The 288,358-nt window shown below is 38.1% G+C and overlaps 7 protein-coding genes across 15 annotated transcripts; 5 read left to right on the top strand and 2 right to left on the bottom strand.

The window, feature by feature from the left end:
• Positions 1–21,081: 21,081 nt before the first annotated feature.
• GSAP (gamma-secretase activating protein) lies at positions 21,082–65,778 on the top strand. Of its 5 annotated transcripts, XM_032689620.1 has the most exons (31): positions 21,101–21,261; positions 23,836–23,909; positions 26,733–26,789; positions 27,507–27,576; positions 27,983–28,039; positions 28,172–28,260; positions 28,660–28,729; positions 29,386–29,435; positions 30,706–30,810; positions 31,727–31,786; positions 32,477–32,520; positions 34,122–34,207; positions 38,588–38,665; positions 40,836–40,913; positions 41,383–41,475; positions 42,764–42,981; positions 43,284–43,353; positions 43,993–44,075; positions 44,690–44,743; positions 48,594–48,719; positions 49,138–49,193; positions 49,613–49,644; positions 51,200–51,261; positions 52,760–52,855; positions 57,347–57,417; positions 58,022–58,116; positions 59,231–59,350; positions 60,352–60,413; positions 62,304–62,408; positions 62,557–62,650; positions 63,695–65,777. In XM_032689620.1, the coding sequence occupies exons 1-31, from the start codon at positions 21,177–21,179 to the stop codon at positions 63,793–63,795; spliced, it is 2,541 nt and encodes an 846-aa protein (XP_032545511.1). In that variant the 5' UTR covers positions 21,101–21,176; the 3' UTR covers positions 63,796–65,777. The 5 variants fall into 5 exon arrangements, 4 of the variants coding, with proteins under 4 accessions (XP_032545514.1, XP_032545511.1, XP_032545512.1 ...); XR_004357440.1 differs by lacking the exon at positions 63,695–65,777 and having other exon boundaries at positions 21,082–21,261; positions 62,275–62,408; XM_032689621.1 differs by lacking the exon at positions 40,836–40,913 and having other exon boundaries at positions 21,102–21,261.
• Positions 64,458–132,331, bottom strand: CCDC146 (coiled-coil domain containing 146). The gene is made up of 19 exons (XM_032689626.1): positions 132,249–132,331; positions 127,563–127,714; positions 101,429–101,511; positions 96,727–96,933; positions 88,872–88,929; positions 88,146–88,322; positions 87,475–87,548; positions 85,930–86,157; positions 84,831–85,017; positions 81,376–81,471; positions 80,889–81,059; positions 79,429–79,517; positions 79,142–79,306; positions 76,582–76,800; positions 75,734–75,962; positions 69,832–69,960; positions 68,214–68,351; positions 66,606–66,854; positions 64,458–65,632 (listed from the first exon to the last, which is right to left on the bottom strand). The coding sequence occupies exons 1-19, from the start codon at positions 132,262–132,264 to the stop codon at positions 65,429–65,431; spliced, it is 2,871 nt and encodes a 956-aa protein (XP_032545517.1). The 5' UTR covers positions 132,265–132,331; the 3' UTR covers positions 64,458–65,428.
• FGL2 (fibrinogen like 2) lies at positions 113,312–119,645 on the top strand. Its single transcript, XM_032689624.1, has 2 exons — positions 113,312–113,996; positions 116,574–119,645. Exons 1-2 carry the CDS (start codon positions 113,375–113,377, stop codon positions 117,278–117,280), a joined length of 1,329 nt encoding a protein of 442 aa, XP_032545515.1. The 5' UTR covers positions 113,312–113,374; the 3' UTR covers positions 117,281–119,645.
• A 3,612-nt stretch (positions 132,332–135,943) lies between the features above and the next one.
• FAM185A (family with sequence similarity 185 member A) lies at positions 135,944–177,296 on the top strand. Its single transcript, XM_032689625.1, has 8 exons — positions 135,944–136,440; positions 143,432–143,541; positions 146,990–147,082; positions 151,566–151,704; positions 156,153–156,194; positions 164,494–164,589; positions 166,863–166,997; positions 176,495–177,296. Exons 1-8 carry the CDS (start codon positions 136,062–136,064, stop codon positions 176,608–176,610), a joined length of 1,110 nt encoding a protein of 369 aa, XP_032545516.1. The 5' UTR covers positions 135,944–136,061; the 3' UTR covers positions 176,611–177,296.
• Positions 177,297–211,373: 34,077 nt separating this feature from the next.
• On the top strand, positions 211,374–226,046 carry LRRC17 (leucine rich repeat containing 17). Of its 2 annotated transcripts, XM_032688157.1 has the most exons (5): positions 211,374–211,434; positions 212,338–212,424; positions 220,449–221,323; positions 224,723–224,878; positions 225,131–226,046. In XM_032688157.1, exons 3-5 carry the CDS (start codon positions 220,567–220,569, stop codon positions 225,532–225,534), a joined length of 1,317 nt encoding a protein of 438 aa, XP_032544048.1. In that variant the 5' UTR covers positions 211,374–211,434; positions 212,338–212,424; positions 220,449–220,566; the 3' UTR covers positions 225,535–226,046. The 2 variants fall into 2 exon arrangements, with proteins under 2 accessions (XP_032544048.1, XP_032544047.1); XM_032688156.1 differs by lacking the exon at positions 211,374–211,434 and having other exon boundaries at positions 212,193–212,424.
• Positions 226,047–240,168: 14,122 nt separating this feature from the next.
• ARMC10 (armadillo repeat containing 10) lies at positions 240,169–248,667 on the top strand. Its single transcript, XM_032687593.1, has 6 exons — positions 240,169–240,298; positions 241,578–241,723; positions 242,870–243,004; positions 244,312–244,488; positions 245,526–245,597; positions 246,813–248,667. Exons 1-6 carry the CDS (start codon positions 240,169–240,171, stop codon positions 247,065–247,067), a joined length of 915 nt encoding a protein of 304 aa, XP_032543484.1. The 3' UTR covers positions 247,068–248,667.
• A 982-nt stretch (positions 248,668–249,649) lies between these two features.
• On the bottom strand, positions 249,650–271,461 carry NAPEPLD (N-acyl phosphatidylethanolamine phospholipase D). Of its 4 annotated transcripts, none has more exons than XM_032687589.1 (5): positions 271,229–271,461; positions 259,777–260,086; positions 253,272–253,918; positions 252,104–252,218; positions 249,650–250,808 (listed from the first exon to the last, which is right to left on the bottom strand). In XM_032687589.1, the coding sequence occupies exons 1-5, from the start codon at positions 271,441–271,443 to the stop codon at positions 250,680–250,682; spliced, it is 1,416 nt and encodes a 471-aa protein (XP_032543480.1). In that variant the 5' UTR covers positions 271,444–271,461; the 3' UTR covers positions 249,650–250,679. The 4 variants fall into 4 exon arrangements, with proteins under 4 accessions (XP_032543480.1, XP_032543482.1, XP_032543483.1 ...); XM_032687591.1 differs by lacking the exon at positions 271,229–271,461 and adding an exon at positions 270,985–271,165; XM_032687592.1 differs by lacking the exon at positions 271,229–271,461 and adding an exon at positions 270,723–270,797.
• Between the last annotated feature and the right edge of the window lie 16,897 nt (positions 271,462–288,358).

The following is a 288,358-nucleotide window of genomic DNA, read 5'->3' on the forward strand; positions in this document are numbered from 1 at the left end:
TATTTTAGAGTCACATTTTAAGCTGAAAAATGACCTGAATGACAGTAGATATTGATTGCAGACACCCCCAGCAGCAGCTGCAATCCAGCTTCTGCAGGAGATCCTTATGTAGCCAACATCTGGACAGGGGAAAATCTGGAAGCAGATCCTTGTGGCCCTGTGTTCTATATGGAATTTCTGCCAGAGGAGATCAGCCCTGCTTAGACTTGTTGTTCCACTAGCTCTGTGAGGAGGAATGGAGGAAGCCAGCATAAGCACTCATTTGGGTCCACCACAGGAAAAGGCATCCAGGGAATTACTGATAGCACTGCTGGAGTCTAGTTGGCACTGGCTTTGGCAGTCATTTATTTAGGGCATACTGAGAGCTGCTGAATTCTGAATCTCCTCTTTCTGGTGCAGCCACAAGAAATGAAGACTTAGGACTTAAGCTTAAGAACATTAATATTAGGGGATTGTGATGTGCACTTTTGTTCTGTCATTAGCAATAATTTGCAAAGGCAGAAAGAAAATCAATCTCATAAATATCATAAGAGTCTTGGTAGAAAATGCACATAGAAGCATTAACACTTTAAAATACTTCTGGCTTCTGCATGAAAAACTGTGAAGCACCCATCGCAAAAAAACGTGTTTTTAAATAGTTGCCTGTAGGTCAGATAAATTTTTTTAATATATTAACACCTCATAAATTAATTGGATGCAGACTATGGCCTCTGAACATCAAATACTTAAACTTCTCACTCCTTTGTTGTCATTTCTGTGCACATTGTCATCATACACTTCTCTAATGCAAACATTATTTTGTCCTACCAGTGATTTCAATTGCTTTTCACAGAAGAACTTACCTTTTGGCAATGTTTGTGATAGAATATTTTCAATTGTTATTTTGCTGTCACCTTTTGAGTTTTTCATTCACAAGGGCTTATGGTAGGTTGTTACTAAATGTACATTTCTACTCACTAAAACTTTAATTTCTACTGAAGCTGAATAAGAAAGATTCATGACTCAAGCTTTAAAAAGCTAGATGTTTTAAAAAAATCTTATGTTCTGTATTTTTAAATGACTATTTATGAGACAGGTGGAGAGAACTTTTCTAAGTCAATTTTGCTATCAGGAGAAAGAGTTCAACAAAAATGGAATTTTTCCAACAATGCCAGTTGAGATAGGATAAAATTATAAGGGTTAATTTTTTTTTTTTTAACTGGCAATTTGTGTACATAGAGGTCAAAGAGTGAATTTCAGTAAACTTATTTCTGTTTCTTTCCAAAATTTCAATGAAGAAAGTATTGCAACATTTTTTGGTCATGGTAGGTCAGGTCACAGTCCATCTGGGTACATGTCCCCATGTAACCTGTCTCTGAAGTGGCCAATAGTGGACGCTAAGAGAATGAATACAAGAGATGAGACATCCATGGAGTGATCCTCCACAGGCGCTGTCGCTTTGCAGCTGAGGAGAGCCTTAACTGGAGTTTATACAGTGACCATTCTGTGCTACAGTTACCAAACAGTATCTGTGAATGTATCAGCTTCTCTTCTTGACACAATAGATTTCATGTCCAAAACATCATGTGGTAACGACTTCCGTAACATAATTATACGCTGTGTGAAAAAGTACATCCCCATTGTTCATTTGAAATCTGATAGGATTTCATTTGATTCCTCCTAAATCCTTGTATGACAGAAAATGATGGCTAGCCTCTATTGCATTCACAAATTCAGAGTTCTCTCTCAAATCTCTCCTTAAGTTTTCTTCTGTAAGCTGGTCAGTCCGAATCTATTTTGGCTTTCTTCACACAGGAGCTATTATAGCTGCTCAGTGTTTGAGATTTTAAGCTGTTGTCTTTAAACTTGGCTATCTTGAACAATTCTTCATCATTCCGAAACTTATCTCTACTTATCCAAAATTGTTTATTGCCAGTTTATTGAGTAGTGTCCATCTCAGTAGAGAGACTTACCCTTCTTTGTGAAGATAAAATCTCTGAAGAGAACTTTCCTTTTATTATATGATACCTCCATTTCTTTCAAATACTTTGGTAAGGGACTTAAATTTTGAAAAACCTTGAAAATACCAGTATACTTTCTATAAACACTGGGTGACCCTCCCCTATTGACCCCTAACATGTCTAATAACCTTGTGAAACACCACATCATGTATAGAGGTTTTGTTGACTTGTCTCCAACATACTAGTCTGAACACAGTGTTTATGCTTTTGTATTATTTTGCATAGTTTCTACCAATATATTCATATGAGCTTTCTCCTCCTATGGCCTTCCTGTTTTAGAATAGCACCTGAAAGGCTTAATTTCACTAGCCTCTATCAATTGCAAGAGCAAACAAGGAGATTATTAATATTTAATTATTATTCAGGTGTCTGTAGCTATATTATTAAAACGTATTTTCATTTTTGTACTCTGTGCACAAGAAGTCAAGAGGACTCTAATAAAAAATTATTCCAATGCATTTGCAGAGGTCCAAAGGCAAGTATAACTGCAGAGATAGCTTTGGAGGCCCTTTGGAAGTAACTCAAAGTCCACTGGGTACTTTTGCAGCTGCAAAGATCTCTAATGCATTTAGATGACTTGGTGACTGTGTGTTTTATGTAAAGAAAAATTTGCAATCAAGGATCTGCTTCAGAAAATGCTTGTCATTGGTTATAATGTTCCCTATGAGGATGTTACTGTTCTGCAGAAATCTTCCTACTGACTGCAGTGAGCACAGAGTAAAGCTGTACCATCCCATTGCTGCTGTGTTTTGAGAAGAAACGCCCATTTCAAGCAGAAGGAATTTTTCCACAAAGAAGAATTCTATGCCATGCTTTGGGAGAACCAAATCTCAAAGTCTTTACTCTGAAAAACTTTCATTGAAAGTAACAGCTTAAAGCTGGGACTATAGAGGAGCAATTCTGCACTGGATAGTAAGGGCCTAAGCCTGATTATTGAAAATGGTGCATCAAGGTGAGGAAAGGAAAAGGTGATCTGGGATTCTATTGAACTTCATTTGTGAAAAATGTAAATGAGCAGTCACAAAAATGTCAGTGCTGACATTTTATCTACCCTTTCTCCTTTCCTTACATATGTTTGCATACTCCACATAACTCCTTATTAGTTAATTTTAAAAAAAAATTTTATGTCTATTTTCCCAATGTTTTGATTCAAAACTTTCATGCATGCACCATAATTTGCACATTAAAACCAATTTACAATGCAAAATTTCATACTAATTTTATATGCAATTCAGATTTCCAGAACAATGGTGCATACATTAAAAAATACTACATTTTGAAAATTATCTTACGTAGGCAATAGAATATCATAACACAGTGAAACATGTCTCACAAGTCATACCAAAAAACACGTCACCATGCTAAGCAGTAGTTTGTTTGCATGAAAATTAGCACTGAGAAGTTTTACTGGGAAACTGATTGCTTGGATTTTCCACTAGAGTACTGGGGCCAAGATGTGGTGTTGCTTCCATTTTTGTGTGGCTTCTGTTCTTCTAAGCAACATGGAATTACCCATTTACTTTAAATTTTCTGGAGAAACCTCACTGAATTTTAAATAGGACAGTTAGGTTTATAGGAAACTGTGTGAAACCAATAAATAAAACTCTGTTGCCTGCATGCCTTTAGGGAAGCAATTGTCATTAGTTCACACTCAGGAATATGTTGCTGGATCTCAGCAGGGATGTTTGGAAATACAACAAGGCTAAGGGAATGCAGAATTTCCAAGTCTGCACTTCACATCTGCCCCAGTCACTTCTCAATTAGTATCAGGGGATGATTTGTACAAGGATCAAGGGTAGAATCTGGCCAGCATTTAACTAATTAGATGATATGGATGATACTGTCACCTCAAGAAGACATAAAGAAAGGCAGAAATATTCACACTTGGGAGTTCTCTGGTGTCTCTGCAAATTACATAAGATAATGTGGCATCAGTTCTGTAGCCTGGATGGTTCACATTGGAGATTTTTCTTTAACTGTGAGCTAAAAAAAAAAAAAAATCCCCTTTTGTTAATTCTGGACAGTCTGGATTTGTTGTTAGGCCACATAAATGCCCCCTTAAATGCCACAGATCCATTGCACAGCCTGTGCATGTGATAACCTTGCTCCTAAGCATGTGGGGGGACAGAAGTAAAAGAACTTGCTGAAACACATTTGTTATATCTTAGGGTTACTTTTGTTATGCTGAGTTGCTCTTGAGCTTTTACAGTCCCAGGCTTTTCACTATCCCCATTTACTTGCTTGCACTAAGTTCCCTCTACAAAACACAGAGTAAGAGCAGGATGACAACAGCCACTCTGCAGAGCTACAGGTTGTAACTTACATTGAGATCAAATGTTGGTCACTGAGGTAAATACTTTTTTTCCAATTTCAACTAGAGAAATCAATATTTACCATTTACACAGCATTGCATGTTTCTGAAATATTGAAAACATTTTAAATTCATTAATCCTGTCTCTTATGCACATTGAGGTCAACCTTGTTTTTATGGGCAGCAGTGTTACTCAGGATTAACTCAGTAGAAGTCGGTTTGTCCAGCATTACATGACAATATAATTTGGCTTTTAGTGCTTACAAATATTTTAAAGAGGTTAAAACATTGAATCAAGTCTTTTCCTGATCTGCAAAGCCATTGCTGTGGTCTTACAGGATTCCATAATTTTAAGCAATGGCAGAATCTGCTCACTTGAGGTTAAGCTTGTGTAAGGGGTTCCTGTATTTGTGGGATAAAACTTATGCCTGAGACAAATTCACTGAACAGAGGTTTTTGCCAACACCCTAGGGTAGGTCCTTGCTACATCTGCACTACAAGGGCAAAAATTCAGAGCAGGGCAAGATGTTACTGAATTTACTCATGGCTGCACCCATGTGCATGCAAATACAAGCAGAAGGGAGGGTTTCTCTTGCTGCTAAGGAATGCTTGTAGGCTGGCACACAGAAAGGAGAGTGAGCCTATAGACTATTAACTAGGTCCAATACAGCAAATCCTCATCCCACCTGTATTATTGCATTTTATCATATTAGAAATACATTTAAACAATTGTAGATTTTAAAAAGTGAAACAGTCTCTCCTTAAATGAAGAGCAGATGGTTAATTCTTACTCATGGCCACAAGAGGAAAGCCAGGAAATAACTGGGTTAATTTAGAGCATGGGAGATTTAGCATAGACATTAGGAATATGTTTTCCAACCTAAAGGATTGTTAAACACCAAAATACATCAGCTTGGAAGGCTATAGACTAGGAAGGCTTTAGGAAATGGGAAGTTTTAAGAGCAGTTAAGCATACTTGTATTTAGGATGGTCTAGGATACAGCTGACCAGCTCAGTATAGGGAATGGACCACTAATCTCTTGAATTTCCAAACAGCTTCTAAATACAGTGATTACACAGGGGCAGGGCTACTCTTAGACTGATGCAATACAAGCAGTCCTGAAAGTAAATGATCAACTTGAAACAATTGTACAACTGAATAAATTTAAGAGAAAAGAAATGTCCTCACAGTTTTCTTACTACTATTTATCTCAAAGGTATGTATTAAACTGGATGGGACAAGAAAACAAACACCATATTCTGATGCAATCCAGTCCTGTCTGTGTTGCCCACATCACTGTTTCTTTTTCCCTATCTTGATTACAGATTAGAGTAGTAGAGGCTTAAAATTGCTGTTGTCAGAACAAGAGGTCACTTGAGTCATTGCAATTTTCAGAAATGTGGCTTATGCCCTCAGAATTTTCTCTGGCAATGTTTTGTTGTAAATGAAACATATTTCACATTACCCTATCTTTGCAAAACTTTAGAAGAGTTGACAAAGTGGGAGAGATGGCTGAAGGGTTTCTGCTTGGGTTTTTTGGACTGCATAAATATTAGAAAAATACATTCCTGGTTTGGCCACTCTTATGGCTGACTGCCTGCACTTCTGGTAAAGAAATAGTTTAAAGTAACCAGACTGAAAACTGATGCCCTATTGCAGTCATGGTGTCTGCAGCACCTCGTTAGAGAGGGCAAATCCTTTTGAGTGGCCAGAGCTTGGCCTTGGAACCAAATTCTTCATTGCTAATTCCTTTGATGTGTGTAAATTTGACTTTTGCTTTTTTCAGTTTTTTCAAATTTGCAACCTGAGTTTTTACACATATTTTTTATGACAGAAATTACTTTTTTCTGTAAAATCCAAACCCTGACCTAAATGCAATCTTGGCCATCTAATACTGTAAAATTAGAAACTGAAAGCTGAAGTGACATATTCAAAAATATACAGTCATTCTAATTAATATCAGAGGAAACAAACAAAAAACCCCATGAGGTAAAATTCACTGATTTTCCCCTTAAATCCTGATTTTATTCCCACCATCAAGATTACTAGCTAGTCTAGCTGGTGTCTAGAAAGCTAATTTCAAATGTGTACCCATTCTTTGCCCATAAATAAAATCTGTGAAGATGTACATAGAATACAAATGTTAAAAGCATTACATCAGATTCTGGTCTAAACTAAAACCAAATTATGTTCCAGTTCTGTACCAGTAAATCCCCAGTGCAGGTCAAATGTACAACCAGCAACCAACAGAATAAAAGACTCTAACTGAGCACTGAGAAAAAGCTTTACTGCATCAACCACTCTGAAGCAGGAATACAAAATACTAGCATAAAACAACAGTAGAAAGTAAGCTACATTTATTCTCTAAATAACAGACAAAATAAGTGCATAGTTTTTGTGGTTCTCAAATGCTTCAGAGGACTGCAGAGTATTTAGTGGAAATCTTTCAAAATTGCCAAGTAAACTGATGGACATCTTGTTTATACATGTTACATTACCGAAATTGGGCATTACTATATTTAAATGAGGTTTTGTGGAAGTTTTTCACGTCTTACCAGTTTCAGACTAAACCAAACAGTGGTTTATTGAAATTGAAACATTTTTCCAGTCAGTCTGGCTTAAAGACAAGCCTTAAGTGACTTTAATCCTAGAATTGTTTCAATTAAAAAAAAAAAAGTTTAAAGGTGCCACACTAATCATGTTAATTTATTTTTGCTGCACAGAATTTTTTCCCAGCTTTTATATTTATTAATTATATTTCCAAGATTTTAATATCTGCTTCTAATTCTCTTTTCATTTATTCTTTATTCTAGATGGCTTGGGAGAGGCAGAACCCAGGTGAGAAAGACTGGATTACAATGTTTAGAAAGTTATGCTGTAAAACCTAACTCCTAGTAGCTATGAGGATATGCTCATGAGGTAAGAGCAGCTGACACATGAATCTAGCACCTAGGACAGTCTGAGACCAATAATATGGTTAACTTACACTGAGATTCTATTTTCTGTTGGGCAAATAAAAATGGAATATACTTACTGTGGTCCTCACAGACCTTACTTATTACTGTTCAAAGATACTCCATTTTAAGTAAAAATGAAACCTGCCTTACATGAGCACAGTTGTGTTAAAATTTGCAGATTTGTCTTTCGGGTCCAGCAGTAATTAATGGGTTTTCCTGCTTCTACAACATTTATACCTTCATGTAGTCCAATCCCAATAAAACTGTAAGAAAAAAACCACAAGTTCTCCCACCTTTATGAACACAATTCACCCTTGCAGACTATTAAGCCCATCTAGTTCATTAGCAGGCCCAGCTCACGGCTCTAATAATTTTGCTGTTGAGTTCATTATTCTTACACATTCCTTGCATGACTTTGTATTTGTAGTTACAAAGCACCTTGGGAAGGGGGGGGGGGCAGACAGACCACTCTTTCCCCGCTTCCTCCACTGGCTAAATAGTTTCACAAGTTTAGTTTCTTAGGTAACTCTTTAAAGACTTGGATGTTTTCATCAGCCTTGTTTTGAAACTCTTTTGCCCCCATTGGAAAAAGCAAAACCTTCCACCTCATACTCATTCTCTTCAGCTGTGGGGATGACTCAGCCAGGACTCCTAAGTGAATTAATGGCATTTCACCTGAAAGGACCAGTCTGCTCTGATCAAACTGGTCTTCCAGGAACAACACCGTGTTACAAAACACTCAGCTTCTCCTGCTTGTGACACCTCCTATTGCAAGGGCAGTGAGAGGGCAGTCATTGCACTAGGGCTGCAGCCCTGAGCTAAAGGAAATCTGTCAGACATGGAGTTACACTTATAGTGTCTGCAGTCCCCCAAAACATATGTGTTTTCACTGGTCATTTGAAAGTGAGAATTGCACTGTGCATGCCTGGTGAGCCCTCGAAGCGTGCTGGAAAAGTGACAGATTTACAGACTGGCACGGCTGAAAATTAAGCGCTGAGAGGATGTCTAAAATACAGTGCTCTGTGCTCTCCACAGTTTGGGGAAGGTGATGTCTTGGGGATCCCATCTTTAGATAAAAAGACATAGGATAAAAGGCTGAAATAAATTACTCACGATCATTAGCTTCTTAGTCATGGGAGAACTACAAAAGGCACCAACAACTGGTTAGATTTGCGTGTTGTGCATTCGTACAGTGCTCCTCAGCGTGTTCCTCAGTGGCAGGAACAGGATCAGAGAGCTGGAAGTGCAGCTCTGCAGGATGCTGCCTGCCCTCCTCAGTGACCCTGATGATTACTTCATCAGGTTGTTTCATAGAGCTCCACCTAGATTTTAAGAAAGATTACTCTTTTTCAACTTTCCATACATTAAACAACTTCAAACCTTTCCAGAAATTACAAAAAGCAGAGCAACAGTAGGCTGCGTTACTTTCAACTGACTTCACTGGCTTTGGTTCAAGCAATCTGAGATGTACTGATAATCAAAATGACCTATGAAGCTGACCTTTACATTGAGAGTCAAAACTATTATTTCAGGATTTCGAGAAAAAGAAACTAATATCAGTACAGGTTATGTACCAATAATTAAAGTGTAGAGTATAAAAATTTTGTGGTAATTAAAAAAAAGATTTTTCTTTTTAAGAGTAAAATATCAAGGTGTCCTTAAGGCATCTGCACAACTGTAACTTCACGGAGAAGTCGCACAACAATCAGACAATTAGAATTAAGGCATTCTTCAGTGCATTTAGCTTCTAAATAATTAAAACTTGTTTTTAAAGCTGTATTTACATTTTTATGTAATTTTTTTTCCCAGCCTGAGAATACCACTCAAGGCTATCATTCACAGAGTTTTTAAAATAAAACCGTGTAGAAACATTTGCTCTGCACAGCATGGGACATACAACTCATTAGCTAAACTCCTTAGGCTCTCAGTCCACAAAGCAGTATAGAGTATCTAATTTGAGGTCCTTAAAGAGTTCAGAGCATGAAAACTAAGCAAGCTTCGTGTTCTCATAACCAGGAGCCACAGTCCCACTGTTTGTGTACCCAGCACCACCCTGCACGTTTCTCTACCCACAGTCCCCACTAGGAGTGCATGAACATGTAAAATCTACTGCAACTGCAAGGTACTGCTGTTTTGTGTGGTCACTCTTGTCCTGCTGGGTAAGGAGCAGGTAAGAAAATGGGTTTGGCAAGTACTGATCACAGAATCATAGCATGGTCTGTGTTGGAAGGGACCTTAAAGATCACTCAGTCCAACCCCCTGTGCCATGAGCAGGGACATCTTTCCCTGCCATGGTCAGGGAGGTTGCTCAAAGTCCCATCCAACCCTGAACACTTCCAGGAGTGAGGTATCCACAACTTCTCTGGGCAACCTGTGCCAGTGTCTCACAACCTTAATCATAAAGCATTTCTTCTTTATAACCCACCTAATCTACTTCTTTACAGTTTAAAACCATTGGCCCTTCTATCACCGCAGGCTTCAGTAAAAAAATCATTCTCTATCTTTCATGTAAGCCCCCTTTAAGTAAAGAAAGGTCTTCCTGGAATCCTCTCTTCTCCAGGCTGGTCAACCCCAACTCTCTCAGCCTGTCCTAACAGATGAGGTGCTCCAGCCCTCCGATAATCTCTGTGACCCTCTTCTGGTACCTCTCCAACAGGTCCATATCTTTCTTGTGCTGAGGACCCCAGAGCTGGATATAGCACTCCAGGTGGAGTTTCATGAGAGCAGAGTAGAGGGGCAGAATGCCCTTCCTTGACCTGCTGCTCACGCTGCTGGGGATGCAGCCCAGGACATGTTTGGCTTTCTGGGCTGTGAGTGCACATGGCTGGGTCATGTCCAGCCTCTCACCCACCAGCACCCCCAAGTACTTCTCATCAGGGCTGCTCTCAATCCCTTCGTCCCCCAGCCTGGATTGATATTAGGGATTGCTCCAATCCAGGTGAAGGACCTTGTTAAACCTCATGAGGTTCACATGATACTATGGTGTCTTATTAATAGAGCTGAGGAATTCAGTTCATCTTGATATTCTGAAGCCTTCTGTGTGGATGGTGCCAAGTACAGACTGTTTCTGCAGCAGTTTTGCTGTCCCCGACAGCTGCTTCCTGCCCTAGGGCTAAAGCTAAAAGCAATGTGTGAGCTACAATTGATAATTAACATTAGATGGCTTTTTAGCCTGTGGAAAGCAAACCACTCATTTACATGCCTTCATAAAAGATACTTACGGAAAGTAAAGTATGAAATGGAAATTAGATGGCCTAGGTGAGAATTTGACAAGCAAATAGGCATTGACATAAGACAAATTAAAGGGAACTTTATTACAATACTAAAGATACAAATTATGGATCAATGGCACTCCCAAGAAAATAAAACCAGCAATTACAAAGGATAAAGCCTCTGTATGCCTTTTCAAATATGAGTCTCAGAAAAATACAAGGAAGTATAATAAGGATGATAAGAGGTAGGGCATAGATTTTACATGAAGAGATATTAAATACACTCCTCTCCCAAATGAAGAATGAATTTTCTTAGTATAAAAACTAGAGTACATCACAAAAAATCAACAGCCAGAAGAATCAAATAGACAGATGTATCTTTTCACATTTATTAAATCATTAAACTAATTATCATAAGACTTTTTGGATGCCAAAAAAAATAAACTAGTATGTTCTAGACTGCCTTGATTCCTTAATTTCATAATCTCGAAGAGTTGAAAGAGAATTAAATAAAATCTTTTATGTTTTTATATATGCTTTCACTTAGCATCTATTACTGGCTACTATCAGAGACAAGATGTTAGTTAGATGACCCTTTGATCTGACTGGCTCTGACTGGATCTGACTAGTCTGAAGTTTTATGCAAAAAAAATAATCACCCCTGGTTAGCTTTTTTTTTTCCCAGTAGAGAACATTGGTTAAAATAATATTTTTCTTGTAATAAGAATACAAAAACAGCAGAAGGATTACAGATGAAATAACATAGATATATAAACTGATAAATTTGAAAATAAAACACAGGCAAGATACATCCAACACTGTAAGAATGAGAATGTTTATGAGCTAACATACAAACCTTCTCATTTATATATTCTAACTATCAAATAGAATTATAAGTCAGTAATGTGTATATATCTACAAAAATAAGACTAAAAAAGATTTCTAGGAATTATAAGATAAGAATCTATATCACTAGGTCAAGTGGTTGACACAGTCTCTAATGACAGACTTATGAAAGGCCTAACCATGAACATGATAGGCCAAACAGCTCTGACCATGTAAAGGAAAACTATGCTTCTTATCATCTATGTGTCCTGATAAAATGGAAAAACAAATGCATATACATTACTTCTGGTTTTTAGAGAAAGTTTTTCGAAGGCCCTCCTCAGAACATGTTCAGGGAAAGCTACAAGTATGATCCAGCGTATGGAAAGCATCTTCTCTGAAGAAAAATTCAAGAGTGATTAGCTTAGGAAAGAGCACAGAAGACTAAAAAGTGCTATAGGAAAGATAGAGCAGGAGTTTGAAATTAATTCAAAGCAATTAAATGATGGCAGTTTCTTAAATAATTCTCTTACTTCTGTCTCACTTCTTATGTACCCTGTAATTAAACTGTGGATAAAAATGGTCATTGAGCCTAAAATTTAAAAAGTTAAAACATTTCTATGGATTTTGAGAATTCTAATTAATCTGAACAACCTGGAATATTAAATGTTAGACTTTGAGGCATAAATCAGCCTCTGACTATCAGAAATCACAGTGAAACCTACTGTCCAAGACAGGTGCATAGTATTTTTAGTTGACAACCACAGGGCTACTTGCGAATTTCTCAGAAGCCTTTGGAATTCACCGTTTCTGAAGGTACAACGATGCATCTATATGCAAATGGAAGTAATTTTCCATTTTCTGTACTCTTGCCATGGCAAGAACAATTAATTAGTCCTGTGGGAAGAGGTAGAATCAAGCCCAGTTGCAGCGTTCCTCAGTTTTGGACTGCTGGCATTTGTATTGGGATGAGGAAACAGTGGCCCAAAATGAAAGAGGAAGGGAATGGATGGAGGCTGGAGAACTTAGGAAAAAAACCAACAAGACATGAAGACTCCTGCTTGTAGGACGTTACACGTGAGCCCTGCAGGAAGGAGCTGGAACGGATAGAAGTGCTGAACCCAGGTCTAAGAGTAGTTTTTATCCACATGGAGCCATTATACAACCAATAAACAAGTAAATCCCCTTGTAGATAGTGTTTGTAAGTATTGACCAAGCTGATAAGAATTGTCCAGGGGTCCAGTAACAGAACTGTCTCCTGATGCCAGTACTGAATAGTCAGAGCAGACATGGCCTGCTTTCCACCATGGGCTTGGTCGGATCTTAAGAGCGAATAAAAGCTGAGCCCCAGCTTCCAACATGGTTGATAAAGGGCAACTCCTTTCTGCCTGTGCCCCTGATGTTTGTGAGTCTTCAGAAGCAAGGAAAAATGTATGTGCTTCCAAGACTGGGCTGGTGAAATGAGGCTAACTGGGAATACGGACAGATAAAGTCAGATGCTGAGAAATGCGTGACAGTGCTGATTGGAAGGAATTCCTTCAATTACTAGTAATTATAATGGATTCCACCTTTACCCACTCAAGAAAAAGCCCGAAGCATCTTAGTAGACAGCCACGTTAAGACACCTGAATACAAGCATGCAAATTCATTGCATGCTTGTATTCAAAAGCATAAATAAAATATAGGACCTACAGAAGACCGTCATATCATAAATAGCACCCACCATTCACAACGAGATATAGGAAAACAAAAAGAAGTGATTCAAATGTGAATGAAAAAAACACTGGTGTGGGGACTTACAAAAGCACCTAAAAATTTGGACTCTCCCACCTCAAAGTGATGAAATACAAAAGAAAGAGACGTGCAACAAAATATGTGTTGTAAAGAAGTATACATATTTACAATCTTTATAATTGGAAGTGTCATTAGATTGGATATTAGGGAAGAGTCAGTTAAATTTGATATTAGGAAAAATTTCTTCAATGAATGAGTGGTCAGGCTGCCTAGGGAAGTGGTGGACTCACTATCCCTGGAAGCATGTGTGGATGTGGCACTGGGGGACATGGTTTAGTAGTGAACATGATGGTGCTGGGTCAACAGTTGGACTCCATGATCTCAGAGGTCTTTGCCAACCTTAAGATCCTATGATTCTAAACAAACAGAAACATAGTATACTGCTAAGAGTAATTTTATTATATAGAAAACACATCTTGTGACACAGCTAATATACTAATGACAGTATATTAGCTTCTAAAATTTATCATCCTCCATCATAATGGAAAATAGAAAATTACTAAGCTGATGCTAGTTATAGAGTAATTTAGATGTTGCAGAAGATGCAAAAAATAGGGGAAAAAATTGCCATTGCCATACAGTGCTAGTGTAATCACCTAACACTGTAATAATGTTCTACTTAAAAACAACTACATCTTCCTGAGAAAAATCAATTACTTTTAGTAATAATTTTTATGATTGAGAAATTTAGTGAATGCTGTCTTCTAAAAATAAGTACACACTCTTCCAAAACGAGAATTTTTTTTTTTACTGCATTTGTAGCTGTACACACCTAACGTAATTACACTTAGTTTATTGTTGTAGTACTGTAAGCAGAACTCAGCTGCGTATTTCCCCCTTTTTTTTGTATTTATAACATTGTAAAAATAATACTTGCATCTCAGGAACTGATTCTGTGATATTTACCAAGTCCCACTGAGCTGGGAACCAAGCCTTCAAAATCATACTCATGAGAATACACTCCTGAAGTCAGGTCAGCGAATAAAAGCTCCTCACATGAGTAAGGCTGTAAGAATAGACTAGAGGAGGTCAAGGTCAGTGGTGAGTTTTGGCTGAGTCAGGGTTGGAGGATAAGGCCCTTATGAATCCTATAAATAGTTCATTGTTAAAAGAGGTCAGACCTAATTCTGGAAGTATTTTGGAAGAAGAAACCACTGCGTGACTAATGACGTACACCTACCCAAGTCTCTCTGCTTATTAATGTGACATTTGTTTGGAAGCAACATATAATAAATAAAAGATATTTTTAGGATGCACCAGGGAAATGTATTCAGATTTTGAAAGAATAATTTGAATATATCTAAAGTGTTGCACTGTATCAATGGAATGGTTGTTGCAGCATACAAATAAGGTGTTAAAAACTAGTGGTTTCTAGTGATCCTGATGGAAAGAGAAACCAGGCCAAGGATGCTAATGGTGGGATTTACTTGCCTGACTCGGATCAGCTAAGACCTGATGCTGCTTTTACTGTAAGGCAGGGAAAGCAGGTGCCTCCACCCACCTATCCTAAAGCTGTAATTTGGTACAAACTGACACTGGCCTAACTGAGCACCAACATTGGGAAAAGCAGTTTCCCCAAGGCCCTTTTCCCAGTGTCAGTGGTTTATTCCCGGTTCTGTAGAGTAACTTCATTTTTGTTCAATAACCTTGATAGATAGCTGACATTACTGAAACCATCCCCTCCCACCTCCTCCCTTCTCCCCTCAAGGTTATTTTTCAGTTGGATCAGTTCTCTGCTCTGGAAAGTACGCCAGCAGTGGCTGGGCAATGGACCAGAGCAATGCTGGACAAAAATTACTGCTTCCTTTAACTTGAAAGTCAGAGGAAGGCATTTAGCAAATGCTCTGAATGAGCTGTATGGGCCTAACAGTTCACTGCTACCAACACAGGGAGGTCGTCTTCTATTCTGTTCCCCTCCCTGCTGCACATAACCACTACTTCCCTTTGCAATGGCTGTGGACTTGCAAAAGCCTTCTGTGACTGGAGACACCGCAACCTGGTAGAAAACTGAACCATTAAAAAAAGTGGGTTAGCAAGTACAGTTGGATCACAGAGGCATTAGATGTGCAGCAGAGCTGGCAAACAAAGAGGTGACCTGGGGATGAGGGAAGGGAGAAGAAAATGAGAAGGGAAGGAAGTCTGGGCCCATCCTTTCAACAGTCATGAGCTGTTAGATCATCTGCTCATCAAACTGCACCCTCAGGGTCCCCTTCCATATTACATTGTATGTGATCTAATTGGAGGCAGACACATGAAGGGACAGTCCCACTTTCCTCCAGGCCTTCAGCTGCACATTCCCAGTAGGCATGACAGCAAACTGGGGGGGACAGGAGACCCAGCATCCAGACTCAGGCAAAATACACATTAAAGTAAATGCCAAACCCAGGTTGTAACAATTGCTCTTTGAAGTTCTCATCCTTCTTCATTAACTAGAAGGAGCCTAGACAAAAAAGTCACACCAGAACCCTGGTTTCAAAGCTTCTGAAGATCAGTGAAATGAAATTCAAACTGATGCATTTATCCTGTGCTGTCCCTGTCTGTAGTCTCCACTCTACTGTGCTGCACCCCTATATTTTGAAGGAATGCATTTGTTTTAATATTTCTTTTGTTTTACAATTAAAAATGAGAATGAAAAGACATCTAAAACGTGAAAGAAATTGGAATTAATCTGCTGATATATGCATCATTAACTTCTCAAAAAGGTTGCAACTCTGTTGCAGTATTAACATTGTCCTCTTGCAATGCAAAATGAAAGATCACAAAGGAAAAAAGGGCAAGTTTCTGAACACTGCTTATGAGTCCCAATGTGGCTGGAGCTGGAAGAATAAACACAGAGCCAAGAGCTCCTTCAACAGCTGTTGAGACAGTGTGTGCTCACAGGGCTTTCATCGGCGCTAGCAGGGGTTAGTCTGTGGAAAGAACAAAGGAGCCTCAGAGCCTGGGACACAGAGGGAGAAGCAACGGAAACAAAAAGGCCACTTGGATGACAGTCAGAGACTTTGCTAAGTCCCATTCTCTTCCCCTCCCTCACTTTGAGGAATACCTTAATTGTTTCAGAAGCCTCACTGACTTATGTTACTGGCTTGAGTATGTTATTGACTTCAGTGAAGATATTTAAAAGAAGAAGGCGCTGTTCAATACGAGCATGAATAGCAAGATGATTTTTTTTCATTAGTAGTTAAGAGACTATTTCCTAAGATTAATTATTAAACAAAGCATACAAAAGCACCTCCATGAAGCACTGGCTTCCACAACAGATGCTGAGAGACTTCACTGAAATTACTTCCCTTTATGTTGATATTCTATGATTAAAGAGACTGAAAAAAGTTATTCTCACACACTGAAATAGAGATATTTTATTCTACCAACCTTGAATTGCACACTAAACCAAAATATTGGTTTCACATTGCATCTTATTTTGTTTTGTGTAGCCAAGAGGGTTTAGTAAACATATTAACCACTTCCTTGAGGAATAGAATTTATGTATATATTTAGTGTTTGACTGGATGAAAACATTCTTCAAGGAAACAACTGTCTAGACATGATGACAATAAACCCTTTATTACTGGGATGGCGGGAAAAGATGTTGCCCCCAGTAAGCAGGACTTCCCAAAAAAGTCATGAACTGTTTGCCTGGTTGTCATGTGCTTAAATAATTATTTCAAATATTCATTCTTCATAAGAAGTCTGCAGTATAATTCCCTGATGCGGAACACATCGATGGTTTATGGCTCCGTATGGTTTTTTTCCATGAACAAAGCTTTGTTCTGTTGTGAGGGCTGAAAGGTAGTTACAGCCACCAATGCCCATCAGTGGGGCAATGCCTCATCAGCCCCATACTTGTGTCATGGTATAATTCTGTAATTCTCACCACATGACCTGTGTGAAAAGGGATGACAGGCACACAGGAAATTAGCACAAAAATTGTTGTTAGTGGTAAAAAAATGCTGGTTACAATGCAATCAGTAGGGCCACTACTGCTCTCTAATGATTTGCCTGGCTATGGTCAAGACACACTGCAGCTAAATATTCGAGGGAGATCCTCCCATTACTAAGGCAGGAACAAATTTCTGATTGAAAAAAAATAGAAAAATTTGTCTTTTTTTTATGAGAGCTTTAGTTTTACATTCCTTTCCTGGAAGTTGCTCCATCAAGATCAGCTCCTGTACCTACACACAGCTTAAGCCTGGGTCTGAAAAATCAAAACTAACTGAGCCAGATAATCAGAAAGGAAAACTCAGTATAAATAAAGAGCATAATTCACAATTTGGTTTCATAGTGCAAGCAATAGTGACAAATAGGTTACAGCATTAATGTAATTGGTAGAGATAAGAACTTGGGTTGGGTTTTTTTAAACTAAGAGCTTCTTTATCTAGCGAAGTTGGGAGATGTTATCAAGAATATATCAGGCTATTTGTCTTAATTCAAAGCCTGCTGAAGGAAGTGTAAGGGGCTTTTCCGATGCTTATGGCTTTTGCATCAACTTTTTAATTTTATGTATGAGGTTTGAGGTGTGGCCTGATACACTGTACTGAGTTATTACTCGGAGTACTCTGAATGAGTCAGCCTTGTGGTTTCTGAGGAATGAATTGTGCTTCTAGGAATTCAACTTGGAACTCTGGGCCTGTAGATACTGCCTCTGAGGTGCATAGCCAGAACAATGGCTCAAGGAACAGGGAGTTTTACATAATGAACTCCAAATCTGTGAGTTTTTACAGTTGTGAAGGAATTAGACATTAAAGGCAGAAGTTATAAAGTAAAAACAACAGATAACAATGGCACCATGGGAAGAGAAACAAGAAGCCCCATCTCACTTCTAAGTCTTTGGTGCTACTCAGCTGACAGTGGCTGTATCAAACACTTAGATAGTGGTATCTTGAGGAGAAAGAGCAGCAGTGGATTAAGTTTTCTTCATGGCATTGCAAATTCTTATGTGAGACTGTTTGCTTATTCCTTAAATGTGGGACTGTACAGACCCAAATCTGTGATTGTTTTTCTTCAAAGACAGGCTATGTTGTACATTTTGGAAAGGACAAATCATTTATTTGATTGGAAGTATTACCTCTGTACTATATAAACACACAAACAGCCAGGCAAACCATCTCCTTTCTCTTAAATATATTTTTAGCAACTGAATGCAGATATATGTATTCCTAATGTATATCGTGAGTGTAAATTAAGCATTCAAAAACAAGAAATTGCCACAAAAGCATTGTTTATACAAGCTTATTTAGTTGTCTTTGAAATATCATTCATCTGGCAGTATACAGTCAATTTTCCTTGAGATTCCCCTTTTGTTTTGTTCATAGCATGGATTATGTTTTAGAAATGAAAGAAGATATAACAAATGAGACTTATCTAAATCAAAAGTGTGTTTGTTGTCATTTTATATATAATTGTGTGTGTTTTGGACCTTTAAGAGTCACAAGGAAACCTTTACACTTAAATTAAAAAAATTGAGAGAAAATTAGGAATCCTTACTGCAATTCTGGGAAGATTGACTTCAGTTTTGTGTTGGTTATAAAGCTTTGTCTTGTCTTTCCAGACTCTCTCTTCCTCATTCCCTTCTATTCTGGCTCCTTGCTCCTATCAATACTTCATCTCCTGTTGGTATGCTGGCCTTTCCCAGCTCTACATGGTTGTTTCTGTCATGTTTCTATATCTCTAAACCCTGATAGTCACCATGAATCACCTCATCCCTTTCTGTTTCTCAGATCTATTCATCTGTCAGGCTGCCACTTCCTTCTTTTTACAGAAAAGACAGAGAAACTTCTGAGATAATTTCTCTTGCCTCTGTTTCAGGGACTAACACCAGAGAAGCTTCCAAGTTCCCAGTATGGTGCACTGGAGATGAGGTCCCATTCTGTGCCAGGAGTCTTAAGAAACATCAGTGAAATAATGCAAACAAATATGGCTTACAAAAATAATGAAGAGTCTGAGGGGAAATTTTATTAACTACTTCCTTAAAAAGAAAGGTTTTTCCTACTGCACACCTGACTGTGAAGTCTTTACTTGTACCAACTTTTACAGGAACTTGTACAAATCCTTACAGTTCTTTCCCAAATAGTACCTGTAGGATGGATCCTATGCACAGGGCACAAGCAGACTACATGTTAACTACATGCAGCTCCTACTGCCCCAAAAGCCTTTCACATCCTGTGTAAGATACCCCAGGAGAACAGCATTGTCACATGGGTCTCACTCTGTAAATATTAGAGAATAATTCATCTGTCAGTTATGTGGGCTCTCTTTCAAGAACTGTAACAAGTGGCATGGTTGATATTGAAACAAAAGAACAGTGACAGTTGGTTTTGTATTTTTTTTTTTTTTAATGCAGAGCCATTATACTAGACAGCCATATCTAATTTTCTTTCTTTTCCTTTTATAGGCACTCTTTGTTACCCATCTCCATATTTCTTTCTTTTGCTTTATAGCAGAAGCAAAAATTCTGTCAGTTGAACTCATCTGGCCTTAAGTACACTCTAGTTCCTCGTATGGGATTTTTTCTCCCTTTTTGCACATACTTACAGTGTCAGTCATTTAATTGGCTTTGTTTCATTCCTTTGCTTGCCCCTCCAGTTCTGTCATTCCAAATACTCACTCATGAATTATCCCCATTTCATCTCTTAAAAAATGCATCCATTTGGGATCTTTTGTCTATTTTCTCCTTTTGTCTCTGAAATAAATGTTCCAGTCACATTTTCAAGCTTTATTTCACAACAGTGAAAAGATAAGCTGAAATTCTTGCACAACCACTTGATCCAAGGAGCTTTAAGAAGAATGCTGATTATGAAACTTGTGATAAAACTGTAAAAGTTGGCAATATGGAGATAGAGAGGAAGCTTATGTCTGCTTTGCCTTTTGATTATCAAACTGACTTTCATCCACACGTTGCAGATGTACCTGCTTCTCATCTGGTCTTTATACAGCTCCAAAGCTTAGCAATGAAGGGGAGAAACTTGGTAGTGGATTACCTCTCAGAACAGGCTCAAGCTGTTCCGTACTTGGGTATGCCAAGCTTGGTGTGTGCCCTTACAGCCTCTCCACTTTTATGCCACCTTTAGCTGGCTGACATCACCCAGCACATGTCAGAAGGGAAATGGTAATTACAAGCAGGCTATAGATAGCCATGGAGTAGCACCTTATCAGTGCTACAAATATTTTCAACAGCTAAAATAACCCCAAGCAAACAAACCACAAAGACACCTAAGAATACATAAAGCTTTACCTCCTTTGCAGATGGAAAGCAGAATCGTACCAGGCCTAGTCTGAGAGGACATCCTGAGCTCTGCCAGCAGTTTAAAGAAAGAGACTTGACCTATTCAATAAGCAATTTCAGAGCGCACGAGCTAAGAAAACAGGGATGCTGGCTGAAGTCTTGGAAAACACCCTAACCCTTCCTGGGGGATTGTGAGGAGGGCAACAGGTCACTCGTGGTTCCTGATCAGTGAACACCAGATGATTGAAGCCTGACACCAGCCCTCACTGACAGGCTACTGTCTGAAGCACTGTGGTGAGGCTTCAAAAACATTGCCCCGAGTTCTCTGTGGCAACCAGTGACAGGACCCTTGGTAATGGCCTGAAGCTGTGTCAGAGGAGGTTTAGGCTGGATATCAGGAAAAGGTTCTTCACCCAGAGGGTGGATGAGCACTGGAACATGCTCTGCAGAGAAGTGGTCACAGCACCAAGCCTGAGTTCAAGAAGAGTTTGGACAGTGCTCTCAGGCACATGGTGTGATTCTTGGGGATGTCCTGTGCCGGACTAAGAGTTGGACTCGATGATCCTTGTGGGCAGAATATTCTGTGATCCTGTGATTCTTCCAGCGCTCCTGGGGAGGAGCCTGGGCGCCAGGAAAACGCGAGCCTTCGCTTCCAGCGGGCCACCTGCAGGCCGGGTACCCTCCGCGGAGCGCCGTCCGGCCGCTCCCCGCCTCGGTAGGAAGCGGAAGGGCCGGCGGGGCCGGGAGCGGGCCGGGAACCCCCGGAACCGCCGCCGGGAACCCCCGGAACACCCAATGGGCGCGGAGCCCTCCCGCGGGGCGGGCTGAGGCGGCGGGGCCGGAGCGGGGCCGGGGCGATGCTGCTGCGCCTGGTGCCCGAGTTCGAGCTGCGGAGGGACGTGGTGCCCTGGCTGGCGGCGCAGGGCTGGGCCGCGGCTCTAGGTAACGCTCCCGGGAGGCCGGGAGAGCCCCATCCCTCCCTCCTTCCTTCCCTCCCTCCCTCCGGGCGCTCCCAGCCGCCTCCGTGCGGGAGGAGCCGGGCTGCGGCGGGACCCCCGTCCGGGAGCGACCCCTGGGTGCCGGGGGACTCGAGGTGGGCGAGTTTGGTGTCCTCCGGGAATTTCTCACATGCGGAAAACACTTCTAACACGCCTGCTGCACTCCACAGCTTGTTTCTTTCTCCTGCTTCTTCACACGTTTGGGACTTTTTCTTTTTTTCCCCCTCCCCTCCCAAAACAAACAAACAAAAGTTTTAGCATGGTTCCTTCTCCCACGCTACTCCCCTTTCTGGGAGGAAAAAAACCCCATAGCCTGAACACTTTGCTCTGTCTGGTAAAAGAGCTCTAGTTAAAATTAGAGGCAGCGGCAGCTGTCGCAGCACCGTGAGATATCCAGCCTGGCGAGTGCTCTGGGTAGTGGTTGGAAAAAAAGAGTGAACCCCCTGTATTCTTGGCCCTGTGGCTTTTTGCTTTTGTTTGTTCTTATTCATCTACAGAGCAGCTGGTCCAGTTCTGCTTTTCAGAAACTGATGGAAACCTTATTCTAATACAATAATACTGCTGTAATAATTATTGGAAAAGGGACAATCATTCTCAGTTTTTTAAAATGCAATACAGATTCTTCCTTCAGGATATTCCCCTGGTAATACAGAATCAGAATAATCTAGTTTGGAAGGTGCATCTGATTCAACACCAACTTTACTCTATTGCATTTTCCCTTTTATCTGTTTATACTGACTTCTTCCCATCATGCAGTGCTGTTGTATTAGGAATGTGAAGATGGGAGGTAGGAATGAAAAGATTCATTTAAACATCAAAAAAAAATCTAATCACAGAAAGCAAATAATTTGTAGGAGTCATGGTACTTCCGTGTCAGTGGTTTCAGATGTTATATTTATTACTTTTTTTCTGAGGTCTTGAAAGCCCTCGACAGCATGTGAGAATTGATAACTGTGTGAGAGCTGGGAGTAGCTATGACGATAGGAAGGGAGCGGCAAGTGAAGTGAACCAGCCTTGTTCTCTTTATTCCACTTAGTTTTGTATGAGCTGCTTATGATGGCCTTCAGGAAATCAAACTCTGCGTTCTCCTGATTACGTCAATAAGAGCCATTTGCTGGGCAGGCAGGTTGGGTTGGTCCTTTTGCAGCCCTTCATCTGCTGGTCTCAGCTGTGGGCGTGAGGAAGAAGTTGTAGTTCTACATTGCAGGACTTTCCAAGGGTGGAGACCATTGCCACTTCTTCTTTGGCTCCATATTCCCACTGACTGTTCAGTGACATGAAATTCTCTTCTGACACAGAACTTTTTCAACATCTTTAAGAAATCTGTGTCAGGTGATAGGGAGATTCACTGGCATGGAGATTTCTCATGGACCTTCTCTACCTAAATTCTATTGTGAGGGAGTATTGTATGAGGCAGAGATGTGTAGACCATAGTGCTCATCTTGAAAGTTTGAGGTGTGGTTAAGCCCCAGGAAGTTTCCACTCAAAAAAGAGCAGGTTATATGGTTATCTGAGACTGACTCAGTTGTCACCAGCTAGCCCTGATGTAGTGGTATTGTAGTGTACTTTGAGTGATGTGAAACAAATAGAAAGTGATGCATTGTTAAATGTACATGAAGGATTTTCATTGTCCTCCCATGACAAAACAGAGAATTTACTTCCTTCTGATAATACTTGTAAACAGGGTTTTTTCCCTTATCACTGAAAGCTGTACAAGCCAGTTTATAGTATCAGGCTTGTTAAACTAAGTTTTACTAAGTGTCTTCCTTCTATCAAGGCTTTGTGATAACTGCCAATAAATAGTGTCAAACTCGACTATGTGCTTGCCAAGAGTTGTGGACAATTCTTTTTGTTGATGCTTATTGAACTACAGGCTACCTTTATGATAAAACTATAACCAATCATACAGCTTCAACCTTATTAAGGGCAAAATTTACAGTTTTAATAAAAAATTCATCTGAGATAAACGCGTTTTTGATGGTTGCAGTGATCAGAAAACATAAAAGCAGCATGAGGAAAGTACACAGAATTAATCTCTGAAGATATAGTTTATTTCCAGGCTTTCCTTTGAGATGCTGAAGGGGCAGACAGGAGCAAATGACACTTTCTTTAGCCTAGTGTTGGAGTGCAACTTAATTGTTTGAACTTCATATATATAGTGAATAAATGCAAGGCTTTTGGATTTTTTTGTTTTGCTTGATTTTCTGTGAAAAAGTACATTCCATTTTCATAACAAAAGGTAGTGGCCATTAGATTCACAATTATAATGAAGAGTTAGGGGTTTAGATAAATAATTAATTCTTGTTTGTTTTGAAATCTCTTAACTTTTTGTGTTGAAGTTTATCAGATTTAAATCATGGCGTAAAAGATACTCTGTTTCCAGAAGGGAAATATAAATAAGTATTTGCATGTAAAAAATCCTTACATGTATTTAGCATCTTTTCTTAAAGTGTGTATGTATTGTACAATGAATCAGATCAAATGAAAATCCGGTGCCTTTTGATACTTCTTATTTCAGATACTTCTGAGAATTCATCAGCACTATATGTTGTAAATGTTGAAAGAAATGGAAAAATTATTTATACCTGGAAGGTAAGTCTCTCTTGAAACTTTATAAAAATACAGTTGAGAATAACACTACACGTGAATCTAATTAGTTCTCGTAGTTCAATTTTTTTTTTGCACTGAGGTTTAGAAAACGAAAACTCGACTGATTACAACTTGGGGGGTTGGGCAGTAGGAAAGTGTCTGTCTCCACTTCAGACAAAGGTTAAGAATGATGAAATGGAGAGTAAAGTACTGACTTGATTAAGTCCATAGAGTTTTTACCCTTGAGTTTTTGGTGGGCCAGAATGTCATGCTGAATGAAAGGCAATTTCTTTAACAGCTAACTCTTCGTAAGTGGCACATTTTTTCACCCTCAGTATTTCTTAGGGAAGTCTAAACTATTAAATTCATGGTGCTGCTTTACTTAAATATTTTCTCCTACCAATATATATGTGTTAAGATGCCATTTCTGCATGTACATTTCTTCTCTGTGACTTCAAGATTCATCTGTAGCACTTTACTGCAAGTAAAGTAACCATTATTTATTTGATATCTCGAAGTATCTAGAGCTAGTCTTAACATAGGATTCTGCTCTCCATGGCAGATGTTTAGCTTTTAGTTCCAAGAGATTTTTGAAACAGTTTCAGAAGGTGACACCTTGTCTTGTTCCCTTGATGAGAGAAGCTGTGCTTCTTGACTGTGCAGCTCAGAGGTGTCTGTAGACCCAGCTGGATGCTGGAGGATCTTGGTTCTTTAAGAGTGCAGATCTGAGATGAACTCCAATACAGTAGGGCTGCCTTTCATTCCCCTATGGCACAACAGTGCTAAAACTCTGCAGCTTGCCTAGGGTTAAGGGAAGAGGTGAGGTCTTCATCAAGGTGTAATACTGTGGGTGGATGTTTCCTTTAGTACAAGCATAGGGAGGGGAGTCTCTACAAGACAACAGTAACCATAAAAACAATACTAAAAAATGTATCGAATTGTTGTTTCTTTTTCATTGCTCAAAACTCTGGAAGACTTAGTTCAAGTAACTAACTAGCTCAGCAGGAGGCCTGGTGCTGTGTGTATGTGATGTTGCTGCTTTGTAGCATCTGTGGAATCTCACACAAAGCTTTTTTGGGCCTCTGACCGTCTAACTGCCTTGTACGCTCTTCAGGCTCTTGCAACTGGCACAAGGGATGAGTTGTAGCTCAAGGTTCACACATCTAAACAGGTGGCTGCCTGCATGCTGGCTGTCTGAGCTCCCACTGTAGTTCATAGGGGTCTGGTCAAAACAGGTGATGGAGTTCACAGAACTGGGCACTTGTAGCTTGTTTTTTGAGAGCAGTTGTATGGGGTGGAGGATGTAAACTAAACTGAGCTACCCTGGCTTGGTTCCTAATACATACAAATAGAAAGCAACCTTTGTTTTCTGCGTGAGAGAAAGTCAAGTGTGTTTTGTGTGAAACTAGGGGAAGGTGGAGAATGAGCTTTATTTTCAAGCTTATTTTAGAGTATTGCGTTCTACTGTGGTTTCGACAGTATCTGTCTTTTCTGACATTGATAGCCAGTGTCAAGGAAGATATTTTTAACAGAAGTGAATTCTATTTGCAAGGCAATGCAAGAATCTTTAGAGAGCACATAAAAACCAGTGTCTTAGCTTATGCGTGGTTATGGGCATTGATGTAGTTCTGTTACCAGTCTTGTGAAGTGTATTTTTCAGTGTCTAAGTACAGAGGGTGTTAGCGTTTCAGACACACTTGGAAAGAATGGTTATTTGTGAAAGCACTTGCTTAATCTTAAATTAGGAGGCCTGGAGCCTGTGTCTTAATATAAAGACATTTTGTTTTCCTTGTTTAAATCAGAAGTCAAAGACTTTTGTCATTGCCACAACAATAATGAGACACTCAGAAATAGACCCCTTAGGAAGCGAATACTCAGGCTTTTGTTTTAACTTCACAAAGCAAGATGCCATAACTTTGTAAATATCCACAGATCTCTCCCCTCTTCCCCCAAGCTGTAGTTAAAAACAATGATGCTCACTGTTTGAGTACAAGCCTTTGTGGTTGGATTTAATTTCAACAGTTTAGTGATTTAGTGCCTATACCTAGAGTACATTAATAGACATCAGTTTGATTTGATATACAGTATATGCTGCTAGCAGAATTTTCTTTTTCGATATATTTGGAAAATTTAAGGCATGGTAAAAGTTAACAAGAACAAAATTTGATCTGTGTAGCCTCAAACATTTCTAAGTGCCCCAAACAAAATTATTGTATGTTATTATCAATAAGCTAGAAAGGATGTGTATTATGTTTCTCTTCAAAGGCAGAAGGCTTATGGTAAGCTTGTGAAATGTGTTTAGCCTTCAAACAATCACTTCTTAAGGCAGAGAGAAATCCTCTTTCCAGGCTGCAACTAGATCACTGGGAGCTGGGTTTTTTTTTGATGTTTGATGTTTATGTGCTCCCTTTCGGAGCAATAACCCACCAAGTTGGTGAATTTTGGAGTACTAGCCTTAAATCTCCAGGGGCCATAGCATCCGTTTTGATTCTTGTACAGACATCTCTCTTCCTGACCCTGCTGCCTTTAGAAGCAAAGTGAGAGAGAGGCACTTGGCTTATGCAATGGCTTGTGGGCTGTGGATTGGCCACATTTCAGCTTTATCCCATGTGTTAGTTCTAAAAGGAAAAAATAAATCTTTGTTCTCTTGGAATTAGAATTTGCTTTCTTGGAATTAGATAATTAACTGTCTGTTTATAGGACAGGGAAGTGTGCAAAGATGTGTGTCAAGGGGCAGGGAGAAGAAGGAGATATGAAAAAAAATAAAAGCAATGTTTAACTTTGTATGTATTTATATTGCCAGTGCTAATTTGTTTCCATCCATAGGGAAGTCAGAGAAATACTCATATTGGATTGTACGATCTTCAAACTAAACAAAATGAGGTGAGAGCAATACCAGTTTTCTCTCTGGTGAAGGCAGTGCTGTAGTGTTTCAGATTTTGGTGCCTTGCAACACAAGGGGAAGCAACATAACCGTGTTATGTCCTTAAGAGGTATATCCTTGTTTGAAACAGAAGAGACTGGAGAAGGTATTCAAATGATTCTCAGGAGTATTAAAATGCAGAACATTATAGAATATCTGAAAGGCTTAAGAGTAGTAAAGCATCACCTCTGCAATCTTTATTTCAAAACAACCAAGTCCTTTCCACTTCTCTTCACACTGAACATGTGTGCTAAGAAGTAAACATTTGCGGTTTTGTGCATTCTCAATCTGTTTGATGCTACCATTTATAAGAAATTATTTTATTCTAAAACTGAACATACTGCAATTCAGTAAGTAGATTCATGATAACAGGACTTTGCAGGTGTCCCCATAACAGTATGAAATGGGTGAAATTTTGTATTTACATAAAAGTCTACTGTGCTGCTCAAGTGGCAACACAGAACTCACGAGAACCGGTAAGAAAAAAACAGATGAGAAAAAGGAGAACTGATACAGCTGAGGCTTGAAATATGGTTCTTCTGGCCATGAAAAGATTTGGTTTAAAGATAAAACCTGTGTACTGGACAGCAGTGTTTTCCTAAGGAGAAGTGATTAGATGGTTTCCTTTATGTAGCTTAAGCAATTGCATTTATTAACGCTACCATGTTTCTCTGTAGCACCTCTATACATTTGAGAAGGATCTACATATAATCAGCTGTTCGGTCAATAATGAAAGGACATTATTGGGTAAATATGTGTTTTATCTTTAAATTTTTTTGGTAAAGATTTAGTTTAGTAGGATCATATATTTGGGTGTAGAATTAGTTAAATCTATTTTGACCTATCTGTTGCCCACAGCACTTTATGCCCTTCAGTGGATCCATCACCAAATAATGTAGGTGACAATATAAAGACACAGCTGTAATGATATTTCTGTTTTATTAAAATGAAAGTCTAAGACACACTGACCCTTTGTTCACTTCCTCCTTCCTGTATTTGTGCCTGCCTCCTACTTCCAGCAGAACATCTGTTGTTCCTTTAGCATATATGTTTCTGGTAGAAAAATTGTGATGCTTGCTCTTCGTGAATGTTTAATAAGATTTATATCAAATATGCAAACTCACTGTGATTGTGTTGGTGTTTTCCCCCTTAGCTGTCAGCTTCCATCAATATACAGAGGACGAAACAGCAAGTCAGCTATTACAGTCAGGTACTGCAAGTGATTTGTTTTAATCCTTTTTGTAATATCATACCCTTTTGCTTGCTTTCCCACATAATTTCTGTTTAGAAAACAAAATCGTATACATAAAAAAGTGTTATCTAAAACATGTTCTTTTTTCAGTATCCAAGTATTTAACCCTGCTAATTGAAATTCATCCCATTAATAATGTGAGAGTCCTGAAGGCTGTGGATAGCTGTGTTCGAGTGCAGGTAAATTATTCAACTAATCTAAAGATCAGCCTTTGTAATCCACTATACTAGGGGGAAAACATGGTTGAGTGCATGATTATCTTGCAGCTGTTACAGAGATAGTGTCCCCGTGTTCCTTCATAGAATTAAAAAAATGAAACTTCATAAAATGTTTGATGCAGAATATTTCTCTGACATGAAGGCTGCTTTTTTATTTCTCTTTAATCCCCCAAAGCTTGCCATTATAGTGATTGGTTACTGTTAGTATGTAATAATAGTTATTCTTATTAATTAAATATAATTATTTTGTCTGACTGAATTTAAACATATGTAAATATCCAGCTAAAACCCACCCATTTTAGATAAGTGTTCTAAACTACTTTGGTTATTTACTTAACTTTTGGGAAACTTTCTGTGTAGTTTCTTTATCCAGTTGAAGACAGAAATGCTTCTACAGAAAGTCGCCTCTTGCTAGTTTCAGAAGATAAATGTGAGTTAATATTTTCAAAGTAAATATTCATTCTTTTAGTTCAAGGTGATCATTATAGATTATATTTTTGGAAGCCTTTTATTGGGAAAAAAACAGGAAAAAGAAGAGTGCAAGCTATTCTAGGTATTCTGAAGGTCTTTTAAGAACTGTATCATTTACTGGAATTTTTTTCGTTTTTAACTGAATGGCCATCTTTGACTGCAATTAGTTGCTTAGTTCATGCATTCATCAGTTATCTTTATTTATTAAACAGCTAAAATAGTCATTTTATAGCTACCTATATAAATTCAGAGCAGATCGATTGACTGTGAAAGATGGACTGTGATTTAACATGTGACAAGTGGGATAAGAATAGCACAATAGTTCATTGGATTCAGCTAATATTGCATGTTGGCATGGAATGGATAAAGGTGGACACTTGGAAAAGGTTGTTTATTACTCTTGCCTTTCAGTCTTGTAGAGTGAGGTTGCTTTTACCACCTCTTTGGAGAGGCCCATCTTCTCTGAGCTAGACACCAGCCTTGAGTAGCTGGACTTAGGTGGACAGAGTTCTTATAGTGTCCTTACAGAAGTCTAAGAGGTGAGATTGTTTAATAAGCTGCATAAAAGCATTTAAAAATGTATGTTTGTAATGATTTTTTTCCTATGTTTTAAAGATATTGAACAGTTTGACATTCGTGTTGTTGCAGAAGAAGAACACAAAGTGGTAAGACTTGAAAAATCTTGGGGTTTGAGTTTTTTTGCTTTAATTGAAAATGTAAAAATCTGTGATTTTAGCTAACAGTTTTTGTAGTTTTATACTTGAACAACACAAAGTATATTAGAGTATTGATAATATGACAACTTATGCAGGTAACCATAAAGCTGATTGATAAACCTGTATGCCCTGTAATCTCTGAGGAAAATTACTTATTTTATTGGATTTTATTTGTTGCTGAATGCTTTTGTGTGTTAGAAGTTGAGAGTAAATATGGTGTATATTCATTTTTAAACCATTTTAAGTATTTGCAGTGTCACCCTCCTAACTTTGTCTTTTGTGAGTCTGTGTGATCCCAGTAAAGGATTTGCTTAAAAAGTAAGCAAACAAAAGATGTGAAACTTAGATATAGTCCAAGTACAGTGAACGTTCCAATCTCTTTTCCCCCTCATTTCTTTGTCCTGTTTTTAACATAAATTTGTCTTCAACAAATTGTGGGTGTTTTGCTTAAAAGACTTATTATTAATAAACATGCATCTAATATAGTAAAGAATTGTGTCATGAAAGTCAATGTTTTGCTTCATGGAGACAAATGTAGGCTTGGAAGGAAAAGTTAAGGACCTGATTTCAGTCACTTTGTCTTTCATGGTTTTCTCCAAATTTATCATCATAACCCATAAAGCAGATGGATTTTATATGCTAGATCACAGTAGTGGAGTAAATACTAAGTGTAATCAGGAAACAGATTGATCTGATGTCCTTCTAACAAAGAGATTTCTTTTGGTTGGCATGAAATCTCCATACATCTTTCAAGTGCATTTATACGATCCCAACAGTTTTCCACGACTTAGTCCTTTTCCTATCTCCAGTACTCTCTGTCATGTGGCTGAGACTTTGGGCAGAAATCTCTTTTGGAGCTGACACATCTTCTTTCAGTAGTTAATGCAGCTGATTCTGAACTGGCTGTGGTATTTCCCTCCTCTCTGTTAAGAGTGCTGTCTGTTTTATTTTGTTCACTTTGAGCAGCTTAAGTGGTGAATTTCTTGCAAGCAAGGAAGTCTGAAAGAAAAGATTTGTTAGTAGGTGTACCTTGACAACTGTGCTTCCGATCTCTTTAAGCTGAGCACCCTGCACACAACAAAGGTGGACTTTGTGCCACTAACAAGCACCTTAGTGTTTGTGCCACTAACACTATTGCTTTTTTCTTTAAAGCACAGGCTGTGCATAATTGTTACGGAACCTTATTTGACAACTTCTAATGTTCTTTCCTTCCCTTTAGGTGATTCAAAAGTCAGGTCAGCTTCCAAGAGCCAAAGTTGCAGATGATCTCGTTTGGGCACAGTGGGATATGATGGAACAGAGGCTCTTCTACATTGTTCCAAAGGTGAGAATGAAAGTCATTCTTGGAGATTTTTTTCCTGCCTCTCTAGAGACTGCAAAGTTTTGAGTGTGTGCGATGACAAGTGGGAGTTTGTTTTCATGAGGGTAGTCTGTCCTGTTCCCTTTAAAAAACAAAAGTCAGACTGGCCTTAGCTGCTGCTGTGCTTAGTAAATTCCAAGAAGATTGGTGGTCTTAGTGCTTTCTATAAAAAAAGGTGGGTTTGTTAGGTGTTTGGCTTTAGAAAGATCTTTTATTCTGAAGTATCTAAATCTACCCAAAACTGTTGTGAATATAATGTTTCTGTTCTAGAGAATTCACATATAGAAAGTATTTTGTATGCAGACACTGAGTTACAAGTGAGGACAGGTTCTTGGCTAGAAACTTTAAAACTCTTTGGGTTTGGGTTTTTTGTTTTATCTGAAGGACTATTTGGAGTTGATGTATTCTGTGTAAATGAAAACTGATTTTTCTAAACTCTTCTTAGCCACAAAAGGAGTGAGTGTTAGGAAGTAACAGGAAGTGAACTGTGGTGGAGAAATGTATTCCTGTTTTTGTTTCTGAGATACCCTTTTTGAACTGACCCAACCAAGACACAGTTCTTTTTGCCATATAAGTAACTATGGAAAACATTTTTTTTTTAACTTTCTAGAATGTGTGAGACATGTATTGCTGTTCTTCAAGTGAGAGCCCACGCAATTATAGATGATTGGCAGATAGTGATCTGGGGCAGGAAGGAAGCATGTTGTAGTGCTATTGTGAGGGGTTATATGTGGTTTTTAAATTCAGCTTTTATCCCCTAACTTCTGCATATCTGTTAGCAGAGCGAGTTGAGTGTGGAGAACAGTGTGGAGTATCCAATCACTTTTCAGTCTATATAATATGCTTCCTTAGTCACAAAACATATCCTTTTTAATTCCAGGAATCAAAGAGTACTTTAAGGTGTGTCCAGTTTTATCCTGATGAAAATTTTAACTCAATAGTAAGTTATGAGTATTTTATTATATAATGGCTTTTAGTGGGATGTAATTATGTGTTTCAGGCACGAATACAGAGATCTGTTTCAGTATCTTTTGTTGAAGTGTTTTCATAAGAAAACCAGGGTTTGGTTTTCCATTTGTTTTTTGGGGGTTTTTACATTATTTTATTGTCAAGAACATATTCATTCAGAGTCAGATTATGCCACAGTAAGGTAACTTCAGTGGAATTATAGTTATTAACCCGGAAGAAAGTAAGGGACGTTTATGACACTATACTGATCTTATATTCAATTATTGAAAAAGCAGGCTTGTCAAATGCACTAGACAAAGAAACCATGTGTTAATTTTGTGTCAGTTTTAAGTGAAACAAGAACATTCATTGCAGCCAAAATACAGAGAACGGAACATAAAAATTACAATGTATAATTGTTACTAGACCTTTGTCCCAGTGGCTGAAATTTGCTCTAATGCAGGAGGTTAAATATCTCTCAATTTATTTTCTCTTTTTCAAAAGGAATCTATTTTATAGGTTTTTTTGGAGTGACTGTAAGGATTGGAGGAGGATAAATAAACCTTGTTAAAATGTTGAATCTGGTGAAATGTGAATGTGGCACATTTTACTGGTCCGAAATACTAATCATAATACACTGACCTCACTAGATAACAGGTTTGTTTTCTTTTTTGGTTAACAGCTGGAATCACACCTGGATATTTCTGTAAATGACACACAATTGAAGTAAGTTATTTGGGTTTTTTAATGTTTTGTTTCGCTTTCCTTTTAATATATATGGTAATGTTTTACAAACCTAAGAGAAATTTGTCCAAACCATGGTATCTTTGTTTCCAGTTGCCTACATGGTACCGTAATGTAAGAATAACATGAACACTGTGTCCAAACCTCTAGTTCTTACTTTCATCAGGGTCAACTGTAAAAAGTAATTTAATCCTTGACTGCTTCTCAGTGCCATTCTTAAAAATGATTTGTCTGAAGACTTAACTATAGGTTAAACCTTTGAGTAGGCTGTACCTACTTAAGGTAATTTAGTTTAATCTTGGGCTTGTTGTAGTGGTGATGCCAAAATTTCTGCCAAGGGAAGCTCTCCCTTTCTAATTGCTGTTGCAAGTTTTATTGGGCAGTTAACCAGACCAGTAGCTCCTTTTTAGAGCCTATGAGACACTGCCTGTACTCTGTTCTCCTCCAGCATGCTTTTTCCAGGCAGCCTGCACTTTGAAAGATGAAGATTTGTCTGATTCTGTCTGTGTCTGTCATGCACGGATTGCATCTGAGCTCGTCTCCTTAAGGCTCCCTTTTAACTGAGGAAAAACCTAGTCAGGGTGATGTGACTCTCAGTCATAATTCATCTCATCCTCATCTATCTTCAGTCAGTTGAATTTACATTCCAAAAGGACCTGTTTATCTTTGTAAATAAAAAGGGAGGCCAAAGCTACTAGGTCAGATATCAGCAACTGAATGTAGCTGAGTTCCACTGTGCCCAAACCACGGCTCTTGCAAAGTCTCAGTGCATGAGGCTCAGTGTGGCACTGCTGCACAAGCAGGTCGCCCTAAAAGGGCGGTGTATCCTCTTGCAGTTGGTGCTGAAAAAATCCAGGTCTTGTAACAGCTTCATTGCTTGTATTTTACTTTATTTTTTTCAAAATTACTGTGGAAGACCTAGGGGAAAATACCAACAGGATCAAAATCCTTTCTGGAAAAAAATTCAACCAAACAAAAAAGCCACCCAGCAACAACAAAGCCAAAGCAGACTGACTACAATCTTCTGTTGCATGTTCTGCAGGGCAAAAATAGGTCTTATGGATTTAAAGATATGTCAAACCATTACAGAGGCAGCATGAGACTGAAAATGTCATGCTATAACAAGTTCCATGGGAGTGTAATCTTTCTGCTTTCCTTTTCAAGTACTTCCACTGAAATTAGTGTTCCTAATTGAGGTTAAAATGTAGCTTTACAGAGATGGGCTTTGGAGTTAGTCTGCAAAGCCTTGGAGTTATCAGGTATCATGAGTATTTGGATTTCCAGTAAAACATGAGAACTTACTTTCACTTCAAAATGTAGGAATGGTTGGACAATGCGGTAAATGAATATGAAGTTGGCAGGTGTGATCAAAATTGTTGGGTAACGGTGTGCAGTCTTGGAGTCTTCATTTCTAACAGCATTGAGCAGACTGGTTAAAGCCTAATTTAACTTGCATTAGAGAAAATTTGATTATAATTTAATTAGTATGTTTTCATTACATGGTGACTGTTCTTGTGATCTTTTTGTTGTGACAAATCTCTGTGGATTAAATGATTTATTTAGTGATCTTTATTTGTTCATAGACTTGTGAATTTTGGATATGATTACTGTCAAGACCAAGATGTTGCATCTAAATCTTTGAACCTTCAGGTTTTTACAAGTAAAGCAGGTAATGAATAAATACAAGTATAGTCAAAGTTACTTCTACTAGTGATTATTATGCAGTGTAATCATAATTGATTACTAAATTTCTTCATCAGGCATTAAAAAACACACAAAATACAAATACATATAATATGAGTGTGAGATTTGTATTCCATTAGAATATACTTGACAAGTAACAGTGAGGAGAGGCAGAAGGCAACCATGGTTTGTCTTAGTAACCTTTTTTACCCTCTGAAAGCTGCATTGAAGTTGAGCTGAAGTATCCAGATTTTTATATATTAACAACAAAACAGCCACGCAGAAATTTTCTGGTAGCCCAACTTCAAAGAACTGGTATCATGCTCTCATTTAGTGAAATAGCACACTGTAGCTAGCATTTTCCTGCTAGTTTTAGAACACAGGTGTATCAAAGTGTGCTTGTGTATTACATTAAAGCAATTTAATGTTAAAACTGACAAAAAGTGTGTTAGAAAGTAAATTCAAGGAAGGCTTTGGCTACATTTGTTGTCTGGGCTTCTGGTATTGTGTTACAGGGTGGACATAGGTACACAGAGTTTGTGCACTACAGACTCTGAAAGCTTCATATTGCTGTTAGTATGTGGTGCTTGGAAAGTCCAAGTATATGATACTAAACTTGGTGTGTGCTACTCAAGAGTTTAGTGTATAAATGATTCCTTAAACCTGAAATGCTTCTTAAACTTTTAGGATTTAGGAGTCTCTCTGCATTCTAGTGCATGCCATGAACTATTTTTTGGCTGAAAACTGGTCTCAAGAGGTATCTTCAGAGGTATCACAACTGTTTTCAGCTTCTAAATTAGACAAGACCATACAGTCAAGCAGAGATGGTATCTGTTTAACCTTTATATCATCTGCAGAGTTGTACAGGGAAGTGTTGCAGAAGTGACTTTACATCTCCCTCCCCAAGGCCTGCTGTGTTCTGTGCACACCAGCCAATTGCTGAGCTGTTTGCCAGTTGCACTTAAGTGACCATTAATGCAAATCAAGTGAAATACAGTTTCCTTACAAGGATTTTTCTCTTACCAAGGCAGACTGCATGCTTAGAAAGGTTAGAGGGAAGGAATTAGAAGTAAGAGGGCCAAGTTTCTATCTACCAAATGTAGATGAGGCTACTTTTTCTCTGTTAGCAAGACAAATTCTTATACTAACAGCCTGTCCAGAAATGGAAAACAATATTGATTTGCGTATATATGTTTCCTTTTAAACATATACTCCTCTGAGGTTTGTTCAGATTGAAGCACCTCCTTAGTTTAAGATGAAATTAAGTCATCCTCCAACAAGACTCATTTGGTTACCCACAAGTAAAATGTTCTTTTCTATCTGACAGCACAGTATCTAAATTCTGTGGGGAACTTTTCACAGTTGCTTTTCATTGCACTTAATGTAAAACACATAATTTGACAATTGTACTTACTAAATGAGATTACTTGTAATCACAACGTATATGACTTTTCCTTGAATGTTGTTTGAAACTGAAGGTTACCTATCATAACCCATTTTGGGTAAGTAACAGTTTGGAGCAAATTATTTTGGTGCTAAAACCATATCTTGTTGTTGAAGAATACTGTGGGTAATTACACGAAAGTTCCCTTTTGTGCCTCTGTTTGTGATGATTTGCAAAACTTCTTTGTGGCTCAGACTATGCCTTCTGTGGAACTGCCAGCATGTCTCAGATATTAAGGCCAATATCCCTATTTGTACCATTTGGACATCTCTGGCAAAGAATAATTGGCATAATTTCAAACTGGAATATTCCATGCAATTTCTCATTTCATAAAACTGTTATTGGCTCCTGCCAATCTGAACTCTGAATGAAATCACTCTTCCTTTCTCAGACTTCCGCAGCAGAAAAGTAGCTCTGTTCCTTACGCTCGGCACAGGCAAAATGTCTCCAGATAAAAATCCTGATGTGCTTCTTGAGTAGCTGAGATCAAGCAGTTCTAGTCTCAGAATTAACTTTGTATGTCCAGGATTCAGTGATTGTTTAAAAAACACTGCACTGCTATGTTTTCTCGTAGTGCTTTAGAAATACTTTTCAATTAAATTTTGTCAGCATTAAAACAAAATGCAGGCGGTAAGAGGACATAAATGTTGGATTACCATCACCTATCTGCCTGAAAGTTAGGCATTGGACTATGTTTCTAGAGAGAAATAGGCATCTCCAGAGGATGATAGTTTCAATCCATATTTCTTTATTTGCTGTATAGGAGTCTAAATGAGAGATGTTTGGATGGCTGAAGTGAGGCAAGTCACTCCTAAGCCGGTACAACTAGACAAAATGCCCTAATGCAGTGTTGTATTTGAATTGTGGCACTTGGATGCCATGTTGAGATGTTGGAAAAACCTCACATCCTGAGCTTTTGCTTGAACAGAAATGAGCAATTTGAAGTTAAAGTTTCCTAGGTGAATCTTACAGTCTCAGTAGTATGATGTATATTTTTCAGGTGACAGAGTTGTAATTGTTGTTTCCCAGATAGGAGTAGAACTTAATTTTTAAATGCTTCCTTTTTTTTTTTTTTTTTATTTTGTGGTTGAGATATTTTTTCCCTTTTATTTCTGGAAAGATAAGATTCCATCCAAGTATATCTTCATGTCAGTCTTCTCACCTTGAAGCATTCAGCTACAGCCTTTACTGTTTGCAAATGATTTTGAAATTGGTACTGTAGAAGACAGATGCAATAGGATAACAAGCTTTCTCTGCAGCAGCACAACCCAGCTCTAATTTGCAGAGGGCCCTGGTAAGGATAGGAAAGGAGTTTGTTGTATATTCTCAGTCTCTGGCTGCTCTAGTGGAATTGCTGGGACTGTATCAGATGTAACACAGCTTGGATCCTTTCTGATGTGAGACTACCCTGTTTCTATCTGTATTAATGAAGCACCATTCTGTTGTTTGGGGTTCAGTTTGCTGACATTTGGACCAATATCCTCAAGGTGAAAGATGCACATGCTATTAATAGTCCCCCATAGCTGCTGTTTCTGTGACCATCTTGCATATATTACCCACTGACACTTCAGTCTGAACAGACTCACTGGCATGGTGTGCAGTTTACAGAACAGTGTACACAGTAGCCTCCAGCATACAAGAAAGAAATTTGCAGTGCTGGAAGGGAGCTGTTGATAATAAAACAGCATTGTGGGTTGCTGGAGCTTTTCCAGTCTTCCTCATGGGTCCTGATGCTGCTACTTTAAAAATTATGCGTGCTCTGGAAGAAGCCAAGTGCTCTGGCAAAATGCCCTGTCTGTTGTCTGAATGACTCAAATATCCAAGCAAAACTGTATCAGACAATATTCAGTCAGCTAAGAATAAGCAGAAAGAAAAATTACATCTGAAGAAAGTATTTACCTTCCACAGAAGGCAGAAGTGTGAAGTGTCTCAGCCATATCTGTGTCACAGCTATGATACGGCTTTGGGGTGTGAAATATGAGGCATTAAATCAAATAAAATATCTTGGTAGCTGTGCTTTTTTCTGTACTGTGCCATTTTCTGTATACCTTGTATATGTAACCTTTTTTTTTTTTTAATAGAACAGTATCTGTATTAGTATTATTTTTTTTCTTTCTTTTAAGTCATATGCTTTCAATAAAGGAAAAAGGTGAGTGGTCACAGTTGTGGCCAAGCTTTCCCAACTGTATTGGGATAATGTTGTTTGGAAGCTGTTTCTAACATGAGTGCCAAAGCATCAGAGTAAGTGGATTAAAGTTTTTATAAGAGATGGAGGCAGGGCTACCATCCAGTGGGGTTAAAACAGGATCAGTCTGATGTAGAATTAAGTTGGGAGCAGGGAGCATTCCTGTACACAGTACCTTGGCTGAAATAAGCTTGTGCCAAGGACTGACTTTTCTCCTAGAGAAAGAATTAACACTTCTTTGGGATAGAAAGGGGAGAAGTGACTATCGTTTCTGGTGTGAGAAAGCTCTAGCAGTCTATCATGATGCTGCCAGTATGAAATTACTTGAAAAGCAAACAAGCTGTGTTTTACTATGCTCTGAGAATATTTAACAGTCCCTGAACAGAAAATATCTGGATTTAGGCAGTCTGTGGAGAGAAAGACTTGATCAGTTTTTTGGCTACAAGCAGGATTTCTACTGGGAAGGGCTAAAATGTACTTCTCCTAAATGGAAGAACTGGCAATGTCAGGACCCAGGTTTCCATTGTACCAGACTGCCTCCTCTGTTCTTTCTTGATTTTGTGTTTTGTTAGGTAAATGATGGCTAAAGGTACATAACAGATATTTCTGTAATATTTATCTTTTTGAGAGATTATTTTTAGTTTCTGATTTGAAACAGTCATGCTTTATTTTTTTGCAATATAAAGATGTCTAGATATTCAGGTGGACAAATCAGTTTTCTTATTTTGTCTTTTTAGGAGGCTTGTGTGTGTGTTGTAGTCTAGCCTGTGATACTCCTGATGAAATCATGTACTCCATATATTTTTTACATAAAGGTAAGATTAACCTGTTAACTTACTATGCTTTGTTTTGGAGAATGTCACTATGCTGAAAGTCACAGATTGCCTTTCAAAACAACTAACTACCAAAGTCTGCAGACAATAAACTACTGTGGCTGGTGTTTAAAGACAGCAGCTGCCTTTAGCTGCAAAGTTCACTTTCCTGCTGTAGACTTCCTGCCTGATGCTGAATGAGTAGCTTCAAACCAGTGGCCTTGTAAATGCTTATTAATTTGGTCCCTTATTTCTAGCCAGACTTTCAGGCATGCTGAGCACAGACATCAATGAAATCTGTGGGAGCTTGCAGGTGTGTTGTACTTCTGCCATAAGGCATCTGTATGGGAAATAGAGCCAACAGCTCTTAGCTTGAATGTCTGTTTAGAGTTCCAGTTTAAAAAGTCATTTTCACAGCAAGAGGTGCAACACCCACTGACTCTAAGAATAGTTGCTGTGTAAGTGGTGCTCTAACTCTTAAAGTTAAGACCTTTCTTTGTTTTAAAATAATAAAAACCATTGCTTGATTTTGAGCAGAATAAAACTTGTTGTTAGTAAGATTTTCTCGTTTGATATATGGATGAGAGAGGCGAATTATTTCTCAGTTGAGAAGCTGCATAGTATGGAATAACTGTGTTCAAGAGGACAACATAGTTCTACCTTAGGTGTTTGCTTTCTTGTGTCAGGACGCTTTCCTTATGTCAGAACTGCACTGACATGTTGCTTTGCTGCTGGAACATTTTTGGATGGAATGAACTACATTTCTGTGTTCTTGAAGGCATTAACAAATTGGAAAAGTCCTTTTTGGGTGTGACATACTGTGCATTGCACTGCTGTGAAGGGCTGATTTGCCCAGATGTGCTTGACATGTAGCCAAACCACGGCCCTTGTACATCCTGATCTATACTAGGAAGAAACTGAAGATAAATATGGTTACATTGAGTAGCTAAGTCTGAAATTACCTCCATGGAATGGAGCTGTTTGGTGCAGAGCTGTTTGTGGGTTCATGTAAGATTGGCCAGTCATACAAGAGACTTTTAAGACTGATCCTGTGGTGATCACAGAAGGAGTGGTATATTGGGTCCATAAGCCATATTTTGGAGATGTATAAGGGGGTCAGTTTGTTCTGCAGCATCTGTAAACTCATCTGGAAACTTCCCATCCCTGTTAAAGCTGTCACTGCAGCATGAACAGGGGGATTATGATGTTGCAGTTCTAATATTAGTGCTGATATTAGCTTGCATGCACTTCGAGGCAAGTAACAAAGTGGTGATGATGAGTATAGTGACTCATTGCAAGCAAATTTCAGTCAGTATTTTGTGTGAAAAACTGTTTATTTTGATACCCCTTCATCTCTGATGGTGCTGTTGTTCTTGGAGGCCTCTTTTTTTCTCTTTTAGCAGCATATATTAAGCACATTTCTCTGCTAGGGTCAGGAAGTCATTTCCTGGATGAGTGACTGAAATGTGGCTCATGAGCAGCTTTTTTTCCTTGGTGGTCCTGTCAGCTGTGGATTTTATATTGAATTTTCCTGCGCTATTAAGTAGCATCATGATCATGACACCATTATTTAATCTTCAGCTTTTCTCAGAGACAGATGAAGTTTGAGGGCTTTGTGCCATTCTTACTGGGTGCCAGAAGAAGTGTGGTACAAGTCTGGAATAAAACAACAGCTGTGCTGATGCAAAGCCCATGCAAACACAGCAGGTCTGACATTGGCCTATGCTTAAACTGAGCTGAACTAAACTAGAGCAACAGGGCATGCAGGTAAACCAGCTGGAAATTCTTTAGAGCAGTTGAAAAATCACCAAAATGTGAAGCACAGCTATATAGAGGATTTGTGTTTGGGGTTGGTTTTTTTTTTGAGGAAAGGTATTTTTACACAAGCTTGCTTTGGGATGGAATGTTTCTTTAAACACAAATGTAGGCTGTGCAGTGCATGGCTAGTTTTCGAGCAGCAAAGAACTGCATTGTGTAGGTACGAGTCTACTAAGTGTGCAGCAAGTCTGTTTAGGATGAAGTAAATCTGTCTGTGAGGACAACCTCATAAAACAGTCTAAAATATCCCTGTTTGGGTGCATTGGCACTGATGAAGTTTCTAGCTATAAAGTTGGGTTGTAACAAATGATGTTTATTGTTCAGAGTTTTTTAAAGTATTATTATTTTTCCCCAGGTTACAGCAAAACTTTTACAGTTTCTCTAGAAAGAACAGAATCTCATCAATTGAAGGAAGTAGCTTTTATGAATCTTGGTAGGTTACTTGGGTTACTTCCCTGTGTGATTGCCATTCTCTGTCCCTGGTAGTGAGACAAATCACTAGCCCTTCTCTAGAAGGAAAGGATTTTTTTTCTTGACTTTAAGTAGTTATGTTATTTTGCTGCTTTTTTTCTGCTTGACTTCTATATTTGGCGTTAGATATTGCAACACCTCACTATTAGTAAGCAGCTTCCTCTGAAATTGCCTGAGAATCTGCTCTGGACATCAGCTGCTGAGTTCTTGAGTGCCTCAAGTCTCTTGAATCCTTCCCTGGAAACTCAAATGTACCACTAGTGTTTCCTGTGTTAATACAACAGCAGCTTTTACTTAACTCCTTTTATGCTTCCTAGATATAATCAGTTCCAACACAGAGAAGTGGGCCAAGTTGAGAATCATATGAAACAGCCTCTTAAAGCAAATAAGGGATCAAGTGCTAAATTGACCACTGTTGTTTCTTTAAATAGACTATTATGTGGCTGCTTATTTGCCTGGACAGTTCCTGCACCTCCTGAATATTCAACATCCTGACCTGCTGTGCCATAGTTTATTTCTGACAGGTATAGTAAGACTGCTGCTTGAAATAATTTTTTTGTTGTTGGGGAAATTCGATCAAATCTCTTTACATGAAAGTTATATTTCTCAAAGTTTCCTTTATTGCACAATGTTCTGAAGAAGGAGAGGTACTGAAAAAATAAGAATGGCATTTTTGCCACTTTCTATTTTAGAAAGAAAAGATGAAGTGACATTTCATACTTCATGTATTACATATTTCTAACTTGTTCTGAAATGGAAGAAGACCTTTCACTGAATTTGAAATTCTCTGCCTTTGTTTCATAGTTTCCCTTCCCCCATCTTTGCACATGGTTCTTGGTCCTCCACTGTTCTCAAATTTCACATGGAGATGTAAATTTGATTTTACATTTCCTTCCTGCAATTGAGTTGCTCTAAATGTGTGTGTTTGGAGGGTGTGGAGAGAGGAAATCTGTGTTTCCTTCACCTGATCAGGCTGATGCAATTAAATTTAGAGTCTCATCTGAGAGGCATGTTATTCCATTTCCAACAAACATGTCCTTGTGGGAAGTGGTTTATTTTTGGAAGTGGGGTGCCTTTGTTTGAAAACAGAAATCTGTTGTTCTGATTGGGTGAAGGAGATTGTGGAAACTGGTGCAGGGGCAGCATCACAGGAAGCTAATATCTGCTTTATATGGATAATGAAATACCATTCTGCTAAAAATGAGTGGGAAGCATCACTGTTGTATGGTGGGCCTGATCCCTCTGATGCAAAGGGTCTGAAATATGGCACCTGTACAGTACCATGGTGGTGAACCTTAGTACTAACATAAATAAAGTGGTTTTGGTCTGATGCTTCAGTGAGTAATCACAGAGCAGAACCTTCCTGTTGTGGCCACTGTGATTGATGGCAAGAGATCCAAGAGTACAAGTTTGTATCATGGTTCTGCATGTGAGCAGTTCTGAAGTGTACCAACGATACCAATAGGTGCTAAATTTAGTGTTGAACTTGTACTACTGGCCTTGTACCCTTCTCTGTTCTATCACATGTACTCTGCTTTGCCTCAAGACAGCACTGTGAGCCTTGAATCTGCACACCTTCTCTGTGTCAGCAATAGGGAAGGAGAGAACTGAGTACAGGCTGTGCTCCTTATCTACTTCCTATATCCAGCCAGCACCAATCCTCCTCCTCTTGAGCATAAAAATACCAGGGCAGCTAGTGCAAGAGGCAGACTGTTTCTTACTGCTGGGGACCTAGGAGTCTTAAGAGAAATACTGGTAGCAGCTGAATTTTCTGTTCTTACTTCTTTTTGTTGTCAAACCAACGTTCTTCAGGTGAGGATGCAAGAATTGACACGTTGCAAAATTGTTCCATCCAATCCCCACTCGTGTCAACAGTTTTGGATTGCGAAGCAGGGAGTCTGTATACTGTAAGCATCAGTGACAGCACCTTGCTGCAGCTCCTACAGAAGAGCAAACGAGACAGTGAGAGATTGGCAGCTCTACATTGTGCCCTGCTCTACTTCCAACACACAGAAGATTTGGAAATGCAGGTGGGGAAAGGAGCTTCCTCTAATTTTGTTTTCAGTGACTGATGGTTACATGAAGCAAGGCCAGGGCATAAATGATATCAGGCAATCAAAGATCCTGATTTACATGGACCTTTTGGCAGTGCCAGGAGGCTCATCAGCTGGGCTGCCCTAAACCCCTTTATTGGTCTAGGCTGTCCTGAAAACATTTGTATCTGCATCACTACTTTATGCCAAGTGTTACTACCAAAACCAAAGTTTTTTAGTCTTTTATAAATATTCTCAAACACAGAGCTGGGACAAACTCCCTGTTCTCATTCTGACAGATTATTCGGTGGATTTCTGAGAACCTGTCGACATGTCATTCTTTTGACCCCATTCAAGAATTTATCGTCGGTAGGTATTTCTTTTCCTGCGTCCTGAGTTTTCCTGCACACTCTAGTTGTCACTGAAGAAGATGTTACATGATGTTACAAACTCTCTTATTTCCAAACTTTTTGGTTATGATTTATGTTAACTGACCTGCATTTTATGGTGTTAAGAGACAGCATCAGTAGTTTAGAAGACATACAGATATCTCAAAATCAGATTGGCAGTAAAACTTTTCGAATGCATTCTTCTTCTCTCTAATGGGACAAATGGATGTATCATTATTTTAAGTCTCTGGAGACTGGAGCTGAGTAACAAATCTCCTCTAGCCTAGCCCAAACCATTTTTCATAAGGATTTGGCATATCATGATATTCTCTTCTAGTAGGTGATTCCTCAGTCTAGCCAGGGCATAGTCTTTCTTCAAAGGACCCCTGCAGTGCTGAGCTGTAGCCAAGCAGCTGACCCAGCCCTGCAGCCATCTGGACTTCTCTTCCTCCTTTTGTGCACAGAATGGGACCAGTTCCACCATGGAGGAAGCTGTTTCAGAGGCAGCAGCAGGATTTGTCCCCAAAAAAAGTGTCAGACAATGAACTATGAAGCCTACTCTTGTTAACTGATAATTTATACAATCTTGCCCTTATAAGTGTTTTTACGTTGCATTCAGCCTCCCTGTACTGCAGAATGTGTCCAGAAACTCAAAACCTGGATAAACTTTTGCCCTACACATCATTGCTTGACTGGATTGGGGTAAGATAACAGCTGGTGCTTTGACTGATAGATAGAGGGTCTGGTTTTTTCTCCTTTAATACAGCTTTTAACTTGTGTGTCTTACCTTTTCATAGATATGCTCTAAATCAATATCTGTGCTTTATGCCTGTTTTAATTTGCCAAGTCTTACCCTTTGTGGTGTTTTCCATAAATAAGATTTTTTGCAACAAAAGCATTTATAAAACAAGAACAGCTACTATAATCAAATGGATGATTAAATATCTCAGTTTTCATAATGAAGTATTAATTTATTCTTTATCATATGAGGTTTATAATGAATACAGAATACATTTAACAGCAAAATCATGCAGTTATTTCCAAGACAAACAGTATCAATAGAGTTAAGATTTGCTAGTAAGCTTGCAGAAGTAAAATAACTTCAAGCAAGACTTTACAGTTAGAGCAAATAGCATATTTAAATTTCTCTGATCAGACACTGTTCTAATATGTTGTCTTTTTAAAATGAGGCTATGGTTTTGGCTAGCTAGCTGCTTTCACAGAGGAAATGGATAGTGGAGATTCATCTAGATCCCAAACAGGCCCATGTTCTATGCTAAATTATAAGACTATAAATAATTTGTCTGTATTTCTAGGTTGTGCCTGGAGTAATATGTGCAACAGACATTATTCCCCTACCTGTGTTAGAGGTAAGTTCCAGTTTGTATTTGCAGATTAGGAGCTGCTTTTTTTGTGGGAGAGGGGTATGCTAAATACTAATAAAGCAGTGTCCCTGAAGCCCTATCCAAAAATAGGTGTGAACAGAAAATTGCCCTGTTTGAAGTTATTTATGCATTTATCAGTTATTCAGACTGATGCTTGCTAGCTCAAAGATGTATTTTTAATTCCCTTTCTGAAGACACTTCTATTCAACAGGGAGGATTCTCCAAAAATTAATTCTTGTTAGATCTGCTTGATACCACTTCATTTTGTGACTTTGGTAGCTGAAGGCAGAGTTGACATGGGCATAACAGGCACATAGGATTTCTCTGTATGTCTACGTATGCCCACTTTGAGGGATATTTCATTGTACTGCCATTGGTATGAATGGTTTGTGACCCTCTCACTTTCTTTTGTCTGGAGCATCCTGTGATTGCACTGATGTCAGGGCTTTGGCTACTAAATCTAGACAAATTCCTGCACAGGCTGGAAAGGGCAGTGAGCTGGATGGGGAGAGCACACACTGTTTGGGTAGGAAATTGTACTTTCTGTTGAAAACAACATGAATGATTCTTCCTGTCTTCCCATTCCACTCCCTCAGCTCCAGTTTAGAGAGACAACTTAAAATTTTTCTAAGTATTCTCGTACAAAATCTGAAAGAGGATTTTAATAAGCAGTTTGTTGTGGAGAGCTATGGGAAGAGTTAAGAGTTTAGACACAACAGTACCAGCATCACATGGGATTAGGCTTTGGATACATGCCAATATTTGTTCCATCTTTGAAGAGGTGAGAGCCTATTTCTTTCCCAGTGCTTATAATTAGTCGTAAAGCTTCAGTCTTCACAAAATGTTTTAAAAGTCAGTGAAATAGTCCACTGCTTCCTCACTCTGCAGCAGTGCATTACAGCTGTGCTGCACAAATTCGTAAGGTTCCTGGTTCCTGTCAGGGAATCAGGCTTCACATGCTTTGCTTGAGAAGGTTGCCCTGAGAGCTGGGACACCTGGGAAAATCAGATCTTGAGAAAATTTGTTGCTAGATAATCCGTGTAATTCATTGAGGTCAAAGTTAGCAGGCCTTTAATTTGTCTGAGATTGAACCTCAAGCCCCTGGGGGCACATGCCTTTAGCAGCTATACTTCCTGATTGTGGAACTCATTTCCTATTTCTGTCTGAAACCTAAACAGATAGAAAAGGTCAGAGTTGAACTAATGACAAATATTTCCTGCTACTTTTGACTGCATTTGTTCTGGCTCTTGCATGAGGACAAAGATGGTAATACACAGGGTAAGGTTTAGTGCTGTGACTGTACCACTTCAATGTCACAAACTCACCATGGCTCAAGTTCAAGTAGTCAGTTGGTGTTTCAGTTGGTGCATGTTGTTGGCATCAGGAGTCAGACCCTGGTGAAAGATCTGGTCCTATAAATAGTATTTCTTCTGCAGGGATTTTATGGCATTTCACAGACAGAATGGTGAATTGTTACTTTGAGAAGGTTTTCTGGAGTTCTTGAGCCTATGAGTTGTTGAGAGCCTTTGGGAGGGCTATGTCCATGTTCACAAAAAAATTGAGCTATTTGGGTATCGGTTGTGTTTTTATCACTAAATTCCTGTTCAGCAAGATATATTGAGAGAGTCTGGGAGAAAGGGGAACGGTCAGTTCAATTGTCAAAAAGCTTTACATAAGGATTGCAATTAATGTCTGATTCCACCCCTCCCCCCTTTTTAAACAAAAAACAAGCTTGAAGGGGTGCAAACAGGCTTGATCAGAAAGGGAGAAGGAAGGGGCAGGAGGAAGAAGGGAAGAAAATAAAATAGGAGGTCTAGGAGAAGAGTGAGGATGGATAGTGAGAGAAGTTGTCAGAGCACAGGAAGAGACAACCTCTCCTGCATGCTGCACTGAGCCACTGGGGTGCAGAGTGATGTTTTAAGGAGTAGCTGCCTGTGCAGCTGCATAGTTTGTTACACAGCTCTCTGAATACTGTCACTGCTGGGGAGATACAGCACTACAGTCCAGAGAGGACATGGGCCTCTTGGAGGTAATTGTTCCCCTACATCTTTTCAAAGGGGTAGAGCAGAGAGCTCTCTATCTTCAGTTAAAAATCCACTACTTATGAAAGCGTTCATGGGAGCTTTTCATGGATTGCAACCTGGTAAGGCCTTGCTTTGGCTTCTGGCAATACAACATCTTCTAGGTGTTCATGCTTGGATATGTATTCTTGACTCTAGAAATGTCTGCAAAATAAACACCTAAGCAGAGGAAAAAAGAAAGCCTTCTCTTTCTAGTCCTTGCCCTGATGATCCTCAAGAAACAACTATAATTAAAAAAATCCTTTATTTTAAACTTTTGACTTTTTAATTAGCTCTAATGCAATGCAGGTTTTCGGAATTAAAAGCAGACACCACTGAAGTCTACCACTTCCTGTTACAGATTTAGTACATGAAAGAAAATTGCTGTCTTGCTTCTCACCACCACATATCAAACGAAGTTCAGTATGGCCTGAACACAGTTTTGCAGTGGTGGTGCTGCCGCAGTTGCATGGATCGGTCACTAGATGATACTCTTTTGCTGTATTTGATGTTTCTCAGGTTTCATATTGGTAACATTTAGGCAACATCCTGCTGTAGTAGAATCTCGTAAGATTGTAAGAGTGTAGATCTCATAAGTTAGCTCCAACAGAGGGAACATATGGTGCCATATGCACTCCTAGTTTGCAGCTGCTAAATATAACTAACATGAAGCAAAACCCGAGATTTATTTTTCTCTGCTGCAGCTACAATAATAAAGTGACAATAGACACTGGCAGCAAGAGGAAAGTGGCTGGCAGGATTGAGTCTTTGAAATTTATTTTCCTTGACAAATTGTAGTTCATTGTAGAAAAGTAGAGGGGAGAGAGCAAAATCCAACATGTTAATGCAAGATGGAGAAATCCTGTGAACTCAAACTTGTCTTTATTCAAATGTCGCTACTGTAATGTCTGTATTTGGAGGTAATGTATATTAAGAGGGGCAAGAACAGCTGGTACCATCTCTTGTTTTTTTAAAACTGCCAAAAAGATTTGTCTTAATCTCATCTCTTCCTCAGCCATGATCACATCTCCCCAAATTTATAAACAACAGCTTCAAATCTTTATACCCAGTCCAAGAACTAGCTCAGGAAACCAGTGTGGTTTTGTTTGGTTTTTTTCCTCCTGTCTGTTCACAGCTGAGTTTAAATTAATTTTAGCATTAGTCAAATGTTTTAGAATTGATATGGGAATGTTTGGATTTTGTTTCTTTTCTGGGATGAGACACTGATTTTGAGGTTGGTAAATGGATGTTTGTAATCTAAATGTTAATACAGCTTGAAAACAGTGGCAGCTGTCAGGGCCATGGTGATATTCCTCTATTTGGAACTACCAGAAACCCAGAATGGGATTTATTTGACCAAATGTAAACATTTACATCTATATTAGTTGCCTAAGGCTCCGTTTACAGTCAGAGGAAGTCTAGACAATATGGCCAGTGTAGTCTGTGGTGCAGTTCTTCCCATCTCAAACTTGTGAAATGGGTCAGATGAATTATGATACAGAAGTATTCATTTCTTCCCAGTGACTTAAAAGGATACTGAGGTGGCAAAGTATCTACACTACAGCCACCAAGTCTTGACCTCAAGTTTAAGTAAGTGCTACCCCTGCCATGAAATCAAGAGAAATTAGTTTAGCTGCTTTGGTTTAACTTTTTTCACCTAGATTGTTCTGAAGCTACATTAATCACATGTCTTTGCAGTCACTTAGTGAGAGGGTGATGAGGTATTTCTTTAACAGTGCAGCCTGTATTCATGCTTTCCCTGCAATACTTTGCAGTTCCAGAACTCCAAAGGATTCTGGGAGAAACTCAACTCAAACTTGGAGAGTGTGAAGTATGCAGAGCCACAGTTGCACTACCACAATAATGTGCTCAGGAGGGAATGGCGTAACCTTTCAGAAGAGGTGAGTGTACGTGCCCTGAAACAGCCTCCAGTGCTGCCTCTAAAGTGGGTGTTTTAAAGCCAAGCATGGACGAGTTGTCTTTTTTATTTTGAAGATAAAGAAATTGTAATCTGATTATGAGAAGTGCAAAGACTTGCAGTCATTTCACTTAAGGTGAAGTTAAGCGTGTAAGTTTGACTGTCTAAAAATAATGCAAGAAATTAAACAAAAGCAGAGCTTGCACTATATTGTTGTGTGGGTTAGATGTGTGTGAGTCCCTATGAGCATGGGTAGTTGGAAGGTGGGTTGAAGTCCCACTGTGCATTATTCCCATTCAAAGGGAACAACAGCTTCATTTCTCATCTGCATTCTGTCAGGGAGTATTTTAATTGGTCTTCTGCTTTGTGCATTTGTGGATTTTTGTTTGTTTACAAACCAGAGAGAAGAGAGAAGAACCACAGCATATTTGAGGAATATTTTTGAAAATGCCAAAAAGTACGTACTGGTTTCTATTGTATTTATGCTTTCTTACTTTGTGCAAGAATGTTGGAGGATTTAGTGAGTAATTTCATTAGTTAGTTAGATATATGATTAGATAGCTTTAAGGAAGATTATTCAGGTGAAAATCAATTATTGGAGTCCTTGTAATCACCATGGGATGATCTGAAATACACACAGGCTTCTAGAGCTGGGAGTTTATGAGAGATATGAAGAGTTATTCTTATGCAACCTAGACACATAGATTTTTTTTTAATGCTATTTAATATTTTTACTAAATGTAGTCACGAGTACTGTTCTCATATTTCTTTAGCTATCTTTGAAAGATCAAAGATTCATTGAAGTGTTTTTATGACCTTATGGAATTCTGTAGAGTATTGCATATGAAGCACACTGATTTTTGTTTCAAACCCCAGGGTGCTTTCTCATCTGGACACTTGGGACTCTGGTAAGTAAAACTTGTCTCAATGTAGGCCTTAGCTGTAAGGTTTATTTTAGTATTTCCATCTAGCCGTTGTTTGCTAAAAATAAATTGCCGTGTGTGTTTTCAGCACAGAAGAGTCTGAGGAATTAAGATAAGCAGTTATTAAACTGGAAGAAAACTTTCATGTACTGACTAGGAAATGCTTGAAGATAAAGTTCCTACTTCATATTGGATCTAACAATATAAGTAGTGGAACTTTGCCTGCCTAAGGATTTTCTTCTTCAATGACACCATGTTACTGTTGAGTTTTTGTCTGCTTACAGCTGCCTTTGCAACAATCAGAACTTGTGTAGGAGATTAGAGCTGGTGAAAAATCATGGTGTGGAGAAGGCAGATGTAACCAATTTCCCTAGGCCAGGAGCACTGGAGATTTTGTGATGTTCGGTTCTTGTCACAAATAATTAAAACTGAATTTAGTACTGAATTGTGTTCCTGCTCTTCACACATCAGTGCCTTCTGTGTGCCCTGCCAGTGTGTGCTGTGAAACAATGCTGATCTAAGTGCTGCTTTCACCTTTTATTACCATGAATTTTCAGTGTACTTGTTTCTAGCCCCTAACACCAGTCATCTGTGCCACTGCTAGTTACTGCGGTGGTCTCTGACTTTAAGGGGCCTTATATCAACTTAGCAAGCCTCAGCTTCATGCTTTCAAAGGTGGTGATTGATGAAGCAGTCAGATGTTGTTTAACTGTTAATAGGGAATTTTTAAATAGCTGCCAGCCAGAAACAAGCATCAATGTAGCGTGTCTTCCCTGTAGATTTGTCCTCAAGTCCCTTAAAATCAAGCAACACAGATCTTTGTACTGCTAAATGTTGAAGTAATTATATTTCAATGTGAGCAGAAATAGCTGAAAATTTGTAAAAAATTGGTGCTTGGTTCTGTAAAATGTTGACTTGATTTTATGCTACATGATGAAATAGGAGATTGTTTTTCTTCCTTTGCTGTTCCTAGATGGGAAGCACTGATTAGGAAATACAGGTTATTAATTTTAGTAGATACTATAACCTCCTTCCATTTAGTTAGAAAATTATGTTCTTTTCATAATGGTCTGCAAATCTGAGTAACAGGAGCCACACCATGGGAGAGAACCAGGAAAGTGGGAGGTGATTCCCTGGAGTATTTCCTTCCTGTCTAGCCATTTCCTTGGAAGACCCATGCAGCTGTTTTGTCTTGTTTGTTTGTAAATGACGAGATCTAAATAGCATATTTAGCAATGCACTTGCACTGGTGTTACCAGAAGGTTCTCTGTGTCTCTTTGCTTTCTTGAGTCACCACACTGTGACAACTCTTAAATGTCAGAGGAAAGAGGAAGAAGATAGATAAAGGGTGATTTTCCATTTCTCAGTTCTCTTGTGCAGTCCATGATTCTTCACTGTCTTAGTTCTGTAGCTGAGTAGATCAAACCACAACTTCTGGTTGTTTCTAAGTGTGTTCCTAAGTGCTTTTGAAGCTGGTTGAAGTTTCGTGGTATTTCTGCAGTGTCATGCCCTTGAATGATTCTTGCTCTGTTTATTTCAGAGGCGAGGCTCGTACCTCTCTTTGAAGAGGAGGATTATCAGCAGCAATTACTAATGGGACTGGTATGTGCTTTTGTCAGTGTGCACTAGGGGACGCACAGCCTCCACAAATATATTGAAAGTGAGCTTCTAAATTCCAGTGCTGAGCTCAGCCTCACCGAGAGTAGCGATGGGGCAAACATAGTTCCTAAGTTTTAGAGTTCATAATCAGGATACCATCTTAAAGGTCATCATAAGGCATAGGGGAAAAACAGCAATTGAAAGTTGATTTGTCAAAATGTTTTTTCCAATTACAACTTCAGCTAGAAACTGTTATTCTGTCTTCCTGGAGTTCATCTTAATCTGTCAGTTCTTTTTGGACTATTTTACATCTTTAAAACACTGAAGATTGCAGATCTTCTTGCTCCTCAATTTAACAGCTTTTTTTTACTGTCTCCTTTTCTTTCTACCTCACTGCTGGGACTGCTTCATCTCCTGCACTCTTTTCAGCAGTGACCTCTCTAAACAATCTACCATTTATGTGCTTATGGGTAATATATCCTGTCTCAAACTCCTACCTGTCCTTCCTCTGTCTAAATACACATCTTTACTTATGTCTTTTTCTCTTACTGTTAAAACCAAAGGAAACTCTTTGGCATGCACTGGAAAGTCTCAGCAGTGCATCTGTGAAGAGCATATCAGCACTGTCCTATCTGTTCACCTCTGAGGCAGTTTTTCCTTCTTTTCAGTCTAGTCACCTTGTTTCCAAGTCTTGCCTCTCATTCTCTGAAGCTTTTCTGCATTCCTTTCCCACTGTTTATTCAGACAGATCCAAAAAGCAGGTCACTGCTGTCCTTTGTCTATGCCTTCCTCATACCTGTGTTGCTGTCTTGACACATTTGAGATAAATCTACATGTAAATTCCTTGAGACAGAGATTTTTATTTGCTCCAGTTTTACTCTGAGCTTTGAAACAAATCATGCTGCTTAGTAATTCTCAGCCAAGAGCCAGCATGGACTTGAGTTGCAATCTGAAGCCACGAGAGGTCAGTGAATATTTCAGAAAGGAGAGAGTAGGGAGTGGCACGGACTGTGTGATAACAAACACTCAATTTTAAAGACTTTACAATTAATGTTTAACCTGAAATTGCCATTAATCACTCTGGTTCTCAGGTTCTTGGCTACTACTACAAACTGTACTTGAGCTAGTTTTCTCTGAGAGATTTTATGTAATACTTAGATTCTCAGGACTCAGCGCTCATATTTAAATCCTTCTTTCTCTCCGTTCACTTGGCTTGACACAGAGAGATGTAAGAACTGTAAGCTTTTTCTCTTCAATGTCACTGAAAGTTCAACTTAGCACTCGTTTGCTGAATTTGCCGTCTTGAATATTCACATCTGCTGTTGAATTTAGCAAGACTGGACTGTAGCTTGGGATCTCACTCTGAACTGGAGTTTCATAATGCAGAAACATTTTCTTGAGCCAATGCCTATTGATCTGGCCCTGCATCTCCTGCAGCTTTTGTATCTCTTTGAAGATGCTCAAGGACACTGAATTGTTGGGTTTGGTTTTTTTTTCCTAGATGGTTGCTCAGCTAAAGGATCACCTTATGAGACATCTACAGTATGTAGGAAAAAAGAAGATTGACCAAATAGTTTTGGATTACGTTGCAAACCTGGTTAGTTGGATTTCATAGTCACTGTTTTGAGTAAGCATGCATTAGTTGGATGGTAGACCCTTGGGTATGTGGGATTTGTAAATATATGTATATATTTGATGGGAGGAAGTTGTTTTTAAGATATTTAAACATATTTTTCAGCTTAATATTGTATGTATTGATAAAGGAAATGAATAATACTTAAGTATTTTTAAAAGAGTTATACTGGTCACTCAGAATACAGAAGAAACTGTTCTCTTTACAGCTTGTACAAATATGCTCTACTCACAGAAATGAAAATGGTAACTGATAAGTTCAAAGAATCATCATTAGATCCATTTAGTTGCCTTTAGAAAACATTGCTGCAAGTTCTGAATAATAGAGGTGCCACCAGGGGAAATACAAATTAATTAAAAAAATATTTCAGTACAATATGACACATGGGTAAAGCATCACCAGTCCTACATACTGCCTTCATTGGGCTTTTTTTGTGTGACAGGAGACAGAGTTTTGCATGAAGAGATCTGTGTAAACTACAGTGAAAATTTTTCTGTCTTTCCTCCTCTTAAGAGAAACTTAAAAAAAAGCTCTGAAAACTGTGACTGTTGTGCACAGAAATTATATGTACCTGTCTTTGTTTGTCTCAACGTCATGTCCTTTAAGCACAGAACTGTTTTCTGGGAATGGAAACCTTGGGAAACTTTCTTGAGGCTACTGATGCCTGCATCTCTTCAGAAGTCCTGTGCAAGTCTGCTGTGCTGTCAACCTTACAACGTTCTCTGAACCGCTGCAGCTTCACTGCCATTATTGACTTTTTGGGCCTCACTTTATAGTTTGACAAGTTATTTCACTGGTAACTGGCAGGCTTTTCTGCATCTGTGTAGAAAAGAAGGAAAAACTAGTGGCTGATTAAAATAGGAACAGTACAACAGGAACCAAAGCTTTGTACCTGAAAATGGTGGTGAAAAAGCACAAGTGGAATGCTTGTTCTCCTTTCATTCAATTTCTAGTAATAGTTTGTTCACTTGTAATAAAAACTTAAGATAAAAAATATGAAAACACTCATACAACCTTGATCTGCAAGACTAAATTATTGTAGACTAAATCTTGCAAAATAAACCTCAGCCCTCCCTGTTAGTGAACTCTCAAGATTAATTTTTTTTAATGTCACTAACAGTAAGAATTCTCTCCACTCAGTTGACAGGCTTATTCTTAGAAAAGGTACTATAAACAAAGATTATAGATTAGCTGAGATTAGCTCAATTGGTTACAGCATGGTGATAATAACACCAAGGTCATGGGTTTGATCTCTATAAGGGCCATTCACTTAAGAGTTGGACTTGATGATCCTTGTGGGTCTCTTTCAACTTAAAATATTCTGTGATTCTATAATAATGTGTCTCTAAAAGTTGCTTCTGCCCTGTGGCTGGTGCATGTTAGGTACTGCTTGGAAAACTTTAAAATTATGTCATTATTAGATGTGGGTTTCCCCTCATCTTAATCAGAAACTCTTACATCTTAAACCTTTCTATATCCTAAGTGTTTGGGTTCTTCAGGGGAATAATTTGTTTGAGTCTTCCAACAGTTAATTGTAGCATCAGCAGCATGTAGCTGAGCTATTGAAACTAGTGAAACAGAAGAGACTTGAAATTATTTGCTTGTCTGTTTGCCATCATAAAATAATTTTTTATTATGTTCAGGAGCCCAGGAGTGGCTGAGAATAGGGCTCTGTGGCGTGTAGTCACTGTGTAAATCCATTGCAGCTGAAGTCAGAGTAGCCAAGACCTGGGAGCATTGACAGTTTCTCATGAAACAACAGACAAGGGCTGATTGATGTCAGAGAACTGAATACAGAGAAGTAACATGGGGAAGTGTGAATGACATGTGTTGGTGGGAACTCCTTCTTTGCCAGAGTGTACCTGGTTCCCAATCCACATGCCACCACGCCTGCAGTAGTTTTTTGTGTGTCCATAGTCTCTCTCTCCCCTGCAATTACTTTATCTTAGCTTTACTGCAGATCTGTTTCTTTCACTCTTTTCATTTCAGTGAGGCAGGAAAGGGGAGAAATAACTTTCAGAAGCAGCGTGACAGAAGAACTGACAGCAAAGCGGAAGGGGAGGCAGGGTGAACAGGCAGCCTGTGGCACAGGAAAGAGGCAGATCTGAGTACACTTGCTCTGCAAGTCACTGCAGTAGCTGCACCTTTTCCTCTGATGTCTGTGGCCATTTCCTTCTGATGTGGGCTCAGCTGCAGAGGAATAGAAGACAGACATCATTTGGATTTGAGTTTCCTCAGAAGAAGTTCTCATATCCTCTGTGCAGGAGGGGATCTGGAAGACAGCAAGACCTTGTCTCACTCCCTTTTCTCCTTTGCTCCTGATTCCTTTGCTCCTGATTCTGTTCTTTAGCTGCTCCCGTGTCTTTGCCATAGAAACAGCCACAGGAGATGAGAACTTATGGTTCCTAATTACTTTAGTGGAACTTCACTCTCCTTGTTCCAGGCAGCATTGCCTGGAAATGCAGATGTTTCAAGGCAGCAAGGACAGCACTGTCAGCCTAGACCCTCCTGCATGCAATCTCACTGTTGGTCATGTGTTCTCTCGTTAGTTTAGAGCACTCCAAGGGAGATGTCTTCTGGTACTTGCCCCAAAAAACTTTGTATTATGTATCCTTATTACTCAATGAAAAATGGCCTTGCCTGATATGGGTGTAGCTCTTAACTTGGTTCCCCCAGAGAACCTCTGCTAACCTTGGACAGGAAACTGTCTGTGCTCCCTCTATCAAACAGATAATGTTTCCTTTCTCTCATGCACATTATCCTGTGTATTATATTCTGCAAAAAAGTCTGAGACATGACTTCTCTTTCTGTATGTTTTTCTGCAATGTCTGTGGTAGACGTTGATCTCCAAAGTGAGTCATGCTGTTGGTGAAGGTATCACGCCACAAGCATGCATGTATTTAAGATTCAAGTATGTTGTGATAGTGAGGTTGGCTATGACTTAAGAAGCTGTTGGCTTTCTATACTCAGCGAAAGCTGTACAGTATGCTATGGTATTAAGCAAAAAAATATTCATTCTGGAGTATCATTCTCCTGAAAACCATTTTTGTTGCACAAATGATTTTGGAGCTTGAAAGAACCCTCCCTTCACTTCAACACTTATCTTCAGTTCCAGGTGCAGCTCATAATGCAGAGGCCTTAGCTGCACCCTGTGTGCTGGCCAGGGGTGAAAGTCATTCCAACAGCAGATGCAGTTCTTTTGACCCTTGTCTGAAAACTGGAAATCACTCATTTCCTGGAAAACTTGCTATACTCCAGAAAGATTAAACTGGATCTTTCCACTGCATCTAGTAAGTGTAGAGATGGAAAATATTAGGTAGTTATTTTGCATCAGATAGCTGTGCAAGCCTGGTTCAAGTGGTGGAGGGACAAAGTGCTGTCTTGTAGAGCTTTCTGGCCAAGGAATACTCAGGAGCAGTACTGAAGACCAATATTCCAGTTCTGGCCTTTGCAGGTGAACATCTCCTGTATATCCTGTTTCCCTCTTGCTCAGAGCCTGTGACAAGTTAGACATAGAAGAGGGCAAAGTCAATGAGGGGAAAAGAGAATGGGGAAAAATGATTCCTGGATTCTGGCCATCTGGAGCAGGGAAAAGGGTCTGTAACTTCTCGTGACACCTCATTGCAGAATGGGGGTCAGTTTTGCTTCCTGAAAGTTTCCTGGGATTGATTGATTGCTGTGCTTTGAGGGCCAGAGATAAAAGGCACAGAGGAAGTGTCTCAGTTGTGTTACTGAGATATGGAAGTGGTTACACATGACAGCCGTGAAGAAGTTATTTCAACTCTTTGTATGTGGTTTCTCTGTCAGCTGCAGAAGCTGAGATGGCCCAAGTGTGAGAACAGGGCTTGTGGCTTTGGTGTGCTGACTGACTGTAGTGGAGGTCAGTTTGGGAGTACAAAGAAGCAACAATAGGGGCCAAGGGATTGTTCTATTTCACAATGGACAAAAAGGAAACTCAATAGAGGAGGGGAGGCATTTACTTGTCTCATCTTTCCTCCTTGCCAGAGCTAGGTTTGAGATTCCTCCTGCAGACTTTTCTTGGCAAACTGAGTATTCCACTGTCTTCAGTGTCATCCACTTTTGCTGAGCCCTTGACAAATGCTCAGCCACCTGGACATGCAGTTTTTGCTTCCGTGGCAAACAGATCTTTGAGAATTTGGTGCAAGAGCATGAGATGAGTTATCTCCGAGAAGCACCATGTGTTAAGTTGCTATATGTCTTGCACAATGTTTTGATGAGCTGGAAGCACTTTCAACTTCTGGAATATTGCAATTCAGTTACAATTCAAATTTTAATCACTTCACATTTTGAGCCCCTGGAGAAAAAAAAAAAGAAGACTTAGTAGGAGTCCCATGAGAAGATTTTAACATAAACTGGTGTGTGAAATGAATGAAGGGCAAGGACCTGCTGTACACAGGCTCCTGGAAACATCCAGTCTTTTCTTTGTTGTTTTAGCTGAATCTGATACATCGAATAATGAAAGAAGTTTGGAGGAGATACCAGCTTCATTCCTGCGTCTTCTGCTTGTGAGCAAGTCATTTGTTAAAGTTTTCAGCTTGCCTTTTAAAATATGGGCATAATGATTTTGATCCTCAAGAGTACCACTGCTTTGAACAGTCACTGCTTATGCTGCTGCGAATGTTAATGTGACTGTCACCTCTTGTTCCTAATGACCCTGCTGGCCCTCTCTAAATTATTTTAAATATTAAATATTTTAAATTATGTTAACCAAACATTTCTACAGCTGGAGTTCAAAGTTACTGAGTTTATAGTAGTCCTAAGCTGGGTGGTGGGTGTTAAACACCTACAAAAGCCAGGTCCCTTATACCAGCACCCTTCCATCTGTTGCTGTTGATTTCAGGTGCTGCTGAGAGACTTGTAAATATGCAGCAGTGGAGGGAGAAGGTGGGGACACCAGAGCAACTTTTTGTGGCAGCACTGGGCAGCTGGTGCTGTTGGGTGACAGACACCTCAGTAAACAAGGCAGCATCTCATGGCACTTCACCCCAAATGCAGGCATTTAGTGCACATGTAGTACATGTAGTACATGTAGTACAGCAAATTGACTATCTCTCCAGCAGAGTGTGGGCACCTCAGGTTCTAAATATGTTGCTGCTTCATTAACTACAGTGACGAAAGAGGAAGTGCAGGAGAGTTTGCGGTGTTCCACATCATGAGTCGGATTCTGGAAGCAGCAAATGGCATGTGCATGCCTTTACCTCCTGGTAAGTCCTATGTTTTGCTGTTTTAATCATAACTGAGGAGAGCAATGCTATAAATTCCTCCCCTGAGAGCACTAGTTGCAACATGTGTCAAGTTAGCTGTGGCAGTATTGAAATCTAGTCAAGACAGTTACGGAGGGGAAGGCCTTTGATAAACGTGTGCAAGTGAAATGAAGCAAAACTAAATAGTTTTTAGAAACAGAGACAATGAAACAGAGGTTTCCAGTGGAATGCTTGGGTGCAATCTTACCTTAGAACTAAGATTTAGACTCCTTTCATTTCTATATGTTTTTAGAAAACTGGAGTTCAGTGTCTAGAGCCACAAGGGAAAATTCCTACCATGGAACAAAAAGAGTGTTTTTTCTCATGCTGTTGCCCTGCTAATATTTTTTCAGTTTTATCCTGAAAGGATTACCTCCAGCCTTGATAGAAAAGTTGGTCTCGATAGTAGAATTTGATTTCCCAGACCAACTCGTAATCACTTATGGTCTTTTCAAAGCACTTGCTTATTTTTGTTAGGGAAAGACTTCTTAACATCTTAATGCTTTCTGATTCTGATTGACTCTCTCTAGTTTGTATTTCCTGATCTGTCTTCAGTCTTTGAAACTGTTTTTGGTATGAGTTGTCCCTCAGTCCATGTGGGCACAAATGCTGCCATGCAGTTATGTCACGTGATAACAAGACCATTGTCTGGCTGATGTTTAATGAGAAACTGAAGTGTTAACAGAGCCTGTGGGAATGTGTGGGTGGCAGCCATGTACGGAGGGTGGTGAGGCCTCAGGTTTTGATTAATTAGGAGGAAAGAAAGATGTAAAAGACAAATTAATAAAACAATTCAGATATGAGGCAACAGCTTGGAGATGTTTAGTGACTCTGTATGATTTTAATGACTGTTTTCAGCCCCTTTGGCTTTTTTCTTTCTGAGGAGATTGTACTTGAGAGGACTTAAAGGATGCCTAAATAAGACTAAATGTCTTGATAAACTGATTTCTTCACCAACTAGAAACAGTCAAAAGTTAAGGGGAGTGATGGCTTTAGCTAGAGTAATGCCAGTCTTTAATAGAGACTTAGGAAAAAAACTCCCATATTGTACCAAACAAGTTTGTCTCTTTCATAGGTTTCCACACTCTGCACTTGGGTCTCGGTGTTCGTTGTCTCCCTCTGCACACCCTCCTGCACTATATTGATATTGGAGTCTTGCAGTTGACAGAAACGTGTGTCAGGAAATTACTGAAAGGTACAGTGAGCATCAAGTGTTTCATTTGTTACCAGCCAGCTAATGGGGAATGTTGCCCTTCAAGCCACTCAACTTGGACACAGGATTTATTGCCCAGGACACTCAGCTGTCCTTAGAGTGTTGTTTCAGTGAGGGCTGTAGATGATGGTGTTGCCTACCTGAAAGGGCTCAGACTACATGATTGGCCTTATCATAGTACACAAAGAAATATCTGTTTGGAGAGAATTTGAGTTTATAGCTTTTCCACTTGGGACTTCTTAGAAAAGCAAATACTAAGGTCATAATAGAATTTATTGGGAAATTTGCATGACTATGAAAGTGCACACCTATGTGTGAGGAAATTTGTCTGCTATCCAGTCCTCAGCTTTTGGTTTAATTATGTTTGGAACAAGAGGAACAGGCCTGTCAGTCTGACCTCAGGGCCAGGGAAGGTCATGGAACAGATCAACCCAAATGCTATCATGAGGCATGTGCAGAGCAACCAGGGGATCAGGCCCAGCCAGCACAGGTTTGTGAAAGATAGGTGCTGCTTGACCAACCTGATCTCCTTCTATGACCGGTGACACGCTTAGTGGATGAGGGAAAGGCTGTGGGTATTTTCTACCTGGACTTTAGTAAAATATTTTACACCATTTCCCACATCATTCTTCTGGAGAAACTGGCTGCTCATGGCCTAGACAGGTGCCCTGTTTGCTGGGTAAAAACTGTCTGGTCAACCAGGCCCAGAGAGTGGTGGGGAATGGAATTATATCCAGCTGGCAGCTGGCCACCAGTGGGGTTCCCCAAGGCTCAGTATTGGGGCCGGGCCTGTTTAATATCTTTGTTGGCAGTTTGGACAAGAGGATCAAGTGCATCATCTGTGAGTTTGCAGATGACATTGAAAATTGAAATTTTCAATTCATTACAGAGGTGATATTTATTCAGAATATTGTCAATGACAGTTGAAAGTTTGTTATGCAGTTGCTGATTGTTTGGTTTGGTTTTTTGCCCATTTCTTGTAGATCTGGATGACAATGAACAGAATGAAAAGCTGAAATTAAGTATTGTCATGAGGCTTCCTGAGGTAACTAATGACTTTGGATGTAATTTCTGGGACTTTTGAATTGATAGGAAGTTCCTCCTTGTGTGTAGGATCAAGCCAATGGAAGACTTGGCTGTGATTCAAATAGAGCCTGATTCAAATATAACCTGAACATCCACAGTTTCTCCATCTGCTGCTCCTGGCTGTAGGATACCCTGATAACTTAAATTATAGATTTGTCCATAGTCTTTTACAGTGTCTCCATGACCCTACAGGAATCAACAAGACTCTGCTGAGTACTTGTGTGCATAAAGCAATGAGGGTTTAGTGGGGTTTAAAGGGGATTTATGGGGGTTCTGTGTGGGTGTTCTAGCATCCACAGAGCCTTTCTCACTTGTGACCTCTGCGTTTGCTTCTATACACTTTATCAGATATGTTCAGTACAGTAAAAGCTGTGAAATCTGATCATACCACAGCTCTGTGGAGGAAACTGAGTTATAAGATCTCCCCTCAGTGAAATCTCTCAGCCTCACCCATCAGTGACTTCTGTAGCCACACAGTAATTAGTTAGAGCTAATAACTGGTGCTTCATAAAAAGTTCCAGCAGAATGGGAGATAGACTTCTCCCCTTTTGCTCTTAGTGCACACCACAGGACTGCAGAGGAAGCACATCTCAGTGGGCAGAGGAACACCAGGGATCCCCCTCGGGGAGTGCCAGGCTTTTCTCAACATAAGTTGCCCATTGTTTGCTCATTATGGGCTGTTACGTATAGTTCAAATGGCCAGAAGTGCCACTTGGGTGTTCCTCTAACAAAGGCTTCTTTATTTGGCAGCAGTTTTGAGAAGGGGTAGAGGAGGAGAACTCCACAGGATGTCCTTTGTCCTCTGTGTCTTGTTTTGGGCCTGGGCTGGAGAGCTGGGGTCAGCCCCTGGCCTGTGGGTGGGGAACACCATTCCAGCCGCACTCTGACGAAGGCTGAGCTGGGAGAGCTGCAGGGAACGGGTACTGTTGGCTACACACAGTAGACTCAGTGCCTTATTGTATCTATTTACAGCTTTGGGAAAAAATGCAGGGAGTAGTTTGTTTGCCAAAAAGGTCACTTTGGGGTGACTCGGACTATTTTGAGCAGGTTACATTCAGTAGATGACTTCAGTTCCATCAGAAGCAAGGATTTAAGCACCACTGAAACTGTACAGCATTTACTCAAATAAACCCCTACACCAGTCTGCATTGCAGTACAGCTGAAATGGAGGGGGGGAAGATCTAGATAGGGAAAATATCAGAAAGTGGAGCTGATTTCACAGTATGTTCCTATTCTTTTGCTTGTTGGTTAGAACTGGAAGCTTTGGGAAACCTGGTCTTGAATCTCTTGCCTCTGGGAATGTGAGTCAATGTTATCATTTTCCAGGATGATGAACTGAATAATGGGATCTTAACTGTGTTCCCAATATGTCTCCTTGTTGACATTTGGCTTGTGTAAGATTCCTGAGACTGAGCCTAAAGGAAGCTCTGTCCTGAATGGAGCCTTGAGGAATGGGGTATCTACATTATTCTTTGGGGAAAGAATAGATACAAACCAGAGTCACAGTAAAGATAAGTGGTCATTTTAAGCCTCAGCTGATATTTAAGTACACATGCCAAATGGGACAGTGGCACTGGGACAGATGGATTGAGCTGAGTACTGAGCAGTGAGGTTTTGATTTTCCACATTTTGGGAACATATGGAAATCTTTTAGTTATTGGCTATGAAAGGAAGGCTCCATGGCTACAGACGATGACATCTTGGCTTCTGTCATCAGTGTGGGAAAGCAAAGCATGTGTGTTACAGCCTGGATTTTTTTTCAGGTCTTTTTCTGCTTTTCCTCCTCCTAAGCTTCCACTGTCCTGTGTTTATCTTCTCAGGTTTTTGGGTTTTGTTTTTTGCTTACTAGGCTCTTGGTCAAAAGGTCCGCCAGTTTTGGAATCATCCCATAAATGCGAATTTAATTGCACAGAAATATGTTAAACTTTTGCTCGAGAACCTGGGGAGCAGGCAGGTAAGACCACAGAGGCCTTTTTTTTTCATCTTGTGCTTTGACAGTGTTGAGATTGCTGAGCTTTCTTTAGACTGTAACACACTAACGAAACACTGAAACTTGGTACTGTGCAACTTGGAGAGCTAACCTGCAGTGTTCTACCTTACAGTGCAGCAGGTCTATCCCTGAGAGATTCTCAGTTCCTGTGGAGTTTTTGCCACTGAACTACCTGACGAGTATGTTGACAGAGATAGAGAATCAAGGTAGTGTTAATTCTGTATTTTGGAAGACCAGCAATCGTTACCCTTTGATGCTCACTTAGATGTATCCTGACTATATTGACATAACTTAGTTCTAAAACTCCAGTGATGTCTGAACACATAGGTTTGGTTGTCTTTCTGCTGATGGGAAGTGCCAGGGGCCTTCTTCACTGTATATCCTTTCATCCAAATCCTCTTTGTGTTGGATCCAGATAGCAAACCTGCATTTTTCAGAACCCATGTAGTAAAATGTGGTTGGTGTACAGCGTGGTGGTAGCTGTTGTGTGTTCAAATGGGGAGAGCGCGGTTTGGTCCTTATTTATGTTTCTTGTGGTAGCTAAGAGGCAGCCAAAATCAGATTTTCCACCTTAGAAAAGAGTACCCATATCCCTGGATTCGGAGGTATTCTGAAGTACCAGACATTTTTCCTTGCCAAGCCGTTCATTTTTGTGAAACACCATTCCCATTGATGAGGGTCTTTGCTTCATCCAGCGAACCTCAGCACCCGGAGGTTTTGAATTCTGCTGAACAGGCAAGGTGCCTAGGGGAGGGATTACTGGCTGTGCCTGTACCAGTAAGCAAAATATAGTCAGGATAAGGACCTGAAGGCTAAACTGAGACTGTCCAAGTATGGGTATGTCCATTTGGGGAGGAAAAAAAGAGTTAAACCATATAGCAATATATGACCATGGGCCCTAGGCCATCTTATGCACTAGCACTAACACAGCCATTGTGCTTTAATCTTGGTTTAGATCTCCAGTGTAGAATTGGTTTGGAAATCCCTAGCAGCCTCCAGAGATGGTTTAGCTTCCCCCTGAGTGGGGTATCATTTACTTACATGCCACTAATGGGACAGTTTTTGCCATAGGTGAGCATCCAAAGGACACCACTGAAAGCTGTAGGTATTTTGGGTACATGAAAACACAGTTCTGTCTATTACCCCTTATCTTTTGGTATTGTATATGAAGATGTTTAATAGACTGCAGGACTATAAGTGTATAGGAGCATGTACAATTTTGTAAATACTTTCTCACCATGTTTTTCTAGGTGTGCATCCATATGAAAAACAAGACCATGTTAATGCAAGATTTGTAGAGGAAGTGGCACTCAAGCACACCATGACGCTTTTGGGCCTCAAATATTTGTGAAATGTTGTGCTGTTGAAGAAATCTGTCGACCTGTGGTGCTTGTGTAAAAGTATTCACTTAAATGCCACGTTGTTTCCCAAATCACCTGCAGTTTTGCGTAGCTGCTGGTACTGACATGAGCTACTCAAAACAATGTTTGGCCCAACATACTAAGGTTGAAATTACTGACTTCTAGATAAATCCTTGAAAAATGCATTTGACACAAACCCAAGTTTGAAATGTATCTATAGTTTCATTCTGAAGTCATCAAGTAAGTGGAACGACAGCGGGTATCAAAACATGCTGTGAAAATTGGTATTAATGGCACATATTTTAACAATACAATCCTGGAAAAGGCAGTCCAGTTGTACAGAAACAAGAACCAGTAACTGTTTACTCAGATTAATAAAAGGATTTCTTGGTGTGATTATGTAAAGCAGGTAAGAATAACAAATCAGTTTTGTGTCAGGCATCAGTAATGATGTATTCTTTCCTTTTAGTGGTCATCAGTTACCTTATGGTACTTCTGCCTCTGGAGCTGCATTGTAATATTTTCAGTTTTGTAATTAACACAAATATCATCTTCTTAAAGTGCATGTGATAGATTTTGTTGTGGGTGTTTTGTCTGTTGGTTTTGAGGGTTTTTTTAAAGATATATATAAAATATTGTAAGCAATACAGGATAAGAACAAAGCTTTTGAAATTTATCTTAGCAGTATCTTGGACAGAGTTTTACATAATTCTTTCTTACAACTTCTAGTGTTACAGTTCAAACCTCAGCTTCAGAAAGAAGCTTATGGAGGCTGTTTTTCCTTTGTTTTCAACTTTTATTTGTACATTACTGAGCCAGTATTGTTTGTTCTTTTGTTTTAAGTTCTGAACTGTGACATTAATTTAAAATGGTAATAGTGGTTTGCTATGCAGAGAAAATTGTCAAGTTCTGCCATGCAGGATTTTCTGCAGTCTTCATTGGATTTTACAACATTGCTACAAAATTTCAGCCTATTAAACTAGAGAAACTCATTAACAATTTGATATATTTTGGAGGTTCTGAATAATAACCTCTGATATTTTCTCTTAGTAGTTTCCACTGATGCTTCCTCTTCCTTACCATTGAAATAAAAAGATCTGGTTCCTGGGAGTGACTCTGCAAGTTCATGGTCACTCTCTTGTCCTTGCCATCAGTGAAGCTTTAGCTTTCCCAGTAACTGCATAGTGGGAAGGAATATTTTTCTCAACATAACTGGAATTTCTCTGGGAAGTGTAAACTCCAGACTCAGACTGCAGAAAGCCATGTTGGTGTGTAAGTGGTGGCCACTTTGTTCATATTATATTAATAAGAGAAGATTTTCTAGCCTTTTCTTTTTAATGAAATGTATTACAACATATCCTCAGATGCAATAAAACTCTACCTGGAAAAAAAATGCATAGCATGATGACCACTAACTTTTCTTAACACTTTAAGATACTGCACTCCATTTGGGATATCAGGAGAAGAGGCTTTGGATCACCGACTAGTTAACTGTGCTTCTGGCATGAAAATATACTTTGTTTTTCAATATGGAATTTGGCTGAACACTAACAGACCTTCCTTCAGTGGAGTGTAAATGCTGCTGACCCTTAGGATTCAGCAGCTAGAATGGCTTCTCCTGCTTCAGGTGCTGTCTGTTGAGGTTTCAGATGGCTGTGCAGTAGATTTGCTGAAATGTCTCCGATCTGAACTGGATTCACTTGGTCTGAGAGGAGCCACAGCACCATGGGGCCTTGGGAATGGGAGACTCTGTTTCTCATCTGGGATCGAGGTGGTTGGGCATTGTTGGGCTGTTGTGTGGGCATGGCCAGGCACTGCATCTTGTTCCTGTCAGAGAAACACAGTGTGATCACATAGGGATTGTGTGCTTTAGAACTCCAGTGCTCTCCTGAGCCAATGTACAGAATCTGTGACAAAGGAAACCCCATTAGTCTAATCCTTGGCAAGCCAGGAAAGCTGGAGGGGTATTAAAAGCATGAGGTTTTGACCATGTAGATGGGAGTTTGTCCTTTTAAACAGTTGACAGTTTGAGCCTGTCATGCTTTTGTTATTTGTGAAGAAAACAGATTAGAGGAACTTTTAAAAGCTGTAATAATAGTAGACAGAACATCTCGGGAACAATTCTGTTCCTGAATAGTTACTGCAGTGAGCTTTTATGCACAGCACTGAAAGGAAACTGAGTCACAGCTTGAGGAGAAGGGTCAATGACAGAGAAGATTCTTATTCTAAACCATTATTATTCTGTAGGAGCTCTCTGCTCTGGGATCACTGACTGTCTCAAGGACAGAGGCAGCGTCCAGCAGGGTAGGGTTTGAAGCACTATTTGATGTGCTGCCCTGCTTATCCTCAGTGTCTTGCTGAGCAATCTGATTTCTTGCTGCTTCTGATCTGATGCTCATTGCATCTGTTATGTGGGAGATGCTAAACGTATTTCTCCTGAATACCACACCCCACCTTTTGCAGCTTTACCTTGAAATCCAGTGGAAAGCAGTATTCCACTGCTCACCCATCAGCCACAACATGGTCACACAAACTACTTTAATAATCCAAGGTGACACTTTTAGTGTATGATCTCCTAAAGACTGAATGACCCGCTCTAAGTGGTGTTGCCAGATTAAACTCCACAAACCCACTTTAGGAGTTGTCTCTGTCTGTATCGTGATCTGCACCAGCTCCTGGAGCTCCAAGTTTGCCAGTGAGTGGCTCCACATGGAGCCAGCACAGCTCTTTTGGAAAGACCAGTTAGAGTAGTGAAGGGATGGGGCTGAACACCAAATTGCAACGTGTGACAAAAACTTACTTCAGCTCTGTCTTCAGCTGCTGCTTTGTGTGTCTTGTCACTGCCTAGGATCTTCAACCATTCCTTTTCTGTTTCCTTTAGAGGGGGGAGACCTTGACTTATCCTCCATGAAGCAATCATCACAAATTGTTCTTTTTCTCTCATTTCCTGCTGAAGTTGAAGGACAAGTGATTGCTTCATGGTCAACTCTGCAATAAGAGCCCTCCTCTCCTTGGTTTTGTCCTTTATCTTCCTCTGCAGTTCATTTATCTGAAATTCAGAACAGCTGCCTTGTAGTTAGGATTTCCTTTTAGGCACTTACTGGGCATGACACTTAGGTCAGCATTAGGTATCTGAAAACAAGTTCAACTTGACAAGGTTTTAAATATGTATGGAACATACTTGAAAATTACTTAATTTCTGTAAGCACTTGAAACCACAGAAATTGGCAGCTCAAGAAGTCAGATTTACTCCAATACAAGACACAGTAAAGCACATTTGTCGTTGCCTCCTGCCCTTTTCAGCTGGACAGCAATATTCCCCCTGCCCTCAAAGGCCCAGGACCCCAATTCTCTTTGAGTTTATGCATGGTTAACTTTGTAACAAAGGTGAAATAAGGCCAACTCTTATAAGATAATTTAGTGATAATGCAGATGCAGAGGGGCTGTGGGTTGTGACATTATCCTCGCAAGGGACACAACTGAAAAGGAACGTGACAGGAATCCTTGAGTCTGACTGGAGTGGTTTAAAAAAACCCAGCAAAACTTAAATACTCTTTAGGTGACTAATAGGGAATTGGGAGAGTCAGAGTACTTGTGAATGTAACTTTTGGCACACTGCCATTGTTACAGTAGTTTATTAGCCTATGGCCATCATTTCACAAACACATGACCAGGATATTTCTCTGTCTGTGGAAAATGAAAGATTGATAATAAAAATCTGTTTCGTTTTAAGCCTTTCTGCCTGCCAAACCTAACACCTAACAAAAGAAATCAATGCTGGCCTTGTTTTACATTAATTACTTAGCATTTTTTTTCTGCCTTTCCCTCAACTCTGATCTATTTGCAGCTTTTTCATTAGGAACTTTGGAGCTGGGAGCATTTTTGGTCTTTCACAAACAATATTACTGGCAGTTAAAAGGAAATAGCTGTCATTATATAAAAATAACTGTATTGAAAATGATGTTTCCTGTGTGATTCTCCCTACCTAAATAGCAAAGGAACTTTGAGCCAGGTACCAAGTTCATCTTAGTGTATGTTGGAGTAGAATTTACCTGGCCTTTCTTTATTTCTTTTTAGCCTTTGACGTGTTTGTTGTTAAGTACACATGCAAAAGGACGATTCTACAAAGTTTCTAAGCATCTACTTCAGAAAGAACTAATCCCATATTTTTGTGAAAAGTACCAATTATGGTGCAATTTTCTTTTTGAAAGAAAGTGCATTTGCCTAGTGGTTTTGGTATTATCTATATTATTGCTACTATGCATGTTTATAATTTCTGAGGAATAGCTTATGACTTGCCTATCAACGTTTCCAACCACTTTTGTAATTTGCAAGTGAATCACCTCTTGCCTAGATATTATTTCATTTTGTATAGGTTTTCAAGCAGAGTGTGCAGTGCACTCCTTACCCTTCTAGCAAACAGCAGCATGTCCTGCTTCCCATTCTCTGCCTCAGCACGGATTCTGTCCGTCATTTCAGAAATGGACTCGCAAAGAAATTCCTTCTGCATCAGCTTCTGCTCCTTCTGCAGCAGCTCTGCTTCCAGCTGCAGCAAGGAGGAGGACACAAGGTGTAAGGAAATGACAGGGGAAGGTGCAGCACAAGGTGTTCTTTGATTGATTTGAGCTGCTGAAGTAATACCAAAAAACCCCAAACACTTTCACTATCAGTTTTCTCAAAATTTTCACCCTCTCTGCCAAGTATCAGGCCCAAATTGGCTCAGTTGGTTACTGTCAGTCATACAATTCTATATCAGACAAGGCCCTTTTTGGGGTGGGGCTTACACTATTGTTACTGCCTTGTTATGCTTTTTTTGAAAGCAATGGGGTTTTTTTCTAGTGATTTTTTTTTTTTTAATGTTCTGGTTCCTTGATTCACACCATAATGGGAAGGTTTCAGTTCTTGCTTTGTACACCTTTTCCCTCCTGATGCTAAAAAAAAAAGTATGGGCTCCATAAACTAACAAAACAAATACAACTACAATGACTTTAATTCCCAAGGAGATTGAAATAGGTGTCTAAAGTTTTCATGGGTCCAAGAAGCCCTGCTTTTTAATGTGCAGGTTGGTGAGAGCAGGCTGTGTTGTGGCCTGCTTGGCTACACAGAGCTCCCTCCAGTCAAGGAGTATGGGACAGTAAGGCAAAAAGCTCATGTAACACAAGCAGCAGTGTTCAGGGTATGTCCTTACAAACTCGATTTCAAAAGGACATGAGTGTGTGCTGCTCTGACTTTGCTGCTGCTGCCCAAACACCTTCACAGCCCTGTGTGAATCCCCCCAACACTAAACAGAATGGGAGGGGTTTTGTGTCTCTATAAATGGAACAGACAAAAATATATAAGAAAATGCCATGTCTGCTCATTCCATTCCTTTACCTTCTTCCCTACCTCATACATAGGGCTCTGAAACTCGCTTTTGATTGGACCTAACGCTTCCCTCTGAAGTATCTCAGGGCAGTCCCCAGCACTGCAGCTCCTGGGCTGGCCTGGCTGCTGCTTCCACCTGTTTGGTGGCTCCCTGTTCAGCAGGGAAGCAGAGCAGTAGAGCCCAGCCCTGACAAGGTGGGGTGTTTGGTTCTGTGTCACACAGGCAGACTCTGTTAAGAAGGTGGCAGATTGGCCTCCTGTTCACAGCCCGTGTGTCATGGTGGAACAGCTCATGTCCAGTTGCCAAAGACTGACAACTGTTAGCAGTTTATTGTTCTGCATTTATCTCCCTCTGCTGCTTTCCTTAGTGAGGTGGGTGTGCACTGAAGGGCCAATAGTGTGAATGGACTGGTTAGCAGAGGATGCAGCAGAGCCAGGTGTACCTCACAGAGCTCCCCCTCCCCAGCCTCTGCTGGAAGTCAAAATGCCCCACATCCATTTGACCTGAAAAGCAGACACTAGGCTGAAGTTCACAATAGCCAGTCATAATTATTTAAATTCCTCTTACAGAAAGTTTATTTTAAAAATAAAAGACACAATTAGCATTTTATAAAAGCGGTCGAGCACAGCAGGGTAGCTTATGATGTGAGAAGTGATGTTACCTGTTCAATCTTTTTTAGCAGTTCAGGTGCAGATGGGTCCTTCCCTCCCATTTCATGCCTTCTGCTTTCATTTGTGGCATCATCAAAAATTTCCTCCAGCTGTTTAATCTTTTCCCTGCACTGGGAATACTAAGAAACAAAAAGCCACAATAGTTATTTGTTCCCACCAAACTCATCCCCATACCTTGGTCCATAGACTTCAACAGACAAGTTTCCTTGTTCTGGGAAGGAGGGAGGGTAACACAGAAAATTAGGAGGCCTTTTAAATTTTTATTTTAAAAGGGAACTACAGTGTGACAGTTGCAGAGTGGAGGAAACCCTGCTGTCTGACAGAAATTGAGTTCCACCTGAGGTCCTCAGGCTACATTTTTTTTTTATCCTCAGTAATACAATAGAAAGTCCTGTTTCCCCATGCATTGGTGCTGAAGGTCTCATCCCTACAGGCATCCAAGTTCTCTACATTGAAGTTCCCAGGCACATGTCCTGAAGTGACTCAGCGGTGACACCGAGCAATGTGGTACCCCAGGGACTCATAGAGGCAGGTGTTCCCTGACCTTTCTGATGTGAGACCTTCCCATGGAATAACACTTCCCAGAATATGCTAGGTGGACATCCAGACTCCACGTAAATCCTCGCTGAAGGAGCGACTGGGGCCATTTTTTCATGTTTGGATTTGCAAGACTGACAGCGGTGGGGTCGTGTGCTCTGATAAGCACCTGGCCATCTGTCAGTGAGTTGTCACTGCAACCTTGACCTATTAGCACTGACATAACACTACCCAGGTATAAATGTTAACCATCCACTGCAGCTGATGATTGATTAAGGAAATAAGTGATTACTGGCTCTCAAAGTTATGAACAGTCACCAGAATATAAAGTAAATGTTTAGATGTTTCTGGGATGGGGTTTGTTCCTGGAAGTTAACAAGTCATATTTAACTAGAAAAGGAAAAACTGACAGGACTTCTCAGATGTCAATGGAACAGTACCAGAACAGTTTTTCTAGTAAAAAAGTACCACACAGCTCATTCCTGTACACTTTGTCTACAAGCAGGTAAAAACCTTGAATGACTGTAATGAACAGTTTCCTCAGCAAACCATGATTCAGCACATAACTAATGTACTGAAAGATATATTTTAATTATAAACAACTAAAACTCAAGCCCAAAAATACACAGAGTAGAAGAATGCAAAAGTAGGGCCAGCACAGCAGGATGCAGCTATGCTTCCAGTGATCTTTCTTATCTGGGGCCAAATTTCTCATCCACTAACTCAGGGGAAAGTACCTTTTTGAAGGCAGTGGTACCTTAATGAGATTAGGGCAGGAAAATTTTGCAGGACAGAATAGTTAATTTAGAGAAGGACTATTGCAACAAAACCACCGTCCAAAAATCCATTAAAAAATCCATTAAAAGTTTAATGTTAAATCTGAATACTAGGCTTGCTTTCAAATGCAATATGAATTTGAAGTGATCAGATGCAAGACTTTATCTGAGTTCTAAGAGATTCTAAGTCTTAAAATGAAAAATAAAATCCTTCCTTTCTTGGAGTGGCTTTCATACAGGGGATAGGAAAAGGCCCTAGAAGAGCAGCTTTTCTGTGTTGGATTGTAATCTGTCAGGAGGGATAGTTGAAGGATGCCCACACAAGAGGGAACATATGCCTAGACTGGTCTGAAAAAGAGGACATCCAGTGCTTATTTTCAACATCTCGGAGACAGTAGGTGAGGAACGTACAGCACTAGGAAAGGGCAAATATCAGACTTATTTTCAAAAGTGAGGGGAAAAGTAGCTATGGAACCACAGATAACTTGCCTTCACTTTCTGAAGAATCAATCTGGAACACATCATTAAGTCTCCTTTGTTGGTGTCAAGAAAAGAAAAAGGGCAGGAATAACAGCCAAGAGAGGTGTGTTGAGTCATGTCAAACCAGACCAATGTTCTATTATGATGATTTCACAAGTGTATGGATGACAAATAGTAGGCATCACATCTTGATTTTTATATAGCTTCAATATTGTCTCATATGTGATTCTCACAAGCAAGCAAAGGAAATGGGTTCTTGATGAAAATATGCAGTAAATACCTCATCAGCAGTATAAGGTTAAACTCAGAGAGACTGCAAGTATTTTTTGGAGAAGATTCAAATTCAAAATTACCTTAGTCTGAAAAAAGGTCTGAACTAAAAAGAAAATATTAAATAAAAAATGCAAGTTGCTACATGTAGGCAGGAAAAGTTGCCTGTACAAACACAGAATCAAGGTCAACTGGTTGGATGCCCTTTTTTAAAAATGGGTCTGGTTGTTACATACATTTACGTGAAGATGAATCACTGTCATGTCAAGAAAAGCTGCCATCATACCTGGACACATAAGCAGGAATGTAACTTGCAAGATGCCTGAATGAATCCTTTCACTCTCAGCCACTACACACTGTACCTCAGGACAAATAAAGACCATATTGCCAAAAATAAAAGAAATGTAGAAAAACAGTGATCTAAGAAAATCTATAAGGGCTGATTGAAAGAAACAGGGCTGTGTAGCCTAGCAAAAGGATGGGAGAGGAACATGGTTAACTTCCTTTCAGTAACAGGAAACGTTGCAGAAAGGAAAAGAATGGTCTGCTTGTCATGTCCCTGATGTACAGAATACAAATCAATATTCTTACACTGCAGAAAGATCCAGGCTAAAGGTCAAGAAAATCTTTCCACTGTTAAGGAAGAACTGGGATAACTTGCTGGGGAAACAGGTTTCCCAGTGGTGGCTTGAAAGCACAGCTTAGCCCTGTCAGGAATGACAGGCAATCTGATGCTGGCATAGGAGCAGGTAGCAGATAAACTCTTTATCTGTCTGTTAGTCCCATTATTCTATGCCTGTGGTGATGTAGTCTGGAGATTTTTGTGGGATTGTATTAAAACCTGGACAAATGTTGTTGCCAAATGCCTCAAATAAACTGACAGTCCTTGTACATTAGCTGAACTCTGAGGCATGAAAGTCCCATCTACAGCACCATGACAGCTCAGCAGGTCTAGATGTTGGACTAATTAATGGTTGATGCTAAGTATTTCTCACTGATGCATGAAGGCAGATTAGTTTTTATGGGTCACTTAAAGCAGCAGGAGCAGCCCCTTGATGTGCAGTCCCAATTAAAAGTTACATAGTTTTGTGCCCAGAGAAAATCACCTTACAAACTCACCAGGTACATTATTTTGTGTCAGATAAAGGAAGTACTTGTAAATATTTCTATTTTTAAATCTTTATATTGATAGTAAGAAACATACCTAGTCCATGTTACTAGCACTTGCTTAGAAGAGGTCTGGTCTTGCTTCAGAGAAGGGGTTTTTTGGCTAAACTATTCACTGATGTTTCACTCTTTTGTGGAAATAGGCAGCTTCTGATGAAAAGTCTACAAGCGGAACATACATCACTTTGATGATTAAGCAGCTCATGTGGAATATGAAGCTGCTCAGGTGAAGTGTTTGTTCTTGCTGAATTGGCACCCAGCCCTGATCTGCACTTTTCGCCTTCCCAATGGGCACCCCAGCTGCTGAGATTATGGGTCAGTTTCTGCAGCCTGTAAATATTTCTGATTTTAATTCTTTACAATTGTAGTAACGAAATACCTAGTCCATGTTACTAGCACTTGCTTCAAGGAGGTCTGGTGTTGCTTAAGACTGAAGGAGACAGGAAGGGTAGGAAAAGGGAAGGAGAAAATTTAAGAGGCACAGATAGAGGATTCAGCCTGCCCATATCAGATGGTCTAAATTTTATTTAAATTGGAGATGACTTTTAGAGAATCACAGAATCACAAAATCAATTAGGTTGGAAAAATCTCTCAGGTTATTGAGTCCAAGCTATGACTGAACACCACCATGTCAAGTAGACCGTGGCACTGTCATGTCCAGTCTTTCCTTAAACATCTGCAGGGATGGTGAGTCCACCACCTCCCTGGGCAGCCCATTCCAATATCTAATCACCCTTTCTGTGAAGAATTTCTTCCTTCTTATATGAGTCAAAGTTTCCCATTCCATTGATGGGCAGAGGTAGATGCCTTGAGAATAAAGACCTCCTGGAGAAATATTGTGCTCCCTACATAAGGTTATCAGGATTTCCCTCTGGAGACAAAGACACACAATTCTTTCCATTAATAAAGAGACCTTGTTCACTTATCTGCATCATTTGTGGGCTCCTAACATGCAGTTAAGGTTGGGGATTAGCTCCTACACAAGGTCACAACAGAATGGAGAAATAAAACAAAGAGGAGAACTCAGAAATGAGATTTACAGTCTGCATTAGAGGAGGTCTAAGGGACTCTGATAGAAATCAGGATTTCATAGCCCTGTGGTGCACAGAGCCTCTCTCTGAACATTTATAATTATCTACACTGAAAACCAGACAAATCACAGACCAAAATGAGCTCCTATTACCCCGTCAGAGGGCTGAAGACCAGTGATTTAAAGCTGTATTCACTACATCATCGAGTCAATGTCTCGTGCAAATGATCATCATAAGATCCTTTGACCATGATAAATGAACCGAAGCTAAATTGGATTTCAACATGGATTCAAATTTGTAATTGGTACAGGAATTAGCAATCTGAATATGGCAACCAACACCAGAAATCAGATTCAGTAATCACAGTATCTAGTTAAATTTTAAAGGCTGATAACTGATTATTTGCCATTGCTAACTGGAAAATCTCTGACTTGGGAACATTTATTAAGACTACTGCATGTGTAATATCACACAATTGTATTTTCCTATTTTTTAATTTTATGTCAATATTGCAAAAAGATTTAAAGCACCTGCAACAATAGCCTCCCTTTAACAGTGATTTTAGGCTTCACATGAACCATCATCACAAAGGAGAAAGTTGCAAGAATGCAGAACAGAAAAAGCAAAGTTTCATGATTGACTTTGCCAGTGCACAAAAATCATCTGCATTTTGTTACTGTATTTGACGCAGTGACTCTCAGTCTCATTCTAAATCTTACCTGAAAATGTCTTTTTTTCCCTTCAGGTTGTTTTTCTCTTCCATACTACCTCTGTTCGTAGTTTAAATCTGTAAGGGCCCCGTAAAGTTCTTTGGGGTATGATTTGCATGAGGTATTGTACTACATTTTATTCTTGTAGCAGAGCATACAATTTCTTCAAAAGGCCAGAAGTAAGAGAATAGTGCAAGCACTATTAAACACTGAGTCACAGCTCCCATTGATGCAAGTTTAAAAGGCAATAGTAAACCCTAATTTATGATTTTGTGCAGGCACTAATGGAGTATGTATGGGGAAAATTACCATCTGCAGATAAGGTCAAAAGTAAATGAGCCATTTCAGAAAGCAAGGAAAGAATGTCCCAAGAACTGCAGTTTGTTAGTTGTTTAATGTTATTTTGTAACTAGAACTAAAACTTACACTGTTTTCATGTAGCAGAAAATATATGTGGATTATATCATTGTAGGCTGCAGAGTTTCCAGAGTAGGCTCAGGGTCAAGTGTGAATTGAGTTATTATTTCAGAAATTTGACGATCTAAGTGTATCTCCCACCCCTCCACCTACTCCATCAATACAGTTTTAACAAATTTTATCTACAGTCCCATTTTTGCCCCATGACTCCCATTCTCCAGCTTAGTCATACTGACATTTCAGGCTATGGGGAGGGTTAGCTGAGATTCCATACCCGGGAAGCATTTGGCGTGCATGTAACAAAGTGCATCAGCCAGTCACACATAAGCATAGAAACTCTCACATCTGAAGTTAAAAACATATGTCAGTGTTTTGTTAGACAGGTGTATTACTGAACTTGATGTTTTAATAAGCCTTGTATATCCAGATATTTTTTTCAGTGAAATCACTCTAAGCTTTAAAATATAGAATGACAGGAAAAAAACCAGTTCCTCTACCACCAACCTGTATCTGCAGTCTCGCCAGGTTTGCATTCAGGGCATTCTTCACTGGGAGCTCTTTAAAACACAATGCAATCTCTCTCTTTTTCTCAGCTACCTTCAGCTTCAGAAAACTGATCTTTTCATCCATAACTTGCATCTTATTATCTCCATTTCTACACAACATCTCTTGCCTGTTAATTTTTTCATGTAAAAAGCCTAATTCTTCATCTCGTTCTCTGAGCAGAAGACCACTGAAATAAGGCCAAAGTGAAAAAGTAAATTAAAAAAAAATAATTACTCATATTCAGTGTATTCCATTCAAGAACACAACCAGTGACCTTGAAAGATAGTAATAATCTGGGAAAATTTACAAAGCTTTGACAAATATTATTTTAATATAATGGCAGCATTTTAAAAAAGTAACAAAATAATTACAATGTGAAAATCAGAGAACAAACACTTGGAAAGATTACTCTCACATAATTTTTAAGGTCTTCTGGCCTTCCACAGCATTTAAAATGGAATAAGAAGATCAGAAAGATTTAGATCATCTGCATTTTTATACCTTATCTGTGCACAATACACAAATAGAGCAGGAGGCTACAAGTTCTCAAGGCATTCAGTAGCCAAGCAACCATGTTTTTTGAATAAAATAGTTCTGAAGAATGAGCATTGTCACCAGTGGAGAAATAGCCACATAATGCAAAGCAGCACTGACTGCAGTGAGGCAGATTGCTCAGGAAAACACTGAAGTGCAGCAGACTTTTTAGTATTCCTGAATACGATTGCTCGTAAGCTGAAAACTACTGCTGCTTCATAAATGTCAAAATTAAACACATATTAAACCTTAGATCAAGTTTACATATGTACCTCTCCTCTTGTTGCTGAATAGCCCTTTCGCATTTTTTGTGTAGCTGCGCAATTTCCTCTTTGATGTGGGTGACTGTCGTGGTCAGTCTCTCAAGGTTCAAATGCTTTTGCTTTTCTTTCATCTCATCAATGACTTGTGCAATTTTGCAATAATTCTTTTTGAGATGCTCTACTATTCCTGCATTAATTTTAATCTTCGTATGCTTTTCCTGCAATTTTCTTTAACATAACAGAAATGTGGGAATGTTTTTAGCCCTTTCAGTTTGAAACCAATTTCAGCAATTAAAGGCAGATCTTAAACTTATTCCACAAATACACAAAGGATCCTCTATGTCACTCTGCTTCACAGAGGCATTACAAGAAGTAGAAAGACTCTCTGAAATGGTTTTTCTTTGCAAGCTCTTTCCAGCTTGAAAAGAATTGGATTATGGCCCAAGAAAAATGCTATAAAGGGAGCACTGCACTATAGCTCTTTTATTCTCTAGTGGGTAGCCCAAGGGGCCATAAGAAATAAAGTTCAAGAGCAGAAGCATAAACTGTGATGAAAAGTCTTAATGTGTAGAAATCCTGCCCTTCTATTTAAAAAACAATAATTAAATCATTTTTGTGGTTGTGACTCAAAGCTCTCCTAGTTTATTGTTTATAAAATGATGTATCACAACATTAACACGAGAAGGTTATCAGGTTACCCATTTGACAGAAAAAGAAAATCATAGTGGAAGGTTAGTGACAAGATCACGTAAAAATAAACAACAGATCTCATAATTTCCAACATCCTATGCTGGTCACTGGATGATGGTTCCTCACTTAAAGGACAGATTCTTGTTTTACATGAATCATTCACTTGCTCAAAACATGGAACTTAGAGTTAGTGCATTTGATCGGTGGAAATATCCCTTCTGGATACACAGCATTATCTCCACTGGGAAGATATTGACATCAACATACAAAAGAGGTAGTGAAAGGAGAAACATAGTCTCCTGTTGAAATACAGGCCTGCAGATGAAATATCCTCCCCTCCTAGGCTCCACCATTAAATTTCTGAATTGCTGTATCCAGAGCAGGGAGCTGCTTTCTGGTTTGTTTCCCCCACATGTATAATGCTTTGAGTGCCACAGGGTATTACTGAGTTGAATTAAACTTCTGTAAATCAAGTTTCAGACTGAAAGCATGACAGTATTGCAGAAATGCAATATGTTTTAAATATTTTCTGAAAATTTTTTGTCTTATTTGGACCAATACTCTGTCCTCCAAATTGTATAAGTTGCAGCGAAGTCAGTGATACCGATACTAAAGTCTGTTACTGGGATTAAAAATATTTTTCATAGGCAAGAGGATGACTGAGAATTCAGTACCTCTTGCTAGCTTTAAATCCAGGTTTGTAGAGACCAAAATATCTGTTGGATCTACATTGAGTAGGGTCATCTATAATAATTATATATTCAGGGTATCTATACAATATTTATCTGTCTTAGCTTTTTTTTTCCCTTCTTTCGTCAACTGCTGAAGCCTCAAAAATTTTACCACAAAATGTCAGCTTGTACACCTTGATGAAATCACTTCAATCACTGAAATTTCACTTCTTTTACAGCTACCTCCAGCACAACTTTGAAGTCAAACTACTAAGAGATTTCACTGTTATTGTATACTTTGGTCTGATTGTGCAATTTTTTGGCACCAAATAACAAAGTTTTGGGAAAATCAAGTTATTTTTAAACTGCTCAGTTTTTGTTGTCCTGTTTCGGTTACACAGCTGGCTACTCACTATCTCCCTACTTGCCCAACTACTTATTTTCAAAGACATTGTAATTCTGTCTATATTGCAGAATATCATCACTAGGATTACAAAAAGATGGCAACAAGATATCTCCACTAAATAATGGTCTAGGGAAAAACAGAGTCACAAACACCAGTTATTCTGCCTCATCTCTTTGTTGTGAATGTAACCTTTCATTTTGTCTAAGATTGCTTGGAAATTGAAGCCACATTTTGTTTTATCTGAAATAAATGTTATCTAATAAACTCCATGTGAGTTTGAACCAAGAAACCCCATTTGTTCTAATTCAATAATTAGACAGCCACATTACTAGCTAGTGACTCATTTAATATACCATGCACAACTTCATTGTGGAATCATATGTGCCAGACCTCTTTTTCTCTAAGGACAGCAAGTATGAGTACAACAGTATTCCTCATATTGAATGGAACAGCATGATAATGCAAACATTAAGAGATCTAAGAACTGTGATATAAAGGAAATGCAATGAGAATTTATGCCTTCAAAGAATGGGAAAGTGAGGGAGTAGCCAGATAAACTTCAAGAGTGTTTCTTCCCATGCAGTGATGCCCAAGCCAGTTGTGAAGTCTTAGGGGGGAAGAAATTCGAATAGATTATGTTGGGATATTGCTAAATGCCTTTGTTTTAATCAGGTTTTAAAAATTAGGATAATAACTATCAAGGATAATATAGGCATAATTGAAGACAGACTAGATTCTCTCCTAAGATGTTTTCTAATCTTACATTTCTATAATTGTGAACTACAGCTTACTTTAAACTCACCTTTCCTTGTCTATAAGAGTATTCCTTAAATTTTCTATGGTATTTTCTAGGAATTTTACTCGGTTTCCAGCTTCCCTTGCTTTCCACTGAGCACCACGCACCAATTGTATACATTTATCTCTTTCAATTTGGATAAAATCACACATTTTAGCGAATCCTTGGAGTCTGAAGCAATGACACACGTAAAAAATAATTATTAGAATTTTATGCATACATTACTTGGATAAAAGTTGCTTTAAAAGACTTCTTTAGATAATGTATTTGATGTATTGTTATTATTTTCTTACTGGTTTTGGATATCTCTTCTCCTCTTTTTATAGACTTTTATTTCAACATTCCTTCTTTTTAATTCTTTAATAAGACTTTGGAGTTGGATCTGAAATTTAAATAGAATTTAGTGAGCACTTTAGATATATCAAAGAAACGTCTTCAAAGAAATTACTTAGAACAGCTCTTAGATGAAGAAAAGACAGTGAAAGGAGATAATTATAGGAACTTTTTCTAATGATACTGAAATATTTTTATTAAAATGACATCAAAGAGCACCATTTTCCCATCTATATTAAGCTGATAATGACTGTTACTAATGTAGATAATTTGATGCTGTATCTTAAATGCTTGGACCCCTGAATCTGGAGTTCTGCTGTTTCTACTAAGCAGCCCCTCAATTCCATCACTGTATCATTATTTGGCATATGCACTATCGGAATTGTATGTTTAAAAATAAAATTTCTTTTTTACTCAATCCTAACTTTTAAGTAATCACTGATGATTGAGCAGAATGGTACATGTGCATTCTGTTAAGGCTCTGGACCTTTTGATTTCAGTTGTGTTCAGTCCTCAATAGCCTGGGCCATTAGCATTCAGTGGATAGGCCTTTTCTCCCCTCCCACTTACCAGTGGAGGAGATTGGTATTAGGGAAAGCTGGTGGATGATGGGTTGCAGCTTTGGGCACTTCTGTGTGTTCCTGAATTTGTATTGTTTTATTTTTTTTTAAATCTGTTTGTAGACTGATTTTTATTGAAGGTACAAAACCTGACATGTTTGTTTATTCTATTTTTATAGGCAGTCAAAGATTCCCAAGGTGCTAGAAGGGTGACTTAACTAATTTATCTGAACACAGACATACATTTTGGAACATAAATAGTTGGTTCCCGTACAGCAATTTCGTATTTAGTAAATAGCGTGTGACATCACACCACACACATGATATTATAATAAAAACAAATTAATAAAAATGCAGGCAGTAAACACAATGACTAATCATAGTAAAACTTTTCTTTCCCTTTGCTTTCTCTAAATCAATATAATTAGTTATACCTTGAAATTTAACAGGAAAATAAAGATTTCTGCTTCTCCTTGGAATGAGTAGTGTTCTGTTTTTTTCCTAATGTCCATATATTTGTAAAATAAAACACACAGTTGTACTTCTGAGAATCTTGGGTGAGGTTATCTGCTTTTCTGCCTCTTTCTTTCAAATTGTTCCTTTTATTCTATAGGCTTGAAAGAAAATGTTTTTTCAAATACTTTGTTTCAATTGTGGAGTGATATTTTAATAAACTGCAGCACTGCACCACGAATTGCCAATGAAACACCACAGTATTGTGTGAACACAGCTTCCTGTGTCCTGATGGAATTTCAAAGCTAGAGTGGGAAATGAAAATAAGGCTCCCCTCATTAGTAATTTAATTTCTCCCTATATCAGTCTTTGCTTTTGAGAAGTTTTCCAAATATATAATTTTTTACCTTGGCTTTCTGAACATCCCTGGATTTCAGTTGCCTCTCATCAGCTCTGAGAGCAGTCAGATGTATAAGTTGGGATAACTCAGTTCTGCGTTTTTCCTGCTCTTTGAAAAGCAAGCGTTCTTTAGCAATGCATTCTTCTAACATGCGGGCATCCATATCTGAGATCATTGCCTAGAGAAAATTAAATTGAATTCCTTATGCATCAATGCATCAGTGTTGGCAAACCCAAAGTTGAAAATACTTTGGGCTTATCTGCAAAGTAAAAAAATATACAAACTACATGGATTTAAAAACATAAATATTTTTTTAAAAATTTTTTTAAATGACAAACAAATGGTCTTTAAAATTGAACAAATACTATCCCATTTTCTCATCAGAAAGCTGCAGCTAGAAACTCCCATTATTTTTCCTTCAAGCAGTTCCTTTAATCTCATGTCAGAAAACCAACTGTTACAGTGAAAAAATGTGAGAAAGCAGAACTCAGCACCTGTTCAGCCAAACGTCTCTTGATCATTTCAATTTCCTCCTGCACTTCTTGTCGTCTTTCTAATAATGCCTCATTATTTCTTGCGTTAGTTTCTACCTAGAAAAATAAACCAAGCTCACTGAATGATGCAAACAAAAAATGAGGAAAATGTAAACTGCAGAGACTCTATTTGAAGTAGTTACTCAAATTAAGAAATTAATTTTCTTTCTTATTACAATAGCTAGTCCAAGAGTGCTTCACTGAGTATAGTTCATCAGCAACTTCTCAAAGTTTCTCAAATTTTCCTTTTAAGAACTATGAACACTAAACTTCGCAAAGCCCAGTTTAAGGAATGAATTTAGAAGGCTTATGTTTTTCAGCAACTAAACTGTCATTAAAAAAACAATAATCACAAAAAGAGACTATGTAAAAATGTCACCTTCTAAATTCATGATGGATTTTCAGAATGAAATTCTGACCTTACCGAAGGAAAAAAATAGATCTACCACTGACTTTAGTACAGTCAGTATTTCACATCTATGTAGATTGGATATGATATTTTTCTTTTCATTATTAAAGTGGGATTTTCCTTAGGCTCTAGAAAGTCAAAACTAACAACACAAATATTTATGTACTATTTTTTCATAAACATTATGGGATAATTTCTTTATTCAATCAGATATTAAAATTATGTGAAGGAATAAGTTAGAAACTACCTCTGACTAAAATATATGTGAATAATCTCACTACAACTACTTGCATGATATAACTCGTGAGACAAAAGGTTGTATTGACCTCACTGTGACTAAATTCACTTAAAAATTCTTTATGGTTATAAGCAAGTAAGAAATAAATGTAGCATATGCAGGCATATGTTACCTATCTAATTGATGGGGGCAAACTTTTTAGCAGGGCCTGTTGTGATAGGACAAGGGGTAATAGTTTTAAAATAAAAGAGGGTTGGTTTAGATTAGACATAAGGAAGAAAGAAGTTTTGTACAATGAGGGTGGTGAAACATTGGCACAGGTTGTCCTGAGAGGTGGCAGATGCCTCATCCCTGGAAACATTCAAGGCCAGGTTGGACTGATCTCAGAGCAACCTGATCTAGATGAAGGTGTCCCTGCTTATTGCAGGGGTTTGAAATAAATGACCTTTAAAGATCCCTTCCAACCCAAATTATTCAATGATTCCGTGATTCTAATTGCAAGTCTGTAATTCATATGGGTGGGAAAGAAATCACATTTAACAACACATCTGGAAGATTTTCAAAGATATCTTCCTCAGATCTCAAACAGATGTTAGAGTTCAAACCACTATAAATCAATACTTATAAGTAGATGTTTTGCATTTGTGATTTTAACTTCTGTGATAACACTGTAAAATTAAACATTCATTTGCATTAAGTGAAAGGGAAACAAGAACACAGTAAAGGTCAAACTGCGGAGTTAATTTGGTTGCAGCTGCCAGCTCAGAGATTTGATTTGACTTCGGTTTACTAAAAGGTCAATAAAACCTGTTCTAAGAAAGTGATTTTCACTCTTGTTGTGGGAGCAAAAACAGCTTTTCTTTGGAGCCTATATGAGTTACCAATTCTGCTGTGTTAAAGTTAAAAGCTCATATAAACATCTTTAATCCATTAAGGGCTTTTGTTCACATAAGACATGGCTAAATTTAGGCACTTCTGGCTGTCTCTGCATTGGCCTGACTGAAGGAAAGGCACGCATGGAGAGGAGCAGCAGTTCTGCTCCAGGCTGGTGATGGCCAGAGCTGCAGTTCTCTTTCACACAGAACATCGGCGTTTAGCAATAGCTGACCTTTCACAACTTACTAAGAAGAAAAACACATTTGAAGGAAGTGTTCCTGTAATTTCCTTGTTCTAAAAGCCAGTCATTTTGCACTTAGCTTATGATTCAAAATAAGAGAAATTTGGGGAAGCACGCTGCCATACTGCTGCTTCTGCAACCACATATTTAAACTAGCAACTGATTCTTGTGATTTTTTTTCACTTGGAATCACAATGAATAAACATAAATCTGGGGTTTTAAGTAGTTAAAGGAATTTTATCTACTTAAAATATTTTTTTTAACTTTTACTAGGTCTGCTCCCAACACATTAAAATTGCCTCTATATAACAAAAGCCAAACAGGATCAGGGTTGACACTTGACTCTCCCATACTGCAGTAGTGCCTTTGAACTGACTGTGCTGCAGAGGAGCCATGATTTCACATTTGCTCTTCTAAAAGAGCTGGGAAAGCAATCAGAGAAAACACCAAGCATGGGAGGACGGGCTAAAGCAACTATATTGCTGTGGCCTGTTTGCATTAGGGCAGCATCCTGCAACTTCTTGAGTAAAATACTGGTTAGAATTCCACTTTTGTCTCTCCTGCCATTCCTTTTCCTCTACTCCTCATGATGATGGTACTTGTAAGACACATATAACGTTCTTGTCCTTTCAGTGTGAAGAAACTGGGCTGGGATGGATTTCAATCTCACCCCAGACTGTGAACTCTAATCACAGTTGTCGGTGAGTTACAGAATTTGATTTTAGCATTACATGTGGTTTAGCATTACAATTGTGGTTCTCCCTCCAGGAATATTTCTTTAATAGGAGCACAAGAAAAAATGCCATCTCCTAGATTCTCTTAGCTGATTCTTTTAGCTAAGCTTTAAGATCAAAGTATGGAATGTGAGTCAGCCCTATAAACATTATTTCAGGGAATTCAATCCAAAATTTTGTTGTGTAGTAATAGAGCTTTCCTCCCTCCTCGCAGGTAAACTTATATTACTAGGTGAATACATGTGAATTCAGGAGGAATTTCAAGAGAGATAAAAAGATATTGTTTAATAATATTAAATATTATCAAGTAATATTAATGTTGTTTAAATAGAAAAGCTAAGTATGTTTGACTTTTGATATGAGTTAGTTATTTTTTAAAACTTTATAGTGAAGTGATGTAAGTAAGACTTTTCTGCCCTGAATTGCTTAGATGGACCAACAAAAATTTCAAGGACAGTGTCGAAGTAGGAAACATCAAGTCCCGTGAAAAATATTCACCTAAATAAACAAGATTAATTTTGTAACACTGACTTACAATTCAGACTAAGCAAGAGCAAGTATAGGAGAAAAAAGAAAGAAAGAATAGAAGAACCAGTGATGAGAGAAAGAGAATATTAAAAATTTATAGGCATAGTAAATTTTTAAGAAAGAACTGGAAGCAGAAAAGAAAGAAAATGCTTTGAATACACAAGCAGAATGAGACTTTCCTTTAAAATCACCATTGTCAAAAGCTTAGGTAAAACAGAAAAGAGCAAAGAAATATTGAAAGAGGAATACTAATGCAAGGAGGAAATGAGGAAGTTGAAATAAGTCTTCTCCCCTTCCTTCTTCTAGGACTGTCAAGGGATTTGAGGACTGTCATGAAAGATTTCTTACAAGAAAAATTAGAATCTTTATGATCAATGCATTCATACAGACCTCTGATTTGAGTCTTTTATGCTGTGCCTTGTCTCGTTCCACAGAATCATAAATCACACCCAGTTGTACTTCCAACACTTTTAAATTTTTCAGTTCTCTCTCCTTCTGTGTTTGTTTTTGAGTGAGAATATCACGTTGTTTTTTGTTCTCTAAGATACATTTATTTAAATTGTTTTCCAGAATTTCTCTATGGAGATAGACACAAAATTTTAGCAACTTCACCAAGACATATATGTAAATAGGCATGGCCATTTTAATGGGTTTTGAGTACCTCATTATTATGGCTGAGCAGCAAAATAAACTCACAAACTACTGACAAAAATTCCCTAAAAAGGTAGCCTTTTTATAAATGTTATCAATTCCGATATTATTCCTAATTATGTCAATGGGGTCACATAGTCTGTTCTAAATATGCTAAAAAATCCAGGGAAACTAGCACATATAAGAAGACACAGGTTTTAGTATGAGGCAATATTTCAATGTAAAGAGGCACAGGCTTTTAATACAAAACTTTAAAGGCAAAAGCATTGTTACTGAGCATACGGCCATGATTACAACTGTACATGTCTCTCTGCAAAGAAGGAATAATTTGAAGCTTGCCATCAACCTAACAGTTTATTTTACTTTACCAAGTATATATAAGCTCATAATTCAAGGGAATATTAAAGAGATGAGTAACCAATCCCCACTGAAATTCAGGAGTTCATGAGTGCAGACATCTATGATCCTCATGTGAAAAGGAAAATACTGACATACTCTTTTCTTCTTCAGTTTACTTTCAGTGGGCTACACAGGAAAGAAAATATCTGTACTGAAGAGAGAAACCTTTTACAAGACTGCCCTTTTCAGGGCAAAATCTAGTTTCACTCTCCCAGGATTTTATCAAATGCTTATGCTTTTGGATGTTTTTCTTCAAGCCAGATTCCAGATTCCACATTTTTATATAAATATTTCTGAAGTCAAAACCAAACCTGATCATTTCCAGTCTGCACTGGTTGCAGCCTAAAATTTGAAAACAGAAGTAATACAGCAGAAGAAAGAAACAGACTTTTGAGAACAGGGAATCGTTCACTCATACTACATGGCTTATGTCTCTAACCTGGCTGATAGGATCTCTAATTCCTTCTCTCTGTTAATTTCTAGTAATTTTGTCAAACTAATGCATTCTCGTTCTTTGCTTTCTATCAAAACTTGGTTGCTATCCAATTCCTTCTTTACATCTTCTCTTTCTTGTAAAATCTCTTCAGTCCTTTTTTCGATGGATTTCAGGGTTCTACTCAACTCTCCTATTTCATCATTAAGGGCTTCATTCTTCTTCTCTGCATCGCTGTGGATATATTTTAACAAAGCAGTAAGGGTTAATTTTTCTACATGCATATTTAAATGGCAAAATGTAATTGGACACACAGAATAATTTCGCCTAACAATACAGGCTATATGTTTGAAAGCAGACTACACACAGTGAAAAGCTTCAAATTGCAGTACAGTTCAACAATAAAATTGCAGTTAGGCATGGGACTAATTGAGAGTTTAGCACCATTACAGTGTTATAAAGAGTTCTAGCAAACTGATTTCTGGTAACATTACTAGGTACATAGGTGTGACACTTCTAAATATTATTCCTAAGACTGGGAACTCTGGTTAGCTCATTCTGTGATGTGAGTATAAAGTATAAAGATTAATTTAAGTACTTCATTAATAGCAATCTACACAATGTAGGTTTTAAAAATTGTTTCTCTGTAACACTATAGGGAAAACTTCTCAGATTTATGATGGCAGAGTTACATTATGCAGAATAGTGAGGAAAACGTAGAAGAAAACCATCATACAAGTTTGAAATACAAGAAATTTAACATAATAAACATAGCAGCTTCTGTATTAAAAATAGAGACTGGAAGCAGGAGACACAAAAACTTCAGTGCACAAACAGGGTACAAACTCCATCATTCATCTGGATGGCAACTGGACCTTTGGGATCTGTGAGTGACCTGGCTGAAACTGCACAGTGCTAATTAGATTTTACACTTACAGAAAACAGCACATGCCATGCTTCAGGGGAGAAAAACCCCGGCTCCACAAGGGAGAGAAAGAAAAGGTTGGCTACTGGCTTACATTTTCCCTATTGAAGTATTAGAGACCACAGTTTATGTCAGGAGCTTACAGCAAAGCACCTGTGACTCAATGACTGGTACAGAAGTATCAAGGGAGAATGATCATGTAGCTCAGGCCAGACTGTCAGCTGTGGAAGCTGCTGGTTTCACTGAGCCCAGCAGAGATTAGCTAATACACAGTCCCTAAGCACTAGAGACTGTAAAAAAAGCCTAATTGTGAGATTACACGGTAACATTATTTTCCACTAAACTTCTACTAAGTGTCATATATAGTAATGCAGTACAGTAGGATGGTTAAGCAAATTTTGACCAAGCTTTGCTCCAAGTCTTGTTGTACTTAAATTTACCATGTTTCACTCCATATACTATATTTTTCAGTACAGTGCATGGATTTTAAGTGAATAATAGATGCCTTGTTAAATGTTCATCCTAATTTTAATCAACAACTATCCTCAATTATCTCTATAACAAATGGATTAGAAAAAGTCATACATATATATTTATGTATATGGAATTATCTATTAAAAACATACATTTTTTTCCGATATATCTTCTCAGTTTCTTTTGCAAGTTGTTTTGGAACACCAAGGATCTTAACTAGCTCACTCTAGTGACAAAACAGAAAGGTTTGATTAATAGCCTCAAAAACTGATGAGTTTTCATAGCAGTAATATTCACTTAGAACTGCTGTGAACATGGGTAGGAAACGTGTTTTTTAATTACTTGTGTTTGTCCCAGGGAATTGTAGCTGCTACTTTTGAAAATAAAAATTGATATTTACAATTTCATTATATCTGCAAGATAAAAATTATGCTTGAATATTATTAATACATTTTTTGATGTTATTTATCCATGGAAAGGAAAGCAGCAAACCCAGGAATGTTTTTTAATTCTCATCATAAATCTGTATTAACTTTAGTCTGAGCAGCCTACAATAACACAATATAGCAAAAATGTCTTTATAGAAACCATTTTTTAATCAAAACCATGACTATTATTATTTCCTAAAGGAGTAATAAGGATATGGCACAGTAGCATGTTTCATGCCTATAGAAAAATGATCTTATATATAATGTAATGCCATATATAATGGATTTGGAATGACAAACAACATCAAGAACATTCACTATTGGACAAAATATGTATCATATACACATCCATGCACACACAGAGATAAACATAGGCACAATTAATTTTGTGTTACTTTTAAATTAGTCTGCATGTCCAGAAGCTTTTCCGTTTCTTCCTCATCTACTAATATCAGCTTTTGTTTGGATGAAACAGCTTCTTCTATTGCATCAATTTCTGCTTTCCTCTCATCTACTTCTTTGCAGAGCTCATCACAATTTTCTTTCAGCTGTTTAATTTTCTCATCGTCTTTCTTTAAAAATGAAGTAAAAGATCAGATTAATTTTATTTTCCTTTTTACATTTTGCGTGCTTGAGATAATACAGAATCACCAACGCTGAACGATGACAACATTTTTTGCATGAAGGTATGGAACATATTTTTCATTACCAGATGTGTGTTTCTTCTATCAATAACCATCAAAATATTATTTCCAACAAAACCACATATATTTATCAGGATTTATGACTGCAAATGTATTTTTCATGCTCACATCCTAGAATCAAAAAACTGCAGCTATCTTTACATGCAGTATCCATTTGCTGAATGCAGTAAACATTTTCTTAGTAAACAAAAAAATCCAGATCTTTTCTGAATCAGTTATTTATTGCTTGCCCTGAAGTTATCAAAACTGAATTATATAATATATCCTCTCCTATAAAATCTACTTCTTTTAAAATCTATTTTTCTCTGTATTCCATATTTTAAATAAACTCTAGAGACACATCGTGAAAACATTTTCACTATTATTTTTATACATGACAGAATATAAAACATTGTTTTTCTCATGTTTTGACCTTACCTTTTTTTTTGAAATTTTTTCATATTCATCTTCCAGAAGCCTTTTTTCTTCTTGCAAACTACAGTAAAAATCAAAGAAGAGCTAAATATATTAGTAATATAATACCCATTACTGTAATATAGTAAATGGCAAAAAAGTATGGAAGCCTGTCCTGTGTTAGACTAAAACACATGGTGAAGTATCATCAGGGCCAATAGAAAGGTGTCCCAATTTAAAGGAAGGTTGCTGACTTGTAACTCAGGGTCCTGAAAAACAGGTTGTACATATGGAGTCTTTCTCTACAGTCCACACATGTAAATTTTTGAATCTGATTTTTCTTAGTCTGAGCACCTCCTGCAGGGATGCCTCACTCACCCTTGCCTTTTGCTAGTGGCATGCTACACCCACAGTTTCTCCCAACCTCAGAAAACAAAATTTTAACACGGAAATAAGGCAAAAGAAAAGAGGAGGTGGGCCATAAATAGTCACAAAGACATCACAAGAAAGTCACAAGAAAGTGCAGTTGCTAGTGAGAAACTTTCTTCTTCCTATGAATGGTTGCTCCTCAAATCTGAACAGGATCCTGTGAAAAAAAAAATCCTGAAAAGTGGCAGGGGTTATAGGCTACGTCAAAGGGGTATGGGAGAAAACTAAGTTGAATAACCACAGAGAAGTTAACCTGTATCCAAAACTTAATTGCAATTTAATTTCAGGCAACAATAGAGACAAATGCTGAAGAGATGAAGAATGAGGAAAGGAAGAGATAGGAAAGCTCTTAGATCTTCTGGGTGTATTTTTAGTAAGGCTGCCCTAAGAAAGATGAAGGAGCGACTACGAAAGGGGAGCTCAACCAATAAGATTGTTGGATGTACATAGGGAGCTTCTTGGTGGCAGATAGGTAAATACTGCTAAATACCAAAAATTATCCCCACGGAAGGTGTGTCTGTACCTCCCCAGTGCATGCAGGAACAATTCTGCACCTATAGGAGGCAAATGGGCTACAGCAGTCTGCATGCCATCACAACCAAACTGAACTTAACTGAGTCATTGTGCTACTGATTGGCAACAAGAAGGCAGTTTGTTTCAGAGTAATTAGTATGTACAATGACATTTCTGAGTCTCAGGCTGTAAAGGAGTAAAGACTGCAGCTGAGGAATTGGTGGCACAACCAAATCCTCTGTCCCAGGTATAGCAAAGAATCATCTTGTGTGCTTAAATGTGTTTCTAACTCCAGTGGATGTGTTGCTCACACTTCCCTGAGACTCAGGGCAGCCAGTTAGAATAAATAACTCTTTAAATCAGGGGAGCATTAAGAGAAGGGGACAAGCTTCATTGGAACACTTGTGTAACTTGGAACTATAAACTGTGGTAAGGGAATCCACCCCACCTACCCAAAGCAGCTATTACAGTTGCTTCTGAATGTGACTGATACAGAAAAGAGGCAGCTGATTGCTATTTGTTTGGGTTTTTTTTCTGAAACCTTTCAATAGCAGTGTAAGACTTTGCATGGTGGTGGTGGTTCAGGTTTCAGAAAGTGTGTGGTCCTGGTAAGAGAGATCAATCTCCAAGCAGCCAACCTTGTGGAGGACCATTCCTAGGATCTTATGTTCAACTCTTTATCAGTGCTGATTTAAGGTTCTTCCTCCCCTCCGCCTCCCCCCCCTCTCCCCCCGTTCCAACACCCACACCCTCTCATTAAACTCTTACTTTTCAGTCCTCCAACAAAAAGAGTGAAGCTTATACCTGGAAGTCTCAGGCAACATATTTTCAGTTACAGTAAGAAAACACTGAAAAAGGGAACTGGGTTGGTGATGTTGCAATTCAAATAAAACAAAACAATATGAATAAGAAGCTCTGGCTCAGATAAAGAGCAAAGAGAAAATAAAGACACAGAGTAGATGTTGTTGATTTACAGAATGTCTGCATGTCTGCATGGGCAGAGTACAAGGTATCTCCACAAGGACTGGTAAGTCCAAAAACTAATTTGAACGCCAGTGTTTGAACACCCACTAAGTGAATGAGGTTGCAAAACAAAACCTTTTAAAGAAAAAAGTTGAATTTCAATCAATCTTCCCCCCAAATTGATAAAATTAATTTAAAAAGTTCTATTCCAAAATCATATTCCAAACACATTTTGGAAGCATTCCTAGTTGAGCTCCTAGTTGAGACTCATGTAATCACACTAGGGATAATGAATGTCCACTCTGCACTAATACCTGTAACTGTTTGACTGCCACAAAATATTATTAAATAAGTCCTGTGCAAAATGATTAAAGAACTACGGCATTGCTTGTTGTCAGTCCGTGCTGTGCCCTCTTTAATATCACGCTAGATGATCAAAAGAGCAATATCAAAAATCAGGAGGGAGAGCAAAGTTGACACTGTTTTCATTTTGTCACATTCCTCACTCATGAGGACAGATTCCTGTGGAACCATTCCAGTTTCACAACAAAGACTTTTCTATCCAGCAAAAGTAAAATGATTTGAACACCTCATTTTTTGTGACATAAACAAAGGCAACACCGAACTTGAAGCAGCAAGTTACCTAAAGAGCTGGCAGACCAACTACTTGTACAGTGAAGGTGGTAAAAAAGGGGGTAAAAAGAAAGAAGAATCGCTTTTGAGCTATTAGTTTGATCCAGTTGCCCATATACAGAAATCAGACTGTCAGCCCAGTGTTAACATTCCCAGGTTTCCTTACTGTCAGGGATAAAGACAGGAACCTCCAAAGGGCAGGTCATCTGACATCCCAGGTGCCTATTTTAGGATGAGATAAATTACCAGTTTAAGATAAAATATTTCTCTCTGTGGACTCTAAACCAGGATGATTAAATCAGATTAAGAAATCAAATAAGACTCTTCAAAGATTTTAAATTCAGTCTTTGATTTAATAGGTGGACACAGAAGTTTATCTAAGGTAAGCAGAGAAATTACGGTCTTTGCATTTAGCATTCGAATCTTGTAACCTGACGTATGGAAATCAATCTCATGAGTGTCTTACTTAGACATCGATCACAACAACAAACAAAACAGCTGCAACTGGTACTAGGCATTTATAATTCCCATTGTTTTATAGCCCTTCTTTGATGATTGTATTTTTCTGCATCGTGTGGTTTTTATTATTGTCAGTATTATACCTATAACAACACACATAATGAAAAGAAGATAAAACTCTTAAGGTTAAACACCGATGTGTGCAAATGTTTCTAACACTGCTTTTCTTATTTTCACAAAGCTGAATAGCAATACTGTACATGAAAAGCTGCCAGGGATGCAGATGTAATGAGGTAAAAAAAAGCAGTTGAAAATTGGGCCATTAATAAAAATACATTCCAGATGTTTCCCTGAGAGATGTTTACAGCTGCAAACTGACACAGAAATAAAAAAATTAAGACAAAGAGATTAAGAAATTGTAGTGGTAGTTGTCAATAGAGGTCCATTTCAGCTACTCACCTCACAAAACAGCTACAATGCTGTTATCATTATTAGTCCCATCATGCAAGAAAGTGAACTCCTTCAGCTACTCTGTCTTATAGCTGGGATTGCTGAGAAATCCATAGAAGGTGCTTAGCACCTCACAACTAAAATCTAGTGACCACAAGCAGAAGATATCACAGCTGACAAGCTGCCAGCATGAGATTCCTGTAATGCTCTTAGCTGTAATTAGTTTGGAGGTACTGGAGAATGTAGTCACAAGACTGGCTGATAACAACTTCAGATGTGACTCCATTTGTTTTACTTATGGCTTGTAACTCTTTACTAGAAAAACTATGGACAAAAGCTTAACTTTTCCCTTTTTAATTATTGAGTGACTAATACTGAAATATTTACAAGCATTGAAATAATTTTCCATATTTGCAATCCATCTACAGGGACAAACTCAGTTTTGCAATCCTGACTTGCATGCAATCACACAGAGTGTGAGAGTACTTGAGTGAAGAGACATTTTGCTACCTGCACAAATGACTGTGGGATCTGTAGATTGAACCTAGGTTTTAAAATAAAACTGCTTTCAAGAATCAGGTACCTTTAATCTCACAAACTCGTGAGATAATAGATAATTTTAGTACAAATCAATTGCTTATTTTTAAATGTATTGTTTAGAAGATAGATTAATTTAGATCAAATATTTATTATTTTTTAATAATAAACTACTGTTGATACCATGTTCTAATAAAAAAAAGCAGCTTTTCTTTATTTTGTCTCACAAACCAGGACTCCAAGCCTCACACAAACATTAAAGTGAAACATCTCCTCAAGCTAGAACAAACCCTTTACGATCACACCAATCCTTTTCTTGTTCTTCTGCTACTTTGATTTTTCAGTCTATATTCTTATTTACTGAGCCTTCTTATCAGTTATATGAAGAAATGTCATGGCTCTGAATGCAATTTTACCAGAACCAAATAGGGATCACTGGTTTTCCTTTTACTTGTCCGGTAGTTATTGAGAGAAAGAATACTCCCGGAGTCAGCTCTGACTTTGGGATAGTGGCCCAAGCTTTAAAAGCTCAGTAAAATGATTCCAACTCTTGCTCTCTGCCTGTGCTGTGCACTCTGGTACACACAATAGCAACGAGCCCAGTACAACCACATGGCACAACTGGCCACAAGCTGGAAGGGGATGCACACACCTACAGTGGGAGTACACCCCATCCATGCAGTCACCCTCAGGGTGACCTCCCTGACAGCTGAAGTGTGTCAGAGGTGTTTCTGAATGTCTCATGTACCTATTCAAGCTATGAAAAAAGTTACAAAATTCCTGAAAAACTGCTGATACTACAATGCTGAAGGCAATTTAAATTTACTCTGGGAATGTTGACTACTCACTGGAACAATAAAGAATTAAACCACAAGATGAAATATCACCTTCAGCTCTTGAAAAAGGTATCTGATCTGGAAAAAAAAATTGTTTACAGGTAAGCAAATAGGAAATGAAATACGGACGAGGGAATACAGAATACTAAGAGACCTTGAGACAAAAAGTAACTTAGATAATCTTATGGTGTACCTATATGACTCCTCAAGAGTGAAACTTCATTGTTGTCAGATTTGATTCCAAGTGCAAAAAAGATGCTAAGTACCCTTAGCTATCAGAGAAAGTGAATTGAGGCAGGAAAGAAAGGCGTCAGAGATAAGAGATGCTTCAGAGAAAGAAAGGCTTACAGAAACAGGAAAACAGATCTGCAGAGTCTCTCTCTCACTTCCAGCTCAGCAGTATTACTGAGTAGACATTTTAAAAAAAGCATAAAGTAGATCAGAGACACAAATATTCCCTTCAAAAACTTTTCCTCTCCATGCTCCCTGCCTGCTATACATAAGAAGGTAAATAAACATGTTTGTTTTCAGACTAAACAGCCATTAGTCATAATTCCCAAAGAGAAGTTTACTTGTAAGTGCCAAGCACAGCTGGGACTGTATTAACACAGTTGGACAACAAGGAAAACTGTGTTCCGGAGAGATCAATGGCCAAGAGAGGCTGGACCATGAGTTTTTATCCTGAGAAATGAAGGAAACCAAGCAGCCACCTAACAACAAACTTCTAATACCTTTGATGCAGCTTCTCCTCTCTGACACAGCCAATGCACACACACATTTCAGAAAACATTGCTATATTCTTTGTTTAAAACCAGCAGGCATACAGATCTTCATTTTACATCAATGTTGCTATTAGATCACCTGCTGCTTACAACTCTATTCTGGACATTAATTTTCACTGTCTTTCACAGGTACATAGCCCATCCCTTCTTTACAAACACTTATTCACACCCAGTATCTGTTTTTCTTCATAGTCCATTTCTCATTTCCATGCTACATTCACTCACACATTCCCTACATCTATTCTGCTAGTCCTGTTCATTCTGTGCTACTTCAACATCAAAGGCCCTGTAATATCATGAATATTTCTGGAATTTCTCTCCCAGTAAACAAATCCACACATAACCAAGGCACATCCTTCTCATTCCACACCCACAACACACATAAGATCCTATGCTACCATCAAGCATGGAACAGATTCCAAATAAGGAACAATTAAAAAATCTGTAGCTCTTCAGTTTAGAAAGTTGACAAATTGAAGGGGGAAGGGGGTTGTACAAAAGAGATCTATCAAATCATCCTGCAGCAGTGAAAATGAGGAGAGGATCAGATGTTCGTTTGTTGTCTCATCCAATACAAGAACTACAGGGCACTAAATGAAGCTGTAGGAGTCAGGTTAAAAAAAAGCAAGAAGGTGGTAGTTCTTATGTAGAGTTCTTATGTATTAATCTGTGGAACTCATTGCCCGGGGTGTTGCAATGTCAGAAGTTTGCTGGGGAGGACACAGGAGAAGTTCAAAAGAAGAGGGGTCAGCTGAGGATTCCCAGATACAGGGGACTGTATTTGGCTCACGAAATCCCCACATCACAAATGGCTGAGGCTGCACTTGTGATCTCTGTTAGATAACACTCCTCATGGAGCTCTGGTTGGACTGTACAGCTGGGTTTGATCCCAGGCAATACATAAGACGGAAGTTTCTTATTACAGTGAAAGAACATTTTTCATAGTATGACTGACCCAAAAAGTGCATTTTTAATCTGCAAAATAGGATATTCAGTTCACATATAAATATTAATGCAGTAAATGTGCAAGGATAATTGAAATAATACCTAAACTGCATTTTATATAGAACGGAATTCTACTTTTGACTAGAGGTAGAAAATAGAGAGTGGGGACATATCCCCTAAACATATAAATCCCTTTAATTTTTTTGAAAAGTGATACAAAATAAGTGAAAAATATTAATGAGGACAAACAGGTAAAAAGTATGGTATTTTTGAAGAGCTCATTTCTGGACTGCTTGGAAATTGCAAGAAACTCCGTATTTAATAATTATTTCAGGAAACTTCATGTTTCTCAGTTATCTCATAGCAAATAATTTTTTCCAGATGCTCTCCATGTTTCTTTATTTCTCCCACTTCCAATTTGCTTCATTCTCATTTCTTTCTCTCTTAGAGCAAACACTTGGCTCTAAACTCCCCCCCCAATCCAGAAAGAACTGCCAGAAAAATCTGCTCCATGCAGTGTGTACAGTGGTCCTGCTCTCCTTGCAGAAAAATAGTTTTAACTGGTAAGATGCTGACATTACTTATTTGTATCTATATACACACCAACTACACTATAGCTGGATTGATGATGGGTAAAAATAGCAAGCACCTCACAAAATAAAAATCTGAATTCACCTGCCTAGGTACATATTCTTACAAATGCAATAGTATGTTTGTAATTTTACCATAAAATATTCGGATAATTGAAATATATACAGTATTAAGCTTATTCTTGACTTTTTTTACTTACGTAAAAATGTCAAGATTTCATTCCTTTCAGGGAAAATTTATTATTCTTCTAGTAGAAGAATATACATGAACTTCTCCTCCTTTAAGTACCTGAAGAAAAAATCTTGAATACACTGTCCTACCGATGTTAAAAATAGCATTGGGTCTATTTATTACATTGTTTCCATAAAATCCCAGCCAACAGGTCTCTGAGACACTTGAAATGTTTGTATTAAAGGTGTCCTAGACTAGAACTGTTCATGTTAATATGCCTACCCAAACATTAATCACGCAATGTAGCAAATTTTAAACAGCATTTCAAAGGACACCATATCATGTTCTAAATTTAAAACTATCTACAAATTCTTGCACCAGGGTAAATTTATTCATCACTGAAATGTTGCTGTTACTAGGAAAAGTTTGTGGCAATTTGTTCAAAAACAGCCATCAAGAAATGTGTCCACGTAGGATGGAAATGAGATTGAATTATATTCTATGTTATTGTCTTTCTAGATCCTAGATCAGCTATGATAAAATTAGTAGCATTTGACCATCATTACCTACCATTCTATCTTCAACTGATTCTCATACTCTCTTGCTTTAATAGCATCGTATTCACTTTGGCAACTAAGAAGTTGTTGCCTTATTTGGGAAGCTTCACTGGAAGATTCTTCAGGGACTTGTTCAGGTTTTTCCAGTTCATGCCGTTGTTCCAGTTCTACACTAAGACGTTTGGCTTCCTGCAACAGCTGGGTTTCAGATTCCTGTAAACTGCATTAAATAGACAAATTTAGAACTAGGCAATAAGAATCATAAGCTTTGTATTCAGATCTCCTAGTTCAGCCTGTGTTGGACAGCAGGTTGGACCTCCTGAGGTCTGTTCAAACCTGGAGCATCCTATGATGCCATGAGAGCAGTGGAATCTGGTCAGAGGGGGTTTTTCTGCATACCTGGAGTTGGAGTGAGATTCATCTCATCTAATTTTAACCAGATAGAAGACCTTCAGTTAGTTTAATTTATTTGTCTGGCATTTCCTGGACACAAAGGAAGAACCAGGGAATCCATTTTATCCTAAGAAGTGCCAAAGGCTACATCTAATTCAGTGTGGGGACCTATAATAGCGAAGTATTCACCAGGACAAGGCCCAGTCTGGGCTATATGACAACTTTAAGTTCCTAATAAACACCAAGACACCTACCCAGTGATGAGGTGCATCTTGCTACTGCTGCAGTGCTACCAGGATCTGAAGTAACCCATTTAATGATACACAAGCTGAAAATACATTTGTGGACATCTATTGAAGCTCATTATAAGGCCTGTAGACATGAACAGTTATCTGATCTGACTCATATCACCAAAGTCTAGCATCACAGAAACAACAAACTGTAATATTCTATCAGTGTCAGGAGACTGGTATTCATATATCCTTAGGAACCTGTGATAGCTGAATAACATCTTAAAGGCTGTTAGTAAAATACACTGATTATTGTGGGAAAGTCTTAGAGGGAACAACAATATGAAAATTCATATACAATGCACCACACATTAACCTATGCTTTATGCTATAGACATAGTTGTGTACGCCTTCTCAATATTACTACAGTGTGACTTTTTATATAATGGTATACTTAAATTAGTCACAAATTATGTAGAGGAATAAAGAACTCTATCACTTAACTTTTACTAATTAAAAATACATTGCAATTTAATATATTTTGAAAAAACAAGGGAATTTAAAATTTCCCATATTAAGAAACTCTATACATAAATTTTGGATCAAATTTGACTTTTATGGCTTAGGTACAAAACCAAAATTACGTATCATACTGAAGAATAGAGTTGAGATGGTAACTACAAAAACACAAAATATACAAGTGTCTATATTGCACAAACATAGCTGAAATAATATGGCAGAAGAAGTTTTGGTTTGTGTAACATTTCTCCTTAGATAACCACTTCCTTTTTCTAAACTAGAAAATAAGAAAACCACAGACTTCAACAGAAAACAGAGTGTATCTTTATCACGAACAAATAACTTCACGTGTGATGTATTTACACACACATATGAAGGGAAAAATAAATTGACTTACTGTCACTGGATTCTACATAATATTTAGATCTTCTTTAAGTCCAACAGAATGCTTGCAGTTGTAGGAGAAAATATAATTCGTTGTAGTAATACACATTCATTTCAAACATAATTCTTATGTAATGCATACAATTCACACACAGTTACATAAACACAGAAGTGATTCTATAAAACCAAAATTCTTAGTATTGATTTTTTTTAAGATAATAAAAAAAGAAAAGGGAACAAGAAGTGAGTGTTGAATCTAGCTCTTGCTCCCTACAGATGCCAACAGCATTTTTCGTGTGCTGATTTATATTTAATTGAAGACAATGAAGAAATAGCTGGACATCTACATGATGTACACATCTAGAATCATGAGTGCAAAAGTAGGTTTGCACAGTCTGATGTGGCAGATTTTGAATTTTTGAATTGATTAGTATTTTAGCAGAGGCTGAAGAAAATAACATTCCCAATCTGCCAATAAATTTTCATTATTACCTGAGTATCTTATAGCTTGGGTTATCAGAATATTTATATTAGGTTCCTAAAGTGAGATAATAAAGATTTACAACTGGGACACATAACTGAGTGACTAAATGGGTTTTCAGTTGCCAAATATGAACTCAGGTACTTCAGCTTTAGATGCAGCCTTACTGCAAAGGGAGTGGGTGAGACAGCACCACGATGGGATGACAGCCTGTTCCCAGGAAACATAAATTCAAAAGCATATAACACCTTGAAGAAATGTATCAAAGATTCTATCTGCTAGCTAACATCTCTCAACTTTTCAGAACGCCAAATTGTGCAAAACTGAAAGCAAGAAAGAAAAGACTATTTACCACTGAACAAATACTAACCATACACTACCACAGCAACAGCCTTGGAGACTACCTGCATACAGACTTGTTGTATTCATCCTGTTACATAAATTTGTGTTGTATATCAGAGAGATCAGCTGCAATAGTTTGGCACAGCTGTCACAGGGAACCACGCTGCTTGAGACTTTTCTAGGCTACTAAAGGGAAGAAGAACACACACAGCCTGAAGACCTCATCCTCCGTCATTTGTTTTAACATGACATTGTAACAGCAGTGACAGGTGGGCATTAATTAGGAAAGAGATTGAATTCAACTGTATTAGGTGAAAAAATAAGCTCTTGATCCGCAGAACTGTACTGCACATGTAAGGGTGAAGAACTAAAAATTCACGAGTGGTATTGATTCTGTGAATGGTTCATTGCAGGAAAAGAGTATACTGATGTTAACATATGGACAAGTGAATCCCACTTCAGATGTCTGAAAAGTCCTTAAATTGTACTGGAGATCCTGATCCATTTTTGCTAACCGATTTCACTTTCAAAAGAAAGCGGTAGGAGGAATTGATCTGTGGGAACTAATGGTTTTTCACACATTGGTGTTTTGCTTTGACACACAACTACATCTCAGAAAAGAGTGTGACATGATTCTCTCCAATACACTTTCTTACAGAACTATGGCAGTTTCATACTCCTCTGAGAATGATGGAAAGAATGAGAGATGTAATCTCCCATCTAACATTTTCATGCTTTTTGTGCATGCTGTTAAGGGTAGTCTTAAGCGTGACAGAAAAGACAGCTGAGTCCTATTTACACTCAGGCCATATTCCACTTGCTACACACACAAAGGGATTGTCTTTACATAAATGAATGTTCTGTATAAAAGAATACTATATAAATACATAAAATATGTAGTAATATGCTGATATTTTTCCAATCAAAGACTGTTTTCAAACTAACACTGGCTAAAAGTCAATCAAGTTCAATCAAGTTTATCAGCTACTGGATTTCTACTTCAGCTCAGTGAACACCATTGTGGTAGAAACCTTCTCAACCAACTGATCCAAACCCCTCATAAATGTTTAGTTCTGAGTGTTAAGAAAAGTCTTCTTGCATTTTCTAAAAAGACAAACTGTTTTAGGAATGCTGTTTTTCATTTTGCTTCCCAGAAAGATTTGCTATACAGTAATCTGAAATAAAGTCAGATGACTTCTCACAGAGTCAGACCTATATTCTAACTCCTCATTTTATTAAGATGAAACTAGAAGACTCAGTAACCTCAAGAAAAACTGCTATTTCAGGATTTTGGGAACCCTTTTTCAAATTATTTTACATTACTTAGCGCTTGTCACTATTCAGATTACCAGGAGGCACAGCAAATCCCAGCCGAACCCAAATAATCAGATATGACAAACTAGAAATTGGATTCCTTAAATTAGGCATTAGCTTTAATGACAGAATTGCTCTAAAGGTTTTGATGTGTGCTGCCAGTGAAACTGGGATGAAATATTGTTAATATAGTGGATATTATGGTATGTAGTACAGAAATGTAACAGAAGTATCATGACACTGATTTAACTTATAATCACACACGTGCTGTAAGTAATATCAAAATTATTATTCATAAATACTAATGTAGTATTGCAATATTTGCAATAGGACTGCTCTGTTCTGTGACACACTGTTCACCTGATAGAACTGCAGTATTGTGTCCCACTTTGTCCCTCCCTCTCTCCTTCCACTCCCACATGCCCTGCTCAAGCCTGGCATCAGGCTCTCTTCTTCATGGTCTCTTCTCTCTCCTCCAGCAAGTACTGGTGCAGGGCAGGCCCACAACTACTACATCTAATTTCCAAATTCCATTTATAGTGTGAAGCTTAAGGTTCTAATCTAAATTTGCAGCCCTGTCTAATGTGACTGTCAATATTCTCAGAATGTAAAATTCATGCCTACTTAAAAGTGACAAAGTCTCATTTTCTTTCTTAGAAACGAACCTTTACTTTCTTCAGTTGCTCTCTATGATGTCAGCTCAGCAGGTTGGTCTTTTCATATGTTACAATTCTGGCTACATGATATTCAAATATGTATTTATTTTAAACTTGTATATTGTCTGTTGCAGTCTGTGTGTCTCTCCATCCCCAATATTATTACGTTTATATTAGAAACAAAGATGTTGTTCAAACAATTATTTAGCTATCCCTAACAACCTTGAAGGTTCCTATTAAATAATACTGGTTTACAAACATGTGTTGTTCTTGCTTCCTTTATGAACTATCGCCATAAGAAAGCCTTAAATGATAATTAAGCTTCAGCAAGAGCAGAAAATTACTTTAAATATGTAATGCTTTGGCTACTAAAAGTTTAAAAATAGAATATTATACCTTATCACAGTCTTATGCAGCAGGGTATACTGTTCCTTCAGCTCAGCTGCTTTGGTGTCTGTGATTTTTCCAGCAGAAAATAGCTATGGAAGGGAAACAGACTGTTATGAAATCTCTTAAGCAGCAATATTTTCATTCTGCTGCAACTTTTTATAACTGTAATTGGCAGCCTTTCAGTTTAGACAGTCTTTGGTAACAAAAATTTAAATACACAACCAAATGAAATACGCAGAGAAAAGAAATGCTTATTTACACAATTCAAAGTATAAATATAAGAATACAAAAAATGTATGTTACAACTGCTGTTCTGCCTGCACCACCATTTCTTCTCCGATTTTCTGTCTGTATTAATATTCCATGATAATTCTGTCTTGAATTTGAACTCAAGATCTAAGTCACCTATTTTCCACATTGCTTAACTGGTCCAGTTTTGGTATAAAGCTACTGGCCTGCACAGGCTAAACTGAGGCTCAAAGTGTCCCTACAGGCAGTAGGGTTGCAAAAAAGAGGAACTGTGCTCAAGGTGGATCACCCCCATGCAACAGAACACATTGCCTTATATGCCTGTGCCCGTCTTCAGCAAATACCAAGATCAAACACATATTTCAAATACCTCCAGGGATGGTGATTCAACCACTTCCTTGATCAGACTTTTCCAAAGCTTGACCATCCTTTCAATGAAGAATGTTTTCCTAACATCCAGTCTAAGCCACTCCTGGTGCAACTTGAGGCCATTTCCTTTTGCCCTGTCACTTGTTACCTGGGAGAAGACACTGACCTCCATATAGTTATGGAGAACAGTAAGTTCTCCCCTGAGCCTCTTCTCCAGGCTAAACACCACCAGCTCCCTCAGCTGCTCCTCATGAGACTTGTGCTCCAGACCCTTCATCAGCTCCATTGTCCTTCTCTGAACATACTCCAGCACTTCAGTGTCCTTCTGGTAGTGACGGGCCCCAAAACTGAACACAGGATTCAAGCTGCAGCCTCACCAGTGCTGAGTAGAGGGAGAACAATCACTTCCCTAGTCCTGATGGCAACACTATTCCTGTGTGATATTTCTTTAGAAAACCTTTCTTCCCCTCCTTTGATCACAAGTAAGGAGAACTAGGTTAAATCCAATTAAAAAATGTAAGGTGATCCAACTCTATAAAAGTCCATGGCTAGCCTTGTGGGGCAGCAAGTTAAAACCACAAATTCTATGGGGACCTGCCAAGAAATGTGATTATGCAGATCTCCTGAAATTAAAAATGAAATTACTACAGGAAAATCCCAGAAGCCATAATTCAACCTTTAGAATATTTAGAAAAAAACGTCTAAAACCAGTCCTATGGTCAAGCAGTAGAATACAAATTAATATGCCAAAGGAAGTATATATTTTCTTGCTAAATGTTTATGTATTTTCGGAGACTTGTTCCAAAATATTTCATGGTAGCAAAGACAATCTTTGCTCCCTGAGACCCTGAGAAAAGGAAAGAAGGTCTGCCTTTCCTTTGTTTGCATGAGATTAAAGATAAGCAGCTCTCAGATATTTATTTTGGCATTCTCTGTGATCCAAAGACACTGTTCACTTGAGTTCACAATACTGACTAGCTCTTCTGTGAGAAAGAAAACATTTCTATCTCTCAACCTATTTATTTCTTAGCCTCATATGTAGATATAGGTGTCCTATTTAGGTGGTACCTCACTAATGTCCTCTCTCCACACTGCTCTGATCTGTACCTGTGACTTACAGTTTTTCTTACTGCTTAGGTTCTCACTGAAGATCTATGCCATGTTTGACAACGTTTCTACAGGAATAATCTTACTTGTCCTGGAGGTTGTGTCTTCTTTAGGCCCATAATTTTTTACAGCTTTTACCCTTAATTCCTCAATTCAGTTCAGAGCTCTATACCAATAAGGTTGGTCCTATACAATGTGATTTGTAGCACTGAGGACTGCACAGGACAGACTGCATGAATGGCACACCAGCTTGTCAAAGGCAGCGAGACTTCTGTGAAAAGTTTCATCACCAAATAGTTCCCATCACCACAACTTTATTTGGAGAGACATCAGAGAGCCAGCACTGAGCTAGCCTGAACCCAGGATTTGTTACTAAAGCCCAGTATACTGCCTTCTCCATGATCCTTAGGAGGGCAGAAGGAAAAGAAGCAACTGTCTGAGGGGAAGAGATAGTCAGTTTGTGGAAGAAGGAAGAAAAAATATGAACCTACTGTAGAAAAACCGTATTAGTTGTGATGAGAAAACCAGACAAGAGATGATGGCCCTAATATATAGATATATACTTTTTTCAGGGCTGCCCTTTTCACATTAATGATAAAACAGCCAACAGTATTTATACACTCATAGTTCATTTTATTGCTTGGAAGCTCTCACATTACCAAGTTAAGTAAAATGTTGTTCTCCTCAGCGTAGCTAATCGTGTTGCTACACTAAAAAGCAAAAAACTAGTGAAAAGATGGAGTAGTAAGGAAAAACAGGGCTTGTGAATGGCAACTGAGGATGTCTTTTTTTCAGTTCTATGTTAACCATAATGGCCTGGAAAGAACTGAGATCATTTTGTTATACTGGTGATCTCAGATCAGGTCTGGAATATAGTCAGATAATTATTCCTAACTTGTTGAGTCTTCCAGTCCCTTTCCATCTCAGTTGTACTTAACTGTATTTTGCTTTTCTCAGCTTTGCTTTCTCATTATGCAATGAACTGGGACCCCATACATTTTTAAACACACTCCATGTTGATAGATCATCTGGATAAACTAAACTAAATTTTCCTTATCTAAGAAGTTGGAAAGTTGGATGAAGATTTGGCTGTCAATGGATGGTTCCCTGGCAACTTTCTGCTTTCCTTCTCCCCATATTCCCATAAATATAATTACATTGAAAATATGCAAATATGTATCTTATTAGTGGGTTTACTTACACCTTTTCCTTTTTATTTAATATTTCTGTTATGTTTATTTTACCCCATTAAATTACCCTTTCTTTTACTTTACCCTCATCTTTAACTGATTAACATGAGTGTAACTTTCTAACTTTGCTACATTTTTTCATGTTCCTTCACTATTTGAAGTCTGGCTTTTCTACCAGAAAAACAAAACATTAGAAAACAAACACAAACCAAACCCAAACCCAAATTCCAAAGCAAATTTGTTTCCTCCAATCCATGAAAAATCCCATGAAGTAAAGTGCTGGATAATCCTGTCCTATGATAGAAAATGTGGAGGAAAATTTTTCTGAAAATGTGAAAGGGAAGGGCATATCCTTCATATTTTTCTAGCTCTACATGAATTTTCTGGCTCTGGGCAGGAATCCTGAATATAAGGATCCATGAGAAAAACAGAAACTGTTTATGCTCAAATAGTTGTTCTATGCACCCAAATAACTTCTCTCTATCCCCACACTAGTAATAAGTTCATGATTGCTTGCTACCAACAGCTCCCCATCAGAGCTCTGAACAAAATATCCTGAAGAAAATTCCAAGAAAAAATGAGCACTATATGGGGTTACACACTATCTGAGGGTCCTCTTGAATATCCTTTGAGCTTGACTTCAGGATGTAAGACCACAGTAGTTTCTCCAAGTCTGGATATAGAGATATGTGATACATGAGATGTCGGTAAGAAAGAGAAGATATCCGAATACAAATGGGAATTAAAACCACAGAAGGGAGAAGGTCAACCTGATAAAGGAGGTACTCTTCCATGTGAGCAAAACCAGCGACATTTGGTCCTAAATATATCAATGCCTCCTCACTTCCACATTACGGGCATTGGACATTCTCCACTTTAACATATTCAGTCCTTCCTGACAGTCAACTCAAAGTAATACACCAAGGAACTTATCTGAAATTTCAAACAAGGTTTTATGTAACTCAAATGTGATATAAATAAGAACTCTAGGAACATTTCCTGTTTTGAATTTCAAGGCTTTTAAAAATTCTTTTGGGACTCTACAGAAATGAATAAAACTCAGCCAAATTTTAAACTTAAATAGATGAGGCAATCTGAATGTTGGTCACTCACACTCTTTTGATAAAAAACATCCCAAATAAGCATGGAAGATAAATATAGTTGCCACCAAGAAATTACTGATTAACATCAATTGCTCATAATCATTATGAAAGTGAAACACTTGAGGCTTCCTAGAAAAGACTTAATTTCAACAGTGCCTAGGATCTCTGCGTTTTGGAGAAATGATGTAGCTAACATGTGTTTCTAATTTTGCAGATACTGCAAAACAACTAAAATGTATTCTAAGCTCAAATGGAATAGTAACACTTTCCACTTCATTCTAAGCTGTGGATTTTGTAACTATAACAAGACATTGTGACTACATTTAATGTTATTTTAATACATAGAATATCCAGCATTTTATATTAATTTGCTTATTTCCAATATCTGAAACGTCTCATTAAACAACTCTTTTGCCTCATAATAGGAGACAAGAGAAAAATATCAAGGGATTAGTTTGTATACACTCAGGATTTCAGTATAGTATTAGCCACTTGTCATATGGCTCTTCTGACCAGTCTGCTATGTCGGGTTTGGAATGTTCTTTCTGTGTTGTTTATTTGAAGAGCTTTTCTTACCTCCTTTGTATAATATTTAAAAGTTTAAGCATTCAGGAAAGAAAAAGGATAAGTGTCCTCTTTGAACAGAGAGTTCTGCATCCTCTGTCAAAATCCTCATTTAGTCCAGACTGTTTGACACTTACCACACAGCTCAGGTGTTCCTTATTCCAGGGAGAGGGCAGCACTGTCTTCTCAGCCATTGTTTCTACATTGCAGGGGCACAACAGGTACAAGCAGGTTGAACCCACGCTATGACTCGTGCATTTCTGTCCATATGGCTGGCTGCCAGTCTCCACAGAACCACAGAGCTGGGGATATCTGCTGGTGTTTGACTTTCCTCCAAATATACCTCCAAATTATCTAGGCAAAATTGTGGACCCATGATAATGCACTAGGGGAAAAAAAGATTCCTCCTCAAGTTCAGTCCATGGCTCAGAGGAAGTTTGTAACTATGACTTCTCACTACTACTGAAGATCATGTCCTGGCTACTTCAAGATGGAGCATACAAAAATGAAGGAAAACCAATTAAAAGTCTATACAGTTTGTGTTTGTAACCTTCCTGGCAATCTTAAAAAAACACAAGAAAACTGCTCCAAAAACTCCCAGTCCTGATGCCAGAGAATTTAACAGTCCTAAGGACTTCAATTTCATCTGATTCCCTAAACAATACACAGGACAGTTTTTACCATCTTCACTGCTTTCCTACAGGGCTTAAAGCATGCACTTCATTTTCCAGAATGCTATGTTTACATAATTGTTATTACAACATAAAGTAAAGAATAAATTCTGTGTAATACATGAGAGGAATTAAGTTAGAAAATTTAAGGTAGGAAGGAACTTCCGGATGCCATTTAGTCCCAATTCCTGCTCAAAGCAGGGACAGCTTCAAAGTTAGACCAGGTCACCTCAGGGCCCTGCCCCGTCAAATTTTAAAAAAGCTGTGACTCAATAAGGATGCAGTGGTTGAATATATATTGCACTAGTTATAAGATACTCTCTGTATTCAGCTGATGTACCAACAGCTTTCTAATTTTTACCCAAAAGAGGATATTGACTTGTCCTGAAGTATACTGAGTCTAAACATTGGCTACCTTACTTTGTCTCGCATATTATTCCCAAACCATGCAGTTAAAGATTGAAATACATTGCCTTTAGACTTCAGAAAGCTTAAGGAAGGCAAAAATAAGTGTCAGAATAGAGATTAATAATTAAGTCAGTGTATTTAAGATTCTAATTATCTTAATAATAAAATTTAACTTGTTAAATTATTTCAGACTGCTTTCCAGCATTTATAAGAACTAAGAAACATTCTCGGTGAGGCTCTTAGTTGCCTCTGACTATAGTGAGAGCCAAAGATGACTACTGAGCTCAGTCCAAACACCAGATGTTTAGATGACCTAAACTCTGATTTTAATGTAAAGTGTTGCATCACAATTTATATATGGCCAGAAAATATCATCTTTACACTTTTTATTCAGTCGTGCATTTTTCAATATGCATCAACTATTAATACAGAGTTATGGAAGACTAACACTTCCAAAATTATCTATAATTTCTCTACTAAACAATATTTCAGGCTTCAGGACATATTTCTAAGTATCTTAAAACAAGAAGATAAAAATCATTAATTTAAGACTGTAAATATTTAGTTACACAATAAATTATAGTTATCAGAATGCAATTCTGCATTCCATTTGTAGATTGGGAAACAGTGAAAGTACACACAGGAATAGCTATGCTGCAGATATTTAGGGAATTACATGCCTTGCTTAAGTCACTATTCTAGAGAAAGGTTATGATGGTAGAAAGTAAAGAAAAATGCAGCAAGGTTTTAAAATTAATGCTGTAGTTAGGGTTAAAAAATAAGGTGGAATCCCTCTCATCTGTAACTACATACATCTATTACAAGAAGTAGACTTAGGATAAGCATGAGAAGTTCATAGAAGAAGCTTATTTATTGGCTTTTCAAAAAGAAAAAGATTTGTTACTGAGTTTTCTCAACATTTATTTAGGTAATAAACAATACTTGAAGCCATGAGGCTATTGATTGCACAAATACAGTCAGGCATTTATCTCCTGATGTTTGTGACAAGCAAAATTATAACAAAGTAACAAGTACATTTGTATAAGATGACACTTATATGTATGCTTGTTTTCCCTCAAAAGTGCTATTTTTACAGGAAAACAAAATCACCTTTCTAAGCCATTTCTATTTGGAAGTTAAAATAATTTAAATAATTTGATAAAGTGATTTTTTTTTTATTTTAATAAATGCTTCACAAATGATTTTGCCCTCTTTCCTATTCCAAGAAAACCATAAATGTGATGAATAGGAAGATTGAGGGCACTTTTTAAATATAGCATATCTTTATTTCACAAAGTGAGGGCATAGGGTTTATGGTTCCTTGAACTTTGCTGTCTAAAGAAAAGTGACTTGCCTGCATTGATTCTACATATAACAAGCCAGGAACACAGAAAAATCATAAACCAAATAAATGAGCATGAGAAATTATTAATATCTACTCATTTTATTCTGACATATTTATATCAATATACCATTGAAAGGCTCATAGTCTACTACAAAGTATTTCAAATGAAAAAAAGCTATTTGCAATGCTACATAAACAGGACAAAATTGAGCATGGGGGTAAAGACATGCATGAAAATCATAAATACACCTACTTATGGTAGATACAGCACTGTATTGCCTTACATAGAATGTCTACAATTTTTCTTTCTTATTTACAGATGGATGAGCCAGGCTTCCCTTAATGAAAAATAAACTGCTAAAAAGTCTTCTAAAACTAACAAATAATGACTAGGAAAGATAACATCACAAATTCTTTCCCAGGACAAAGTTCATAACAGTAGTTTTGTCCCCCAGTTCATGGGAAAGAGCAACCCCTACATGAAAAATATAAAAATCAGGATAAAAATAATGTATCTGGTGGCCAATTGCGTCTCATATGGCTCAGAAAGAGAGGGCATAGGAGACTGGAATTTTGGTAAAGGACAGCTTTCCTGCTGTCACCTCTCTGACTGTGAATCTCAAAAGTAAGATCTACTCTTACACTTGCTGGTCTTATTGGAGCAGGTGTGCAGGAATCAAAAAGGAATTTTCCTGAAAAGACATATCAGGGAGATATGTATCTGGTATGTCATCACTCTTGAAGTGCATTCTAGTTTATTCTCCCTATATACTGAGCCAAATACAGTGTCTTCTATGGCTACAGATAAAGGAAATATTTAGCAGTAAATCGTAGATTTTGGGCAGGCAGATCTTCAGATGTCATGAAAGAAGCAGAAATAATAAGAATTTAGTTTCATGGACCTGTTTTTTCACAAATATGGTTCTCACCTTAACAGAAGAAGTGATATTCTTTGACCACATGAATTTTATAACATGTATTACTTTTACAATTGCTTATATAAATATTTAACCTACTACTTACATGCTCTATGTCAGTGCTGCCTTTCTGCCTATTGCCAGAATTTATAAATAAAGCAATGACCAATTTCAACAGGTATGAAAGTCACATGGCTACTAGTTCTGTGTAATCTGTATCTGAATATTAACAACTAAAATCAAAATGGAATCAGACTGCCTTTCTTTTTGTGTTCTGATGTGTTCTCATGGACACATGACAAGTTGCATGGGTAGTCCCACAATCCAGTGGACAACATAAGGACTGCTTGCATGAAGAATGACTACTGAATTTAAAAAACTGCAATTGAATTAATCAGAGAGAATTCTAAATCAGAATTTGTTTCTAATATGGAATTTTGGCATATATCCCACATTGTGGGAAAACCTGAAAATTAATCTAATTATTTTTCATCCTCTTTCTCAGCCAAAATGTATCACAGAATCACTGAAGTTTACAAAAAAATCAAAAATATTATGCAGCGGTTGAATCTTAACACATCCCACTCTGCCACCAAAATGGTTTATATGAATGAACTCAGATGTGCTTCAGGTTTGTTCATATCAATCATTTGAACTGCTTAGAGAAACCTGGATGCTTTGCAGCAATTCTTCTGCAGGCGTTGACTACCAGCACAAAGCCAGAAATCAAACAGATGGCAAGTTGTTGTGTTTTAAATTGCCATAGTCACTAGTTAAATTAACATCTGCCTACAGTCACAACCTTGCTGTTTTCTATTTGACCTGCATTCCATTATCTGCCAGAAAAAGTCCGTACTCTAAAAAAACATGGGAAAGGGTTCATGCTGGTTTTGATAAACTTTGAATAAACACTCGTCAGACAAGTCTGATGAAACAAAATACATCAGTTTAACTTTGTCATCACCGGGTAGTTCTGGAATAGAATTAAAATCTTCAGTAGAATTTAAAAACATCATGAGCTTTCAGTTTAGGAAGATATGTCTGTAAGATTAAGATATCTCTTCAGTCCACAGGGGGAAAAATAGATTCCTAAAAAGAAGGCTAAAAGAGATGAAAAACTACAAGAAAATTACCTTTAAGCAAAAAACCAAAGGCCTTAGTAGAAAAGTCTCACAGTCATCAGCTGTTATTGTTAGATCCTTTCACAGTTGAAAAAGATTGGCTTTTGGGTTTTGTGACTGTTTAACTGATTTAAAGTTTTAAGTTTTATGCAGAACAGTCTAGGGATCTAGAGATGCCCCATCTGGGAAGAAACTTTGCTTATAAACAACCTGCAGTTCTCAATTTTGATCTGGTCAATATTTCTGCCATTAATGCAGTTAAGCTGCATCAGCATCTCACACTTTAAGATTGTTCAATGTCCTTTCTAAGGGTAAAGACTTCTGAAAAAATCAGATTTGAAGATTTGCTTCATTTATCCCAAGGAAGATAAGAGACTTGAAACATGAAAAAGGCTGTGGCATACTACTTTGAGTTCCTGAAGGAAGAAGAGAGATGTGACAAATTGTTGAGAATGCACATTCCCTGACAGAACAGCAAGAAAGATCAACCCTCAATTACAAGACTTCTCCAGGTGAGAGAGCCATACAGATACCTGATGGAGAAATGGATCTTTTGGACTCCAAACAGACTGCTGACAGCCTAGCAGCAGAACATCAGACTAATAATGAAATCCAAAGCATAGCAGAGCAACTCAAGTTACTGAAGCCTCACATAAAGGAGGAAGCAAATATCCCAGAAGGAAGGTATGTATGGGGCCAAGGAATGGATGTATCGGGATAAAGATGTTTGAAAAGCTCAGATACCTCACCTTACTATCTGAACTTTCTTTTTTATAACATTCACTATTACTAGAAATTTCTGCCCTTCTAGATGTTACAAAATTTTAATGATATTTCTGGCTTTCAATGCAGCACAGCAGTCACAAATTACAACAATATTCAATATGCATTTAAAAATTTCAAGGCAACTCATACAATGTGGTCTACCAAGGATAATTATTAATTTTACAGATGCAGAACAGTTTGTCCAGTTCAAAGCCACAAAGCAGAGAGCAGAGTTCATTGTAAAGTGAACAAACAACAGTGTGGGGGAGAAGGGGCTTCCCAAATAACAAGGATTTAGGAATTCTATTCTATTTCTAAAGCCCCTCAAAAGAGGCTGGTATAGCTTTCCTCCATTCGACAGTAGCAGCCATATGGGAGAACAAAGGTCTGTAAATACCTGGTTTTACACTGATACAATAAAAAATTAGCATCCTATTAATTAAATGAATAATTTAAAAAATTTGCTTACAAATTAAAATCATACATGTTACAAACATTTCAGTTTTGAGACATTTTTAACAAAACCAAAGTGATGTCCATATCTTAAACCTGAGTGCGGGGTCTTTCACCTCATTGCTGGGAAACTATCGAGATCTGAAAGGGAGAGAGACACAGTTTAGCTACACAACTAAAAGCACCATGGCAGGTTTCAGGATGTTCATTTAGAAGATGGGAAAGGTAGATTCAAAACCATCTCCCAAGAATGTGCTATGCAGAGATTTGAAAGAAGTGTTGCAGCAGGTGGAATGAGTAGGTTTTTTTACCAAGCCTCACTCCTGTAATATCAATATAATCATGTAGTGTGTATAAAAGCCAGTAACATTACAGACATCATGAACTTGTGGATTATAGGTGTGACTAATGTCTGTTTAATATTTAATCTGTATTATGAGCAATTTCAAATAGGGTTTAAGGAACTAAATGGTTCAGATTTGACTAATTAAACAAGAACTGGTGTAAATACCTTTACTCATGCAAGTTATTTTTCTTTCGACCAAGTTGTGAATGCATAAAGACACATCCATGCCTTGCTTTGAGGCACAAGGAAAATGACATAGATCATTAAAACTGCATAGGCATCACATGAGAACAGCAAACGTGGCTGTAAAATAAAAATAAGGGAGTACATGGCAGCTGTCACCTGGAGAAGAACTACTTTGTTTGGTGTGATTAGTCATGCGAAGCACATGATGAACTCTGAAAGCTGATACGAGGCACAATAAAAAGAAGATCAATACCCCAAACTGACGAGAGTTCCTTCCCTAGCTCTCTGCCTCCCTTTAGATTTAGAATTTGGGACATTATTCAGAACACCAGGATTTGCTTTGGGTTTCCAACAGCTATGATCCCATGCATCAAAGGGGGAACTGTCTTAAGTTCACTTCCCTTCACTTAGAAAGGTTCAATAAGAAGTACTCAGAATCAGATAACAGTGATTTTTAGCAATGATGTGCCATATAAATTATGAATATTCCAGACAACTATTTTAAGGTGGGTTAGGCAAAGTAGGAAGAAGAAAGTGCTGCTCATCCTCCTGAGTTTGTGACTCCATCCTGAAAAATGTTTGGAATCAAACCTATATGTGTTGTTTCAACATTTGTTTGGTTTTACATAATTTTCATGAATACATCTATTAAGTTATAAGAAAAGTTTTAGGAAGAAGGGGACTGAGTGTCAGTGAAGCTATTGCTGTGATAAACCTCTAATGGGAAAGAGGCTGGTTTTTACTCTTTCCACCTGCTATGTTAAAATTATAGTCTGGGTTAGAGAACAAGCTTTAGACACTCAAATGTTAAGAAACAGATGTTAGAAGACTGTTATAGATGGCCAGATGATTATTTTTCCCAAAAAAGAAAACCCATGTACAGGAAGGAATGAAATTAAACTACAATGAGTGACCAGCACACATGCATTTCATCATTTTGCTTACATACACTAGCTCTGAGTCAGGAATACTGACTGAAATGTGCTACTCTTGCAAGCACTACCTACTCTGCTCTGCTATTAATCACCCGTGATGCAAGCACTCCCACCCATTTCTGAGAACAGTGTAGGCAGTCTGATAACTCACAGGCTTCAAGCTGCCCTTATAAAGTTGTTCCACTTTTGCATACTTCCTCATACTGTTCGATTCTCAGTGAAGATGAAGCTCCTCGTTTTCACAGTCTTGCTGAAGACAACTCTCCTTGCTTTCACAAACGTCTCTGCAGTTGTTTTAGAAGATGAAGAGAATGCTAAAGAAGCAAAAGTTACAGAGACTTGTCCTATAAAGCTCAAAACTAATCGGAAATGTGATGAAGGAGAGGATTGTCCTTATCAGATAAATCTGCCTCCGATGACCATTCAGTTACCCAAAGAATTCAGACTGCTTGAGAAGACTCTCAAAGAAGTACAGAACCTTAAAGAAGCAGTAAACAAGCTGAAGAAATGCTGCCAAGATTGCAAGCTGCAGGCAGATGACAACCAAGAAAGAGACAGTAGTAATGAATTCCTGCTACCTAATGCAGAAACTCCAGCAGCAAACAGTGAAATACAAGATAACAGAGTAAAGGAACTGCAAAGCAAAGTTAACAGAATGGCAACCAGCTTAAAAAATGCAAAGAATCAGATTCAGACACTGCAGGGTCGTTTAGAGAGGTTGAGCCTCATAAATATGAACAATGTAGAACATTATGTTGACAGCAAGGTTGCAAATTTAACGTTTGCTGTGAACAACCTGGATAACAAATGTTCTTCTAAGTGTCCAGCAATGCAACCAAGACCTGGTATGTAACCTGTTAATTCTTACTGCCTGTATAAGCTTTCTGTGCCTTTTACTAATATTAGGTAAACAGTTTAAAATATATTTTAACCAAATAGCTGTGCCATTAACTTCACAAGTATCTGCTCTTTTAGTGTTTATTTATACTCCTGTAAAACATTTCAGCAGCCACTAGAGGGTTACTGAGAGCTGCAGGTGTTCAGTCTCTCCTAGAATTGGACTTCATTAAGGATCTAAAACATTAACTTTTTAAGGATGATTTTTTGCAATTCAATTGGTAAATGTGAAAAATCAACATTATTTTACACCATAATACCCTTCATTAAAGACATTAAACATCAGTGAACTACATATGTTTTCCTCTTGAATTAGAAGGGGTAAAATGAATCCATTAAAATGTTTAGTTTTTAACAGATGGATAGTAAAATAATTTTTTTATCATCACAGCAAACATGTGAAAGGCCCAGCTAAAAAACTTATTAACAGTATTTCTTGACTGTGTAACATATATACTATCATTTTAATACTAAATCCTTTGCATTAATTTAATATATAAGCAACATAAAACAGAAAGAGTTGTTATCACTGACAAACACTTTTTTCTTTTAGTTTTTAATTGTCCTAACTAAATCGTGAAATAGAACCAATAATTTCTTTCTGATGTTGGCTGTTACTAAGGCAAGATCAAGGGTTTTTGTAAAGTCAAAAAGTTTTTACATCTATGTAAAAATCTTTGAAAACAGGAAATGTTCAGTACTTTGTCAGTGTATTCTACCACTTAGATATCAAAGATATGAAGATAGGGCTCTCGAGAGACAAAACAGAGACAGATCAGGCTGCATTACACTATTTAAGCCTCTGTTGCTTACCATTCAAGTTTAAAATAAAACTGTTCTTCTGTCTACCCATATTGAAAATAGAAGGATCTCCAGGTGGTTCAGAAAATAAGTAATAATAAAGGCAATGCTTTTACTATATAAGCAATCAGCTTAAATCAGATAAAAATCAGTGTTAAAATCAATTTATTTTAATTCAAATATAAAACATTTACAAAAAGAATGAGTGATTTTTTTTGTTATATTGATAATGGGCAATGAATCACATTCAAGTACAGTACTTCATAACAGACTAAATTAATTTTAGATGTTCCTTACACATATTGAAATGTTGAGTAGTGTTCACAGCAGATGATCATTTAGATATTTCTTATATTTTACAGCAACATGCTAAAAGCTCTCGTAGCAGCAATATATTCATTATGAAAACTAGCAAGGACAACAGCTACAACTTTTTCCTATGTAGGATCTATTCCTGCATCCACTGAAATAAACAGTAAAACTTTATTTAAATAGGAATTGAATTGGATTATATAAGAATTTTGCCTGAAAAGTATATTCTCTGTCAGTATCTGGTCTGAAACTCAGTCCACCAAAGATCTGACACAAAATTCAATGAAATAAATTAGAAAGTATTGTGGATTTAGATTTTACTGTTAAGCCTTTAATTCCTATACTTTCTGGTTTCATAAATTTCCAGTTTGTGGGCAAACAAGAAGTCCTGGGTCTTATTCTCTGCTGCAGCCTGAGAACACTTCTCCCTTTCAAGAAGTAGATTAATTGTTTAAATATTCCAGGAAAAATTACAATCCAAGCCCGCAAATGAACATGCCCATAAATTCAGATCTACAATAGGAATAAACATTATGGTTTTGACTCTTTTGACTCTGAGAGGTCTCTGTATTACTTAAGAACACGGAATTCTAATATCATGCTGTTGAATAGAATCACATTACTGGATGACACTGTAGATCAAAAATGGACTTTCAGTCTGAAGGAAAAACCTGGGGGTATTTTTCTTCTGAATAAAACACATCACCCACTGGTGGGAAAAAGCTGTGTTAATAGTAGATGCCAACATTCTTCCTTTCTGTAAAGCCAGCAATGCCACATACACAGGAAAGCACTATCGCTTTTCCAGCTTCATCTTTCTAGGAATCACATGATTACTACAATAGATGTGACAATTTTATTACTTTTTTCCTGCTTCCTAAAGTACAGTCAACATTAACACATGAAACATTCCTAAGGATGTTATGTTCTCTATCAGATTATGTTAACTGAACAACAGCCAGAATAACATCATTGCCATGTGTACAAAGGGCTTTCTCTGACACACTGCCAGATAATTACAGACAGGGTGTGATTGTATACATTTAAACATAAAAAGCAGCAAGTGTGTAACCACAAAGCATTAGAAATATGGACAGGAGGTAGTAGGATAAAGAGTAGAGAAAAGGAGGAAAGAGAAAGCAAACTATCAAAATGCCCGTAATATTTGGCAAGTTGATACAAAAAGTCATTTAAATGGGTTTTTTTGGACAGCTATCTGATGATCCTAGGTGGCAGCTATTATAGAAGGAAAAAATCTGTTTCTCCTTAGAACTGAAATTGCTGCAATACTATTTCCAATGTAAAAGTCTCTTCATTCCAAGTTCTACATGCCACATCAGTCTGGGTAAAAATTTTATTTCTTTTTAAAATTGAAATTATGTTCATTCTAACACTGTCTCTTCTTCCACCAGTTATACAAATAATGCAGAGAGACTGTGCTGACCATTACACAGCAGGCAAAAGGAGTAACGGAATCTACAGAATTAGTCCTGACCCCAGAAATGAGAGCTTTGAAGTTTACTGTGACATGCAAACAAATGGAGGCGGTTGGACAGTGCTGCAGCGGCGTCAGGATGGCAGCACTAACTTCAACAGAACCTGGAATGACTACAAAAATGGCTTCGGAAACCTCAGCAGGGAGTTTTGGCTGGGGAATGACAGAATTCACCTCCTGACAAAGAGCCAAGAAATGCAACTGCGAATTGATCTTGAAGACTTCAATGGAATCAGAGAGTACGCGAAATACGAACACTTCTACGTGGCCAACGAGTACCTGAAGTACCGCCTAAGCGTTCACGGCTACAGCGGCACAGCAGGAGATGCCCTTCACTACAGCAAACATTACAACCACGACCAAAAGTTCTTTACAACTCCAGACAAGGACAACGACAGGTATCCTTCAGGAAACTGCGGCGCCTACTACAGCTCTGGCTGGTGGTTTGACGCGTGCTTGTCAGCCAACCTCAATGGCAAGTACTACCACAAGAAATACAAAGGTGTTCGCAACGGCATCTTCTGGGGTACGTGGCACGGTATTTCTGATGATATTCCCACTGGATATAGGCAAGCCTTTAAATCAGTAAAAATCATGATCAGACCCAAAAGTTTTGTCCAATGATTTTTGTGCAGTTACATTTCTCTTAACTAGTTTGCATTGGATTGCACTCAACATCGTACTTACTCAGTATTATACTCAGAATTCAAGTATTCAGTTATGTTTGGCATAAAATTGTTCTAGACAAAGCAACATACTTCCACATAATTTTTTAGAGACAGTTTGACCCATATAATGTATTAAAATCAGCATGAAAGTATCTGAATAGTTATTGCTAAAACTTAACACCAGATAAGTCTTGGTATCATTATGTAAATATTCTAAACATTGCTTTTGGTGCTTTTACTGACTGTGATATACCACATTCTATGATTTAAAACTTTTCAGTGGTCTTCCACAAATTGTGTCTGAATGAATGCCTACATTTTAACCTAAACACAATTCATAGGTATAATTAATGACATATAAATTTGTCAACACTTAGAATGAAAACCAGTGTCTCTGGAGCAGCCTTTCTCTATCATCTATCCTTTAAAACTTCAAAGGTATACCATGGCAATATCAATATAAATTAGGAAAAGTACTACAAATTATTATTTTTAAAGGATTAGAAAAATAGAGGGCCACATAGTTTGCCCAAAGACATGAAAAGAGACCTTGGAGAAAATGAACATGATTCCTCAAATCTCATCCTCTTTATCAAAGCTTTTTCAAAGAAGTTGGTGGGAGAATTGAATAAAAGCAGTGGAAATAATCATAGAATCACAGAATGGTTTAATTTGGAAAAGACCTTTAAGATCATCAAGTTCAACTGTTAATACAGAACTGCCAAGTCCACCACTAAACCCTGTCCCCAAGTGCCACACCTACACATGTAGTGAGCATATAATGAACGACAACATTCTTGCTCTTTTTGGTTCCTCCATTAAAGCTCAAGGTCCTACTTGTTGCTCATGTGAGAAAGGAGCTATTGTGTAGCTTACTGTACATTTATACAGGCAGATAGACAGGTAAGAGAAAGACACATCAAGAAGAATCCATATCTTTGCATTAATGCCTCTAAATACATACTAAGTTTACAGAGCCATTTTGCTTTCTCCTGAACCTTTTAGGTAAGCCAAATGTTACAAGATGCTCTTGTAGAGACTCAAGCTCTCATCCTAATACTTCTCAATTTAAGTATCATTAGACCCTAAAATATTATAAATTTTTTGAAATATATGAAAAGACTGTTCTCCCCATTTCTAGAGTACCCCTTTCATAGCCACAGAAACATAAAAACCCACTGGCAATTCTAAGGAAAAAAGAGAATATACAAGGTAAGACTTTTTTTCTAAAATGTAACAAATGAAAAAATCAAATTGTCAAATACTTCAGGAATTGTCATTTAGAGATACTGTTATTAAAGCTCATATTGTAGATAATGAGCACAAATTTGACTGTGTATCTGGGCCATGTCTCTACAAATATAGTGACCAACATTCTGAGTGGAGATGTAATTTATCTTAGCAAGAGGCTATTCCACCATCTTGCTTAAACAAATCTTGAGATGCAGAAAAACTACACTTAAACGATTTCTTTACTAGTTAAAGTGTGGTCATTGCTGGTACAGACTTTTTGGTTAAAAGAGACATTAAAGGAATACAAGTATACACAGAATATAAGTATACATCTGACCTAATACTTCACAAATATAACCTTTACTGTTTTTTTTAAGATTATAACAAAAATATTATGGTTATAATTTATGCAAGTGAAGAACACTGGCAATTACTAAATTGTAAAATATTAATATATGTTTTAAAGAAGTAAATACTTTGAAGAATAATTCAAGTGTAATTTGGTTTTTTATATTTCAATTTTTAAGAGCAATGAAAAAGCTTAATTGCAAGATGTATAATCTTTCCTTGAGAATGTGTTTTGAATCTATAGAATATTTATTTTGGGATAAAAAAAGAATTGTTTAAACAAAACAAAAAAAAGCAAATGGTTAAAAGGGCAAATATCTAATTGCATATGATTATATTTAATAATTTTGCATTAAATGCACAATTTGCTCCTAGTCATTATATGGTAACTAGCTAAGTATGACTTCCAGTATCTACAAGCTTCTACTTGGAAATGCCTTTTTCCTGTTAAGTAGTTGAAAATTATTCTTTTTTAATCTTGTTTGAAGAAAACTTCATAAAACATAGGATTTTTAACAGAATAAGCAAATGTGACTAATATCACCTGCAAAAGCCTTGTCTGATGCATTTTAAAAAAAAAAGGAAAAACGAAGGGTAATGCTGTTGCACAAATTTGAATATTACCTGCCTGGAACTGTTGTAGCTGAACTTCTGTCAATGTGTACTGGTTTTACAAAGTGTTGTTGAAAACATTATTTTTGTTCTTCCTCAGTGTAATAAAATTATGTCACACTGTTAAAGCTGTACTACTGTCATAGATGTACACGGGCACTATACAAAAAACTTGTCATAAATAGTTTTATTGATTTTCTGTAAAAATTGAAGCAATAAGAAAACACACATAACCAACACAGATGACTATGTGATGTGCCAGGAGAGTAATTGCTAATAATGATAGCTCCTTAGAGATCTGTTTTATGACACTTCAGCTGCCAGATAATACCAAAGGCTGAAATTTCAGACATTTTTTTGAAACTACTCACATGTTGGAAGAGAAAAAAGTAATTGCCCAATCAAGGGTTTACACAACCTCTATCTTTAATATGAAAGAGAAGAAGCAAACTAATCTGTTTTGACCTTTCAGGTCAAATGCAAGCAACATCAAAGCATGTGAATACAAATATTACCCCAAATTAAAGCACACAATTTTTTATACAAGCAAAAAGCACTTGGTCTCTGACTAAGGTTTAATAATTCAAACTGTGTATTTCACTTTATGGAAAACAGGTAACACTGATAATCTTTATGAAAACACTTGTGCTTTTAATCTTGCTAATATCTAAACTGTGAATTTTAGAGAAGAAGATTACTAACAGTGGGTTTGCTAGCAAAATTCCTATGGGTTGTTTCCAAAAAATAAAGACATAAACCCATCTGTTCAATGTGATCAGCCAAGCAGACTGTCATGTCTTGGCTTTCTATGCATTGCTTAAACAAAACCAAAGAAAAAACCAGAAAAAAAATAAACCAGAGAAGAAATGAAGATTTGAAAGCAGTGATGTTTTTTCCTTCCCTTTTTAATGCAAATACCTGTTTCCCTAATGGTGTTTTATTGGGAAAGACTGCAAACTCAGGGCTGAGAACAGGTAGCTTGATAAATTGGTGGAAAACAAACTTGCTTTTATTGATTATTTGGAAAATGAATTAAGATGGTCCTCAATCCATACCTAGACCTTGTTTATAAATTAAACCAAAACCAAACAAAAGAAACAAACGCCAAATTTACTTAGCTTCTATGACTTACATGTCATAGAAAAATCAAAACAGGAAGGATTGACTTTGAGTTTTCATAGAGGAAAAAAGATGAGAAAATAATTAAATACTGGCCTACAAAGAAAGAGGACTTAAAAATATTTAAAAAAAAATTATTCTGTGTTCCTTTTTGTTTAGGAAATAAGAGGAAATGGTACATATGGGCCTGAAGACATTCACCTAAGTTTCAAAGAAAAATGGCTGAGCAATACCATCCACAGGCCCTACTAAAGACAAACATTTCATTTACTAAAGCAATCTCTTTCATTCATAGCTTTAATTAAACTTCTATAGAGTTACAATTCTTCTGACAGAAGTTAATTTGGTAACCAGAAACAGAAAACAATGTTTTAAGATGATGTGTCAAGTCCAAGCCTCACACGTCATGAGAACAGTGTATGAATCAATATTATTTTTCAAGTCTTTGTTCATCAGATTTTTCTGATCTCAGTAAAAGAAGAACCCATTTAGAAACTAGTAACTGGAAAAAATATCCCCAAATACTTAATTATATTCATATAATCAAGACAAACTCTAAGTTTAATTACGATTACATTTCTACAAGAATAGTATGCCATCATTTAGAATTACACAGTAGAAAATAATGCAGGCTTTACACACATACATTTAAGGAATAACAACGATTTTTATGAAGAAGTAGGATTCACCTTGAGAAACAGAAATTCTCATGCCTTTCTTCAGGCAGAGTACAAAAGCCCCTCTGCTTCACTCTGCAGTTCAACCTCTATATGCTAAACCCAAATATAAGAATCCTTCCCCATGCAGAGCTTTAGACTGTTCACTTAGCAGTATTTGGACACAGGTGTTTTTGATAAAGTAAATCAGAAATTCACTTTTTAACATTTAAAGTAACCTCACCTGTGTAACAGATGATTCTCCACCACTGGGCATTTTTATTGAATGTATGGTTGGTTAACGTTGCTCTGGCTTCCTCATCACACGGTTGTGCTGACATACAAAGTCAGGCAGACTCAATTTTAGTACAAGATTGCCCTGTCTCAAATATGTATTTTGGGTGAGAAAGCAGGAAGAGGGAGATAGCTTTGGAAAACAACATAGAAATATGCTTGTCTTGTCAAGTCTCAAGAGTATCAGAAATGATCAAGAAAAGACTAAAATGCAAGATGATGTTACTGTTAAAGGTTATTCCTTCTCCTACTCTCACAACTTTAGGGAGCTGTGGTTCCTCTGTGTGGCATGAAATTTGCACTTGACTTTATAACAGCATAGAAGAAACAAGACATCATAAATGCTTTTGAACAGGCTTTTCAGAAATGAAGAGAAACACTGCCAGCTTTGTGATAGTTTGAACACATCCAACAACCTCCTGGCCTTGCTTCCAGTGTCAACTGCTAGTGGTGAAAAGAACCTCTCAGTAGAAAAAGCACGTTACACTGGCTCCGCTCTCATTCCTGCTGTTTGAGGTTTGTAACTCACCTCAGTGCTCTACAGCTTTTTTTAGAACAATCAACTTTCCTATCACAACCACCAATTGCTTTAACATCCACTGTGTAAACTATTGCTTACTTGCTGGAAGCTGTTGCTAAAAACCACACTTTAGCTTACAGACACATTATAACCCCTAACTGACTTCCCAAGTGACCATATCAACAAAGTTAAAAAAGGTTTATTTAATTAGCAGTTGGATTCCTGTGGGTGGAGGCAGAGACAACATCTGTCTTAGCTGTCTGTGCCAACATATTTATAGGCTTTTTTGTTGTGCCAGGAGCCTTTGAAGCATTTAATGTGAAGTGTGCCAGGATCAGCTTAAGTTTGAAAATGTTGTTTGCATTCAACAGCTGTGTTAGGATTTTTACATCTTTGATAGAGCACATACATGTTTGGAGAGTACTGAAATAAATTATGCACTGCTATGGTTACTGTGCAAAAATATACTGATGATCATACTTTACAATAACAGAAAGTATATTACAGTACTGTAATGTACATTACTACAGAGTGTAGGGGAACAGAAATTAAATTGGTGCTCATGTTAAAAAAAAAAATAATTATATCCCAATCTCCCAAGGTAGCTTTTCTAGGATTAAAGATGTATTGACTTTGTTAAACAGGAGTTGTTTATATCTACCATTTAACCTAAGTTAGGAGAGAATTAACAACCAGTTTGTTAGCAAAAAAAAATTGGAAAAGACTGTATATTCTTAAGTGGGGCTGTTAGACATCATTATGTCTCTAAAGAAATATATGAAATATTGATTCTTAGTATTTATATTTGAAAGCTGTAGCCAACCTTTATGCAACTTTCTCATCTTTCCTGCAGCACAGATGAGAAAAAAGAGAAAAATGAGAGGTATCTTTCTCCCCTTAAACCACAGCCAAACACTGAATATATGCATCATTCTATGACTTTAAAGCTCTTCCAGCTAGAGCATCGACATAAATCAGTGTCAGATAAGCAGCAACAAAACAAGTCTTTGTCATGATACTGTTGATTTTTTGGTAGACATGGAGATTTTGCTCTACGTTTCCAGTAGAGTCAGGATTTTGCTTAATATCTTTATTAGCAGTTCAACCACTTTTGGCAGTCAGAGGTAGTAAGTTCGTTAATCTCAGAAACACTCCGAGCTTCAAAATAGCAATGAAAAATATTCATGAAAGGTTCTTTCTGCTCCCTGGTGGATGATGGCAACTGGACACTTGGACATCAGCAAAAAGAAATGCAGCATGATAGTGACAATTTCCACCAAAAAAGCAGGAAAATTAAATATTTGGTGCTGGTATCAGACAGGGGGCACTGACCATTTTATCTTTATAGGATACAGAGTACAACAGCTTACAATAGACCATCAGGAAAATCTCCCAAAGGAGTTTATTCTTCTGCAGGTTTAGATTTAGCACATAAAGGGATGATGTTCAGTACCAGAAAGGGACTATTGTGGTACCTTCCAAACAGGTACCCGCTCACTGAATCTGGTAAATAGGAAAGCACTTTCCATTCACAAGTATGCTATTTTACAGAATTAATAGCTGCTTCAGAGCATCCACTGCAAAGACATGCAAGATAAATGTTGCAGACTCACTTTTCTGGTATGGTTTTAAAAATGCAGGTATACATTTGACTGAACTATCTTTCTAACCCAAGAACACACCAATAAAAGAAAGAGAAAGAAAAAGCATGAGACATGGCCTTGAGTAAAAAGACCTCAAACTGGGAGAAGATACCCATCATTTGATTTCTTCCTTTTTTTTCTGTTTGTTTGTTGATTGGCTTAGTTTTGTTTCCCTGAAAAAAAGAGCTTGTACCTAACTTATAAATAAACAGAATTAACTAAACAGAATTAAGGTATACTAGGCTCCATTTCTCCTTCTAAGGGAAAGAACCTGTAGAGCACTAGTTTTTCCATGTCTTTTGAATCAAAAAGATGAACCACTAGATTTTGCCATCAATTCATAAGATTTACTAAATCTTAGAAATTTTGCAAAAACAAAGTGGATGGAAAACTGTTCCTAGAGTGTAGCTGTCTATGATTCATTGTCAAATTGGCAAGATATGTAGAGTAAGGGTCTTTTTTGTGTCTGGGATTGTGATTTGGGTAACAAAACAAAAATAAGAAACAGAAGAGGATTTGAAGACTGTAACAGGCTACAAACTAAGCATCAACAGCGTCATTATGACAACAGATGTTTTATTTATTTATGTTCCCATTAAAACTGGACCAGGTGGAGGAACAGAAAGCATAACTTGAGTGTCCAGAGTGAAAAAATTGTTACTATGCAGTACAGAGAAGGGTAAAAATTACAGGGACAAAAATTAGGAGAATGGGCAGGAGTCAATGTTAATTGGTCTTTTTTATTTTCATTCTGCCTGATCATGTCATTTTGAGCATTTAATCCAATTTTGTGTCATGTTCTGTTGCTTTATCCATTCAAATGACAACTTCAGTTTGTCTGCTGCTTTAGCAGTAACAGCAGTATTGTAAAGAGGATGATACCAGGATAAAGGAAGATGTTAAATGGATTACCATCTGTTGGAAAATAATCATAAATTTGCAGGCAAAGGATGAGAATAAATTCAGACCGTTTTGCTGAAGCTAACTGCTAGTAAAATATTCATTTAATAAAATTAATGGCTCTTGAAATTCAGATAATATATACGAAAAAAATCAACACCTTTTTTTGCTGCCTTTTAAGAATCAGATTATATATACATGGTCTATAATGTACTAAAATAAAACTGAAAACAGCATAATTTATTGCATCTTACTGTAGCATTTATCCAAGCAATACATTACTTTCATCACACAAATAGTAGACTATGTAGTTTTCCATGAGAGTTCTTAACATGATGCAGATTGATTTAACTCTAACACTGGAAGAAAACAGGATACAAGGAAAGATTCACAAGTCAAAAAATTCAATTAAGTGTCAGTGCAAATGTCTTTATTTCAAGGACATAACAACAAAGGCTCAAAGAAGTGGAAAGTTCATTTAGTAAATGTATGGCAGTCCTGTAACCAACAGAATAGGCTGATGTCTACTTGGTGATAAAGAAAAACACTTGGTGAAAAGAAGTAACCCTTGGTGAAAAAAAGCAAATCATAATGAACTGAGTGGCCTTTGTTCAAACCTCTGTTGTTTTTAATATTTTTACCTAACCCACAAGGCTAAGAAATGTTACTATGTGTTATTAAAATTGAAGGAGAGAGCAAGTGCATGTTTGACTTCTTGTTCTTTATATGTTTGCATATCTGCTGTTTACATAATAAAAACCAGACTGGCTTAACTGGAAGAGAGGATACACGTGTTCTCAAATAAATCTTCTAATGACAAAAGGTGTCCCTTCTGATAAGTACATTCTGCTATGCAGGCATAAATGACTAGTCAGTAAAATTGAGACAATATGATACAATTCTTCTTCTGTGGAAAAATTCTGAAAGCTCTTCCAAGAAGTTGAAGACAGAGTCAATGTAAGAATCTCTATGGTGACTAAAGTAATATATTTATCCTTGAATTATGTATAAAGTTCAACAAAGGAAAACAAACATGTCAGTGGAAGAGATGTGAGTAAGTGATGAAAAGCCAAATTCATCCGTAAAGCACAAGTATGAACTGTTAAAAATTATGGTAATACGAATAAATGAGTCATAGTTCCCTTTTAAAAATTGACAAAATTACTGAAAGACCTCATTTATGAAATACTATGCAAATTGCTTACTTTAGTTTTCCACAGCATGTTTTTTTCCTGAGTTAGCACATCTAATACTAAGGTTACCCCGTATTTCCCATTTTAATGGTTTACGATGTTATCAGAGCTAAACAAGTTACCCTTAAATTTGATATACAGAATAACCTCCTCGGAAAGATTTTTGTGGAGAAAAAAATGGGCCAAACAATCTAATAATTTTATAGAATAACTCCAGAAAAATAAGTTTTCACCATGATGAAAAATGAAAAAAAACAAAGCAGAAAGGTAGAATACACTTTAGAAGGGGCCATTGGTAGGGTGGAGGGAGGGGTGGGTAAAGATATCTTGTATTAGGCATATGCTTCTTTTCAATGTCACAAAAATTCAACCACAACTGAAAATCTATAGAAAACGTATGGGAGTAGCTAGAGAATTAAGTACTCCCCAAAGTGCAGTTTCCATACTTTCAGTAGACACAAGGATTTCTGTAAGGTGAGAGGTCAACTCTCCTGAGAGTTGAGCTGTCCTGGAGTTTTGCAACTGCCCTGGACTGAGAAGAAAGGGGGTTGTGCTGCAACAATACTGGAAGCCAAACTGCTGGAAGCTGTGGGCTCACCATTTACTGGCACTGGACTGAAAGCAAAGATCTCTATGCCTCTTGAATGCACAAGGGATTAGAGAGAGACAGATTGTGCAGCCTCATGTTATGTTCAGTATGATCTAATGGCAGGATAGGAAAAGGCCAGTCCTGTTTTCCCCTTCACCACAAACTCTCAGCCCTTCCTTTCTAGGAACCATGGGTCCTCAGTAGTGAGAGAGAGCTGGGCTAGCAAATTGATCTGACACATCCAAGTTGGAAAGAGCCCAAAGTAAAGCAACTTTAAGTAAGAACTCTGAGAACAAATCCTCCTAAGGATACAAGAGAGATGTACTTTTTTATTATAAAGAAGGCAGAAATTGACTGCTCTCCATTGTCACTGTGGGAAAGAAAGAAGAAAGCTGCATTATTCACTCCAAAGGAAATTTAAACTGGGATTTAGGGAAAACATCTTTATTTTTTAAAACTCTGTCAATGGTGAAATGCTGAAAAAGGATACACAAAGAGCTATCTTCATCAAAGTTTTAAAGAATACATTAGACAACTATCTGCAGAGAATCTACTCAGTGTAAACTTTGGATTAGATATCTCTTAATGACTCCTCTGGCATTACACTTTTAAGGATTTCATTTCATATGTATTTGATATCTTAATTCTAAAATATTTCTAGTATTCTGAAAATTTCCTTAATACAGAAAATCCTGCAAAAGAAACTGAGTTCCAAAAGGTTTATTCTATTATCATCAGTTACTAGTGCCTCAGGAGGCACTTACCTGGGATTTTTCCAGCAGCTATGAAGCCTTTCTACAAATCATGATGCAATTACCTCTATAGCTAGAATACTACAAGACCAAAACCAAGACCTCTCTATTCTCATTTTCTTTAAGGCCATGACCACTGGAAAAAATAACATGATTATCTATTAAGCACAGCATGCCTGACAAGAATATGCCTTATGCATGTTACTGCTTCACAAAATTTCTTTACCACTTAGAAAAAAAATCAGAGAAGATGTGGGGAAGCTGTAGATAATCTATGGTAATAACCTTCCATTGTTAACAACAAAATATACACTTCAGATTAGTACATTTGGACACAATATGCACTGTTACAGACAGGGAAAGCTAGAGCACACAGTACCTCATCTAAACACTGAAATGCAGGACTTGCTGTTACGTCAGTGGATCCCTTGTCTCGGCTATAGATTGTTGGAGTCAATTGTTGCTCGTTCTCAGTTGCAAATTCTGTGACACTGGAACTTTCTTCACCAGCTTGACTCATAGTTTTATGTTCTAGGAAGCAACAAAAATACCAAAATACAGTTCATTAGATCCAGGGACATACATGACTGTGCAAGAAAGATGTGTAGTGAAAAAAGCACATCAACATGTGAGACCCACATTCAAACAACACAAGTCTCAATGTGAGCAACCTGGGCAAGCCTACAGTTACAACTTCATGAAAGACTTGTAAGAGGCTGCACTACCACCCTGTCATTCTTTTGAGTATTTTTAAAATCCTCTAATATTTGGCTATGTTACCATCACATAAAATGTTAGACAACATGCAAAACAATATTAAAGAACACACACTGAATAACAGGTTTGGGCTGGAAAAGGCCTCTGGGGTCATCTAGACCAATCTCCTTCTCAAAGCAGGGCTAACTCCAAAACTAAATTGACTTGCTAAGGGCTCTGACCAGTTGAGTTTGAAAATCTGTTATATGGGGGAGTCCAGCCATTGCCTTCAGGCTTGTCTTTATACAGAAAATCTCCAAGTGCTACAAACTTTGTGTTTTCCATAAAATTAATCCAGGAATGTGTTTCCCCTTTTCTCCACTCAACATAAGCCCAACCTTCAGTGTCCCTTGACCTGGTAGGGAGTAATTACATTGAAAAGGAGCCCCTTCACAAAGCGGGGAGATCTTGAGGACAAGAACTAGTCTAACTTGTGTGAGTAATATCACTGAAGTTATTCATGTCTGTAAGTCATTTCATGGCCATACTTAAACAAACACAAACCCCAAACTCATCAAATAAACCCTGAAACCATACAAAATGGGAAAACAGGATATAAAATCTGAGAATAGGAGACAGAAAAATACTGGAAAAAAAAAATTATTCTGAGACCTCCTAATGTCAGAGTTCCTATGTAGTACTAACATTTCAGTTATGTACCAGGTTACATTTTCAATATGTGACTTCTGCTAAAATAATACACCCCTGAAAATATCCAAGTGAATTAATTCAAGAGTAATAATAAAACTCACAGGATTTAAGCTGTATTTTGATTCCTAATAAGAGTGGGAATACCTTTTTTTCTTACCCAAAAGAAGGAGCTTTAGAAGAAGCTAAAATCCAAATTTCAAAATCATAGCTTGGTATAAGCTTTATCCTGAAGAAAGCTCTTTTTCAAATTACATAACACAGTCTTTTAATAAATACAGAGAGAGAGAGAAAAGAAAGTTGGAATAAGTAGGGTTATTGGAAAAGACAATTTCCCTACATTTATATTTGAGAAAATCCCATGTTCACAGTTCTGATTTAGGAACAGAAATTTCTAAGATACTTGCACTTGTAACAGTTGGATCAAGGATATTTGTTAATTGCTTCTGAGCAAGATGAGACCTAATGCCATAAAGTTACTACAACTTCATGTAACTTCACTTTTTGTTTACACAAAGTGTAAACACTCAAGTACAGCACTTGAGAATTATGTTCCCAGGCATCTATCATGAGAACTCTCTGGGGTGTGTGAAAATGCTGAGATGGAAGAGGGAAATGGGAGGTGGAATACAAGGGGATACAATGCTCCTGCCACCCTGATAAGGCAACAATGTCTATCAGATGCCAATTAATAGCTGACAAGCCCATCTCTGGCATAACAGTATCTTAAGAGTTTTGTATATTCAGAGAGTTTTAAAATACCAACCTTTTGCATGAAGCAGCATGAAAGAAGACAAAACATTTCAGGAGCAAGATATGAGAGATATGGGACGACCAAAGAGAGGCAATAAGTATCTTGCAGAGGGAAGAGAGGGAAAGACAGATTTCTGAGGCACTCAAAAATCTTGCCATGACATAGTGAGACAGAGGAGGCACAGAGCATTTGTAGAGCAAAGCATAGCACAAAGTAGAGATGGAGCATAGATGGAGTAATTCAAGAATTCCTTCACGGGTTCATTGAAGTTGTCTGTAGGTGACAGGAATGGAGAAATCAGTATCACAGCATTTTAGTTCAAACTTTTGGTAGAAAGACTGCCACCTTATGCAAATGTTCACCTGACACCAGCAGATTTTCCTAGGCTAATTATTATGCAGGATAACTATTATGCAGAGAACATTGTATTCTGCTGTGGGACAAAATCATTATAAAACCCATATCAGCTGCTAAAGATGCAGAACTAACTTCAGATTATTCAGTCTTGACACCATTCAGCCTTTCACATAATATATGGGAGACCTTTCTCCTTAAAAGAGAGCTTTTTATTATAAATAAAGGACAATCAAAATTAAAACTCTAATAAAATGAAGAAAAAAATTTTGAGACTATTTCAGTAGTATATACCATATTATTCCAATCAAACAGCTGGAACAATTTTGCATTGCACAGCCAGAAACCTACAGTTAAGAAAAACATAATTTCTTTTTATAATTGTGATGGGAAAATGGATACAAATATATTGTGTTGTTTGTATTCACCTTTTGAAATGTCACTTGTCTATTAAGGTAGTGAAAGTTAAACTGAGAAGTTTATGACTTTCTTCAGTGCTGTTTGGAATTCCTTCAGGGACATTTTGACTTTTAGAGAGATTTCAGTGTCTGTATTTGCTTATGGAAAAAAAGCAATTCCATGATCCCTCCAGGAGGAGTCAAAACATTGTGAAATAACTGTAAACATCATAGGGGCCAAGAAATAAACTCTGAATTACTGTACATAAACATGTATACACATTTATAGACAGAGAGCAATTTTCATCTATAAAGAATTGTTGAATATTTTAGCATATACATCTTATACTTATGGCTGCTGCTGCTTTATTTGTTCGTCTGAACGTATTGGAAGAATTTAGACGAGGGAAAAGCACTGTGGCAGAATCTCTAAGCAGAACAATGCCAAAATCTGAGAGTTTTATGGGTGTAGGCACTTTTGTCAATATTCGCACGTGAAATACACAGTTGACGCCAGTCAAAAATACACTTCCTCGCAGAGTACAGGAGTACAAAAAAGTCCTCACCAAGACTCCAGTTTGCTGGGCAGGGAGAGAACAAAAAAAAAAAATCCTCTGAATCTGAAAAGTCTACAATATTAAATTAAGGCACAGTTATAGACAGCTGAGACAGAGAAAAATCATTAGACAGCCTTAAATAGTGCAACAAGCCCTTGTCTCCACTCAGCTGTAAGAGGGAACAGACTGCAACAAAACATATGTATGTTTATGGGACATTAAAATAAGTTTAGCATTCTTCCATTACCTGGTACATGATTAAATTTAAAATTCAGCTTATACAAAATCAGATATATAAAGTTCAAAAAGCAAAGTGGAAAATGTATACATTTGCAGTATCTAATAAATAAACTGTCTAACAGAAATAGAAATGAAAGTTGGCATGATTTCTAACTTTACAGAATAGTTCAACAAAGATGGATGTTTTCAAACTGCAGAACTGCAAATAATATCACAACCTTGATCCAAGAATTGCAGAGAACGGGAACTACAAGTCTGTTTTGGAACCTGGGTCAAGTCAGGCTGAGAATTGTCTTGTGAAACAGCCTCAGGACAGCAGTAATAATAAAAATCTGAACTCGGATTGCCCAAAATAGTTTCAGCATCTTTCATTAAGCAAACAGCAATGTCCATACACAAGTCATTGCAGAATTCAGGTAGGTGACACTTTGCTGCATTGACTCAAGAGTGACAGATGCAAAAGTAGTAAAATTTGATTCTGAGCAACAAGAGATGCAGTTCCATGTATGAATGCATCAACTAGACTAATTTAGAAGACACAAAATTTGTAACAGTCTCTGTTGAGGGAAGTACATTTCAAGTGACTGATGAACCCCTTTAAACTTTATTTTAATCCCTTGCATTTGTAGAATTAGAAGCATAGAATCATTTAGTTTGGAAAAGATCCTTATGATCATTGAGCCCAACTGTTAACCCTTGGTGCACTACCAAGTCCACCACTAAACCATGTCTTTAAGTGCCACACCTACACATAATTTAAATACCTCCAGGGGTGGTGACTCAACCACTTCCCCGGGAATTCTGTTCCAATTTCAGTGAAGAAATTCTTCCTAATATCCAATCTAAACCTCAGCATATTTATGTACATCTTCATGCTACCTCCTTTTGCACACAAATCTTGAAAAATAAAGTTACTCCGAAAGACAACTGTCGTAGCATTTCACATTAGTTTGAGAAATTATGTAATGCAGTTGGAACATAAGAACAGTGATATCAGACCAGAAGCTGATCTAGCTCTGCACAGAGATTCCAGCCAACACTGGATGCCTGGGGAGGGACAGAAGTATCCACCAGTCATGGTGTGGTGATGCTTCCCTGAACCCATCTCCTTTCTCCTTGAACTCATGTAAACTTTCAGTTATTGGCAAAATCCAGTGGAAGGGAGATTTTGATTTTACCTCTGCATGACATGACTAACCAGTGCTTCTTGTTGCTTTTGAATATGGCTCCTTGATGGCTCCTAGTTCTTTTACTGGATGAGCCACTGAATAATCACAACTTTTCTATGCCACTAGGTTTATTTCTAATGTTATATCTTCATTTGACAATCCTTTTTTAGGCTGAAGCAGTCAATCTACCTGCTGTCACTGTCATGAAAGCCCTTCTCTGCCTTCCATGTCCTTATCATCCTTCTCCAAACTTTTTCCAGTTCTACCATATCCTCTTCAAGGAGAAGGGAAGAGATAAGACCTACAGATAATATTAATAACATAGCAGTAGCATAGATTTATTCAATCACACAGTGATCTTCTTTTCATTCCCTAAAATTTTATATTCTAATGCTTCTTTCCAAAAGTTAAAGCAGCAGATCTTCTGTTTTAACTGGGCAGACCCTGTGCTTCAGCATGAAGGGATGTGTCTTTAAATGACAAAGCCATGCCGACATTAAATTATAATTAAAATTAAAGTCACATCATGAACTATAGGACATGGTAACAAATATGTAAATTAGAATGGACTGTTTGATCAGACTGTACAACCTCACAGACAACTACTTTGGAGAAGTGAGAGCACACTGTGTACCTGAAAAGCTTAATTTTTGTGAGAAGTTCCACTGTTTACCATCCTTGTTTTCAAGTCTCTGCCATGTGTGGCAGACTCTGAGCCACACACAGACTTTATCTGCTGTAGTTCTAATTAGATATGGCTAAGATGAGAAGAATTTGAATGGTAAGATTTGACACTTCCCATTTTGCATGGCTTCCATGAGGAACTTAATTTCATCAGAAAGTTTCTGGGAGCGTAACAAACAAAAAATCCCTGAAATCCAAACCACTGTGTGCTTTGTAATGCTCAAGTACAGAGGGAAAACCAAACAAAATACACTTTCTCTACCCACTGAACCCTAAGCATGCCTTGAGAACCAAAAAGGTTCAAGGAAACAGTTCAGAAAAACACCACTAAAAAATACAAAATACCAATAAAGGTGGCCCTATCTTCCTAGGAAGTGAAGTCACATTAATTCTTCAATACAATTATAGCAAATGGGTAAACTCAATCCTGACCAGGCAGATTAAGTTTACACCCCCTGGGTACCTGCAGCAGTCTGTGATTATTCTGTGATTAATTACAAATACAAAAGTTAAAAAAATGTATTCCTTCCACAGCCTCCCTCATAGATCCTTTTTTTTTAACTCCTCCTCCCTTGAAATCTCTCTCTCATCTTCACCTAAAAGCACCTCTTTGCTTTGGCTCAAAACCTATTTTATATCACTTTATAACTTCTAGGGCTTTTTTATCTTTTGCATGAAATACTGAATATTCTTTGACTTACAACAGCACCAATATCTGGCAAAATGGTAAATAAGCATTGTAACTTGCTAAGGAATCATGGAATCATGCAGGTATCTCGAAAGTGGAGCTCTAATTACATCTTCACTTGTAAATTTGATATAGCTTTCTTTTCCTGCAAATGACAAGTCAGAAAATTGAAGATGAAAATAAATCTCATTTTACTGTTAGAGTCTGCTACATGCTATACCAGCTGATCCAAACAAGAGCATGAAAGTTAAACTGAATCAATATGGCAAAAATATAGATAAGTAAAACATTAAAAACATGAGGTTTCACATGTATGGAGAAAGAACTTCTTCCCAGTAAATATTTTTTATCTGTTCTTCTCATTTTTAGCCATATAAGTATGCTTAGACTGCATCTAATGAGAAAGTCCAACACCAACAGTGAAATGAAAACATAGCTGAAGTGTCTTGGAATGGTTTCTTGAATAAAGTTCTCAACTACACAAAACCTGACAGTATTAAAGATGATGCAGAGCACAGGTTACTGTGGGTTGTGGGTGCTGATAAACCTCTGCCTACACGAGGAGCATCAAGTACCAAGACCCTGGAGGAGGAGGGTGCCCTGGCAAAGCAGCACTGTCGTTTAAGAGGAGGTAGGAGCCAGGGACAAGGAACAGCAGCACTGGCCCAGGGAGAAAGGGGGGCAGTGGTTAAGCCCGATCTAACCAGAGACCGAATTCCCCTGGAACAGTCGGACTACAGAGTCAGTTGCTGAGCTGGCTGTCACCTAGTGGAATCCCTGCACATTGCATCAGACTCCTTGTCTGTAACTGTTTCCCTGGCAAACTAACTAACATTCAAATTTGGTATTTAGTCTTAAGAGTGAGAATTCTGTAGTACTTTTTCCCCCCAAAATCAACTATTTCTGAAGACCTGAAAAAAGTTACTTCCATCCTCCATCATGTCCCAAGATATTTCTCAATGCATTTTTTAATTTCTAGAATTCTATTTTTCTGTACTAAACTATCATAAGGCAGGCTGGCCCTTTTTGTGTTTCATCTAATAATTTTTTTGAGATTGAACGATGTAAACCAATGAAATAACTTGAAGGGCTTTATTGACAAATATGGATCTTTATTAAACTTTCCACAGTGATAATTACCAGTGGACCAAAAAGCCAGGGCCATATTCTTTCCTCTTGATGTGACACTGAGATGTCATTTCAGGCTCATAAATAACCAGTGCCAGACAGTGATAGAAATGAAAATAAGGCTAATGACACTGAAGTGTTTGACGAGCAAGTATCATGTTTGCATGATCATTTATGAAAAAGAAGAAGAACAACGCATGGAGTGCAAAAGGGAGGCAATAATGAAGTAACACACCTATGCTTCATTATTTCTTGTGTTGCAATGCTGCTAAGACAATGCAGCTCACTGTGCATATTTCACTTCTGTTATTGGCAGTAAACTACACCTATGATATGAATGCAGTCCCCATCATCTGTTGCTCACTTGCCCCACCTCTTTTATTTTTAATTGTTATACAATGATAAGGGGGCCATGAACTCCAAAAAAGTCCTTTAAACTGAATTAAATGGTTCCCTGCTTGTTTGTAAACCCTGTAAGGACAATTCTCTCATGGCCTCTCTGTACAGAGCTCAGGAGAATATTTATCTGCCTTGCTTCAGAACTGCTAAAAAGCAGTCACAATAAACAATACGTTAATCAAAACTTACTGACAGAGAGTGATTCTGGAGCTTCGCACTACCACCTTGGGAAAAAAGAACCCCTGGTTTTCCAGCAGAGCTGCCAAACTGCTTCTTCACCCTCTGACCGAGGATATTTTAACACAGCCAGCCTCTCCGCCAGGCTGCGACCCAGAGCCCTGCCGCCTCCCCCGGTCCCATCCCTCTCATTCTGCCTCCTCCTCGCCACTATCAAATCCCGCGGCGCAGAGGCTGCCCAGTCAGGGAGCCGAGAGGGCTGAAAACCAACCACCACGGTTCTCCCACTGGAAACCAACGCTTGGCAGCGCCACTTCCAGGCTGAGGCACCGTGGAGAAGGCCCTCACGCCCCGGGATACCTCGTGTCCTCACGCACGACACAAGGCACCGCGCCGGGCCCCGCGTGGGGGGTCGCACTCAGGAACTCCTCAAACAGGGCTGAGACGCCGCCGCTGGATTCGCTTCCCGCCTCAACTTCGGAGCGGCGGCTTTCCTTCTCCCGGTCCCGGTCCCGCTCCGGCCCCCCGGGGCCCCTCGGGTCCCTCCGGCCAGAGCGGCGTCCCCGCCGCTATGGCAACCGGGCCACATCCTCCCGCCCGCCCCCGCTCCTGATTGGCTCCAACGTCTTCCCCGCCGCCCAATCGCAACAGACTCCCGGCGATGCCCCGCCCTCCCCGTTCACCGATAGGCCCGCGGGCTCGGCCGTCGATCTCCCCGCGCGCTGCAGAACTACAGCTCCCACAGCCCCCGCGGCGCGGCCACCGCCTGTTTACCGTCCGCGCCGGGGCCGCTCCCCGCGTGTAGCCTCGTCACGTGATCGGGCGGGGGTCACGGCCGTTCCCGGGGTGCGGCTCCGTCCTGTCCGTCCCGGGCGCTCCTCGCGCTCCTACCGCGGCTCCCGGCGGCTCCTGCCCCGCCGGCGACAATGAGGGCGCTTGCCCCGCGCTGGGCGGCTCTGGCCGGGCGGGCGGCGGGCGGGCGGTGGGCGCCGCCCGTCCCCCCGCGCCGCGGGCGTAGCGGCCCCGGCCCGCCCGCGCCGCGGGAGTGGGCGCTGCCCGTGAGCCCGCGGGGGCGGCTGCGGGTGCGGCTGCCGTGCCAGGTGAGCGTCCGCCCGCTGGACCCCGAGCGCTGGCCGGGCGCGGACCGTGTGCTGGTGGCCGTGAGCGGCGGGAGCCCCACGCCCCGCGGGCGGGAGCGGGAGCCCGTGCGGGTGGAGCACGACGAGGCGCTGGGGCAGGTGGCGATCGTGGCGGACGGCGTGGACAGCAAGGCCGCCGTGGAGGTGCGGACGCCGGTGAAGTTCGGTGGGTGCGCAGGAGCCCCTGGGTGAGGTTCTCGGCGGGGGCTGGGCGGGCGCTGCTGCGGCTGGGAGCCGGTGTGCGGGCACGGCGTCGTGCCCCCGCGAATTAGGGCGTTAAGAACGCCCCGGGTTTTCTGTTTCTTGACTCCGTGGGTGTTTGGATATATGTTTTGGTTGTTTTCGATTTGCGGACCTCTTTGTCAGCAGTAGTTAGCGCTGAAGCTCCCGCTGGTGAGTGGTAGTTGCAGCACACTGTTTTTACTCTGGCACCTGCTGCTCCAGAAAAGGCGTAACCTCTGCTCGGAGGCAGCATCCTCAGCATGTGCTGTGCACGCCTGCATTCCAGGGGCTGTTCCCGTTTATTTCCTATGGATTTGTGCAAGTAGAAGTGCTCAAAGCTAAACCAGAGCTCTGCAGATTGTGCCCATACTTGTTAGAAGTCAGATTTAATCCTGTTTAATCTATGGTGCCTTTGTAACTCTAAGATATAACAACGTTGCAGCTATTTCCTTACCATGAGCACAACTTTTTATTTTTAATAAATAATGAACTCACAGCCCAAAATGTATTTTAGGCAAAACAGGTGCCAAAAAACCCCTCAAACAAACAAAATGCTCCACTTGAGTTACAAGGTTTAAAGCAGTCATCAGATTGCGAACTCTGTGTCATTTGTGACTTTTGTAGAACATGATATGGCAAAGACGTTTGGCACCTTTTATCTTATCTTGCTTTTCCCCCTTGTATTTTAGGCAAAATTCTGCTATGTGCTTTTTTTCCCTTGTTTTCTTTTAGAAGGACCTGAACTGTCTATAATTCAAACGGGAGAAGTGCCATGGGTTTGACATAACATCATTCTCACATTTTCCAGCTGTACTCATCCCTATAACTTACTTTTTTTTAACACTGTTTGTAACTGAAGGGGTGTTTCTTAAATATGTTTATTAAAACATATGGTCTGTTTTGTTTCCTAGTAACTAATACGGACACAGATATTTTGTAAATAAAATCAGGGGCATCTCACCCTTCCTGCCCTCAGTGTGTTAGAATGGCTGTACTGATTTGTACCACAAGTCCAGCTGCCCACTGTCCTTTCTCTGGTAGCAGTCAGAAACAGATGCTCAGGGAAGAGTAAGAGCAGAACAAACATAAATGATATTTCATCTAAGTGTTCTCTTAGCTGTCAACTGTTTTCATCACAGGATTTTTCAGAGCCTCATACAGTTCAGCCCCTCAATGGATCTCTGTTCCGGGTGTCCCTGCACATATGTAAACAGTTTCAGAGTGAAAACTTCCTGGTGAACTCCCTGCCTCTTGTCACAGTCCCACAATTCAATTTCCTGCTATTTTATCATTTTAGTAGGTGGTATTCCAAGGTCTTTCTGCAGTTCATCAGTGAGTTTTTAACTAGTCTCAATAATTTGGTGTCACTGATAAAATTTTTCAACCTTGCTATTTGTGCTAATTTCCAAATTGTTGTAGTGTTGAAGGTGGTGCATGGCTTATAGCTCAAAGACAATATAGAACTAAGGGTATTGTTAAAGACATCTGAAAATCCAAGTTCATTCTCTTAAAGAGACCTGCTGTTACCTCTATATTAATTGACTCTGTCACTGAACAATTTTCATTTACAATCTTAGTTTGTTTTTTTTCCCCCTTTTCATCCCCTGCTTGGCAAATGCAAAGATTGCTTTGGCTGGTTTGTAGTACATTCATAGAGTCCATCCCAGAATTACTGAGAATCAAACAAACCTGGTTTTTTACCCTTCAATTCTCTGGTACCAGGTGTGTCTGCCCACTGTAGCTGTTAATCATTTAATATTTCAGTTTCTCCAGGATCTCCGAGTGACTATTATGAGTCAAATCTATCCGGGAAATAGAATTCATTGTGTTAATATCTCAGGCTTCATAAAGAGTTTCAATGTGGGAAACCTTCCTAAAGGTCTCAGTAATGAATCCTAATTGATGGAAAAAAATCATTTAGCTTTTGTCCTGTCTTTGAGATTCTTACTGTATTCTGAATGCCAGCCAACACTGCAGGCCATATTATGGTCTTGAAACAGTTTTTCTTAATTTATAGGTTTCTAAGGTGTTCCACTTGGGTTTGTGGTGAGGTCATGCAGTTTGGGTTCTGTGGACAGTCTGTGGATTATAATGCCCTTCCACAAGTTGCTATTTGTCACCCCATAATTAGGATGATATTAGTATTGTCTATTCATGCTGTTATCCAAGCATATCTGGGGATATCTTTCCTAAAATGTAAAGTTGTTTTTTTACTCAGCGAAGTATAATTGCTGCTTGCCAATGAGGTTCTACCATGTGTCCTTTCACCTCTTACTTGTGCTTGAGTTGCTCTTCTTGTTTATTTAGAAAAGAATTATCCATTAAATATCATTGCATAAACAAAAGATCTTATCCCTTGTAAAAACACATCTCAAACCAGAAAGGAACTGTTGTTGCTCTGCCAAGACTTTGGCTTTTCTCTAGCCTGCCTTGAATGCGTGAGGAGGATGTTAACTCTGCTCTGCTTAGACCTTTTTGTCTGAACTCTTTTTGTCACTTAACTGTAAGAAGCTGAGAAGTTGATGTGAATGTCTTTACAGTGTTCTGGCTTCTTTCTTCATTTTGGAATTTAAGGCATTTCGTAACAGCTTTCGCAATTTAGGCTGAAGCTTATCCAGGAAGCTCTAAGTCATCTAAAACTCCTGTTGTAGTTTGAGACCCCTAAAATCCAATTCCCGAGTCCAAGCCCCTCCTCCCACATCTCACCCCAGTGTGAGATGGGTTTTCCAGACACCAGACTCAATATGGGGGGAAAGGGTATTATATTACAATCACTATACAAATAAATATTACAATACATTATATATACAGTCTTAACTATCTCTCCTATGATAAATCAGTATTTAAAATGGATCAGATCTATTCTCCCTCCAATAGAAGTCCAGAAGGGAAAAGATCCTTTCCACTCTCAGGGCAGCAGCCTCTCTTCTTCCATGCAGCAGCTGTAGCTGGATTGTTGTAGCTGGATCTCTTTCCAATACACACAAGGGGGGTCTCCTCTCCCCCCTCCGCCCTTCGACTCCAAACAAAGATCTTGCCCTTGGACTGCCAGCAGGGACAAAACTCACTTCACCATGGGCATATCTCAAAGTGCAGGGGCATCTTCGTGAAAGTCCCTTCCTCAGGGGATTTACCTCTGAGTCAGAACGTTAGGGCAGCTTTCAGTTGAAAGTCTTTGCCTCAAGAGTTCTATCAGAGCTCCTGTGCTCTGTCTCAACTGCCAGTGTGGCAGCAGCAGCGGGGCGGCCAAGGTCACCCCCTCTGCATTCTATCCAGCCGTCCTGGTCCAGCTCTGGGACGCCTGAGCTTCTTAGCTCCTCTCTCTCCGGTGCTGCTGTGCTCCAAGACTCCTCTCACATAGGAGTCCATCTCCTCCTCCTCTCTAGGAGGTCTCAGAGGGGTTTGGGGAATTTGTTTCAGTTCTTACCCCAAACTCTCTCTCTCTGTAGAGCTTAGTCCTGCTCTGTTGCTGTCTCTCTCTCTCTCTCTTCCTGCAGGAGTTCTCTCTGTGTTGCTGCATGCCATCTCTGCTGCATCTCGTTATCTTTTGGCTTTCAGCCGTAGCCTCCGTTCACTGCTGTCTCTGCCGCTGCTCCTGCTGCCCACTCACAGTGGAGAAAAACTCCCATCTTTCCAGCTGCAGATACTTGGCCCAGTCTAACACTGTTCCAAGTTCCTGCAGCCCCCCAGCCGGGGTTGGGGGGGGCCTAGCCCCCAATGGGGCTCCAGACCCCTCTACTTGTGGCTTCAGAACATGGCCACCTTTCCCCCCCCAAAACTACCTCCTCCTTCTTTTCCAGTCTGGTTGTGATATGTTTGTATTTTGCAGGAGTGCTGATTGGCTCAACTCCAAGGGACACCACCCCCTCAGGGGTTACCATTTTTTTAACTCCCGGGGGAAAACTTTTTTTCCCCCACCACAGCTCCTTAGAGCCTGAAGAGCATGTGTGGAAGATGCTAGGTGCTGAACTTAAGTATGCATTTTAAACCAAAGGCAACTTGCAAGCAGCTTAGTAGGGCAAATACTAACAGATCCTCTATTTCTGTTTTAGTGTCTAGTTTTAAGCACTGTATAGTATTTCAATATCATACATGATCTGATAATCCTCTGATTCGTTTAACCTTCATAGATTTTAGATGTCAATGAATTCCTCTCTAATCTAGTTTATTTTCCTTCAGGCCTCTATATATGTTATCTGTTTATTCCAGGAACAGTATAGACGCATGGCTGTAGGTTTGGAGCACATAGTGAGAACCCTGTGTCTTGGCATATTGAACTGCATGTGCTAATTAAACCTGAAGAACTTTGATTTCTGGTTAATGTACGTTGACTGAGTACTCAGAAGTAAACTCAACTGAGGTCTTGTATAACCATAATTTGAGATTATTCTAGTAGTCTAGGGCCGCTGAGTCACTTGAAAATAATTTTTCAGTCTACTTCAAATATTATAGCTTTCTATGTATTCTTTGAGGTTTGTGCGGCTAAAGTTGGCTTCAGTCCTTGTCTTTGCTAAGGAGGAATCAAACTGGCTATTTCTGCAGTTTTTGCACTGAAACAGACTGTATTCTGTTCCTTCTTGTTAAAGTTTCATTGGCAATATTATCCAGCTTTTAGCCTGCTTCTTTTTGGAGATGTCTGTCACTTCTTGAGGAAGTCTGTGAGACAGGGGGACTCAATTCCTTGTCCACTAATTTTTGGTATATCAAGGCTAGCAAAGTGCTGTGACTCTGCAGAGGATCAAAGTATATTTTCAGAAATCCCTGGTGTTTCTTAACAGCATCCTCATGAATTTCCACACTTCTGTGTCTTCTTTTAGCACCCATGTTTGATACAGCCAGGATTACACTACTAACCCACCTTTCAAATTATGGCCATAATATGTGCTACAGGATCAGAAGTTTAATAAAAACTTATTCTTGTAAAAGTCTAAGTAAGTTTGTATCCTGGCTAAACTGACTGCTCCCAGACCTTTTCCTTTTTGACAGAACCAATAAGGGCAAGAGAGTATCGAGCTGATTGAATTCAAAGATTTGCACAAGCAAACAGGCTTTTGGGAGTCCCTTCTCAGAAAGCAAAATAACAGAAGTCTTGGGTGTAGATCCTCTGAAGAACTGCACAGTTCTCCAGTGGGGAAATTGAGCAGTTTTGGGCAAGACAGCTTGTATTTCAAAAATAACATTGCTTTCTTTTTTAACTCTCCAGGTTTTTGCCGTGCAGGGACATGCTGTTTCAAATGTAGATATTTGGAGAGTGCTTCTGTTTGTGTCTCTCTGGGAACTGTGTTTAAACAATCCAACTGTTCCCTGAGAAGTAAAACCTTATGTAAAAGTTTTGGCTAACTTTCAGAACCTGTGGATCAGCATTGATCAAATTGAAATAGCTCAGATATCATTCAGATACTTTTAGTCTAGTGAAACTGTTTAGGCTTTACCAACATAAAACCTTGTAGAGGTGGCCCTTGAGCCTCTAATGGTAGTCAGCAGTCCACTTGGCCTGGTTTTGTGCTTTTACATGCCTCAAAGTATATCATAGAGTTTACTTAAAGAAATGTAGTTTGACTACAGTCTTGGTCACAGTATCTTTCTTGGAAGACTTCTGTGAAGAGACTAAGAAAATAGTATCTGCAAATAAAGCAATATTCTGGGAATTATCCAGTTCACCTCTTGTAGCCTTCTTTCTTAGGGAATTGTTACTTGTGTTATGTGTTTTAGCTCTCTCCCTTGGGTTCTCCTGGTTTGTCAGGTGGCAGAACTTTCATTTGTTGTTAAATGGAGCTCCCAGTCTCAGCTTCACAGTCTTCAAGCTTACTGTCAGCATGATTCCAGCACCTGTCCTGAGTAGCGGTGTGACAGTATTGATCTTCAGGCTCTGCTGGGTCACAGGTCTGACTTGGCAATCTCACTGGGGCAAAACTAGTTATGCATACTCTGATTCTTCTTTTGATATTGCTGGTCACCTTAGTGGGCAATGGAGGTGAAGGAAGGACTTTCACATGTGCTTAAGTGAAGGTTTCTTTTCTTTAGAGAGTAGTGGGGCTCACTATCTCTCTTAGTCTTTCAGTTACGTATCTTGCAGCAAACACTTCTGAATCCTGTTTTCTTTTTCTTCTTTCTACCTTCTATCCTTAGAAGAAGAAATCCACTTTTTTTTCCACTTCTGCCTTTACCTTTTGCCAGTCTTCATGGTGATCATTAGTATAAATGATTATCAAGTGGCAAAAAAAATGCTTTTTCTGCTTTATTATCAACAAGACCTAGTGATTTTTCTTTGTGGGAGCATGAACAGTAACAAGGTGAGGTGATTCAGACTAGAGGCAAACATGCCAGGGGAGTAAGTCAGCTTTCCAGAAGGCTGGGGAAGAATGACACATGCAAATGCTTCTATGCCTAGTTTTGGGTTGTACCACTGGCTAGTTGAGCAGCACAGGCCTAAGCAAGGCCTGTGTGTTTATGCTGTTGAATCTTATTACTCTATGTGTGATCTCAGGCAACCTGCCAGTCTTCCACCCCAAAAACCCATGTCAGGGTGCCCAAATGTCTCAGGAGAATTTCTAATTCTCCTGAATTAGAACTGGTGACTAGAGTAGCTGTGAGATGGAGGTGGAGTTGAAAAAGAAAAAAGATAAAACTTCACTAAGGGACCACACCCTGCTGATTCCTTTCCAGAGGTTATAGTCACACTGCTGCCTCAGTGTTCTCTCCTGAAGCTGGAGGGCTTGTACCCAGGCTTACTGAACTTTCAGTGTGGATTGTTGATAGTGACTAGTCATGCAATTGAAAGTGCATGGTCAAACTTTGCAAGAAGGTTCTAAAGTAAGAAAGAAGCTGATTTTTTTCCCCTACTACATATAGTTACTGTATGAAGTGATCAAACACTGTGTTAAAGAGGTCTGACTTTCCTCATTCTGTTGCTAATAAAACTCTTTTAATTCTAGATTTGGATATCAAAACATCAGGGACTGGCTGCGTGAAGATTCAGAAAATAGAATGTGATAACTGCAAAATAGAAACGGAGAAGGGGACTAGTGTCTTGCAGTCAATAAAGGTACAGAGAACCCTCCCCCTCTTAGACGGTGTTTGAAAGGGGATTGTGTAGTGGAATATAGTATAAAAATCTAAATACCACTTTTGGAGCTGAGAAGTACTCTGATATTTCTCATTGTAACACTCATAGTATTGCTCTGTGTGTAGCACTTCACCTTTAATTATTGCATACAGTTATGACACAAAGTCCATGTATGTGTGATAGCCGAAGACAGCACAGTGACAGCAATAAGCTTGATCTCTGTCCACCCCGCCCCTCAAAGAAAAAAGATAGACTGGGATTTCCTGTCTAGAAGGTTAATAGTTATGCTTGCTCAATCAAGACATTGCAGCATGTTGCTGCTTTTTTCTGTGGATTTTTTTTTTTTATAATTGATATATCAGTGCTATTGACAAACCCTTTAGGATAATTTTCAGTCAGGAGTTACACTTTATGTGTCTAAAATACCTGACTGAAATATATCTGATAAATACTGTATATATCAGAATCATGACCTTGTTGTTCTTCAAGGTTAAGACTTCAGTGTTGCTGACATAAGCTTTTGTAAAACTAATCACAGTTTATCTGACTTAGGTCCTACTTGGAATCAAATTGACTTGAAGATTTGGAATGTTACCTGCAGGAATTGATTGAAATGTCCTTCTTTTGAATTTATATTTCGAAGTTTAAGTTTGGGGGTTTTTTTGAGATAGGAAAAATCAACATTTTTCTCTACTGTGGTAAGAGATGATTTTATAATGCACATGGGGGAAACTGAACCTAGGTGGAGATTTAATATACAACAGAGCTGGGTTTACTCCACCTTCAGTGAACTACAGACAACCTGTATCTTTCAGATTCTGTGTAATTGGCCATATTAGTCATGTAAAGGTAACGAAATCTAACAAAAAGTTAAAAACTATGTGTTTCCTGTCTAAAGATTTGGTTAAAAATTACTCTGTACAATAATGACAATAGCAGTGCATGAGAAACTACATAATATGAGGAAACAAGGTGGTTTTAACCAGCAATAATAACAGTAATCACAGCCTGCCATCATATCAAGAAGTTTTCACAATGTCATGGAAAAAGTGGATATTGAGGAAAGACTACTAACTAATATACTGGGAATCTTGTCTCAGATACAGTCTGAGATGTGAAAAATCTTGAATTTTAAAAAATTGAGTCAGCTATGTTTTTCTTGAGACTTCAAGTAACAGTGAAACAATATTCTGTAATGAACTGAAAAGAAGGCTGCAAAGTCACCAGTTTGAAGCTTTTGTGACCAGCTCCTCCATGGTCTCCCTATAGTTTAGATGAGCTTAGTGTTGCTTTTTTCTTCTGTCAGCTTTGAGCCTTGCTTGATTTGCAAAACTGCAAATGTAAAAATTGATTCTTCCTCTGTGTGTGTGCCTCTGTTTCCACTGAGTTGGTGGCCACAGGAAGCTTCTTCGCTCCCTTAAGCCTCAGGTGAAAGGAAGAACTCTGTTCCAGAAGGCTTCTAGAATTTTAAAGTATCAAGAAAGAATGGCAGATTTCAACTGAAATTCTTTTTAAAACAAAGGTTTGTTAAATTATAAGGCTTTGGGTTTTTTTAACCTAAGTATTCTTTTGGGTTGTGAGTGGTGATCGCTTGTCTTTGTTCTGATTACTGTGATGGCTTTAACAAACAGTACTAGAGAAGATATGTTACCACTCGTGGGTTTTATTGACTCTGAAGTAGTGAGATGAAGGGTTTGAATTAAAATTGCAACCATACAGGTATTTGCAAGAATAAACAGCTGTTCAGTTACAGTATATCTTAACCATACAGCCAGGCTTTAGTCTCATCTTGTTTTTAAGAAATACTGTAGTTCTCGTAAAGGGATTGCAACTCATTTTTTCTACTACAGCTTCAGGAATTATACTCTGTATTGTCAGTGAAGCAGAATCATTAGTAAGAAACAGAAGTATTAACCTTCACGGTTTTTCCAAAACTACTAAAAACCTTATAGACTGGATACTGTATTGGAGCACAAGACCTGATTCTCCTTTAGGGAATGTGCTTTACGGAGCAAACTGAAGTGACAGTGCCCTCTCCTGGATGGATTAAAACTGTTTAATATTGCTTCGCTGTCATGCTGTTCACAAACCTCATTGACTAACAAAGCAGGAGACCCTTTCTTTACAGTAGAGAGCAAAAGATCAATGAATGACTTCGAATGACAAAATCTGGTCATGTGGGGATCGCTCAAGAGCACCAGCAAACATCACAACTGCTAATTCTCTTGTCATTGCTACAGACTGCAAGAAGTTGTTAGTATAACTTGTACCTCAAAAGTCATGCTGATTTTTGGTATACTCTGTGATGTCTTTACAAAAGACTTAGAGATTTCATATCTACTTTCCTTTATCATGGATGCTAATGCTTCAACAGAAAAGATGAGTATTCTGTATGAGGTTTTTTAATGAATTTTGTCTGGCAGTTTTGGTGTAGTAGGCATTACTCAGCCAATGAGATTTGTTGAGGGTTGCTTTATTGAGATTTTTTTCAGTGGTGTGGGTTTTTTTTATTTTTTAATTGGCTAAAATCCAGTTCACCTGTCCCTTCCAAGTCTCTAGGTCAACTGAGAACAGCAGTAATTCCAAAATACAGTTATGAGATCTAGGTCTTCTTCAGAGTATGAATTATTGACAAATTCTTTATTGGAAAAGAATTTTTTTTTCTCCTGCTTCTTATCACATTCCATCAGCTTAGCAGTGACAAAGAGACCAGAGAGACCCTTTAATTTTGTTGCCATGTTCAGCAATTACTTCTGACTCTGTGACTGTGCTATTGATGACAAGAATTTCCAGGAGTCTCACACATCTTCAGTGGAAGACAGAGTTCCCTCTTTCTTCCCCTGTTCCTTCGTTCAACAGATAGTGAGAGAGTGTTTTTCTAGTTAAAACAAAAACGATGACAAAAAAACAACAACAAAAAACAACTACAACCACTCACCTGTATGGAAAATTAAGGGGAAAGGTGACTTGAGTTTGACTCCACTGGGAAAATAGAGAGCATGTAGTGACAGGACAAGGGGGAATGGCTTCAAACTGAAAAAGAGTAGGTTTAGATTAGATATTAGAAAAGAATTCTTTACTGTGAGGGTGGTGAGACACCGGAACAGGTTGCCCAGAGAAGCTGTGGATGCTCCATCCCTGGAAGTGTTCAAGGCCAGGTTGGATGGGACTTTGAGCAACCTGGTCCAGTGGAAGGTATCCCTGCCCACAGCAGGGCGGTTGGAAGGAGCTGATCTTAAAGTTCCATCCAACCCAAACCATTCTATGAAATAAACAGCACATTTGGCAATCATTTGAGAAGAAACCTTCACAATAAAATGGGAATTTGTCATCTAAGGTGGGTAATGTGGTACAACTTGAAAAACGAGAACTTGTTTTTTAATTATGGTTATCCTAAGTGATGACTTTTTTTTTAAACCTTTTTCAGAGCCATAAAATTGATATACGGACAAATGGTGGCAAAGTCATTGGTCTTGGAACGCTTTATGGAAATACAGATATTTGTGCAACAGAGAAGGGGGTAAGTAGGAACTAAAATGCTCTTCAATGGCTTATTCAGTTAGTCTCTAACAAAATTACTGAATTTGAGGAATGTGCTAAAGAACATTTAATGATCCTCACTGGTTTGTCATTTCACTATTTCTTACATTTTTCTGTTAAATTATCTTATGCTTGATTTGGGTAAATAAACAGGCTCCACAGACAGTACAGGAATAAGCATGTGATCATTCCCTCAGCGCAGAGGTTGTGCTGACTGATACAACCCATCAGCTTTAATTATTTAGACCTTCACAACACTCTTAAACTTTTTCCTTGGGTGATATCTGGGCACTTGAATTCTGCAGTAGGCCCAGGAGTTTATTTTAGTGTCTCATGAATAGTGGCTTGATATTTGTACATGCTGTACACTTCCAGCATTATATAGTGGTAAGAATGGAGGAGTAGAGGATTTTGCAGATTTCTTTGCATCTGAGGAAATATAATCACATCTTGCTATGAGATGAAGAATCACAAATAGAAAAGTTTTGTAGAGAAGTAGCTTGCTTTTTTTCAGTAGGTGGCAGTATGACACAAAACATAAGCTACTGTAATATGGTTTTGTTTCTTGACATAAGTAGTCCATTCTCCTTTATTTAACATAATATAGAGCTAAAGTCCCCTACATAGTAGTACAGTTCTCTCACCCAGTGTTGTTTTCAGGCTCAACTCGAATATTTATGTATCATAATGTCCATGCAACTGATTGCATTAGGAATCATTAGATCTGAAGCATTGCTGCATGAACGTGCAGCAATGTGTGGTCTGTCAGAATCAATAAACTAACAGTACTGGGAAGAATCAGGAAGAGTGTGGGTAACTCTGTCTTACCAAGGATACATTTGAGACCGACCTGTTAAGTTCTAGACATCCAAAATCATCTCTGTGAAGTGCCGTTTGGCATTGTTGTACACCTTGTACCTTGGGTTCTGAGATCATATTCTCACTTACATAGAGCCAGCTGTGAGCTGTTCTTAATGTCCTGCTGTAAAATAAGCAACTTGCCATCAGATTTTCCAAAAACCATCAATGCTAAATTATTTGTGTTTCCTTGTAGTGGGTTATAGACTGCCTTTTATGTAATTAATATAATAATTAAATTTGTATCTATGTGAAAATATAATTCATGAAGTTGCTTTGCTCTGAGCCTTTAAATACTTTAAAAAAATTTAACTCTTTTCAGACTCATTGTCCTTCTGAAACAATGAAACAAACTTCATACAAATTAAGTTGAAGTGTTTCTCTGTGTTCCTAAGTGTTTCTTTGTGATCATTATAGACTGCAGTATTTCTGTAGTCTGTAATATTGCTAGAAGTCGCTCTTAGGGTTGTAAAGTTGCAGTAACTTGAGTGGAGTAAGGCATTTTAACAGGAATTCGTAGTTATGGAACAATACTTGAGCTTATGTTATTGAACTCACTAACAAACTTTGTAGTTAGGAAGGACTGAGATTTCTTTTCTCAATTGCCCACTTCTGTTAATAATGAGTCAGTGTTGTGTCTCCTGTGTGTCTTTGCATGAGATGTTTCCTCTATCAGTTGCAGTCATCACTATGTAGTTATGGCTCTGTTTCCAGCCCCCTCCTGGAGGTGGACAGAGGAGAATGTGCTAAAAGGCACTAAACACTTGAGAAACTGAGAATATTTTTGAGGGGGAAGTTGGAGAATACCCTAGTAAGATGTTTGAGCAAGGGTAGCACAAAAAGGAGGGCCAAGAACAGGAATATGTGGGGAAGGAGCTATATATGTCTTATTTAAACATAGCAGGATGCTAGTTTTCATCTTGAAAATGTGTTCAGGTGCAAAAACATTCTCAGTCTGATTTACAAAGATAGACTGACCCTTTTTCTTTAAAGGGTAAGAAACTAGGTGGGTCCCTTCCAACTCAGACTATCCTGTGATAATAAGGGGAGAAATGTTAACCTGAGCATATGGTCAGTCTCAGTAACTGCAACCCTCAAGGCTCTACTCTGAAGGAGAGGAATTTCTCCAGAAAACCTGATGGTTCAGTGGACAAAAATAATCAAATTTGTTTGACTGGGGAGTCATTAGCTAATCTGTGCCACGGGGGCTTTTCTATAACACTTATTTAGCAGTGCCAGACATCTGTGTTCTGCTAAAAATCCACAAGGGTTAAAGAATTTGAGACTGAAAATATATTTATTCTCAGTAAAAAGCAATCCTATTTTTTTCCACACTTTTCCTATCAAACAATGCTTTTTTAGTCTTATACTTGATCAGTCTGACTTACCTCTTCCCTCACCTCCCTTCAGCTTTGTGCTATTCTGAAACAAATGCTCATGGTATTAGTCATTTTTGTTTTATTGTTTATCGTAACTTTTTATCTGGAGTAAAACCAACTCTTTTTATTACTGTACATTTTTAAGAAAGGTAGTTAAGACTGGTAAATAAGATGTGTTGGTATGTGAGATTGTTTATAATAAAGCACTTAATTTTTAAATAAGATAATTTGTCTTAATAGAGTCAAAACTTGCATTCTGTAGTAACAGATGTAGCTTTTTTGAAGTTTCCTTTGCCTGTTTGGGAATGCCACAAGGCAGACAGTTTGTACCCAAACTATGCAGATGGTTTTTTTTTTTTTTCCCCTTAGAGTGAGGCACACTTTATTTTTGTTGTGCTGATAGCAATGATGGCCCTGCTAAAATTGAAGATGTTCTTTGCAAGTCATTTAAGTCTCTTTAGAGCCAGTTTAGATCACAGAGACTAAAATGACAGTGGCTTTTCTTTACTTGTTGCTGTGTCCATGTGTCACAGCAGGTTTGCACTTTGCTATCCAGGGTGAGGGAGTAGTGGAGTAGTCTGGGGGAAAAATACTGAGGACATGTTTAAGGTCTCTGCTTATTAGGGTTTTGTTAGAAGCATTGCAAGATGAAAGGCTGAATTGCTCTCCCTTTCAGTATTGACAAATTATACCTTAATATAATTGGTTTTTGTTTACTGTTGATGCTGCTTAGAACTATGCTGCAGAATCTAAGCAATGCCTGCAGAGATTGTAGATATTGACTGTCAAGTATCTCTAATTCTAGCACAGCATTTTGATTTTCTTAAAGGTTGATATATCTTGATACATTCTTGGAGACCTAATTTGTATTGTAGCATCATGGTACAAATCTTAAGACAATAGTCCATTCTGTAATCTTATGATTTAAGGTGTAAAGACAGCATAAAGCTCAGTATGTATGGATTGGTAAGGCCACAGTATAATTTGGCTGTCATAGAGTCCGTACTGCACCATCCTCTTCAGCTCACTTTTTGGAACACAATATAGCATTGAGTTTGTGCAACACTAGTGACTGTTTGTCAGAATACCTCTTGCTTCATCCATAGCTTATAATTTATATAATCTAACACTGGAAGTGACAGCAGACTTATTACTTTATATTAACTTTTTTTCCACAGGGTGGCAATGCTAAAATGACAAGGAGGATTCAAAGATAATTTGAGTAAGCCACAGTTTAATCTAGAAGGCTGTGTATCATTTCATGTAATGAATAAGGATTTTGTGCATTTCACTGAAAGTCTGCGTAAGCAACATAAAACCAAATTGAATAGGGGTAAAGTATGAACTATTGTATGTCTCCATCATAGATCAAATTTAACTGAGAAAGAATAGACTTAAATTTCATATGGTTGTTGCATAAGCATGGGAATTGTTCTGGTTTTGTTCAAATAGGTTTAGGTTATATCACGTGACTTACCGCTATTTTTACATAGATAATCTCATCTGTCACCTTTTATTTCCCAACTCTATAGTGCAACTTTTGAAATTCTATCCTTTCTCTCCATTTCTACTGAAAAGAAGTAGAAATTGAGCTCTTATCTGTAGTTTTTCAAGGCTTTGTATGTCTTGAGGCTTAAGTCCAAGAAAGAAGCCTGAGTAACCAAGGTAATATGAACAATCATGCTGAGAAAAGGAGCAGCTGTGGCTCTTTTGCAAACCTTCACCAAAGCCACATCTACAAAGTTAGCCAGTTAAAAATCTTCATAAATAGCTGTATGTAACAAAGACAGTGGGTGCTTCAGTTTGTGGTGACAGAAAACTCATCAGCAATGCCCCAAGTATCATAATGCTGTACAAATGTTCAGTGTTCATTACTGAAGTTATCTTTTTCTTACTTTTCAAAATTAGGTGTTTTCATTTTTAAAAATTAAAGCAAAGGGGTTTTTTTTATCTGTTTATTACTATTTGGGTTCTTCACCTGAGTGATAGATGTGATAACTCACAGGAAGGTCATAAAGAATCATTTGTTATTTGGTCAGAGCTCTTGGATGAAAAGGTTTTCTGTTTTGTCTACTGTAGCTTTTAACTGAAAACTTGATTCTATTTGTTCTGTGCCAGCAACTGCCTTCCATTTGTTTTGTGTCTTATATAGTGTTACTTCCCTCTGCCTTTTCAAGCTGTGATGACAAGTTTTCCATTATGTTTATTTAAGTTTATTTCTCTTAGAGTGTGAATATAGAGAAGCTGCAAGGGACAACCATCAACATATCTACTGAAGATGGGCTGCTGAAAACTAAGTATCTCTATGCAGAATCGGCATCTCTCTCTTCAGTAGCCGGTGATATTATGCTGGGAAGTATTCATGGTAAGAAGGAAAATCTGTCACAAATTTAGCTGTTTTGAAGGTGTTTTGAAGGTGTTCACAGTAACAAATGGACTAATGCAACAGACTATCACTAAATCATAAAGTGTATGAACAAAACAATTCTGTCTTTATTAAAGACTGAATTGATTTTTTTGCCACCTAGCAGACTATGTTTATTTTTAAAAACAATTTTATGAGCACACTTGTGAACAGTAAAAAGTGTGTATTGTGGGAAAGAAACATCACATGTATTAAGAACATCAAAATATTTTAAAATTCAGCAGTGCAAATTATACTAAAAGTTGTAAAGAGGCTTCTCTTCCCTCTCCCCATCTTTTATTTTCTTCATAGAAGAATCCAATCGTAGAGCATCTACTAAGAACTATCATAAAAGGTGATAGTAATTAGAAGTTTTTAGGAGAAATAGCCTCTGTGTGTGCTGGCACTTTATATTATTAATGGAATGGTGACAGTTCCTGTTCTTTGATTGGGGAAGAAGTCTCTAATCCATCCACCCTTTAATATCTTTCACCTAGAACTGAAACTAACTACAGTCTTTTATTTAAACAGCAGTTGAGGTTCAAATGTCTTGTGGTTTTCTAATTGAACAAAACTTCCACTGAATTCTGACTGTGCTGTAATGTGCTTGTGGTGATTTAACATTGAGTTAAACAAACAGGAGAATGTACAAAGAGTGAAAATTACTCAGCTCAGTCTGAGTTCCAGATTTTCAGCTATAGGCCTCAGAACAATTTGCTTCAATTTCTTAGCAATTTTATGTTGTCATCTCGCTTGAGAAATTCATTTTGTCTCTTCCTTAAAGGAGCAACTCCTCTGTCCATTTATAATAAATGTAAGAATGGTTTCTAAAACAGTTAGGTAAAGTTCGTTTTGGTATGCATAGGCAGAAATAAATGGCTTTTTTTTCATGTTGTTATTGTATTTTTCCAACCTGTAGACTGTATTGTTACACTGTGATCAGTTTGTGAGCACGTTCATCTCTCTGTGAACCTCCAAAAGTTTATTTTTATTTTCTTGGTACAAAAATGAAATCATAACTGCTGTAGCTAGTGACGTGCTTTCGTAGTAATGCTTCATTGTCATTTAGCTGAAGAACCATGTGAAACCAAATAGAATTGTATCCAAATTATACAGACATTTCTTATGTTAGTTCAGGATTGGTTTTGTGAACTCTCTACTAAATGTGTCTGGAACACCTAATGTTACTTTAGCTGTTTCTTTTAAAAACAATTGCACATTAGCATTTGCTTGGTAATTCTAGCCAATTTTCTCAGAAAAACACTTTCTGCAAAACATCATGCTCCTCAGTCATGTTTTAATAGTATGAGCAAATGCTTTTAAAGTACACACACAAACACATACTAATTAGTAGACAAGACAAACTCCTATTAAAAATTTCTGGTAGAAAAAAAATTATCACTTCCACTTATAGTTTTTGCTCATCAGGTAGCTCAGTTTTAGTAGTTGTTTTGTTTGTAAAACAGATTGTTTCTTGAGCAGCTAAACGTGCAGTTTGCCTGTAGCTGACAATATGCTGATAGTTGGCATCAAATCAGCACATCTGTGCACAAAACTAAGCTAGATTTCATTGCCTTTGCTCTGAGAAAATTGAAGTTAGGGCAACACAAACTTTACAATCCTGTCTGAGACAGTTTGTGGTTGAAATTCAGGCTGTACAATTACAACACTGTCAGTGCTCAGGCTTTCTTACTTGTTCATTTGCATGCTTCATACTTTTATGAAAATGAGTAATGTATTGTTTTGAAGAAATTGGTTTTGAGTAATTTTCATCGGCTTCTATAACATGAGAGGCGTCAGGTGCTACTGAGCTTTTGATTTGATGCTTGAAAAAGAAATCTGATTCTGAGAAATTATCTACTTTTAGCCAAGAGACAGTAACACTACAGTGAAACTTCTCTACAAAGGGGCACATAGGAGGAAAAGGAAACCCCTCTTTGCAGCCAACTCTTGGATTGAGTTGCATTAACTATTTTATACATTAAATAGTTTCATCATGGGTAGGCTTTGTGAACGAACATTTGGGAAGGCTCTACCCACACTTGCTACGAGCGCGTTGGTGGCTAAAGAGGCCAATGCAAGATAAACACGTCCGGTTGTAAAAGGCAGAGTGAAAAGATTCCTTAGGTGGTATCGACAAGACACAATTCTTTCTGTGTTGTCTTTTCTCCTCCAGAGTGATCCTACGTGCTTTCTGAAAATAAGCAGCAGCGTTATAGATAGTGTGTCTCCAGACCTCCCGACTGGAGGCCAGAATAGATGATATTAAATGATGATGATATTAAATAGTTTAAGTTGAAGGAATTTGATATCTAGTCCAAATGAATGCTTTGAGTGTGCTCAATTAGAGCAAACTTGCTCATGGCCTTGTCTGATTGAGCTTTGAGTATTTTCAAGGCCAGAGTTTGCATGACCTTTCTGGGCATCATGTTCTGGTCCTGAATTATTCTTCTGGTATGGAAAAACCCCTTTTTTTTAATCAAAATTTCCATTATGACAATTATGACAATACTGTAGTTTGAAGTTTTACAGTGAAGGTTTACAGTGTTCATGGAGAAGCAAGGCTTGTAGATGATAGAAAATGTAACTATTTCTTCAGAAGCACCAAAAAACCAAAACACTAAAGCACAGTGTTTAGTCTTCAGTATTCTGCTAAAACTATTGAATGTCATAGTATTGCACCACAATGCTGAAGTCAGTTGGTTGTAATAATCAAACTAGTAATTACCTCTACTCAGGTCTTTCTCTCTTTACCCTTGATGTGCCCAAGAAATATGAAGTTCAGTGTTGGCCTTCACAGAACAATTACATGACCAAAAGTGCACTTTGGGGCACTGTCTGTAATCAGTGCAGGTCACAACACAGCAGGACGTTTCTGTCTGCTTTAAAATCAGCTTTTGTTCTAGCTAAATGTTTGAAGTGAGCTTTTCACACTAATATGTTCACATTGCCAAACATAGTTGTACCTGCCATGTAAGTCTGTGCTTAATAGGAGTTTGATTTCTACATGTTTAATATTTTTCAAGGACCTGCTTGTCAAAACAGAAAACAAAACACTCAGAAAAACAAAGAACAGCAATAATTCTGTTCTGACAATAATCTACCTTCAGCTTCAGGAGAGTTGCTGGCTGACAAAACCCGAGGCCTTTTTGTAGGTTGTACTAAGTACTAGTCATGATAAAATGGGGAAAAGGGTGGGATAATTATAGCATGCCTTTTCAAAAACATCAGAGAGTAAAGCCAAACACATTTCAAGTTCATTGAAAAATGCTTTTGTTTCTGCTCTGATTTTCAGAACCCGTAAGTATTTTGTACAGTGTGTGTTTGAAAAGATAAATATAAGACTGTTGATGATAGGCTGCTTTTCTAGCTTTCGGCCCACAAACCACTAAGAAAAATACAGGTCATATACAGTGGAATGCACTTAGCCCTAATGGTTGTTTACTACTGTGTAATTACAGAAAATAGGGCAGAGCTTGATCCACGTTCAATTTGGAAAAATCTAAAAACTGTGAATACTGTATATTACTAAATCGGACTCGATTACTGTGATCAACCTTATTCTTCATTCTGTCATCCTCTTGGGAGAATGAGAGAACGGCAGGAATGACATGCTGTGGTTTAGTTTTTAAATTAAAGCATTTTCTGAGATATATTTATACATGGAACTGTGGAATCATCTACAGTTTAGTTAGACTGTTAGTAGTATAGATGGCTTTTATGTTACGAGGTGTATCTGTCTTCCTTCTGGCTTCTCTTGATGATACAGGTAAAGAGGAAGAATATGTATTTTGAAATTAAGGCTGAAACACCAATACCTGTTCAAAGTTATGCAAGTTCAGTAGGAGACCCTTCTACATTTTGTGCCTTTACACACTTTTGTTTGATATTCTCCAGTTTGTCCAATGTACTCAGACCTCACTGAAGTTAATGGAAACCATTGATCATGGATTGTCATGCACATAAGGATAAGTTTGGAGGGAGCAGGTAATGTTCAGTGGGTCCAGGAAGTAGACTTTGAAGCACAAAATTCCCTCTGGGGGAGATGGATGAGGTATACCTTTATAAAAGAGGAAAATAGAAACTGTTTATATTACTCATCCTGTTGACTTACTTAAATGATGCATAGTGCTGTTGCAGGCATCAGAGCAACTGGAAAAAAAAATCACCCCAAATAAAGTAAGGAAATACTGTGCATTAGCCTTGCAATGCCTCTCTGCTTTTTTTCTCCCTCACATTCAGGCTGTGCCTAGCTTTACTCAGTGTTTTTCTTGGCTGGAATCACTTCGTTGTTAGCCACATATAATGAGATTTTTGTTTGTAAAGCAATAATATAGAAAATAATTAAATTATGAATATGTTTAAATAGTATAGTTTTAACATTTTTTCCCCTTTTCTTTTCATAATAGGTAACACCACCCTTCAGACCAAAACAGGGAGTATCACAGTAGGTATGTTCCACCATCTCTCTATCTCTTGCTCCTCTCTCCTCCTTTCTAAAACCTAAATTATTCACAGGGAAAGTAAAAAAGAGGTGATTTGGCACAAATGTTTTTGCCCTCTTTTCTTTTCAGGAGTAGCCCTGATAGCTGTGTAGCTGAATGAGATCCTTTCCAAACTTTGCTGTCAGCCTTTTGTAGTTGGGCAAGGCACACTATCTCACTTTTGACATCCAATACTCTCTGTGCTTTGCACAAGTTAAACTGAGTCTAAGTGTCACCTTTTAGATTAAGATGGGATAAAAAGACAGGAGAAAACACTAAGTGTACATCAAATGCAGTTGTGCCTTTAACTTAGTTCTCTATCTTATACTTATTGATATCAATGATTAGCCATGTTTAATTTTTATATCAGGAAGTAATAGTCATTGATGTATTACATATTCAGGGACTGGGGGGGAAGGCTTGTAATACTTTCAGCACTTCCAAACTATTATGCTAATTGTTTTACCTTCAGAAGTGAAAACTGCTCATAAACTTTCTTTTGTAAATTTGGGCATTTATACGACAGAATAACTCAGAGTTATCAATTATGGAATACATTATATCACTGCTTTTTATAGCACATAAAAACAAAATGAGAAACTGAAATTCTGGTTATTACCATGGCAGAAAATTGAAGTAAAGTAGTTGTAGACAAGGCTCAATGTCCTTCGAATGTCTGTAGAAAGATTTCCCCTTCTGTCAGTGAACTTTGTTATGGGCCCAAATCTCAAAGATTTCTGGTGATGGTGTTAACTGTAGTCCCTCACTAAGCATTGTTCAGGGACAATCTGTACCATTACAACTCTTCTTATGTTTCTAAGCAACCTGTATTAACATTCCTGGAGAATGAATGCCATACACATTCTTATGAGTTAGTCGTTAAACCACAGAATTAACTCGAACTTGATAGTCTGTTTTTCCTTCTCTTAAATAAACTCAGAGAGTATGAAGTGTGGTTAAATAAAGGCTTCTTAACACAGGAGGTAGCTTTTTCCATCAAAACAGATGATGATATTTTCCTTAACTAACCAGGTTCAGCTTAAACATTAAGACACATCTGACAGTTGGAAGAAACCTTATTTTTCAGATTTCAGTTCTGAAAGCATTAGTTAGACTTAATCTTTTCCTAAAGCATTAAATATCCTTTAGTATTTTTATGGATTTTTTCAAAGGTAAAAGACTTTTAAGATCCAGGGGATTCAACTCTAAAAATGTGAGAAAGAAATTGTAAAGTTTAAAGTGAAAGGTTTTTGTGCATGATTACACCCATGATAGCTTGTTGAATTGCCAGAGACCTGACAGGGATTTGCTGATAGAAACAGGAAGAACAACTCAGATCTTCCAGTTTCCTTGGTTGGGTTAGGATTGGGTTAAGTTGTAGTTATCTGTTTCACGAGAGGCAGGATTTTATCAGTTATCTGAAAAAATGCACTAATCTCTAGGTTTTTTGAGTGTGTCCATGGTTTTGAGAGATTTATTTACAAGTCAGACTTGAGTTGAGAATGCTGGACTTCTTTTCCAAATATTTTTGGGAAATTACAAGTCACTATTTACAGTTTCTTATTGTTGTATAATTCCACATTAAAACAGAAAACCAATGCTGTTGTCTTTCAATCTCTTTAATTTTTTGCTTTTATCTATTTATAAAGTAGTTTGATTTGGAAATTTATTTTGATATGACTTCTTTGTGTAAATCTATTTTTATTTTTTTAAATATTATCTAAAATTCAGTCCAATTTTAATCATCCAGCGTGTAGCAGTATTTCACACTGGCATAATTAAATTATGAAAATAGGGATTATTCCTTTTTTTTCTATACTGTGAGCATTGTTGGTCACTGACAAACCATTTTCCAACTCTATACTAGAAGCCTACTTCTAACAGTTGTTTGATGGGTTTTGAATGACTTGTTAATTTAAAACAACCAGACCTGTTTTTACTTCTAGTTTGTTACTACTTAAAATAGTAATTAGAAACCTGAATTATCTTAGGGAGTAATGGAGTTGTAGTACTTTCTTTTTAGAACTTGCTTAATCTTTTAAATTTTTATTCAGTAAATTCATAGGAATACTGAAGTTGGAAGAGACATCAGAAAGTTGCAGAATTGTAAAGTGATTGAGGTTGGAAGACACTTGTGGAGGTCATTTTGTCCTGCCCCCCTGCTCATGGGGAAGGTGTTCCATGCCCTGACTATGTTCGTGTTTCTCAGTCCAGTTACTGATGTCTCCCTTCTCTTGGGAGCTCCAACACTGGTTGCTGTATTCTGAGTGTGGTATAATAAGTGTAGAATAGAGGGAAATAATCCCTTCCCTTTATACACTGGCCATGCTCCAGATAATACTGCCAAGTTGCACTTATTTTCTGCCAGGGCACACCACTGGCTCACGTTCAGTCCTGCTAGAATTTGCTTATTTCTCAATGTTATTGGTATGGTCTGATTGTGTATTCTGTACTCTGCTGCCAAGCTAAGTTTTCCCCTTCCAGCTCAAAAGATCCATTGCTTTTTCTTACTGAAGTACTTGTGTTTAACCCAATTATGCATTGAAGAAATTAGTCTTCTGGGTTTGGTATAGTCAAATGATAAAACTTATGGTGGTTGTTTCATTTCAGAGGAGAGGGAACAACCTTAACCAGTTTATGGGCAGCAAGGATTACTATGGAAAGGAAAACTCTATTAAGCTCACAGAAATTCTAATTAGTTTTTTACAAATACATCAGTGTCAATTGGCCTTACTCTGCTAATTTCTTTCTTTGGTAACCCAGTCTAGACAACCTGAAGGCTTCAGCATCTTGCTGTGATGTTCACTGTCTTAAATCAACCAGAACCCAACAATTAAGAACAATTAAGAACCTTCTCGAAGATAAACCTTTGAGTAAAGTCCTAACATGAAAGTGAACTGAGGTGTCCTGAGATCCTCCACGGTGATGAGAGTCACTGTAAGACAATTAAATTCCCTGGTACAGAATCATAGAATGGTAAGGCTTGGAAGGGACCTTAAAAGTCATCTTGTCCCAACCCCCCCGCCATGGGCAGGGACACCTCCCACTAGCCCAGGTTGCTCAAGGCCTAATCCAGCCTGTCCTTGAACAGCGCTGAGGCATCCACAACTTCCCTTGCCAACTGTTCCAGTATCTTACCAGCCTCGTGGTGAAGTACTGAGACAAAATGCCAAAGTTTTATTTCAAGAAGGGAATCAATTACGGAAAAAAAATTATAGTATCGAAGACCATTTCGGATAATTGGAAAATAAAACTGTAAACAACTTAGTGTATTTAGAAGTCGTACTGCATCTGTGAGATTTGTCTTGAGGATTCAGTTTTTTGCTAAGTAATCTAGGGAATTTTAAAATTAAAACCCTCATTTCTGAATTCCATTAAAAGCAATTACTGTACTTCATAAAGTACAGCTCTTAAGTAGTTAAAAAGAAATAAATCCATGCACACACTTGTCTCTTAATAGCAATTAGTTCTGTTGATCTCATTTTTGCCATCTGCTTTAAGTATGTTAATGCTCTGGCTGTCATTTTAAGTGTCCTTCATTTTCCAACTTTGTGTCTTAGAAGTTGGCTTCCTTCTGTATTCTGCTGATGACAGACCTGTCGTTTTTCCCCCCATCATTCCCATGCTTTCTTCCACACTGTGCTATACTAAGGGTGCTGCTCTCCAGGTAGGTTGGAGTCAGCTCCAAAAGTCAGATGCTTTTTCTTATCCCTCAGGTGTCAGGTTATGAAAAATGAAAGTTTTAAGAAGAAATAGTCCATTATGAGTTAATGTCTACGAGATTATTACTTGATTTTATCATCAGTCTTTTTTCCATGTTCCCTTTCCCTCTCTTTGTGTCCATTTGAATGTAGATTATATGGCATTCTAGACAGAGCTTATGTCCTGGAGAAACTGCTTCTAAAAATTGGAGCATGTAGAGCAGGTAGCTACTGCCTGAGTACAACAACATTTTCCTTGCAACTTAAAAGAATAAACTATTTTATTTCTGTATGTGTTCTTTTAGCAATAAACAGTTTTGGTGATGTTACATCATGTATGTTTTACAGCATCTCATATCATGGTGCTGAAGATTCTGGATGTTGTTACAGTAGTTCTTGAGTTCATATTGTATTTGGAGGAACATGTAGGGTTTTCTTTTCTCTTGGAATAAAACAGACTATTTCAGTTGGAAGAGACCTATGAGGATCATCCAGTTCAGCTGCCTGACCAAAAGCTAAAGTGTGTTGTTAAGGGCATTGTCCAAATGCCTCTAAAACACTGGTGAATTTGGGGCATCGACCACCTCTCCAGGAAGCCTGTTCTGGTGTTTGACCACCTCTCCATAAAGAAATGCTTCCTCATGTCCAGTCTGAACCTCCCCTGGCGCGCCTTTGAACTGTTCCCATGCATCCTTTCACTCGATACCAGGGAGAAGAGCTCAGCACCTCCTTCTCCATGTCCCCTCCTTGGGAAGCTGTAGAGAGCAGTAGGTCACCCCTCAGCCTCCTTTTCGTCAAACTAGACAAGCCAGATGGTTTGGTTGTGTTTTTGGTTTTTTCTAACAGATTAAGTTATCCAAAAGAGACTATGGCCTTTAAAACCAATGGATATAACTTTAAAATGGAGATAGAAAACATCATTTAGAGGTAAGAGGGTAGTCTGGACAACTTAGTTAGCAGAGGAATTGCTTTCATGAGAGATTTCTTTGCTTTGTGTGTCACATCATTTGTTTTGCCAGGCCTGCAATGGTGACTATGGTCAGGACTGATAAAGGTTTTTCAGTATTATGTTCAAAGAGTCTGTTTAGTGAATACATTTCAGTTTCTCACAATATTTTTCACGTGAAAGTTTTAGAGCTAGGAACTTAAAGAAGAAAACTTGCCAGTCTTCTATCAATAAGCAATACCAGATAGCCAGTTAAGCAGGAATTAAATCATCATCACGCTTCATATATGTTGGAATTTTATACTTTCTCCAGTCTTTAATCAAAACATAATAAATATTTTGTGTTTTCCTATTGAGATTGATTTTGTCACTGATTTTAACATGAACAAGATCAGTCCTTATGTGCTATTAGGAAAAGTATGTTTTTGCTTAGATTTAAGGAAAGATCACTAGTATTTAATCCCTTCTTCAGTATTTGACATATAAAATGAAAGAAGTGATACTAAAAGTTGCCTTTGTAGGCCTTTCACTGGTCTTTAATTGTATGGTCTTTCTCAAGTTATGTGACTTAGGTCTTATTCTTCAAGCTATATTTATTTTTCATAAAACTTTGTCAAGGACACCTTGCTTCACACTACCCTTTTTTTCCCCTTTTTTTTCTCTAGTACTAGTAAATTAAATAGCTGAAGCTGTTCAAGAGTGACCATCTGTTCCATTTCCAGTAGAAGGATTTATCCTTGTTTTTCCCCTTGAGCTGTCAGTCCTTGGCAAACTCTGAATTCAAACCATACACTTTTTCCTTTTTTTTTACCTTTAATTATTCACATTGATCTCAGCTAAAACTGGGTATATATTTAAAAATAAATTGCCTTAGGTTTGTTCTGTCATAACCATAAAATATGCGTTGTCTCTATTATTATTTGTTGTGTTTTGTCCTACCAGCCTGTGCTAATTAATATGGAGTAATTTTTCATTGTTGAAATATTTATTTATTTAAATTTGGGCACCTTTTTTGTTATATCACCTTATCTTTATTTGTTTGGTTTTTTTTTTTATCCATTCCCCCCCCACCTTATTTGTTAGGAGTTAGAGACAAACTTAAGACAGCATCTTTATGGCTTTGCAGAATTAATGAACAGCTCCAAGTCTCTTAGTATTCTTCTTTATATCTGAACACTTGTATTTAATATCATAGCCATAACATTCATTCCATAAATCGTATTAAGTTGTTTCCATAAAATATATTTCATATTACTTCCATAGGTCAAAGATAAACAGTTGTTTACTGTGCAATACTGTAATGTCAGGTTTAGTGTTTGGTTAGTGCTGCCAAAGTTCTTTGTGGTTTTGAAACTGCTGTAGTTCTTCTTCCATATGAAATTTTGTGATGTGCTCTGGGGGTCAAAATCTGGCAAGTCATCCTCCCAAAACAGTGTTCTTCAATGGAAAGGTGTTCCACTTCCCTTGAAGTTTTGTGCTTTCCAGGTAAATCTGTGCCCTGGTGAGCCTGTGCCTGATGCCCTCTCCCTGCACCCTTTCTTCATGTTTATGCCTTCTCAAAACAAAATCCAATCCCTCACAAAATGAGTATTGTATTTTTTTTAATATATATTAATTGAAAATCTAGAACACTTTGTTCAGTTGTGTAGTGGGGCTGCTAGATTCACAGAAGGCATCTTTCCACTGGTAAGAATCTCACAAGAACTTCTTTTGCATTTGAAGAGTGGGAAGAGAAAGGCTTCACTGAATAAACCTTGTCCCTGTAAAGCATCATCAGCTGGTGGTGGTGTATGGACTGTTTGCAGTTGTTATCCCTGGAGAGGGTCGCTGTCTTATCACAGGGAATTTTCTTTCTTCCTAGAACTGATAAAGGCACTTACTACATGTTCTGTTTTAAGCAGAAGAGTCAAAGGCTGGATATTTCCTGTATCTGTTGCCAACAAAATCTATCAAGATCATGTGGAGAGTCAGTAATTGGCTGTTACTAAATTTGAATCTGCAAAACCAGCTTTTGCATGAAAATCTCAAGCTATCACTACTTAAAATGTTTATAAAAACGTTGATACACGTCCAATTTTCCTGTTCTAATGACTCTAACTTTTAAACTTCGATTATTATGAACAGTGTTTTAAAAAGTCATCAATAAAATTCATTGTCACTTACACAAGCAAAACTATTTTCCAGATCATTATAAATGAAGAGTTAAATTTCTTTTTTCAGATTTGGAACAAATCTTTAACATAAAATCTTGAGATGGCAGAAGCATTCACATTCTAGTTGTTAGTGTTTTCTTGTTAGCCAAAGCCTGGCTTAGTTTCTCAGCTGACTAAATATGGATTAGCTGCCTTTTTTTTAAATTACTTTCCCCTCCAAAGAAATCAGCTTTAGCTGTGGGATAATAATCCTTTTCCATCTTTTTGCTGTTGTAACCAATGCACTGATCTTTGGCATCTGTTCTCAAAATCTGGGATCAGAAAAGCTCCAAATGAGTTTATTTAGAGCTAAAACTATATGGCAAAGGTAAGACATTAATGCAAGACATCCTTGTTCTGATTAATCAAGTTCATTCTCTCAGTAATATTTTTACTTTTTAAAATGGAAAGTTTCATTCAGTTTTGTTTTTTTTTTGTTTTAGCTATTTCTGAAGGCTTGACTGTAGGGGGTTTTTTTCCTATGTAGATCCAGAAATGAGTCTCTATCTCTATTTCAAGATTTCTTGCCAATACTTTAATTTTTAGTATGGTCTCTAAAAATATATTTCACTGACTGCCTTTTACTCATGTACAAATATAATTTTTTTATGCTTCTCTAGAGTTTCTTCATAATTTCTTTGCAATTTTTATTAGCTATAGGTCAGTTCAGTTGTTTGAAAGTTAACTCTTTGGGACTTCACTGTAATATTGTCAAAGTCTACGTATTTAAAAATGGAAAACATTGCAAATAATTAAAGACTACTAGAGTGTACAGTTAAAGTTTGTCAAAAACTTTGTTTGTAAAAAATGCTTCTTCACAAAGCTTTGTGATCATGAATTTCACCTAATCAGGTATAAAGGGCTGTAGGCCTCCCAGGGCACAGAACAAATGCTGTTTTCCTGTCTCTATTGAATGGTTATCTCAAACATTTGTCTAAAATTCAGATGTAGTGAATGAGAATTTACAAAGTTATCCTGTGTAACATGATGTTACAGTGCACAACTGCTTGTGTTCTGCGTGGGGTGGCTTTCCTGGGTAGAGTTCTCCCTGCGCAGAGTCTGAGCAAATGAACTCTTTTGGAAACTAGAATAGATCTTAGTGCTCAAATACTGTGCTTGATCTTCACATGAAGATAAACACATCCTTGTAGAAAGATGTACAGTGTAGTTGAGGCCTTGTAGATGTAGAACAACTGCAGGGCTATGGCCTTTGGACCAGTGTGTGCCCCAATTCTGGACTGGGGAGATAAATTTTTTCAGAAACCTGTTTTTCTAAGCAAAGTCTGGCATTTGGTAAATTAATATGATACTTCTCAAACACAGAAGGATTGACAAAAATTATTTCAAAGAAACTATAAAGAAAGATTATGGCAAATATTTATTTAAGAAGAGTGAATAATACACAAGTTTGTTTGTTTGTTTTTTAGATTCTTCAGATGGAAGTCTAAAAGCTTCTACATATCATGGGACAATAGATGTTTATGTCAGTCAATTAAGAAAAGTGGATCTGAAATCCCAGAAAGGTTAGCAAACTAAACCAAATATTTTTTGTGGCAGCTTTTGATGTAAAATAAAAGGGGATAAGGTTTGCGGGGGGGTTTTAACTGTCTGTAAAAAAAATAGTTTGTGGTTTTTCGTTATCTACATTATCTTTTACCTTATAAATACTTTAAATACAGTAAGCTTAGAACTACTTAAATTATATAAATACTTAAAATACAGTAGCCTCTGTAAGAGGCAATGATATGTAAAATGGATTTAAAAATTTTTGTGTTTTTCAGTATTTTTCCCCAGCAATATACCCAGCAGAATTCTGCAGAGTTGACTTGAATTAGTGTTTGTTACCTTGAATACAGTTTACTCCATGATACTTCACGTGCAGAGTGATAATTGACACACACGCATTTATTTTTCCTGCCTTCTGAGTGAAATGTCCCACTATGAAAATTTGAAAGCAGAAAAACATGATGAGGGCACCTTTACCATTTTTCCTTTGTCTTCTCCTGTTTACTCACTAAAACTTCACTTCGTAGTTAAAAGCTCACAACAAAAGTTGAATTAATAGTTCTGCCATTCAAAAGATACAATGCTGTAAATTACAAAGCCCTGAATACATCTTATTAGTCCTGGTTTTGAAACAAACAAACCAAAAAAAACCCCACTCTACAGCATTTTTATGTTTGGTGTTATAACCATGTCAGGGACTTCAGGTGAGTTAAATGAACAGGGTATTTGGTACACTTCTGTCTTCTGTGAGACAGTGCCTGTGCCCTATTAAAACCTAACATTTACTCAAAATGGGAGTGATGATAGCAATGCATTGAAATCACTTGCATGTCCTGTACAATCTATTTTGGTTTCATTAGTGCAAAGAAATTTATTTTTACATTATTTCTTGGTTACCTTTTGAATCGCTCATTGCTAAGTTAATGTCTCTTGGCAAAGAGGAATGTATTTAATAAAAGCTAATTAATGTTATTTTCAAAACATTGAGATCTCTTCTGGCAGCACAGTTTAGTAAAGGCAAAGTTGAAGTTCTGTTTTCATTTACCCTCTGAATTCAGAGTAACTGCTGACAGCTGCAGTGTAGAAAATGTCCCATTTGTGATAAATTAGCTGCATGTGTGTTGGATTTTATGAGTCACATCACTGAGCAAGTCTCCAAGGGGGACCCAAAGATGAAGACTTTTTCCCTTTCTTGTCCTGAGGCTTTTGTGTTTCCAGCAAAATGTAGGCCCAAATTATATTGACAGTTATTTGTTCATTAGGACTGTCACAGGCAAGTCATTCTGCTGATTCTAAATTGCATAGCAAGAGTTGCTTTCTGATGCTATGTAGCTGTTATAACATCACTTTCATTACCATGATCTACTTCAGCTTTTGGGATGGACATCAAGAAACACTTTTATGTTTCTCTAAAGTGCATGTTGGAATTGGGAAAAACTTAAGGAACACATATAAATAAAGTGTATACTGAATTTTGCTGGGTTTTTGATTTAATGTGTAGGACACAGCTTACAAACTTTGTGACTGAGTAACTCCAAATATGACTAATTTGGGCAGGTTGGGAGCCCACCATCTGCCTTTGGTCTGATGCATAGAACCACATAGTTAGGGGAAGCAGAAGTCAGAATTTCTGGTTTTAATCTCAAAGGCAGAATTATTCAGGCCACCAAAGCTGCAGTTTTGCTAGGAGTTTACATTTTAGTGATACATAGTCTCTAAAGTGGTTAAGTCACTTTTGAGACTGCATCTGTTGGAGGATGTGAACAGCTGGCCCTGAACAGTGGTCAGAAACAATCACTAATGCTCACAGTACGTGAGCGAGTGGTGTCTTGTTGTTCCAGATGAGCAATTCTTTCATCATGTGCCACGCAGTGGCTGGATTATTTGTCCAGTCTGGTCCCCTGTCCTTGCTCAGGGTGTAAATATGCAACTAGAAGATGAAACTAAAGTCATAATACCTGTGAGATATAGTAGATTTGCTTCCCTTGATCATTCCTGTAATAAGATCCCCCACCAAGAGATGTTTCTAGCAGTGTATGTTAGTGTTTATTTTCATGCCTGTGAAAGAAATACTGTGAAATACTGTGACACCATTTTCTATATGTGGCATACAGCCCTCTGTTTATGGTAAATAAAAAACCCAAAAAACCAACAAAACAACAAACCACAAACAAAAAACCAAACACAACCAAGCGATGATTATCAAATCATCAAGTTAGTGAAATAATTGCTTGTTTCATGCTTTGATCTCAGTGTTAAACTAACTAGCTTTCACTTAAATTTACACCAGGTTCAATTACAGTCAAGGTACCTGCCTCTCTCAAAGCCTATTTAGAATTGTCTGGAAGAAAAGTGGATGTGAACTCAGAGATCCAGTTAAAAGAAACACAGAGAGCCTCCAAAGATGATCACGTAACTATAAGTGGTAAGGCTTACTAATCTTGGCTTCCAATAAATGTCTGTCTGGCCTTAGTCAGAGGCATCTACACTTTACTAGTTTATTGCTCTTGGCAGCTGCTTTTTCAATCTGTTTCATGCTCAAATGTTTGCTTGTGCCATTGTACTCCCCATTTCACTAGAGAACATTCAAATTTTGATTGGTAAATGACTTGTGAATGTAGTCAACTGCTTCTCTAACAAGTCTTAAAGCCAAATTCATCCTAAGAATTATTCCAGTGCATTTGTGGGAGGTAATCCAGAGCTGACTTTGACCCATTGCTTTGTTGGCTTAGATGGTCACATATAATAGATTGCTTAGGAACGTCTATTAAAAATATAATAAAAAGTTTTCCCTGTCTGTCTTGGAATGGAGGGGGGGAATAAAAGGGGTATATGGCATATTTATAAATGTACAGTAGTGCAGGATAGGCTGAGAAGTTGTGAGTGGGAGATAACTAGAAGTGCAGAAGAAGCTGGAGCTGGAAGAATAGACAGTACATGGAAAGATACCTGCAATTACTGGAAGCGTTCTTCTAATGCATTTAAAATCAAGCTCAGAATCCCAAACCTTGCTGTTTCCTGCTTGAGAAAACAGTTTTACAAGTCATTGTCAGGCTGTGTATTTCTCTCCCCTTGTACAGATGTGTCTATCTAGAAGTTCAGGCTGTTGCTGTTACCAGTTATGCAGTTTGCTCTAAAGGAAACATTGAAAAAATGTGTCTGAAGGCTCCAGCTTTGTTTGAACGTGTTATGTCAGAATGACCTGATGCGATAGAGGATTGTGTCAGGCTTTGATTTTTGCTTTGGTTTTAAACTTGAGAAAATAAGCACAAAAAATCTTGTTCTCCCCCATGTAAGATATTAATCTCTTAGGTCGGGAAAAGTTAGAAGTGTAATTACATGATTTTAATATGTAGCCTGCTTATACATCTCTTCCTGCCTAAGAACAGTATCTAGTACTTGAGTTTACTAGTGGTTATTAAATACAATTTCTTTAAAATCCATGATTAGAAGTTCTTGGGTTAGAAACCTAGAGGACCCTAGATTTTAGCAAGACTATGGAATGAATCACCTCAGCAATAAAACAAGACTTCTCCCAGTGAATGAGGACTACTGGCCAGGCAATCATCTTGTTAAAGATAAGAGTGGTGTTTCAAATATACACAGCTGAATGACTTCTGTTGTTTCACAACCCAGTCAGTGTTTACATAGGACAGTCGTCCCTGAAGCGGATGCAATTTTTCAACCCACCATTCTGTATGAAAATGATCTTGGCAGTTGAGGCCAAAAGCGACTCTGATTAGTTAACTTTTGAATATACATGTCCCAAAGGTATGGAAATCATCAAGAATTATGCAGAGGCAACAGATTTAGGCTACTGATAATTAATTGCTTAAAGAAATTACAACATTACACGAAGAATTTATTAAACATAGATCTAAATTGATCCGAGTACAGGTGAATGAAAAATAGACCCTGGAATGGATTTTCTGCAAGATATAATTCAACTAAACTAGTGCTGGCCTGAAGTAATGTATCTTCATCAGTCTTTATACCCAGCAGTTGTCTTTGTGTGTTTTCTCACATTACGTAACCAATGATTTATAGCAGCACTCTCCTCTCTGTTTATCACTGGCCACTAAGAAGCAATAAACCTGAAGGGAGATGAAGTAGGTGGTTTTAACATGTGCTTTGCTCCTTTTTTTACCATTTTGAAAACAGTGCCTCCCCTTTCTTTGCCAAGTCGGTAACGTTCCTCTGGCATGGCAAGGGAGATGCTTCCTCTTCTCCTTCTCTTTACCTTATCACATGGGGACGGTGTATTCTTTTTACAGGAAGAGAACTTGTCCCCTCACTCTCAGCAGTCTCTTCATCTTAAAATTGATAGTTGATCATTTTCTTGTACAAGTAGATTCTCAAATAATTAAAAATTAATTAATGCCATTTCTTCATCATGAAGACATTATCCACTGTGATGTTCCAGGTACAAGGTCCATAACTGTCTTGCTGCTGCAACTGAAGAAATGTAAAGTAGAGAGTGAAGAGGGATTTTGCCAAGTGGATAAAACGTGTATCACAAGAGCATAGCAGTTTAGTTTCTTTATGCTTCTGAGTTAAAAGGTTAGTTTAAAAATAGATGATTTTTCAGAAACTGGCCAGTTCTCATGTGGATAAGGCAGGAACTCTCTGCTTTCAGAAAGCTTTACTTGTCCCTGGGAATACTGTGAAGTTGTTAGAGAGAAGGCTGTCCAGTGGGAAGGTGGGGTTGAGTCCCCTGACTTGGGTAAACAAGCACTTAGTCTATCACCTGCCCTAGGAAAGCCTTCCCTGCTACTGTTACAGCAGTTACTATGTACATCATCACAGGCTGCACGGCCCCTGCTTCCACACTGAGGGGGAAGTCAGTACACTGCAATCCCACAAGCAGTCACATCCAGAGGTTTGCTAGGTAGCCAAGGAATAGAGTGGGATTTAGTGAAAGGAAGAAGATGAAAGTCTGGAGTGAGTGCTCGAGAGACAGTGATGAGAGTGTGAAAAGGTGTTTTGCTCTTTAAGAAAAGGAGAGGACTTTCCTGCAAAACTGGGACACTTGCTGAGAAAGGGAGGGGACTAGAGAGCAGTGACAGGGAATTAACTTTTTGAAGTAATTTGCAAGGACAAGGCATCTGTTTCCATTGACATCAGTAGGCACCCTTAGAAGTAATGTGTATGGTATAATGAAATCTGTTACAAAAGCAGGGAGTTCATGCTAAGTACTGGTCCAGCTTCCATCTGTGAAAGTGTTTGGCTGTCCCCTTTGGGAGTGCTTGACTAATTCCGGTAATTTCTGATGGTAATCATGTCAAAGTGTTTTTTCTCTTCCCTGGCAAATAGGGAAGCCCTTGCTTCTCAGTGATTGCCTTCTCTGTGTCTCTAGGTCTGCCTGTATTCTTAAAACACCTGGTTTGAGAAGCTTGTAGAGATTATTACCTAGAGGTACTATATAGATACCTAAATAAGTAAATAACAAAGTACTTCTGTAAGTGACTAATAATTACCTGTAGGTACTATATAAGTACCTATAGCTATAAGTAAGAGGAGGGGTAGCAGGCTAAAAAATGTTCAGTATTTAAGCAGAAAAGGAGTTTAGGAGATTGTTATGTCAAAGGGGTTACAAACGTTGAAGGTTAAAATTCAGATAATCTTAATTTACATGCTTTTTAGGCGATTTTCCCAGTAAATTATTTTAAGTTCGAAATATGAAGGTAGGAACAGTTACCTGTGTAAGCCTAAGAGGAGAAATATTTAAATAAGAATGTCAGGAAGTAGTAATGTTACAGTGTTGAAAACAGTAAGCACCACATTAACATGACTGTTCTGTAAAACTAAAAATAATCCTTTGGCTTTACATGGCATTAGTAACGCTTTGCTGGACTGCATCCAGTTTTTAATACTGTACTTCAAAAAAGCATGAGGACAACTGTAGAATCTCTAAAGGAGAATACATGATAAAAGGTCTAAAACCACAATTAATGAGAGAAGACTGAAAAGTGGTGGTTTAGTCTAAAAAGAGAAGACTGGGAAAAGAGAAGATTAATTTTTCTAGTAGTAAGAAATTGCTGCAGAGAAATAAAGAAATAAACTTTTCTGTCCACTCGCAGTAGGACTAGAAATTATGATTTGACTTTATGGTAAAGGAAACTTAAGTAAATAGTAGTCTTTCTGATAGCACTTGTCTGGTGAGGCAGTAGGACTGACAGTACTGCAGATTGTGAAGACCAGGTGATGTGAACATGTCAGGTTAAATTCAGTGCATCCTCAGGTTGCTTTCAGCCCTGTTTTCTCTTGTGTTAAGTTGATGTGACCATCTGCTTCTACCCACTCCACAGTAACAAGGGAAGGTTATCAGGCATGTGAGTGAATGGGGACTAAATGAAATGTGGCTAGTGGGCACACTTCAGCCCATTCCTGTTGCCAACTTGTGTGTTGCCAGCTGTAAGCTTTACTGGAAAAAGTCTTGCAGTCATTCAGCGACTTTCTTTGGATCCTTGGTATAATGTAATCCCTGGACCTTTGGATAATGTTGTCAATTTCCAAATCATGTAGATCTTCCATCTCTGAGTGGTGCAATGGGCTCATCTGGTTTCAGATGTTTCTCCATCCCTGGCCCCAGTTCTAGTGTCAAGTTCATATCCAGTGGCAACCTTTCACCTGATGCCATCCATCTGCTTGGTGCCGAATGAGCTTTTAACTGGCAGTCACTTCATCTGGTTTTCAGCACTTGTGTGAGTTTCCTTGGTGAAAGTCCCACCGTGTCACAGGTGTTCCTCAGAGACCATGGATGTTTGTCGTTGTCTCCCTGTTCTTACTTTCTCAAGTTGTCAAACCAACCTCTTTCTGTTTTTCTGTCCTCATATGAAGAGCATAGTCTTTGGGAATTACTTTCAAGACATACATTCTCCTGATGTCAGCCAGCATGACAACAGTTGCAGCAGTTAACAGGATTTTTAGGTTTTGATTCTAATCCCATCCTTTCTACGGCTCTTGTGCTTTGCTAAGCCACACGTTCCTCTGAGCCATGCCTTCTGGTGACCATACACACAGGTAGCAGGGCTCTCTCATACTGACTTGTGCCTTCCCTCAGATGTCTGTCCTGGGTATGGAGAGAAATCCCATTTTCTTCTCTAACTCCTTTTCTCCTGTGAAAATGTCCAGGTATGCATTGCCTCTACCTTATGGGTTGATCCAGCATCCAGTTATTCTTTCAATCACTAGGAACTCCTTAGATGACCTTCTTCCCATGGCTCTGGAGAGAGTCACCCTGTAATTATGAGATCCCTTTGAAAAGATGAACTTTGACCACTGCCCTATCTCTGACTTTCCAGGTTTCTGTTAATAACACACAAATCTCTTCATCCTACCTGATTCTCCCAGTAGATTGGGGTGAGAAGCACCTTTCTCCTTACAGCAGTCATTCACTCAGGCATGCACTGAAACATTACAACTTTCACATGTCTGATGTTCCCCTCTGGAGCAAAGGGGGTTTAGACAGATGTTTCCTACCATCAGGAATAACTTACTTCTCACTGCTCAGGAACTGGCTCCTCATACTGAGAGTGGCCTATGGAGTGCTGTGGACTTACCCTTTAAGATTGCTCCAAAGCCAGTGTGCAAGGAGGGAGCTGACTGCATGAGTCTCCTACACCATGCACAAAGCTTTATGGATGGATCTGTCTGAGAGTTTTCATTATCAGAAATTCTGTGTTGTTTACTCCAAGGTAATGTCTGTGTTTTTAGCTGTCTGGAGTTCCAGGGTTGAATACAAACACAGCTGAAGGGGCAGTGAACAGCATGAGGCAAGCAACTTGTCTTTTAAAGGGAAGTAACTGTCAGTCTGCTGAAACTTAGGGTTTTTTCCTGAAATGTACCAGCTGCCCGAGTGTAGTGCTCCCTCTCCCACTGTGCAGCTGTCTTGAGTCTGTTGCAGTCAGAATTACAGTTCTGGTCCCAGGAGTAACACTATCTGCTGTCACGTCCCTCCCTGTTTTCTCTGTTCTTAGGGCACTTCAGAACTTTCCTTCTTTCTTAGAAGCAGTTTTTATTGACTCATGGCCCCTAGAATTGAGTGGGAAGAGCTTTGTTTTACAGTGTCCCTCCAAACACTGCCTTCTGTGAAGCCTTGATCCTTAAGCAATATCTTAAAAAAAAAATAAACAAAGACCCAGGTTGTATCTGGAAAAGATTACATTCCTTCAAGTCAAATAGAAAGTTCATCCAACTTTTTTTAAACACATTAAATGAGATGCTATCCTACAGATTTTTATTGGTTTCAGCTTGCATTTAACTCAAGCTGTTCACAGCCTTTTTGATAAATACCACAGTCCTAACACCACAAGTGAACAACATTTAAAATACGATCCTCTTCTTGTGTTTTATGGTATGAAAATAGAGGTCTCAACTTCTCCAGTCTCCAGGAAGGCAAGTAAATAAACAGTCAGTACTTGACTGTGTAAAGTTTTGCAAAGGTGTTGTCTTCCCTTAGACACCACATGTGGGGGAAAAAAACCCCAGTGTTTTTCCTGGGCATTCAGTCGAAAAGGTGGCCACTCAGCATAATGGTGTATCTGTCTTCTCCTGAGCTCATGCTGCTGTCTTGACTGGTGGGTTTTGCAATGAAATCTCTTTATTTATTTCCCCTCCAGCCCCCAATTCTCAATCCAGAAGGCTGTTTGCTTTTGTGATTTAATCAAGCTAGCAAAGTCATTCTCAAAATCCACTTACATTTCCACAGTGTTCAGAGTACAAGCAACGAGTACAGTTAAGACCCAAACGATCATCAAAAGGTCTCCAACTAAACCTTATTGCTTGATTAGTGCCTCATACACAAAGCTATTTAAATATTTTAAATATCTTTGAATCTGCTACTAGTGATGGGCTTAATAACCTTAAAATAGTTTGAAGATCTTCATCCCTATGAAGTGGAACTTGACACTCACTTTCTTGCAGGCAATTTGGTATTTTTTGCATTCCACTCACAGGCAAATCTTCAAAAGAAGTATAAGGAACTAAACATTTTTCTACTCTCACATATCAAATGCAAAATGAGAAACAGAGCTCAGACAACCACTGAGCTTTAAAATGGCTCTTGTAAATTTGCTTCTGTGTTTCTTAAAATCTTCTTTAACTTTTTAGCATAAGTGTAGGAGGGTGTAAGCACTGCATGAAACTTCTTTTACAGCATTAATTCCGTGCTTCACTGTTTGCTCCTTGTACAGAAGTACAAGCCATAGTCACAAAAACGGAGAGAGGAACGAGGACCAAGCACTCCAATATGCAATTTCTGGAAATGTATCTCTGCCCTACATCTATTGTGTCTTCTCTCTTTAGGAAAAAAGTTGTGTTTTCAATGTCTTACAGCTCTGTTAAAGGATCAACTGAAATTTTCCTTTGTTGGTTCAATTTTTTGTCACTTGTAGGGTATTGGTGATGATCATTCTAGATTTAAGTCTGTAATGAGATGGCCAGTCAGTCTGTGGCTTCTGCCTTACAGTAGGAATGATACTGACACAGTGTGACTGAGATTGCTGCTGCCCCGAGCAATCAGGTGTGCAGAAATTATACTAGGACATCCCCACGGAGATACCTGAAGGCATGGTGTAATCTGAGAACAAAGGACTTTGAAATGACTCTGTCATTGTTGGACTCTGAAAACTCCGTACTTCTGAACGGTACCTCAGCCTGTAGTGAATTGCTGTGGGTTTGGCCCATAAACTTAAATGAATCTCACTTAGAACTACCAAAGCACTGAAACACTATTGAAAAGTTCTGGCACACAGAGCTGAGTTTTGGAAATCGATGCAGTGATGTCAGTTGGACTTCTGCCACTGTTTTTGCTGTGGCCAACATTTAACTTCAGCTGTGTTACAGAGCAGAGCATGTTTTGCAAAGTTGGTTCAGAAACTGCTTTCCTGCCATCCCTCATGCTATTCCAGGCTCAAACTAGTTCTAAACTTAGAATTCACTCAGTCACACGAACACATGAAGGTTGATCTTGTGATAAAGGTTCTGATTAAAAGATCTCAGTTTAATTCCCAATTTGGACACAAATCTGTATAAATTTGGAAGGTCACTTACCCTTATTTTACAATTAAGAAACTGAGGCTAAGAGAGAGTAAATTGAACTCTATTATACAGTGAGCTTTTCAGAGCATAATTGTGAAACTAAATTTATGTGAAACATAAGAAGGCAGACATTTCAGAGTTGGTTTTTTGGGGGTTTTTTAGGCCATTATCATAAGAAAACAGTAATAGTAGAAACATGTCTGGTCATCTGGATAATGAGTTCTCTTTTCTCTATTTACAGTAATAATGAAAACTTTTCAAATTACTTAACCAGATTAATATGTCATGTAGTGTCATGGCGTAACTACAACTGGCAATGGAGCACCATGCAGCCTCTCACTCCCACCAGTGGGATGGGGGAGAGAAGTGGAAGAGTAAAAGTAAGAAAACTCATGGCTTGAGATAAAGACAGTTTAATGGGTAAAGCAACAGCTGCACATGCAAACAAAGCAAAATGAGGAATTCGTTAACTCCTTCCCAAGGGCAGGCAGGTGTTCAGCCATTCCCAGGAAAGAAGGGGATGTAACAGTTACTGGGTAAGACAAATGCTATCGCTCAGAATGCTCCTCCCCTCCTCCTTCTGCCAGTTTTATATACTAAGCATGATACCATGTGATGTGGAACATCCCTTTGGTCAGCTGTCCTGGCTGTGTCCTCTCCCACCTTCTTGTGTGCCCTTGGCCTCCTTGCTGGCAGGGCAGTATTAGAAGCAGAAAAGGCCTTGATGCTGTGCAAGGGCCACTCAGCAATAACAAATTTTATATGTTATCAACACAATTTTCAGCACAAATCCAAAACATGATCCGTACTAACTATTATGAAGAAAATTAACTCTATCCCAGACAAAACCAGTACTTATAGATAGATGTATTGCATTTGTGTGACAAGATTTTGGTAAGGGGGGCTACTACAGGGGTGGCTTCTGTGAGAAGCTGCCAGAAGCTTCCCCCATGTCTGGTAAAGCCAAAGCCAGCTGGCTCCAAGATGGGCCCACCACCAGTCAAGGCCAAGAAAAAGCTTGCTGCACAAGCAGAGAGAGGGGTGAGAATGAAACAGCCCTGCAGACACCAAGGGCAGTGAAGTAGGAGGGGGAGGAGGTGCTCTGGGCAGAGATTCCCCTGCAGTCTGTGGTGCAGACCCTGGTGAGGCAGCTGTGCCCCTGCAGCCCAGAGAGGGTCAGGAGGATGCAGAGATCCACCTGCAGCCCATGAAGGAGCCCATGCCAGAGTAGGGGAAGAATATAAGTTCTCCTCCTATGGGGGAAGGAGCTGATGATGTGGTGAATGGATCACAATCTCCATTCCCCACTCTGTCCCACTGATGGGGAGGAGGTAGAGAATTTAGGAGTGAAGTTGAACTAGGAAGAAGGGAGGGATGTGGGGGGAAGATGTTTTTTTAAGATTTGGGTCTATTTCTCATTACCCTACTCTGATTTGATTGGTAATAAAAAATTTTTTTTTTTCCTCGAGTGTTTTGCCCATGATGGTAACAGATGATTGATCTCTCCCTGTCCTTATCTCAACCTGTGAGCCTTTCATTATATTTTCTCTATCCTGTCCAGCTGAGGAGAGATAGAGCAGCTTTAGTGGGCACTGACATCTAGCCAGGGTTAGCCCACCATAACATATTGCTAGCCCATAATAAAAAGTACAGTATTATAGAATAAGATTCAAAACTTTATTGTGATGATGTATTATGGGAAATGAGGTTAATGCAAATAAACCGTATTGAGAATGAAATGTCAGCAGCCTCTATTAAAAACAGACAAATTCTACCAAATGAAAGAGTGTGCTCTCTTCCAGGGAGCTTTGAAAGAATGGCAGTGTAAAGATGATGCATTTACTGTGTGTCAAATTAAATTAACAAAACTCTCTTTTTCAGGTCACATGAATCAAAAGGATGAAACAGACAAATGGATTAAGGCTGACACACAAAATGGCAAAGTATATCTTAAAAGCCAAAGTTGGATCCAGTCTGTCAAGCTGAAGAGTTCTTAATGGTGAAATAGGCTGAAGAGATTAAATCAAGAAATTGTAAAGGAATATTTGTGTAAACTTATGGAACTTTGTTGATGTATATTCTTAATATAACAGAGAAAGGATATTAAAAATGAGGGTGTTTTAATCCAAGCCTGTGACAGTGCTGGTGCTAAACAGGTCTGATGTACTTTTAGTGCCTTTTAGGAATAAGATGGTCTTACATATTCAGAATTTATATACCTTGACTCATTTACCATGTCAGTTTAAAAACTGGTAGGTTTCAAACAAAAGTTTGGAATTGTCATTTAAAAATAAAAAGCATTTTCGACACTTATCTCCAGATACAAGAATTTACTTCCAAGTTGATGTGCTTTGCAAGCTCTGTTACACTTTTAAATTAAATGTCTCAATACTGTGGAAATTCTTTTGGTTTATGCAAAATGCAGAGAATTTTCTTTAACCAAATTGTCTCTATTTTGAATAGGATAAAATCACTTTCAGAACTGTGGTTCTTCTGTGGTCTTCTCGTTTGGTGTTTGAACCCTAAGTAGTTTCTGCCTTGTCAGTGGATACTCTGTGTAAAACTATTGCTGTGAAATGGCAAAACTTGCTCCGTCTTCTTGAACTGCTTGTTTCTGGATAGGAATAAGAGCTCTAGCTATGTCTGCTGCTGATCATCTGCAAAGAAAAGCTTTTAAAGTAAATAGAAGTGTAATGGGTCTGTCTGATTTCAAGGAGGAACACTCCACCAACTGGACTTCAGGTGAGAGTCCACATGAACATTCCCCTGAAGTAAAATCTACCATAGAATGGAAGTATTTGCTTGGTAACTGAGAACTGTAATCTGTTTCCAGTGACTTCCAGCCCCATCCTGCAAGGCTGCCAGTCAGCTCTTTGAGGCAGGAAGGGAGAGGAGGGAGGTGAGAGAAGGAGGTAGGCCCTGCACAAGGGCAGACATGATTTTTGTGAAGGATTTTGTGTTACTGTAACAGAAACACACAGTAAAGTAAATGGAGCTTTTAAAAGCTTTTCCATACATCTGTATGACACCTTATAAAAGAAGTACTGAAACTTGTGTTTTAAAACTGAAATGTAAGAATCTCTGCCAACCGAGTGGATGGAGAGTAACAGGAGAGTTCAGACTGTCAGCTCTGGTTTTAGGTTGTGTGTGCTTTAGATCATAATGGTACATTATGAGATGAACTTCTTTGCCACATGATCCCCCAGAAGGTATAATTGTCCCTGGCTAATGGACTTCAGTAGTCAAGGGCAGCATTTTTACTGTAATTTAGGGTGGTTAAAAACTCCACATTCTTTTTGCTGTTGTGTGTACTGTTTGTTGAGATGAAGTGGGCACTGATGTTTATATAAGTTACATGTATTTTTAATATAAATGCTAATATATAAACCACTTCTAATAGTATTACTAAATGCATTACAATATTACTGGTTGTTACTATTATACTTTTAAAAGGTACAGTATTAATAAATCTATAATGGGTTTGGATATTCCGAAAAATTTTTGAAACTAATGATTTCTATCCTGGAGCCAAAGTGAAAGAAGCACCTCAAAATTCACACCACATGGAAACATAAAAACAGTGTAATAGATATTTCAGAAGACCAAGTCCATTTAATGTTCCCATTATTCACACAGAGTACAAAGCCTGTCACCCTCTGAGATTAAGGTTGTGCTTTTTGGGACTGCTGCATCAGCAGTATAAGGAAGAACATAGTAAGAAAACATGTTATTTGCTCTACGTTCAAAAGAAAGCAAGCTAAGGCATTCATATTCCAAAACTAGCAGGACTTAAACATCAGGATTGTTAGTTACTTGCTTAAAGTTTAAATAAACCAGCAGAAAAATTGTGCTGCCACTAAAGCTAATTATTATATTCTTTCAAAGGTAGTAAATGGTGAGACAAGCTAGAACCTTAATATAAAGGTCAAGAATGAGCTGAAGAAGGACAAATCCTTGGGAGTTTCCCAAAAAAACATTAAGTAATGTCTTGTTCTGCTGTAATGAAGTGAAACTATATTTTTCTGTAGACAAGTGAAGATTAGTAGGTTATCAGTAATTAGAATTTGAATGGCAAATCCCATGTGTGCTTTTTTTTTTTGTTCATCCATTTGATGAGAAGACATGTTCTTGTAACAGGAGAAAATTTATTCTTTAACATTTTTCTTATCTGTGCTCTTTTTAATTTGATTCTCCTGATCTGTCAGCTGCCAGCCAGCTCACAGTTCAGATCTGCAGCTTACTTAGAGACAAGCTCAGCCCAAGAGGGTTTTATGAGAATTAGGGCTCTGGGTGCACAAGTGGCTGTTGAGAAGTGGAGAACTGTGCTTAAATGTACATGTATCGTTGCATATTAAAGAATCAGCAGTCACTACCTACTCACTGTTCTCAGTTACTCAAGAATGCTGTACTTGATGAGTACCAGCCATGTCAAGTGTGAAGTTCTGTGGGGAGTCAGAGTGTTAATGGCCTGGAGAGGACTTTCATGGCACACAAGAACCCCAAACACATGCGGATTTATTTATTGCTTACCCTGCATGGGACTACAAAAACTTTCATTATCGAAAGATGAAGACAGCTTGAATCAACATCTGAGGGTTAGAAGTGCTGTCTGAGTGCAGCTGTCTTGCTTGGAGGCATTTGCACTCCCGTGAGAAAGATTTGCAATGCTTCCTTACTAATGCAACAAATGACCTTTTATTAAAGTATGATTAGTTTTAAGAAAAAATAATACAGTGTTCTTTTCATGCTCTAGAGAGAAACCCTTGAACTGTAGAAGATTTTGTGCAATTTCTTCATTTTTCATTTGAAGAATTTGTTTATTCAGGCTCTGATCTGTGTTTTTTAGTAAAGGTACTTTTATTACCATCCCAGTCATATCCAAATCAGCATCATTATATTCATGTTTCTCTCAAGACAGTTTGTCCGCAACAAGGGTTTTAAAATAATAATGACAAACATTTTCAGAAGCTGTTTCTACAAAGAACCTTAAAAGCAGTTTAATGAGAAAAATTCCTTTTTTTTAGCTGAAGCTATGAATAGAAGAGCTATGTGGAAACTTAAACAGAAGATAATTTTTTAGGCCATAGAGTCACAGAAGAAATTAGGTTGGAAAAGGTCTCTGGAGATCATTTAATCCTGGTCTTGATTTAAATGGATCCAACTAGACAAGGTGGGTTATGGCTTTGCCAGATGAGTTCTGAGTATCTGTAGGGTTGAAGGTTGCACAGCCTCTGAGATCCTGTTGAAGGGTTTGACCAGCCTCCTGATTAAACAATTAGTTTTGTTGTAATCAGAATTTTACGTATGCCACTTGTCCTATCAGTGCACCTTTGAGAATGGTCTGGCTATGTCTTGTCTTCTGTGTCCTCTGATCAGAATCAGAGACAGCAAATAAGGTCTCCTCCATCTTGAGCCTTCTCTTGTGACTTAGCAAAGCAATTTTCTGAAGACTCTTCACATGTCATGTGTTCTAGCCCTTTAATGGTCCTGGTGGGCTTCATCCACACTTGCTCTAGTGTGCCAGTGTCTGCCTAAACACAGATCTGAGTAGGCAAGGCCATTGGAATGACAGCATTGTGTTTGGACGAAAACAACACCAAACAAGATAAAGAAACCAGCTACATCAGAAGGTATCACAGCATCTCCAGAGTGATTTTTCGTAGCTCTATAGAAAGGCTAAGTAAGTGTGCAGGTCCTTCTCTCTGTTTTTCTATATGAACAGTGTCTTTAACACCTCCAAGTATTTTTACCCTTTCCTCCTTCACCCTCTGCTTTCTTTTTGGCCACCCTCTCCACTGTAGTTATCTTCTGTCACCCACCTCTTGTAAAGTGTATTGTTTCAGAAATGGAATTGAGTACACAGAGGGCAGTGCTATAGAGCCTTACAGTTACCTGCACTGGTCCTGGACCCATCTCAAGGCTGTGTTTTGCAGCCTCTCTGATAGCTGAACCAGAAAAAAGTTATCTGCGATGTCCAAAACTACCCATGACCCTTCAGATCTCCCTCAACATTTTGTGGCCACTACCTCTTAACAGCATTAGAACACAAAAGCAACAAACTACATCAAAATAGGAGAAAATCAGGCCTCCTATGTGAGACACCCTAAAAAGGATTTGAAGGGCAACTCTCTCCTCTCCCTCCTTTCCCAGCAGTATCAGTCTAGCAACTTTCATTACCTTCCCAAGCTGAAGAAACTCAACCAGCCACTTTCAGTCTTTTGAACACCTCTCTGTTTCCATCCCTTCTGTGACCTGGCAGTCAGCCCACTCCTGGCTCCACATCCACCTCCCCCACTGCTGCTCCCGCGCTCCAGAAACCTCTCCTGGGCTGAGCGTGCTCTTGTGCTCCTTGAGGAAGAGCCAACGCTTTACATCTCCTCTTCAGGAGATTCAACCAGATCTGGTGTGTCACAGCCACAGCAAGGCAGTCTTCCTCCTTGCTGGCCAATTCCTAAGTTCTGTAATGATACAGTATACAGCTTCTAGACTATACTAGAAAAAACTCCAAATTACAGTGCTGTGTTATCTGCCAGTAGTGCTACTACAGTGTTTTTTCTTTCTTTTTTTTTCCTAAAGTGGAAATGCTGAGATGGTTACAAAAGAGGCAGACATGCCCAGCTGTAATACTGGCACCACCACAGCAGGAAATAGGAAGTGGGCAGGAGTGGAAAAGGGACAAAATTAGTGAAGCAAGGAGAGCTCCTTTTCAGCCACTGCAGGATACTTTTTTTTTAAATCTCCAACACTGACACACTGTATAAACCACATGAACATAAGGCTGCATCTGTTTTTATATTAGGGAGGCCTGTGCCATGGAGGAATGTGTGCACAACTTATATGAGCTATAAGCTCTGAGCTATAAAACAAAAATCAACTCATCTAAGTCCAAATTCCTGTTTTTCATGGAAACTGCAATGTATGGTGGCTGTCTGAAGCATGTATAAGGGGAGCTGTTACTATTTTTTTGGAAATTTATGATGTCTGATGCCTGGACCTGCAGTTGAGTGGTTTGCCAGAAACAGCCATTCATTAATCATCAACACATGGCAAAAAAGATTGTTTATTTAAGATATACTGCACTATGATAGAGCCTGCTTATTTATTTATGTAGTGCCTTAAATGAACACATTGATGACTAAAAGCATTTCAGGAAATAATTGCAATTATCTTTGGCAAAACAACTATCTCCTGGTATAAGTGAGACAAAAGTACTGGCCCAAACACACAGCTTGAGCAGCACTGGAATACATAATTGCATCCTTTTCCAAAGTTTCAATCATTTTTACTGAGAAGAGGTAGGAAATACAGTTCTGCATCATGGTCTGAATCCTGTCCTTTCCAAAATTCAGCAATGTTTGACTGGGTCCATCATAATAAAAAGCAGAGGTTTTGAAAAAGACTTTTTGAGATGAGGTTACAGAAACCAATCAAGAGTAAAAAGTAATGGAAAATAAAAACTTAAAAATGGGAGAACTGTTTATAGTGCAAGTGCAGGAGAAATCAAGCCAAAGAGGCAAGTGGAGGCAGGCAGCTATTGGGAAAAGCAGGAAGCATCCTGCATGCATGCTGCAGGTTACCAAAGGTGATAAGACTACATTGAATCCAAAGTATTCTGAGGCCTATATCAGCTGCAGTAGTTTTATCATTTTATGGGATCCAGTTCATGTGCACATGATGGCTGAAACATGGCACTCCAGGAGCCTCTGTGCCACTTCCAAGGAGCAATTTAGAGTCTGTGAGAAGACAGTACTTTATTTTTGTTGCTTTTTAAAAGAAAACTTAGGAGTAATTATTGTTAGTCATGTGTAGGTTGTCTTCATTTCCAGTTACATATGTGTTGGACTCCCAGATCCTTCCTGCCTTGAGACCTGCATATTTGGATAATACCTAAGAAATTCTGCTTTTTCAGGAAAAAAGAGTTCTTGCAATCTCCTTTCCAGCCAACAGCAACCATCAGAAAACACAAAAACAACAAAACCAAACAAAAATCAGAATGTTCTTCAAATGTCAAATGTATTGTAGCTATTAAGACCCAATGTAATTTTTCTTCAAAAGGCAAAAATTTTAATAGCATTTGTTGATGAGTCACTTGTTAACAGTATAGTCATCATTTTAGGAGAAATGTAACTAGTTTTATATCAGTGCATACAAGAAAGAAGGAAACATTTAATTTTGCTCTTAAAGAAGATCTTTCAATGGAACAAAACTGTTACAGATGAGATGCAGTTTGGGGAGAGCAGAAGAGTGGCTGGCTTCTGTTGTCAATGACATCTTTCCTTTCTCATTTTGCATCTAGAAATGGTAACACAGAATGTTTTACAGTGAAGTGTTTCTCTGAAGATGCCGCTGTGTTATTTCCTGTAGGATTAGTCCTAAGCAAATCACAACTGACACAACTTTTTCCTACACAGGCTATGCTTTAAAAAGTGGTTAGTTAGCTTTCTTTTTCTCCAGTAGAAGAAATAAACTGTACCAGTACTATATCCTCCCACAGATAGATTATCCATGATTCTTTCTGACATTTAGAAACAGGATTAATTGACAGGTCATTAGCCTCTGGACACAGAGACCTTTTTTTTCTTCTAACGTTTGTTAAACCTGGAACCAGGGCAGTATGTCGGCAAATATGACCTCGAATGCTGCCTGATACTGGAAAGAATGGACAATTTATACACTCGTAACTGTTTCCTATGAAGCTACATTGGACTGAAACTTGAAGAACTTTGTGGCTCCACATGTTTTCTATTTTAATCCATCAAAACAGTAAAAAATAAAAAAAACATTGAAAAATAATGTGACATGATACAAGAGATGTGCTCAATATTTGAAAGGTTTAGTCTATTAAGAGATGTCTGCTAGGACTGATTAGTGTTTAACAATAAATAATGGGTAATTCCTTTGGCACAGTGAAGTATACAGGATCCATAGACATTTTAGGGCAACTTTAAACTAAAAACATATTTCTTCTATTGCTTATTTAGAATCTAAGCCACTAGCATGTTTAATTCTCCAGCTGAATCTGATTTTTACATAGATGACCTCTTCCATCTCTTTGAACAGGGAATGAAATGTCTCTGCAGTGTAGGTTTCACACATGCAGAACAGAAATTACACCTGAAACCAGCCTTTACATCCTGTGAAAATCTAAGAACCTGAATGAGGTTTTAGAGTTAGTTTGAAAACAGAGAATGAGGCCCCGTTATTTATTTTCCTGACAACCTGTTGCTTATTATTCCTTACAAAAAACATACAGGTTGTGACTGAAACATGTAGTTTTATATAAATATGTTGTGAGAGTGACAATACTGTCATTGCTTTTGATGTCATTGAAGAGATACTGCAAGATAACTAATTCTAGAATCATGCCGTGTTTTACTGTGCTTTTGATGTAGTTATTGGCAAAAGATAAATTTTTTATCATTTTTGCCATATTGGCCTTCAACTGCAATGAAAAAGAGATTTTGCTAAAGTGGGAAACATGCAGGATGTGGAATATATGGGAATCTATCTGTGAGCTCCCTTTTATCTTCTGAATATCATTGGCCTGTGGCCTGGCAGGGGCTAGGGAGGGTCTTTGGACCTGTTGGAAGGAACAAGCAAAAAATATCCAGTGCTGAATTAATCTGCATGATTGATCCATCTGATAGTTTTTGTCCCAGACTCAGGAGTTTCCTATCATAGAACATATGGTGCAAAGGATTAGAGGCTGAGGCTGGCAAAGAAAAGGACCATCCACTGTCCAGAAAATCAGGCTCAAAAAAGTAAAATTGGCAAAGTTTGCCTGGTTCTAAAAATCACAAAAAGGGCAAAGATAACACTGGGCGGAGATGTGTGTCTCATGGTTGCTTTTTTGTTTTGCAAAGATCTATAACTCTCCAGGGTTTTCTTTACAGTAAAAATAACTGGTTGAGAAATTCCTTGGCTGAGTCAGAAGAGTTTAATCAAGACACTTGGAGAACCCATAGCATATGGGACTCTGAGGCAGAGGCATAATCCTCGGTCATCCAGGCTGCAACAATGCACATAAGTCATGTCAGGTCTTTGATCGTGGCTCACCCAACACAAGTTGGAATTCACACAAATTTCTGTTCCTATTACACCTCACCTCGATGGGAAGATGAATAAGCAACCAAGGCCTTAGAGGGCTGAAGCAGTGCAGTGCTGCTGCTCTAAAGAGTGATGTGAAGTCACAGAATAAACAAGTCAACAACAGTAATCTGATGATAAAAGAAAATCCCTTGAGGTTTAGCATGAGAAAAACTGTAAATCATAAAGCTATGAAGAGATTAAATGAATCTGAATTCATTTAGGTTGTTTTTTTCAATTACTACTCTCGCATACCAATCCTTCAAAGCTCTTTCTGTGTCTAACAAGCATTTAATTCGAAGTAGGGGTTTTAAGAAGGAAGTTCTGAGATGACATTGAGAAAACAAAGTCAGAGAGAAGTGAATATAAGAGCAATGACAGCAGAATTCTTTGTGGTTAGACATGGAAATAACAGAGGGGTGTTTGGAAAGTGTGAAGCTCACTGGAAATATCTTTGAAGTTATTAAGCATTTACATTGGTCTTGTGGTCTCTAAAGTGACTAGTAAACCCTGGAATGGTTTAGCAGGGAGTGCACTACCTACCATGGTCCTGTTAGAGTGGGGTTAGAGCTTTCCTAGTATGGACTGTCCATATAAGATGGTATTATATATTTCTTAGTCTCATAAATTTTTATTAAGTTGTATACTCAGATATATCAACCATGTCTAAACTTTAATGCCTGTCCAGTTTCAGGCCCTGTGGTGTGTCTGGCCACTATGCCTGGTCTGTGATGCTCTTAACCCCCATGGAAGGGTGGTGTTCATTGAAGCCACAACTTCTGAGACTCACAGGTGAAAAATCAACTGCAAACTCAGCTCTCCCAATTTTAAAGAAGGGTAAGAAGGGAGACCCCAGCAATTACAGGCCCTCCAGTCTCACTTCAGTGCCTGGTAAAATTATCCAGAAGGTTATTCTGGGAGTTATTGAAGAACATTTGAGAGACAATGCAGTCATTGGGCATAGCCAGCATGGGTTCACGAGGGGAAGGTCCTGCTTAACCAACTTAATTTCCTTTTATGACAAAGTCATCCATCTGGTTGACCAAGGGAAGCCAGTAGATGTGGTGAGTTTGGATTTGGCAGCCAGTCACCAGTGGGGTTCCCCAGTGTTCAATTTCAGGGCCAGTACTTTTCTAATGTTTTTATAAATTATCTGGAGGCAGGAATCAAATGTAAAGTTTGCCAGTGATACTAAATGAGAGTCCTTTAAGGGTAGAGAGACCTTACAGAGAGAGCTCCATAGGCTGGAGAGCTGGGCAGTCACCAGCTGTGTGAAACTGAACAAGAGCAAGTGCTGGGTTCTCCACCTGGGATGGGGGAATCCTGGTTACACACACAAACTGGGAGATGAAAGGCTGGAGAGCAGCCCTTCAGAGAGGGATCTGGGAGTTTGGGTTGATGGCAAGTTGAATATGAGCCAGCAGTGCCCTGGCAGCCAGGAGGGCCAACCGTGTCCGAGGGGGCATCAGGTGCAGCATCGCCAGCCAGGTGAGGGAGGGGATTGTCCCACTCTGCTCAGCACTGGGGCAGCCTCACCTTGAGTATTGTGGACACCACAACATAGAGAGAAAAAAGAGCTATTAGAGAGCATCCAGAGGAAGGTGACCAAGATGGTGAAATGTCTTGAGGACAAGACTTACAAGGAGCAGTTGAGGTCACTTGGAGAAGGGAAGGCTGAGGGGCGACCTCATGGCAATTCATCCACAACTTCTTCAGGGGTGGGTAGTGGAGGGGGAGGTGCTGATCCCCTCCTCTGCTGACCAGTGATAAAGCACAAGCTGTGTCAGAGGAAGTTCAGACTGGACTTCAGGAAAAGGTTCTTCCCTAAGAGGTCAGTCACTGCAACAGGTTCCCTGGGACAGTGGTCACAGCACCATAACTTGACCCATTCTCTGTAACTATCCTGTGTTTTGAGCACAGGCCTGCACCTACTTCTGCCATATACTGACATTCAGTCACTGGGAAACAGGCTCCTACAAACTCTTGGAGTGAGTTGAAGTACATAATGTGATGGCTGAGAGCGTTAGGCTCCATCTGGTTTTCTCCTTCAAATTCCCGTGTGCCCTTGAGGTGATATCCTGTGTCTGCAGAAACTTCCCTAAATGGACATTGTCTGCCATAAAGATAGATGGGGGTCTGTATTTCTCTTCACTTCTGGCTGACACTAGAATATGTAGATAACCCCACCAGACCACGGGAATCCTAAGGCACCAGTGTGGACACCCCCTAGTTAAAGAAGCAAGTTTTGGAGTTCACAGCCACCTCTGAATTAAGATTAGGAAAATCCTCATCCTCTTGGTAATATTTCTACAGTACAACCTTCCCAAAGACATTTCAGAGTTTTATCAGTAAGATGAATGCAACTGGAGACATCGAAGAAGTGAAGACAATGACAGGCTGCAGCCAAGTACTGGTTACGTGTATCAGTTATCTTTAAATGAAACAACAAGACACACAGAAGTTAGAAGATTATTGAACAGCTGAAAGAAAAAACACTGAGCACAACATTAGTGTCTGATTTGTGGGAAAACTATATTTTAAAATGGAAGTAAAGTTTCTGGCACAGCAAAATTCTTGTGTCTCTGCAAGAGGCTCCACAGAAACTGTCACTTTCTAATATTAGATATTAGTTAACTGTGATTCTAGTCTAGTCTAAAGTATTGTGGGATTTTTTCACCTACTGAGGATGGTTTAACTCTCCCAACCATATATGTCCATGTAGCACATAGAAGCCTTTAGCATTACCTGATATTGCATCGCTCTCACTGAACTATTAGGATGCATTTATATCAGGTTTTTTATCTCAGTTCTCTGTTACAAATTGGTGTCTCACATCAAGATCTTTTGAATGTCTAGTGGGGTTTTTTAGCTCTGAAGCACAGCTGCTTAGTTTCACATCACAGCTCTATTTTTCAGGAACTTGCCATTGATGCTGGAAGTTGCATTTGAGAAAAACATGACACAGAGAGTCTTCAAGGTACATAAACAGCCATGCAAGCTAGTAATTGCTCCACTGACCTCAGCGGGAACAGTCAAGAATACATTATGCAATACTTTAATTTCCTTGTTCATTCAGGACCAGAAATCAAGAGGGAACATAGTAAAAACCTTTTAAAGGTATTTGATTAAAATCACTGGAGCAGGATGGTGGAAAGAGATGAGGGTTTCACTTGTATTAAAGAGCCAATCTCATGAGAATCTAAAAGGGACAAGGAGACGAGATGAAACCGGGACCCTGGAACAAATGCATGCTACCTCATGACAGTCCTCCTGGTATATAGAGGAATGTATATGTGCTTTGCTTATTCCAGATTTATTTATATGCTCAATATTAAGATCTGTAGTGGATTAATAAATAGATTAAAATATCATTAAGTAGTTTAATATTCCTATTGAAATAAAAAGAAGTTGTTGGCTCTGTAGTCAGTAATTGGTATCAGATGCATTTAGAGAAATCTACATTCGTCATACACTCAATCTATTCCCTTTAGAGGACTGAATTACAGAATTCATTGTTCATTGAACTGTGTCTTCAGAACTTCGCTATTTAAATAGCCAATTCATTTAACTAGAGATTTATTTTCAGTTCTTGCTGTATATTTTCATGTGTAGGATATGTTTCCCACAGCAACTTCATTTTTTCCCTATGAAATAAGAATTACCCTTGAATCAGGTTCATTCCCTGAATAAGACTCAGAACAACACTGCTGAATATTTTATAGAATCAGCATTTGCAAAATGACTTGTACCTGCCCAAGGTGTACAGAAGCATGACAGGAAGGCTCAGTGCATGTTCACTGAAGTCACTGGAATTCACTGAAATACAATTTGTCCCAAAAGATACGATTAAAGTGATAAGGTCTTCTAATTTTAGCATAACCTGCATAACACATCCAAAATATTCTTAGTGTACATCTATTTCTATATTAATTTTTTCCCATATTCTCTTTCTATGATTTTTAAAAATTCGTTTTCTTGAGTATAATATATTCTGATGTTGCAGGACACATTAACATATACCCTTTGGAACAGGTTCATTCTGATTTTAATCTCCTGACCCTTTTTAAACAGTCTCTGAGTGGAAAATATTTCCCTACTTAGCAGCTGGATACCCTCAATTTACACTACATATTGCCAAAGGATTTGTAAGACCCATTAGCTTTAACATTCATGAGTGTACCCATCTCATTTTATGGAGCTGCAAGCTGGATTCAAGTCAAAAAAGGACTTGTAAACCTATGTGTAGGTTTGTTTGGAAGAATCTTGATGTTCTTTTCTGAAAATAGGGTATTAGCATTTAACAGATTGGCTTTATAACTGTTTAAAGAAAAGATACCATCTAGGAACAAAGTGCTGGAAGGGGATTACAAGGTCACTGAGTTGACTCATTGTTCCCATTTGCAGGAACTACAAAATATGACCCAGTTCACTCCCTTATCAGGAGCCATACTGACATGCCTTAAGAGTTTGCCCCTGCCTCCTTTCCTGGGATGCTGTTTCACAATTCACTGCTGTGATAATCAGAAGATCTGCCAATTGCCAGCCTAAATGTGTTTACTGACATTTTATGGTGTATAGTTTTTTGGGTTTCCTTTGTTGGTATATAACATATAGCGGGAAGCACAGCAGAGAAGACTGATTGCAACATTACTTAACTTCAACTACTCTGGGAAGATCTCCATGCACAACTTCCATTACCACTGTCGTTGTGGGAAAACAGCTCAATATCTATCTAAAAGCAAAGGATACAGGAGATGGAGACCCATGTATATAGTAATTAATGGTGTACAATAGGTATCTCAAAGAATAAACCGAGGGCTATTGTAAGATACAGTGGCCCATCAGATCTGAAACACAGCCAGTGGGGTTTGGCCTGGAGGCTGAGAAACTTATGCACATTTGGGAGGCACACAAAGAATATCTATAATTTAGGACTGGCTAATTAGTCAGCCAAGTAGTCTCAAACTAGTTGCCCAGGAGGCTGTGTTCAACCACTGCAGGGAATGAGAGGATGTGAGGGCTGTGTGGAGCACTGAAAGGACAGCCAAGAGTTGTGGAGATGGGTGTTGGAGAGGAGGAAGGCAGAGACAAGCGATGGCTGCAGACTTATTGGGGAAGGAAACAGGACATGGGTGCTTCAGTGGGAAAAAAAAGGGAGAAACTGGTCCAGTGAGTGGTGAGATTTTAAAGGATAGTTCAAGCTGAACATTTCCAAAAGTAAACTTGTCTATTCCCACTTGATGGTAATGGAAGTAACATGACAACTTCTTCCATGAAATTAAAAAACTTAAGTCTGCATTTTTAAAATTGCATTTGCATGCTTATTGTCAGAATGCAGCAAATATTTTGTTTTGCTGTTAAAGAAAATAATTAAACCCTCTGAAACAATTAATGACACGAAAGCCAGAGCTTTTAAGTCAAAGTACAGGGAAGACATATAGACCTTCATAATAGCAATAATTTCAAAAGGGAACACACATTCTGATAGAGGAAAAAGATAACTGAGATGCAAGACCTGAATCAAAAAGAAATGATACAGAAAATACAGGAGGCAAAATTGCTGAAGTTGTAAGCTCACAGTAAAGAGGAACTAAGTTTCACTATAGATGAATCTTAATCTAAATAAATTAATTACTGTAAATAATTGTAATTTTTTTTCAGATATCTAGACATCCTGAATGAAGATGAGCAACTTTCCTGAAAAGATGCTAGTTAATTGAATATGGCTGGAACTACTCATGGTTTTATTGGCAATAAATACCTACTAAACAGTGCACTTCATTAGACTCCCCAGCACACTTGTGACAGTGGGAACCACTAGAAAAACTGTCACATTAACTTGGATATTAAGGGAATATTCATATAGCCGTGGTATAACTATTATTCTAAGTCTCCTTTTAGTAGTCAACAAAGACGAGGTTTCTCAAAGAACTGAGGAAAGGTTCCCTGACTGATGCTTTGTAGAAACACTTCTCTCCACTGACTGTAAAAAAACAGGCTCCCTTCCATAGCTGGAGGTTATCCAAATACCTCAAAAGTTTTATTTTCCAAAGGATTTAGTTTCTTAGGCTTAGAATCTTCAAGATCATTAAGCATAAAGTTACATCTCTGAGTGCATCAGGTTTTAGGCACCTCTGCTATTTCAAAGTAGCCACTTGCCTGCCATGTACAGCCACAGGTATTAAGTTCTGTTGCCCAAGTTTATACTTTACCTGGGCTCAGAAAGAGCACAGGAAAAAATAAGGCATGAAAATACCAAGAGTTATTAAAGCAAAAACATTACCCTTTGGAAGCACCCAAAACCCTGAGAGAATATTTGCAGGGAGTATCACTAAAAGCCCTTCTTCCTTTACCCTTCCCTAGACATCAACCCCCAGAGAGACAAACTTTTATCTATAAGGAATGGACATCTTTATATTTTAACTGCAACCATTAGTAGAACGCCAAACCCTCTCAAGAGCTAAGTCTCAAAACTTAAAACTCATGGAAAAGCAGCTGAACGATGCCAGCAGGTCAAATTTCTGAATGAAATAGTGAGTAATTCTTTGCAATAGCAATCCCAGAACTATCTCCCTATTTCTTATACATACCTTTGGGCAACCTGCTATGTTGCCAGATGTTATTCTGTGGCAGTGAAATGCCATTGCTTTCACAGCTTCATCTGTCACCTGAGGGCAGTAAGAGACATGGCAGGGTTACAGGTATTTTATGACCTCAATTACAACACATGTACATCAGCCCTCGGATCTACTTCGGGCACTTCAGTTCTCCAGGCACCCTTTACTAGTAGTGAAGTCATTCAGCTGTTGGCTGTGAATGTCACTAGTAAAAGAAGAGGTGCATTAAAGGGCTATTTTCCATTGCTTATATATTATACTTTGAGATTTATTTTTTTTTTAGTGAACAAAAATATGTATAAATTACTTTATTTTCTTGGAAAGAAATGGGTAAGAACTTCAGGACTGTCACTCACAAGTTCTGGGTTCTAATATGCTCTGTGGGGTTCAGGACAGTTAACTGTGATACTGGTTGACTACAATTTCTATCCTCCTTTTTAGAGTGAATAAACATCTGCAGATCCTACTGACTCCAATTTCAGCACCTTTATAACTCAGATAGCTTTTTCATATACCCTGTAAAACAGATAGTTTTGGAAAAGAACAAACTCTCGTGAAAGGTCACAGAGATTCTTAAAATACACTTTTCTCCTTTGCACTCTAAAACTTTTTTACCTTTTGGCCTGAATCTTTATGAAGCCTGAAAATAATCACTTCTAGGCCTATAAAGGGAAGAAGATAGACCTTCTCTTGAAACCTTTTCTGGAAATGTTCTCTTGAAGAGAGATGCCTAAAATCATATTTCTTCACCCAACAGCCCCATGATTTGAGCATCATAGAACATTCCACAGCTCTACCAAAGCTTTGGCTTCAGTGAGAGTCTCTCCTCTTCTGTGATGTTCAGCTTAAAACCGTGGTGAGATATTTGTCACTGAGTTATCTTCCAGGCCTGCTAATCTTGGCCTAAGGCTAGTGTAATTTGTCATCTACTGGAATGCAATTCTACCTCTATAGGGGAAAGAAGGAAATACTTACATAGCAGACTGAATAAAAACCATTGGTTGCATGAAGCTTTTCAAAGCTTTCAAGACTTAGTCCTGAGGTAAACAGATTAAGGATCACATGGATAAATAACACGTGCACACACAGAGAGGCACAAAAATGCACCTATTTATCATGGGCAAATATTACATATTTATCATTTTGAAAAAAACTCTGCAATAATCAGACTATTGCCACTAACACACAGCTATTTTTGTCTTACATAAAACAGGAACTCGCACATTAGCATAGCGTTGATTACTGGAAAATTTTACTTTTGTTATGACAAAAAATTATGTGATTCTGTGTGATTTTCTTAAGTCATAAACAGATGCAAAGAAACTTATCAAATCTGAAATTTGTATCATAGATGGGAATTTTAGAATTTTTGGCTGTATCCTCACTCCAGTTTCTTTTTTCTGTCCATCAGTACAGCTCTAGGAAGGCAGTGCTTCTTGGGCTTTGGGTTCTTGTTTTATTTTACAAAATACTAGAATCTCAAGTGTTTTAGGACTGGTTAGAGTGGACAATTCAGAATTCATATTCTGAATCAGCTTCTGTGCCCTTTCTATTTCAATCTTGGCTCTACAGGCTGTTTGTCACCTGTAACACAGAAACATTCTCAACTCAGCAACTGAATGTTTATTATCCATGTGCAAGAGAAACTGCACACCCTTCAGAATTAGGCCTCAGATGTGATGACTTAATCACTACATTCTCAGCTAGGGTATGTAACATGAGCTGCAGCCAAGATTTCAATGCCTATGAGATATGTTTATCTTATTTTTACTAACATATCTTGTCTACATACATATTTAAAATATCCTTCCAAGTTAGTTTCTGAATTTGCTCTTAACTCTTAAGTCTACCCCTGCATTATTTTGCAAATAGCGTTGAAATTATATTTGGAACCAAAGGAGATGGAGCTTTGTTTGCTCCCTTCATCTCTGTATCCCTGGTTCTATGTCTATAAAGAAAATAACAGAAGAGGTTGTGAAGGTAAATAAAGTTGGCAGAATCTTTAGACACTACAAAAAATCAAATGAAGCAAATATAATTTTCTAACTTATTTGCACAATTTTAATTCTGTGTAAAGAAGGCCTGAGGACACACACAAACGTCAATGAAAATATCAAATACTAAAGTGCTGCTCATTAAGCGAGCATCACCTGAGTTATGAATGAGCAAAGATCCTATTTACAATATATGGGATCACATAAGCATTTCCATACTGTTATACTACCTGGAAATAGGCAGTGGGATTATAATGGGATTACTCTCTACAACTTTTCCATAAACTCACATCCTTACATTCAACTTACAAAAAAGAATTTACCATTTTGTTTCAAGTTGCTTCATATCTCTTCTTCTTTCTCCTGTCCTCCCTGGATCCATGACAACATGGCTTCTCCTACTCCTACACGTACTCCCTGCTGCTGCTTTCTTTTGCAGAAAGTTCAGATTCACATGGCAGACAAGGAAAGCATAAGCATTTCTTTTTCACAATCTTTTTTCTAACTTACTCTGTGTAATGAGAAAACTGAAATAGCTTCTTAGCCATAAGCACAGCACAACACAGAAGGTAATATTCTCCTCTGGGAGCAGCAGCACTGGCACTACTCGACTTTCCATGAGGCACACAAGATGTACATACTTGGTCATTGTTAAAAACATGGAACTTTACATGGAACAGTCATGAAAGGCGAGTCAGAATTATTCCCAAAGAGGCAAATCTTAACGGCCTGACGTGTATGTTGGGTAGCAAGATTCAATCCAGATGCAGCCCTTGTGGTACAACAACAACTAACTCATTTTTACAATATATGGCTATAAAATTATGGATGTTGAAGATTTATGATGGAAAAAATGTAGAAGCTGAAAACTGGGATTATGTGATGGCATTGCCTGTACCTGCGGCCTTATGATCTGCAACTGTTTATGGGCATGGAATTGATATAATTAAAAAACATGATTTAAGCATTTCTGTTACTTATGGTTAGGAATGATTCTCAGTTACAGAAAGAAAGTGCTCTTATTTGGGTGTAAATCCTCTCTCCTTCCTAACAAGAGGGATGGCTCTTTTTAATACTGTGAAGTTACTAACTAGTGTTTATTTCTTATATTTTTCCGAAATACAAAGCAGTAAATCTATGCAATCATATTGAATTCATCAAATCTCCATAAGGATTTTGGTAAACTACAAACAATCTGTGATAAGGACAAGGAATTTCAGGGTTTAACTATACATTTTAGAAACAGTCATCTCCTTCTCTTCATTCTTAATTTTCAAACTGAGTTCATTTCATGCTCACTAGATTCTGTATGGAAGTAAACAGCAAAAAACTGACCTCTATCCACCCTTTTCATGCCATAATTGAATGGATCTCTGCTGTATGGAATTGTAGGAATGAAAGGGTAGAATAATTTTTGAGACTGTAGAAAGGTGTAATGAAGAATGAATGATGATATGCAGAGCAAAATAACATTAGTTTTGGACATGGTTAATTCAAAGAAATAGGGAGGCTTGCAGGGAACACTGAAAAATAGGTGAAGTTTTACTGGAATCCCAGCGTCACTGATGTTTTTGCATTGTGATGTAGAAAGTTCCAATATTTTTCCAGGCCAGCCTAGGGCTCTCAAGCCCTAAAAAAATCCAGAAAAATTAATCTTAAAAATCAATACATGCGATTACATGTAATTACATTCAACATGTTAAGATGGTCAATACTGTCCAATGCCTGTATAGTAAAGCTTCCATCTAAGAATTACCACATATTTTAAGACATTCTCTTCAGTGGAACACATATAGTTTATCCTCGTACTTTTGAAGCATGTATAAGGTTCAAGAATTCTAAGCAGAAATAATTCAATTGAGAAAGGGAAAAATTTTTGTTTTCCCACTTGCTGAAAAAGAAAGAGAGTGAAGAAAAGTAGTGTGATGTGAAATACTTCCACCAAGGCTCTCATAAAAATACATTCACAGATGCACTCCTCCAAAATTTGGGGTTGAAAGAACTTTTCATAATTGTTGGAGGTTTTTTTTAGGAGAACAAAATACTATTTTCTAGGACCAAATAATGTCCTAAAATTGCTGCCTTACAATTAAGGGCTTTATAGCTACAGCTATGGCACAAGACAAGATTTGAAACAGTGCAGTCACACTCATAGGTGCATGAACAACCTCCATATTCAAGACAATAGGGAGGTGAAAACTTCGGTAAATTCCTATTTCAGGAGTGCAAAAGGATCCAAAGATGCTTTGTGATTTTTACTGCTTGTACACCAGGAAACAGGACAACGTCTGATCGTAAATACTCTAAACTGAAGGAGAATTGAATGTTGATTTTGTAAAATGTATTTTGATAGTCACAGCAGAATATCTCTGTACTTCATACCAATAAAATAAACTTTATTGAAAAGCGAAGTTATTGCTTTATTCCACATGGTTAATAAATTATCTACAATTAGGCAGTGAACAGCACTGCCTAATTGTAGGCAGAGAGGAAGTGTCAGCCTGAAAAAATAAGCACATCTAAATAGTGTCTGGAATCCAGATGTGGACACTGTAATGATAATGCTGAAGAGTGCGGCTGGAGTTCAAATTTTGCAAATTCCTGAAATCTCACAGGCTGAATAAAACCAAAGAATGGAACAAGGAGAGAGATTTCCAATCTTGGAAAATCCTACTTATGAAAACACATAAATTTGCATTTTCCTCAGCAGACACTGTTATGTAGTGAGCATTACTTTCAACAGCTTCATGAAAATCTACAGATTCCAAATTTTTGTTGACTAAAGCACTCCTATTCAAGACAATAAACCATTTATGTACTTAAACCCAAAACAGGTTTATGCCAGAACTTGAATTCCTTACAGCAGAGACTGATAATGATAAGTATGACCTTTAGGAACATAATTTCTTCTTGGATTTTTCTTTATTTGAAAGTGTTCCCACTTTAATGTACTTGCTAAGGAAATACTAGAGAATATTATAAAGATTTTTTTGCTACTTGACAACTAATGCTATTATGCCTTCAAAGTTAATTTATAATAAATTTATATTATTAAAGTGACATTGAATCACAGAACAACTATTTCGTTAAATGAAAATCAAGGTCTCCTTTGAGGTATTTCATTATTAATTCCAGATTTAAGAACAGAAAGAGTGAAGACTTGGAAGACAAGAAATGTCATTAAGAACCATCTATTACATATAAAAACTAAGAAATTTCTATGTTTCCACAAAGAAACCTCTTCAAACAAGCTCTATGCAGGAGGTCTAATCTATATGACATTTTAAACTATTGGTTTTGTATCTATCATACATACAAAGGAGCCAATTATCAGTAGTTTTATTAGACTTCCTGATTTATTCAGTAGTATTCCCTGATAAATAACATCAGGGATCCCCATCCAGAATACTGACCTAGTTCTAAAAACTTTCATCTTCTATACTAAGACTCCTGACATTTATGAAAGATATGGTTGGAGCTGTATTATCATTGGAAGCCCTGGAAACAGGTGCTGGCAAAATAAATACTGTGCAACATAGAGAGTAGGATCACCCACTCTAGGATCACTGACTCTCCAAAAACATGTTTTCTCTTTAACATAAAAAAATCCCTTCCTGTGTCTTGGATGAATCTTCTGTTGCCAACACAAAAAGGAAGACTTTGTCCAGCATCTCTTCTATAGCATGTATTTTAGCATTTCCATTTAGAAAACAACTTTAAAAGAAACTTCTTATTCCTCTGTAACAGCTGGGGTTTTTTTTTTGGTCAATTTTTACGTTTTTGTTCTGTCTTGTTTATTTTACTACATGAGGCCTACAAACAGTAGCAGAACATCATTTATTATTATTTCACCATGGTTTCTGAAGATGGAAAAATGGGTATTAACCACACCAGTTGGTAAGGGTCTTCACTTGCTATAGACAAAAGTCACTTGAGGCTACGACATACCAAAGAACAGCTCTTCCTTATTTACATTCACAAGCTGCAAGTCTCTGCCTTTCTACTGTGGACTGCAATGAATGTACCATCTCTTGCTAACAATAACCATGTGCTACTATTTTCAACTTCTTCTGAGATTTCTGTTCACATATCTCTTTGTAACCTTCAGGGTCAGCATCTGTAATGTATCTCTATGTTCCAGAGATATACAGATGTTACTTCCTGTTCATACTCCAAAACAAGTAGATTGACCCCAAAGTGACTCCAATATTGGAAGACAGCTCTTAGGAGCTCTTAGGTATCTCCCACCTTCTATTTCTGAGCCATTTAGTACTAAATGATTCAGTTTATACTCTAAAATGGTCAGTTTTCTGCACAGATTAGCCACAGCCAGGCACCAGTTTCATGGATCCAACACTAGAAGAGAAGAATGTAATTCTTACCATGCAGATTCATTTTGCCATTAACAATACAAATGTGGCAGAACAAAGTTCAGTTTCACATAGTAAAAACCTCCTGGAAAATGGGTAAGTTCTCACACAAATGTATACACTAACTATACTGTTTCCAATACCTGAGCTAATATAAAGGTGGGTTAGATCTGTTTTCAGGAACTGTAGAGACAATTTTCCATTGCAGTGCAGAAATCTCCCTGTGTAACTTTGTGTACAACAGATGCCATAAAATTTAATTTCTGTATCCAATACCATTTGCTGTTAGAGCAGATCATAACTTACAAACTGTGGTTGTCAATGTTTCTTGAGGATAAGTCCAGATGAGAGGGTTTCCATTGTAACCAAATGTCCTGTAAAAATATTGAGCCTGATTTTCAACATTGCTCAGTACTTTTAATTTCATCTGATTTGTGTTGGGACTCAAGGTGTTAGCATATCTGGCATCGATTGCAATTACTCTCTTTGTTCTTAATTCCTATTTTTATGCAGAATTAAGTTTGTAAGTCTCCAAGTTTAAATCTCTCTTTCTCTATTCTCCCAAGTGATTTGGAGTGATAATAGCTGAATTTGGAGCTCACTTTGATATATTTTAACATTTCCTTTTCCCTGCCTTGGGAATGTGTGTGATTTGTCACATCCTTTCCTTTGGAAATCAAATGCAACTCATTCATTTGCAGTCCATAGCTGGTCTTATCTATTAGACCTGATAATATTTTTTCATTAACCTTTACAAGGCTCTCCTACTGACCTAATTTTTTAACAGACCAAAAAGTGGAGCCAGGCTATCAATTCAAGTCACTGCAGATTCAGAATCCCACTAAGAGTAAAAAGAAAGAGGTAATTGTGGAAAGCCAAAATGTCACTTTTGGTTGTGTGGGGTTTTTTCACCGTATTTAGAAACTTATTATTAAAATATTAGTAAATATTTATGTCTCATCCTGGCCTTCAGGACCAGTCAGGATCTGAAGATCATTAAGTACAAACGCATAAGAAAAGAAAATTCAGCCAAGTGTTCATACATCCATATAGCCTCTACTCAGGAGTGCCCAGTGATTACAAAGTATCCTCAAGTTTGAATTGTAACTACACACAGCACACAATTCAGCCACACGAGAGAATGGGGGCTTAGATTATCATAAGAGAGAATTTCACACATGGCAGTCATTCCTGAAAAAAGTGCAGAAACAAAGAATGCTTCTCTCTATGCTTTGTATGTCCTTTTTATCCTTGATTTCAGAAGTCTATCAGGGTTCTTCCCATTTTTAAATTATTTTACCTATTTTTTATGTTCCAGGTAATTTTTTTCTCTGGCATTATTACACTGTATATAATTCACCACTGATATTAAGCTTCCCTGAGTCTACGTCAGGCATCTACTGTTTTTGTTGCTGGATGTTCCACATAACTCAGGATCTTTTATTACTATGCTATGCTTTTCTGTCTAAGTCCTGCTTGATTGAAGACATTTCCTTCAAATGTTCTGATACTTTTATACTTAATTACTTTTTAACATCCCAGGAATATGGGTGGTCCAGGCCATGTGCATTAGCAGCTTGTGTCAGAACAAGGAAATGGGCAGCTGAGCACTTTCAGACACTCACACTTGGAGCAAAGTTGCCAAGGCTGTCTCATGTAGACATCAGAAAAAGTTCAAGACATTTTTAAAAAAGTATGGAGAGTATGCGAATAAAACTGGTGACTAAAACTGCTTCTCTAACTCATGCAAGCATTTCCACTGAGTCTGCTTTTATAAGACAGATTTTGGTCCTAAATGCTGAAGTTTTCCTCTCTGTAATAGAAGCTTAAAAATCTTACATATACTGTTAATACCTTTACAATGATCTCTAAAATTACGTGTGATATTATCTATGCATTCATGAACATGTTCATTGTACTCATAATTTAAAACACTATGGTCCCTATTCCAGGGATTTTAGAGGAGTAAAATGTGAGGGAAAACAATGAGGGATAGGAGGCTAGCAAGAAAAAAAAAAGGGTGGTTTCTTTACTCTGTCATTGTGTTGTTGCTTTTTTTTCCAAAGAAATGTTGTCATTAAATTGCAAATATTTTCATTTCTTATATTATTTTAATTTCTTCATAACTTTAAGAAACTGATTTCTGGTACTTCAGGAATGACAAAAACGGAACAAATGTCTTTCCCACTATTGAAAAAAGCTACTGAGACTTAAAAAAAATCTGTGTTTTTTAAAAAAAAAAAATAAAGAAGGAAATATTACCTGAAATGTAAACGGATGAATGCTAAAATAATGAAGTTAAAAAATATATATATATTTAAAATGTAGTTGTGTGGGTTTTTTAATTTAATGTTATGTATTTTTGGAGAGTACAAGCAATATAGTCAAAGCCTGAGTCAGAAAAGTACACAAACTTCTTCATTATGCTGCCAGTTTCTCATATACATAAAGTTCACATCCTTTTCCTTGGATGGTATTTGGTTTTGTTAATGAATGGTCTTATTTAGCAAGATACTTAAAGCATACAACTTAAACACGAGATGAATTACTTCCTTTATTCTAGCTCATTTTCAGAAGTTTCCCTGGGCATGTTCTCTCTATGTAAGATGCAGAACTTTTTACACAATATCAGAATCTGAACATATGCAATGATTACTTTTATTCAACTTCCAATTTTTAAGTTGAGGAGTAGATTCAGGATAAGGATAATAAACTTCTTCAAACCCGAAAGAGACTTTTAATGTATTTTTTTATTAGTACTATATCTTTTAATTACTGTGTGTCTATAAGGTACTGGTTTTGTTGGTTTTGGTTTTTTTTTTAATTAACAATCTCTTGTCAGGGACAAGTCTAAAGAGTCAATACATTTCATCCAAATGCAACAAGTTCTCCGATTGAAAGACAGGACACAAAAGGAACACTGGGTTTCAGAGTAACCACAGAAGAGGAAGGCACCAACAGTGGGGGAAAAAACTTCCATTTTGCTTAAGTCAGTCATACTTGAGACACAAATCTGTAAAAAATATGGCTCTGCTGTATCTTTTCTCCTCTATCCTTCCCTTAGGTATCCTTACAGAAATAAATTCTGCTCTCCTTTGATGAGCAGAATGATTCTGTCATTTGAAAAACCAGAAAGGAAAATTGTCTTGGGTAGTACAGATCTGAATTGCACATTCTAAACACTAAACAGCAAGACAACAAAAGCAAGAGAGATCTACTGCACAGCCTGCAGGGAAGCATATAAGCCTCACAAGTTTTCTCCACCAGCACAGCGTACGGGTGTTGATTATTGCACATAAAACATTGTGCCCTCGGTTGCTTTTTAAAGCAATACTTACCAAGTCTAAACTGAAAGAGATCTTAGTATGACTTCCTCTGTATGCTAAAAAAATGCATAATATCAGGTCAAAGCATACAAACAGTAGCCTGTTACAGAGCAGACTGCAAGATTTCCTTTTATCAATAATGTTTTAAGACTAGAAAATGTATCTAATATCCACGCATGAATGCTAATGCTTCAATACAGCAAACAGCAAAAATCTTAACAGTTTTTTCGCTGGTATTAGCACTCAGATAGAAATGACAAAAATTAAAAATGGTCAATTTTTGGGTTAATTTTATCTGTCTTGTGGGAAAGAGAAAACTGAAAGCCTTAGCAGTGCAGTGTAAGCAAAAGAGCTTGGCTTGTTGCCGAGGTCACGGGTTGTGCTATGTGAAAACTAGAGTAAGAAGCAACACAGCATTTTAAAAGACTAGTTGTGGCAGGCAAGGAGAAGAAAACATTTATATTGAAACATTGTGGGACTATAATTCAAGGCAGCATAATTTTCATTCAGATATAATTTTATGATATTTTCAATGAACACCTTAAGGGAAGTCTTGGATTTCCCAACTCTCTTTATTTAGCTTAATTTTCTTTTTTATTGTCAGACCTCCATAAAAGATACAGGCATTTTAATTTTTTTTTCACATTTTGATTACTTTTGCACAAACTCTTGTGTTAGAGCCAAATAATGAGGTTTTTGGTCAGAATTTTGTTTGGACAGTGACTGAGTGAAGAGTCTCTGGGGCAAATTTTTTTCACAAGGATTCTCTCAGATTTCTGTGTTCAGTGTTTGAGAGAGTTTGTCACAAAAGCAAACAAAGCAGCAGAACTGGCTCTGAACCCTGTGCACAAGCAGGACCTACCAGCACTTCTAATGTGGAGTCCTGCAATGTTTAACCTGGCTCCCCAACATGCTTTTTTTTTTGCTTTCCAGTTTTAGCAACTCGACACACTGAAGACACCTTATTAGCAATTCTTTCACTAACAATTGTTTTCTAGATCACAGTGGAGAGGCACAACATGCCTCTGATGGAGCTAAGCTCACACTCAGCTTTCTTAGCTTAGCTCCTGAAGAATCTTGTACCAATGGCCTTACACGTCCATCACTGACCCTAAGAGAGAAATGTAGGCAATATTTATAATCAGTACTTTTCCTACTCCATACGAGTCAATACATGGTTTGCATTCAGCAGTCAGCATTGTAGATAAACAAAAATTAATAATGGTATTTTTAAAATAGCCCCAAAAAGAGTCAGAATGATGCTGCACTTTGGAATGGCTGAAAACCCAAACTTTCCGGAAAACAAAGCCTATTGGAGATTACGGGAACTTCTGTCAGTTCCAGTACTCAGGTATGACAGCCACTCTGAAAGACAGAGCTTGAAAAACACATCTAGAAAGTATCAGAACCTGTTTAAACATCTCAGAGTAATATTTGTATTATTTTTTTTTTAATTTAAGGAACTGAAATAATTTTAAGCGAAAATTATCTTCTAGCACAGAAGCAAAAGTCATCAGCAGCGTATGTATGTGGCAGCTGTTCTATACTGCATGGAGAGTTAATCTGAATTCTTCCTAGGAGTGTTTCACTTAATCAATTGCATATCTCCCACACAGCTAACTTATACAAAAAGGTTATAAAAATTAAGTAGATAGAAAGTCTTTCAGTCAAGCTGAGAAGTCTGGAGAGCTGACTGCAACTTTGGCGTTTCAATACAGTTCATGTCTCTGGTATGTTTAACATTACTGTACACATAGTTTTTCAATGCATTCCCAGTATTTCTTTTGTGTTCCCTGATGAATAAAAAATTAATCCCAGAATTATGCAGGACAGAATCATATTTTGGTTTGTACAGTTTGTTGCAGCACAAAGAATCACTGCAAATCCCAAAGTCTCAGCACTACTAATAAACTGATAACCTGAACAGAGCCTCATTGTGTGACCACAAGCTACAGAAGAAGTTAGAATTCAAAAAGTGTTAATTACTCTGCAACAATTCAGCCACTGTGGTAGTTTTGGTGTTATTTCACAGTGCAGTTGTTTTTCATTCTAGATGACAGACAAATTTAAGAAACGTAACTTCAGAATAACCAACTCGCATGAAGTCTATAAGGATGGCAGGTCCTGGCAATACAGTCAACTGAATTAAAAAAATTTAAAAATACTTATTCTGTAACCGGAGGTGAGTGAGAGAGCAGCTTGGGTGGGTACCTGGACCCCAGGGTCAACCCACCACACAAGTTTAGATGTGTTAAAATCTATAACTTTGTTAATGTTGAAACTTTTAAAAGTGTCTGCAAAAGCAATAAATTAAGTAGAGTTCTATAACAGCTTTACAACTGCTTAAAAATTTTGTTAGAGTAATTCAGGAATTCTTTAGCACTAGAGGCAGTAGACACGTGCAAACACACTCACAGCCCATGATCTGGCTGACAGACTGGAAACCCAGCCTTCTAAATGTTAAACCAGAATACGCAGGCAGCTGTCCCACCTGCCCAGCTGAACTGCCAACATGATACCATGGTATTATTCCAGCACTTCTCGGCGCTTCTAGAGGCAATATTATCAGATTTTTATACAGCATCAACAGGCACAAAAAGTACTTTGGTTACACATTAAAGCAGAATCCCTGAAACTTCTCATGGTCAGAAACTTTAGGATAAACAGCAATTCTAAATTCTTTGTTTATAGGTCTGTTGATTTTGAAATGTTTGTAGGCTTTGCCTCTCTCTCCCTTGACTCTCTCACTATGCCATAAAACAGGGAATAAGTGTGCAGCTTTGGAACTTCTTTCATTTTTCCTTGTTTCTACTGATACGTGACACACCTGAAGTGGAAAACAAGCCTTCATATAAAATATATCCTTCCCCTATACCATAAATAACAATGTTTTCTTGGTAATTGTAAAAACAATTGACAGTTTTATTTATATCTTAGTATTAGACAGTTATAAAGTATTATTTCAATATTCAAAAAATTAAATAATGTCCAAGTTTCAATATAATTGTTACACTGGAATTGTCTTTGATTATCATATTTATCTTCTTCATAGTCACATTCCAGCACTGAAATATGCCATGGCTATGAAGTCATACTAAATCTACAGTTAGTTTTTTTGCTTGAATTGGAGTAATAATAAATAGATTTTTGAAAACATGATACAGGACCAAAAAACTACTTGCATAAAATATTTTTTTATATATGCAGATGCATATATAACATTCTAAGAATTTCGTTTTAAAACTGAAAGATGTGTTAACAGGACTTATTACGAGTATAATTAACTACTACAATCTCTTTGCAATGGTTACAGAAATCCAATGTGATCTAGTAGCTTATACAGTCTGCCACATTCAGTACAGGAATATGTTTCAATGGTGAAATCATCCTAAGACCAACATCTGTAATCTTCTGGCATCAAACAGACACACGAATGTGCCTGATGTATGGGGCTGCATTTACTCATCAACTTGAAATTGAAATATTAAAGATGTAAGTTACACATCTGGCATACATTAAGGGACTGATCCAAATATCCACTGAAATGAGCTGAAAGATTTATTTCAAATTATCTGACTGAATTTTAAAAATACATCATCCTAAGAATTTTTTGAATGAATATTCAGAGCTGACCATGACAAGTTTATATTCAGCAAGGGCTTTAAAAGTTCAGAAAGTTTTGGAGAGTCAGAGAAGAAAATAGTCATCTGTTGACATTTTGGAAGCAGATCCTTTGAAGAGAGAAGGTGACATAAAACATTCATATCCCTATGCTGTCACATAAAAAAAGATCACCAAATATTCTGCATATAACACCAAAATGTTACCATTTCAAACAAATAGTTATAATCCATTTAAACAGTAACTTCTAGACAGGGAGCGGTATACAAAACACTTTAATTCTTCATATACTTATTATGGTTTGGAACACAAGGAAAAGAAGTAAGCACCTGGAGACATGAAGTATGGCACATGTGAGACAATGATCTAGTTAACAATCACTTTTGCAGAACCCTGGAAATTCTTTTTTGATGGGCAAAATCAGTAGGAGAATGCTGTTCCCATATATTACATTAGCTTTAACACTAAAAAAAGTGAAAAGTGCTCATTTATAGACTGGAAGACCAGAATTCAGATATATTAATGCAAAAAAGAAGACAAGACAACCAATATTTTCTGCACAGGACTGCAAGTGAGCAAGATTTATAAACATAATTAGCTAATAGTTGTAAAAAAATGTTTTGGAGAGAACTTTTCCTTTTAAATTGATTCTGAATAACTTTCTTTAAAGTCATTTGAGAGGATAACCCAGTTCCAACATCAGAAAGTTTCCCAAAATGTACAGATTTATTTTCTTACTTGAATACATCTGTCTGTAAGAGTTGGCATTTTGCTGATTAGCCAATCTTGAATCCCACTGCAGCCATTGGCAATACTTCTGAAGACATCAACTGAAATTTAGACAAGAAACAAAATGATTATGTCTTAGCAACCCTAACAAAAACATTACAGGGAAAGCTTGAGATCTCTTCAGTATTTTAAAACCATAGGTACCTAGATGCTCACTAAAAGAAGAAATGCATTAATCTTGCCAAAAGAAAAACAGACCCATAAGGTATATATATTATTCTGAAATTTGAACAACATAATCCAAAGGATCTGTCCAAAAAGTGTGTCTTTTAATCAAGCAAGAGTAAAGTCCAACAATTTTTACAGCTGACACCATTTATGGAAGTAGTAATGAATGTCATTGTTACATTATTCTACCTTAGTTTTCACAGCCTTATGAGGTATTCACTGCTAAAATCCAGTTTGAAGCAAGCTCTGAATGTAGTAAAGTATCTTCATTGCTTTTTTCCTAGATCCATTCCATCTGGATCCATTCCAGATCCAGATCCACACATAAAATGTGTGTTAAATTCAAAGGGGATACAAGGAAAGATCCTGTGCAACCACAATAACATTGAGCTCATTTAGAGAATCCTTCATGTAGGACCACATCACCAACCCTGAATACTCTAACAGAGCAATATTCAGTGAAGTTACAAAAGGACAGATGGATCTGTTAATTCAGTTTATTCCCTTTATCACTCCAAGGAGACAACTCTTCAACTGCCTAAATTCAATAGGTGTCCATTCACCCTTGGGCATACGAAGTATTTCCTTTGACATATAAATGCTGTGTAAAGTAAAGGACAGTTTCCTTCTAGCTTCATGTTCTACAGACAACTTGGATGTGAATCATTCCTCCCCAGGAGTTTGCCCCCTTGATATTTGCAGGTAGAGATTTCACTGTTTCCCAAGGGTTTGAATTTGTATAATATAACAGATGATGGTTGGACTTGGTGATCTTGGAGTCTTTTCTGACCTTAATGATGCTATCGTCCTATAACAGTTTTGTGCAGTTCAGACTACAGCCATGCTGTGCACCAGGAATTCATTCACAAAATGTCCATAGAAAAAAGTAGTCTGTCATATCCCCCTGGGTACCAAATGAGGCCTGGGGAGAGAAGAATCCAAAGCAGGAAAATTGTAATATAAAGTATACTAGGAGGGATTCTTTTGCTGTGCCCCACCTCTACTACTTATCAGTGGAAACAAGGGTCAAGCCTGCTTTCCTTCCATCTTGCATTGAGTTAGAAGATTCACACCCTGGGTTTCTGGCTCTTCTTCATTTTGCAAACTTAACGTTCGGGTTCTTTTTGCATTTGGTATTTTTTTTCATGGAGTAACTGACTTTAATTTATAATCAAGGCAGACTGTCTTTTCTTTTCTGGCATAATGCCCCATCTTTTAACTTATGCCCAGGTTGGCTTGCTCTTTATTTTCAGGTTGAAGTGGCCTTTTAAACAGATTCTTTGTAAATTGTTTTAAATATTTTGATGTCAAATGTCTTCTCTCTCCTCAAAGGACTGTGGCACTCTTTGCATTTTTTCCCTTGTGCAGCAGGGTTGTCAGCACTAGAGGGGAAGTGGCTGGAAATGTTTGTGCAGGTCTCACAGCCAGCCAGCCAGAATATGGTGTGGCTCATGACACACACTGGCACTGTTAGCACTGTAAATAATCTGGTGTGTTTTAAGCTCAGGACAAGTGTAGCATAAATGTTTTTCCTACAGTGGATCTGTAGCAGCCTGCAAAATGAGAGTGAAAACCCTACCACCAAAATAAATAGAAGAAATATTTTACAAGTAATGCATAGCAATATAAATCCCATCAACTACCTGATAGCTGCCTGTGCTCAAGGTCAGGTCTGATATGGTGCAGCTGTGGAACCTGGATCAGGCTCCTCTAAGAACAGCCATACCGTAAGAAAGAGATGAAGAAGGAAAATCCTGGGAGGCTGCAGGGCTGCAGAATAGGATTATACAGAAAGAACCATCTTGTAACCACGAGCTGCTCAGAGCATGTAGAGCCTGTTGGTGCAGTCCAGGCTCTCACAGCACCTCCAACTGAGACATGTCTGTTGGACAAAAGGGCACTGTGACTTTGGGAATGTGGTTGGTATGGGTAACACATCAGTGAGGATCTGCAGAGGGTACTGTAGATCTCACTCATCAGCATGGATAGGTTGGATTTGCCCACCACAAATGATTGCAAAACAACCACTAACAATATATGGCAAAGGTAATATTCTTTTCTACTGGTAATGATCACTAGAAGGTAAAATGTTGGCCTGGAAAGATGGGTGCTAGTTCTCAGGACAGAATATAAAATTCAGCTGTCCAATTCTAATTTTGTACTCACTATTGGCATATGTAATGTAGGACAATATAATCCTATCTTGTTTCCTCAGCCCAAATCCTTCAGTATGTATGAAAGGGATTAGCTTAATTGTGAATATCACACAAGCAGCTGCCTGAGGGAAGCACTGGGAAATCTTTACTCTGCTAGTCAGGAAGCACCAATTGCTTTACCATGGCATCACCGATTTGTCCAAGCAAGAGTTTACCTAACCCTGCAACAGGCCTCTTCCTCATTGGCTCTCAAGCGCCGTAACAGCATAATTATGAATCCTGGGATCTCTGTATAGCAAAGAGCAACAAAGATCCCAAGACAGGTCAGACCTGACAAAGTCTGAATCACCTCTGGAGACCTCCCTCCCTCTCTAATGGTTACGTAGATAAGTTAATTTTCTAGGCACCACCTTAGGTTAGAGGCCTAAAATTAAGTGAAATTCCCATTCTCAAAAGGATAGATAGTAGGTAGCACGTAATCAGATCATACTCCACAATCCTGAGGAACAGAAGTAGCATGTCTGTTTCTGGAATTCACTAAGGATTGCATAATGTTAACTGCAGTCTAAAGGACTTTTAATCTCTGCCTGGAAAAGCACTGTTTGCTTAACATAGCCATTTGATACCACAAATAGCAGAAATCTGGTGTTTTCCTCCATGCAAGCCAAACCAAATTATACTGAAGCAGTTAATAATACCCCTGCACAGATTATTTAAACTTTTTTTTCACTCGAACTGTTTTTTAACTTAATAACTGGATAATGAGTCTCGGGCATCAGGCTGAGAAAGTTCCAGTGTGAAACATGTATTCAGACAAGATTAAATAAAATTAGTCAACATTTAGATGCTATTGCAATATCATATGTATTTATCTTATTTTCCTTTATTCCCAGAATGATAAAATCTTAACCTTAATTTCTTCTCTAAAGCCCATATGGACTATCTATGAAACTTCAGGCACTGTTGAAGATAAAGTATAGAAATACGAAATTTTGTGCTGCACATTTTAGTAAAACAATTGCTTTCTCAACTCACCTGAAATTGCCATGTTTAATAGATTGCCTCAAGAGTGAAGAGTTTGTCCAGAGAATCAGTGTTAGGATACATATGGAGTTTAATACTGAATTCTTTGCCCTAGATGAGTAAAAACCAACTTAAACCTTCTCCTTCAAACCAATTGTGAGAAAAGATCTTTTGAAGGTTATTGAGTCTTAGCTCCTACAAAATTCTCCAAAATCGACTTTTCCAGCATGACCTGTAAGATTATTCTGTAAATGTTTTACTTTTCTTGCACATACAGATCAGAAGTCAATGGAATGATAAAATATAAATATAAATAAAACAAAGTAAACAAGTAAAATATAAGCCTGTGTCTGCAGGAGCTTTCAGTCTAATATGTAAATGACTGACTTGGGTTTTTTCTAAATTGTATGCTAGGATACTGTGATCTGAAATGAAAGTACATCAAAACAAACACGGAGCAAACCACAGCTAAAGATCTGTCCCCATAAATTTAGAAAATAAATGTAGTGAAATGATAAAATGCTTGTAAGAGTCTCAAAGTTCATTTAATTTAATCTTTTTACAGTTTCTTAATCCCAAAGAATAGGAATATGCAGATTTTTTATTCAGGTTTTGGCTTCTTTGCTACACATCTCCTACTTTAAAATTCCATCTTTCTCCCCAGAACTGACTGTATTTGTGAAATCCATCCTGCAAGGCAGAATGCTGTCTGCAGTACAGAAGGGATTTTGAAGAAACACTATTCTATGATTCCAGTATTGGCAATGCACTCTGAGTGTAGAAACTTGAAAATCAGTGTTCAGGATCGAGGAAGTACTCTCTGGGGCACAAGGGACTGTCTTTTTTTTTTGTGTCCTCTCTTTGTCGAGAATCATAAAATGAATTGTGACATCCCTTCAGATGTTTAGCATATTACATTAATGGCTTGCCTCTACATGTTATTTTTCTTTTCGTTTTCCACTGTACAAAAGAAAAAGCTTATATTAACATACTCCTGAATTAGCATTTTTCTAAAAATAAATAACAGTCCATGTGCAACTTATAGTATTCTTCAGTCACACAAGTTTGTACTCAGGAAATGTAAACAATCAGTTCTCTTCTTCAATAAATAAAGAACATGGCTCAGACTTGCTCCCCAAGTGATGGCCCCTTTTTGTTGCTCGACAGGTCCGAAGAAGCCAGAATTTGACAAAATGAGAATTCTCCCAATGAAACCAGAGCAGGAGGACTGCAGATGGTAAAAACTGGTGAAGCCTACGCATTTGCCAATAGCTTTCCTGACGTCCCCACTAACACTGCAGGATGTCAAGAAATGAAGGAGTCAGAGTTATTTTTCCCAGTGGCTTATCCAGCTGTTGTAAACCACAGCACGTGACAGACTGTTCTAACACATTTTGGGCCAGAATAGTTTCAGTCAGAAAATCAGCCACAAATGTCACCAAAAAAAAAGGTCAATTTCTTTGAACACCTCCATTTTTCTAATTTAACTGGAAATACCTCTCATCAAACTGTTCTAGTTGTATCATCCCCACCTAATATGTTGATAAATGACATGCAATTGCTTTATACCCTCCCGTCTTTTCAGTTTTGTGTCTAACAGCAGAAAATTTTCCTCCTGTGCTGTTCAGCTTCAGAAGCAGGACAAAGAAATCTTATACTTGCTACATAATGCTATGAGAACATCAGTGGTGTAACAGGGTACCCTTTGAGCAAGACACAAGAGAATCTCTGTATTTTTATGAAAATATGTTGAAATTCATTAGTGAAAATATTTACCACCTGTGTCATAAGGACACGATCTTGATTACTGTGTTTTATGCAAAAAAAAAACCCCTTACCTACAATTCATCCAGTGTTATTGCCAAGTAATAACATAACAGTCAAAGGAAAGACTGTCCTGTTTCATGACAACGAACTAGAATTCCCAGTTTTCTGCCTAACTATGTTTTAACAAGCTATTTAAATGCCCTGGTCCTCAAGTTGCCACTTTACAAAATCATTCGCATAACCACCCATTTTACACATGGGCTTTCTAAATAGATGTTCAAATCCTTCAGTAATAATGGTAATAGAAGAACTCATACAAAAAGAACTCTAATACTAAATAAAAGAAAAAACCAAGAATAATGAAAAAATAGGGAAAATACATATTCTATAGAATATATATTCTGTTCTATAGAACATTTTTAGCATAATTTAAATATTTATACTATAGCTTCCCTACATTTTTCTAACTAAATTTGAAATATTAGCCTTTCAGAAGTTCCCTTTGGTTTAGTTCATCCAGTGAGAGGGGGAAAAAAATATCTTATTAAAATGCTTTCTCTAACTGTGATGCAATTTGATGCTCTTTTTGGTTTTAACTGTTTACTTAAGCACTTGGTTATAATCATTAAGCACTGCTCCAGAATCATGGGGAAACCCAAAATGGAGCAAGCTGTGGAATTCCTTTCAGAGCTCTCAAATACACTGGCAAGCAAGCCCACTTTCCTCTGGAAGGGAAGGACTGTGGTTTTCCCAGTCTGATGATGATCCCTTTTCTCTGAGTACTATTAGATCATGCTTTCTAGAAGCAGAGCCCTACAGCTCATGATGACACTGCTGAACAAGAAGGAATGATGCTTTTGGGAAACAGAACCAATTACTGGCATTTTGAAAAAGTAACTCAGAGGTAGGTAGTTCTTAACTTTCCTCTAATCTCAGCCCTCATTTCAAACTTCACACTGTCACTGCACAACAGTCTCAGGATGACTGTTATAAACAAGAAACAGATACTCAGTAAAGATCAATTAGAACAAGACTGTTGCCCCATCTGCCTTCATCCTTGGTTCTGAAAAGGTTTTATTAGATGCAAAGTTAAACCATGATATTTGTCAGACTCCACCTCTTTATCATTTCACAGGTATTTTGTAATATGGAGAATCTACTCAGTGTATAGAGAAATGTATGTGGAGTCTTTATTGTCTTACAATCTGGCATTTCATATTGCTTTTTGAGTATGTTTCAAGATACAGTATACATTTGAAAGTTTCTAAAATGTACCACATTCTAAAACTTTGGTTTTCTTTAGCAGTTTAGTAGGATACTAAAATAATCCAAAATATCAACTATTTTTGATTGCAGTTATAAATACTATGTCTATTTATATATTAAAGCAATATAAAATAGTAAGAAAAATTAACTTATTAATTACATTCCTTTTTAGGAAATCAATTGTAAATTTTTCTCTTTTTTTCCAGCACAGAGTGTCTTTTATTTTTTTGATATCTTAGTAAAAACAGCATTTCCAAAGCTCCAGATTTTAAACCCCAACTAATCATGACATAGAATTAGTCTATTTATGGCTACAAAAAGCAAGCCTTGTTCTCATTATGCAGTAAGCACTAGCTGTTTATAGATCTGACAGTTTGCTGGAAGGGATCCAAACCTATAGTGCTATTATTCCTGAGTAAAACTTAAACAGCTGTAGTCATGTAATTCAAAACCCTGGAAGGCTGCTGCAGTACTCTTTCAGCTCCAGTATACCATGAATGCAGGATGCAGCCAGTCATATAAAGGATTCTTTGCTTCTCAGTATGAAAGAAAGACGTGAACTACAAACCTGAATGCAACCTGACATTTCCAAACAGATGAGCCTGTGACAGCTTCTTCCAGAGTCCAGGTATGGTAAACCTTTGTCTGTGAATTTTCTGCAGTGAGCTAAACTCAGATACTGTAAAGTGGGGAAGTTGCTTTGCAAAAAAAAAACCAAAAACAAACAAACAAAAAAGAACCAAAAAAACTCCCAAACCACAAAAAAACAACAGAAAGAAAATTATTAAAAGGACATGTTACAGAATCAAAAGAACATAAAATACCGTTGTTAAAGTATTCTGAAAATTACTGTAAAGAAAAGATGTTCAATATGAAATCGAGTTATCTTCTTGTTGATGTTTGAAAATCCTTTCTGCTGCACTTTTTTCTCTGCTCCTTGTATTGCAAATTACTGGGGAATAGCACTATCATACAACATGTTTCACCATATGAAACCAGTATAATTTTAAAGTTATCTCCAATAACTGCAAAAGGATACTTTTAAAATTAATTGGAACTTTTTTGTGCATACTTCGCAAGTATGATTTTTCAGTGTAAGTTTTCTGGACTTCCTTTGCCATTAATTTTACAAGCAGTGCCTGCTGGAAATGAAAACCAGATCTCTATCAAAGAATGTTAAAAACTTAAATGTGCAGTTAAAGCTTCTCAAGTAATATAATTATGTAGAAGAGTACTATTAAAAGAATATGAAAAATTGAAAGAGTTACAAAAGGGAATTATCCTAAGGTGAGTCACGCAATTTTAGATTTTGATCTGTTCTTTTGGAAAACATTTCTTTATACTAAACATTAGTTAAGAGAGACCAAACTGTGTAAGTAGAAAATGTTAACCAACAGCACTCTGTAAAAGCAAGAATCTATACTCTGAATTTACTTAAGTTTCCATCTGCAGCTTTGGTTTATATCATGCTGGAAACTATTCATTTTACTGAACTACATTTCTAACTGAAATAAATAACAATTGCCACAAGCACCACAAATGAAAGCATGCAGAAAATCAAAACCTAGAATTAGGACCTTCTGTTCTGGTAGACATTTAGTTGTAGGGATATAGTAATGCAGTTCTGCAAGTCAGCCAAAGCAGGCATTTTGAAGAAAGATGGGAACACCCACTGAGGAGCTGACTGCTTAAGGAGTGGCAATACTGACTTTTGGAGCTGACTTTATACTTTCAATATAGAGTGGGAAAACATGCTAACTTGAACTGAACACAAAGACAAAGAAATAGGAAGTACAAAAGAATGCTGTCAAAAAAGGATAATACAAAAATATTAAGAAATTAAATGTAAGATTACATTTCATGAAAAAAAATCAACAAGATGGACAATGTGCATCAGAACTAGATATTAGAAAATAAGAGCATGTGTTATTTCTGGTGTCTGTTTTTAAAAATGGAAATATTTAGTTCATATTAAGAACAGAAATAAAAGTATCCTTCTCTGTAGAAGCCTAAGCCTTTTTGCGTTTTAGGGTCATATCCCACAGAAATAAGTAGCAAAACTCAAACTTGGAGAAGCATACTTCAAACATATCTGATAAAATAGATTATAAATTAGGAGATTGAATTTTATACTCTGGTAGTTCTAAGTCTTTTTAAAGTATATGTTGCTACAAGGTTGCACAACTTAAGACACAGGTAAGCCTTTCTTACTGCATATTGAAAGCTGTGATCAAAACCTTATAATACTTTTGAAGGGATGTTAATTTTCTTTATAGGTCATATTACTAATTTTTTATGATCTGAGAATTTTAACACATTCCTTCTTTTCCATTTTAAAACTTAATCTTGAGCACACAGACTACTAAAAATTCTTGTTTTGTGTTAGAGCTAAATTCTGCAGGAGTTAAATCATACTGGTTCTTCAATTAATTTTGACATTTGCAATCTCAAGATCATTGTTTTAAAGCAATCTGACAAAATCTCCTTCTGATATTTATTCTTGATGGACAATATTCATGTCTACCAAATGCAACAGAACTCTTCAGAGGGAAATTGTAGCTGATTATTTGTGTTGTGAAATACGGAGGTTAAAATGCTTGTATGGAATAGTATGAGAGAATAAAACATGACCCTTACACTCCACTAGCTCCTTGTTCCAATAAAGGATGTCTGACATACCAGAGCAAACTTCACGTGCACTATTATGAAATGCAATACTGCCACCTCTAAGTACTTTGTATTAGTTACCATATACAGAGGACTTGTGCTGAGCTAATGCTTTTGAGATGATGTAAAATGTTTATGAAATCTGTCTGCTATCAAAATCTTCACAGGACAGCAACTTTCTGTACCTTCACATAACCTCAGAAACAATGAGCTTTGTTTTTTTGTCCAAAAATTGTCGATACCAACAGTGGAATCTTACGGTTTTAAATCAGAAGCATCATGTGTGACTGGGAGAGTTTCTTATTAACAAGGTACAAATTTATTGCAAAAGGTATTTTAATAGTGGATAATTTTTCTTTGGTATGTGCTATTTACACATCAAAAGAAATGATGTTCCAAACTTCAGCATAAATATATGGAAGTTTAAAAATACCAGTCCACATGGAGAAAACAGAGATTATAATAAGGATAATACTAATGAGGAGATGAGTGGTAAGATTGGAGACATGAAATACAAAACTTTGCCAAAACAAATGTTAGTTATATGGGGATATGGTGTTACAGACTAAGAAAAACAAAAGTCAAAATGTATTATGCAAATGCCAAAGAAAAATATGTTTCTGAGCTTTGTGGGGATGCTGTGAAAGAAAGACATTTGTTTTCCTCATAGAAAAGGGAAACAATGCACAGTTATCTTCAAATCTACATCCATCTTTGTGATGGCTGCTGTCGTGGACCAGCACATCTCTTGTCCTCCATGGCAGCATTTAATGCAGCAATTCTACCAGCCAGGTAGGCTTCAGGTCTCAAGGGATACATTGAAAACAGACTTTTGTATGATTGTAAATTCTCTGCTTTCAGCTCACTGATCTTCCAAATAAGAGTTTGGAATAAATCCTTCTTTTGCAGTTTTCACACAAGCCCTTGGCTCACACAATACACCTATCCACAATCCTCTGTTTCAAAAACAAATTACTAAGAACATATCTAACTTGCAAACCTCTTGCATCATCAGTGAGGAACTGGACATGGACAAGACATTTTTGGATAGCATGTTCTTTTAAAAACTTTTGTAAACTCTGTGCAATATATAGGGTACTCTACCATATATTTTTAAACATACTAAAAAGATAAAAGAACTGCTATCTAAGTGAAATATATGGGGCATTTATTTAATTTTTCATAGCAAACAGAATCCTGCAAATCACTCAAAAAGAGTATTTGTGTTACATATGCCTCTAAATTTCCTACAAGATTAAAACAAATACACTTTCGTATTTCTGATTAATTTTACCTTGACAGAAGTCATAGGAATATTCCATTAGTATTATCTCTATACAACAGACTTAGAGAAGAGCTCTGCAGCCTTCTGATGTCTCATCAATTCATCCTGACTAATAATAAAAGTCCAGAAGTATATTAAAATTATATTTGTATTTGCATTAATTTATCTGACCTTTTTACGCAGAGTTTCAAAGGAACAAAGCCATGATTAAATATCTTTAAATCATCATAATAATTTTTATTGCCATTTTCTTTGGAATCCTCAGAGTAGAATACTGAGAGACATCTGATGCTACTCTTACTCACTTGAAGTATGGTCATTTTATCATTTTAATTCAAGGATACATACACTATACAGACCTACAGAGCATGAGAACTTTTCATATGATTGAAAGTTAGCACATGTTTACACATTTTGGTAAATCAAGATTACTCTTAGCCAGTCTAAAACCACTGGTGAATTTTATCCATGAGCTCTGGCGCATTTCTCTAACCCGTAATATAATTTACATAATTCTTCCTGTTTAGTTCTAACTTCTATGTGGAATGTTAGATTTGAGTAATTATAGTGCTTCTACATTTTATTGACCTGCAGAAGAGGTACTACCTATAGTGTTCCATATATCGTTCCATTATTATATAATGGGAACAAATCTCCTGAAGAACATTTCACAGTAAATGTCAATATAATAGAAAGGCAAAAAGTCAGCACTTGCACATGAAAATGTAGTAGTTGAGTGCATACCTTTTGCCACATTGTGGTCACCTTGTCACTATTTCAGTTATCAGGCAAAAGGACAATCCAGATAGCCGGTAATTCAATACCAATCAACTAACTCTAAAGAGGACAGTTTGTGCTTTTGAAATATATTCCTGTAACGAAGGATTTGAGAGAGGAGATATCAAAGAAAATAAGTATGTTGATGGAAGATAACCATAACCTGAAGAGGACTGAAGGCACGGGCAGTGATGAGAAAGCACTGGGGGGGATAGCACGATGAGGGAAAACTCCAAAACCTTCCACATGAAAGCAGCACAACCAAGGGTCTGTCCCAAGTGTCTGAACACAAACACTTGTTGCACAGGAATCAACCAGCAGAGACCAAAGTCCACACACAGATACAGAGCTGTGATTTCGTTGGGACTCCAGGGATGCAAAGGGGTAGCACGCACAAGTGCAGGGGTACAGTGAATGGTTCCAGAATATTTAGGAATGACAGCCCAGAAAGGTGAGGACGGGTTGCACTCTACGCAGAGTTATGCCTGAACACATGGAGCTTTGCCTCGGAATGGATGACAAGCCAATCAAGAGCTTATTTTAAGGATTAGAGGCTAGACCTATGAGGATTACATTGTGGTAGGTATCTGCTACAAACTGCTTGATCAAGTAAAGAAGCAGATGAAACCTTTGGGCAGCTGAAGGAAGCCTTACTATTGCTTATCCTGGTTACTCATGAGAGACTTTAACCACTGTGACACCCGATGGAAGAACAATATGGCTGGGCATGAAAAATTCAGGGACTTCCACAGTATGTTGAAGACAATTTCTTGATCCAGCTGACTGACAAGTGGTCTAGGAAATACGTTTTTCAAGGGGTGAAGGAATGTGAAGAACTAGAGTGGCTTTGTTACTGTGACCATGAAAAAGAGAAGTTCAAAATCCTGAGAGAAGAAAACTGGACAAACCACAGCAGAAAAAAACCTGAACTCAATAGCAGATTTTGGCTTGTTCAGGGATCTGCTTAACAGGATCTCATGGAATACAGCCCTGGAGGGCTGTGGAATAATGGATAGGGTTAAAAAGGGGTTACTTTTTTGCCTCAGTTTTTACTGCTGAGGCTTGTCTGAAGGCTTCCCAGGTGCCTTGCTTGGAGCCTATGAGAAGAATCTCTGGAAATGAAGCAATACCCATGGTAGAAGTTAATGTCAGGGAGCACCTGAGGAAATGGAGTGAGACAGGAGTTGAGAAAGATGGCTCTTCTCACTGAGAGGCCTTGCTCAGTTTTGAAAGTTCACGACAATCACAGGAGATTCCTAATGACTGGAAGATAGGAAATGTCACATCCATTTTCAGGAAATGGAAGATCCAAGAAACTACAGGCCAGTCGGCTCCACCTGAGTCCCTGGGAATGCTATGCAGCAAATCCTCCTTGAAGCCCCATCCAAGAACATGAGGGATTAAAAAGTCACAGCAAACAGCCAGTGTGAATCTACCAAGGGCAAAGAATTCCTCACTAAGATGGTAGTTTTCTATGATGGAATTACTGGATCTACAGATAAGGGGATAAAAGCATCTATTGTGCATCTTGACTTCAGCAAGGCCTTCAGCACAGGTCATAGTAACCTTTATATCCAAATTGGTAAAATAAAGACTGGGTAAATGGACTTCAAGATGAGTGAAACTTTGTCTTCACTGTGAGCCCAAAAGGTTGTCACCGATAGTGTTAAAGTCCCACTGGTGTCCTGTGGAAACTGGCATCCCTCAAGGGTCAGTATGGAGGCCAGGACTGTTAAATGTCCTTATAAATGGTTTGGATGGTAGGAACAGAATACATTCGCAGCAAATTCACGAATTATTCCAAACTGGGGGATCTGTTGATACACTGGAGGCTAGAACTCCTACTCTGAGAGATTCAATCTGGAAAAATGGGCTGACAGAAACCTCATTCAGTTCAACAAAGGCAAACGTTAAGTCCTACAGCTGGGATGGAATAAGCCCACGCAGTCCAGTCCAGTCCAGACACTGGACAGAAAGCAGGAACCTACAATCAACATGACCCTGGAGAGGCACACAACCTCTAAATATTACACTGCAATTATAACATCATCTAGCAAATATTATGTTATATAGCAAGCTGATTCTACAGTGTTACTCAAAGGACTTCATAGTAATTCTTTATCCATTCCTTGTAGCTGCTATAGCAAAGAATTTTACATAATCTGTGAAAAATATGAGAACAAGACACTTGGCAATAAATAGGACAGAGATGAAGATATATGTAAAGCAGAACTAAAACAGAGTATTATAAATTAGAATCTCATGATTCTTCTGCAGCTCTTGCCTCTCTAACTTGACTATGACAAGCCATTTTTGCATCAAGTACATAAGCTGTAGTTCATCTGTGGTAATTTTTAAAACCTTTTGTGTAAATACTGGCATGTTTCTTGGCTAGAACCTTGCATGTACACTTCACTACAAAGACAACTAAACTATACCAAATTATTTGTTTATATATCTAACACTAGAATAGCCTATAAATGGATGTATACATCATCTGTCTATTAAGAACCATAATTTTTTAACAAAATATTAATTTTATCTTTAGATTGATTTTATTACTAGAAAAATTTGCACATACCAGTGTCTTTTCTAAGAAATTGTTAATTAAGGCAGAGTGAAATATTGTTTTTCCATCAGAGACAGCAATGAAAAAAACATTAAAGAGAAATAATGGAAGCAAGATAAAACTGAAAATGTTAAACTGGAAAAAAATGGACAAATACATGATGGTGATTGCACTGACACCTTTTAAAAGCTCCCAAAAATATCAAGAAATTTAGTGAGATGTTTTTACAGCTCAAGTGTACTACTGAAGGAAGGAATAAAGGAACCTGAAAACAATATAGTATTAAAATGTATTGTGAACACCTCCAAGCTCATAATAACAAAACCCTCCTCCCAAACTGGTGAAGTTTTGAAGCTTGTTTATTAAAATTAATTGAAATGGAATATATGATTTTCCCTGGTACAGTATAAAACCAATGAGAACTTCACTGATTATCTTTGAATCCTACTAAATTCCATTTTCAAAGTACTTGAGAACACAAGTCTTTATTTTTTATCAGGAACATTTGTGTACCCAAATAACCACAGCACTAGGAAAAAATCTCCCCTCTTGGTATAAATTAGAGTTCATAGGAAAAGTCTGTAGCCTTTACATTTAACCCCTGGCATTCAGAGAGATTCAAGACTTGCAAATTCCTACATTCACCTAAAAAACCCCACAAAACCAAAAAAAAAAACCAAACCCAACCAAACCCACATTATATTAAAGGTGAACAGCTCAAATTCTCAGCATATGACATAAGTATATGAATTCCTCATACACATTCAGTCCATCTAGGTATCTAGGTCAATATCCTGAACTCATGGTCACAGCAGATTACTGAGATGAAAGCACAAATCCCAAAAATAGAATACAGAGTTGGAGTAAACTGACTTGAGAAAATAACTTGAAAACAAGTCCACACTCAAGTGCAGACTAAAACTGTGAGTTTGACAGTCACTGGATGACCTTCCCTGGTCTGGCTGTGTATGTGTTCCAGCTGTTTAGCACCAAGAAAGTTGGAATATATCAGCTTCAAACTCCTCTTTCAAACCCAACTTCCAAGATTAACTTAAATGTAAAGAAGATTCAACCTGATGCCGTTTTCCTGAATACATGAGAACCTCCTGACACAGATAATTTAGAAATTGGTCCATATAGTTTCCCCTGTTTTATCAAGTAGACCTAGTAGACCAGAGACAGTAAAAACAAACAAACTAAGTAACAAAGATAGGACATCAAATCTTCAAAGTATTTGTGAAGCTCCAAGTAATGTGATGATTGAGTACTTGACTGAATGCTGCATATTATGTACAAGCCTCCATGAAAATGTCCATTTCATCTGTTCTAATGTTTTACTTTTCTTCCAACACAGGGATCCCACATACCCCAGCTGTGCCTCCTCAGATCTGTACAACACTGATTCAGACTATTCAAAAATTTCAACTCTTCCAGCTGTCACAGAAAATAACTGGGGCCAGCTGAATGTCAGGATGCAACTAGTTACTATTGTAGTACTACTTTTTCTTTGTAAAGCATCTGACTGTAGAAGGACAAGGAATAGGAGTTTGAAAAACAATGAAAGGGAAAACATCTTAAGGAGAGCATCTAGCACTGTTAAGCGCAATGCCCAAGGTCTAACATGTGATATTTACACTCACCTTCATGAGAAATACTTAGATTGTCAGGAGAGAAAATTGATTTTTGTGGGACCTGATTGGCCAGAGGATATAAAACACATGCTGCTAGCAAGAAACAGGATTCGCAAATTGAAGAATAATATGTTTTCCAAGTATAAAGCACTGAAAAGTCTAGATTTACAACAGAATGATATATCAAAAATTGAGAGCGAGGCTTTTTTTGGTTTGAATAAACTTACCACACTTTTACTTCAGCATAACCAAATTAAGAGTTTATCTGAAGAGATTTTTATTTATACACCCAGTCTAAACTACCTACGCCTTTATGATAATCCCTGGCATTGCAACTGTGAACTAGAAACCCTTGTTACAATGCTACAGGTTCCAACAAACAGAAATTTGGGAAATTATGCCAAGTGTGTGCACCCAATAGAACTGAAAAATCAAAAGCTAAAGCAGATAAAAGCTGATCAGCTATGCAGTGAAGAGGACAGGCAGGACCCCAGAAACATAAAACGGGAGAAGCCTGAGCCTGTCAAACCAGAATTTGATTCCTCTTTGTGCCACATGTATGTGTTTCCTGTACCAACTCTGAACTGCAAAAGAAAAGGTTTGTATCTATCATTATAACTGAATTAATGATTTTAATATTCTTGTTCCCTTACTACGTTTATTTACATATTATGTACTGCAAATGAATATAGTACTAGTACTCAAATTGATACTTTCAATTGTTTTTCTCTCATAATTAGTAGCAATTAGTAGGAATTCTTTCTGCATTTTATCTCTGCTCTGCAGCCCCAATTCCACAGATATTCCTTAGTACTCTAGTATAAGATAGCTAACGAAAATCAACCAGAATAAACCTAAGAATATTGCTTAAGTTACTGAAGGACTAGAACCTTAGTAGTCTGATTTTACAACTATAAACAAACTCATCAGACAAATTAAAGCTGTGCTGAAATGCTGAACTGATTGAGAAAAGCACAGAGAGTCTTTTCTTCTTTCCAGTGTACAAGCACAAAGACAGCAATAACTTTGACAGAAGTGAACTGTGAAGCAGGGCTGGGGCAGCCAGCTGTGCTTGCAATGCCCAAAGGAACTTGATTGCAAGGGAAAGCCATTGCATCCTCACATTTGCTGTGCAAGATTTCTTCTGCTAAGTGAAGAAATTGTGTGCTTGTGTTCACAAAGAAATACCTCCCCTGTGTTCTTCTTCCCAACACGCAGCAAACAATGCAAAGTTGAAGGGCCTTCAAGAAATGTTTTTCAGACACTTGGATCCATTCCATTCCTAAATCCTTCTCAGGCTCCTAAAAGCCACAGTTAAGCCTTAAGGGTAAACCAGATGGGATATATATCAACACAAAAGTGCACATTTATCTGTGCTTTATATTTCCCATATTTTATCCCATGATGAAACAAAGCAAACAACAAAAAAATTCAGAAGAGAATCATTCTTTAACATAACAATTCTGAAATAAGAAGCATTACTGGAAGCAGCCAGCATTGTGAGGATTTTTTCCCAACTTTTTCAAAGCTTAGCCTGCAATACCAGATCACCGCAGCATGTTTTGAACAATTAAACTTCTATTTGCTTTAAGAGCTACTTAATTTTATGTAAAAACCTCAGTGTGCCCTTACTCTTGCACCTTAATGCCAGAGACAAGCTCAGAGTGCAGTATGAGGAAATAATCAGGAATTCACAATTTCAGTATTTGATTTCCATTAAAAATGGTCCATGTTTTTTTCTTTTTTCCATGTTGTTGAATTCCTTTCTTCTCCCTATGGCTCACTTTTCTCTTTGTTTTACCATGCAGCTGCTACATCTTTTTTGTTAATGATTTTGCTGCTTTACTGGCTAACATTTATTAATTTTTTAATGTTCACCTACCTTATCTTTCCTTGTAGGTAGGATCTTAATTATTAGATTAAAGAGTATGGTCTTAATTATCCTTCATAGGATCTTAATTATATCATTATTACTTTATGTCTTCAGTAAACTGTGCTATTGAACAAAAACCAGGCATATATTATAATCTTAATATAAGAAAAGATTGACTTTACAGCTCTCCCTATTCAGTGGTATCAAAGAGATGAGCTGAATATATGAATATACTCAAAAACTTTTGGCACAAAAAATATTACTTTTTTTCTCTGAGTTCATAGAAACATTTGATGTAGTCTGATCTTTGTGGGAGTTTCACAGGGGTTTAGGGTATTTAAAAAATGGTTTATTGTCTTTGGTACTAATAATGGAGAAATAAAATTACTTCAGCCTCTACATGAGGGTACAGGGACTCCCTCCTTCAGGTCAAGAACTAAATATATCAGTCCAGAATTTTCTGAATGTTTAGCATGGACACAGTGAGTATGTTCCAATATTTTTTAGGAAGTACCAGATCTACTGTGCATATGCTTAACAGCTGGATGCAGATATCCCATGGATATTTGGCATTTCTGAACATATGGTAATCTTTGATGAAAGCATTGTACTTACTGTCTTTGTATATGATTACTGTACAGCAGATGCACAATTTCATTGGCATTTTCATCAGAAATTGGAGTATAATGCACACAAAATCCCAGGAAAACATAAAATTTCTCTAAATCCGTATGGACAAGATTTCAGAGTAGAAAAAAAAGGTGCATCCGTTGCCAAACCAGTAAGATGACATGAAAACCTGCAATCCATTATTCCCTTACTATGGAGTGGATGCAAAGACAAGCAGTGTACCAGAGTATGAATATCTCTAAAGTGGTATGACAACACGTCAGGAGCTTTCGGTTTATGCCAGAAAGCTCATGAAAGAATCATCTTAAAAATACATTTAACCATGTGTATGTTCTCTTTTTTGAATTATTTGCTTATATCTCACCAGATCAGTGATATGCCAGACCTTTCAGTACTCCAGAATGAAATACCCTATGTCCTTGATTCTGTTTTACAAATAAAAAGAAATAAAAACATTTGGAAGCAAAAGCAATTTCTGTTTGCTTTTCTGCAAAGAATTTGTATTTACAAGAACAGTTGAAAAAACCCTGCTTTCTAGTACTGCCAAGTCCTCCAAGTCTCTAAATTTAAGCCTTATTTGCCTTCATTTGGTGACAAATAGGCCCTGAAACTTTGACATCTGCACAAGTAGGAAGTCATCCAACCACAGCAGGCTGGAGTAATTATAATATTTATGTATTTATAATACCAGAGCTCTGCTTATAATCAGATAAACGAAAGGAAGACTCTGATATGTTGCTTTAGTCTCAAAAATACCTGATTCATCAGACATCTCCAGAACTTCAGAAGTACTGTGACCACACAAATTTCAGTACAGATCAGAAACTACTTGCTTTCATTCAAAGATGGTGAAATAAGAGATACTGCTCGTTTTTCTGTAATGACAGTGCAGAATTAGAACTCTCATTGAGCAAATATAATCCTAGAGATTTGGTTTATTAACATTACCCTGAGAGGATTCAAACCACAGTCTTCACTTCTCAAGCATGTGCCCTGACTACTGGACTAGGAGCTATTCTTTCTGGAACTCTTTTGCAAGGAACACTGTAAGGATATGAACACAGATGACTAAGAGGTCCATGGCTACAAATGATACAATTAGGATAGAGAAGTAGACAGAATGCCACTATGCTGCCTGGATGGATTTTTATATAGGTATTCTGGTTTCTTTTCTTTAAATGATCAAGCCCTTCACACACACTTTTCGTTAGTATAGTATCTTCAGTATCTACTCTATCCCTATGTGAATGGTCTAGTTCTACTAAAATAAAAATAGAGCCTTTACCTTGCCTTCACTATAAGAGAACAATTTCCACATGTAAACAAAAATTAAATTTAGAAGTTGAAAAAATATGGTGACACTAGCAGAGGGAATAAAAGGGAAAGAAAACACAATGCTAGACTGACAAAACTCTGTCTGAGATGCAACTGTGATAGCTAAGCAGTAAAAATAATCTAAAGCTGATAAAAGCTATGTCTTTTTCATTTTCTAAGATTTAAAGAAAGTTCCAGGTAACATACCTCCAGATATAGCTAAACTTGATTTGTCCAACAACAAAATAAGACAACTACGAGCCAAAGAGTTTGAAGATGTCAGTGAACTGAAGATATTAAATCTAAACAGTAATGGAATAGCTTACATTGATCCTGGTAAGAATAATTTTAAATATTCATTAAAAAGTGATTTCTATTTTATTAGTTATAAACTTTGATCATGTCTCTATCAGATATAAACATGGGGGAAACAGATTTAAAAATCTAGAACTCAAAAAAACTAATAACTGGGTAATTATGAAAATGTTTTCCTGTTGTAGATAGTGCATGTTTTTCCCGTCAGAGATATGCATGGTTTTTTCCAAGCTATCTTCATAAGGTACCAATAACTATTTTTCTATTGACTAGCTGCTTTCTCAGGCCTCAACAACTTAGAGGAGCTGGATCTATCAAACAACAGCTTGCAGAATTTTGAATATGGAGTACTGGAAGATCTTTACTTTCTGAAAGTACTGTGGCTGAGAGAGAATCCTTGGAGATGTGATTACAACATTCATTATCTTTTTTACTGGCTGAAGCATCACTACAATGTTCACTACAATGGCCTAGAATGCAAAATGCCTGAGGAATATAAAGGATGGTCTGTTGGAAAATATGTTCGAAGTTATTATGAGGAGTGCCCAAAAGACAAGCTTCCCATTTATCCAGAAACTTTTGATCTGGACAAAGATGATGAAGACTGGGAGCGACACAAAGAGCAAACAGTTCAAACAGTAAAGAAGCACGGTGTAATTGTCACTGTGATAGGCTAGTAAGGGAACCCTCTTTTTTTAGTACATTTAAATATCTGATACTCTGAAAAACATGCTGTTTACATTTTTTGCTAATTATACTGATTGTTTGTAAGACTATCTGCCTGCAAAGATTTCTGTATATTGCAGATAATACCTACAGAATGGCATTAGTTATCCAGCATCCTTAATCCAGTAATTGTTTCTGACGATTTGTTCTGGACACTCTCGTGAAACATTTTTGGTAAATATTTGAAACTATGCAGCAGAAATTGATAGACACAAACGTACATAATGTGGTGGGGAGGAGCTATCCCATGTATGAACACATCTTATGTGTTCACACAGAAACAGCTGCAGGATTGTGACCAAGACACCTTTTTCTCGAATGTATTGACAGTTCTTTGTATCTATCAGTTTCCTGAAATATTCCCAGAAAGCATTTCTAAGATTTTTGTATTGATTTCCTCTTGTTTCATTGTATACCAAAAAAACCAAACTGAAGACTAATCTTAAATACAATTCTAGAAAAACAGGAATGGCAGTTGTTATACTGATTAAGATTCAAACGCAGAAGGTGGGTTCTACTTGCTGATTTACCAGTGTTCCTGCTCAGTCTTGAGTGAATAACTCAGCCTCTTCTGCACCTGAGTTGCCTTAAAGCCATGAGTAACCAAGACATGGTTGGTTCCCAAACTTCAGTGCCACATGTTCATAATTGCCTTGTTTGGTTTTTGAGGTAGGCAGAGCTGAAATCTTTCTAGGAAGAATTTTAGGTTGTCATATCAGTTTGACACAGATTACATCACTTCCAGGTGACAAGGATCATGTGAAGGATGCTGTGGTCTGCATCCAACACTCCAGTGCCCATCCAAACCAAAGGTAAGTATGCTTTTGAGAGCTCACTAGAAGTGAGGACATTCTCAAAGTTCACCCTTTCCTCAGCTCATTTGTAAAATGCACGTTACAGCACCTCCTTATCACACAACTGTCTATGTGAATACACATTGATTAAAACCTGTGGTTACCCTAATACTACAATAATGGAGCTGTACAAACGCCTCAGCTGGGTAGATGAGATCTCTAAAGATAAAATTCCTTCCTACATAATATACTTAGGACAGTAAGAAAAGTGTAAGTGCAGGGTAGATATTCAGGGCCAAAACTTTAAATTTCTCTTGGCTTTAAATTTACCTTGGAAGAAGTTCTGGAAAACTCCAGGGAGAAAATTTGCTCCTTTAAAGATCTGCAGACAATTGCAGTGTTTGTGCATTCCTCTGGTGCTTTTACCACAAGCCCAAAAGGTCACACATTTTGTTTTTCAAGTGCAATACAAAGCATTCAGTGCTTTTGTGCTAACATGAAATAAAAGAATAACATAAAGGAAAAATTCAGGAGTTATTATGGGTGATAGGAATTCCAAAGAATCTCAAGGCAAACACATCCTGTTATTAACTGCATTCCTTCATGTCCCCCTTTATTCAGATTAAGAATATATTTAATGGTGCTTTACTGATAAAACTGAATAATTTAGCCATTTCTTCCACAACATCTTTCAAAAACTTTATACCAAAAATACAACAGTATCTGACTCATCCCTGTTCCTGGAAATATCTTAAGTATTATCTCAACTATTAAAGGTTAATCCTGAAAAGATGGAACAGAGAGGAAAATCCCATTTGGCCAGCTATATTCACTACATGGGGTATATTCTGGAAACTTGAAAGTGCTGAAAGTAAAAAAAAAATCTGGCACAAGCAGTAGTGGGCATTAAGTGAAGTAGTCCTCCTCCTCTCAGATTCCGAAGGATTATTTCAGTAGAGAAGTATTGAGATTGATTGAAAAGGACAGACAAGGAAACCACAGCAGAACATCTGTTATTGGCAGCACAGTCAATGGAGAAAAGCTGAGTAGGAAAAAATGCATTTATAAACCATAATAAGTTCATTTCTGCAAAGAGTCAGTATTAGGAAAAAAAATAATAGTTTAAGGCAGGCTAAAGTCTGGGTAGAAAAGGCAATCTAGGAGAGGAATACAGGATAAAATCTGTGTGAGAGACCTGTGATCTCTGTGGTCAGTAAAAGGTACCGACTGGAAAAGCAGTGGAGTAAGACAGAGGACAAAAAGCAGTGGCCTAATCGCTGTTGTTCAAAGGCCCTGACCCCCAAACAGATCATGAATGACCCTCTTGGGACCAAGGAACAAGGAACATTGTTCAACTACTACCCTGCAAATAAAAGTTTCCATGTGGACTTGTGAAATCAGTATCAGCTCCAAAGCTCCATGCAAGAGTAGATCTGATTAAGCATCTGGAAATCAACAAATGGAAAGACTTCTAGCAGTGAAGAGAAAAATGGCCTGAAGTTTTGAATGCTGGAATTCTCCTTGGTACTATTTTCCTTAGATGGCCTCTGCAGCTTTCAAGGAATAGCTGGAAGTTCTGTTCTTTTAACTACAATGCACTACAATTTTGTTCCTTACTGTCTAAAAAAAAATTGCACATTTCAGTTTTTTCAATGATACAAGAGAATTGTTATGAAATAGATATAGAACTATTCAAGTGGTGGTTTAGTTCCCTATAATTAAAAAAGGTGTGTGTGATTGGTGGAAGCTGTCCTTGAAAACCTAGCTGGAATCTGTTAGGGTTTTCTGCATGTTGGCATTTGCAGACACCCACACTGAGGATGTGGCAGAATAGCCAGTAATTGCAACTGCAAATAGTATAAGAACACAACAATGGAAATATGAGGTTGGGGCAAGGGTAATATAGGTTAGCATCTTCTCCTGACAGTGACTAGTAGAAAATTCCTTGAGAAAAGATTGTATGAACAAGAAAAGCATATAGGAGTTAGGAAGATGATGCAGAAGGAGGGAACACAAGGAAATAGACAATAATATATTTAAAAAACACACATATGGTAGAAATTACTAACAATTGATAAAAGGTTCAGCATTATGGGGTTAACTGCTATTTCTCTGAGCTTCTTAAAAATGTACTATAAAGTACACCCTCCATCAAACACCACATTCACAAACCACAGTTTAATGTTGACATCTCTATGTTTCTGTACTATTCACCAAAGTCCCAGAAGCACTTCCATGTCTAAAAGAAAATCATGGGCATTCTTCTTCCTTTATATGCTCTTTGAGTCTCTCAGAAATCTTTTGCTTGATTCCCTTTCTTTCTCTGTCCATATCCAGGAAACAATTCTACGATAGAATTGCATGAAGACAATTGCCTTGCCTTCCTGACATGCAGGACATGTACCAGGAGTGTTGTCTTAAGGGATAAACTAGAGTGTGCCTCTCTCTCTTGATGCCTATGGATTTTTGGATTTTTAGCTTTTTGTAGATTTTAAAGTAGCTGTATTATATCCCTCACCCTTTAGCACAGTAGTTTACACATTTTCCCAACACTGTTACCCCATTCCATATCACTCCCTCAAAATTCTGTTAGCTTGTTTAGACTTCCCTCAAGGTAGGCCTTCATTCCATTTAAGAACATCTGCACCCTGGCCTGGACAACAAGATACCACCCAGGCACAGCGACCTTCAAGTCCAGATCTTTGGAGAAGCTCCAAGATCTGGATGTGCTGTGACGGGGAGGATGAGGAAGAGGGGGTCCCAGAGCCCCCTGCCTCAATTTCCAGAGGGGTGTGCCAGGGGGAGGTGCTGGGGGGTGGATAAATCTGGGATTGGATGGGTTAACACCTTAAATTGTGGAACCCCCTGGATGCAAGAGGCACATCATATGTATTCCTGTGGGCCTCAGGCCTGGAATTAAAGGACCCACCACTTTATCTTATACACAAAGTTGGCTCGGAGTCTTGTTTTCTGCTGTCTCTTAAGGCAACGCTCTACTTAAGCCACATGAAACACAGAAAAGATTATTTTGCACCATATTTTGCCATGACAGAGTGCAGGAAAAAAGAATAGATCCGTCAACACTATGACCACTACTGGAACTAAAACACTTCAAAAGCTTCTGAGGAAATGTTATGAATATGGGCGGCAGCATTTTGATGAAGTTCCCAGTCACACATAGAAGGCAAACAATTCTCTAAAATCACTGAGTAGGCAGAGAAATACCACAGACAGCTGAGCTATAATCCATGCATCTCATATAGTGATTCTTCTTTGGCACAGTAACACACTGATTTGCTAAAAAGTCTGAGCTGGAATCATATTAACATTCACATGCAGATATTAGACAATGACTATTATTTCATGAATACACCACAGTTAGAGTACACAAAAACAATTTTTAAAAATTGCAGATAATTAATTTACAAGAAAAAAAATTAATATGATTAGCCAGCTGAACATACCTAAACCACAGTAAATATAACTGATGCTTTAACACTAACAATAAATCTGTGTTGCCAAAATCTGTGCAATTTTGGATTCACTTGAAAAGCTGAGGTCAGAACTGTAGCTTGGGGAAGTTCAAATGGAAAGGTTCATCACATCTGCAGCCTATAATTGAACATACAGTTCAACTCAGTTTGTTAGCTGAAAAAATGTCAAAAAAAGAGAACATCAATATGATTTTCAATCATTAAAAAAAGATAGAAAAATAGTTTTGCAGCAATCTTAAACTATACACAAGAGCTTCAAAAGAATGGCACAAATAGGCTGTATGATAAATACCAGTGAGTTTTAACATAAAAACATATGCAATTAATCTAAATAGAAATAGTGCACTGATTTATATGTGTTCCATGCTTAAAAAGAATTAGTGTGTATCTTCAAAGTTAGAGGAAACAGCTTTATAAATAATGTTTTCTAAAAGCCCCTGTAGACTGTCACATTTCACTCATCACAATTTGTTTAAAATAGCACTGAGTAGATGTGAGTGGATGTAATCTTGATTTTGAGCCTACAGAAAACATTAATTATCAACAAAAATTGGAAAATGTATTGTCGATATGTACACAAATTGAATTTAGTGTCTTTGATATGTGAGAGAAATGGAAATGGATGGCAACCAACATACTGATGTTCAAATAGATATAATCAACACTAGATATGAATCAGTTAAATAATTTGACAGAAAAGGCATAGTGTATAAAATTCTATCACAACTGTTCTTTACATGTTTCTAGCTCTAAACAAAATAAATGTTACTATGATTTTAGTTTTGTATAAAAACACATAAGGAAAACAAGATCATAGAAGGATTTAACATTTCTAAGTACATCACCCATAAAGGATGTGATGTGGTTGGGTATGATTTATTTTTGGCTTGCTTTCTTTATTAGCTGTCAAAGTTCATTATGATATTGGATTAAATTCTTTCGCTAAACAATAATGCTGAGAATGTTATTTTATCCTGTGATTTAAAAGCCAAGACCATGATCAAATATACTTTTTATTCTTGGCCAATTGTTCTTTTTCGTCACCATTCTAGAGAGCAAATTGTTCTCACCCATAATTACAGTCTCTTTCTAAAACAAAACAAATCACACTGAAATTGTTGTAGGCTGCATCAACAATTTCAATCATGTTTTCAATCTGTTTAAATAGTACTTGCATTATAGTCTCAAAACATCAAAATACACTTTTTCATTTCAAATATAAAAAAAATTATTTCCTTTTCTTTTTTATGCATTTGCATTCAATTAAAGTGTAGGCTAGAAAAGAGTCAATCAGCAATATTCCCCTACTACAGAAATACTGAAGTAAAACTGTGCCAGGAACCAAAAACATTTCTTGCTGTCTTGCCTAGCTGTAGAAGAAGAGTTTTTTCTCATGAAAACACTACCTTGATGTTTTCCCACTCTTCATGATAAAATGGCTGAGTAACAGTCAGGATGCAGGTGATTCCTAACGAATCAATACACCTTCACAATTAGCACTGAACCTCTCACACTGATTATAGAGGTTTTAGTTTTCCTGCCTACTTCTCTGCTTAGTGGAGCATACAACCACATTGAAAAAAAGATTACTGACCTGAAACTATTGCAAAATGCTGTCACAAAGGGAATTAACTGTTGATCACACAGTCACATGTACTTCCACACATAGTATCAGGAAAGACTGAGATGATTTTTTACATCCAGAGGGACTCTGTTTTAGCAGTAGAATCAAGTACTAATTGTTTGTGCTAAAACCTGAACACCACCAGGTCGAACATGAGTCTGCAATGTGCCCTTGCCACAGAGAAGATGGATGGTATCCTGGGCTGCACTAGGAGGAGAGAGATCTAGAAAGGTGATTTTTCCCCTCAGCACTAGTGAGGCCACACTTGGGGTACTGTGTCCAGTTCTGGGCTTCCCAGTACATGAGAGGCATGGACATAGTGGAGAGAGTCCAACAGGGGGTAAAAATATGACTAAGGAGTTGGAGAGTATTTCCTGTAAGGAAAGGCTGAGAGAGCCTGTTCAGTCAGAGAAGGCTCAGGGGGTTTGTACCAAGGTGTAAAAATACATGGTGGATGGGTGCAAAGATGGAGCCAGGCTCTTCCAGTGGGGCCAAGTGACAGAGGAGACAAAAGACAATGGGCACATGCTGAAAACACAGAAGGTGCCATCTAAACACCAGGGAACACTTTTATCCCATGAGGGTGACTGAGCACAGGTTGGAGTCTCTGTCCTTGGAAGATATTTGAAAGCTGCTTGGTCATGGTCCTGGGCAAACAATTCTAGGCATGGCTGCTTGGGCCAGGGGCTGGACCAGATACCTCCAGAGATCCCTGCCAACCCCAACCATTCTGTGATTCTATGATAATTATCAGGAGAGTTGGATTCTGTCATTCTCTTATATTAAAGTACATGTTTGCAATCCAATCTTATTTGTCATATGACAGCATTTCACACATAATATAAACCATTCCATGGCATTCTAGCAATGTTCACTCATATGGATATGGCTGAGCCTTAAGACTGGAATGAAGAAAGGAGGGCTGCACTTAAAGTAGTTTTACAGATCTCATACTCACATCACTTCATTATGGCTGGACATACAGAGAAAAATATAGGCAACAAAATGAGACAATGGAGAAGCATGGAGGGAAGACAGTTTGAAGAGAGAATTACAATTAAAAAGAAGTAATATTTACTGATACTTTAAAGCTAGGCCAGTGAAGAGAATAGCAACCTCAAAGATTCACACATAACATGTATGGATGACATTTCTGCATAATATTTACTACATGTTTATATACTAAAATGTCCCATGTCCATAACCATTTGCAGTACTGAATTACTACTTCATATGCAGAAATAAAAATATCTGATATGTAACACTTAGAATGTGCAGTTCTAAGTATGAAGAAGAAACTAGAAAGAACACAGTTAATAAAATCCCATGTCATTTTTCCTAAAGCAACTTTTATATAAGAGAAGTTTTATGTTTCTAATGTAATTACTTTCGTAACTGTACAATAATACATCAATGGCAACAGTTTAAACTCGGTATGGTAACTGGCTGATAGCAAAAATACAAAAAAACTTTATAATTTTATTCCATATCCTGTCACTGAAGAGATTTTTTTCTTAATAATATACATTTTCAAAGAATTTTCACTTAAGATAGGTATGTTAATGTCAGCATGAAAACAGAGAAAAGTTCCACTGTGGTTTATAGAAGAGTATTCTCATATTAGCTACACAACTTTCCATACAATAATGCACACAATAAAACTGGTTTTCATTATAGCAGTATATTAAGTATGATTTGAAATATGCTCCAGAAAAATGATTGCATGCTCTGTACAGGGGTCACTCAAACTGTACAATTTTGAGTCAAACAGAGGCTTTGAGACTCAAATGAGTGTTGTACACAGAAGCAATATACATAAAGCCCTTCTAAAAGTAAAGAAATAATTGCTAATTTTGTTTCACTTCTGGAAATCAAGATAGCTAAGAAGTAAAGAGAGAGTGACTACCTGTCTAAGTGTAGAGTGCAGGGATTACTGAAGTGTAGATTACATTGGGTATACCAAAATATACTTCATAGTAAATGAGTCACTAAAAATTGTTAGAATCAAAAAGGGGCGTTCTTTAAGAGAAACGTTTTATCTGATTTATATTCTGTGCAGTTCTACTGAAATGAACTGAACTGAAAAACATTGTCAGCTACAACCCACTCCTATCACAGAGATCGAGCTCAATTAAACGAAACATGCACAAATCAAGAGTATTCTACTGAGATTTAAAACGATTTTCTGCTTCAACCTATAGAAACTATTGAAAGGCCATAATTCATTAGCTGGAAAAGGACAAATCAGGTAGGGAAATAGCTGATAATGTGTCTTTTCCCACTAGCATTTAAGCACATGGGTAATACATTCAGGTAATTTGCCGGCTCCCAAAATATGCTGCTGTCCAATAAGCTATCTCTGTTCATTTCATATAAACTACTCAAAACAACTGAAAAAATCAGGTTTTCTAGCTTTATGTTCTTATTCTGGAATCTTGGGAGCTTGCTATAGCCATACTCATTTTAAAGATATTTAGGTGGTTCAGAATGCAGTTGGGGACTTACAAAGACTTTTTAAGGTGCAGAAATGTGTAGACCCTCTTCAATAGTAAATTCTTCATTCATGATCATTATAGTTCGATCCATCACAGTCTTCTCTAACCAAAAGTCTGTTTAATTGGGACATGTGGATTATTTCCTTAACTTCAAAACTAAACCTAATTTAAAACTCAGTGTCAAGACCACAGCAGCCACCTCTAATACACAGCAATCATTTTCTGTCAATAACTCAACATCAGGGTACTGTGGTACCAATGACTTTTTTTAGGAAACTATAATTTCCAAAGCAAATGGTTTCCAGCTGGCCCTGAGGACAGTTCTTGTCCAGCTGTAAATACAAACTGGTAGATATTTTTCTGCACAAGAGAAGAACAGAAAGCTGCAATAAATGATAGCATACTAATAATTATATTTACTAAATACCCTGTGATTTTGAAATGAACCACCATGAAATACAATCCACAGTGCCAGAGACGCTAAAAGATCCCTATCATAGGTTCTAGAACTTTGAGGAGTCCAGGCATGCTTTATTTTCCACAGTCTTGCTCAGAGCAAACACAGATTTGGCCTGGAGGAGACAACACCCAGTAACAATCCCCTGTGGAAGGAGACTGCATCTACATACTGGATTCACCAAAAAGAGAACATTAAGATTCACAGAGGGAGAGAAAGGAAGAGAGAAAGGAAGAGCAAAACGAAGAGAGAAAGGAAGAGAAAAAGTAAGAGAGAAAGAGCTCTGCCTTTCTGCAGCAGACGGTTAGGTGCTCAGCTAGAGCAAACCTCTGGTCAGTCTTCTAAACAGGAGAGCTCTTTCTGCAATTCCTATATTAAATAAATTAGTGACAGCTCAAGAAAAAGAAACCAGGTGACAGCCACACAGATTCATAATTCTCTCTGGATCCAGGGAGCTGCAATCTTTTCAAATTCAAAATGGAAGCATTTCATTAGGCTTTCTGTTTTTCTGTAATAATTTTTGTTCCCTCTGTACTTTACACATAAATAAAGCCATTTTTTCTAGCCCACAAATGTATTAACTTGCATGATTTATCACACACAGACAAAATACTTGCAAAAATACTTTCAGCACAGCTGGCTCAGCCTGTTCTCTTTTTGTGTGCGCTCCCCAGCCTTGAATGCTTCCATGCACCCCTCCCCAAACCCCTGCACTATTGCTGTTGTCTTCTGGTTGATACCAGTTCCTAACCCTCTGCATCCTAAAAATTCATTTGCTTTTTATTAGTAATGTGAGTTCTTCTGACCCATTAGGCTTATTATGTATTATAGTCATTGATGGTTTGATTCTGCATTTTAAAATTAATTGGTGCCATCTCATCTGCCCCATATTATCAAGATATCCAGAAAATACTGGCAGGGGATTCATGCACTGCTTGAACTTTAAGCTGGAGGCCTCTCTGGTCTAGCCTTGTCCAAGATATCCCAGGGCATGCTGAATTACACCAGATACCCATCTTTTAGGTGACTTTTTGCACCAAAAATGTCTGCAGAATTGTACACAATACAAACATACACAATTAAAAAATTACTCAGTTATATGCATTCTAATCTAATTATGGAAGTCAAATCAATCATTGCAACTGCTATTAAGAATGAAAACAATTCAAGACTATTATTCCCTAAGAATACCCTATTACACCCCAGAAACAGGACATCTTTAGTGAACTCAGTCTAGTCAGACTAAAATTTTAAGTATTTTAAGATACTAGCCTGCCTTCTGACTTTTTTGTTTTGATCTTTACTCCACTTCCACCTCTCATCATGCATTCCCTCTAACTGAAGCTAGGACTACAAGCCTGTGATCCCTCGTGTTTTATCCTTATCACTGTACTCTTCATTTCCCAGAGAAAGCATCCCAACTCATTTCACCCTGTATTTCTGACATACATACACTCCATTTCCCTAACACCTCCCAAGCCAGTTTTGCATTAGCATCACTGCTCAGTCTTCAGAGAAGAGTACCAGTACCATCTGTCCTAGTAAAGAATACAGGAACCTGCCTGTCCTGGCACTCATGACAAGTTGCCACAGCTCAACTAATGAATGGTATCCTGCAAAATGAGAGCTACATAAATTATTGGACCAAGCATACTTAATTTATACATCATAATTTTCTATTGTATAATATGTATTTTTTTGTTATGCAGAGCAGCTACATAGACTTACGTGTCTTTTTTTCCTTGTGAATCTGCACCCACGTTTCACTGCTGCATAATAACTCTTAATATTTGGACATAATAATGGTCTTATGCTAGAGCCATCTTCCACTTTGGCTTTTTTCTTTTTCTTCTGAAAATGTAAGTGGATCTTCTGGATGTGCAACAAATACATCACAAAGCAGCACCTGCAAAAAGAAACTGCATATTAACACCTTTGTGTTAACAGCAAAGTAGCATCTAGTTATGAAACTAATTAAAATAAGCAGAAATTTACCAGCATCTTTTGAAATACTGCAAAATAGAGGCATTTCTTTTTATCACTTGCCTTCCCTTTCATTCAATTTTTAAAGGTAATATTGCATGTATCATATTTCAATTGCTAGACTTCAAAGCACTGGTTTCAGGATAGTAAAAAAATATGTGGCATTTCTTTAACAATTCCTGCTAAGAATTTCATTGCTTTTAACATGCACTAAAGAAAAAATATATAGATTAGATAATTTTATTTACTCAATGAAAACCAGAATTCAATACAAGTTTAATACTGTGTAGTAAAGAGTATGTTGAATGGGAAGCTGGGCAAAAATTGAACCAGCATTGAAAACAAAATGCAGCTTAAAAAATATTTGCTTTTCAGGGTTATCATACAACTTTGCATTATCTTTTAGTAATAATGGAAAATAACCAACGAACCATTTTTCTCATTTGTCCTTTAGCTGTCTTCAGCTAAAGAACATGGATCATTTACTTTTGGACTTCAAGCTCACATACAGCAAGAAAATCCAAAGTATATTGATTGCTTAAAGTATACGAACGAACTGCAGTTATTTAAGTGAATATTTAAAGGAAACTATAAGCTGGAAGGTCTTGTGCCTGGTAAAAATTTCAAAACATGACTTGCAATACTACTTCTCTTTCAAGACATGGCCTCTTGCTGTTACTAAATTAATTTGGAGCATGTGCTTGAATCCTTTCCAGGAAGCATGGTGGGAGGACAGAAGTTGTGGCTGCCCCACTACTGGAAGTGTTCAAAATCAGGCTGGATGGGACTTTGAGCAAACTGATGGAGCGAAAGCTGTTCCTGCCCACAGCGAGGTGGTTGGACTAGATGATCTTTGAAGGTTTCTTCCAACCCAAACCATTCTATGATTCTATGCACCTAAGTTAAGACCAATATGAAGAGGTGAAGAAAATTATTCATTTGTGCACAGGCAAAGCGAAAGGCCACTGTCTTCAGTTCAGACACCTTGAATATTTACAGTACTAACCAACACACTGATTCCAGCTTTAGCATGTCTTCAATGTTCTCAACAAAAATGTAATTTGCAAGGTATATCTTGATGGTTGACTACATTAAGAAAATATTATAAATCCATCCCTTATCATTGTAGTTCTTGACATGTAATATCTTTTTAAATAATGGACAGCTAAATGGCTTTCATCACAAATTTTCCTATAGACAGATTTCCCAAAGCCAATCCCAGTGTGGGTCAGCTACTCCCTCTGCTGGATTAAGCCACGATGTGTCTGCCATACCTATGCCATTTTTTTATTCAAGTTTTTTTGCCTTTAGTTTCCTCCTTTTTCAAACAAACACAGACAACTTCTTCTCCTTTTGATGTTCTGAAAGGTTTCCAACACAAGAAATCCAAACTATACAGCCATATACTGGATTGCAATTCCTCTGTTTAACATTTTAGAATGTTAATTACTTGATTAAGGAAGGAATTTTAACACCTGGTCTTGCAATCCTCATTCAGATACTCTTCAGTGTTGCTTGGACAACATGTAAAATTTTAAACAACTATATCCATTATGCCAAACAATTATGCCTGTACAAGTCTGGCTATTTCTATCAGACTTCCACAAGGCTCTCAACAATGTAAAGGAGTCCATCATCAATATTTCTCACCCATTCTTCTTCCTACCACTTTAGCCATTTACACACTTCATGGCAAAATTAATTTGGATCACACAGCAGAAAATAAAAAACTCTGCATCCATATTTAATTCTAACATTTTAAGAATACATCTACTTACAACAGTGAAGGTTGTCTTACACAGAGTGTTTGCAGGATTACAGTTTGCCTGACTTTTAATGAATACTGTTTAAAAGTAACTTTGGAGGAGAACTGAAAGGCAGGAAGGAAATGCTCAGATGCAGTAGGGAATCCTAAATTATTTGGACAAGATTACTTGGACTCCAATTGTGTTTGGACCATGTCCAAACCACAACCTCCTCATAAAAAGACTTAAGCAAATGGCCATCTTAGAACTCCATATCCTTAATTTTGAGAATATGTGTATAAATGTTCAAAGGTCTTATCTTGGCTTTGATGTTCCTTAACACAAGGACCAGTATCATCTCATTTATCTTCATACCATGCATACTGTAACTTCCTAAAGAAATTAAATTATAATAAAATTAAACCAGAAACATGGCTGGATATCAGCAAACACCAACCTCTAAGAAACAAGAAAAAAAAAAAGATAAAAAAATCTTACGCAGGGTAATTTTTAACTGGTTCTTTCTTTTAAGAATCTCAAATCTTATCCTTAACTCTTTCATTTTTAGTTCATTAACTTAATGCCACTGCTGCTATAATGCTGTATATAGCTATACTAGCTATAACTTTTGCTTGGAAAGGTAGACATGAGCTATTTTTGAAGTGCTGAATCAAGAACTACACCTCATGCAGACATATATTTTGTTTTTCTGTGCTTAAAAAACAAAGAATTATCTAGAGACAGACTCTCAGGAGAGGTACTCGGTCTGCATGGTAGTACTGCTCTCTAATTATTCTAATTGGCTCAAGATTTCTTTATTAACGTTTCCATGGAAATCTTGGCTGTAATAGCTGCTTGCAAATGAGGTCTATTTTGGTAACTTAAAAGTATCAGGATGTCTCTTAATCTTGTACTTGTGCATTGTGCTTTTCTTTGTTTGAAGGAAACCGAAAAACAGCTGCTGCAGATTTGGAAACAGGCAGAGATGAACGTGTCAAATGAGGAGGAAACCGACAGATTACAGAGAATCACGTTAAGAATCCCAAGGGCAAACCCATCAACTCTGTTTCCCCCACAGTCCTTCATGTTGTGCCAGTTTCTAACATTTCATTGAAGGTTATTTACTCCTATGCCAACAAAAATACCTAATCCACCAGCACCTGAAGCGTGGTCCAGCCTCACCTTTATCTTTGACAGGCCATCAAAAACCATGGATTGCACCCACAGCACTCAAAGAGGAGGGAATTATCTGTTTGAAACCTACAGGTGCTTCTGTAATTAACACTGAAGAACTTAAGCGTATCAAGGAAGGTGCCAATGCAGTTCACTGGGTTTGCCTTAATTTCAATCCTCGTTTAATACGTTTAAACACGTACTAAAAAGCAGAACGGCCTTGCTCCATCTTGTTTCTATTTTTAAAGTTCTCATAAATTGTTCGAGGCAGGCTACTGACAAAAGCAGCAGAACAAAAACACGCCCTGGGCCAGCAGAGGGCGGTGTTAAGGGGTGTGAGATGCCCTGGCCAGCGCCGAGGGGCACAACGAGGGTTCTGCTGAGGGGCCAAGGGGACCTTCCACGGGGACGGCGGGGCGGGCGCCTCCCTCCCACGGATGCTACCGGGGGAGTTTGTGGTCCCACCGGCTCCATGGAGGACCAGGCTGGACAACCAGCGGGTGGTGGGGTCCAGAGGCGGGGGAGGGCGCTGACTGCCCCACCTCTGGGGACGATGTGCCCCCGCGGGGGCTGCCATGGCGCAGGACCGCCCTTGCCTCGGGCCGGCCTGGGGCCGCGGGTGATTCCTTCCTCTGAAACAAAAACTGCATCGCAGCGTTGTGAGGGCCGAGCCTCCCCCGCGTCCCGCCCGCGGAGGTGCCGGCTCAGCATCCCGCCGGCCGCCCAGGGGAAGAGAAGGGCAGATCCGGGGCACATCGCCGGCGGAGCGGCGCCGGATGGGGCGGTGTCTTCCGCGGGCGGCGCAGCCGCGGCCGGGGCGATGGGGGAGCCGCGGGGCGCAGCGCTGAGGGCGGCGGCGGCCGCGCTGCTCGGGGCCGGCGCCTGCTACTGCCTGTGGCGGCTGACGGCGGGCGGGCGGCGGGCGGGGGCCCTGCGGGGGCCGCCGGCAGGTGAGGGGCAGGGCAGGGTAGGGCGGGGCAGGGCAGGCGGTGTCCCCCCCCCCCCGCGGTGTGCGGTGAGGGCGGCGGAGGCTCCGCGGGCCCAGGGGGTTCCCAGCCCGCGGCCGCTGCTCGGGGGCGGATCCGCGCCCTGCGGGAGGCGGTGCCTCAGTGCTGCTCGCCGGCCCTCCGAGAGCAGTGCGGCCCTTTGGAGGACTCTGGAGCGTAGCTTATTTTTAGAAAAGTCTAATTTGTGTTGGTTTTTGTTTGTTTGTTTGTTTGTTTTTTCAAGGCCCCTAAAGCGTGCGTCCGATCACTGTATTTACTTAATGGGCTGATTTGCTGTTATGTTATTAAAGTTATTTGTGTTCCCCCTATAATTCAAAGTTAAAGTGTTTAGACGAGGATGAGGGTGAAAACCGATCTTGTTTTTGAAGTGAGCTCTTGGATTACCATCATTAACTCTGACATCTTTTTTTTTTTTTTTTTTTTTAAACCCCCAAAGAATACTGTGGTGTTTGCCTGGTGAGATGGTGGCAGCAGATCTGTGGAATTTGAAGGACCGGTTAGCTTCTCAGGAGTCATCTCAAGCCAGCTATGACTAGTCCAGCAGTCATAGATCGGGTCTCCAGGCTCTTCAGCTTAGCTAAATAGTTCTGCCTCCTACTGAGTGAAAATGGCCTTTGATGGCATTTGTGTCGCCCTTTTATGAAAGCCAGGTGCTCCATAACATCTTCGTGACTCAGAAACAGCCTTCCTCAGTTGTTTAAGTGATGCCATGACCAGCAGTATTCTTAACATTGCGGCTGTTACTTTGTCAAAGGACCTAGGGTACAAGCAAAATTGTCATTATTATAATTTCTGGAAGTAGTAGTCTGCAAATCAGAAGTGCTGTTTTCCTACAGTGCCCAGACAGATTTCCACATTTCATTTCATAAGCCACTAGGAAAACAAAAACCCAAACACGTTTGGTGAATATTCCTAATAATTTTGTAATGGGAGGTTTGCTGGTCATTAACCAGAGAGTAACGTACCTCAGCTCTAATTGTGCGTTCCTTTTATTCTCTACTTTGAAAAGAGGTAATTAGAGGACTCGGTGAAAAAGGATGGAAAGCTTGCTGTTGTAAAACACAGTCTTTTTACCATGACATTCTGCTTGGGTACAATCATTGTCTAGAACAATGTGTCCTGCAACTGAGAGCTAAATTTCAGCTTTGTAAAAAATGCTAAGGGTAACTAAGTGAAATGTCTCAAACTTGGTATCAAGTATTTAATTTTTGAACACTGACAGACAGCAGTCCTCCAGTGTCAACCCATGGCATGGATGCAGATGCTCTACAGAAACTGATTCATTTGCTCCAGGCCACAGATGATCCATTAGTTCGAGAGCAAGCTTTAATCACTCTCAGCAACAGTGCTGCCTTCTCTGTAAATCAAGTAAGTATTGTTCTGTAGAAAACAACATGTCCAATGCCAGCCAGTCTGGCAGATGAGAGGTGCTGTTCTGCTGAAGTGACACAGGACAGAAAGCTATGATAGCTTGTGCTCTAAAATCCATTTTATGTCTATACCTTAATTTCTGCTAGCCCAAATAATATAATTTACCAGCTTCACAGAATTCATCAAAGCGTAATGTTTGGACAACCTAAAGTCCTTACAGAGTTCTCTATTTGAAAGTGCTGTAAATATACTCTTTTTTTGCTTACAGTTACGTAATGTTAGTGAAAGGGTTGAATTGGAGGTTAAGCGCTTTCAGTTTCACATCTGCAGTTGACTGAGATAAACTAATTTTTTATTCTCACGAAGTTTTTTATGCTGTTTATATATTAGTAATTTTCCAACTATCCAGGTATCTTCCAATCAATTGGACATAGGATGCAGAAAAACCTTGAGCTGGATGCAGATTTTCATGTCTTTGTAAAAGTTTAACCCCACTCTTTTATTTTTTTTTATTTTGTATGATACTTATGACAGCTGTCTATTTTGGCTTCTCAAAACTATTTTCTTAATATAAATCTGATAGAACAGATTGTAACTGAAGCCCAAGGCCCACTGGCCCATTCTTCATTTTCTTGAAAACAGTATATTTTTTTTCAGTGACAGAGTCTAAGTGAGCAAGATTAAAACAGTAATCAAATCAAGTGTAATGGAAAGGAAAAAGTTTCAGAACTTCTATCATAATATGAAGCTGCATCTTGAAATTCTGTTCTGTTCAGTCAAGACTTTTAGGTATTGTGACCTGGCTCAGCTGTTCTATAAAGTCATTATGCAATAACTTTCTTTGATTCTTTATAATCTAAAATGCTTTAAGCATGCTTTGCAGGCCAGATTTTAAAAGTAAATGTGTTGTGCCATTGTCTAGTAACATCAAATAATACTTTGTCCCTAAGCAGGACCATTCTTAATTTCAGGGGAGGCAATAAAACAGTATCTGCCAACCATCTCTCTTTAAACAGACCACCAGTCTGTTCTGGAAGTCTTCATTCACACATATAATTTTTGTTAAAATGGAAACTTTGAGAAAAGCCTTCAGCATTTAATTTAAAGTTTTAAAAACTGTATTAAATCTCTTTTATATTTCAGGATATAATCCGAAGTTTGGATGGCCTTTCTGTTATTGGAGGGATGCTCTCTGATTGCGTTCCCAAAGTTAAAGAAAAAGCACTAAATGCGCTTAATAATTTGAGTATAAATATTAAAAATCAGGAAAAGATACAGGTAAGTTTCTTAAAAGGAAAAACCAAAGTAACCAAGGCACAGGAGATAGTACAGGACTTTCAGCATGTTTGTTAAAGACAAGCCAGGATGCCAAAATGTTTTGATGAGAGGCATAAGAGTCAGCAGATTGGATGATCTCTGCATCCCAAGAGTGAAAAGATAACTTTGAAATTAATTCCTTCACTGGCACTTACTTTTATTTTAAAAGACAGGAAACTAGGCAGCTTGTGTTCAGCTTTCACCAAATGTTATTAAACAGAGATTGTGCTGCTAAGTTTATAGTGGAATTATGTGAGGCAAGATGATTTCCAAACATCCCAAGAACAGCAGCAGTGGTTGTTTAATACAATGGATTGCAGACTGAACTTGGCAGGACTCAGGCAAGGGAGAAGAAAACAGTAATTGAGCCCCTGGGTTTGTGTGAGACCAATTTTTCAGGTGATACTTTCATCTTTAAAGAACAGTGTGTATACATGAATGCCAAGTTTCACTGGTAAATACAGTGGATGCCGTGAAAATAAAGGGACTAAGCATCAAGAAAAAACCCTACTTTTTGTCATTATCAGATTAATCAATAGATCAAGAAGCGTCCAGGCAGAGAGCTGAGGCAGATTTGAAGACTTTCACTGGGTTTTTTTCAGTAGCTTGATAAAAAGGCAGAGTGATTGTATGTGGTAGTTTGCAGGATCTTTAGCAATGGACAACTTTTACTACATACATTTTATAGACATAGTGCTTGCCAATATTTGTATAGGTAGAAAATAACTCCTTTGGTAAAGGCAAAGTAACTTTTTTCTTAGTTAGGACTCCGAGATTTATTGTATATTGTCATCCAAAAGAAAATTTAGTAAAAATAGTTGTTAATGTCAGTTGTCATCACTGTTCCTACAGAGTGCTCCAGTAAATGAGCCACACGACTGGAAGAAAGGATATCATTCCAAGGCTTGTCCTTAGCTTGTTCTCAACATTGAAGATATTAGTTGCTATAAGTGACTTTTTTTAAATAACTCCTTAAAGCAGCTGTGCCACTTCTGAGATGGAGTGAAAGCAATTTAGGTTTTCAGAGCAATTTATGCTTCAGAAAGGTTAGTGGGCTCTGTCTGCTTCTGTCATGCCAACAGAATGTTTGAATGTATTTAAACCTAAAAACTACTTGTTTCCAAGATCCTTCACCATGCTATGTATTCAGCCAGCAATTTCAGGAGGTATTTATGCAACTGTAGCTAGGCCACAGATACTGTTTGTGAACAGAAAATATGCTTGTATCAAAAACTGTCTTTTCTGCATCTCCTTCCCCTTTTCCCCAGGTATATATTACACAAGTTTGTAGGATCGTTGAGTCAGCTCCCCTCAACTCTGATCTGCAGCTAGCTGGACTCAGGCTGTTGACAAATATATCTGTTACCAATGACTACCATCAAAAGATGATAAACTCAATTCCATGCTTTCTTCATTTGCTTTCAGAAGGAACTGAAAGGACACAGGTACTGAGAGGTGTTATTGTTACAAGCCATTTATGAAGCTGCTTTACTTGCCTCCTTTTTTACTGTTTTTGTAAAAGATTTGAGACCGTGCTAAGGAAAACCAAACCCAAATATTCATGAATGATAGCAGATACAGATTTTGTGCACTAAAATATGGATCTGTATTACTTCCAAAATATAAATTCAAAAAGGGGGGAGGGAAGGGAATCTTGGTAGTGGAACCATTGGGCTTGAGCTCAACTAAAGCAGTGCAGGATGCAGGGTGTCCTGTGCCTTTGCTATAACAACTCCAGAATTCTCTCCTACTCTAAACATTGCTACTGCACCACAGAGCAAAGAGAATCTGCATGTGAAAGGGTTCACTGATGCATGAATCTCTAGGGAAACATGCTGAGCAGTGATCCTAAGTTATGGACTTCTGTTCCCTTATGCCTATTACACCTCTTGCAACCCTCGTGACTGCAGTGGGAAATTGTGCTTACTTGTGAATTACTGTAATATTAAAACAAGAGCTTCAGTCAGGGACCAAACAGCATTTATTCAAGATGTTATGGTACCATCAGTGTATGTGATTGCTCTCTCAGATCAAAGCCAGTTTTCCAAAACACAGATTTCCACTAAACATAGCACACCTATTTTACTTAAATACAATAAGGAACTTGGCCTTTCCCCAGTGTTTAGTTTAAAGACTAGTGTCACAAGGTCCAAGAAAGTACAAAGGTACATTTGTATATGCTTCTTATCATTTTAAATATAGCACTTAACCATCCTCTCTGTATTTTAAAAATATTCTGCAGTTTGCCTACTGGGAGTTGTCTATAGATCTTGCCTTATTTTGATGTTAAAGTCAAACTGAATTTGCTTCTAACAGGTCTATACCTTGGTTTTCCCCTATATCAAAGAAGTGCACAACTCAAGGTGTTAGTTGACCCATTTTACCTTTTCCTGTACAAGTCACCACTGACATTATTGATGCCTATTACTGCTGTACTTACTGTTTTGGAGCTTGTAATGAACTTGTATGCTCCTCATTTCAGATTCAAGTTTTGAAAGTACTTGTGAACTTATCTGCAAACCCAGCCATAACAAGACATCTTCTCAGAGCTCAAGTAAGGTTCTTGCTGCTTCATTTTATTTTTAGAATATATACATGTGTACCTGTTTAGATATGTGCATGCACTAGAAGAATTTTAATGTATTAGAAATATATATGCAATTCCGGAGTAAAATTCTAGGCAGTACTTGGTTAAAAGCAGTAGTTAGCAGTGCACATTCTTTCATGGGCTGCCTTTCTTCCAGAGGGTAATGGAATACAGATGCTGTACTTGCAGAGGGACAGGCACAGGGCCCTACAGCCTTGGAGACAGTGGGTTGTACTTCTGGTGCACCATTCCTGATAATCAATGATAACATGCAGCAGCCTTTCCACCAAAGGGGTAGTACCAAGAACTTCAGTTTGTAATATGTATAAGGAACCCAAAACCTCCTTTCCAGGCACACAGTCAGTATATAGATTGAAGACCAGGAGCAGACATCAAATAGAACCAGTACTGTAAATGATCCTTCTCAATAGGTGTTTCTACAGCCAGTATACTGTACCAAAACCAACCAAATTCCACTGAAATCCCCACCCCTTTACTCAAATGCAGTCATAAAGTTATTGTCTCTAAGTGAACTTCCCCTGTGCATCTACTTACATCTTAATGGAGAACTTTGGGACATTTGCTGTGCTGGCCTTGGCACACAGGTTTGTTTCAGTTTCATTCCCTCACACCAAAACAAAGAGTCAGAGTTGGAATGGTGCTGCATCCTCCTCCCCAAAGTAACTTTCTTAACATATGCAGTGGCCTTTATTTGTGAGCTATCTGCCATCAGCAGAGCTAGTCTAGATATTACTGTCTTTTCATTATCCAAACAAGATCAGGGTAGCTAAATATTCAGTTCTGTTAAAATTGCATCCTTTTCTCGTTTATCAGAAGTGCTAACATAAAAATATTCAGATCACTGCAGAGAGCAAAATCAACATTACTGAGAAGGAAAGCAGACCCTCTCTTCCAAATGGGAATTTTCCAGCCAGCTACATTTTGGAGATTGAAAATACAAAGTATTTATTAGGATGTTGATGCACAAGCCAGTCTTTTCTAAAGAGGAAGTATGTGCATACTGTGCAAGTTTCTGACATGCTTTCACAACATACAAAGTTCTGGGATTTCATACAGTTTCTGGTTTAGGTGCAAATTTTTTTTTTCATTTTCTAAAGTTAGATTTGGTTACATGTACTTACTGCTGGTGATTAAGTATGGAATATTTCTTGATTGTCCTAGGTGCCATCATTGCTATTACTTTTTGACAACTATATAAACAGAGATATTCTGCTCAGAGCCCTGGCATTTGCAGCAAACTTGAAAAAGAACATGAACAATGAAGATGGCACCATAACTGAGGACCAATACAGTGAAGACTCAATTTTCTTTACACTCTGCAGGGACTCTGCCCCATTTGCTCAGAAACTGGCGTTTTTGCTGCATCACCCTGATATAGAAGTGAAAGAACAAGTTGTGAGAATATTAACACAATAGTGTTGTTTTCTAAAAACAGACTGACCTGATGAAAATATTTAATCTTGGGAATACTATGCTAAAAAAACCTGCAACAAGCAAACAATAAAACAACGACAAATAAACCCTGAATACTACCATATTACTAGGCACAAATCAGTTACTGCAAAAGAGTATTTAATATAGAGAGCATAACAGATTTTTTTTTACAAGCAAGAGAAAAGCAATAGCTTAATTAACTACAGTGCAGTTACCCACAACCGTGCAAAGTTTCTACACTTGAACAAAAATTGGAAGGATTTTATTTTGCTTTGAAATCGTCACTTTAAGGAAAGCAGGCATATTTTTAAAAATATTTTATTAAGAGTCAAACATTATCTGCAACTGCAAGTTAGTATTCTCGTCTTTATAAAAAAGTCTATGAGAGCAGTATCATACACATTTTTACAAAAGCTTCCTATTCTGTAGCAGCCCTTGAGCCTGCTTTCCTTGGAGAACTGTACTCCTTTTTCCTGCAACTGGAACATCATTGGAATAAGCGCTTCTGCTGAATTAGCCTCCATAAAGTTTAAGTCATCAATCGAGCATTAATTCAAAATGAAGTGGAATACATACAAACATCACTGTAAAAGAACCTGAATGGAGTTTCATTGATGAACAGAAAACATACTGGAAAAGACTTCTCAAACCAGACTGCTAAAAAACTTCCTAACACTTGTATTATAGAGAAAGTAAAAAAAGCATCAGTTTTCCACTTTGTACCATTTTTAAGAGAACTGTATCACCTAAACTGTTACCAGGTGCTTCATCTTTCTAACTTAATATACCCACTCTGCTCTTAATAAAACATTCCTGTCTTCTCTTTCTGTAATGCAATAGACGTTATTTTCAGAAGGTGACTTTGCAATTAGCTAAAACTGCAAGAAAAAGATGACCTTGAAACTGCAACATACGTATGCCCTGATCAATACAGGGGTAAAGCTACATGTATCTAATTTAACCACATAGGTAGTTTTAACTCACCAGGAATACAGTCAAGGCAGAAATAGAAGTTGGCATGATTCCCAGTCAGAACTTTGACAATGGCTGCATTGACAGTGAACTTCCCTTTCTCCTTCCCACTGCTCCTAAAACACTGTACAGTTTTTAATAAGCAAGTTACATTACAATCACTTAATGTTTTGCTACTTTTTGTAGACTTAATGTGTTCTGCTGCTGAATTTAACAAAGAAAAATAAAAGCTAGGCCAGACACTAAGAATTTACCAATCCCACTCTCCTCTCCTGATGAGACCTTAAGACTAGACTGTTCTAGGTATAGCTGATATATATGTTTACTTTAGCTGAGCAACAGAGATGTCTAGATGTCCCTTTTCATGTTGTCCAACCTAAAAAGAAGTTTTTTAAATATCTTGTTGATAGAGTTGACCTTTTATCCTTTGCTTTGACAGCTGACAGAAACAAGTGACATTTTCTAAAAATATTTCTAAAAGTTGTTACAGTGTTGTCTCAGTTGTCTTTTTCTGGTCTAGAAAGACCTATTTTTAAACGTTTTCTTCATAGAACAATGCTGTTGAGATGTTCTAAAATCATGCAAGACTCTCCAAAGTGCCTTCATGCAAGGATGTCTAATTTTTTTATTCCCTACCCCACACCCTGGATGGAATCTTATCAGCACCAAGCAAAACGTAACAGTCACCATTCTACCTAAAAATGTTGTGAATTAATAGATTCAAAACAAAATACGTCTCTGATCTGTGTAAGGCAGTATTTCTCTACTATGTGGCTGCTTATCTGGATATTCTGTATTTTAGTTTCACTCTTTCTAAAGTACATAATTTTCCAGAGTAATCTATTGATGATTTTGCAAACAGGAAAAAAATCCAACCTAAAACAAAACCAGCCTTAATTTTAACCTTATCCTTCAAAGAACTCCAAAATTCCTGCAGCTTGGTGTCCTCCACAAAATTATGAACATGTAATATGCATTATATGACTCAAATTGTAATCGAAACTGTTGTGTAAATAAAAGGTTCAATAGAGACTTCATCTGAAATACCCTCCCAAAATCAACACTGAACAACAGAGTAGTTTTAAACCCCTTTTTGAACAAATTCTGGTGAATACATCTACATGACACTAGAATTACCTTTTTGAATAAAGAAATCTTCATGTTTGTCAAAGATGAACCCCACCAAAGCAAATAAGCTGCTTTTTCCTACATATAAGAGTAATCTCTATTCCAGAACCCCTCCTCAGCATGAACTTGGACTAACTCATCTTTGCCTCGTTGTGCTGTTCTTTGTTGATATGAAGATCTATAAGACTTAAAATATTTATATTGGGAAGTCCTAAAAGAGATAACTGTCTACAGTTAAAAGATTACTTCAGGTTGTTCATAGCATGAAATCTCATTAGCTGGTTTTTATTAGTTGCCAGAAGTTCATGTCTTCAAATAATGTGTCTTTTTTAAAAATTGTTTTTATCTTCATGGAATATGAAAATAAAATGTAATGCACAGCAAGAGAAAAAAAACCCACCCAACCAATAAACATATCCCATAGACCAAAACAAATCATAAACAAAAACCAATTTGCCAATGAATTATGAAGGAGAATAACAACCCTTTTTATTGGCAACAATAGGCTTTAATTCTGTAAATTAGCATGGCAATTTGATACAGACACATTTAGCCAAGTTTTATAATACTGAACAATGTTGTAATCTCTCATTCAACTTTAAAATTATAGGGAAGCTATAAGAAAAAATACCACAGCCCTTGCTTCAGACTTTTCACTTTAAAAGAAAAAAAAAAACAATTTAAAAAAAAAGGCTGAGTCAACGCAAAGGCAAGTGCCATTAAGGGATTGTTCCATTTCATGCGCTTCATTTGACACATTCGACCTAACTTAAAACATCAACAAAACAATCAAAGTGTGCAGATAACTCTGGCCAGCAGTTAGTTTTACACATCCATGGTGCAATATTAAATTATCTCTCTCTTTAAAAGGCACATTTCTTTGATCACTGTAAAATTCAGTTTTTGTGGTTCATCGATATATGAAAATGAAGAAGCACTCAGTAAAACAATTGTACTGTGCTTGTGCTTTAACAACACAGCTGTAATGGAAGACTCCATCCCACAAAACATACAGTGAAGCTGTCAAGGTACAGGGCAGAACCTGAAGACTTAACAAGTGGGAGATGACAGTCTAACAATGATTAATTCAAGTCAGCCATTAATCCTAAGAATATGTCCTGTGCTGAGGTTATTATTGCTGTTGCAGGTAAGATGAAGAGTGTAAAAATAAAACTTCTTATCAGTGGTACACATCAGAGTTGAAACTGCAAGTTAATCCCAGACAACACCTTTTATATTAATCTGTTTTAGATGATCTCTCAAAATTTATAAACGATATAACTAGTAAAATTTGTCACGAAATTGGTATGCAAGCTTTAGTGCTGAGACTGAAAAACTTACCATGAAATTGGTATGCAAGTTTTAGTTCTAAAACCTGGCACCTAGAAATCCAATTTAATCTAAACAATGCACTGTGTAAATACATCATATTAGTATTTGTACTGTTAATTGCTAGTTCAGATCAAACTGGGCTTACAAGGAACTGCTACGGTTTCAGTTTTCAAACATGTCATTTGTACCCAGGTCCCGTGATTCTCCATGGTTTAAGAGGAAGAAGTCATCTTTTTTCAAGCCGTATCTTTCAAGAGCTTCATTCAGTTTAACCGGAGGATCTAAGTAATACTGGAAAAAATGAGAATAATATGAGGGAAAAGATACCACTGCAACATTTTGGGGGTGGAAATCCCTGCTCTAAAAATGGGGTGAGGAGGAGGATGAGGATATTTGTCAAAACGTTTGGGTTCATTTTAAGTTTTTAAATGCTAAGAATGCTGATTTATAGCTGCAGAGTAACTAGCAAGGCACAGCCTGTCCGCAGTTCGGTCGCCTTCAGTGTATTAACAGATCCCTTCGGAGGAAGCGCTGTCCGGCCAGCAGCTGGCGCTTTCTCTCGCTCAGTAAACCCAAGGTGTCAGCGGTGCCATCTAAACTCTTGGGTGCTGCCACTGCGGCCCCCTCAAGTTACCGCGTTGTATTTGCTACATTTCAGAAAAGGCACCATCAGGGAGAAATCACCTACTTTTTGCGCTTCTAAATACACAGTAACATTTGTACCGGGAGCGCTAGTGACACAGTTTATTGGAAACGCTGTGGACAGGAAAGGTTCTGTCCAAGCATCCTCGCTATGTTCCCTCCCTGGCAACTCTTTCTGCTCTGCCAGGGAGGAGGTGCACAAGGAGCTGGAAGGGACAGAACATGACATATCAAGTGATCACAGTATCAGGAAGGAATCGGAAGATAAAGCGGTGTAACTGACACAAGGACAAAGTTGAAAAACAGCTACCAGACAGTATCAAAGCAGAAGGAGATACTTCCCATTCACTGCATTTTCAGTTGCTGTGAAAGTACCTGGGTAACCTTCTTATTAGAACTAGGGACTTAAAGAAGGGAAGGAGGGAATAAAAAAAAAAATAATAAAAAAGAAAAATCAGTAACTCAGTAACTCAATTTTTCATATCCTTGCTGATATTTAACTCTGAATCAACTATTAAAAATACTATTCAGTTTATTTACTAGACAGGTATGATTAATAAATACTGTACTGACCTACAGGCATGAAGTTCTTACTATCTCCAAGTGATGCACTGCTGAGTCTGCTTTTATTACTGCATATGTGTCCCCGCCTATTAAGTTTCTCAGCTTTTTTCTGATATTCTTTTTGGATATCAGAAATCCTCCACATTTGTTTCAATAACTCTGTACTTTCTTAACCGTGGAAATATTTTATGTAATTAGTTATGAAAAGCTAAGCATTGTTTTGAACAACAGTATATGGAGTAACAACTTGTCACTCTTACAAAGGTCACATTTTAAGTTTATGTTTACAGATATGTAGGTTAAACTGCACAAGCAAAGCTTCAGTAATGACCATGTAGTACTTGAAAATCTGAACTCATGTAATAAGTGTTGCAATTTACCTCATTTGCTAAAGCAAAGGTCCCCCAATGAATTGCTACAGACTTCTTTGCTTGAACATCAATATGGATTCTTACTGCTTCTTCAGGATCCACATGCTGGTATTTCATAAACCACCTACCAAAACAGAAAGTAACATTTTTTGTGTCACCTAATCCAGTGCAAGATTTCTTCTTTACTTTCATTAGGTAAGTTGCAAAGAGAAAAAAATATATATATAGTCACCTAATCAAAAAAATTATGAGCATGTAGACCTCAACAACATACAGAACACTCAGAACCAAGAAACTAACATATACCAACATGCCCATGAAACAGCTGTTCATGTATTGCACTCCCCTTTTCAAAGAGTTTTTTCTTACCTATATTTTCAATACTATAAGGACATATTACTGGTGCCTTGAGGCGCTAAGGCCAAAAATTTAAATCCATTCCTGAAAAAATTTCATGCTAGCAGTGCACACCAAGGAGTGTGTGCTTCAGAAATAGCTCAAGGGAATGGTGGTAAGGGAGAAGGGAGAACCTGGCAATTCTTGAAAGATACCAGATTTTTACCTTTCTATTCAGTCTTATCTTCCTTTCCCAGCTCATACACACTTCCCTTCCAGCATTATATAAGAGCACTATCATGTAGAAGTTTAGATAACCCATCATAAGTAGGATAGAGATGCCTAAACAAACAGATCTTTCACACTCTATAAGTGAGTCATCTCTATCTCTAGATAAATTGTAAAACCAGCATAAAGCCTGAAGCAAGAGAAAAATGCAGCAAATGGCATGCATCTGAATGGGCTGGATTAAACTATGCTGTTTCAGGAAGAAAAAAAAAAATTACAGAGCAATTCCAGATTTTTACTCAACATCTTTCATGGAAGAAAGACTGTCAATTCATCCTGGCTGTGCTTAACACTGAAGGAAAAACTCCCCAAAAACATCACACATACACAGACAGGCATCCTGGACATTTCAGTTCCATCTTCTAATTGCCTGCTTTTTTCTTTTTTTTTCATTCAGCAACATCCTTTGGCCTCAGCAATTTCCTTCTTTTGCCTCTATATTCAATTGTATATTCTTAATAAAGCACACCTACAGTTTTAACTTCTGGGTGTATTTTTTGCCATCAGTATATAATTTCATTTATGTATTTTGATCAAACTTTGATTTTCATACCTTGGCTCATAAGCTCCAATGGGGATGGCTGCAAGATCGAAAGGTCCAAACCTTTTACCTATCTGTTCAAAAGCTAAACAATAGCCGGTATCTCCTGCAAAGAAAAACCTATTCCAAGGACCCAAGACAGACCAGCTGCCCCAGAGAACCTTGTTATCGTCTCTCACAGTCCTTTTGCACCAATGTTGCGAAGGGGTGAAGACAAAAGTCACGGCGTCATGACCAGGGACGCAGTTCTCTTCCCACCAGTCCAGTTCAATGACATTCTCACAGCCACATCTCTGCATCCACTGCAGGAGCCCCAGTGGCACAAACCAGCGCAGCTCGCTCCCAAAGCGTTCGTTCAGACTCGTCACGGTGTTGTAGTCCAAGTGATCGTAGTGGGTGTGGCTGATCAACACCGCATCTATTTTGGGGAGCTGTGCCACCGTGCACGGAGGCCTTCGGAAGCGCTTGGGACCCATCAGCTGACTGGGGGATGCTCGCTGGCTGAAGATTGGGTCAGTAAGAAGTACAAGTTCGTCCATTTCCACCATAACTGTGGCGTGTCCCAGCCACGTGACTCGCATTCCAGCTCCTGTCTTCCCAGCAAGCTCCGGCTTTTGAACAAAGTAAGGTTCCAACACTGGAAGCTCTTTATCGAGTTCCTAGCAAAAAAGAGCACAATATGCATGAGAAATTTCAGAATGTGCTTGGCCATGGAACAAAAACTGCATACAAGGTACAAATCAATACAGTCAGGACTTGTACTGTGATTATGTTTTTATGCAATCAGAGAACTGTAGCACAAAATAGATGCCTTTTTAATGGCCATTTTCCCAGCTACTGCCTCCTAATTTCATTTTAGGTTTTTGCAACATTTATGCTTCTCTGTTGAGAGAGAATATCCTATCAGACCTACTGAGAGAGTCTGAGAACATTGCAGTGAAAGCACTGCAAGGCACTAACAGCATCCTGAGAAGGGCTTTGCAATATAAACACACAGTGTCGTAGCAAATGCTGAAGTTTAGCTCGTGCAACTAAATGATGCATCCTCCAAGTCCTAGCACAAATAAGTCACAGATGAAAGAGAATGCCAAGTTCCCAACAGCACTCAACAAAAGCTCTGTTAGCCTTTATCAGACCCTCTCTCTCTCCCCATTATGTCCAGTAGCAGCACATGGAGGTTAACCTCACCTGGCTAATGTCACCTTTTACAATTCTGTCTTCCCGTGCTGCCAATAATTCAATGAACATTCATAAAACACAAAATCATTTTTAAGGAAAACCTTAAGGTACTTAGCTATGCTGCTTCTGATGTTTTACGGAAGCCTTTAAAGTAATTAAAGTTTAATTATTACTGAATAAATCACTATACTGATCTCCCTGCATGTTCAGGACGCAGCCCCATGACTGACTTGAAATCAGCCTAAATCCATTCTCCTGTGTAACATTCTCCCCTCTTGTTCCAGCATGAACAATTATGCAGTCTCCACTCAAGTCTGACAGGTCAGAGAACTGATGTGGTTGAACACTAATGCAGAGGAGAAAAACAGACAGCTTTCATCTCAGTTGGCTCAGATTTGGCTCTGTGTGTAGCCTCAAGTTGGCACAAAGGAGGCCATGGCTGTACATCACCTATTGAAACCCATCGCCCAACCAGCACCCATTCTCTCATTCTGAAACAGAGTTACTCTCTTCACTGCAGTTTGGTTGAGATGTTTATGCATAAGTTTTATGTGTAATAACAATAGTTTTCCTATTAAAAACCCTAAAGAGAGTCTTCTCAGAGTTTCTGATCATCTCCAGCTTGCCCACAATGCGGCTATGGCTCTCCTCCCAAACAGTTCTGAACTCCTCATGTTGCTTTAGAAGAATTTTTGTGTGTTAGGCAGCTTCTACAGACTGCTGACACTCCTTTCCCTGGTAATCACAAATGTCCCAGCACTTCTGGTTCCTAGTCAAGTTCTCCCTGCGATGGTTGCTGCTCTTATTCTCTCAGCCTAGCACAGATTAGCACTATCAGTGAGTTTAGACAGAGCTGACCTTGTGCTCTCTTAAAAGTCCAGCTGATGCTGTGACAGTTTAGGACTCCAGCAGTTGCCTTGCTAAAACAGTCTTGACACCTTCAGGGGAGTTACTTTCTCCACAATATTTTATTGATTTGAAAGGCATATGTTGGGAAAAACAAAGCACACACATCTCCACCCCCCTGCAATTCTACTGTAAATAATAAAATATTCATGAAATTGCTTTTTCTGAGAGCTAATGGATGAGACATGTCTACTGAAAAAGTTTCATTACTGTCTACAGGAATGAGAAATTCATAACCTTCTATAAAGCCAAATATAAGGTTAGTACAGTACAACCACTAAATCATACAAGAAAAGTAGTGGGCTTAGACTGAGATAAATGGCTGCTTCTCCAAGAAAGAAGCATCACTTTCTTATCTCTATTTCGTTCTAAGCACATGGGAATGATACTGGCCACAGAAATTTGAACCACAGAGAGTGTTATATTGTGACACTTCAATTTAAAAAAAAAAAAAGTGGAAGATGCACAAAACTAACACAATACTCAAAAATGGAAATTCAGAAAAACCAACAAATTAAACGTGGTTAAGCCAACAAATCAAAGAAATTAAACTCAGATGCGGAATTTAGTAATTAATTGTCATAATGCAATTTAGGTCAGTAAGTACATTTTTTATGAAAAATATTCTTTTTACGTAGCAGGTTTTAGAGTTAGACTATTTTCTGAGAACTAAATTAATTCACCTTATTTTTGCTGACATTTGATAGAAATTAGTTTTTAAAATTAGCATCATGGAATATTAATAAACAATACTAAATGGATGAAGAACTGGCCAATTAGGAGACATGAACAGTTAGTTCTTAACTAGGACTCAAACATATTGTACTAGTTTCGACTGGGATAGAGTTAATTTTCTTCCAGTATCTCCTATGGTGCTTTGTTTTGGATTTGTGCTGAAAACAGTGTTGAGAGCAGACTGATGTTTTACTATTGCTGAACAGCGTTTACACAGCAGCAAAGCCAGTTGACTGGGGGTGCACAAGAAGCTGGAAGGGACAACTGACCCCAGCTCAGAGATATCCCAGACCATAGGACATTGCACTCAGCAATAAAATCTGGGGGAAGAAGGAGTGAGGGGGACATTCAGACTGATGGCATTTGTCTTCACAACTAACTGTTACATGGGACACAGCCCTGCTTTCCTGGGGATGGCTGAACACCTGCCTGCCCATGGGAAGTTAATTAATTCCTTACTTGGCTTGTACATGCAGTTTTTGCTTTACCTATTAAACTGTCTTCATCTCAACCCACAAGTTCTTTCATTTTTGCCCTTCCAATTCCTCTGGTGTGGGGGGGTGTAAGTGAGCAGCTGACTGGGGTTTGGCTACCTACTGGGGTAAAACCACAACACCCCTGCACTATTAAATATCTACTGGGGTAGGCACCCAGAACACCTCTACACTATCAATAAAGGCTTTACAGGGATGTCACTAGGATTGATGCTATTAAGTATTTCAAATGGTTCATTAAAGGTAGAACTAATCGCTATAAAAGGCATTTATAAAGGTCACACAGACAGGAAGACTGATAAATAGAGAGGAACACAGTTCAAATGACTGCTTTCTTGGCCTATTCACATGAAATTCTGTGAACAAAAGTTTAAGACAAACCAAGAACACAAATGCAGTGTAACTTGCAGATCTCATACAGAGCTTGTGCTTTCCAGGCCTCTGATCCAAATCAATGATTCCTCAGAGGATGAGATCAGAAATCAGGCAGGTTGTTGAGCTACCATAGTAAATCACACCAGGAAATAGCCAAAAAACTTAATTCTCAGTGTATGGGGTTTGTGTTTGGGGTTCTTTGGGGTTTTTTTGGTATTTTACAAAAGTGCACTAAAATCACCTTTTAAAGCAATAAGGACTCGTTACTCAAGTCATTAGATTTCATACTAAAACACAAGTCCTATTATCAGTATAATTCACATGAAATTCTTAAAACTTACACAACAAGATAAAACAACATAATGAATAAAATACAGAATCTTAGGGAACTTTTGACCTGCTATAGTTCACTTTGTTTTATGTCAGACTAACCAGAAACATAGCAATACCAGAAGAAATACAACAGATCTTTGAAACATGGCATTAATGTCAAATCAGCTACTGACAGAAACAAAGCATGCCTAACACTGTCTTATCTTCATCACTGAAGTAATACAGAAACTCTTCCTGCTGTGTCCCTTCCCCCTCCCACGTTCTTCTTTCCTTCCTAATGCAAAGCAAGAAGAAACACATGACAGGCTTTGGTAAGACTAGCTGATTAGCTTAGGATTTTTGGTGCTTAGTGCATACTGGAATACCACGGGATTTTTGCAGAAATGAGAACAATCTAAATTGTTGATCCAACAACTAATAATTAAAGATCCTCCAATAGCACTGAACAAAGTTAATAAAGCCTGTAATGAAAATACAAGAAGTCTATGCATTCTGGATAATGATATAGGCTCGTTCTGAAGGCATGATTATAATACATATAGCTTTTCCACAGTGAAGTACAAGTATATATCCTGGAGAATATGCTTTTTTTTTTTTTTACATATGCAAAGTACTTGGTACAGATAAACTGAACCTGCACAGCATAGGAGGATATCACTAGGTACACTCAACGTGGAAACTGAAGCAGGAGTCTGCTTGAAGGACATACCATCTAGCAGTGCTAAATAAAGTTTGGAGCCCTTAGTTTGAATTTCAAACAAGCTCAGATGTGCTTTACAGGTTGATTTAGGTGTGGAACAAAACTGGTTGGAACAAGCATCAAAATGGCTGAGGACTCCAGAACTGCATTTCATTGATCCCTATCAAGGTCTTCCTATTTCTGATTTACTGAGCTCCTGAATAATTGCAGGGACTTAATTAAAAATTGTCATATGCAAACAATAAAATTAGTCCAAAATTAATCTCAGCTGGGTCAGAGACAGCTTTTCAACTGGTGCTTTGCAGATTTCTTTGTGATCATCCTTTATTGTAGGGACAAACTGTAAATTAAAGGGGAGTGCTGCAGTTCTCCAGTGCCATCAGAGTGCTCTGTGTCCTGCACTCCATAGTACACCTCAGCATTGCCTTCTGGGGATGTCAGTCACAAACCAGGTTTCTGGCTGGTGCTGGGAAGACATGAAGCCTTGTACACATATCAAGTAGGGCAGAGGTCAATGCAACTGAAAATGTCAAGGTGTGAATTTTATGCAAAAGTTGCCAGCACACACTAGAAAGCTGTACACACTGAGGAACTGCTCTCACCATTACAAGGTGTAGATAATCAAATTTTAAAAAATTAAAGTGCTGAAGGGATCCCAAGACCGACACAGGTTTGCCGTGCTTGTTTCTGAAGTCAAATTATTTGTTGTTATTATTATTATAGAACAATAACAGCCAAGATTATTTCTTCATTAAATATGTTCCATGCCACATATCCTTAAAGACATCCCCTAACCTCTGACCATCGTGTGTTAATGAGTAACACAGCTTTTCTGTCCATAAAACTGATTGAATTCCAGTTAACTCACATAAGATAAAACTGAAAGCTCTTTACTAAATACTGAGATTTATAGCCTACGCATACCTTCTTAAAAGCATTAACATCTGCCTGTTAACAAATGCTGTCCCTGGTTGTGCACCTTTCAGCACAGCTTTTCTGAAGTGCAGCCAACACATCAGAAATACACTAAGAAGTAATCCTGTCAAAACTGTAGTCATCTTCAGACTTCCTGTGGCCACAAAGAGAACCATGGCTTTCCAGTATCCATTACTCTTCATGGAAAAGAAGCTTCTCTTAGAGGTTGCTTGTCCTGTCTCCTTCTTTATACTCAATATCTGACAAAAGCAACACACCAAGAACAAATAACGATGTTTCACAGTAAACTGGCAGTGTACTTTAAGTGTTTCAGTACAAATATTTCCTACGGTTAGTTCTAACATATGCAATTTTTTCTCCTGGTGTATTGAAACAGAAAAAACAGAGATTTGCTAACACTTTCATAGGTAAGTGACAGCAACTATTTATTAAATTTTCATGAAAAAGGTGTAATGTATGTATTAAATGGCAGTCTGGAATAAAAAGGCAAAACTTCTAAAATTAGATATGCCACAGCTATTTCATGCAACAAGGATCATGTTATGCTTCCTAAGGCAACACCTATTAGAAAGGAAAGGCCATAACTATGGTTTATGACTGAGCTAGGAGGCCATTTTTGTTGGTTTTAGAAATATAAACTGAGCTGGATAAATCAAAGGCAGCGGAACTAACAGAAAGGAGACAAAAAATAAAGAGGTAGAAAGTATTAACCCATCTTTTGAAAATAATGAAGTGATAATAAAATCAGAAAAGTAAAATTTAGAAAAATCTCCAAAAGATGCCTAACTGTCCTAATTTATTGATTAGAGCAGAGGTAAAAGCAGCCAAAATCATGAAAAGAAAACATGCAAGTATTTACCTCTGAGCCTGGCACATTGCTGTTATTTTTTTCCATGAGGGACCATTTCAAAACATTCTGCAAGGTTGGCGATTTCCACGTTGGCCATGGGTTGGCAAATCTCCCATCTTTGCCTCTCTTTGATTTAGTTACATCCTCTTCTAACCTGTAGTCCAGCCTGAAGCTTTTCCTGAAGGTCCTGGAAGAATCACTGCCCCCGGAACCACGGCCCGAGTTCTGACGTTTCTTCACTGCTTCTTTAGGGTACTGGTTACACGCAGTCGAAGGCTGCTCTTCATCTGTGCTCTTATCCATATCTTTTTCAGAAGAACTAAAATAAATTTTTAATTAATCAATATTTTCTTGGACTAGCATCAACACTCGTAAGATTGAGTGTTCTCACACACATTAGAAACAAGCCTCTCGTTTTATGATCTACTCTATTTTTTTTTAATCAACAAAATATGCCTTTAAAACAGTCGCTATTACACAGAAGCCTTCAAAAACATGCTGTGGCAAGCAGACATGAGATCTCTTTGTAGTTCAGGCTGAATTTTACTCCCTGGAATGCACAGCTTCAGATACTAACACTATTATCTACCAACTGCAAAAGGGAGGGGGAAGGGTTCCTTAATTTACATTTTGGAAGAATAGTAATTCCTACTGAAACTTATGACATTCAGTGCCTGATGTAATACGATCCTGCAAATCTGTCCAGGAGACACTGGCACTATACAGTACCTTGGGATTTGCCAATATAGTGGCTTTATTTTGTAGTAAGAGCAGCAGCCTCATGTAGCATTACCAACGCTTTACTTATAGCAACAAGAGGCACATACATGCAGGAAAGTCAGAACACAAAAGATATTTGGCACTATTTCCTATTTTGTCTAAAACAAAGAAAAAGCTTATTGTAGGTAAATGTAACTATTTCAAATACAATTCTGATACACATTTAACTGAACTGACTGGTGAAAGGCCATGGGAAATTGAAACATCTCAAATCAGGGCTGCAGTGTTTATTCTTAATTCCATTGTGATATATAAAAAAGTATGAAAATAACTGAGAAAAGCTTATTTCTATGAAGTCACAATTCTGGCACATTCCTTAGAAAACTGTGAACTCAGTAGTCAGAATCTCTTATTCCAAACTGCACTTAAGTGTTGCAGAGTTTAGGAATATAATCTCATTGTATCCAAGGTAGAAAAAACAAATATCCCTATCTTATTTTAAAAGTTGCTGAAGCAAGTCTGTTGAAACTAAATGCTTCCATTTCTCTATTTACTTTCAACTGAAATGTGGAAAGTAAATACACTGCTCTGACAGCCTTAAGAAAAACAAACAAAAACCCCACAAAACTCAACCAAACAAAACAATAAAAACAAACAAACAAAACCAAAAAACAGTTGCTGTTTTAAAGAGTGCACAGCTTTCCAGTACTTATAAACTCTACCTGGTAAAAACTAGAAGATGACCAGTAGTTGAAGAGACAGCACGATTTACGGTTGCGGTGCAGGAATAATTTTTAATAAAAAATTGTGATGTTTGTCCTGTGGAAAGCTCTCCACCACATGTTTTAGCCTATCTACGGTTTCACTAATTCAGATACTCAAACTGCAGCTGTACACTCAGAAGCACTGGGCTGATGTATCAAAGCCAGTCCACTCAAACAACGTTGTCAGAGAACAGAATGAAAGCCCACAGTTTTCTCAGGAATCATGTAACTCACTGTGCCCTCCACAAGCTCATAATTACAAGGAAAATGAAATATATTGTTCACTACAACCTTTCAGCTAAGATATTCCACACATATAAGAAGCCTTACCAAATTGAACCCAAATGCATTTACTGGTGATGCTCCAACTTGAAATGCAGTCTGTTCCCGCTATTTCAGCAGCAACTGAACTGCAACACTAAGTACAGCTGCAGTTGCAAAGATATGACAATTGATAAATACGGTGACATTTTCTTAACAAAATTACCATTATTTTACCATACAGCAGAGATAAAATATTAACACATCAAAATTCACTTCTGATAAAGAAGCACGAACAACATTCGGAAAACACTGCTGACAGAATTTTTGACACCCCTGGTCATAATCTTGTTTTACCTAATTGCTTTGTACTCCAGTTTCCCCTGCAGTTTTACTGAAACTACTCCATTTATGTATTTTCTATATAGCATTAAGATACCATATATATATAGCATTAAGATACCACATCTGCATCATAATTTAAATGTAACTGTTTACAGTTTAAGGCTTTTCTCCCTCTATTCCACTAAACATTTACTGGAATCAGCCTGCAATGAAACTGACACTCGACTTGCTCTATAGCATTTTAATCACATATAAATGGTATTAAGAAGAATCAGTGCCACAAAAAGGCAGACAGAATACCCCCAAAAATTCTAATGGATATTTTAACTGTTACTTTAACTAAAGAGGGTTGGGTTTGGGTATTTTGTTTGGCATTCCTCAAAGAGCATTCTCAATGCCAAGTCAGCTTATTAATTTAGCAAAGCACGCAGACACAGCATAAAACATCCACTCTTCCAGAAAGCATCATGAAAACAAATCACAGAAGTTTAATCATGTAGGTACTTAATTCCAGGAAATTCATCTGTTAACATCTCAGATGTTTGATTTTTTTAAATATATATAACTACTGTAATTATTGTTGCTACAAGACATTTTATATTAGAGACCAGAGTGCCTAAGGTTTTATTTTTAAGCTTCTGTTTATCTATTCATTTATCTCTAAAATAAGTGAATTCTACTTTTGCTTAAATTTTCATATAAACCTTTGATCTTATTCTGAAAGCATAAACCTCTAGGGGAAGCAGGGATCAACCATGCTGATTAAACAAAGACAATGCCAAAGCATTTAAGGCTCTGCAGGTATCTATGTGTCTGCCAACATATTTTCCACATGATGCACATATATTACTTTCATAAGTATTCCATAAGCCACTCAAGGGATAAAAGACCTGAGTGCTCACAGAATACTTTAAAACTTTTACATGCATAAGAAAGGGACACATTTACAAACAATTAACTAAAAGTATCCCTGATGAACTGTAGATTCCTTTGAAGTATCAATCTTGCCAGTTCATTTCTGTTTAGTTTAAACTGGTAAAATATATCCTAGAATATTCATGACATACAGTAAAAGAAATCTAAGTTTTCTTATTAAAAAACCCATAGATAATAATTTCTTGAAAACCAGAAGTCATTAGCTTAAAATAAAACTCAACCAACTCTTAGTCCAAGGAGACTCTAACACTTCTGCAAAAAGAAGTCTCTACAGATAAGGAGATCTGGCAGATATATTTTAAATATTAGAAAATATGCAATCATAAATTATTTTTCTGCCAGCTTTCCTAAATTCTCCTCCCCCAAAAATAATAGTTTGGCACTTGAGAAACTAATTCAAGGACTTGAATGGCAGCAAAAATTATGAGCTATAGAAACAACAAAATCAAACTAGAATAGAATCACATTCACTTGGGAGGGACAGAGGGAAGAGGTCACATCCTTGGTGAATATTCATTGTTACACAAAGTTCTACAAGAAATCTTCTATTTTCCATAGTTTTAAAAAGAAAGAAAAACTCCTGTTCTACTTAAAGGCATTAAACTGCTTTCCTAACAAATGGAGCCCATCCTTCAGGATGAGGTGACTTATCCCCAACCAAGGGCAAGTGGATTGACATCATCTGTAAGAGGGGCCCAGGCAAGACACAAGGCCACCACTCTCTTGTGCTTAGAGATTCTTTACTCTTTCAACTGAATTCAGAAAAGAAAATGGACCAAGACATACAAACTCCTAAAGGAGACCCTTAGTCATGCCAAATCCACAAGGCCAGGAGGTTTTCTAGACATGAACAGCACCACAGGCTGATGAATCGGATGAAGCCCAACATGAATCAAAATGCAGAGCTCACATAACTGGTTTTCCAGTTATGTTTTCCAAACAATAAGGCACCCCAGTAATCCACAAAGCAAGAGAGATGATGTAGATCAGGCAGGACATGGCATGGAAAACCCATGTCTCATGCCCCACTAAACCAGCTTACACCCGAAAACAGGATATAGCGCTCAGGACAACAGGTCTGGGGTAAAATGGTTATTTCAGCATTTCTGAAATAACTGATATAACTGAAAAATTGGATACAAATATTTTAGCCCTGAGCCTTCTGTTTATTTAGAAAAATAATAAAAATTTAACTAAACATTTTAATACTTTCTGTTCCAAGAGAAAGTTGGAAACAGGGCACAATAACATTACAAGAAGCACTCTGCCATTGAAATTTTTCTTTTTAAATGGTCTTCTGAACAGAGTAGAGCTTCAAGCCAAATTACTTGAACTTTATTTGAATACAAAATGCATCAGCGTAAAATCTATTGTGTTTTCACCTTTTCCATCCAGTCTCCTCTAACATCTGCTACTCCATAAATGAAATGGATGTAGTTTCCCCTACTAACTATATAGCCAAGCACAGACATGCTACTAAGCATGAAGTCTGCCAAAACAGATTTATCATTCTTTTCTACACAGAAATGTGGTCCTTATTTAATAAATCCATAAGCCAGAAAGTCAAAGAGTTACTATGAAGTTCTGATTTACTGGAATCCAACAATATCCCCAGAACTTTACAATTGCCTTGCAAACATTCCATAGCTTTGCAAATATCTTTATTTTTTTGCCATTTTTGAAGCAAAAGGCTTGGTTCATTTTTTAATCACTGTCTCTCTGTGTAGACCACATCCAGAACTGGGCTCCACTACACATCACCTAAAGGGGACAGTACACAATTCCCAGCAAACTCACACCACTGTAGCCTTCCCAGCACAAGACTGAGCTTTCTGCAAGCCATATACAGTTACACAACTCAGAAATTTTCTTTCAATATACATATTTTTACTAACTGCAAAAAACCCATGCATTTTGGCTTGAAACAAAAAGAATTATTTCAGCTAAAAGGAAAGCTATTTGCAAACACTAGGGAGCATGTAAGTAATTGGCTCCCGCAAGCTCTACTATCAAATGACTGCCAGCTAAGTTTTGGCTGTGCTTTTATTTTTCCTTCAGGTCTGAAATTGGCTGCTTTAATTAATGAACAGTTTGAAACTGGAAAATTCTGAATGCATTTAAACTTTTATTGTGCAGTACTTCAGGCTGTTCCATCATACCACTGCAGATTTTGCAAAGCAAGAAGCTGAGCCTTCTGCAAACTGTACACTGCTACACATCTTGGAAGTTTTCTTTCACTACACATATTTTTTATGGCTGCAACAGCAGTTGCATCATCAATTATTCCAGTTGCTCCTGGTTTTAAGATTTCACACAAATAAGTTCTCTCAAGCTTGCAACTAGCTGATCTGTAAATACTTTTATTATTTGAAATTTCACATTAAAAATCCCTAGCAAGAATAAGCATTGCCAAAAATTTCATTCAACAGATCTGAAAGTATACTGACTCTACAGTGACCTTGTGTACTGTTCAAGAAAGATTAATAATAGTGTTGATAACAAAAAAAAGAATAGCTCTCTCCATAAACAGCCTCAAGAATTAGAAAGAATCTTTCTTAATAATTCTTATCTAGTTTTGAGGATCAACAGTAAAACAAAGCAAAGTTTTATTTAGACATCATGAAGGGAAAAAAAAAAATTAGTTACAAAAAACCCCAAATGTGAAGCATCCACTCATGATCATCTGCTGTTAGGCTTATTCTTACAGCAGCTGTAGTACTTAAGTAGCCACTACTGTGAGCCAATCCATTTCTGCCCTCATTACTCCCCCAGACTTGCCAAAACAAACACTTTCGTACACATGGTGAATTTACTTAAGAAACTAATCTAGATGATAGTCACTTCTTACCTTACCATCCCTTGAGAAGCACTTAATTTTCACCTGCATCACTGTGCAACCACACAAGTGTTTATACCAACAAACTGGCTAGGACAGGGAAGGGTGAGAACAGGTATATACTGTTGTAAACAAAAACTACTTATGCCAGTGCTGGTATTAAAAAACTAATTAATTAAATACTCTCCATTTATACTCTCCAGTGTAGCTCAGTTACATACTCCACCAAGTGAGGTTCAACAATTCCACCTACCCTTAATATGCTTCATTTTCAATCTAATTCCTATCCAAGGTTTCATTCACATTCAGTACTGATGCTGCTGGGAGTCTCTGGCTGCCTCCTCAGACAGTAATGTTTAATATTATAACCGAGCAAATTCAATAGCTACCTACCACCTACAAGGCAGCCCACTCCCGTTACTGCACATTCCACCTCTGCTTTGCTGGTATTCATTAGGGCAACCAAACCAACAGAAAGTTATTCATGCCTATCAGCTACACCCTTACATGCCTCTGGATACAAATGCAAATAGGCTTTAAAGTCAGGCCCATCAGTAGTCCCTAGAGCCAGTTATTTCTCAACCCTGGGTTAAATCTGACCAGCTATAGGCACTGTATAAACTGCATAAAGATGTCTCTTCCTGGATCTGGGACAATACATAACTATTCTCCCTTTGCTTTCAGGTGCCTCAGCTGATTGTCCCTGCCCAATAGGATCATTTTGTAGTCCCCAAACATGTTTATGAACCGTATTTAACATGACAGAAGTTTTCTGTTACATGCACATTCTGTCTAGGTTATGATCCCTGATATGACAGTAGCTGTCCATGGGGGGACACAGTTTAACAGAGATGACAGATCTAGGAGCCAATTTCTTTAGCAATACAGGCCTATTAAAATAAGTTATTTTCCTCTTTACCCTCATCTTTTACTGCAGTCTTGAATAAAAGAATCCAAAAGTTGGCATGTGGCCATCACATTTAAAAGACCAGCCTAGGCTATCATTATGATTAAGGCAGTGTAATTCCATGCTATTGCTGAAGCAGTCACCAAAGGGAAGGCAGAGTCAAATTTCCCTACACCAGAACGGAAATTGCTTTCCTTTGCTCTCCCTAAGCAACTAATTTCATATGACTACTTAATGTACAGGGAAGAATGCTGAAAGCACAAGAGCTGGAATGAAAGTTTTCTTACCTGCTCTGCAGGACTCAGGCTGACACACACAGAAGCAAGGCTTGTGTATTGCAGCTGTGATGGCGTGCAACACAATAGATCATAAATCAAACAGACAATTTTTAAATCAACGGTAAAATAAGTGAAGATGGCACATGCACACAGCTGCCCAGGTAAGCCACGGATTCCAACAATAACTATAATCTCTACGGATAGCCCTTCACACTTATACAGAATTTCAATAATGCTTTTCTAAAAGAGCAAACATGAAAGTCCTACCAGCCCAGCTACGAACCAGTCCCCAGCTCAGGCGTTCTGGCACCAGCTCCACTCCTGTAACTATTTATGCAAATGAGTAGCTCATTAGCTCCAACTGGTTTACTGATGTGACTACAGTTAATGACACAGGCACAGCTTGCCAGGATGGGGGTTACTGTTAGAAAAAACTGCCAAACTTTGAAGTTGAGCATTTAAAAACACACTTTAGCCCCTCCTGTGTGATAACAGCCTATGGATCTTGGGTTTGGTACTTTCAGTTACTATGCTCTTGAAGATGTTAGCACAGGTTTTTCTCAACTAAAATAAAGTTTTTAAAATATTATTATTATATCTAACACCTTAAAGTCCATTAGATATGACTAAAACCAAGTACTATTACATGTAATGAAATTAAGGCTCCACTTGAACATGCAATGGGATAAAACTGATTTCCTTTGTAGCACATGGTTGGTGTAAGAACTGTTTCCGTGAAAGTGCACAGAGATCATGTTAAAACTTTGACCCAGAGGATCTACATGGCAAAGCAGGATCTGAAGTTCATTTATCATCGACTCCGGAACTTTTATGTCTACAATTGTGTAATTGTTATCTCCACCTCAGTTACTAAGCTTTTTAATTTTCTTTTTCCTTTTCCTTCATGCCAGGAAGGAACAAACTCCTATGCAAACTTTCTCTAGACTCACACCAAGAATAATCCTTTAAAACATTATAAAACCTCAGTTGTCCAGGAAGTACAGCAACACCCAAGCACTAAACTTAATTTTATTTTCAAGTTAATAGACAGTCTTACAATTTTGTTTATATTCATTTAAATGCTTGCCTATTTGATTCCCTCTTTTGAGTTCAAAGTCCAAGTACATAAGGTGCAATGTAATTTCTCTGCAACATGAAAATACTTTCCCAAATTCTTTCTAAATCTACTTAAATTTCAACATAAACTCCACTTTTGCTTGTCCCAACAACATTCTCTCTCCCTCTGCCTGTGTATGTATCTACAAGCACCCCATGGATATACGGATTTTACAGAACTATTTATAATATAGGAATTCAAATTTATTGAAATCCAAGCAAACAATTTCCAAGTCAGCTAAGATAAAGAAATTATAAATTTTTCTCTGTGGAAATATATGCTATTCTTGAATGCAACTGTTCAAAGACCATCTTTCACATGAGTTAAGCCAAAAGGTCATCAGCCTTTCCAAATAATAAAAGTTTTGAATATTCAAAACTTCATACTGGAGAGCCAGAAAACACACAGCACCCTTATAGTTCTTCAACTGAAACACACCCACTAAAAAAGAAATTCCAAGGGGCAGTACACTAGACACAGCAAAACATCAATAGTCAAGGAAACTGGAAATGTCACAATATGCTTATGCTTTTCACTACAACACTTTTTCCTTATAAAGAGCCTTCAACTCCATCCCCACGACTTTAGATTACAATGTCTCTTCATGTACTCTAAATGAAACGCGAAGTGCTTTGGTTGTTAGTCAACAACAAAAGTGTTAATATGAGAAGCTGTTTGGTTTGTTGGTTCCTTTTTTTTTTTTACCCTTATGGCAGAGTCAAGGCATAGTTCCAACACAAATGTGAGCCATCTACTAATTTTCAAGGTACCATCCTAAATATGTAGGTGTTTTAAGGAGGCAAAGTGTTTCACGTAAACACAACTGCACAGACACACATAAACAACTTGTTATTGACACAATCTCATTACAGGAAACAGCTGAACCTCACTGAAACCAGTGAGGTTCAACCCTCATAAACCAGTCCACAGCATGGGAGATTTCTGCCTTAACAAATGACCTATTTCCAAATATTTTGAGCAATAAAACCTGAAATGTTACGATAAACCTTACTTACCAGACAGTAGCACTACCAGCTCCAACCCTGGTAAGAGGTATTAGAGAAGAAGTAACTTGATACAGTTTTTACCACCTGATTTTTCACTCACACATCATCTTACCAAATCTTGTTTTTCACAGTAGGAACACAATGGCAGCAGTGTTGTGTCACTTGGCAATGCCCATTCTCTTTCTTGAACTGCTTCATAAGGTTTATCTGCTTGGGCACAGTTGTTGGCTATTCAAACCCTTTCTTGTACAGCTGCTAAACACCAAGATGTTACATGCAAAGAGCACATAATATGCACCTTCTTTCCTAGATTTTCTAAGAATGTTCAAACCAAGTGCAACATATGGTTTACTCAAAAATCCTTTTTACTCAAATCTGCATTTAGATACAAGATGATCAAGTGATTTTCCATGGTCCTGGCTCTCAGAATATTAGAAGTAGGATTCTGATTACCTAGCCAACACACAGCAAGCTATAAAGTTAAAGCAATTGACTGGAAAATAATGCAAGTGAAATCAGTAAGGGATTTGTAGATGTGATAAAAAGTGAAACTAATTTCACAGCAGGTGAAAGGACACTAATTAATATGGCAACATTTCTGTTTTTCTCATCACAGACAAAATAATTGCCTTCCTATTTGCTGAAAAAAAACTTAAAAGCTATTTTTGAATGAAGAATTAGCCATTTTTGTTCAATCTTGAGCTTATAAAGGCTGAGAAAATAGCAGATTTCTCCTAAGGTTTTTCTTCAAATCTACTTAGTTAATGCAAGTGAAGAAAATAATAATAATAATGGTTGCTTCCTCCTAAAAAGGTTGCACATATCTTTTGATTTGGGTCAAGCTGAAGTCAAATTAACTGTGTTTATATTTCAGCTGTTTCACTGTCATCTCTTTCTTCTTCCTCTCCTGAACACATCCTCTTCCATCACAATAACTGAACCAAAACAGGGGTTTCCAATCTCCAGGCATTAAAAATTGTCATTACTTTCTATAACAGGCATTTCAATTTCAGATAATTTGGGCCATTTTTAAAGCAACTGTTGCAATAATTCTTGAATTAAGAAGAAAAAAAAAAACCCTTATCTTGTCTTTCCCAAAATCTTACCTACAAAACGAATCAGACTTCCTTCTTTCTTGACTGATACAGCTGCTACTATGAATTTAAAAAATACATTACTCTTTTCAAGGGTCTTTTGCCGGAAAACAGAAGTGATTTCCTGTCACTCCCTTTAATTTTGATGCTACTTTAGTTGGTGCAGTTTGAAAATGAAAGAAAAAATATTTAAGCATAAACAGTACTTTTCTTTAAAACTGAAAGCTTGCTTCATAATCGCCATTTAGCAAATACAAGAAATCATAATCGTCACTAGAACCATTTTTGCATAAGTCCAATATGAACTTCACTGCCTGCCGTCAAGACATACAAACGCTTTCCCCAAATCCTTACTAGAGATAATTGACGATCATTGAGATTATTTGACGGCACTAATTACATTAAATGACTTCGTTAACATCTTCTACTTCGCACCATGCAACGCGAACCATCTCCCCCCACACACACCCCCCGCCCGTGCGATAAACATCTGTCCGTGTCTCCTCTCTGAATGAAAACATCCAGTAAACCGCCGATACCATGAAGCGGATTTTTGGTAAGCGATTATATAACTTGTTTCTTTCGGAGCGCTGCTGCAGCATGTGTTACTATCAATTGACAGAAACCAAAAGCTCGCCGCTGGGAGGTGGGGGACGAACGCAATACTTTTTCTTCCACGGTTTCGCTCACCGGTGCGAAAGGATGGGGACCACCCGTCCAAGCTGGTGCCCGTCGGCGTCTGTGCCCAGCCAGGGCGGCGCGGCAGGGGCTGGGCAGAGGCACACGCCGAGCTCCGGGGCCGCCGGGCTGTGCTGCTGCTGCTGCTGCTGCCCCTGCTGCCCGGCCGGGAGAGGGGCTCGCTGGCCCCGCGCACCCACCCACCAACTTTTGCGGCTCTGCCCCGCTCCCCCCGCCTCCCGCAGGGGCTCAGCCCGATCCCGCCCACACTCGCCGGCAGGACCCCGGTACCGTGTGTGTGTCTGGCGAGCCCCGCTGCTGCGCTCGGAGCAAGTGCTCCGCTCCTCCCGGCCGCCTGCGGGGCTCTGACGGCGGCAAGTCGAGCAGTGGCTCCCCTTCGGACGGGCACGGGGCGGGAGGCGCCGCTCGGCTCGGTCCGGTCCCTCCCTGCCCACACCAAGGCGCGGGGGCAGCGACCCCCGTCCCCGGAGCGCTGCTGCCGCTCGAGCGCCGCTCACCTCTCCGGCTGCTGCTGCCGCCCCTGAGGAGTCTCGTCCCCCTTCTTCTTCTCCTCCTCCTCCTCCTCCATGGTGCCGCTCCACCCCTTGCGCGGCTCCGCGGCTCTCCTGCAGGAGCTGCTGAACGGCTGCGGCGTCCCACCTGACCAGCCCGCCGCCGACGGTAGCGCGGCGAGCTGCAGGGACCAGCTCCACAGCGCCCTGCGCCTCACCATGGCCGGCAGGGCGGCACAGCGCCCGGCCCCTCACTGTAGCGGGCAGAGGCTCCACACAGCCCGGCCCTTCGCCGTGGAGAGGCGCCGCTCCCGGGCTCGGCCCGGCAGCGCTTTCGCAAGATGGCGGCGGGGGGGGCCCGCGGTGAGGTGTCCCGGAGCCACGGGACAGTGTGAGGGCTGCCGGCTCGTCCCGCCGCTGCAGGCCGGGCTGCTCGTCGGCACCGGAAAAGGGAAGCGTTCTGCTGTGCTCCTGCCCGGCTCCGGTGGTTGGTAAACGCTGCCCGCAGTCCCGTTTATGCTGCGGTGAAGTTTCCTGGTCTCGGTTTCCTCAGCAACCCCGGGCAGTGCCCTTATCCCCGAGGGTACCGACACCCACGAGAGGTGCCGTGTACGGGTGAGGCCGCCTCCCCCCTCGCAGGGCTCTGTATCCCCACGGTCATTTCCCCACCTTAGGAAAGTAAAGTTCATGGCCAAGTCACTTTACGTGCTGGATCACAACCATCCCCTTTACCCCCTTTTTGCACCTGTGAGGAGTTCGCAGGCAGCTCCCGATGATGGGCCAAGCAGTGAGGCATTTGAGGCACCCAAATAAACCCAGAAATAAATATGTATTTTTTAAATCTTTCTTTACCTCCTTAAGCACATTGGAAAGCAAAAGAACAAAACTATGCAGGTGTAATATGAAACCACCACCTCTCCCTTTCCATATATAGCAGTAATATGAAATCTAAGACTATCTGGAGCTCTGATAACACACCTAGGTACATGTTATCTTAAAGCTCATGAAGGAACGAAGGTTCATTGGTGAAGAAATCTTACTTATGTTTAGAGGCCAAAGTTCTCAGGGTAGGTCTTGAGAGATTAGAAATGTGACCCTTACTGTTCTGATTAGTCTACCATTCTCTTAGTTTCCTTAAGGTAAAAGAAAAATGATATTAACAAGTTATCTTGTTTTGTACAAGTTATCTGTTATCTCTGTTGTGTATATGTATGTATTCTTTGCTTATGGTTAGGCAGATTTGCTGAGCTTTGCCAGTGGAAATTGCTGACTTATTTCTTGCTTTCGGTCCTTCTCATCTGACATTTCCTGATCATTTCATCTCCTATCACTATGTCAACTGTTAAGCTGGCCTTGTAGTAGCAATGACTTTCACTCAAAATTATTAAACACAAATCTATGTTGATTAAAGTTATTTCTACTGTTACTGTATTGAATCTAAGATTTACTAAATGAATTAGATGATAAAGCTGTTCTGATCAATGACCATTCACAGTAATAATTAGTGCCTATGTATAGAAATCTGTGTAAGCTACTAGGTAAGTGCTTCCAGGCTGGTAGTAACTGATTGTCAACAGTAGCAGATTTGGGATGCTCATCCTACACTTCACCTGAGTATCTCCTGGTAGGCAGCCCTGCCTCCATGTGTGGTGTGGAAGTAGTTTGTATATCAACAGTGCTGCAAAAACCAAAGTTCAGGAGGCTCCGCTTCAGTAAATGTGTTTTGTCTGTACTACAAATAGAGATGTCAACACTTGGAGGCTGTAAGTAAAGACACCTGGTGTCTGTGCTGCATGCAATTTTCAGTTTGAAAAAGAAACATCTCTCTTCTAGTATAACAACTGGTGAAGAATTATATGGTTGTTCAAGTAATTTGTGACACTGCTAGAAGTGTATACCAGCTCCTTTTACCAACTGTGACATGCCAGCTTGCACAACATGAGAAAATTCAACTTCATAGGTGCTGTTCAACAGAACAAGGATTTTAAACTATTTTCAGTATTCCCAGGAGCCAACTACGATCTCAGTCTAGTCCTGCTGCTTTGGCAAGTTTTGATCTTTCAATCTCTTATGTGCACAAACACATCTAAACTGAGGAAGAGTCCCAATCTGTGCTCAAGTAGTTGTGTAAACCCAGAACAGATCTCTCTGACTCTTAATATACCCCAGACGTGCTAATATGCTTAGAGGACTGATGTTAGGATCCTGCAGGAGTTGGAGGCCAGAAGTTACTAACAGATGGGAAGGATACAGCCATCTGTGCATGAGGTAAGAGTTTTTGCTTGGCACTTGTCTTAAGAAGGAGAGTTTTAATAATTTTATTTCCATCAGTGGCATGCACTCCTGGCATTTTTACTGCTCAGACTGGCCCTATATATTGTCCAATATATATGGAAATAAAAAAGTTGTGGGAGCTTCTTTGTACTGCAGAGAGGCACAAATACTGAGGTGTAGCAAAGTGGGGTTATTTTGGGGTCAGTGCATTTTATTTTTCTCACAGTGAAATTTAGCACCTGAAACAGAATAATTTTTTATTGAAGAAGGTTTTGGGATATACCATTTCATTAACTACTTGGAAGGGTAAATTCCTTAATATAGGTTAATCTGCTTAATGCAGCAACCTGTATCTTAATTAGAATCTCTCAGTTAGTGTTTCATGAATTGTATCTGCAGTGGTGTCTTTCCCTTGGAGATAGTGTTTGCATTAATCATGGGCAGGACAGCTCAACTAAGTTGATTATAAAATTTCTCTTGATGAAAGGTTTAACCTTCTATGCAACTGAAGTTTTATCAGTATTTTGTTTAGATCTCCAAGTGTAGAGTTAATGTCTTTTTCACAAAGTTTAATTTATTTGTTTGACATAATCTGTGTCAGAGCAAGATACTCATTGTCTTGGGCAATACAAGAACAAGTAGAAATTCTTATAGTTAAAATTTTTGTAGCTTTATAACTGAGCTGTCTTGATTGAAAATCCTCTCAGATACCAAAATAAAAATGTTGTACCATCTCTCGCTCCATCCTAGAACATCAAGTAATAATCCAAAATCCCTTTAGGCTGAGGCTTGCTATATACTAGGCAATGTTTACTATTACAGTGCAGATGCAGTTTATTGCAGCAAAAAAACACACTTGGTTTGGACAGTTTGTGCTGGATATCTGAGTGAAATAAGCTATCCTAGCAAAAAAAAAGCCTTTCATCACTCTAATATTGGCTACACTGGAATTTTTACTAGCCTTGAAATTTTGCACCAAACTGAATTCTACTAGGCTAGTAAAATACTCTCTGGCAAAACTGGCCAATACTGGGACATAATCAAAAAACCTAACCTAGCCCTTCTAATTATAGTTTGGAGGAGTAACCACCCTTGTGGTATCCACCCTGTTTTGGAGAGAAGTGAAGAGAGAAAAGTTACTTGGCACCGGTTGCAGACAGAGGCAAGCAGAGTTTCAAATCATGTTGGATGTTAAGTTAGCCAGTGAAAGAGGGTTACACAACCAGCTAATATATGTGTATTATATATATACATACATATAGGTATAAAATGCTTCCCAGGAATGTTAAATCAAAACATTAAATAGACCTAGGTACAAAATTTATGTATAATCAATATACATACTTAATTAAATGACTGTAAATGTTATGTTTACCATTACAAATCCAAACCTCTTATATGATAAAGAATTTGACAGTTTTGGGGACTATGGAGAAGGAACTTAGGAGCTACAGTTAATACTAAGAAGCACATTTTGTTTTGTTTTATGTGAAATATTCTCTGATGCCTAGCTGATATATTGTTAACTTCTGCTTAGGGAACAAAACTGGGGAAGCCAATCAGCTGGGACCATAACAGAGATATTTATTTTGTGTAATACCAGTAAAGGGCCAGGAGCATTCTCCAGCCCTGATGCCAAAGTCTCCAATGCATGTATTTTTGTACAGATAAACCTTTCTGAAAAGCACGTGGCTGCATCAGAATTGCTGTTGAAACTCTTACAAGGCCCACGCTAATCCCTGAAGCATGCCTGAGCACTCTCTGGGAGAATGCTCCTTGGCATGAGCCAAAACTCAGGTAGCAACCTTGCTGGTGATCTAATGCTTATTGAAGTGCACTAACATCCAGGCAAGTGTTGTAGTTTACTGGAACACATCTAGCCTTAGACAACACCTGATTTTGAGATTATCCTTGTGTCTCAGAAGAAGTTAAAGTTGTTAGGTCTCTTTCAAAACCGATGAAGCTTGGCGGTGTCATTGCGAACAAGCAGGAGATGATGCTGTTACAGTCAGTACCTGATAATGTATTGTTACTCCATAACATTTTGCAAAATTGCTATCATTAAAATTTATTTAGGAAGTCCAATTACTGTGTCTAAAAGGTTGGATCTGATCCAGATTCCTTTGTGAGTGGGACTATTCAGTAAGAAAACTCCTTGCCTTTTTATAATTGAATTTGTAATTGGGCACAAGGTAGAGTAACATGTTTAGTGAACAAGAAAAAAACATTCTGGATTTACAAAGCAAATAAAAAATAAGAATATGTAGGGTAGCTCCTAACACAGTTTGTTATGGATATCTTGACTTTTAATTGTGAATTAGAAACTGTAGAACATTGTGCTGTTTTCATTGCAGGCAAGATGAGGACAAACTGTTTCTTTGTGTATAAATGCGTTGGAAAAGCGTCCCTCTATCATTTTAGACTGATACTAAAATGGATTGAGTTTGTACTATTCTTTATTTAAGGGAGTGTTTCTTATCCTTAGTGTTATGCCTTGAATGTGAATGTTGGCAGTTGAGAAGGTCTTAACTTTTACTTAACATTTACTCATATGCTTTGAGAGCATTTGTGGAGACACAAATCCACACAGAAACATAAATTCATATATAAACAGACCTCTTGAGAAAGAACCAAACTGAACAAGCTTGCTATCTTCTTCATGTCTGTTTACTGCTCTGTAGTTTCACCCTCTCAGTGCAATAATCCAAGCCCTCTTCTTCCTATGCCTTCCATGGCATCTGTTTGGGCAAGAGACAGCGTGTGCTGTGGTTACCCCAGTTAGTCATATGTGCAGGTAGACTGGCCAGCCAGTGCTCATGCCCACTGCCAACTGGCTCGTGCTCAGATAGCACATGCTGTTGTGTTCTGCCTACTTTTCCCATACTCACGTAACTAATTCAAGTCTCTGTCCTGTATCCAGATGCTGGTGTTAAAGAAAGTTATAGGGACTTAATTACTTTGGGCTGTATTAGGCTTACTTCAGTGGTGTATTATTACCCCTGCTATTCCTATTATTAGTAAGTCAGGATTTATAATATATGAACAGTAGTAAGGAAGTAGTACTATTACTGTGTTCCGAGGCCTTGAGCCCATGACTGACCAGAACAGATGCCTTGGGAGCATCATTTATATCCCACCAAACAGAAATTTCTAATTTGTGCTTCCTATGAAAACTGGGCTGCAGGGAAAAGGACAAATGCACACCCAGGATTCTTCACAGTGTGAACTGGGATGCACTTGAGTTGTCAACCTTCATTAAGAAAGCAGGGATTGCTCTAAGATTTCCCAACCCAGAGAAAGCCCTTGAAATTTCTTTCCTTCTTTCAAATAGCATTGAAATTGGCCAACTAGTTCGACACAAAGGCACAGAGCATGGTTTCACAAGAAACATGGCTAAAATCAGATCATGATGATGGTATTGTAGCTGAGACCTTCTGCATAATTTCGAATAAGTTAGGTTTTAGATTACAGTGAAAAATACGTTGTGAAAAGGGAAAACAAGAAAAAAATAATGACTTTTAAAATCATATAAAATTAGTGTTGGGAAAAAAGGTGTGTAACAATGGGGTAAGTCAGAGCTTCCTTGTGATTGCTTGTAGATATTCAGATTCACAGACCATCCATTTCCTTGCTTCCATAAACTGTTTTTGTAGCTTTATCATATAAGTATCATAGAAATACAGGGGTAGAAGGGGCTTCAAGAAATCCCATAGTCCAAACCACTGTATTCAGTGGGAATCTTTCATAATTGGAGTATTATTGTAACTGTCAGCATCCCATGCAGGCATGCTCTGGGCCACATGGAGCTGCTTTCAGCTGTTAAGCTGCTGCTCTGGCACTAATGAAACTGCTGGGTTCCCAGCTGACCTCAGCACTCTGCTACTGCCCTCCTGAAATGTGTCTGAAACCTCTTCTTCATCCACAGCTCCCAGGAGGGAGAGGGAAAGGAAATCCACTTTGGTTTTAACAGCTGGCACTGGATAGAGGAGAGAGTTATAAATAAATGGAAATAAAGAATGAGGGCATGTGACTGAAGCCCCACGATGGTCACTTCTTGGTATGGCAACAGATGAGCAGTGCTCTGAGTGACAAAATGTCACTCTGAATGTGTAGGCACTATGATGAAGTGAAAAGAGGCTCATTTGAATTGGGATTCAGGAGGATCCTCTGTTTAAATCCTGTCTGAACTACTGACAAGCTGCGTGACCTTCTACAATATACTGAGCTCCATGGGTCAAATCAGTCCTTGCTGCAACTAAATTGACTACAATGAAATTATTCTGGGAGTGAACTTGATTTCTCAGACGTCAGTCAACACAGCTGGTTCATTGAATAAATGAAAGAAAGCAATCATAGACGTCACTGGAAAACAGATGCATCTGAACTGAGTCTTTTGGTTTTAGCAAAACTAGAGCAGAACTGCACAACTGTTACTTAAAATGCATAAATAATTGCTGCTGGTGGTTTATTGACAATGTAAACTCTATGAAGGTAACAGAGGTGTAAAAGTGCCATTGTCTTTCTTAGAGGGAATGTAATTATCTTATATATTATTTAAAACTTGGGAAATGACTGATGCTTCTTTAACTATTCTGCTATAGGTAGGTTTTTCTTAAAAGAATTAATAATGATAAATGACTCAGGCATTTATGCTGAGTCATTTACATTAAAATGCTGCACAGTGGTAAGCTTCTTCCATAGAAAATGCTTTTAGAGTCAGATAACTATGATGTTAATTAATAAAAGATAATGGTTATTAAGAGGATCACAGGCAAAAGGAGAGCTGCAGACAAAGTTTATTGGGGAGACCCCCATGCCCCACTGAGTCATGAGGTGCAGAAAGGACCCTCTTACTTTCTAAACTTGTCTCAGAGAGGGGTCTGGGTGCAGCTGCGTTGGGTCCTAGTCCCAGACTTAGTCAGTGGTTTATGTCTAAAGGATTATATAGGTGTAATTGAGCTCTGTTCCACAGGAATAAGGATGGCACCCCAAATATATTTATATGAATAAAATAAATTATTAATTTAAATTGATGATGATAATGATAAGACCAAAATACCTTAATCAGAATTATGTACTACACGGTATAGGTAGCTGTAACTACTAGTTTAGTGCATATGTATTGAATCAAACTTAAAGCAATAATATTAAAGCTAGTAAAATAATTATGGAAATTGGTGTTACTCACCTATACAGCGACTGTGGGCAAATCTCTTTTGCTCAGCCTCAAGGAGTAACCTTGAAGGGCATCCCCACTCAAGGGAGGAATCTCCACACACACTCCAGAAGGGGTATGTTAGAAGACCCTGCTGTTCGAAAGCGAGACTGGGCCTTTATAGTATAAAGTGACTGACTGTCAGTCATATGTCTCCAGGCTCAACAGCTTTAGATATGTTATCAGTACTAGCACTTGTTGGTTCCTTTAGCTGGAACTTTGCAACCCACATCCTCACAGCTGCCAGTTTCTACTGGAAAACATTGAATGTCTAACTTTGGGATTAATAAGTCAGTCTGGCCTCGGCATTCTTCAATACTGAAAGCAGCATGACCCCTGTGAGGTGAACCTCACAAAGTTCCAACGAGGCCAAGTGCAAGGTCCTGCATATGGGTCAGGGAAATTCCAAGCAAAGTACAGGCTGGGCAGGGGATGGATTGAGAGCAGCCCAACACAACCCAGCAATGTGCACTCAGAGCCCAGAAAGCCAAACATATCCTGGGCTGCATCAAAAGCAGCATGGACAACAGGTTGAGGGAGGGGATTCTCACCCTAAAGGGTGCATGCAGGTCTGGGGTCCCCAAAGTAAGAAGGGTGTGGACATGCCAGAGTGAGTCCAGAGAAGGGCCACAAGGGCTGGAGCACCTCTCCTGTGAAGACAGGCTGAGGGAGTTGGGGCTGTTCAGCCTGGAAAAGAGAAGATCCAGGGAGACCTTAGAGCACCTTCCAGTACCTATAGGTGACCCACAGGAAAAATGGAGAGGGACTTTTTACATTAGCATGTAGTGACAGGACATGGGGTAATATGGCTTTAAACTGAAAGACAGTGGTTTAGATTAGATATTAGGAAGAAATTCTTTACTTCAGGGGTGGTGAGGTACTGGAATAGGTTGCCCAGAGAAGCTGTGGACTCCTCATTCATGGGAGTGTTCAAGGCCAGATTGGATGGGGCTCTGAGCAACCTGGACTGGTGGAAGATGTTCCGCCTGTGGCAGGGGAGTCAGAACTAGATGATCTTTAAGGTCCCTTCCAACCCAGGCCATTCTATGATTCTGTGAAATGAAGAATTTAGATCAGGAACATGTTTTCAAGCCCAGATGACAGGCCACTGAATCTTGGTGTCTGTGTGCCTGTGGCACTGGGTGTGCTTGTTTTGGCTGGAATAGGGTTAATTTTCTTCATAGTAGCTGGTATGGGCTGTGTTTTGGATTTGTGCTGGAAACAGTGTTGATAATTCAGGGATATTTTTGATTTTGCTGAGCAGTGTTTACACTGAGTCAGTGCCTTTTCAGCAAATGGGCTGGGGGTGCACAAGAAGTTAGGAAGGGAACACAGCCAGGACAGCTGACCCCAACTGACTGAAGGAAGATTCCATACCATATCGCATCATGCTCAGTACATAACGCTGGAGGGAAGAACGAGGAAGTCAGATGTTCAGAATGATGGTGTTTGTCTTCCCAAGTAACTGTTATGCAGGATGGAGGCCTGCTTTCCAGGGGACTGCTGACTGCCTGCCCATGGGAAGTGGTGGATGAATTCCTTGTTTTCCTTTGCCTGCATGGATGGCTTTTTCTTTACCTATTAAACTATCACTTTTAAAAGTGAGTTTTCTCACTTTTACTGTTCCAGTTCTCTCCCCCATCCCACTGGAGGGACGGAGAGAGTGACTGTGTGGGGCTCAGCTGTTGGCTGGGGTTAAACCATGACACAAGGAGAACTTTGCAAAGTTTAGAAAGCATCAGTGTAAAATGACCTAGACAAAAAGGTGGTTTACAGAGCAGTTGCAAGAGGTGTACTACAGCAGAGATAAAGTTAAGCAAGGGGTTCTTCTCTTATCTCTGACATTCCTGTGTTTTAAAAAAACAGGCAGTTACAAGTCAAAGAGTTCTTTTATCCCAGCTGCTCATGTGATTTAAGTTAGAAAAATATTTACAAAGCAAAAATTAGAACAACCTTAATAAAAATAATTTTCTAGTTTCATGTATGCTATATTGTTCTTGCGCTTAATTCTACGTAAAACAAGACTGAGATTTAACAAGTAGGAAAAAAAAATACTTGGCATAATTTAAGAAAACTTGAAGAGGTGACACTAGTACCTTTTTTCCTTTTTTCAAGCCAATTTAGTAATGAGTACAATGGAGGTGCTTCTCTAGACATGGTTAAAAAAGAGATCTCTGAAAGTGTTTTCCAGTTCATCCTCTTGCTTCAGAGCAGAATCCACTCTATCTAATCAGTTCCTGACAGATATTTGTTCAACCTGACCTTGAAAATTTGCAGTTATGCTGATTCTTCAGACCTCTCTACAGTCTGCCTAACATTTCTTATAGTTCAAAAGCTTTTTGTAAATTGTAACTGAAATCTCAAAGTTGCAATTTAAGGCTATTCTTGCCATATCTCAATGGACATGAAGAACAGTGCATATCTCTGCAATACTTTTTATGTGTTTGAGAACTGATATCATATCTTTCCTCAATCCTCTCGTTGCTAAAGAAACAAATTCTTTGAATCTTAGCTCCTGTGTCACATTTTCTATACCTCTGAAAATAATTTGATAAAGAAACCATGGTTTTTTTGAAATATTGCTTTTAATAGGTTGTTTTCTGGTAAAACCACATTACCTGTTACTTATCACTATAGGATTACAGGATAATTTAGTTTGTGTCCTAGTTAGAAAAACTGGGACCAGTTCATCACTGGATGGGTGTAACCCAAAACTGTGTACTCTATAGCCTGCCATTTCCCAGAAACTGTTATCAAGGAACCATTTACACCATCTGGCCATAGAGCCTGACTGACCAGTTCATCATGGTATGGGTGTAACCCAAAACTGTGTATTCTATAGCCTTCCATGCCATTTCCCAAAAACTGTTATCAATGAACCATTTACACCATCTGCACATAGAGCCTGACTCCTCAGGCTATAAACTAGGTGCTAAGAGGCCTGTGAGATAGGAGGTTGCTCTTGTCCTCACACCCATTAAGGAACCCCCCCACCCTGAGGGAGGTACTGAGCATTCCTGCCTGAACTGGAGGATATATAATCTTGGAGTCTTGGGACTTTTTTAAACCACTCGTGGGATCCAGAGGAAGACTGCAGATCACCGCTCTCAAACAGACTGCAGACCACCACTCTTGACTGGACTGCAACCACCACCCTCAACCAGACTGCTATCACCACTCTTGACCAGACTGCAACAAACACTGTCACCAACAGGTTTTTCCCCTCTCCTTTTACTTTGGACTCAGGGAGACCAAAGAACACCACTCTGTTCATGCCCCAGGGTGCTGGGTTATATATTTGGGTTTTGTGGGTTAAAACCAATTGTTTGTATAATCGTACTTATTGTATTATTTTATTAAATTGTTATTCTGACTTATAATCTCTCGTTTGAGTTGAGTTCATTTCCCCTGCTGGTTTACCTTTAAACCAACACAGTTTGAAAGGGACTTTCTGCTGAAACCAGGGTCAGCTATGAGTTCAGATCAGACTGGATCCTGTTGGATTTTGAAAACCTGCAAGAGCACAGACTTCACAAAGCTCTCTGAGCAATCAGTTCTATGATTCATAGTGAAAATGTTTTTCCTTGAATCCAGCTTGAAACTCTCTCTCATTTCAATTTATGCCCACTGTCTGTCAGTCTCATACCATACAGCAATCTGAAGAGCCTGGCTCCATTTTCTTGATAACCTTCTCTTGCCTATTTGTATAGATGCTTAGGAATACTCTCCCCCCCCCCAGTTATTATTTGGCAAAAGGAACTAAAAGGCAAAGAACTACCTTTCCTAAATCCCTGAGTTTTGGATTCTCCTTTTTTTCCATTTGTATGCTTGACCGTTTCTTTCTTGCCTAACTTACACATTCTTTATTTAGAGAGAGAATGAAGCAGTTACACCCTCAATAGAGAACTAGTAAAGAATGATTAAAGGTTATATCAGGCTGACACAATTTAGAACATTTAGTTTATCAAAATTGTCTTTATCTGTTCTTTCCCTTTTCTATCTGGAAGTCTTATTCCCTTCTCTAACTTACAAATCAAAGCAAGACATCACACACAAGCATTTGCAGAACTCAGTGTAAGTAGGTAAAAAAGAGACATTACGAAACACTTCCAAGCGTGTGGTCAAACACCGGAACGGACTTCCTAGAGAGGTGGTCAATCCCCAAGTCTGACAGTGTTTAAGGGCATTTGGACAATGCCCTTAATGACACACTTTAACTTTTAGTCACCCTTAAGTGGTCAGGCAGTTGGCCTGGTTGATCATTCACCTTCCAACTGGAATATTCCATTCCATGTTCTGCTTGTGAGTGTCAGCCACCATTTCACACTAGTCAAGTGGTAAATACTTTGAATTAAATTAGTGGTCTCACTGACTGTGCTGAACTTTGATTTGGAACTTTTGAGTCTCTGCCTGTAAAGATCAGGTAGCAAATCTCAACTACACACATAGTTCCTGGTGCTTTACCATAAACTGTGTAGATGGATTTTCTTTATATAAATATACATGATTTGGGGGAGAATCATAAAATGGTTTGGGTTGGAAGGGACCTTAAAGGTCATCTAGTTACAACCCCCCCTGCCATGGGCTGAGGCACCTTCCACTAGATGAGGTGACTCAGAGCCACATCCAGCCTGGTCGTGAACACTTCCAGGGATGGGGAGTCCACAACCACACTGGGGTAGATTTTATGTGTGAAGAGAGAGTCAATCCATACATTTCTGAGAAATGCATGAGTACCTTACATGGATGAAATAAAAATTGCATGTAAATGCCACATATTTTTTCTTTTATTTATCCAGAGGCTTTGAAAAATAGTAAAACAGCTTTGGGGTGTTTAGAGTTTCTCAAATCTCTTCTGATCAAATTATATGTATAATTACACTAAAAATTACTCCTAGTTCTTGACTTATAATTCAAAAAGATTGAGATGTAGATAATTTCACTGGTAGAAAGCCAAGACTAGAAAATACAGGTTATCACGGTGGGAAAAAAATAAAGTGGAAAAGAGAAAAGGAAGAGCTGTGAGATTTGTGCACTGTGCAGCTGGCAGTAAGTTCTGAAGCTTTCTGGTTTTATTTTTTTATACCTGATTTGGGAAAAATGTGCCAGGGTAAAATAAATACATTACATAATATAAAAAGTAGATCTGCCAGCATTAATAGACCAACAAGATGACTGATAGGCACAGTCAGAAACACGTGAGATTATGGCTAATGCTTGAATTAGTGCAGCCCCTGTGCAGTACCATCAATGCATTAACTGCAACCAGCTAGAGAGTAACAGCCCATCCCCTAATTCTGTTAAATCTACTTAGTAATGACTTGGGTTCCTATTCCAAATCTTATTCCTTTGACATACTATAGCTCATCGTGTCATGTTTGAAAATGCCTCTTAGGTGGATCTCTTAAGCCTCTCATATTAACCCAGTTCTTACATACTTAGTTAAATGGGATTTTCAAATTAAAAAAAAAATCTCATGGTCAGTATTTGAAGTTCCAAAGGCAAATGTGGAAGCAAATGTATTTAAGGCAAACTTGATCTCTATGTGTGTGTGACAATTTGTGTGTCTTCTGAATGTTGCAAACTTATAGCTTGCGTACAGATCAACTCAATAACACATATGCACTGAAATTCTTCCATTGCAAACCTGGTGATTTTTTTGAGCATGAGGCTTCAGTTGCATGGATTTTGTGAGGAAGAAGCTTCACAGTGCACATCAAATACAGAGAAAATCTGTGCATGCACAATGTCTGGGACCAGTAGATGTTTGGAAGCTTTCTTGGAGTTACTGCTCTGTGCTAGCTGCCAAACATCTGGAAGTTAGTAGAAAAATGTAGAAAAATGGTAGAGAAGAAAATGACCAGCAAAAGCAGCTGCCTGTCTTCCACAAGAAAAAATGGCAGGTCTGGCACTCTGGGCTATAATAGGATTTGAGAAAGGCAGGGACATAAAGTCCAGTGGGTTTAAGAAGATCCAGAAAATTTTTCCTTCAGAGGACTGTAAAAAAAGGCCAGTGAATCTGAAATCAGTCTGAAAAAATGATCTTTAGTGACATGCACCACTAAACTCTCTGCAATCAGATTGTTAACTTGAAATTTAAAAGTGTGAATATTAACTTTAGCAAATTGGCTGCTTATGTGAGCAGAAATATCTGACCAATGTTATCCCACATTCCCAAACTCCTGATGGCTTTTCAGGTTATAAAATCCCCAACTTTCTCTTTGCCAACCATCTGTCAACACTCCTGGCTTTTCCCTTGATATCGTCTACAGTGTGGTTGTTCATTACACAAAAATCAGCACAAAATACAGTTGCTACAGAATCTTGAACCTTGAATATATGCAAGCATCAAAAAATAAACTTATTGTAATGTAAAGATAAGTGACACAAAGAATACTCATGTGATTACTCCATTTGTATTTAATTAATGGCAAGAAGTCGATATTTAAAATTGAGTAAAAATGCTGCAAAACTTCCAGTCTCTTGCATTAAAATGCTGTAGGCCCTTACAGAATATAAATTCAATTTATTGTGCCCTTGAGTAAATGCATTTATAATCTGTATAATATCCTCTAATAATATAATAAAATATATGGATCTGATCTTTAGATAAGGGAAGCCTGCAATAAGCTACTAGCTTGAAGCTCAGGATAAGATTTGTTTTGCCTGAAGGCAGCTGCCTAGAGATTGGGTGTTTTTAGTCTGATGAACTAGTCCTCATTCCTCTACAATCAGTGTGAGTGGGAAGTACAACAAGAAGACATTTCTAAGTAATCATCCTAAGAGAAGTGTCCTGTTACCCTCCACTGACTATTGAAAGAGTGTAGAGAGCTAGTTTTATTCAGCTGAAGTGTGATGAGTGATACTTCTGTACACAAGCACAAGGGAGGCCTACAGCACAGAGAGACAGATGAGTCAGGACACGAATCTGGCCAGTCTGCAATAGCATCATGGACCGTGAAAAGTCTACGACATGATGGCAACCAGTTCACGCTATGAAATCAGCTAGGAAGAAGCTGGTTAGAGCTGTAAAGCCAAATGCTTATTTATGTTGTTTCCACAGTTAAAGTGCAACAAGGAAGCCTGGAAGCTAAACAAAACCTTCCCTGGATCAATGACTATAATGGCTAAGCATATTATTGCAATGTACTAATATCTGAATAAAACTACATGGCCTGTAGTTTGTGTTTGCTAACACTTACTTAAGAATTACTGAGATTTTAGGGATTAAAGATTGAGAAAACAGGGTTTAAGACAGGAAATAAAAGAGAAAACTCAGTTATATGGATATTAGAACAGCATGTAATTGTACCTTTCCTGTGTTATAAACTGTGATGAGTAGCATTAACAGCATTTTTGTAATGGAAAATCTGCTCACATTATCACTACCTGAACAGTGCTTAACAGAGGAAGAATGAATCAGAGGATCAAAGAATGGTGGCTGTCTTGGCTGCTTGATCAGGCGCCAAATTCTAATATTTTCAGTAATTGCATTATTTCAGTTTTCACTGTGTCAATTTTGATTGAATTATACTAGAGACTTGGGTGACCTCTTGATTATTTTCTGGAGAAAATATTTGCTGAAGTGATCCTTTCTTAAAAGGAGAAAAAGGTTGAAATAAATGGAGATCTGGGAACTCAGCTACCATCAAATCAGAATAATGCTATACAAAAATGAAACTGTATGTGGTTATAGTCAAAGGGAGGGGCAGAAATGACACTTCTATACAATGCCAAAAATAGCTATAAAAAAGGACTAATCTTTGTTCTGTAGCGAGTCTGCTGAAAGGCAAGGAGAAATTTATCTGTTTAGCTAAATCAGATACATTTACCCGCAGGAATTTCCTGTTGAGTTACTGCATCAGGCAGAATCTTTTGTTTGGCATGTTGTTCTTGAAAAGTTGTTGTTATGAGCTATCCAAATTTCTTCCATTTATCTTTCTGATAAAAGCCTTCAGCAGTCAGGTTAGTAGGTTGTCTGGTACTTACTGACAGGTTCCACTTTCTTCTTTCAGTACATAAATACTTATGAGAAAAAAAGAACTGCAGACAGAATACTGTAATATTCCCTGAAGAAAGCTTTTAATCAGCAGCCTCAAAAGAGTGCTCTGTTAATGAGCAACTGAAATGTTATAAATTCAGCCAACAGCCTCTATGTTTAATTTAGACAGTCTTCCTTGCAGCTTGAGAGTACAAAAGACCAGTGTCAGTGGCCTGTAGGTCTTTGCAGTTGCTGCCCAGTGGTTAACCATGGGAAAGAAAAGCTATTGCAATTTAATTAGCTGGAGGATAACCTCTAGGTAACACTGATAAAAATAATCAGCTACATGCCAGTGAACAGCTGGCATGAAAATCAGAAAACATAGTGTTCAGACAGTTTAATTTGTATTCTCAAAACAACTTTATTCACAAAAAAACCCCCAACCCATTCCTCAGCAAAAAAATGTATTGTTTCTTGAGCCTATGTTTTTAGGTTTGTTTGAAATCTTCTTGCTTGGCTGAGCTCAAGCCAATTCCTGGCAGCTGGGTTTCAGCATATTCATCAAGGGAAATACTGTATCATTGCTTTAAAAAGATAGTAGATTGTAAATAAACAGTGAACATGATGAGTCTACAAAAAGCTAACACAGCACTAAGCAGTAGTTTAGCTGAAGGCAATTTCAATTGGTAATGTTTACCATGTGCTGGTTTCAGCAGTTTTGAAGCAGTGCTGTTCTGATGCTCAGTTCCTGTGCACTCTTGTCTGGGGTTGGATCAGCCTGCAACTGCGGATCGTTCTTCCCGACCTCTTCTATAGTAACCTGATCATGATAGTGTGTCTTGCTGATATGAACATTTTCTTTATTTCAGAAGAAATATTTCATATATACAATTGAAAAAAAAAACCCTTTCAATGTGATTGTGCAGATTAGCAGTGCTGGTTTCAAAGTGTTGTGTTCAGCCCCTGTGCTGACACGTGGTTATACATATGTCAGGTATGCATATGCAGATTTCTGATTTCTGGCACTGCTACCACATGGAATTGTTTTATAAAGTAGGAGTGTTACTCTAGAAGCAACAAGCTAGATCTATGAGTGCTGGCACCAGCTGAATGTTTTTTCACATGGGGTAGTGCAGAGTCTCTCCCCATGGGTGAGCTGATACCTCAGCCTTCTCCTCAGCTGGTTGTTCCTGGAGTGGCCCAGTCTTTGAGATGCCCGTGTCTTTTGGTTGATGCTGTACAGTAATGAGCATGGAAACCTTATTTCCTCAGAAAACCAATTGGAATTGTATAATTCAGACTTCGTATTACTACTGTTTTTGGTGGAGTACCTGACAAGTTTTGAGCCTGTTTAAAAACTGAAAGTGCCATTTGGTCCTTTTCCAGAAACCTATTTAGGAGGGATGCTAATCTAAAATAGCTACTTAGTGTAAAATACAAAGCTCCCCATACTTAGGGTGAAATCTGGAAACTGGATTTGAAGGAATCAGATTTTTATCCTGAGGCTCTCACCTATATCATCCACCCATTTCACAAGGCTCTGTGGAATCTTGAACTTGGCAGGCAACTATTTATGTATCATGGTGATGACAAGGACATAATATAGAACTTCCCTCTGCTAATCCTGGCCCTTCTACTCCATTGTTGCTTGAGACTGGACACATAA

Source organism: Chiroxiphia lanceolata, chromosome 5 (assembly GCF_009829145.1).
Source record: "Chiroxiphia lanceolata isolate bChiLan1 chromosome 5, bChiLan1.pri, whole genome shotgun sequence".
In the NCBI taxonomy this organism is placed as follows: domain Eukaryota; kingdom Metazoa; phylum Chordata; class Aves; order Passeriformes; family Pipridae; genus Chiroxiphia; species Chiroxiphia lanceolata.

What these genes read in the sequence shown, in the direction of transcription:
- LRRC17 (XM_032688157.1), top strand. Translation starts at nt 220,567, where the DNA reads ATGCAACTAGTTACTATTGTAGTACTACTTTTTCTTTGTAAAGCATCT. An exon ending in TCTGAACTGCAAAAGAAAAG is followed by an intron (nt 221,324 to 224,722) that starts GTTTGTATCTAT and finishes TCATTTTCTAAG; the next exon opens with ATTTAAAGAAAGTTCCAGGT. An exon ending in AATAGCTTACATTGATCCTG is followed by an intron (nt 224,879 to 225,130) that starts GTAAGAATAATT and finishes TCTATTGACTAG; the next exon opens with CTGCTTTCTCAGGCCTCAAC.
- GSAP (XM_032689620.1), top strand. Translation starts at nt 21,177, where the DNA reads ATGCTGCTGCGCCTGGTGCCCGAGTTCGAGCTGCGGAGGGACGTGGTG. An exon ending in CCATAGTTTATTTCTGACAG is followed by an intron (nt 41,476 to 42,763) that starts GTATAGTAAGAC and finishes AACGTTCTTCAG; the next exon opens with GTGAGGATGCAAGAATTGAC. An exon ending in CATTCCTGCGTCTTCTGCTT is followed by an intron (nt 57,418 to 58,021) that starts GTGAGCAAGTCA and finishes CATTAACTACAG; the next exon opens with TGACGAAAGAGGAAGTGCAG.
- CCDC146 (XM_032689626.1), bottom strand. An exon ending in CATTTCAGTGTTTAGATGAG is followed by an intron (nt 101,512 to 127,562) that starts GTACTGTGTGCT and finishes TCCCTTCCATAG; the next exon opens with CTATTTTCTGCTGGAAAAAT. An exon ending in TGCTAAAAAAGATTGAACAG is followed by an intron (nt 68,352 to 69,831) that starts GTAACATCACTT and finishes TCCTTGCTGCAG; the next exon opens with CTGGAAGCAGAGCTGCTGCA.
- FGL2 (XM_032689624.1), top strand. Translation starts at nt 113,375, where the DNA reads ATGAAGCTCCTCGTTTTCACAGTCTTGCTGAAGACAACTCTCCTTGCT. An exon ending in AGCAATGCAACCAAGACCTG is followed by an intron (nt 113,997 to 116,573) that starts GTATGTAACCTG and finishes TTCTTCCACCAG; the next exon opens with TTATACAAATAATGCAGAGA.
- ARMC10 (XM_032687593.1), top strand. Translation starts at nt 240,169, where the DNA reads ATGGGGGAGCCGCGGGGCGCAGCGCTGAGGGCGGCGGCGGCCGCGCTG. An exon ending in CCTGCGGGGGCCGCCGGCAG is followed by an intron (nt 240,299 to 241,577) that starts GTGAGGGGCAGG and finishes GAACACTGACAG; the next exon opens with ACAGCAGTCCTCCAGTGTCA. An exon ending in CTGCCTTCTCTGTAAATCAA is followed by an intron (nt 241,724 to 242,869) that starts GTAAGTATTGTT and finishes TTTATATTTCAG; the next exon opens with GATATAATCCGAAGTTTGGA.
- NAPEPLD (XM_032687589.1), bottom strand. Translation starts at nt 271,443, where the DNA reads ATGGTGAGGCGCAGGGCGCTGTGGAGCTGGTCCCTGCAGCTCGCCGCG. An exon ending in GCAATGTGCCAGGCTCAGAG is followed by an intron (nt 253,919 to 259,776) that starts GTAAATACTTGC and finishes CTTTTTTGCTAG; the next exon opens with GAACTCGATAAAGAGCTTCC. An exon ending in ATTGGAGCTTATGAGCCAAG is followed by an intron (nt 252,219 to 253,271) that starts GTATGAAAATCA and finishes CTGTTTTGGTAG; the next exon opens with GTGGTTTATGAAATACCAGC.
- FAM185A (XM_032689625.1), top strand. Translation starts at nt 136,062, where the DNA reads ATGAGGGCGCTTGCCCCGCGCTGGGCGGCTCTGGCCGGGCGGGCGGCG. An exon ending in AACAGGGAGTATCACAGTAG is followed by an intron (nt 156,195 to 164,493) that starts GTATGTTCCACC and finishes TTTGTTTTTTAG; the next exon opens with ATTCTTCAGATGGAAGTCTA. An exon ending in TGATCACGTAACTATAAGTG is followed by an intron (nt 166,998 to 176,494) that starts GTAAGGCTTACT and finishes TCTCTTTTTCAG; the next exon opens with GTCACATGAATCAAAAGGAT.